The 249838-nt window shown below is 40.4% G+C and overlaps 1 protein-coding gene and 1 long non-coding RNA gene across 4 annotated transcripts; both read right to left on the bottom strand.

Annotated features, from left to right (window-relative positions):
* Window positions 1-6277: 6277 nt before the first annotated feature.
* Window positions 6278-11277, bottom strand: LOC129350298 (uncharacterized). The gene is made up of 3 exons (XR_008603650.1): window positions 10938-11277; window positions 7231-9180; window positions 6278-7167 (listed from the first exon to the last, which is right to left on the bottom strand). It is a non-coding gene; the product is annotated as an uncharacterized LOC129350298 (long non-coding RNA).
* A 4985-nt stretch (window positions 11278-16262) lies between these two features.
* nlgn3a (neuroligin 3a) lies at window positions 16263-143240 on the bottom strand. Of its 3 annotated transcripts, XM_023269547.3 has the most exons (8): window positions 142843-143240; window positions 117293-117988; window positions 116172-116231; window positions 106332-106391; window positions 98387-98536; window positions 61116-61301; window positions 31481-32270; window positions 16263-22945 (listed from the first exon to the last, which is right to left on the bottom strand). In XM_023269547.3, the coding sequence occupies exons 2-8, from the start codon at window positions 117762-117764 to the stop codon at window positions 22090-22092; spliced, it is 2574 nt and encodes an 857-aa protein (XP_023125315.1). In that variant the 5' UTR covers window positions 117765-117988; window positions 142843-143240; the 3' UTR covers window positions 16263-22089. The 3 variants fall into 3 exon arrangements, with proteins under 3 accessions (XP_023125315.1, XP_054872718.1, XP_023125314.1); XM_055016743.1 differs by lacking the exon at window positions 116172-116231 and having other exon boundaries at window positions 142843-143239; XM_023269546.3 differs by lacking the exons at window positions 106332-106391; window positions 116172-116231 and having other exon boundaries at window positions 142843-143233.
* Between the last annotated feature and the right edge of the window lie 106598 nt (window positions 143241-249838).

Raw genomic sequence — 249838 nt, 5'->3', positions numbered from 1 at the left:
TGTAGCTCAAAAAGGTCATAGTATAGCATTTCGCTCTAAAAACGTCATAGTATAGCCTTTGATCCAAAAAGCGTCATAGTATAGCATGTCGCTCTTAAAACGTCATAGTTTAGCCTTCAGTCCACAAAACATTGTTATGTCCTGGCTGTCTGAAGTAGGTGAGGAGCAACACAAAAACAGTCCAAATGCTGGTTTCCAGAGGGTTAGACGAGTGTTTATTTTAAAGAGTGAGTTTACAACAACACAACATGTGAGGGGGTTAAAAGCAAATGGGTGTTAGTAAAAGTAAAATAAATAAACAGAACTAAAAGTGAACTTCACATTGACATTGATGGGCATTCCAACCAGGAACAAAGTAAAAGATAATCAATACAAAAAAAAAAAAATCTTCCTGTTCACTTCTTAAAACCCAAAAACACACCGCAGTAGCACCCTAAACTAAAACTACCAATGGGTTCCCTGTTTTCCTTTGTGAACAATTCAAAGGTCCCTCTCTATCTCCCCACACATCCACCAACCACTGGAACACATCTCCAAAGTTCTGCTGGACCAGCTCAGCTTCCCCTCAGAAGAAGTGCTGCCACCTGCCAGATGAAGGAGCCTTTTGAGAGGCAGCTGGCATCGTGATTGGACTGTACTTTGGTCTGTTCCAATCCAGCTTCAGCTCCAGAGACGGCAGGCGGGACGAGTCAACGGAGGCCGGATGGACGAAGGCATGCAGCTGAGTACAATCCAGAAAACAACAGAGGAGGAGTGCAGCAGCCCAGAGCCAGAACAACCAGAGTAGCATCGTATGTCCCTTAGAAAACATCATAGTATAGCCTTTGGTATGAAAAAACACCATCATATACATCGTATATTGTACAAATAACAAGTCTAAGGAAAGAGACATACATTGTAGAATTGTAGTAATTGTGGGCTGACTGATTTACTGATTATCAGTATTTTATTTTTTACTGATTCACGGTAATAAATCAATTTAAAAATGGTGCTACTTTGGCTCTGAACCTTTATCTACCTGTGGTCGCTCTGTCTTCTGGAGTGATTTGATTGGTTATACGTCCCGAATAAAACTCCTATAACTTAACATCTGTAAACAAAACAAAAACGTATCAACAAAGTTTTCTGTTAGTTTGTGTTCTTCTAAGTTTAACTCCAAGATTTTAAATACTTTCATTTACTGCAAATGAATATCTACTCCAAATGTCTCACTAATAATCATTATCAGCCTTAAAAACCCACAAAACACCCCTCTATACTGGACCACACTTAGTACAGTCCGGTTCCCCCTTCTATAAATCTGCTTGGAATCTTCCACTTCCTGTTTGTCAAAGTGGCCTTCTACCTGGACAGGCTTTGTTGGAGCTCATGCAGCAAACATTTTGGGTAACTGCACTTTAATATGGATGGATGACACTGAATTAGGGTCTGTTTTAATGAGACTGAGTTAAGATGTGTAGCTCTGTCATTAAATAGGAAATTATTTCTCAGAATTCACAGAGAAAAGTCTGAAATGTTTGCTAGGTTAGCATCCCACATGTTCTTTGGCTCAGCTAAAGCTAACTCTCTCCAACTTCTGGATCTCTTGAGTGACTTGTTGTTAAAATATCTTGCTGGAGGTGCTGAAGCTCAGAAAGTCTGAGATGTTTGTTCAGAATAAGCTCATTCTCAAGTCTGATCTGAACTGTCCTCTTTTGTTTGAACTTTCCCGAAACTTAGGAGTTAATGACAGAGCAGCACATCCAGACTCAGTCTCATTTATGTAGAGATTAAACTTCAGTGTCATTCATTGATGTTAAAGTGCAGTTTTTCAAATGTTTGTTGCACATGCTCCCGACCAAACCAGTCCAGGTGGAAGACGATGTGAAGAGAAAGCTCCAGAGGATGAATATCACACATTTACATTGGAAATAAATGTCCTTTAATTAGACATTGTCATGCAAAAGTTGGATTTCCCTTTAATGACATTCAAATCTTTGTTGAGTGTTTTGTTGATGTTGGTTTCTAAATGTTTTCTGACACTCGGCCCCAAAGATTAAAACCTTTTACGGCTCACAAGCTGCAACAATTCACACATTATCAACTATCTTTCTGACTAAACTAAGATAAAAAGTGAAAAACTCTTTTTGGTTTTTATGGCAGTAAACTGAATATATTTGGGTTTGACATTTTATAAACCAAAACATGAAATGAATTAGTGGAGAAAACAATGAACAGATTAATGGACAAAGAAAATGTGTTTTCCAACATACATACAATTTAAATTAAATTTTATTTTTATAACGCCAATTACAGGTCAAATTGTCTCAAGACGCTTTATTTTTATATTTTTTGTCATATCTAAAATATGTCAAAGTAAGAAATTTAAACCTCTTGACTAATCCAATTTATTGTTTGGTTTTTAAGAGACTAATTGACAAAATAACTTTCTCCACTAAAACTAATAAACATGAGGTCAAATAGAAGGAACAGTTTTAAATACTGCAGTCCCACGATGACAAGAATAAAGTTTGTCAACAAGAAGTAAATCTGCTGGTGGATTCCATTAAAGTCCTAATAAATGATAGTAAAGTGTGATACTAAAGGTTTGTGGTGCTAAAAATGTCAAAAAAAGATATCAAGTTGAACATGTGGATGGAGGTTGATAAAAGTTGACCTTCCTTCATTTCTCTGCAGCGACTCCTGGGTTTTATGGATGGTGGTTAAAGACCTGCTCTAGTCGTCTTCCTTCTAGTCGCTGTAAAAAGTCAGTCCATCCTGACCAACTTCAACACCTCTTCATGACAACTTGTTCTGCCTTGGACCTCGTGGAAACTCCAGAAACTCGGGAAAACCTGTCGAGACTCGAAGAACTCGTGGAGACTCGAAGAACTCGTCGGGCGGGGGAAGGTGTGGTGGGTGGTGGGGGAGTAGAGGGGGGAGGCCACCACCCACCTCCCCACCTACTCTCCGCCCTGACTCCACCTAGACTCCGCCTTGGCTCCACCCATGTGGTCACTTCACCAACTACGATGTCAAAGGGACGACGAATTTATTTCTTTTTATCTGATCTGTAGCTCACTGAGTTAAGGATTTGCCTCTGGAGCTGCAGGTCGCTGGTTCAAGACCAGACCCTTCTTAAATTTTCATCAAAATCCTGACAAAGACAAAGAAAGAAAATTGCCTGTGGTGGTCTCGAACCTGCGACCTTCCACTTGGTAGTCCGTCTTCTTTTCCCCTGAGCTACTCGCTCAGATACTAATTCTTCTTTTTTTTGCGCATTTATCATCTATTTTTTGTCGTTTTCGAGTTTTTTTTTTAACTCGAGTCTTGACTCGACTGTTTTTCTCAGGAGGTTGGACTTCAGCCTTTGTGCTGGAGGGTGGAACCCTCAGTTCCAAGACTTTCCAAAGCCTCCACACCTCCCCAGTCCTCAGGACCTGAGCTTTCACACAGTCTGAGGGCTGAAATTTTCTAAGTCCCACAGTAGTTCTCTGTTAGTTTGAACCTTCAGACAGTCTGAGGACTGAAATCCTAAAAGTTCTTGAGTAGTTCTCTGTTAGTTTGAACCTTTAGACAGTCTGAGGGCTGAAGTTTTAAAAGTTTCTCAGTACTTCTCTGTTAGTTTGAACCTTCAGACAGTCTGAGGACTGAAATCTTAAAAGTTTCTCAGTACTTCTCTGTTAGTTTGAACTTTCTGGTTAACAGAAGCCTTAAAACTTGTGACCATGAGTCTTGATTTCACATTTAGATCATCCATCTGAGTTCTTCTCAGACCTTCACCTGTGGGTTTTTTAGAAATCCTCAACAAACTTTGATTCTCTTCACTGAACATTAAAGATTGTGGAGATCAGAAGGTAACATTAGTTTGATCAATGCCTTCAACTACTAGTAGACTTTATCTGGAAAGCAGTTTTCTGAAATGAGTTCTTAGTAAATCTGTCCAAAATCAAACCAAGAACATAGAAAGAGGAAATGTTTGAAGAAACAACTTGATGTTTTCATTTCAGACTAGAAAACACTTTAAGGACTTTATCTGTTTTTGCTCTTTTTGACCATTTTATTGTCTCTTCTGTTTAATTTGATCTTCTAAAGTCTAACTGGTGTCTTTTCAAATGTTTTGTCTTTAGTTTGATTCTTCTTAAATGTTTAGTTTTGCTCTTTTCTCACCTTTTATTCTTTTCTAATGTCTGATTTGATTTCCAAATGTTTTGTCTTTTTAATGTTTATTGTTGTTTTTTCAAATGTTTTATTGGCTTGTTTGAAAAATTTCCTTTTCTTTCCCAATGTTTAATTTTTCGATTAAATCTTTAAGGTTTTTCTTTTTAAATGTTTTACCACCTTTTAATGTTTTTCTTTTTAAATGCTTCATTGTATTTTCTGTTTAATTCCTATTTAAAGTTTTATTGTCTTTAAGATTTAATTTTCCAATTAAACATTAAATTTTTAATTGAAGGTTTTGTCTTTTTAAAGGTTTAATAATCTAATTTAATGTTTTATATTTTTTAAAAATGTTAAGTATTCTTTATTTTTTAAATGTTGAATTATCTAAAATATTTCATCTTTAATGTTTCATATTTTTGTTCAAAAAAATTTAATTTCATAATTACATGTTTTGTCTCTTCTGTTTAATTATTCAATCAAATATTTTGTCAGTTTAATATAATTTAATTGTATTTAATGTTTAATTTTCTTTATTGAAGTTCTGTTGTATTAAATGTTTTTTTCCTTTGATTTAATTGCTTTTTTTAAATGTAGTTTATTTCTTTAATCTTTTTTTCTGTCAAGATTTTAACCTCAACCTTAGAAATGAAACAAACCCTTAAATCACAATGAAAATACTTCTGTTGTCACAATCATGAGTTAGCCAATTATTCAGTTTATCAATTCAGCTTTATTTGTTTAGCACCGTTCACACAGATGACAAAACTAAACAAGCAAAGGGAAAAAACTATGATTAAAACTCATAAACATTAAAAAAAAAAAAAAAAAAAAAAAAAAAAAAAGATTTAACATCATAATAAAACGTGTCCAGGGGATGGAGGGAGTTTATTGAAGTCTTTTTGGGCTCACATGGGAAATCATTTAAAATATAAACTTGATATTCAGTCTAAGGAAACTGCAGAGCGATAGAAGAAGCAACAATATCTCCTGTTTTCTCCTTTAATGAGTCGACTCTTCTTGTGCTTTCAGACCAAAGAACTACAGACTCTTCACAACCTGCTCAAACTCTTGGTACAGGACCTCACCACACGGATCAAGAAGGTTTCTGTCTCATTTCTACTCTGAAGCTCACCTTCTCCTGCTCAAACTGCTGACAAATGTTTCTGCTGCTCTAAAGTCTGGTCTCCAGAACTTCCTAAAAACTCTTAAAGTCTCTTCTGCTGCAGGTTGCTTTGTAGAACTGTTCCAGAAAACCTCACTAAACCACATGGAGGGGCCTCAAGATAGTCGTCTAAATGAAACCATACAAAAACCAAACTAGTACAACCCAAACGCTAAAGTCTCCTGCAGCCTACCAGAGAACCTCTGAGAACAGAGAATCAGGACAGGAACTCTTACCTTCTGGACAACCAACGCTGGTTCACAAACAAGAATACAGAATGTGTCTGACCAAAAACCTCTAAAGACTCACTACAGCCAAGATAAAGACACAACTCAGCTGCAGCAAATCCACTAATCAGTGCACACATTAGCACCATGTGCTAACTGTGGCTAAAGAACCACATTTACCAAGACAACTATCCAGTACAAAGCCCTAAAACACACCAAGAAACACAAAGATGAGTTTACTGCTGGAAGCTGCAAGCCAACACCTAAAGAACAAACTAAAGCAACAGAGCCAAACCCGGTTCACTGGTGAACAGAACCAGAGGAAATGTTTGTCTGCAGCTAAATAAAGCAGGAAGACACTGAGCTGCTCAGGTGTTCCTGATAATACCAAGCAGCCACCTGGACAGCCAATAGGAACACAGCTTCCTGGAAGTCCAGAGGGTTGGGTTAGTGAAGGAAATTTAGTTTAAAGTTGAAGCAGAAAGTTAACAAAGAAAGTTTAAAGCCACCTTCTGATACCTGAAATCTCTGAGTTTTCACACAAAGAACACCTGAACATGTCAAACTGGTTCCATAGTAGAACCATCATTGTAAAAACGTCATTGTATGGTGTGTTGCTCAAAAAAAGGATGGTTTGGAGTAATATTCTACTCTAAAATCTTCCAATGTAGACCTGAAAGGTTTATCTGATGGTATATTCTACTCAACATTCTGGAACATTTACCTAAAAGGTTGGTTTAATGGTATATTCCCAGAAGAACCATTGAACATTGGGCTTAATGGTATATTCCACCCAAAATACTTGTACATATACTAAGAAGTCAGTGTAAAGGAAATGTAGACCTGAAAGGATTGTTTAAAGGAATATTTAAATGATTATTTTCATTATCTAATAATCTGTTATCAGTCAGAACCCTGACAAACTTATTTTCATCAGTTTTTTTAAGTGGAAGTCACAAATAAAGGAGCTCTTGGTTTTTCCCAGCGTTACTGAGTCCAAAGCTGCTGTTTCAACACAGAACGTTCACATGCATCCACAAACCTCTCAGCACTCAAACACCCACAGACAGGAGGCCGGCTGAGCCGAGGCTCGGCGGCGTCCTCAGACCCACGAGTCGGGGAGTCGGTGAACTTGTTGGTCCGGTTTGAAGGCCTCCGTGTGGTCCAGTAGAAGTCCATGTAGTCGGTGTTGGCTTTGAACCACAGTGACTGGCCGCCATCAGGTGGACCAGCTCGTCCTCGTAGGACTCCTCCTGTAGCCTTGAGGGAACCACAGTAACATTCAGTAGCTGTTGGAGTTCTTCCTGTCAGGCTCATGGTAGAACGGCTCTGAAGAATCTTGTACTTGTCTTATCTGGAACAATCTAACAGCCTAAACTGTTAACAGCAGTGTAAAGAAACAAACACACAGGCATAGATTAGGACTCAAACTAGATTTATTTTAGAAAACAAATCAGCTTAGAGGCATTTGTTCACACTGTGGCTGAATAGGAGGCCGTCCAATCAGATTTGAGGTCTTCACTCTGTAGGTTGGTTGTTGGGTGAGACTCTTGGACCTCCATCAGCTGACGTGGATGTTTGATGGTCTTCCTCTCTAGTGCCAGATGATTCATCCATGAATTCAGCAGCTACAGACTGAAATGAAGCTCATGCTGCCGTTATTGAATTCCTGTTCCAGATCAAATGTTCAGATCTCACCTTGAATGCAGCCGTCTGCTGTCTGATAGTTTTTCTCATTGTAGTCTTCAGTAAAGTCTTTTTCCTCATGTCAGGATGTGGTGAGGCTCTTTCTCAGTCTCTGCAGACGTCCCTCATTGTGCATCTCCAGAGAAGAAACAGAAAAACTGATCACTGCTTCAGCATCACAAACGCTCTCCAGCATTGAGAGTGTTTTAGGAATTCATTCATTGTGTTGTGAACTTTGAAGGAGCAGAAACTTTACAGCTGCCAAAGATATGAGCTCCAATTCGGGATGTTTTAGGAAATGAAGTTCATCAAATGAACACTTGATTTTTCCTGATAACTCATTAAATTACTTAAGAAATCCAACATAAAAACCTGTAAACTCTCAGGCAGCTTTTGTTAAAGTTTGTCTATAATTCTATCATCATGTTCTGGAACCAGGACTCTGCAGAAGTTCCTTCAATCAGATACTTGTGTGTTTCTACTTAAGGCCTCAGGTTTGAACGTACAGCAGAGGATTAGAAAGGAGTGATTTTAATGTTTAAATCAGTCCAGTAAATGTTTGGAGTAAAAATGATGACAATTTTGATTTAGATAGATTTGTGTCAGATAATATTTTAGATTCTCACTTAAATATATCCAAATGAGTTCAGTGTATTTACATTTTATAGAATATTTGATTTCTTAATCTTAATACTGTAGAGTCTGACCCTAAATATTATAATAATGATGTCAAATAATATTTTAGTGCAAAGTCATAAACTTTAATCAGCTAAACTTACATAATAAATATCACTGCACAATCTTAACCTGAACATTCATATTATTGAGGTAAATTTACATAAATCATGATATTCTAGAGTCTTAACTGGAATATTTCTAACATTAATCTTTTTGTATTGTGCTGATAAACAACAATAACCCGACTTTCAGATAATATTTATTGTCTGTGATTATGAGACTAAATTCCTCCACATTCTGGAACTTTACATGCAGTAGCTGTAGGAATAAATAAAAATAAAATCTGTTCATTTCCACATTATGCACATTTATTTATTCTTAATATCTCAGACTGAATGGTAGCTGGCAGTAAAAACAAACTCATCTGCTGGACTGAATTTCCCAAAATGGAAACATGGACAGAATTTAACACTCACGTATCCATGGCAACGCTAAAGTTTCTGCTTCTTACCAAAGTTCACAACACAAGTAAAGATTTGAATGTAAAACTTCAGGGATGACTGCTAACCATAAGTATTCTGATCAATACTTCATGATCAATATCAGGACAGATGTTACAGTTTCAGCTGTTGCATTAGACTGCAGTTATTCACAGAGAAATTAAAATATCATATTCCTCATGAAAACTAGATGGGACTTTTATTAAATAAAGTGTTGGTGAATAAACAGTGTAAAAAGTGCAAAGCAGCTCCATTAAATCAGGAGATGTGAGATTTCCACAGCATGGATCACCATCTGCTGTGTTGATTCATAGCTGAATGTCAGAATGAACTGAGATAGAAAAGCTGCTTTGAGCTGCAACATTACAGTCTGACAATCCAACACCATCACAGTTTTTATCTGGTTGTTTTGCTCCAACATGCTGTGAAGTTCAGTTTTTACCTGAATCAAAACAGAAATTCTATTTCCAACCAAGACTGGAATAAAAATAAGAATGTTGTGAGGTTATTAATGCAACTAAATGCTTTCAGATGGAAGGATTTACTTCTAAGTTCTAATTCAAGTTTCAGTTGGAGCTCATTGCATTCACAAAGAAAAACAGCGAAACCTTCATAGCAACATTTAATAAACCTAAAACTTCCCTGTTGGCTCATTGGTGGAGTTTGTTACTGAGCATCTGAACCTTAAATCCAGTGAGACGACCATCTTCAGTCGAGGCCAGTCAGAGAACTTCAAGACCTTCCATCAGCTGGACCAGATGTGGCATCATCTCCCTCTGAACATCTGGATGACAGGAGAAAAGACAGAAATCAAACACAGATCACACAAATACAATTTATTCACTTTCATCATTTTATAAAAGTAGCATGAACTTTATTAAAACTTGACAACATCAGTAATGAAAGTAAATGTTTTTATGTCGTGTTGAAGCTAAATTTAAAGTCAATTTTAATGACAGTTTATCCTGAGAGGAGTGAGAATGGAGCTTTTCTTTCCTTTTTAGAATATTCCCACAAAATATTCTGTTTATTATTGGCTTTAGAAGCATTTTTCTTTACTTATTTATTTTTAGATACCTCAGACTGATGCACTTTGCTGGTTTGCAGGTAATTTCATGTACAATGACAATAAAGATCTTCTACTATAACATATTTTGCTAAAACAAGAACTGCAAACCTTCTCAACCATCTCTCAGTCTGCAAAATTCCAACTGCGACAGAATTTTCTAATGTAGTTAAAATCTTCGCTGAACCAGCTCTGGAATTAATAAAAATCTGTATATGGATCTGATTTTCTCTGATGGAACCACTGAAACTGCATCCAATAAAGTAAATCTCTTCTGCACTGCACACATACTACACTTTTGTATAACTCTGGATGTCAGAGTAAAGGCAGACAGATCCACTAATCAGCCACAACATTCTGACCACTGACAGCTGAAGAGAACATCATCCATCATCTTGTTCTAATGCAACGTTCTGCTGGGAAACCTTGACATTCATGTGGATGTTTGACATGTACCACCACCTAAACACTGCAGGACAAACAACCCCCTAGTCTCCATGGCAACAGCAGTCCTTGATGCCAGCTGCCACCCTCAGCAGGACAAACTAAAATTGCTCAGGAGTGGTCCGAGGAACACGACAGAGCTCAGCTGTTCACCTGGGTTCCACACTCCCCACATCCACATCTGATGGAGCATCTGTGGGATGGTCCAGGATCAGCCTGGTCTAGGTAGGACCCACCCTGCAACCCACAGGATCCACAGAATCCACAGGATCCCCAGAGGTTCTGATGAACCACTGGGTCAGAGGAGTTTTAGCAGCATAAAGGGACCAACACAGTATTAGTCAGGTGGTCAGAATGTTCTACTGTTATACTGTCATGCTGATTATATGATCAGTAAATGTTACCATCAATTATAAAGTCCACATTGATCAGGAAAAAAAAACAACTATCAGTTCATTCAGAAACTGTGGGGTTAAACCTAAAAACACAGACATCAACAGCAGTTTGTTTCAAAGCACAACACCAGCTGGTTTTCACTAAATAAGCTTTCAGAGCAACAATTAAATGACAGTTTTGTTCTCATTAAGTTCACAGAGTCAGAATCAGCCAAAATAATGTTTACACACATCAGGAAAAGAAAAACTTTTATAAATATTTCATTTGTATCAGTACTTCTACATATATAGATTCCTCTTTCTAAATTTGATCAAATCACGATAACTCTGTGTCCTGTTGTACGATGTTTTCCTAACAGATGGCGCTACCCTCATGAATGGAGCATCAACAAGTGATGTCTACAACACAACAGAAATGTCTGGAAGCCAGTGGCCACCACTTTGAACACCTCTTGTAATTATAGAGGCCAAAGGTAACTTTTATTAATCTCCTGATGTCTGAATAAATTTGGTATTGAAATATTTATGCAAGTTTTTCTTTTCCTGATGTGTGTAAACATTATTTTGGCTGACTCTGTATGATGGGTTTCTGACAGGTCACCAGGCAACATATTTTTATAATAATGACAAACATACCTGCATTCTACAGGAGTGATTTTCCTCATGTGCAGGTAAAGATGTGGGAGGAGCTTAGAGATGACAGGAGCAGGAGTCATCCTCACTAATTCAGCTTCCACCTAGAAACAGAAAGACCACAAACAAACACACTGATAGACTCTCAAACGTTCAACCTCACAGCCTCAAAATATCTGTTTAGGAAGTGTTGTGTTTCTAAATTCTGCTGAAAGCATTGACAGACATTCTCTTACAAGGTTGTGTAAAAAGCATCCTGTCCTCTGAGCTACTGAGAAATCTTCCTGAACAAAGTTTCTACGTGTAAATCGGCTCAACAAAAACTAAAGCCTCAGTCAGAGATAACAGGTATCACAAATTATAAACAATTTTCTTTAAGTCAGTCTTTCTGCTTCAACCTCACATAAAAAGGGGAGTTTAACTCGTCAGGTGACTGAAAATGAACGGCTTGTGCAGTTCTAGATCCAAAAGTAGGATGTTTCAACTCATGTTTTACTACAAATACATACAATAATAAATAAATACAATGGCTGGTTGCTAGTTTATTCACTATTAATGTCACTTTATATACTGGATTGAACTTGAGCAGTGGCAGAGAGAAGGAATTTAATGAAATTATGGAGATTCAGAGAGGTAATGTTGCGCAATGTTTAAGTTAAGCGTGGCTTAATTCAAAGCAGCTGAATGTTAAACTTCAGTGCAGCTGAACGGGTTTCAGTTAACCTTAAAGTAAAATAACTTTTTTAAAAGCTAAAATACACAGCAGAGAAATACAGGTTGAGAAGTTCATTCTAATAATGAGGACAGCTGCTGCAGCAACTAACACAGGTGTTCAGTGGTAAGTTAGCCACCTGTGCTAATTAGCCCGCTAGCTAACTTAGCCGCTTAGCTAGCTAACGCGTCCGGACCAACTGCTGAAACACGACAAAACACAACTCTTCACAAGTCGCTGACTTAACGTACAACAAAACAACGCTACTGGATAGAAGTATTTATCTTCTTACCGTGTTTTACTCCAAAAACCAGGTCAGCAGCAGCCAGAGATGCTAGCAGACCTGCCGACCACAGATACATACAATACTAGATGCGCTAGCGCGCTGTCTTCTATATTATCTACGGTCTGACCAGTCACTGCTCTCTGGCTCTCAGTCAGTCTGACCAATCACTGCTCTGTGGCTCCGCCCTCTGAGAATCTTCTTGTCGTTTGGCTCCAGACTTGCTGATGAGCACTTCCGGTCTCAGTAAATGAAAAAACGGACCTTTTTTCGTTTCTGTCTCTTACTGATTTTATTTTCTTGTTATTCTAAATATAAAACGAAACTCAAAGCATTTTTAAAAAAAAAAATCGTATATCCCTTTTTGATCATGAAAAGGAAAAACGCCTTGTATTTCAATTTTAATTTTTGTATTTTAAAACGAAAATCAAATAACCATTCATTTTTTGTTTTTCAATACCCGTTTCATAACAGAAAATCCAATTGCCAAAATATACACGGACCCTTTACCTTAAGTTGTAAAAAATCTCTCACATGACACCAATTCAGATTCATGTGAGGGATTTATGTTAGCAGCAGTAAAAACACTGTAAAACCACGTTTGAATTAACAGGAGTAAAAGCAGTTTGAGTTGCTAGATTTGTGACTTTTTAAGTATTAGCTGCTACTCCTTCATGTTGAATAAAGCCAACTGAGATAGTTAAGGCCTGATGAGGATTACATTACTGACCCAGCCTGGGAATGCCTTGGGATCTATAAGGCAAAGCTGGAAAACGTTGCTGTGGAGCTTAGCCTACTGCCACCATGACTTGACCCTGGATTATAATAAATGGGTAGATGGATAATGGACAGGCTGGTTGGTTTGACTCTGAGTTCTGACCGCTTTTACCACTTTGCTTCAGATTCAGTGATTGTACTGATTGCTGTGAAATTTAGCACAATCCTTAATGGTGTACAGAAGATAATTTTTTAAACTTTAGGTGATCACCTGATTTTACCTCTAGTGCAGAAAAGAAAAAGAAAAAACGCTGATCCTGTTGGCTTTAGTTGAGATATTTTTTTAACAACTTTTGGGTTTATCGCAATGGAATCTGGAGACATTATGACCTTGCAATAACGCTGAGGATCCTTTTAGTCACATTAATTTCCTGCAAAGCCGACATTCCCATTAGCCTTAATTGTACTTCTATTTGGTGTAATTTAATCAATGTTAGCATGCAGCTAACACCAGCTCCTGTTCAGAGCCACTAAAATGGCTGCAGTCTCTTATTTTGATCCTTGTGTCACAAACTGAAAAGTGTATTTCAATAATGCAAAGTCAGCATTCTGTATTATTTGCTAACTTATCATAATTAAGAACATTGGCAAGTTTTTTTCCTGTGTTGTTTACAGAAGTTAGTGATATAAGCAAACCTTTCACAGCATCACTAAACACTGATATTTTTAACTGCTGCTTGGCCTATGAATAAATATAGATCTACAGTGCAATACTCCTTTTATTCAGGATAGAAGAAAATCACTGCTCTCTAATTTAAGCTTATTGCATAAGTGGAAATATTATAATGGTATGTTTGGATTTTTCTGGTTGCTGCCATGTAAATCCAAATCTCCACCTATAGCCATGTCATTTCCTGTTTTGCTCGCTGTCTCCTGTCTCATTGTATGGGACAGGAAACCGGTGTAATTCCTTTCTAAGGAGTTAATTCCCAAAGAATGTGAGTCATCCAGCCTCCTGGACTTCAAATGAGTCATTACATCACTGCTGACTGGGGATTTCTTGACGCCACTTCTCCCTTCCTCTTTCAACTCAGACAGTTTACTTGAAATCATTGCAGAAACTCAAGCAAACTATTTAACAAGAATCAAAGAGCTCAAACTTGTTGTTATGGAAAGCATCTGTATTTTAAATAATATCCAATTTAAGCACAATTTTTAGGTTCAGACACTGGTGGAAAAGGGACTAAAAGCAAGCTGTGAGAGGAAGTGTATGTGTGAATGGAGGTGACAGTGGACATAGTTTTGACAAATGGCATGAAAACCCCCAGTGTTCTTTACTGTAAAGTAGCCAGCTAGTAAGATGTCAGTCACACAAGGAAGTCTCAGAACATCTTTATAGCTGTGAAAATGTTTCCAGTGTGTTAGCAGTTTCAGGAGTGTGGACAGAAACAAATGTGTACAATCTGTAAACCCAAGAGAAGATTTTAGAGTTCCTGTGGTAGCCAGACTGCTTCACTGCTCTTTCTACATATTTTTATGGTGTGAAACATTTTTGTGGATGAGATATTTCTTTCTAATCAATCAGCTGACATCTGACCACAAAGCGGGATTTGAAGTCTAAAGTACAATGTGTGAAAATGCCTTTCTAATAGGTATTATGCATAAACACTGGAGGCAAAGACGTCTGCATTTTGACATGTGGAGGTATTATTTTTCCATTAGCAAAACTCCTCTTTTTTGCAAAAGTTTATTAAGGTCAGACGTCTATTAAACTAAATGATTAAGCATGAAATATGTCTGAGTCTATTTAGGTAAATATAATTACCATGCAAACATCTATTCATTTAGTCAGAAAACTGCACAGGACAAACATTTAGGCTTTTACTGACAAATGAAGTTCTCTGCCTCTCGGGGGCAAAAATAGGCTTAACTTCAAAGGATGTTTCCAGTATTTCACAGAAAAAAAAGTGCTGCAGTTTTTTTTGGAATAAGCTCAGATACTGAAGTCAAACCCACAGCGTATTTGATCTGAAAGATCTGGGAAATGCCTGGTAGCCTGGATTAGCACTAAAGATCAAATTGGTGCCACTGAAAGTCATTGTAATGTGATCTAAGTGATAAGATACTTTCAGGAAGTCCTCTGGGAGTCCTCTGTAGTCTGTACCGGAGCAACGCAGGCTGGTGAGCTCTGACACCAGAAGTCCACTGACGCAACCTTCCCCTACCACCAGAAACCCACATCTGAGAAAGGCATCAGTGGACTGCCATCTGATGGTGAACTCCAGCTGATGCAACTGAGAGATAGCAGCAAGCCTGATCTCAGCTGGCGAGGAACAACTTTGCAAAATAGCTCTGTGAATGATGAGTGCAGTTAGAACAGAAATGAATCATCCTAGAAGTTGTGAATGTTGCCATGAAACTTCTCCCTCTCATCCCACCTTCAGAACTGGACCAACTAGCTGGAAAAATTAGCCGTCAAGGAGCATCTTGTAATAGCAGGGTTTTCTAGACAGAATACAGGATGGATACTCTGCAGAGGCTTAAAATGTGCTTGTTGCCTGCTGTTGTTACTTCCCTCACACACTGGGAATGTGCAGGCTTCAGTCGCAGCAGCCTCTCTGGTATCTCCAGGCCATCTATCTTACAGAGGGCAGATCATTACGTAGTCGACAGGCAGCTTTAGGCCGTGGCCAGGTGGGAATGCTTGTACTAGATGAACTATAGGCTGCTACTGTTGTTTACTGGACCTCCATAAAAACCAAACCAGCCCCTTTTACTGTTGAATAGTTCATTACCCCTGAGCTTCTTCTATTCTTACATTGCTGTCACACTTTGTTGCACCCAAAACTGCATTTAAAAGATCATGCTGGTGTTATTCAATTTCATTCGTACCAACAAATCCCATTAAAAGACCAAAAACATCAATGAATTTTTCCTGCTAACAAGTGTTGTCTGCATAGCCACAGCTTGTAGCTCCTGTCTCTGTGCCAGAGAACTCCATCATCGTCTAAAAATCATTAAAAACGCATAAAACAGCGATAACATCGGGTGACATTCCTGCTTATTGTGACCACTCTGCAGCAGCATTTTGTCTGGACAGTAGCTGTATGTCGCGCAGGCATCACTGAACATGCTGGGGGACAGAGCTTCTTGCTTTCCTAGTTTGATGAGTGATGAGGAAAGAGCTACACTGTCTGTGTTCACTGTAATTAAAGAATATGTCACCCAGTGCACTAGTCTGGCTCGCTTCTCTGTGTTTTTTTTATAGTTTTTGTGCGACAGTGAGTTCAATGGCACAGAGGCATACGTTTCATCTGGCTGCGGCTACACAGCCAGTACTTGTTAGCAAGATAAATTCATTGTTTGGTTTTGGTCTTCTTGTGGGATTTGTTGATGATAATAAAAAAGATAAAATATGCTGGCCTTAACCTTTAATGCAAACGCTGTGTGAGTTTTGGAGCACTTACGTGATCGCACTTGGATCGTGATGCTCTGTCGGTAAACATCTCATAGGATGAAAAATATACAAAAACACTATTATCAGCATCAAACCACTTGCTTTCAGGCCTGCTGAAAATGGATGTCATGCTCTATATTTATGAGGACAACAATAAGATACAGAAAGAATAGATATTTTATTTTGATTACTCCAGTTTCTGTGATTATAAATACATTCTATGGACATAAACATAGAAGTAACAGGGCATCTTTAGTAATCTGTACAATGACACTGAGATAACAGAGATTTACCACAATGTATTTGGGCTCAAAGACCATTGGTTTTCTTGATTACAGTCCTAGTATTCAGTGAAAAATGTGTTACAGTATCTGGGTTTGATGCCACCAAAAAAGCTCCAGTGCAGGACGCTCCTTGTTAGGACAACCTGAAAAATACGCCAGTGATTTGTCTATGCTGTGAGGGAGTAAAGGAAAATTGTCAAGAGTGCATTTTTCACAAGGAAATAATAGATTGTAGATGTTTTGACACAATGCAGTATGGTTTCCCTTTTGGAGAAAAACAGGCTATTTAAATTGAAAGTACAAGAGTTTTGGTTCAGTGACTGAGTCTGCTCTGCTTGCCAATAAGTAACATTCATTAACTTCTTAGTCAGCAGAAAAACACAGCAACTCAAGAAAATTAGACTTTAAATGTCTGTAAATTACGGGAGTACAGACTATGGCACTTAAAAAAGTAGAAGATAGAGAAAATGGGCATGTCATGTCTTTGTGAGACAGAGGTAGAGCTGCTTAGATTGCATTTTGTGAGGGAGGTAAGAAAAAAGCATTTGTGCATGAAATAGGAAGAAGAAAGCAAAGACGAATGAGACACTGGAAGAGAGAGATGAAGGTGAGGGAGAAGGTGAGAGGAAATATCGGTAACAACATGTTCACTGTGGTAGAAATAAAATTCTCACTGTCTCCACACACAGACACACACACACACGAAGAACCCACACACACCTGCAGCTCTTTCCCAGCGGGTGGCACTGTGTAATTTGGCACATCCATTTCCTAGCCTGGGTTTGTCTTCAGTGCTGTCGAGGCAGTCACAAACCCCATCGGGGTATTCCAGCCAATCCTTGAATGATGTCACTTTAGAAGCACTCTCACTGAACTGCAAACAAATGTTGACTGTGGAAAAGAAACTCTCTCAGAACTGTCCCATTTTTTCTCCTGCTGGTGATTCTTGTCATAGGAAGTTTGGACTAATTTCATCAAGCCTTCAGGTGTCTGATTGCAGAAGGAACTTGACCCCGTTTTTCTCTTGCTGCACCACACCACTGCAGTTTCCATGGTCTTTCCCTTTGGTCTGACACTTAATTATGTGGCTCTTCACAGGGCCATGTCTCCCAAACTGTGTCCCCGGGGCCACCAGGTCTGCCCCTGCCAATACTCAGTGACATCTGCTCTGCTTTAACAGCATATGGGAAAATTACATGGCAAAAAACAAGTTGCCCTCCCATGACATTTCTTCCCTTTGATAGTTCACTCTCAACTCCACCACTCAATTTTAGTGTGTGTGTGTGTGTTTGTGTGTTTTAGTGTGTGCGTGTGTGTGTGTGTGTGTGTGTGTGTGTGTGTTGGGGCCAATGGAAACTCTTGCCACTGCACACGAATCAGATGAGTCAACAGTCCACTTTGAGTCATGTCCTCTCTTAAAGGGTTGGTTCACCCAAATTACATTCAAAAAAAAAAAAAATCAACATTTTGACAAAAAAATCTTTCAGGTGCAGTTACTATAAATTTTTCAGGAGCTGTCCTCCACATCTTGCAAACCTTAATTAGCAGGTAGCCTTCTCTCATATAAATAATAAATTAATAATGACTGGAATGTTGATTGGGATTTTGTAGGTGGTGCTAACAGCATTTGAAATGATATTCAAACTGTAATGATTTTTCTGTATTTTTGGGCCACATATCACACGTTGCAAGCTTGTTAGCAAACAGCTGCTTATTCACACATCCAGCAGGGACTGAGCAACATTAGCATTTATTTGGAGTGCTGTTTCTGGCCACCTGTCCAATATTCGCTGTCCTTTAAAATGAGGAACCATGAGAATCAGAGCAGCGAGACTGAACCATAACAGTAAAGGTACGAAACTTAATAAAACACGCTGAAATGTAAGTGCTGAAGGAGGCTTCACAGCTGCGTGGCTACCTGTGAGTTAGTCCCTCTGGATCACATAGTTATTTGATCGACTGTAAATGTAAAAATATTGATTACAAGAGTGAAAAAAATCAGAAACAAGAATTCACAGATCTCATTATGAGCTTCTTTTAGCCAAAGAAATAGTCCCTAAATGATTCAACACTTAAAAGAATGTTTTTGCAGCTGTTCTTTAAGAAAGGTTCATTTGTCTTCATTAACATCCTAAATATCATCTTTCAGTGCCACTAGGACCACAAACAAACTTCTGTTTAGTTGCTGATGTGTCAAGGTGGGTACAGAAATCTCTGTTCCTCAAAACCATGACAAATAAAAGTTTGTGCATGGTTAAATCATGGACTGTGTGAAAGAATGTTTCTTTGCTCCATGATGTCATCCACAGGTTTCCTGAAATTCATTTTGGTGGCTCCAGCTGTCGCCATCTTGGCAGTACCAAAGCAAACATGCTCTTAATTATGCATAATTTGTGACCTTAATACAATTGAAATGGGTGAGTTATATAAAGATTCACATTCCGCAGTGGTGTCATAAATGGGGAACCTAGCTTTCAATATCAGAACTGTTTTTGTATCAGGCTTTATGTGTGCTTATTTCAGCTATAAAGTTGGGCATTTTGACATGGGGTCACTTTTGGAGGCAGCCTCAAGTAGACAGTCAAGGAACTTCAGCTTTAGACACTTCAACACCACCTTCATTCTTCAGCTCCTGCAAACAGTCTAAATTGCAAAAATACATTTAATAGTGCAAGATTTTGGCACTAAACTTTCATCAGGCATTTGATGCAACACAAATATTACCAAATCAATGTGTAAGGTAGACAGTCTGCAAAAGTCTGAAACTTTTGGACATGCTTATCCCTCTCCCATGCACCTGCCTCATGAAACAGATGTGCGAGGAGTTCCTTTGTTTAAAATAAGAGAGTTAAAAAATATATATAATCTGGGTGAATTGACCCTAAAAGAACTTATTAGGACTCAGCAAGAAAAGGCTACATCCATTTTGTATTCTGGAGTATTTTGTTAAAATGGCTTTGCTCTTGAAAATGTCATCGGTTACATGATGTTTCTTCATTTTAGGCCACATAACAAAGTTCTGCTGATAATATTGCAAGCTCTTACTTCTTTTGTGAGCACACACACTCAGCCATTATTAAATGCTTCTGTATGTGTGAGGCAGCTCCAGGTAGAAACTGGGTGCTTGGTTCCTTCGTAGTGGCTGTGGCTCAGTTTAAGACGGCGGCTGATTAGGAGGTGAGCTCCATATAAGGCAGGATGAGCAAAGACAAGATGACTCATATAGATCAGTCTCCAAGCAATTTCCCTCAAATAACCTCTTCTCTCTTTATGCTACTGGCAGGATCGGTGATGAGCTGACCAGACTGTGCTTCTCGCTCTGCTGCGTTTCCAACCATTAAATACCAAGGGAAGCTGTAATGAAATACTTCATAAAAACGTTGAGGTCTACGTGCATGAAGTATGTAAAAACTGCAACGCTGCTCTAGGATCACTGGTCAGGTTGCATTACTGCTCTTCGCTGTAACGCAGCAGACAATCTGTGCTACACCAAGGTACTTAATGAAAATTGTCAGTTTTACTCGCAGAATCAATAACTCCAGTTTTCTCCTTGAGAATAACATATAATAGGATGCAATGTGAGTACATCAAGGCAATCTTTTCACAATCTCCCATTGCTGCAGCACTACTTTGCATGAATTACAGTAAAATGTGGAGTTATGCACGCAGATAGGCCCCAAGCTGTTAGCCTGTTTTTCTCAAAGGTTTCATCGAGAGAAAAGGAGAGAGGGAGGAGGAGGGGAGAGGAAGTCCTGGGGGGAGCCTTGCACTCGCTGCAAGAATATTTCTTTTTTAACTCATTCAAAATGGAAATAATAAAAAGTCACAAAAAGGGAGGAAAACAACTTTGATCAAGAGAGAAAAGAAAGTTTAGTGAAACTTTATATTCTTCATCTTTTTTTTACAGTTTTAATTGGGCACATGGCACAATCAGCATGTATGCATCTGGTATACATAAATAAATATTAAATATTTTATACATAAATATACATATAGAGCTCTTACAAAGACACCTAGCGTGGTCTTGGCCTGGTATGTTTCAAATGACAACAACAATACATAGAAATTATTTATGTTGGTGCTTTTCAGTCTGAACAGTGTTTTCATTGTTTTGTAAGTGGGACAGATATCTCCATAGAAGCCCTATACATATATGTATGTATGCCCATATTTATATATATATATTCAAAGAAATACAAGTGTGCACTGATATAGGTTTATTCAGTGCAAACAGGCCACTGTCTGCTTTTGAAGAGGAACTCTTACAAAGTCAATGGAATCATGTCAGTTAGTTCAGTTGAATCTTTAGCTATTTTTTTCTTCTCTTACACATAAAATAATAGATTTATTTTGTAATCTTTAAGCAAAATTAGACATATATAACTTTAAAAATAACAAAAGTGCTATTTTGCAAAGACAGACACCCAGAGACGCAGCAGAAACACTACTTGTGATAAACCAAAATCAACAACATGAGAAAGTACTCAGCCCCCACCCCCCAAAAAACCACACTATATAACCTACAAACAAAAAAACAGGTGCACGGACACACACACACACGCACGCACGCACGCACGCACGCACGCACGCACGCACGCACGCACGCACGCACACACACACACACACACACACACACACACACACACACACGCACACACGCTCACTCACCACTCTTGCATTTGCAAGTTCCGACAGTGTGTCTCTTCCTTTATCTCAGCCTCTTGACTACGCTCTCACGCAAGGAATGAGAAATCATTTTCACATGCACACAAACACACAGGTGCTCTAAGCAGCATGTGTACGTGCACACTTTGTGGAGATAATATCAGATAACTTAACAGATAAATTGGCTGTAAAAGATGCACTTTTTTTCTTAACAAAACAATCACAGTAACATAGTATTTATCTCTTGGCCTTCTCATCTCCCGGCAAGAGCTGTCCCAGACAAATCATTACTATACGAGCTAAAAACAAAAAAGAAAAAAAAGAGATAACACCATTTGTGGGGCTGTTGTGTTGATACACAACAGAAAAAAAATGAGTTTCCCAAAATGGGTTTTAAAATCTCTACATCTGCATATCCTCTAGATTCCCATCGTGGATTCAGTCTCTCATCTTTGAGTCTCATCTGCTTGTAACACACTCCACATGGAATAGTCTCAGGGAATAGAAATAATGACAAAAAGAACAAGCTTTGTAAGGCATTGAAACGTAAAACACAACAAAGAAGCAATTAAAAACATTTTGCGAATATTGACGAAGAGGCCATTGTTCTAGATGTGTCTCCCGCAGGAGGAAGGGATGGGAAATAAAAAGCACTTCTCTTTGTTTTTGTTATGAATTCAAGAAAAAAAGTGTTGATATCTCCTCAGTCTGCTTAAAAAGGCTTTTAAAATGATTATTTTAGAAAAAAACACTGCAGAAAGACACCCTCCCCTGTTCAGGAGAAGGGAAGCAGTTTGATTTTGGCAGCTCTGCACAACTTGACATCCATAGAGAGCTCTCAGCAACTCTCCTCGTAGTAAAAGTCTAGTTAAATCTCCTCACGTTTTAATCCGTCTCCTGCCCTTCCCCTCCCCTCCCCCTTGCAGCCCTCCCCCTTCCCTGTGATATTTATAAAACACAATCCTCTCTTCCATTCGTTCATCCTCCTGCTCCTCCTCCTCCCCCGCCTGCGCTGGCTGCCCCTGGCCTTCTTAAAGCTATACGCGGGTGGTTGAGTGGGAGTGCGGCAGGCCGGTGGAGTTGAAGCCGGTTGTGAAGGTGTTGTACGGGTGCAGGTTGGGCATGCCCACCAGGGAGTTGGGGATCATGGTGATGGTGTTGGGGGTCATGAGCGGGATGTCGTCCGGAGAGCGCCGCAGAGTGAGTGTGTAGTCGGGCAACGAGGCCAAGCGCAGCGCCCCCTCGTTGCTGTTCCCCGCCTCGCACTCATGGTGCGTCTGGTTCATCTGCAACGACATGATCTCCTCCTCGGGTGCGTGGTGGCCGATGTCGTTGGAGGTGGTCTGGCGCTGCGGGCTGGGCTGTCCGTGGCTGGAGTCCTGCCGCCGCTTGTCCTTGCGGTAGTAGAGTGCCGCAAAAGCCAAAACGTTGAGGAACAACAGCGAGGCTCCCACAGCGATGGTGACGCTGAGCTCCGTAGAGTAATCCCTGGGGTTCTCCACCACCAGCGGCCCTGTCTCCTCATCCTCGCTCCAAGAGTCTTTGTCCTCGCTGTTGTAGGCCGGGGACATGGGGGGCCGCTTGGTGTTGAACGGCCAGTTTTTCCCATTGGGCCTCTTGGTGGACAAGGTGTTCTGCGTGGTCTCTGGTGGGGGCACTTTGGTGGTGGTGGAGGTGTAATGGAACATGTCGTGGAGGTTGTACAGGTGGGGCACTAGGTGTTTCCAGAAGGCCACTTTGGTGGCACGGTAGTGGTCGCGCACACGTGGCTTCAGGCCGATATGCAGGTACAGCTGGTCCTGGGGGTTGTACTTGGACCAGGCCACCTCTTCAAAACGGTTGGCCTTGGTGTGGATGAATTTGGTGTCTTGGGGAACTGGTTTGTTGGGATCCCTGCAGACAAGAAAGAGAGAGAGACGTGATAGGGTGTTAAATGAGATTCTGGCAGTACATTTAATTATTCATGCTTCGACATTCATGTGGGGACGGAAGCACATACAAATAATAAAACGAAAACACAACAGTATGAGTCACAGCTTACATTTTGGAGTGAAAGGGGCTCAACGACTGGAGAATTTATTGATCTTGCTTTTCGAAATCCACAATAGCAAGAGCATAAACCGGCATCAACCAACCAACCAGCCAACAGCTGCAGTTAATAACTGATCCAGGTGTGAGATATATATCGCACTTTCTGCTACTGCACCATCTGACACTGATTTCTCTTATTTACTTATTTTCCCTAGGCCTTCGTGCAGCAGGACGTAGTCACTTTCCCCTTTCAGCCACCTCTTTGTGGGGCACAGTGCTGCTGTCTGTCTCACCCCCCTTCTCCTCTCTCCCCAGATGTTGTTCTTATTTCAGTTCTGAGGCAGCCCACCCACAAAAACCAGGGCAGAGGCTTTTAAAGTAAACACGTATGAATAAGTCAGCAGGCTTTAGGGCTCGTGTCAGGAGGCATCTTGTTGTTGATAATCCAACGCTGGTGGAGCCCCTACGCTAATTGCTCAGGGAAGGCAGCACAGTGTGCATTGGCATCCAGTGCACTGATGTAAAGTGGACCATATTAATCAAGACACCAAGGGAACTGTAGAGCCTCGTGTGTGTCTGTGTGTGTGTGCATGTGTTGATATGAGCCTGTTTGTGTGTTTGAGACTGAAAATGAGAGACAAAAACAGATGTGAGAATGAGCATGAGAAAGAGAGAACGATAGATTTTTTTTAAATAGATGCAGTACCTCTTTTGATCTACAGAGTTCACTGTTCCACTTTTCAGCTTTCACCACATTGCCTCAAATGGCCAACCATTTCAATTACAGTGAGGCTATTGATTTATTGAATGAATTAACATATAGAAATCTCCAACAATCACACAACTCTTTGTTGTTGTACAATGTCAGGAGTGGGAGTTCTGTGGCCCTTGGTATTGCTTTTGGTACTGATGAAATTACTTTCTGTTGAGAAACCTGAAGAATAGTCCTGTAGCCTTGAAAACACTGTAATTGAAGTTGGAGCCGCGACGTTAAAACCCATGTTGTTGCGAGGAGGCAAGGATCTGTGCGACATTTCTCTAAATGTCATGAAATATCCCCTATGTGGGTCTTATTGCAATGTCAGTGGCAAGCAAAGTTCAAATTTAGTTGGGGATTTAGGGATATGGTGGCTACAGTGCTGTGTTTTTCTTGTTTCTTTTTTTTTGGAACAGGCTGAAAAACCTTCCAAACATGGTTAAGAGAATTAAAAGCCATGCCAGAAGAATTCACCGTCCATCCTCTCTCCTGTTCGTTTCACTGCTGTCAATTTTTCTTTTTCAGGTCAGTGCTTCTGGGAGAGGTGAGAGGGAGAGAGAGGAAGAGAGGCAGAGGAAAAGAGAGAGAGGGGTAAAGCAAACTGAGATGGCTGGAGCTGAATCCCTGGACCTGGGCCGGTGTCAGCAGAGCAGCCCGTAAATAACCTCTTTTATTAGGCCCGTAATGATCCCCAATGAATATTGACAGCCAGACAATGATGACTTTGTAGCTGAATATCAGTAATTAAGTTTCAAAGGAGCGGGTGGTGGAGGTAAGGTCATATTGATCTCCCTGCACGCATCATGCCAGAGAACAAGATGTCAATGGAGCAGCCTGAAACGTGGTTGTCTGCAGCCTGCGTGCTTCATGAATTCTCCTGGCGCTCTTGTGCGGGATATCACACACATGCATGCAAGCAAATTTCTCCCCCTCAGTCTGTCACACACATATACACACACACCACCTCCGCCACGGAGGTCGGAGCTGTCTCGGTTTATGTGAATTCTGGGTTTTCACAACGCTGCAAACGTTCCCATTTTTGAGGAGGGTCAATTTGCCTAATTGTGATGGCAAAAATATTGCAAAGGTACTTGGCTGGATCTCACAAAACAATCAGTGTGTGCAGGGAGCAAGGGAGCGGCGGTGCAGAGGAGTTAGAAAAGCTCTTTGGTGGCGGGCTGGCAGGCTGGTTCAGTGCAAGTGAAGATGAATAATTTAGGGAACACAAAGAAATCAATGTGGCATCTTTAGTTAATTTGATTTGCCGCATTAGAGAACAACTGGCTGCCTTATCTAATTACACACACATATGCTTGGGTAATTGTTGCAAAGTCAATAGTAAACAGGCTACATTCCTTTGAACAATTTCTACCACTGCTGCTCAACTTTGGGGCTGCTCTGTGGCTTTGAAGTCCTGCCCTGAGCTGAGCAGTCGGAGGGAGAGATCTGAACTCGGTCTTTGCTGCTCAGTGTGGCGAGGGCTACAAGGTTACCCTGCTCTGTTTGTGTCGGAGCTCACTGGGCGATGCACCGTAGTCAGACCCTTTAAGATATCAACCGACTGCTGATCAAGATGGGCCGAGGAGCGTTATAAGTTACCGCACAGTGAGGAATTTTCATGAGAGATAAAAAAACAACCTGAAAACGCTTATTAAACATTATCTTAACCTGTCATATCGCTTCTGGCGAGCTGAAATTAAACAGGGTGAGGGTGCGATGGGCTGTGTAACCTGATTAAAGCTGACAGTCTGCACTTGAACCTTGCGGTCATCGAAACATCTCACATTCAAACATTTGGGAGATAAAACTCTGAAAAGTGCGTTGTCCAAACACTCCCCAAGCTCACTGCATGTGCTCAGCTCTGCAGCGAACGCCTCGTTGTGACTTGCACGAACAGCCCTGGCATAATGTGATATTTGTGGTCCTGTTGGGCTCTCACAGCTCTCCTGCATTAGCTGATAGCCTGCCTCCTGTCAGACCTCCCACCTAATCTGGATGGTCATTGAAGCTGTGGCTGGACTCCCAGGCAGAGGAGAGGGATTATTACACCCATAAAAGCAGGCGTTTTAATGGCCTTTCAGATTTCCTCTGATGTGTTCATATGGCTGTGGTACTATAAACCATCGCCTTCATCTCTTCCTCAGCTTCCCTCTCCAACCTCGCAACCTGCTGACCCTTCTAACCTCGGCTTGCCATGCGTGTTGAAGTGCTCCCGTTTGATTGACTGGGAGTTTATGTATGCATGTTTCCTGTCATGTCTGTCAGCTCGTACACCTTGTTGTGTGTGTGTACTGTATTTGTGACACATCATGGTATAATGACCTCTTGGAGCGCACAAGTGCGACACTTGAACACAAGACATGTCACGATTCACAAGGCTGTACACGACAGGTAGCGATGACAACAGGCCTCTCCAGGCTGATATAAGGAGATGCCTTCTCTAAGTATTAAACAGCTCTTCTATAAGTCGCTGTGCCACCTGGGTGACAGACATGACTCTCGGCTCTCAGCTCTACCTACACATGTGACAGAATGAGACCTGAGCTCATTACCTATTCCAAAGCCCTATCTACACAGCACTGATGGAAAAGGTAGATAAGGAGGAAGAATGAATATCATTTTCTTTCTTTTTTCATTTCCCATGTACCTCCTTTCCCTTTTCATCCTGATGTAATTTGAAGCGCTTGAATGATCATAGACCTAGCCATCACCAAATCTGAAAAGACACGTTTAGGTGCCCTAAGGCAGAAGACAAGAATCTATTTTCACTGCACTCAAGGTCTCTGAATCCTGAGCTGAGTGTAGCTTCTCAATATAAAACAAGGAACATGCATTAATTCAGCGGCACTGATGCTCATTTTGCAAAGCAGGAAAAATATGCAAAATTAAAGCCTGCTTCTTTTGTTTATTTTATTTTTAGTTATTGTTGTTACTGTTGTGTAACAAATTCATCCCCTGCAGTTGTTTGTGTACTTACCAGGTAACACAATGTACGCAGCTAATTGTAATTTTCACTGAAACAGAAGGTTACCCAACACCTTTTCCTGCATTCTGCAGATTTTTTTTTTTTTAGAGAAATATCCTATAAGAAATCCAATTCTGTTTGTAGACTTTGTCTCGGTGCAGCGCGAGGGGGGCAACTCCAGCACTGAGCAGGCAAATTATCAGGCTGTGCTCTTTTACCCTTCATGTGGTTGCACGCTGGGGCGCAGGGCTGAGTGATGCGTGGTTCATATTTAATGGCAGCCTTCGGTTCAGCAGGCTAAGTGATGCAGGGCGAGGCGCGGTGACTTTGGGGTGTGCAGAAGTGTTGGAGGACACAGCTCTCGGACCACTGCTTATTATGGATGCTATTGATTTGTTTGATTAGATGAGTGGCAGCAAACAAAACACCTCCCCCATCCTCCAACACCTTCTCTGCACTCGCTTTCTCCTGCTTTTACCCGGTTAGCAGCTTTTGACTGCATCTGATTTGGTATTGTTGTTACACTTTACTTTTACATTTTTTATTGTATTCATTCTAATCTGAATCTGACAAAACACTTAAAGATGTACACATGCATATCCACTTCCTCTTCCTCTCCTCCCCTGCTGCCCTCCTCTCATTACATTCAGTGCACAGCATGGACACCGATCAATGGCATCCAGACCCCTTAACAAGCCACACCACTTCCTTACCTTCTCTAATGCAAATCAGAATATTGGCTACAAATCTCCTATCAAGTGAGTGCCTATTTAATGGAGTAGGTATAGTGGCTGTTGGGGGCTGTGTTGTTCCACAGTGCCAAGCATTCACAGACTCCTGGTACAGGTTGAGTCGGCTCTAACGAAGGAAAACTGAAGAGAGAGCGATGACTAAGAAGGAGAAAGGACAAGGAAGGAGATCGGGGATGAGTGATGTAACTATTAGACAGCTGGGGCAAAAAAAAAAGAGAAAGGCTGAAGTTGTGCATGAATGAGGTCAGAAGGGAGAAACAGCTGAAGTGCATGTATTACTAATCTAACAAAGAAGCGATGTTCGATTGACAAGCAGGAGGAAAACAAAAGAAAACTCAACTAGCCGTGCGGTAAATCCGAGTGTTGGCTGTTAAACTGCACTATAGACATGCTGTAGTCTTTTCTTGCTACGTTTATTTGGTCGGCAGCCATTGTCACTGAAGAAATCAATCCTGCATATTTTAGCTCATGTAGCAAACGTAATACATGAGTAGATTTTCTTTTCGTTTTTTTGTATATAATAATGAGAGAAAGAAAGATGGAGGGAAAAAATTCAGCAAATGACAGCGTGCTGCTCTTTAACTACCTACCAGGCCCGGCACAGCATGTGGCACAGTTCCCACATGGAACAGGGGAAATGAGCACCAGCCAGTAGGAGGAAAAAAAACACCAAGAAGTAGAAAGATGGACCAACATATTTATAGCACTAATGATATATAATGATTGATCTTTTCTGGGTGTTTCATCACTCTGCCTTTTCTGAAGAGTTCTGCCAGTGTTTTTGTGTAAAGTTGCATTGCTGTGCCTGCATTCATGTTTGAGAAGGCGTAAAAGTCACTGTATGTGGACTTGTGGCAAAAGTTGTGGGAAAAACAGTTCAGAAGAAGCAATAAAATGCAGGCTAATTTTGCCTGTCAATACGAAAACAAATGCTGCAGCCAGAAAAATAACTCGGGGCTGAGTAAATCCCCAGCTTCCGAAACATCCCTAACTCTCAGGAAAGAACAGCCTCACAGTGTAAACGCACGCTCTCTCGCAAACACTCACACACATGTGCAGACACACACACTAAGAAGATTTGACAGTGTGCACTCTCTGTGTGCTTTTATGCTTCACTGACACTGATGGAGAAAAAAAAGGGAAGGGATTTGCCCTGTAAAGATGACACATGAGAGCCACGGCCAGGAAGAGCTTTGGGGGAATGCTGCTATGATACACACTGTTGACATGCAGCCCAAGTGTCTCAACATCGTGTCACACATGTTTCTACAGCCGATTTAGAGACAAGGGCAGGAAGTGCAATCTGGGTCAGTTCATTACGAACATCTGGAAGGGGAGCGGGAGCTGCTTTACAGATATAGGCAAGATGGCTGTAGGACGGGCCACGAAGGCAAAGGGAATTCAACTGGGTCTTAATTAAAAGTATGTCCTCTAGAGCCAGATTGGGTTGGGTGGTGTTGGAGGAGAGATCTATATCCCTTAGTTTGGTCTAAATGAGGAGAATGAACTTCAGAGTCTGTGGGAAATGTCTTACATCCTCAACACCCCCTGAAGAGTTGATGGTAGATTCCTTTAGCTGGAGTAAATTTACCCTTTCGAGCAGCACACAGTCTTTTTTATTATGCTGGCATTTAATCCCGGGCTCTTTACCATCTGAGTGCCTAATTGTGGTTTGCCTGTAATCCGCTTGTTTGGAGTTACGCCAAGGTGACACACCATAGGATGGATACCACACAAAACATGGTGGGAACGGATCAGAAAACAGTTTATCCTCCCGCTGCTCTGCTCCATATCTCAATCAATCAGTGACATGAAAATGTACAAAACTGACATGGGGTTGGCGGTGAAGTGCAATTTGTTGTTTCTCCATTTCCTGCTTCCCAGGGAGAAGGTCGGGTTACAGTTGGATCAGGATTACTGTCCATGCTGCTGTGTTGAATCCGAGTTGTTGTAGGTATGACAGACAGACTGCCATCATTCATCTGAATTCATTTGGTTGACAGATCCAAGTTTGGAGTCATTCAGCACAAAAAGCACCATGCGTTGTTACCTTGAGGCCTCAAACTTTTCTCATTAAAATTAAACGCACTGTCTGTTCTTATAACAACAGACAATATTCTTGAAAGGACAAGTCATAAATTCCATCTGTATCTACAAATTGCAGCTTTGTGCGAGCTGACACAAGATGGCTGGCAGGCAGAGGAGACAGCTGTTTAGTCCGAGCTTCGCTGATGGACCTCAGTGCTTTCCTTGAGGAGCCAAAACAGCCAACATCAGTCCATCTGCGCTTGTCCGCCATTAGCAGTTCAAGGTTCGAGCAGCCAGATGACTGGATGTGAGCGCAACCTGATTGGACAGCAGATGAAATAGAGGCAGATAAAAAACGGAACAAGATTTCCCATTTAGGACGGGATCAATACCTCTCTGGTAACAGGGACTGTCAAATTAAATTTAAGTTGTTAGAAATGATTACTAGTAGTCATACAAAATGGCCAGGCTTTGCGATGGGTGGGGGCGAAATTGAGCATGGTGGGGAGTGCGAGTCACCCAGGGCACGAGTGATCGACTGGGTCCAGGCTGAGGGAATCAATACCGCCGAGGGCAAGAGTTTGATATGCCTCCCTGATAAGTCTTTGTGTTCTTTTGGGCCCCAGTGTAATAGAGCATAGATAGTATTTCCAGCCAAACGCACACACACACACACACACACACACACACAGCGCTCACAGAAGTATAGAGAAAGCCAGGCCGCCATGCCCGCATGCTCAACCCAAACAGTCAGCCAAGCACGAATAGCACAGCACACATTCTGGAGGAACATTTAATCTTCCTCAGATTCAATATGTCTCAGGTTTTCAGGCTGAGACCCAGGAAGTCCAGGCTAAAAAAACAAACAAACAAACAAACAAACAAACAAACAAAAAAAACACATCTGAAAAAAATGGCTCTGCTAAATAAAATTCCTTCTCTGTCCCATCCATTGTAGAGATCCTGTTTTCCTGCAGCACAGCAGTGCTTTTAATAGGACTGGGATAGAATTTCTCTTTCTTTCTATTAATAACTTAACAAGTTTGTAATTGTGTGATCACTGGTTTTACTAATGTGCAAGGATGGCTGCAAAAAAAAACACACACACAAATGTGGGAATATATTGTGTTTCTACTGTTAGAATCATGAGACTAATGCCTCTTTGATCTAAATGGAGATGAATTTGTTTAATGTTTGACATTTTCCTACTGTTGAACAAATTTTCCAACACATAGCCAACATGTTCCTTACCACTGCATTTACATTCTGTTGACTGTATAGTAGACAGGTTGAAATAATAACTGAGACAAAAAAAGCTTCTCATATGAGCGTAAACATCACTGCAGTCAATCACTACCCAAACTTGAACTTCCAGTTCCTAGAATATCTCGATGAGTTTGCCTCAAGTCAAGTTACAGCTCCTCATCAGATAAAACAGCTCAACCATTAACTGTATAATCTAACAATTCCCGTACAAGTTTATTTGTGTGTATTTACTACTCTTAACAAATGTGAAGGAGGTGGATTGCTATTTTTCCTTTGCCTTGTGTGGGCTTCGCTAGACAACAAATCAGTGATCCAGACCTCACAAACTTTAATTTGTTCTTCCTGTTGATAAACAAAACTAACAGTATGCTAGAGTGCAACTACTGCTTATTTTATTGCAGATAAGTCTATTGTCTGGATTAATCAATGAATCATTCGGTCAATAAAACACAAGTAAATTATGACGAGTATTCAGTGCATCCTGGAGTCCGCTTTCCTAAATGTCCTATTCTGCCCAAGACCCCTAAATATTGAATTTACGAGAGCTTGACTAATGTACCAAGATTTATTTATTTATTTATTTTTTACAGAAGACAATGAAGAGAAATATGAAGAGAAAATTTACTCACCCAGTCTTGGCGAAATTGGTCCAGTAAGTCATGACCACAGCACTGAGCATGACATCGTTCTTGGAGAAATTACAGGGGAAAAGGTCAGTGGGACCAATCATAGGGATTCCAAAAACATAGGGCACCTCATCCCCGTGGGCGGCGTCTGACCAGGCGGGCTTCATCAGGCTCTGGCAGTGGTGGTAGAAGGCGTAGAAGTAGGTGGGTGAGCCGTAGCGAGCGTGGAGATCAGCCGTCACCACTGATGGCTCAACCCACTGGTGGTCGGTAAACAGCGCCACCAAAGTCTTTCTCCTGGTCTCTGGATTGTCCCTGTCTGCCCAGTCTGTGTACATGAACTTAATGGTCTCCCTCAGTGTGTCCTTGCCCTCCGGGTAGCCGTACAGGCTGTCCACAAAATCAGACACAGAGAAGTCAAAGTCGTTTCCGGACACGCCGTCCTCTGAATCCACCACGTTCTCCACAAACCGCAGCCCCTCACCCTGGTTCACCCCCAGCATGATATCGTAGTTGAGGAACTCGCCCTGCTCCATTAGGATCTCGGGGTCGTCTGGGATAACATCACCATCGATTACAGGTCCAAAGGCCACATGGTACCTTGCTGGTTGTATGTCCTGTTCCACAAGCTCCCTGGAGGTCTTCTTCCTCAAACAGTCCACCATGCCTGACGTGTCCAAGACGTTACAGCCCACCTTCTCCGCCAGCAGACGTGTATACTTGACCGGCTGGTAGTTCACCGCCCAGCTGGAGAGAGCTGACCCGCTCTGAATGATGGCTCTGTGGAACAGACCTGCACAAGGACACAGGAGGAAGAGACAGGATGAAGTTTAACGTGTCACTATTAGGGAGGATAATTCAGTTATGCACTATATTACATGATAGTTGTTAATTTTGTAGCTGCCATGATGAAAAGGGGGCTGTCAGCTACGCAGCTGATAAGAATAACAAAGGCCAGACAGAGCAAGTCCTTGTTGCCACATGGAACAATAATGGAATCATTGCTGTGATAATGAATGTGCAGATGGCCTGGTCTCACAGACAGCTCCCAGACAGAGGAAGGAATCAGCACTCTGTCTGTCATCTTCCCTTCATCCATCCATCTCTATATGCTCTCTTGGTAATAAAATCTGTATGTTTGTCGCGAGCAGATGCTGCAAATATGGGTATGTCGACTTTGTTGCAAACAGAAGAGGCACAAACTGGCAAGGCAGTCTATACCATAAAATAGATTAATTCCTTTTCTTGTATAAAAGGCACCACAGTTTGAATTAAGTGCTGAATATACGAACCCTGTTGCCCATTCCCTCTCGGTGATAATGTACTTTTCAAGGTAGCTTATATTGGATGAACCTCAAACACTACAATTATCGACACAGATGCTCTTTTTGCAGTCATTACACACACAGTACCTCCGCATCAGTTATGCCTTACATAAGTTAAAAGTCTTTTTTTTCTACCTGAAAGATCACTAAATTCTACATAAGTTTGTGGGTGGATTGCTATAAATAAAATTAGACTCCTACTCCCTACATTTGCAGAAGGAACCAAGCTGCACATTTTCACCTGGCAATGTAACACAACATGGTGGTACACAATGAAAGGAGACCAAAACTAAAGCGAAAGCCACGGTCTCCTGCTTGTACTTTACAGAAATAGACACATGCTGAACTACGAGGCACCAGATCATGTATTATGTGAATCTACTTAGGAGTCTGGTGTATGCGTGGGTGAGTGGGTGAGCATTAGAGGGGGGCGGAGGGGGTTCAGGAACCAAAGTGAAAAAATCTACACTTTCCTGGGTCGCTCTCACAAATTTAATGAAATATATGCATTATGGAGGAAATCTAAAATGACTTTTTACCACAAGGAACACATCCAAAATAAACACAAGTTCCTCAGAAGTTAACTGAATCGCACCTCTTTTGAAAAATCTCTCCGTGCAGACATTCGACTGAAGGTAACATGATCTCCTCTCTGTCTCAGGCAGGCCTTCCCCAGATAACTGCCTTGCTATCCCTTTCTTGATGGCACCACTCATTTGTTCTATTAATATGTTTTTCAAATTCAAATTCACAAGTGCTATTTTGCGAAACTCCGAGGAAATCAGAGGTGAAGCTTTTACCACTTGACTATGCTGCTTTATTGCTCATGGCAGTATTACTTTCAGAGTCAAGGAATTCTACTGAACTTGTGATGCTGAAAGCCACAGCAGATGAAATGCTTCCAAAATGACATGCATTAAAAAGAAAAAGTAATTAGACGATTCCACAATAAAACCACAAAGACTAGCAGAGAAACGCACAGGCCACAGACTGCGTTTGTGATATTTCAGCATCAGTGTGGGTGGCTGTGTTGAAATCTTTGTGTTTATGCGGTAAACAGCAGTCTTAAGTGCCAGATATATCACTTTGGTAGTCTTAATCAGAGGCGGCGGGGGGCTTATTTCTTCTTGGAGAAGACGAAGTGTTTATTTACAGAGCTATTTACATTTATTTGTTCGCGAGTAGTAAGTAGAATTAATGTGTCTGGGTGAGTGAACTGTGAAATGTTTCTGTGGTGATTGTGTTTACTAGTATAAGCCACATTTTGTGTTTCTGAACAATGATTTCTGGTTCTGGATGTGCCTTTTGACAGAATTCAATAAATATCTGAATGTAAGTTTCTGATTTAACCTTGGTGCACAAAATCAAATTTGGTTCCTGTGTTTCCGCATCATGCGTTTCTTTCTCCATGGATGAGACCATCAGCTTCCAGTGGCCTTGCCCTCACACTGCCCTCTGAGCTGTCCTGTGGTTGTGCATCTCTGCAGGATGGTGGCCTGTGCTGTGTCCCAGGGAAGCAGATGTCGAGGGTTTCACCCACTTGAAAGCATTAGAGGGGCAGTGCAAGATGAAAGATGGCCGCTCAGAGCAGGGAGGGGGGCTGGGGCTTAATCCTGTCATCCCTCCCCTCTCTTCCTCCTCCACCCTCCCGTCCCCTCCCCTGCACTCTTTAGTGGTATTGCCTCTCTTCACATCTCAACTCATATTGCGCTGTGCAAACAGAGCCAGTCATGGTGCAGGGAGTCTGTCCTGAATCCCAATGCCGCCAGCCATGCCACAGTCACTTTCTGAACATCTTTGATCACAACGTTGCTGAGGGAAATCATTTGCCAGCAGAGAAACTCCTGCGATTGCAAAGGCGATTTGACAGACATACATACATCAAATCTGCTCAACGTAATTGAGGAGAACAGCTTCAGTGCAGCTCTGCGTGGTCCTATGTCTACCTGCAACCGCATCAACAGATGGCCAACTGCTGAGGAGGCTGCAGCCAGCTTGACACTCCTGGATTTATCTCCTGCTTCGGTTGATGAAAGGGAAGAAGAGTGACTGAGGCTTTACTATTGTTTGTTGAGAAACATATAAATCCAGTGCACATGAGCTGTCACTGGACCAATAAATATGTATTAGAGCTGTGCGTGATGAGCCCCACTGGTAGAAAGCTCACTGGGGAAGGTCAGAGAGAGAGGAGAGAAGAGCACAGGCTTTATCACCCACTGAGGGAATCTACTAATTATCCACACTGGGAGCTGTATCTGTCTGTGTATGTGAATGCACTTATGTGTGTGTGCTTACATGCATTTGTGCTGACTTTGATTGAAAAGACACAAAGAATTGACCGACAGACGACAGATGTCGTCATGATAGAGGTTAACCATTTGTGACATTGTTTTGTCTTCGGCATCTACTCTGACATCTGTGCTGGAAATGACTCCTCACTCCAGACGAGTCGAACAGAAAGTGCATGACGCAACGCCATCAACATGTGTGTCACATTCGTATCTCGTATGTTACATTTTGTAAAAGCAACAGATAGCCCTATCATTATCTGCTTGTGTTTGACATGCGAGAACCCGACATCCAAACTGTGAGCAGATCCATCAAACCACAGCGCTGCTGGCAGATTGAGGTCACGCTGAATTATGACTGGAGCTCCAAGGTAATCACTCATTGGGCCCCTGCTAAAATGCTGTCGCATCGCTCTGCAGCCACCACAGTGCTGCTGCTTGCTGACCTCGACCGTGCTGCCCCCTCGCTAGACACCCGTTAAATGGGCATGTGGTTCAGGCCCTGGATTGGTGGAGTGGCTTGTGGAGGTAATTCACAGATGAAAGAAAAAAAAAAGAAAAAAAAAAGCTTGACCTTGGGGAAATGTTGACCACCGTGTTGGTTGGAGAGACACTCAAACACACCCACAGGCTCAAACAAACAAGTTGTTGTGACAATAACAATATGGATGAAATGCTGATACTAATGAGCCAATGCTGCATCACTGGAGTGAGAGTAACGTGATGTGGCTTTTTGCTTCGGATTACTGCTGATGTATTATGTGGCAACTATGTGTCAGAGTTCAGTCAGTGGTAATGGACAAGGATGTTCTGTTGGCGATGATGCCAGTTAGCACCATAAATGACTGTGCTCTCTAATCTGGAACATCTGGCAAAATTCACTCAAGCATCAGCCATGACTTTTTATCAGTCTGGCCCTGAGATAGATGTGACTGTAAAAACAGCAACCTGCAAAGCCACTACAAACTTAACAAAGTCATCCAAAAAAATTAAAAATAAAATTAACAAAGATAACAGCAGCATTAATGTGATGTCTGTCAGATGACCTTGAAAGTTTGTATTGCCTAAGTCTCTGTTTATAGGTCAGTGATTCATTTCACTAACTATATTCCACATGACTTTAACAGATATTAGGGGTGAAAATATGGAAAGCAGCAAAATCTTATCAAAATTCTTCCCATACACATAAAAGCCATCCCAAGAGAGAAGTAACGTGGCCACAGGGACATGCATTTCTCTCTTTTTTCTTCCTCGCCCACAACTTCCACTAGATCTTGTACATGCTTTTTCTTCGCCTTCAATCTTCCCTCTGCTCTGTTTTTGTCGCTCTCCCTCGCATTCTCCCCGTCTCCTTTTCTGAGGGACCACGCTGAGTTCCTCCCTGCTGATTATTAGACATGAGCCTGCATTCAGTGGAGCTTGAATCCTCTGAGCCATCTTACCTCCACCATCTCTTCACTGTAAGCAAATCTCCACAGACTCATGGACTGTGCGGAGCCCCCTCTGTTGCAAACATTTCTCTCGTCTACAGTCAATCTGGGCTAGTGCTCAGTTGGACACACCCAATAAATGCTGCTCTGCCTCTCTTGCTGCATTTCACTTGGGCTCTTATTTTCCTTCTATATCAGGGCTGGTTTTGTCTTGTAACTTTCATCACCCTCCAGGAAGCTGCAGTGTTAATAATTTTCCAATTTATGGGGACATATAAAGTACTTAAATCTCATGTAAAATATTTAAGCCGACTGGGAGATGAATACTTATAAAATTTGCCTAATTGTATATCCTTGGCCATTTGCAGTCTCATAACACAGGGTTAAAGCTGCTGTCTCCATGGCTACAGCCTACAGGCTGCATCCACTTAAACACAAGTGCCTCTGGTCTGATCATGCATTAGTCTATGGGTAATTTCACATTGGTCTGGCAGCCCTGAAACAACACCTACATTGTTTTTGTGTTCCATTAAAATTTCCACCCAATGTCGAACTCATCAACTTCAAAACGATGCTGACAGAATCAGAGAAAGGGCAAGCTGCAGCTGTAGTGGCACTGAATCTGCTTCCACAGTTCCCAGAGGCTACAAGGAGAGACTGTAAATAGAAGCACAAAGGCATCCAGGAACTGAGTGTGAGGATTCTTCAAGAAACACTGCTATTTGTAGTATCTGTATTATTATAATAATATTAAAATAATTTTTAATAACATTAAAAATGAAAAAAGAATTGTTTAAACAAGACTTACTACACATGATTGATTGCATAATTTTCTTTTTACTCGCTCTTTCATGGCTGCAGCTATTCCTAATACCGTACCTGGCTTTATGTTTCCTCTACACCAGATTTACTCAGGTCTGGTTTCATAACAAATGATCCAGCAGGGTAGCTGCCAAAGAAAATGCATCTTCCACCCAGAAACTGTTTTTTTCTCTGTATTGATCATAACACAAAGGTGCACTGTTTCCTAATTTGTAGAAAACTTTAGCCTGTCTTACATCCCAGGAGGTGGTGTAGAAATATTTAAGTGAAGAGCAGCGAGCTTTAAAACAGAAGGACTGCCCTGCTCGTGTTTCATCATGTCCATAAAGAGACAGTGTCTGAGGGGCCTGTGTTTTCATCTATCAGTGTGAGACATGCTTCATGCCAGCCCTATATAATGTTGTTTGAAGCTGTTGGTCTTCTGCTCCAGTCTCTATAGAGACTGCCTGCTTGCCTGCAGGCTGCAGCTTAGGCCAGATAAAGAGTTTGATCCATGAGGGTGGATGGATGGAAGAGGGAGGGAATGGGAAAGCAGAACAGAGGAGGGAAAGAGGGAAACATGGGGAGAGCAGAGGAAGGCCAGGGGAAGATGAAGGTATTAGTGGAGGAGGGAAGAGGAAATGGGAAATACAGAGAGGAAGGAGAAGAGAGGAGAGAGGAGAGGAGGATGAGGAGAGGAGGATGAGGAGAGGAGAGGAGGAGAGGAGGATGAGGAGAGGAGAGGAGAGGAGGAGAGGAGGATGAGATGAGGAGAGGAGAGGAGAGGAGAGGAGGAGAGGAGAGAGGAGAGGAGAGGGGAGAGGAGAGGAGGATGAGGAGAGGAGAGGAGAGGAGGAGAGGAGGATGAGAGGAGGAGAGGAGGATGAGATGAGGAGAGGAGAGGAGAGGAGAGGAGAGGAGGGGAGAGGAGAGGAGAGGAGAGGAGAGGAGAGGAGAGGAGAGGAGAGGAGAGGAGGATGAGGAGAGGAGAGAGGAGGAGAGGAGGATGAGATGAGGAGAGGAGAGGAGAGGAGAGGAGAGGAGGATGAGATGAGGAGAGGAGAGGAGAGGAGGAGAGGAGGACAAGGAGAGGAGGATGAGGAGAGAAGAGAGGAGAGGAGAGGAGGACAAGGAGAGGAGGATGAGGAGAGGAGAGGAGAGGAGGATAAAAATGACCCCATTGACAGGCTGTACCCAGGTTTAAGGATCGATGAGCATCTGAGCCCAGCAAGTGTGATATCTCCTACTAATCACGACGTGACATCCAGTGGTCAATACCACACACTCCAGGCCTCATCATCACACACACTGACCTCCTTCTGTCTGCACGCACAGCACAACAGGGCCGCCGCTCCTCCTTGAACTCATCAATCTGCCTGCTAATCACAGGCATGCACAACACACCCGAGTCAAACAGTATTTGTGGACTAATTCTCGGAATTTAATTCAGCCTCGGATCGGTGTGGGTGGGGTTTTACTACATTGGGACATTTCAGATTAGTGTGTGCGTTGTCATTCGTACTAAAGCAGATTAAGCTGAAATTTCAGATATTTCATTGTGATTGTCTAAACTTTCTGGTGCGTCTGTCTTGCATTGTCCACTATGACAAATTGGATCTGGCAGCCTCAGCAGGATAATGCTGCCATTTACTTGAGCATCCTATCTGATCCAGTTATGATGCCCACAGACAGAGTCACAGGCATAAATACATATGTACCCACTCACTTACTGCTGGCTAAATAACATCTATTATGACACTTAGATGAAGGTTAGGGCAGCTTTTAAGTACTTTACTGTAGTTGCTGGAAGCCAGAAAAACATGTGGAAATGTGTTTGATGGATAAAACAATCACAGAGTGCATGCAGGCTTGTTTTTTATTGCTGACATTCTCTTTATGAGAAATACCACTTCTGCAAAATATGAATACAGACATTGTTATCAAGGGGAAAAAAATCTTCATTTCAACAAACAAAGGAGGAGTTTGCTCAACCATTTTATATTATTATTGATCTTATGTGCACTTGAACCAAGAAAACACGCTTTCCTGCAACTACTATTCATTTAGCTGTTTGTTGTATTCTTTGGACATTATCTGTGCATTCTCATGAATTCACATGTATGCATGCAAACTGACAGATTCCTTTCATTCTCTCTCCTTGCAGCCAGCCTGCCATAGCAAGAGAAACAGAGAGCTTGCACGGTGATTTTTTTCCATTTGCACTCATGCATGTGTCACTAATGCTGCATCCTCTGAAAGGCAGAGAATGCTATCTCCGTGTCCTTCTACTGCTAGCTCTCTTTGTGCTGTGGCATTTGAGGCAGTATTCACCAAGCGCGCTCCATACTGCTGCAGCACATAGATTGGCCTGATAGCTGTGTACGCACAACAACAGCACGCGCTGTCAGCGAGCCTTGACTAGGTGTCGATGTGGAAATGCGAAGAATAATGAGTTATTACAGGGTTATCTGTGTGTATCTCCATGTCATGACTGTGTAAGCGGCTCTGCTAATCTCATTAGATGAGACAAGATGTTAAAGATGTTTTCTGATTTCCTCTCCCTTCTCCTACTGTGTCCACAAATAGATTTCAGATCAGTGTGCTGAGAGGAAATGATTAGTGCTTTTAGCTTCCACTGAAACGGGTTTTCAAGGGAGAATCGTGCAAGTGGCTGCTGTGCAGAAATAGTGAAAAACATCTGACTCCTGTTGTTTCTAAATATATGTACCATATTTTACACCCCATCTGCATTGTATAGCAGCCCCAAAGCTTGGTTCATTTTTATATATGCAGTGAGCAGTGACAGCTGGAGACAACGAGTGCGCTGGCTTCAAGGAAGCAAAGCTCCATAAGTACACATCAGATGTAAAATATGTCTAGCATGGGAGGGTCAAAGATATAAGTCACACACAAATATGACAATTCAGCCATGAAATGTGAAAGGATGGGAAGCTTCTATTCTTGGTGAGATCTTGCCTTTGACAGCCAAGATGGGATGGCTGAAACTCATTTTGGGGCCAAGGAAAGCCACGGAGAGGGTGCAGTTGCATTTGTGACAGACAAATTATCACAATGGGTGTACACCCCCTGGGGGAAGCAAGGAAGTAAAGAAAGAGTGACAGAGAGAGAGCGAGAGAGAGAGAGAGAGAGAGACCCTGGTCCAAGTGCTTAAATCTTACAGAAACAAATTAGCTGTGAGCTGTAGGGGTACGGGAGGTGAAACTGAGATGGATACTCACATCCCGGCTGAAAACAGGAGGTGGGTGGAGGCTTACTGCTTGCTCTGGCCCTTTTCACAGACTTCCAAAACAGCAGATCACTCGCTTACAAGCCTTTGAGTCTGGTTCAGGAAAGGATATGTCCCCGATCTGATTGTAGCTTACATACAAAGACAAACAATGTGCATGGTGTTCATGCAGCACAGAACTCAAACATGTTGCCCTAGCTACACATGTGCATCCTCTAAATATCATTTGTTTCTCCAGGGAAGTTGCATCCTACTCATAGCTTACACAGAAAATACCTACTGGCGATGTTTAATATATGTATACTATACAACTACCCACCTACATGAATACTACGCACACACACAAACACATATAGAATTCAGGAAGCTCATTAGACACCACACACACAGCACCTAGTAGGCAGCAAACCTTTTTTCCTCTGACCAAGAACATCAACAACTCTTTTAATCTAAACCACCATTAATGAACCAGAGCCTCAGGACATGATGGGGAAAAAAATATTCCCTTGGATGTACTGTAATTCCTGCTTCCCTCTCAAAATTACAGTGCTCTTCCTATTAGAAAGAGCCCCTCTATTACTGATGCCTTTTAGGGTCAGTGGTCGCACCAGCAGCAGCGTCCGAGCTGATTAACTATTGTACCATGCATGGAAGTGCCCGGCTGGGCGAGGGCTCCAGCAGCGTAAACATATTCTTCTCGCTGTGCCTATGTCACTCTGTGTGTTCTTCTCTCACAACGTCTGACACCACTGTTCCCAGCTCTGCCCATTGTGCCAGTAGCCCTGCAGCCAGAAGCAACACAAGCTTTGTTTAATTCAAGGCGGCACACCATGCAAACGCTGGACAAAAATAGGAAGTATATGCGTCTCCCGCGCCTCTCTCTTATTCTCGGACACACATTAAAAATTGAGACTCGGGTCTGGCATGGGACGGCACTAAGAATGTGATGAGAACCCGACTGTGGCCAGGCCTGAGGACGGTAGCTGCCTGTCTGGATCGAGGGAGTGCATGCGTCTGTATATTTCTATGTGCTTGTGCATAGTATGTGGTGAGAGAAGCACAGCAGAGAGACAGCAAGACTGTCACAACAGCCCATTCCTGGAGAACACTATGTCTGCCTTCATACTGTAAACTCCCATTGAGTCAATTACTGTGGCAGCCTCTTTAGCCACCATGGCCACTTACTGTAAGCAGACGTTGGGACAATTGGGTTATGACATGTTCTGCTGTAAAAATGGCTTGGAAAAGTTCCACTGGCAGCGGTGGCTTTCAGAAAATCTACTCGAACAAATCAAGTCAACTGGAAATCCCAACAATTAAGAGCTATTTGTGCAGGCTATCTGAACTCAGCATTCAGCCACTGAGCATCGATCTGCTGCAAAAACTCATCTAGATTAATCCATTCAAATGTTTTTGTTTTGATTAGGAAATACAGTGAGCTGCTGAGATGTTGACTTTAGTAATAGAGATTAAAAATGTGTTGACCAAAGTATTCATCAATCTGAGATCCTTCATCTTTTGCCTCCTCTGAACAAAAGCGTGCTGACTACACATTTATCTGCCTTCCAAACTAGAAAATATATCTTAGCAAGACAAACAGACAGATATATGGATGAACCAAGCTGCCAGCTTCTATTCTCATTGTGTCACCGACGAGGAGAGGACGGAGGCAAAAAGAGGAGGGTCATGGGAGGACAGCAGGGGAGGGGAAAGAAGGGAAAAGAAAAAAAGCAATAAGACTCTTAAAGTTCCTCTGTGTGTGCTATTGTCCCCGGAGAGTATTCAAGGCAGGCAGAGGCTCTCTGCATAGGAAAATGGCACTCCGCATGCTAACTGTGACTTTGCATTCATTTTGAGGAAGACACAGGCATCTTAATGTATTGGGTGACTCATGCAACCATTTCATCTCGAATATGCGCCGTTCTAATGCGCAATACAACAGCACTGAAATGATTTCAGAGTGTGATTTGGTGGAGTTAAATTAGTAGCAACAAGATATTTCTGTATTGTATGAGTTAGAACTATACCTCAGATTTATGACTGAAACCAAAAGACTACTGTTTTCTTCCTAATGCACATTTGTAAAATCAGTGTCAAAACTCTTCAATTACCATTGCTACCCTGAATCCCAACATTTATGTTTATATACAACTAACCTGCATTCCCAAATGCATTTTGTAAGAAAAACAATTTTTCCTGGCTAAATAACAGCATGACAGAAATGCTTTCACTTTCTGAGAGCCAGCACAGGACCCAGGAGACTGGAGTTCGTGTTCAATGTGGAACCATTATTGTTAGACTGAAGCTTTATTTCCACTCAGTTTGGTTTGACACAGACACCAAAACTGATTTGATTAGATTTCTTAAAAAATATTATGATTTGGGATAAAATAGACAATTTAACAACATTCTAAATGTCAGAAGCTTGGTTAAGTTCAGGGCTCAAAATTACTTGGTTAGGTCTTAGATAGTCTGATTCACTGGATGGAGAGTCTGGGTATAAGTCTTCTATTCCCACCATGTTTCACAAGACTTTCTTCTTCCCTTCCATAATCTGCACATTTTTAAATTCTCTTTCCTATAGAAAACGACACCCTCCAAACCATGAACCATGTTAATGTAGTGCTTGTCAAAACAGTTCTACCTGTCACTATGTTGCAGAGACACTGTCGCTGTGACCTGGGCTCAGCACCACCTAAGCTGATTGTGTTTGGTTTAACTAATACAAATAATCCAGGGCTTTTCTCACATGAAGATGCAGACCGTTTCTCAGCACTAACACAGACAGGAGATAGGTCAGGGTTAGTGGCTATACAAGAGCAGGTTTAGCAAAAATGTCTGGGTTAAAACTGCTGATTTCCTCACATTAATAACATGTGAGGAGCTTGGTTGGGCTCAGGCATCAAAACTACTTGGTGATGTTGATAAAATATAATTGTTTGGGTGAAAATGTGACCTTCACCACATGCTTAAAGCTTCTCCTCCACTTTCTGGGTTACCAAGGCGACAGTTCACACCACATCTAATTTATGATTGGGTGAAGAAGAGAGGCAGTAGAAAAGCAATGCAATAAACAGCAAAGTTATGTTGATTATAAACGCAATAGTGATGTGTCACAAACACTCCAGAAGGAAATACATTTCCCTCAAAACATAATTGAAAATGGAGTTCAGTCATAGACGAACATAATTTTTAGGAGATGGGGCTCTCCGTTAAAGCCAAGAGAACAACCAAACCTGAAATAACTTTGTTACTCCATTTGTCAATGGGCTTTTGTCAGTTTTATATTTTTCTGACAGTTTAGGTTCATTCAGAGGAAAAATAACTACAATCGTAGCTAGTTCACGGCAAAGAAGTATCAATGGCTTTCGGAACAGTTGGCACAAAGTATTTTCATTTAACCGTATTTTGTGCAGCTTTGTTGCCCCTCTATAGGGTCATATTGGCTTATGATAGTCTGCAACTGTGAGTAAATATAAGCCTGTGTATTAGATTTTGGGACTGAGATGAAATCTAATTTCTGTGAGCTCAGCACGAGAGATTGCTTGCTGATACACACATCCACACATCCAAGGCCACATCTGGCAGGCCCTATCAAATATACATGAACTTCCAGAGACCATCATATGGCTGCAATCCCATTATTTACTTGAGTCCACAACACATTCACGTTCCTTGTGAGGTGTTTGACTGCAAATTGTTTCACATTGATACCGACATTTACTCATTAAATATGATATTTACCAACTTTGGAAAGACAAACATGGCGGGACATCCATCTTTTGCAAGAGTGTTCGCCAACATCTGGGTTATGCTCTGATCTTATGGGGATACTATTTAAAAACTGAACATTGTAATGAAGGCAATAAAGCATAGAGATGACTTGCCTGATATTGAAAAGTGACAGTTAATTTCAGTCATTGGTGAAGCTGGCTGATAACAGATTGATAGTGTCACAAACTGTAATGGACATGTAATTAATATCTATTGCACTGCCTCCATTTGGAACACTAATGTATCATATTGAATTGCAGATGAAATAAAAAAAAAACCCCCGAAGTGACAGAAAACATCACAATGTCTGGCACAGTGTCAACCTCATTTCAGTCTGGCCAGCCTAATAACAAGGACTATATACATTCGCCTTTCACAGCAGCACTCCAGCCGTTTTCAATCCAGGCCGGACAGAATGCAGAGTATTTTTACCTCCAGTCCTTTCTGTCAAGCTCTGAAAAGGCCAGATGGGTAGTGGTGGACAGTTTCTTTGCCACCTCAATACCCAAAATTGTGTTGGCTGCATACAGTGGAGTGGTGGTGCAGGGACTAAAACACAGAGTGACAGGCTGAGGTCTCGGCACAAGGGCAAAGAGCTGTGAGCTGAGCTCTGGTGAGTCCCCGCCCTGGCAGCCTCATTCACTATTTATTTGTGCTTTCTGTGTGAGTGAATATGTGTACGCACAAGCTGTCCATGCTCACTGGCGTGATTCTGTTTGCTTATGTTGTGCCGGTCATTGTGTGTATACATGCATCTGCATTCTGGTGAACTTTCCGTGCTGCTCGTGGAGCTGTGTGACTGCCTCGCCGAGCTAAGAAAGGCCTTTAATAGCTGCCTTTTCCGCCTCAGTGGTCACACTTGAGATTATCACTCTTTTACATTCAAACCGGTCTGTAGGCAGCGGAGGAGAGAAAATAAAAAAGGGAAGAAAAAAATATTATGGTCGTGTGAGAGAGTGCACAGTTTCCTTTCTCATGTTTTTGTCCTCTTTTCCATGGTAACATGCCTTTTCGCTGCAATCTCTCCATTTCCATATCCTCCCCTATATTCTCTCTGTTGTGCCTCTTGCTGCCAGTGCCAGTAGGCACACAGCTGTAGCCACATGAAATCCTCAGGAGAGGGAGGGTATGTGGACTTAGATGTACACATGGAGTGTGTGTGTCTGTGTGTGTGTGTGTGTCTGTGTGTGTGTGTGTGTGTGTGTGCAGAGCTGAGGTGATCTGAGCTGAGCATGGGGGGGAAATATTTACACAGGACACCCTTTAATGACAGTCGATCTCACGGGTTTCGACCTACCATAGCCGAGTTGTGTGTGTGTGTGTCTACGAGTTGTGTGCTCAGAATATGTGCCTTGGTATTTGTGCAGATGTGTACATGTTTGCGCAGTATTGCTGTGAGTCTGCAGAGATGAGTTATGTGTGTGCACGGGCGTGTGAGAGAGACCAAGTGCGCTGGTCTAACAGTTAAGCTGCATGCTGGCATGCTCCACTTTCTCAATGTCAAGCTCACACATATTCAACAGCAACTAACGTCACAACACTTGACACATATCTCACCCAGCAACATTCTTTCCCAGCACACATTCAGAGTGGCATCTGTAAGCCCATCGCCATTACTATAGAATGTGTCATAATGTCAGCTTCCATCATCACATAAAGAATTGACACCCAGGTCTGTTCTGCAATACAAACACTACACTTGAGTTCTTTCTATTGCACTGAAGTTCAAAAATCTTAAATATTACAACCAAACAATCACTATAAATGAATGTCTATATTATTTATATATTGGCCTTCAAATGCAAACAATTTATTTTGGGTTTTAAAGCTCAGTGATCAATGTTTATGTTTTTTTCCCTGAATGCATTAATTTATAAATAATTTTAATTAAGTTTCATACTTTGACAATATTCAGAATCAATTGCACCTACCAAGTACATGTGCCTATACAAGGAATCTGATGTTTTTCAGATGCACTGATCGTATTTACGCACACTTTGTAGCACAATCTGTAGAAAAGAAAGTCGATAGAAAGAAGAAAATAACTAGCTAAAAGCAAAGAGAACAAGCTAAACAAAGATAGGTCAGTATATACATTTAGCGATTTTTTACATACATTTACGTGACAAAAAGATGCATATATTTATATAAAAAAACAATTGTGAACAACAAAATAAAATGTCTAACTGCAGATTGTAGACATGAAGAGGAAATAGCATAAGGCTACAAAGTGCAAAGAGTGTTGGAATAAATATTGAATGAGTAATGAAGTAAGTCACTCAATATAAATAAAGTGGGCGTTTATGTGCAGTATATGGATGTATGCATATCTATATAGAGTAGACACCATGTGCTTAGATTTAGAGTGACAGTGACATGTATGATTGTACATATTAGAGTACAGAGTGAGGTAAACTGTAAAATACATATTTTATAAATACAGGAGATTGTGAAAGGTAGGGTCACTGTGATTTCTTTCCCATTAGACTTTGTATTTACTGATTAGATATTTGCTTTAACAAGCAGTGTAAGAGAAAACAGTCATATATACATATGTGTATAAACTTGTACACTCTTAATATGTTTGTCTTTCATAAAAACTGATTCAATGGTCCACTTACTATTTTTATGAGGCTTTCAACTAAATCATAGGGCCTGTGTCGATGGACGAAATCAAAAAAGCCACCAATCTGTCTCCATGACAACTGAGCAAACACCATCTGCTGACTGTTGAAAGCTATTAGAAGGAGCAAGAGTTGGCATATTATTTTTCAAGTTTACTGCATTTAATTTAAATAATTTGTTTTAAAAGTTGTATATGAGCAATATGAATTAAACCCACAATCACAGTATCTAATTATGTAGTGTCACACAGAACTGACACAATAATTGACTTACAAGCCAGACGGGGATATTTGCATTTCTCAAATCTACCAAATGAATACCTGACAAATTAAGGTACTTCATCAAAATGATCACATAAAAATCCAATTCAATCCAAAGCTCTACATGTCATTATATTCTACAACCCTAATTTAAAGATATAAGATGTTTAAATTTTCCTACCTTGTATTTAGTGCAGCCAGTGTAGCATCTTCAAGGAAGAACATTGCTTATTCTGTGCCCGCTATTCCCGAGTACATTTCCATGTGACAGCAGACTCTACAGTTGCTGTCATTTAATGTAAATAGCTTGGAGCATATCAGTTCTACCACACATTGATTTCTGTCGGTCTCTCACCATGAAGCTGCACACTTTGTTTTCCTGTATTTCTGCATAGAAAACGTCAGCAACTGGCCTGTGTCAATTCAGTGAAGTACTTCCATGGTAACATGTTTTCCTGTTTGAATTTAATCAAACATGAGCCACCCCTTTTTTTCAGCCAGGGATGTGTATTGGCTGTGAAGAGGATGCAGTGTTTTTGGCTCTGATCTGTAGTTGCTCCAGTGAATGCCATCAGATATTCACAGTGCCATCTCTGATGTCGCAGCTTTCCATCCTCCTTGCCAGTTTTGTCAGTTCTGACACAGAGAAATAGACTTGTGCTTTTGGGTTCCTGACAAATTACAGCAATACAATCTACTTTGTTTGAATAATTTAACACTGCACTGCTTGGGGGGGAATCTGGAAAAAACGCACACCAAGCTAACCCCTTCTCTCAGCAGAAGGTATCATCTGTCTGTCCTCTGGGATTTTGTAATCTTGTATCTTTCTGTATCTCTGTAAGTGAGGAGCATGTTTTGGTATCACAGAGGCTGTCGGGTGTCTCCAAGGGAAACGCAGGTACCTGAACACCTGATGTCATTCCCTGTGGGTCAGGGTCAGAGGGCAGGGTGGGCTGGAAAGATAGTTGATCTACAGAGGGAAGGTTTATTCCACACAGCTCTTTAATAGAGACCAGAGGGAGAGGAGGAGTAGCAGAAGCTGCGAGATCTGTAGTACAGTGGCGCTGTTTCGCATCGAGTCTCCCTCTCCTCTCCTAATGAGCATTCTATTAGCAGCTAGGGGACGGATTTAGGCAGTTAGGCATACGGAGAAGGCTGGCTAACAATGCAAGTGGTTAGCTAAACAGCTGTTCTTTCTCTGCTGCCACCTCCCATCCTCGGCTAATGAAGCCCTCACCGATGAGCAGGAGTCCTGGGACAGCCGCAGAACAGCCACAGATACCCAGACAGGGAATCTCAGTCCCTCACAACCCTCATAAAAAAGTCTGTGTGGAGGATAACTTCACCGATAGGACAAATAAGGCTCCAATTTGATAGTGGCTCAAAGGGGAACCCTAAGAATAGCACATTGAGCTAGCACAGACATTTTTATGAGCACTCTGTGCTGCTCTCTGCTTGAAAAGTAAACTCCTTTGCATTGTTTTTCCGAGTGGAAAATGGCAGACGCTATGGTGCATTTCATAATGGATAATAAACAGATCACTGTGATGATTTTTGTGAATGCTGCATTGTTACATTTCATTATCCTCTACAGTGTGAGTAGTGTTCACAGTGGTGAGCATCGATCAAGATTAGTGGCGTGCCATATGGGTTTGTCAACATCTGAAATACTGCAGAGGATGCATGCTCTCCAAACAGCCTTCACTTCAACAAGGAGAAATGTTTCCGAGTGATGCCTATTTTTCATATTATAAAAATATAATGTGACATTATGCTTGGCTACCAAAACACAGTATTTGTTTTACTTAAATGTTGAGTCTGTCAAAGACGTGATTATCTGCAGAGAGCCTGGGTCACCTTCAAATGATACATGGGTTAAGATTTACTTCACAGGTACTCTTTATTCCTTTGTTGAGCAGTCACTTTAGCTGTCAAGTCGACTGCGTGCTTCTGAATGAAGGGCTGTTCTGAACGTGGGACTGCATCAAAGCTTGGGCAGGAGGTGTCAAGAAAAACTCTACACTTAGAATCTGCAGCAATTAGCCAGGTGTGCTTACTGTATGTGTGAAAATAGGAGCTTTGAGTCCTCTGCAGTTTCTTGCCGGTTCTTTCTTTACAACAGCTACTTCTGCCGCTCTGTTGAATATTAAACTGCTCATCATGAACAGCTTCGAGGACAAACACCTTTGTTGTTGTTCTGGAAGAGGATACTTGGAACAACCTACTTAGCAATGGCCCACAAGCCCTTGGAGAGGAGTGCTATAAATGATGCCACAACCAAGTGCTTGAGGCAGTCGAATGCAGCTATGGCCTTTAGCATCAGCAGTGACATCCTCAGAGTTGCAGAGAAGCGCCACCTGGAACCTCAAACAAAGTCTTGTCTCCTCATCATTGTCACTGACTGGCAGCTGGAAGTGGATCTGGGCAAGCTTTTGAAGTTCCCAGCCAGGATGACACCAACACAGCCAGACACCAAGCAACTGATCATGCTGGAACTCCAGCTGGTCGGAGAGGAGCACATGGATGAAGGCAAGTTTGGTGAACTCACCATGGACCCATGGAGTTGGGCTAGCGAAGATTTAGAGGAAGTTCACAAGGCAAAGTGTGTCCGCTACTGGGCATTACCGGAGACACAAAGAGGTAGGCCATGAGATCCACTAGTGAAGCTGTGGCCAAAGTTGCTAAGTGGCTTCAGATCAACAGGGTAGATCTGTGGGAGAAGGATGCTGGGAGGCAAGAAGAGGTCGACTGGGCGAAGGTGTCTGATGTTGAAAGACCTGAAACACCCAGTGGCCACGAGTTACATCACTGATGATGAGTCTCGGCACATCTGGAGGATGTATCTATCATCATGCTACCTCATGGTTATTGTAGAAGCGACATTGGGAGTTTTAGTTCACTCCTACCCTCATGTTCTTGCTTTTCATTAAACAAACTAAAGTATCACTAGTTTCACCTCATTGCTCATTCTTCAGCACTTCCAGCTTTCCAGCTATTCAAGGGGCATAATCAAGAGTCAAGGCAAAACCTTTTGTCTTGTTACTTTATTGCTGTGTGAACGGTTATCATTCCGTTTTCTCGTGAAAAACACACTAATGAAAGCTTCCCAAAGGTTTTAAACATCAAAGCCTCTACTCTGAGACCCGTGCAAATTTGTATGTCAATATAGCATCATTAAAAATTATTGTGACGGTAATTTGTTTGTTGAACAATGATATATTATTGACAAAAACTGGTGCAGGTTTATTATCAAACATCAAATAATTCAGGGAAATTATTGTGGAAATCAATAGCTGTTTATGAACTAACCTCAATAAATGGAACTAAAGCAGATGTCTCTGCACATTCTGTATTTTTCTTATAATTAAAAAAAATGCATATTTCTTTCTTTGAAGGAATCCAGAAAATGAAATACCCCTAAATTTCTCACATAGGAAGATCTAGATGTTGTCTAAAAACACTTTCCATGCTGTATGAACTAAAATTCTGCTACAACTTAGATTTTTTTCTTTCTTTGTGGAAAAATACTTACTAAATGTTCACAATGTGTAAATTTTTGAGTTTAGAAAGTAGAACTTCCACATCTGTGCTAAACAATATCCCCGCCTAAAAATGTAAGAATGCAACTTTAGGATACTCCAAAATCTACAACTCTGGTGCCAACAGGTCTCATTCGATTCATATCAAAGGCTTTAAATTCTACACATGGGGGCTTTAGAAGACCCCGTAGAGCTTTTTCTTTCCAGGTTTTCACACTGTACCTCTAACGTTAGCTACTGTGCTCTACTCTGGTTAATCCTGTAACTGTTGGGAATGTTTGGGGGGGTTTCTTTGCAGGAAAATGAAAGTCCACAAATCGGTACACAAAGCTGTAACCCCAGAGCTGCACATGTTCTTCCATTTCACCCTGCCTGGGATATAGCTAAAAAGATGTGAATGATTTACAGTCACAATATTAGATAGTCCTTTTGATGGTCCTGAGAAACTTGTATTCACAATCTGCACATATTCAGGCTGAACAGAAAAAGGAAAAAGAAAAAGCACACATAGACACATAGAAACACACACATCCATCCATCAACATTACACACTTGTGAGTTACACAGGCTTACTAAAGGCTTTGCTGAATACAAATACTCCTCAATACCACAAATTCTTATATTTAGGACTTTTTTAGGAGGGTATAAAAACTACTACCAAACCAAGCCCTACTCCATTCTGAAGTGCTGTGTCTGTAGCAAGAGAAGAGTAATGTGGAGCATAGATAGAGGAGTGATAAGTAGGTTTGCTCTGTGCAAAGATGTCAAGCACGCTTCAATATTTTGCTCAAGCTCGTGTGTTAAAAGCATGCAAAAGCCATTATGAGCAGCTGAGGTAATATTTTATTTGCAACATGCAGATGCTAATTTAAATTAAATTGTGTTAAACTGAGTTTTCTTTTTTAAGCCCTCTGACCCCCCCAAAATTGTAAAAAAAAAAAAAAAAAAAAAATGTTATTTCTTTAATTTCTTGACCGAAAAGGATAAAACCTGGGAATCAACATATAGCCTATGATATTTTTCTAAGTGTTCACAGGTGTTACCAATAAATGAAAAAAAATTATACCTCTACATACACATTTTCCTATTTACATGTTTAATTAGCTTATGTTATTAGCTTCATATGAGCATTGGACATCATAGTGTTTGTTCTTAAAAAAATGATTAATGCAAAGGTTTTATTTTTGGCAAATTTTTAAGTATCAAATGTAGAATAAAATGATTTTTGATGAAACATCACAATTTTAAGCTTAATTTTGGTTAAGAACAGGCCACAGATGTGTAGTTCAAGGACAGTCAGAAAGTTGGAAATCTATCTGTAATTTCTGGCTGTGATAAATGGTGTTATTTTGACTTTTTTTAAAGACAACTTGTCTGTCAAACCCACCGGCAGGTTTAGCCATTCAGTCGTTGAAGTTTTTACTTCAAAGTCTGGAACAGCTATTCCAGTCTCAGTCCAATATTAACATTGTAACTTGATGTAGAATTTCCTATCCAAAACAAGGGAAATTTTCTTCAAGTTGTGAAATAGCACACTGGCAGTATTGTTCTCTAACAGTTGCATTTGATTTGGTGAGTCGCTCTCTTTTACCACTGAAAAGAATCTATAGCTTATGTTACGTCTCTAAGCTAAAAATCTATTACAGCCTTACAGCCCCGAGAGCTAAAGATTTAGTCTTTTTGTCAGGTTGCACAGTGTTGGCCCTTTATAGTAGAGGTTTCTGCTTGTCAGCATGTTTGCTGAAGTTCCTCTCATTGGGGATTTCATTGTGCTCAGACTATGCAAATTTCACAGCCAGGGCTAATGCATTTGCACTGCCCAAAATTGAACAACTTGGTAGGCAGGCAGCAGCTTGTGACTGCACGTCACCAGCTGCACATTCTCATGCGTGCATGTAGTGGACAGTTAAAGTGTGCACTTACAGTGCATTATGTTAGTGATAGGAGTCCATATGGTATACATGAATACCATCCGCTATATCACATTGTGATAGGCTCTCAACAAGGAAATCCCACGAGGTTGATCCTACTGCACAGTTATTGGACTGATGTTTTTCCTATGCAATGCCTCTTATCACACATTGAAAAAACAATTTCCCCTCCAAATCATCCTGTCTGTAAGCACAGTCAGGAGTAAGCAGGTTCTATGTAAACAGAAGGATGCATATATTCCTGGATGCCTATAATCATGCAGTAAGCAAGTATTTTTCCTCTTTGTGTGGATGGAGTGGTTGTGGCAGAATGGAGGGACAAAAAAGTCATACATTTCCTATTTCAAAATAATTTAGAAGTTTCAAAAACATGTCACATGTTATGCAAACCTGTGAAATTGATGAAGAATTCAATGGTGCTTTCAAGCATGGTGTGCCTTTAAAGCAGCTCCACAGTATCCATCTGTTATTCATGCAGAAACATTGAGTGCTTTTTTTCCCTCTCAGCTGAGATAAACAGATGTACGGACACTGAAGAACTGACCTAGCCAGCCATAGAGGTGAGCTGTCAGCAACAACAAGCAAACACGGAGTGCTTGTGGTCATCACTAAAGGGGAAAGTTCAGCTAATTACACTGTAATTGTTCATCTGGCAGACAAACATGGAAACAACAGTCTATTTAACGACCCAGCTAGCCAGCCTTGTTGCCTGGTGTAGAATGCCTAATGGGGGCCCCTTTACAATCATGGGTGAAAAACAAAAGAGACAAATAAAAGAGAAAAACATTTTAAAAGCAGCGAAGAAGGGAACAAAAATGAAAGAAGATCAAACAAGAGAGACCAGACAGTGCAAAAGAAAGGATGGATGAACATAATGAAATGTGAAAATAGCGTAAGGGAAGCTAGTGAGTGGTGGCAGAAATTGGGCCAATGTGTGTGGAACAACAGGGAATAAAGCGAGGGTGAGGGAGATAGAGAGCTGGAGAAGGTGTGAGAGGAGGAGGGAGGTCAGCAGAGATGTGGAGATGGGCGTAGGAGGAGGGGGAGAAATGAGCCCCCAGTGCTCAGCTGTCAGAGCTTCCTCTGCAGGTGGGGCAGGACCAGTGCCAAGTCCCTCTCTCCCACTCACACAGACACCCATGCATCGCTCTATAATGGATGCTTTACACTGGTGCCAGAGAAAGACTGAGGCAGGGAGAGAGAGACATGGTGAGAAGACGAAAGAGAGACGTGGGGGAGGGTGGGTTGTAGCGAGAGAAAGAAAACAGGGAAAAGGAGCTGTAGAAAAATGTCTCTGAGATTAAGGGCGCTGGAGACGAGTGTACAAGGAAATGAATGGACAGACAGACAGACAGACAGAAACCTCCATCAAGTCATTAGACCAATCAAGGGAGGAAACAGACGAGACAGTCTGGGAGCAATATGATGCAGCTATTGGTTTAATTGATCTAAAGCCTAACAGGATCAAAGACAGCCGGGGCACAGACAGGAGCTGCAGCCGCCATTCCTCCCTCCACACGACTGTCACTGACCATTAGGACGTGTGTGTGAATGTGTCCTTGACAATGATTTATCAAGAACAATTCATTGATGGCATCTACCTGAACTAATGACTCGCCGGCATCTTCGCTGGGGATTGCGGGTCATCAACAGATGACATATTCTGTAGTCACCTCGTTCATCAGCTGCGATTAGATTCCAAAAGCAATCTCTGCGATACATCACCAGATGGGTCTCATCGTATTGTCTTGGAGAATATTGCTCAGACAGCCCATGTGTGCCACATGTCGCTCAAGCTGCTGAAGCCCATTGGTACAGTTGTGGCTCTGAGGCTACAGGTATATGCAATGCTCTGTGCTATTACCTTGGTTGATGGAGGCATGGATTTACTAAAGTACTCAATTATCCTCTGCTTCTTTCTCTGACCTGCTGTTCGTCTCTTTAACACCTATAACTCCATGCTTTATAGGCTCAACTACCTGCTGCAAGCTGAGACAGACTGATGCCTGGAGTACTTGAATAAACTGCCTTCACTGTTTTAGGGCCATTTGTCAATTCTTCATTCCACTGCTCTCCTCTGGCTGGGGATAGGTAAAGCTGCCTCCCTCTGATGGACAGTCCAACTGGTTATTATTTTCTAGAGTGTTAACCTCAAACCGGCCCTCTGACCTCAGAGGCTTCATCTTTACCCTAATAACACCTCTCTCAAGTCACATCACTCTTCAAATCCTCCCCTTTTTTCATCTGCCCGGTACAACTTTGGCTTCATTTTCTCTTTGTAACACTGAGCATAGTGAAGAGGAAAAAACCCATTTGCCACCTAAATTAGGCCATTTTCCGTTTCTTTCAAGTTCAAAAGAGAGTAATTCCTTTCAGTCGGTGGGTAATCCTCCATCTTTGTTTTGTGAAAACTAAGCAATTTTGCTCTGCTATACAAAGTCGAAGACACTGTCGTTCAAAGAGTGCCTCAAAAAAACGGCACATAGGCCACTTGTTAAAAGCAGTTTGCTTTTTCCACACAATGAAGGCCACAGTATATGGCAGACAACAAAGCCGAGTAGTCAGCGTAAATAAATACAAGCATTCTTGCTCTGCAGAGATGGCAGCCCCCTGGTTTAATTATCGCTCTTGTCAATCGAGGTGGAAGAATACGGCACCTGACAAGGCGCGTCCCCATTCTCTCATCTCTTACAGGCCTTTTTCACACCCTGAGATGCACAGACACCCTTCAGCAAACAGCCAAATCAAACCTCGAGATAGAGGCATTCTGTTGCCCCAAACACCCAGGTAACTTTACAGTGTCGAGTTGCTGAATGCCTTTGACACCTTAGAAATGGGGTCTATTCAACTTCGACAATTGTCCCTGGTTTTTCTCAAGCACAAAGCATTTGCACAACAATGGCAGCTGCATCGTGTATGAATAACATCCCAGGGATGTGGTTATGCAGCTATCTTTCCCAGTGACTCCAATTCATATTCCTGCTCTTGCAAGGTGCCTTTATTTGGTACTTAAACCCGACAGGCGATGGATGCCTGAGCACACAGAAATGAAGCTGACACCGATGCATGGATGCACTGCATCTCCAGATCTCAGTGTGGGGACTTTATGGAGTTCGGGCCTGTAGGCTGTTCCACATGGTGAATCTCCCATGGGTCTTGTTTTAGAAAAGAAACCTACATGTGTTAGTTTCAAAGGTCACAAACAGACGAAACATTACAGCTGAAAAAGTGATGTAACACTCACACACCCCTTCATACGGCCTGCTGGCCTCCTCCTTCACTCTCTGAGATAGAGCAGTTTGAAGTAACATTTATATTAGCCTTAGATTCCAAGTCGTATCTCAACATACAGCAATGAGTGAGTGTACGAGCTTTCAAGGCTCAACATATCCTTGCAATTCCCAGCAGCTGGAGCCCAAAAGTGTTTGTGTTCTTTACTCTAAGGACAACTACAAGCCTGCATGTACATGGTAAATGGTTGTCAGAGCAGAGGTTAGGTCCTCATGGCAACACAGGCTTTGAATCCCATAACAGCATTGAGATTGACAGAGGCAGATTGATTTGAGGTCCAATAAACGATGCTGTCAGTCTCATTTCCTTCTCCTATAGGTCCGTGAGTTAAATACATGCCAGAAGCAGCACATTTGCACTGATTTGTGCTTTGAAATTACACGAGGGCCAAGATAAGACCTTGCAGGGAGGCCTGTTCCATAACCCTCTTCTGCTGTAGGTAAGTAGTTTTGAAATCAGTAACATGGACAACATACCTCAAAAATATGAATCAAGTAAAGTAGAATTAATAAAAGAAAAACATGCATCCTGCTCAGAAGTACTATAAAGAGTCTTTCTGACAAAAGCTTGTCAGTGTCATCAAAACAGTACAGTATATAAAAATATATATGAATTTACAGCAAAAAAGTAATTCATTGTTTAAGACATTGAGCATAGCACATATATACAATACCTAAAACTACAGAACAAAATCTGTCTACCATTATCACTTCTAATAGTTATATTATATAGGTATATAATAGTTATATTCCCAAAAATAAAGGGATGATAGATGATACACCAAAATTAAATTTACCATTTTACCTAATAATTCTAAAGTGCAGTTTTAACTTTCTAGGTTATAATAATTCTATAATTAACAGTTACAGTTTTAGCTACTGAGTTTCTACTGCATTAATCTGAGATGTGTGTGACATTGAAGTTTGGGTTATTATTTTCTTGTCAGTCATTCTGACTTCCAATAATTCACTGGGTATACATACTTTACGGTGCTTTATCATAAAGGACATGGCATTTCATTGCAATCATTACATCGTGCTCAAGTTGCTCTAACAGAAGCCCTCGTATCTCACCCAATCAGCAGAAAAGAGTAATACATCAACTCCCATGGCTTCCAAACACATCCTTTCTGAGCCGGCATGAATCAGAATTTCTAAAGATCATTTACATTTAAGATCCTCAATTTCTGTACATCCTGTGATGCATCACTTATTCACCTGCTCGGCTAATTTTCTCAAAACATGGATTCAAAAATTTCCCCTCCCACTGTCCTGTTACTACTTATGGATCAAGTGGTTTCATTGTTTGCTGGGGGGTGTTTTGCATTAAAAAGTCTTGTTGCTCCTTGCACTGCTGTAATAAAACCCAAGCATTTAACATGCACATTTATGGTCCTCAATAACCCAGAAGTCTTAATAAAAATGAAAGCTGACATTGGCATGAAGGATCCTCCACACTAGCTGTCTTTAATGTCCAAGACATTCCATTAAAAGGGGAGCACTTCCTTAGAAGCGGAGCTTTTATCCTGATTGCTTACAGGAAGAGAGGGGAAAAAAAAAAAGAAACCAAACGACCTTCAGCGCCTCCACAACTCGTGAGTCCCTCATGTGTGCTTTGTGAATAGACGCATATGTGCAGAACTGAGATACACACACTCATGCAGGCGCATGTGCAGTAAGTTTTGAATGGAGAAGCGAACGCGTCGACTCTCTCATGCATTCGTAGATATATGCACAAATACACATCTGAGTCATTGGCTACTTGGTATTCTGTTCATGCACAGAGAAGCCATCTCACTTTTTAATTCGTAATGATTATTAGGAGATAGGGAAAAAGCCAAATCTGCATGTTCAATTAGTGCGTGTGCGATGCCAGATAGATAATACACGGGACTGGCTAATGTCCTTGCTTCTGAGCTTCTTTAGCCGGTTTCTTTTTGAAGCTGGAGAAAAAGAAGATGGGGACAGAGATTTCCCTCTGTGGGAACACAACTGTTGAGCTACATTTAATAAGCTGGTCAAAAACACTCTCCTGCCGAGAGAGACTGCGCTTTTAATGACCATTCTGCTTCCAAAGTCTCAGATGTGCAGCTAGATCGCTTGCCACATCGCAGACGAGGAAGCCATCTTATTATTAGCAACGCACCACACATGCTGCCAACTAGGGAGCACAAACCCAGAGAGGGGAATCGCAGAGAGACACACTGGCACATGAAGGGGCAAAAAAGTGTGTGTTGCTTGGACGCTTTTACAGCCTGTGAAGGCAGGGAGACAGATGGATGCAGTAAGGAGGAGATTAGATGGAGGAGGCAGGGCACCGACCAGGGTCTGAAAAATCAAGCCCTCATGAGAGGACATCCAGGCCAACCTCCACACAGGCCAGAAGGGGGACTCTTTGTGATGGATGTACCCTGGGACTGGAGCCCTCGGCACGCCCACATGAAGACGCCACCAAGGCCAGGCAAGAGGAGCAGGCAATCAAAGAGAAAGGCCGTAGGGCTAGGATGATATAGGAGGAACCAGCTTATTAAATAAGCTTCAGGAGGAGCATGGAGCATCTGAAATAAGTTGTCACTCTGCCACCAACAGGCATAAAAAATAAAAAGAGTCTCCGTTAGATGGAAAGTCTATGCACTGCAGGCAGTGATGACAGACTGTGTACAGTAAGAGTGGGAATACTGTCATTAAATACACCGACACACCAGGGAGCTCCAGAACAGTGTGTCATCGTTGATTTACTTTTTTTTTTTTTTTTTTTTAACCTGGGCCTCGTTATACTGCATCTGAGCAGAAGGTGAAGGAAAATGTGTGTGTGAGCATGTAGGCATATAGGCATGAGAATTTCATCCTATATTATCATACCCTACTACTCCAGCATTCAAATGCATTCAATATAACACCATTACCTATATTTCTACTGACAGAGACTGAAGTTTTATTTGTAAGCAAATTGGTAAAAGTTGGGAGGAGCCATGATGCATTGTTTACAATCTTGTTTCCTGACTTAATTTTCATTCAGAGCGCATAACAGGAAACTCAATAAAAGACACTCTTCCTGAGATGCAACAGTCTGCTAACATGGATAGGAAATCATTACACAAATCCATTACTAGGGGGCACCTGAAACCAGGTGTGCCCATGACACAGTGTATAATTCATTTGATTATAGATATTTACGTCAATTTTCACCGCTATGCAGATCTAGACACTTTCAATCCCTTTTTGTTTACTGCGTTGTCCTAGCAACAGGAGCATCCTACAAGTTTTTGCTTCACCAGTTAGGACTACAGTAGAGGAGGGGTAGTGTACAGTGGAGGCTGTGAAAGCAGGTGCAAAAAGACGCTTCTTCATTTGGATTTCCTGTCACATCCTGCAGCCCACTCCAGTCCTAAACTTTATATAATTACAACAATCTGTGCTCTGAGAGAGTCTGTGTGAAATCTGATTGCCATTGGTAACATTCGCAGCAAGAGTCCTGGCGTGATAGAAGGCTTCCTGTTTCAATTTCCTAGGATCCCTCAAGTTTCACTGGCTCTTTTTTTTTTTTTTTTTTAATCCCATCAGTGGGGCATACATTTCCATTCAGGGGAAAAAACAGACCCGGTAATATCCAATTTACTGGGAGGCAGAGGAGATGGTTTCACTGGCAGTATAATAACACGCTACATGGAGCGTGGCATTATGGAGTATGAATAAAAAAGGCATTTATGGTAAAAATTCAATCCAAAAGCAGTCATCAGTCATCGGAGGAAATCAAGGCAATTAGTAACACTTTAATGCAAATTGGAGAACGCAAAACGCATCACAAATCCTTGGCACTGTGATGGGGACCAAACGAGAGCAGCTCAAATGACCTCTTTCAAATGCACATCGGTCTGCTAGTCAAAAATCCAAGAACAGATATTTTACTGGTGACAAATAAAACAAATAGACTGCACATTAGAGTGTGCTAGTATGTGTGGCGATTAGGGGTGCACCACTTAATAGCTTCGTGACCACAACACTGACGAAGACAAGGCCTCTATCTACTGCAAGGGTGATTTCTTTAATGCACTTTATTGCGTGTAATGTACAGTAACCATTCTTAACCATGTGTGTCCAAAGCAGCAGGTTTGGGGCTTGTTAACATGTTCACAAACAGTCTAAATGAGCATGGCTTAACATAAAGATCTCTCATTTGGCTTTTTATCACTACATGATGTGATATAACGTAAAAAAAACAAAACGCAGCTACACAATCACACCTCAATATCCTGATAGCCTGTCCTGTACACAACTCTGCTGTCAATTAAATGCAAGAAAACAGCCAGTGTCTAAAGGGATGGATGACTACATGACTAATAATTTCAGGCTAAGGATGATGCAGTGACCGTTTGGCTCAGTAAGGGTGCACACAGAGGCTGACATTCACGGATGGAGCTCAAAGCTGCAGCTCATTCATATGAGCCAAGGAACTTCTTAGGAAACCTATAGGCAGTCAGGCTCCATCTTAATTCAGCAATGCATTAGAGGAGCATGAGTATGAAGGATGTTTATTGCATGTCCAAGTCAAGCGTGCATGCTGCCTTTAGTATTGAAGACATGGCCAACATCGGCAGTAAATCATCATGAAGTAGCATTAAGGTAGCCAGCAGATAAACAACACTGCTAAGAAAGAAGATAGCATGTGTGTGTGTGTGTGTGTGTGTGTGCGTGCGTGCGTGGGTGCGTGTGTGCGTGTGTGCGTGCGTGCGTCATTTAACAAGACTGCACCGGAACTGCCCCCAAATAGCTCTTCCTGATACACTATGTCCTTTTTCGTCTTGCTCACAGACACATTATTTCAGCTTGTTTATTTCTGACATAAAGAGGGATACTAGCAAGCTGGCAGAGAATGTCAAAACCCATATGTGGCTTCAAATCTGCCGTGGAGGTTCAATTTCTGGAGGGATTGAAAATCGCAGTCATTTAAATGCAAACACCTGCTTCTTAAAACATTCGTTATGCTACAGAGTACAGTGGAATACATTACTCTATAACTCGCTACCTGCATCACCAGTTTCTAATATTAAACAGTCCACACACCAGCAGGCATGAGTTCCACAGCTGTATCCCCCAACCCCCTTCCCTTCTCTGTGGTTTGCTGTACCTTCAGAGTGGTGGGAGAGGGTGAGCAGGCTGACGCAGGAAGCTCCAATCCCAGAACCGAACACAGTGATGCGGTTGGAATCTCCCCCAAAGAAGCCGATGTTCTCACTGATCCACCTTAAAGCCTGGATCTGGTCCAGGAGCCCGTAGTTCCCTTTAGCAGCCTGATCACCTGTGCTGAGGAATCCTGCAACATCACAAAGATGCAAAATTAAAAACTGTAAGAGCCAGTTACAATAATACTGAGAAGAACACAGAAGCCTATCCGCTGTGACTAATTCAGAAGAACTATCACGGCAGGTGAAAGCAGCAGTGAAATCATGACTTATTAGATGACACAGCTGTTGGTAACATCGGAGTACGTGTGACCACATGTCATCTACACCATATGGGGAATCAATGCATGTCTCCCTGGGGAGCACCAATCATCAGACATATTGAACAGTGTTGATGAAAACCTTGAGAATCTATGGAAACTCTATGGACACAGAGAGAAAAGGACGTGATTAAAAGATTTACAATCATTTTGATGCTGGCATGGACCGCAACCTCATTATAAATCCTATCAGAGTTTCCATATTCCTGTGACGTACTGTATTTCGATTCTCCGTACTACCACACCATTTCAGCCGAAACATTCAAAACCGACACTGTTCGTGTGCATTTTCCTCCATGTCTGTGTAATCTGCTATGTGAGCTATGAGTTGAAGAGTGAGCCTCTCCTGGGTACATCAGAGCTCATGTTAACATGCCACCCTTTCCCTGCTGCTCTCCAGGGCCTAAGCCCTGCTGAATGATGGGTAATCGAGAGTCGCGGGAGAAGATCAAAGGCAAGCAATCCCTGAAGTCCCCACAGTGGACTCAATGTCCATCAAACCCCTGAACACGCATGTGAGGTGACAGCTAGGAGACGTGTGGAAACCAACACCCCGTTCTCTTTAGCGGCAACATTTCACAGGCAATAAATGCGTTGGTGGTGAATGTTTGCAAGCCTCCAGTGATGGTCCTTCAGTATCACAGCATTGTTCCTAACATGCATTTCATGGTCTATGCCTCCATGTAATGATGAGCTCTGTGTTTTCAGAGTCCCAAGGGGGAGAGGGAGCAGTTTTGATATCAGCAATGCAAAAATAATTTAGGAAAAAGATTAAATCTGTGTGTTTTAACTCAGTAATGTTAACCTTAGATAAGCACAGTTCTGGGGTTCCTTAACTGTTTGTGTGCAAAAAGTACTCATGTCTGCCAGTACCTATCATCTGTGCTTGTGTGAATGCAGACGCAACCTTGTGCCCCACCTCCGACAGCAGACCCGCCTCGCCCTGAAGGCCTGTTGGCAGCAACAAAGAGGGTGGGCAGGACAAAGGCCAGGCCTGATCATCGATAGGAGAGAGGCGGTGGCACAGGAAGCAAAGCTGGAGACAAATGGATCAACAGATGGTCTCCTTCAGATGCATCCCTGAGGATGACAGAGCAGCAGGGCACATGCAGAGAGCCAGCGACACAGACAGACAGAGGAGAAAGGCAGGCTCCATCTGAAGCGCTTTTCCTTTTCTTTTTCTCTCACAGCTCCTCCTCGCTTTCCGTCATAACTAAAGGACAACAGCTTTTACAATCATCTCCAGGGTGCATGGAACAGAGAGCGAGGGAGAGGAGACGCCACGCTCCCAGAATAACCCTCATTTGCAGAATGGTTCACACTTCACCAAGTGTACGTGTTAGGAAATGTCAGGGGCCTGGCATGTAAAAAGGGGATTCTGTACGACTGCTAGCCTAATTGAAAAGATACTGTAAACATTATCCATTTGGTTTGCATTATGAGGCATTACTAAATAACAGCATGTAAATCATTAGAGTTGGATCCTCAGCAGGTAAAATACTGCACAGTGCTATAGTCTTCTGTGGCTTTTTGTTTAGCCGTGTTGATTCCTCTGCCTCTATAAATGAACTTGGTCATTAAAATGTAGAGGTGGAATCCAATAGCTTAGACAACAAGACAAGCTGCAGGCACCATTCAAAAATACATCTAATATGGCTCCTGGTTATGTTTTAATTGGAAAGGTGACAGAAAGTATTTTCTTTGGAAAGCAATTAAGATAGCAAAGTAATTGTTTTTATGCATGGCTATTTCTATTTTTACATTTATAGCAGTCTCTTTGTCTTGTGCTCTCAAGGTGTTGTTTTCTTTGTGTCACCTCGGCATAGGAGGTGATCACCTAAGCATCACTCTCACACAAAATAGATGCAGACTCACTCCGATTACTTAAACAGTCATGCATAATACACCATATAGCTTCACTTTGTTTCTGGTTATCTAAATTTCCCTTTAGTCACCAGGGACGGGGTTATAGATTTCTACATTTGGCAGATGATCGCTGTCTGATCAGCACTGTGTGGGCTTTGGCTGCACATGAACCATGATGTGCAGTACACTATCTGTTCACAGCTCACACCTACACAGGACTTTGGGATTCTGGGCTGAATCTCAGTGCTTCTGAACTCTTCGGTCGGGCTGGCAGTGCACTTGACTGCACTACTCGACCTGACATTCATTTGAAATTTCTAATACACACTTGGTGCTTTACAATGAGCATTTAATTATAAACTGTAATCGCATAATATCCATCTTGGTTAGCTGCCTGAAATCAAATCAATATGCAAATTTTCTCTTAAATGATCTGACCAATTAACTTAACCACAAACTGTATACACAATTACAGTGGAGTTAATTCCACAAACATAAAACAATCATTAAACAGTAAATAGTTGAAGTTGATCTGATACTTTCGAAGTAAGGTGCAAACAAATTATCCATCCATCCATCATCTATACACCGCTTAATCCTCACTAGGGTCATGGGGGGGGGGGCTGGAGTCTATCCCAGCTGACTCAGGTGAAGGCAGGGGACACCCTAGACAGGTCACCAGTCTGTCACAGGGCTACATACAGAGACAAACAATCACTCTCACATTCACACCTACGGGCAATTTAGAATAATCAATTAACCTCAGCATATTTTTGGACTGTGGGAGGAAGCCGGAGTGCAAACAAATTAATTTGGACTAATTTAATTTTCCCTGTGACATTATTCATCTCGCCTGTTGTGAGTTCTGTAACAAACTACAGATCAAATTTCACTTCAGATATCATAACTGAGACAATGCCCACACCTGATGCCTACAGGTTGAATATAAATATCAAATGACTTATCTAATGTTTTTTTCTGTTAACAAATAAAAAAGAGAGATGTTGTTTTGTATATTGAGCTCAAGAGGCTCAGCGAGAAGTGTTTGCTTTGACGTAGGAAATAGGCACATCTAGGAAGGAAAAAAATGCCCTGAAGCTGAACCATACTGGAGAAAAAAAATAATATAACAGATCTTTATTTGAGTCAACCTTCATAAATCATGTATGCCAAATCTAAAAGGTATTTAAAAACATCTGTTGAGAGAAACTGGTTATATAAGCATCACTTGCAAAAGGTCGTGTCAAAGAAAAACTTTTCAAATTGTCACAGTGTTTGGGACAAAGATTTCTAAATATGGGCTCCAAGCTGTCTACACATGTCAGCTGGATTAGACGCTGCATTTGAATGAGAGCATCTCATTCACCACAAACAAACCATATCAGGTAATAACAGTGATTCTGTGTTCTTTCTCTGCATATTAGAGCTGTAATTTGTACTGACTGATTACATGAAGTGTTTTTGTATTGTGTCTCGAAACTGCTCTTCTCTGACAGAGATGTGGTGAAGCTTCCGCTGGAATTTTCTCCTTGTGGCAGCACAAAGACACAGATTCAGCCCTGATCTCAGCCAGAATGGCAGCAGTGACTGTGGTCTGGTCACCATCGGGTCAGGTCATACTTGTCTCCTTACATCGTCCTTCCCGGACAAACCACTGAGCGTACGCTGTACAGCTCTCCCTGCGAGGAACATCGCTTCCCTCATCACCTTAACATGACCAGAGGTTCAGTTAATGTATAAAGCATGACAGTGTCCCCTTTAAGCCTCAGCTGCAAGTAATGCATGAACCCCTGATCACCAGTCAAACCTTGCACTACCTGAGTTAGAGTTTTCTTTTTTCCCTGAAAAAAACTGTGCATGATGCCACATAAAGCATTTCATGGCTTGATCAAATTTTATCAATACGAGTGTGCCACTATCTCAGTCTAAACTGAGTGTCTGCGTTTCCTCCTGAGTCGAAGCAGTGATTTCCTTTAGCCACGCTTCTCAGCATTGATATTGCTCTATTGATTATGATTTAAACGTCTGTTTCCTATACGACGAGCTATAACTCACAGTGTAGCGGAAAGAGGTGATGATAATGATCACTCTGACCCCAGACATCTCTCTTAGCCTGGTCTCCCAGATAATGGAATGTGTGTAAACTAATGGCGGAGGGTGAGAAATGGGCGAGGAGGGGTGAGGGGGAGGGCAAAAGCTTGTTATTGAGCCGAAGAGTGAAGCTTACATAGGGACAGATGGAGGGAACAAATAGGGAAAAATAGGGAAATAGAAGTAGGACGAGGAGAAGGAGGATGGGGATAACAGCAGTGACGTAACAGAGGGGACGCTTTTCTGGCTTTCTGTTAAATTCATTCTTGCTTTTACTTTGCCCTTTCCCTGTTTCCTTCTCCCTCTCATCCTCTCTCTCTTTAGGGGTGCCGGTTAACAAGGCCGTCTGTGTCCAAACTCTGCTTTGGTACCACCCCTCCCGCCCTGGTCTCCCTCTTGCCCTCTCCCTCTATCTCTTCTCCCCCCTTCTCTTTTCTGGGGAAATAAAGGCCCACACAGTCACAGCCTTGACAGCCCCCACTAAGAATTCCCCCACTACAAAAGAGCTCCAACTTCCCCCCAGCCAGGCCTGGGTTGAATAGGAGCCTCTGGGGTGTGGATGAGAAGCAGAGGATGGAAGAGGCCACCCTCCACACAGCCACATAAAGGGCCTGTGTGTCAGGCTCACGATGACCAAGGGACATACCCCGCGGTCCATCCTCCGCCCAGGGAGTCATTCCCATAAGATTTTTTTTATCCCGTTTTCTTTTTTTTTTTTTGGGGGGGGGGGGGGGGGGCGCTAAGGATTTCAGAGAAGAGTCAGAAAAAGAGGAAGACTGTGTGAAGGGAATGGGGCGTGGGCCTGAATGAAGGTGACTGCCACTTGGATCAGTGTACAGCTCCTGTTCACAGCTCACTGCCCAGTAGCATGGCTGGAGCACAGTCTGATCTGAGAACAGCAGGGCAAGAGAGACAGAGAAACAGAGAGCGAGAGAGAAAGAGAGAAGTGCAGGCAAGCACAAGAAAGCCTCTTTATGGCAGCCTGAACACAGAAGGCCATTTACCCAACACCACATCCTTGTTTCCGGTGGAAGAGAAAATAAAGACTTGAAGGGGAAAAAGCACATACTTCTCTGACTGTCGCCCTCACAAATTACTACTTTCATAATAATGAATATAGCCTGATAGCAGAATCAAACTCCAGAGTGGTTAAAAAAGAATTTATGTATGAGTCCTCAATTCCTGCTGGCTTCATCACGAATCAATAATTAAAGAAAATATCAGAAGGCCTCAAATGGCAACAGAGTCATGGGCTGTTTCAGGGACCTGCCCCTCGACACCGGTCGAGTTCAAACCGAATGATAACCAGCTCGCTAAACTGCAGGTCTTTTCTGAAAATGTGAAAACACCAGTGACTACCAGAAACCTGCATGCTTTGGCATATCATTATTGTCACAGATAGACGTGGCGTTTGCAGCTGCTGCTATATTGAGCAGAGAAAGGTGGTCGGATGATGCTGAAGACAGAGCATTATGTATACTGTCCTGCTGTAGACACAGCCACTCACACGGAAAATGTGGTTTGTGTGCAACAAAGCAGTGAAAAAAAAGAAACAACAACAAAATGTCAAGAGGGAAAATCTGTGCCGCACAAACACCAAAGCTCATCTGACACCTAACTGAGCCCCTAAAACCCAGATGTCTTACAGACAGACCAGGGCCTGTTGTGGCAGTGCAGGGATAAAAAACAGATACTGTAAGTCAAAGCTGCTGGTGCACGTGGCAGCTGCTGGTCGTCCGGCATGTGACTTCAGGGCAGCTTAATCTGATTGTATGATGTGTCCCGGTGGTCAGACGACACTATTCAAGGGCTCTGGTGAACAGCAGCCCTGGCAGCAAATACAAATGAGCAGTTTGCATATGTATGACCCCTGGCACGTAAGCACCACTCAATCAATCACACATCGACTGTAGCGGCTGTCAGCTTTCAGTTATGTTGCTCTCCTTTGCTTCACCCTTTTGCTTGTCATGCTCCCTGTCTTCCTCTGCACACAGTGTCTTCTCTCTGTTCTCCATATATGCCTTTGCCTTTTTTTAATTCCCCCCTACCTATCACCTGCGCCCTACTCGGTATCTCTGCATCTTTCTTCTCTTATAATAGCACGGACAGAGGATTCTCAAAGACAGTGAAATGCTTTTTCATGAAGGAGAGCTTTGGATCTCACAGCTGGTGTGGAGGCGGGCCTGCAGCTTCCACAGGGGGAGAGGGAGAGGCTGGTGTTTGAGAGTCGCAACTGTGAGGTTAAGCAGCACTTTGGTGCCACTTGGAGGAACATGCATCGTGTGGAAATATTTCATGAGCAATAATTTGCTTTTGCTAAAGCCTGATACTTAAGAAATAGATATTCTCACTGTAAAGTCACAACCCTTTGTTCAAAAGAGCACATCTTGAGGGTGCTCTGCCTCACTTTTTGGCCCCTGTGGCTGAACAAGTTCAAAGGCATGGTGCAAAACATGACATCAAGCCTGGGTGATGTAATATGAGGGTGTGGTGAGAAAGTTTAGCTCAATCCAGCTCTGGGAGGACGGGGCAGTGTGCAGTGATGCGCTGTGATTCCACGGCAGAGATCAGAGCCCAGCTTATCAAAGCACATCAGTGGAGCAGTATAGGAGAGAAAGGTCATCATTTAGAGGATCTTCAAAGCCCAACTGCTCTCCTCTCCTCCTCAGGTTGGAGTAGCTCTGATAGCTGACCATAATGAGTTTAGTTGTGGTTGACCCTTCCACAGGAGAACTTGTGAAATAAGCCCAGACAACCAATCCTACGGCTTTATATTCGTGATACTGTAAATCCTGTCTTCTTATATTTGTTCATTTTATAAAATGCTGCCAGGTTCAGTTGTAAATCTACGGCAGCAAATTAATTGAACATCTGTTTTCCTGAGGTTTAACGCTGTGGTGTGTACTGTGTGAGTGATTTTTTATTTGTCTTTGGATGGGTATAATATTTTTGGCTACAAAAGGTAGTGCCGCTGCCAGTGAGGTTGTGTTCGGATTTGGAACTGGCTCCAAGTTTACGAGAGGCAATGACTTGCTCAGAAAACTCACTTTCTGATTCTGTTTATCATAGACTGAGAGAAGTTTGGACTTGCTCTGCTTTTTCTGGTTATACCTATGTCAATGTTCTGCGCAGCATGAAAATATACCATAACATAATGAACACTTGGAACTGCAAATGCCATGGAAAGACCAAAAAGAATAATTCTACTGAAGTATTACTTGTAGAGACAAAGCCTGAAAGAGCTAGTTTCTATGTGCTTAGACCTTCGATATTGCCCAAAATTCTATTAGAGTGAACTTTATTTTTAGCTTGTTTGGAGTCAGGCATAATTCATCCTGCTACCATTAATTCTGACTGGAGCAGCCAGTCCTTGATGGAAAATTGTTTTTTGAGTAACATTTGCTAAAAGCTACGATGCATCCACTTGTCTTAGTTAATGAATTAGACTCGTAAAAAAAAGAAAAAAAAATCAGAGACAACTAGTAATGGTACTTCTGTTTTGCATTTGTTTTAAAAGTAATACTATTTTTTTCTTGATAATAAAAACGCTTTTTAAATGAGACATGTTGGTCTTCAAGCCTTTTGCCACAATGACAGCAGCACTCGAGCTGACATGGACACAAGTTTGTGAGAAACCCGCTAACCCCTGTTATCCCAGCATGATCTGAGAATGCTCCAAAGAGCCTCTTGTCACAACACCAAATGCTAGGTTTTCTCCATTTACAAGTGCAGAAAATTGTCCTTTCTTCCAGTCATCCATTGTGAAATGCTGGTGTGTCTTAGCCCAACCTAATCATCTGCTGTTTCCCCTCCTGAGAAGTGGCTTACAAACAGCTGCTCATCCTCTCAGACCACCACGACAAAGGCTTGTTTTAGACAGTGGCTTGCTATTGGAGTCCTGCGTTTTGTTTTTTTTTTTTGTTTAGCAAGTTTGTGTGACGAATTTGCTTTTCTGTCTCTCTGTAAACAAAGCTTGTTCTGCCTGATTGCGCTTTGGATACAACTGATCTGTTTTTTGCAAAGCGTTTTAGAGTGAAATGCACAGCCCCCTCAGAAACGTTTCAATCTAGTCATCATTCGACACTGAGAAAGCTCCTCTTTGCTCAGAATAATAGTTTGACCTCTGACACTCACTTAATTCTGATTGTATGTTCCCACTATTACAGTTTTATTCAGGAAGCATTTTTCTGCTGGAAAATTTGAGGGACAGCCTTATTTATTACAGGTGAACAAAGGTTGCAAGCTGATTTACTTGTACAAGCCGTTGATGAGTACATCAGATCTGTCATCCATTCTGTATCTGACCTAAGCTCTGACCTTTTGTATGAAGGAGCTAATACGATCAGCGCCGCAAATTTGCTTCACTTCGATTGCTGTCCAAGAAATAGTGCAGAATCTTAAACATTAATTTTTCATGTTATACCTTCTTGGGTTTTTGAATGCACAACCGCCTGTTAAAAATGAGCATCTGCAGCAGAAACAAACAGGCTTGGGAAAAATGCCACAGACCAGAAGTCAGAAAGCATCTAGGGACACACTAAGGCACTGTTGACAACAGCAGGAATAGAGAATATCACCAGCCTTATCCTTTAAGCTTTTCAAAAGCAGCAGTAATACAGCAAAATATAATCATGACTTCCAAGTTATTTAATACAGAACTGACATGACAAATTATTTCCTGCAGTCACTGTGCTCCTGCTCCAGAATAAGCTAATGCTAGCACTTACAACTCTTTACTAACAAGAATCAGCAAATTGAAAATAATTAACGACATATGACAGAAACTTAAATCTAAATAAATCCAATAAAGGTAGATTTTGCATAAAAAAAAAAAAAAAAAGGAATTCAAAAATATTACTTGAAATTGAACCAAGTTTGTATTAACCCTTTAACATTCTGCTCAACCGTTTGGTAGAGCACATTTTGACTCACTATATCTTATTGAAAAATATGTTTTACTTAATTCCACCTGTTTCAGCCATCTCTACCACTCAGTTGAGGTTCATTATACTAAAAAAAAGTCCAGTAGATGTCACTGTATTTGAAATAGCATGCAGAGCAAGTTAGTCTGCTCACAGGAAGTTAACACGAGCAAAATCACTCCTCACATGAGGCCTCTGTTTGCTGTGATTTTCAAAGGTAAAGTAATACTTTTGACATATTATTGTGCCTAAGGAGTTGCTGAACACAACTGTGTCATTTTAAATGTAAAAAAAAAAGATTTAAAAGGGTCAAATCATTTTTCTCAACCGTTTGGTAGAGGTCAGTATTTTAAAAACCACTGGGTCTCTTCATTAAAAAACATTGATTGTTGTTATTAGTGCCCCAAACAGATAAGAAATATAAAGAAATAACTTTTCATTGCTTTTTTCTTGGTGAGGATGACAGGTTGTGTTTGCAACAATGAGGACGTTTATGTGTGTAACGGGTTTGGCTTTGGGCTCCAGCCATGAGTGTATGAGAGTAAATGGGAGTGCCTTGGCAGTGAGTGTGCAGCCACTATGTGCACAAGTAAAGAGGAGGGCTTCCAGCAGAGTGTGTGCGAGTATTTGTTTGTTGGTGTGCATGTGTGGAGCAGTGGCACGGTGCGAGCGGGGCGGGTGGGGACGGAGGTGGGGTATGCAGTTGCAGTGAGGGAGGTATGGATATTAATCACCAGGAGGAGCATGGTTCTGTGGCGCTGCACGGAGATGGATGGGGTGTGAGTGCAGTGATGTCACCCTGACAAATGGACCGGCCATGTTGGCTGAGACTCGCACATCGCCTCTCATTTCAATTAGTTCCTCACACAACAACCTACCTAACCCACAATCTGCAGGTTCCACATGCACAAACACAAACACTTTGGCCAAAAACACACCTCCTCCAGTGCCTCAACCCACAGCTCTCTAACAAGATGCACTGATCTGTAAGAATACAGTGGGGCTCCTTTAATTAATCTAACTCAATTATGACAGCACTTTGCTTTCAGTCCCAACAGCCAGTCACTCATTACCATTCATATTATCAGCCAAACGGCGTGACTAGGTCTATAGCCAGCGCACTGGCTAGTGGAAGCTGGCAGGGAGTCTGGGTGTGTTTATGAACTAAAGACTGGGCACTGCCTGTGTGTTTTCCCACAATATCAATATGATGAAGTGCTGAAACGATGGCAATGTGAGCAGTCGCTTGGGCCAGTGGTAATAGCATGCATTTACTCTCTGATGTGGAAAAAAGGTGCAAGATATGCACCAGCCATCACAGTGAGCAGCAGTTCTGACAAACTGAGTTCAGGTACTAAAGGTCTAACCTGCACTAGCTGTTTATAGCCTTGTTCTTAAAAGCCTGACACCACTAACTAATGGTGCCAGGTCTGATTTTAAAGTGTCTGTCACTTATAAAATAAGGGTTAAGCCCTGTTTTCAAAGATCTGATGCTGCTAAGCAGAGTCAGGAAGCCTTCTTTCTAACTCCTGCCTGTCTTCAGTGAACTTTGACCCTGGAGGACTTCACCGTGCTGTGGACTTTCCTCCAAGCCCTCCATGTTAAAGTGCCTTTCAATCACCATCTTACTTCTCCTGCACTTTCTTTGTCTGTGCTTCATCCCTATTTCTTCTCCCTCTGATCTGGCCCTCTCTCTGTGCTCCAGTCCTCCCCCTCTTCACACCACGAGAACGGCGAGAGAGGATCACTGCTATAGGTAAGCTGGGGCAGGCCGGGCCATGCAGGGCTGAAGTGGGCGACGCGGTGCACATTGGAGTGCTAAGTTGGGGATTTGATCAGAGCCTCCTGGGGCTCCAGCTCAAGTTCCAGCTTAACATCAGTGGTGCGTATCTCTTTATCTGCCCGTGAAAGCATCAGGAGGTTAATACCAACCCTATAGAGAGGGGATGTGCTTCATTGTGCCACATGTTTAATTAGACCCATGTGCATTTAGCACATTAAAGGCATTTTAAAAGGTTCCTCAAAATCTTATTCTGCAGAAAGACAACAAAGTCGGTTTGGGAAACAAATGTGTGCCAGTGCAGCAGCTCTTCTGTGAATTGTGATCAAGGACACAGTTTCTCATTACATAATCAAACTTAGATCTACAACCGGAACACCACCTACTCTGAGCACAGCAATCGAAGTAGGTGAAATCTGCAGTTATGTGGTTTGTTAACAATCCTCCCTAACACTGCTGAACAATCAGCATTAGCTATGTTGATATTAGCAGCTGGCATTCTATCAGAATCATGGAATCTGCAAGCACTAGGTTTGTACATATGAAGAATTTATTACCTCGCAAGGATGCTTAGTTTGCTTGGTTTCACATATTCCTTTGTTGATGAAACATGTCTGTTCTCTCACCTTGAGAACAGTGAGAGATGAAAAATGGATGAAAAGCTTCTGAAATAGTGTTTATGGTTACCATAATACTTCTACAATAAGGAGAGTGTGGTTCTCATGTGCTGTTGTATGTAACACAAAGGGCAAGCACCATACAAAAGACACGTACCTGTGTCCTACAAAGGATGACAATATTTGCTTTATTTTCTTCCTTCCAATTGATATGAAAGTCCTGTATCCAGTAAGGGTCTCCATGTTCGAACAGCTGAAGTGATTCCTTTTTCATTTCCCTTTGCAGCTCTTCCTTTTAATCTAGCAGCACTAAAGAACTAGGTTCCATCAACAACAAAAAGGTTAGATCTCGCTTTCTGTTTCATCTCGGCCTCCTGCAATCCCCAGGGACGTCTCTCTGCGCTCGTCTGCACTGCTTGGCGATGGGAGATTGTGCCAGGCCTCTGTTTGTTTGGCTTTCTTCCCCCTTCTCATCGCGCTGAAATCTGCCTGACAGTTCGGCAGCATGGCTCAGGCCCCACAGGAGCTACCGTCAGATAAAATGTCACCATGGCTTTGTTCCACATGCCCTATAGGCTGGCCAGACGCACTGTACACCTGAAAGCCCAAAGGCCAAAGCACACAGCAAAAGCAAAGTGGAAGAGGTGGAATGGAGACACAACAGCTTCCAATCTGGTTAATTCTGCCGCCTGTGCTGTCAAAACACTTTGTTAACTGTCTGTGTTTTATCTTCATCGACAAAATCAGCTGTGATGGACAATTAGATTAGGGTTTTTAACCTTAGAGTTATATGATTAGGCTACAAATAAATCATACACGGTTCATCGACAGCTCTAATGCAGCTTCCTTCTATGTTACAGGGAGATGTGATTGGAAAAGACCTTGCAATCCTCGCCATCGCTTAACATAACAGCTTCTGAGCCTCAAACTCTTGACATCTACAGTCAAAGCTGATCCCTTTTTCTCTGAAAGGCAGCAGCACCAGACCCAGCTCCTGTCTCTGAGCCTCTGATGACTCTTCTCACTGTTTCCCTAATGAGGCTCGAGTGAAAAAGCCGACTGGTCCTCTCGCAGCCGAGCGCTAGGGCGGTTGCCACCGTCAGCTCCTGTTAGCTCAGGCTTCTCCGGTTCACGTTTCAGAGAGCACAAACACACACTCAACCCAACGGAGCTGCTCCATGTTCCTTCCTACACACCGACCACCACCCCACCCCCAGCCCTCAATAAATTAATAAAAGAAGGAGCCGCTCCTGCAGGTAATTTGATTAAATACGACATCCCTGCTTTAAAGACTGTGCTGACAAAGCAAAAATAAGACGGGACGTTGTCGGAAGAAATTGTCACTGTACTCATACATGACCCCTCGCCACGGCAGGTCTCCTCCTCCCATCTGTCAGCTGAGCATCACCACATACTCCATTTTTCCAAGGACATCTCTGAGTGTTATTAAATGAAAAATGCTATATGCTCCAGATTACTGAACTTGTCAGTCACTAATTTGATGCAATCCCCACCAGATCGCTTCCCTTAATTGAGTTTCTTTTGCTTTATTTGATAGCAGACGTTTATGAGTTGATATGTTTGAACCATGGCTGCATGCTGCATAAGCCTCTGGGCTTATCTGGGGCATATGCTCATACTTCTCAAAACAGACAGATGTAAACAATAACATGAGCTCAGACATTTGTTATACACCAAGGACATAAATGAGCGTAACCAATTTCTGCCAAATTTGCTGGGGGAATTGTATTAGCATAAAAAACTTTACACAAGTATTCAAATGCTAAATCCTCATATTTTAGTTAACACGGTCAGGCTGTAATTGCAATATTACTATTAAAGCAACCACATCAGTCCAGCAATATATTTCATTTAATATATTTCTATTCCCCCTGGTTAACACTTCATCACTTCCTGTATTTACGACATCCCCACTGTTTCCTCCTCTCCCCTCTGGCCTGAGAGGGCTGAGCAGAGCTGGAAAGGATGCATCGAGCTATGAATGGAGTGACAAGCCATCTAAGTCAGAGGGGAAACCACTCATTATACAGATTGCTTTGTGGTGTTTCTGGGTAGTCGAGGCCAATGTCACCTCTCCTCAGTCTGGACTCAGCCTGAATGGGCAGCACTGCGTGTCTTGGAGCTCCCACTCTCTGTCTCCAGAGCTGACACACTTTGTCGTTAGCTTTGCATCCTGCAGGGGCAGTTCGCCTCGAGGTTGCAAGGGTGGATTACAAACCCAACAACAATGTCAATAATGGGAGGGAAACAGACACGTTCTAATGGAAGGAAGGGCTCTGAATCTTATTAGTAGGACATCTTGTTTCAGTCAATGCTCCAGTAGCCCTCTGGCTCCATGACAGCATCAGCAGCAAACAGCTAGCAGGTGCAGAACAGAAATGAAGCCAATTGTGTTGATCAAATCATCCCCTGCTCTACAGCCTCACATCTATTCCTTGTCTTGTATCTACTAACAGGCTGGGCAATAAATAAAGCTCTACGTTATCTTTTAATGCTCTGTGTACTGCTATCAAAACATATGCTGATGGCAATACTTCCCTCTTGTCTTTGACAGGTGAGCTACACTGCAAAAGCTTCCACATTGGGAAACAGTCAAACAGCTCCTCCTATCTCTATCCTGTGAAATACTGGAACAAGCTGTGCATTGGGGCTGGCTGTTGCTAACATCCCTACTTGTGGCTGAAAATCCTGCAGCCTTGTTACCTGTAGCAGTATGTGCATTGGCAGGTCTGCAGAATACTGAATGCCAAAGTTGAGCCTTATCTCCCCCAGCCTGAGAATCCTCGATTCTGTCCTCTGGATTGGCATGGGGAACAGCCTTGAGTGGCAGGCTCCTGTTCTAATTAAACCAGCAGAAGCATTAGTCCCGCTTGTGAGCAGTTTTCATAATTACCCAAGCAATTCATTCATTATTTAACTTAACGAGGTAGCTCAGTGGCCAAACATACTGTGAATTGCAGGCCTAATTTGGGAAAATGCCATAAAGATACTGGATACCTGAGGTTTTTACCCTAGCTACCTGTAAAGCTGCTGGATGATGAGGGATCAGGAATAATGACTGAATATTTGGTCTTATTAAATTTGAAAGTGTCTTCTGGTGATGTAGGCAAACATAGAAAAGCACTCTTATTGCATTGTCTATTAAGTTCAAATGAAATGTAAGTATGACCTTTCTAAGCTCTTTAATTCAGCTAAATTGGCTCCAGAGAAGGCTAATGTAGCCTTTTACAACATGGGGGGAATGGGCATTAGAGCAGTGGTGCCACCAGCAAATGGCACTGGACCCTGACTTGTTTGCTCAGAAAAATGTGTTAGCTTTTTATCTTCAAAAAGATGGAGGCTTTCTCTTTCTTTAAAGCTTTAAAGGCTTTTCTTTTACACTTAAACTGTTTATTCTCAACCAATTGCTGGTATTACCATTATAATTTTGATCACAGTGGTATTGCTAGTAAATGCAAATGGGAGTTTACATTAAATTGCAAATACAGAGTGCAAACGCATGCAGTCAGCATTTTTTTTTAATCCTGCATGAAAATGTTACCTCGGGAGGCACATGTATTTAGGTGCCAGAAGTGGGATACCAAATTGCATGTGGTGCTGCTCAGAATCCAGCCTGCTAGAGCTGGGAAGATAATTGATGCACAATTCAAGTCTAAAATGATGGGGGTGGATGATCGGGTTTGACTGGTATGATACAACCCAGCCAAATTATTGAGTCAGGAGATAATCTGTTTTGATGCAGCCCTTTTACCACTTATGATAATTCATATCGCGCCATATTCTCACTCATACATTACAGCTGGATCCGCTGATCACAGGGACAGCTTGAGTCATACTGCCTATGCCCTTTCATATTTCATAAAGGAAAATGTAAAGGTGAAACATGCTCTATACATTGCTGCTCGACGCTTCAAGTCAAAGAATTACACGGATCCCATTTGAGTCACGAACAACAGGGACATGCAACCTAAAATCTGAAGTCAAGTTATATAGCCTGGCACTTTGAACAGTTCAACTTATGTGATCTGTGTCATTGACTTTCTGACACCCAGAAATCCATATCAATTCCAATGCCTGTCAAGCATTGTTAACATGTTTACTGCTATGTTAAGCACCAGAAATGCTGCCTGAGCGAGAGGTATATGGCCCGTGGCAATTTACCTCCAATGTAAGTATTAGGCTCACAGCAGTGTTACACGAACAATGAATTAAATAACACATGTGTTCTTGTGCAGTCTGTATTTTTGATTTCATCAAATATTTATGGAATACTGGGGCCTATTTTCCAGGATGTATTACTTACATTGCGACTGTACTTGCTGTTCTAAGCATATGTGAAGTAATGGCCATGTTTACTTTGGGCTTAGCTTACTTGTAGCTGGGTTACTGCTTGTGCATTTGTATTGTCATTGCTGTGTTTGCAGCACAGCTTGCTGTTGATTTAAGGACTACTGAGTTTGAGAGAGCAAGATTAGAATATACAGTATAAAGTACAAGCCTGAAAATCTACGGCGTTGTTGGAGTTTGCATGCACGGTGTTCGAGCACAGAGATATCCCATCACAAATCAGACAGAAGCCAGAGTAAAGCCACTTCTTCTCCCTCCACTGTCAGGAAATAGAATAATATTACCACATTTGTAACTGTGCTCCAGTGACCCAGAAACACATATTCCTAATTGTTCTAGCTGGCCTCTGGGGCATCCTTCACAAAGCTATGACCTCTTTGCAATCAGACCACAGCGCACGGCCCATCAGGGCCCAAAGGAGAGCCTAACTGAGTATGATCCCCTCAGGCACGGAGCTCTCCCCAGAGCAGACAACTCCAAATGCCACCTCCATGTCTGTCTGCGAGTCATGTTTTATGTAGCTGAACAGACACAAGTGCTAGCACACGTGCAAACATCAAACACACATTTGCACTCACACACACAAAAGTCAAACACCCTCAGACAGCTCTATTTGTTCTCCCTATCCCCTTGAAAGTTCACCAAGACCAACTGAAGGCGAGATGGACTGCATGCGCTTTTTCAACCTTTCTCCTTCCTGGACAATCTAATAACATCAGACCGTGATGATGCAGCAAGGTCGGCCTCGGTCCAAGGTCACTCTGCTGGGTCCATCGCTGAGGAGGTGAGCTCAGAGAAGGGGAGGGAGGCGGTGAGCAAGCAGCCGGTTAGATGAGATCCGATACCAGATCCACAAGCCCCTTTAATTACAGTATAATACGTTTATAATTGAGAGTGATAAGGACTGCGCCGTTTAAAATGCTCCAAGTGTGCTGTTGATAATCGGTGACCCAGGAGAACAGGCAGTCTTCTTTTTTCACAGTATAGCGAGAACTGGGCTTGTGATGCTGATGCCGACAAAAATAAAAAGCCACCGTCGACAGTTGACAGATGAAGAATAGCGAACTTATCAAGTCCGATCTTATCAGCAGGAAAGCATGTTTTGAAAACATAGCCATAACTTTTTAAAAAATGTTTTATGTGATGCTATTTGGGCTTTTGAAACAATAATCCCCATGCTTTGGAAAATATAATCCACTAGAGTTCTCTCTATCTGTTTTCATGGGGGACATGTCAGGGGCTAATTGTTAAGAATTGAGTTATTGAGCTGTATGCCCTTCCCCAGCCCCTGAAGGACTAGCACCAATACAAACAGCTCCCAAACTCTATTGGAATTCCACTGGAGTGCCCCTGACTTACCCTAGCCATAATATTGTTCTAATAATTGGAGCTCACAGGCCATCAAATATCATGTCGGTTTGTTCAATTGATTCAGACAGGGGTAAGGGGGGGTGGGGGGAGAAAAACATGCATTTGCAATTTTCCTATTTGTAATCCGAATAGCATTCCTCTGCTCTCTTTTTAATGATAAAACATTCTGTGAGGCGAAAGCATTCTGTAAACTGTCCTCTAGCTAACTTTTATGTAATGTTGTACAGGGCTGTTGACAGGACTACAAACAAGAACACATGCAAACTGTACGCAGAGCTGCATCATTTGGAGGCAAGTGCGAAGTTGATACTTAACCTCCCCAACAAATGGAAATGCCTTGATAACTGCACCAAAACACTTTAATTGAAAGTATAATGCAATCAGGTAAATTGATAGGATTCATTTTGACAGCGTTGTGTTCACATGAAAGGGTTGACAGAGCAGAAGTGGGGTGTCAACTGCCTGTTTGCCACATTCTGCAGCCGCCGCCGCACTGACAACGCTGAGAGCTATATCACAGCCAATCAGTAAAGGCAGTGGATTACTTTTTGTTGGAGACTGCTGACTTGGCACGCGGCAGAATGAGGTTGAGTGAAGGCAAGTGGTACAGTCGGATGATAATGAAAATAGTTGTGATAAAGATGTAATGGATGTGGGATCTTGCTAAAGAAAAAAAACATTCATGAATAATATCATAGGGAAGGTGTACGATGTGGATTGACTTGGTCTGATTACACCCAGACAATCTGTGCTTTAAAAATCCATCCCTGCTGACTCCTTTTTGCAGACGCTGCTCTTATCACCTGCGAACAGGACGGAGACGGAAATGTGTCCAATCAAACAGTTGTCGTTCAGAAGTGTTTGAACATGCTTTAAAGAATTTCAAGTGCAAACTGAGTTTAATTAGAATGACTGCTGATTAACACTGCTGCAGATAAAGACAAGTGTCTAAAGAATATCAACAGTGACTCAGCCTCGCTGTGAGCTTCTCGTCTGGCTGGGCTCTGAAAGTTCAAAATCAAAAAATGGAACTAATGTGGTATAAACTGTGTGACGAGACAAGACCAATCAATAATGTTAAACGTGTAGCTGATGGTCTGCAAAATAAAGCAATGCAAGCATGCTTCTTTTTTCTGCTATATGTTAAACTAAGATGGCTGTAACCTAATGCAACATTGTGTTGTTTTTTAACATTTAAATGCATGTCTGTTTGTCTCAGCAGAAACTAAGTAGGATAATTGCCGAGTGTAAATGTGCTAACGAGCTCTGCATCCCGCCTTCATGCTCCCTGCTATACAATATACCCAAACGGAAGCATGAATAATAAAGACTTCAAACGACAGGCACGCAGCAGGGTTAATGATAAAGGTCAAATTGCCAGCATGCAGCCAGCGAGTGTAAAGGACAAGTGGCATGGGGTCACAACTCACATGGGCTCTTGGCCAATATATGGTAGCAGGACCCACAATTTTCCCCAACCAGATGAGAGCTGCTTCTTTGCAGCAAACCATTCCCAGAGCGGCTGCCACATGCTGCACACTTCACTGATGCTTTTATTAGCCTGCTATGTTGCGTTAGTGATGACAGAAACTAATACAGTTTGATATGGGGAAACACTGTAAGGCCCGCATCTGTGCAAACAAAACAGAAACAGATTAGACCTCGGAATATGAGAGGTGGAATCTTAGTGCACTATGCCAGTGAGGCTGCAGATCTTTCAGTATTACACTGCCATTGCAGAGGAGAAGCAGGATATTCAAGTGCACTGACTGTGCTACTGGAAAATATCATGGAAAGAGACAGAGACGGCGCTCCACAAGCCCAACATCGATTTGACAGGCAGCTCCACAGAGAGAATGTCAGCCAACACCTGAAGCCACGGAACTTCAGCAAGACATTCAGGATTTATCAACACATTTCATTGCTATTATTCATGAAAAAACTGGCATTCGGCAGCACCTCACATCAGTCCCGCATGATATTTACAAGAATCCCTTGAACGTCTTTCGCCTCTGAGGAACAATGCCTCTTTCTGTTCTATGAACTAATCTCAATTAAGCCCTGCTGTTGATTAGGTGCACAGTTGTTGAAAATCAGTGCAGAATGGATATTGTAAAAAGAAAAGGCATGTCCAGTAGCACAAACTCTGAATTAAATTACTTTTATCCCTGTCTTTTAAAATTTTACTTCTCTTTTTCCAGAAATTACAAATACGAATGTGTTTTGTGATGTGAACTAATGAACCCTCGATCTGTAAACTGACTTGTACAAACACATTTGACTTTTAAATCTGATTAATTTGAATTATAATAATTCAATAAATTTACTCTTAGTTAAAACTGGATACTTGGTTAGTGTTTGTCATTACATCACCCATCATCACATTTGTAGTGTTTTATTGTGAATGTGTTCTAAAACCTGAAGGTTGTATTTCTTGTGATTGCCCATTAACCTCTTTTGCTGGGAACCCAAGCTCTTGAAAAACATATTTAATCCTCTGATAAACATAACAAATCAAATTAAGTAATAAAGATTTAAAAAGTAGAACTGTGCAGCTTGCGTTTGGTATCCAAATTTGAATTTTTGGCAGAAGGTAAATCTCTTTACTTGCCCTCCGTGTGCTAAAATACACAAACACATGCACAAATAAAGCATGCAAAAAGCTTCCTTATGTAGTGTACTGAGGAGCAGGACATCCCAGAAAACAGTTTAAATCAGAACATGAATGAAATGCAGCATCACCGGAGTGACGATCTGGACTCAGTCTTTGATATCAGGTTTAGTAAGACCAGTATGGAAGAATAACAGATCGAGCCTGAAGTGTTTGTGGAGAAGCATGCATGACACAAACGCTCCCTCCTCTCTGTCACACCACTGCCATAAAGACACAGAGAGACTGCTCACTCTAAGCATACAGATTTCCTATGTCTTATTTTTCTTCTTATTAAATGTATGTGCTTGTATTTTTAGCTGTGTTAGAAGTTTACCTTCATCTAGTCAAAAGTCTACAATCTGTAAGTTTATTCTTATGTTTACACCCTTTATTAATACTTTTAGATAAACATATGTTTGGTGTCATTCTAATCATCTGTTTTCTGTGTTGTTTTAGATCTGTGGTCATCAGAGATATTTAACAATTGGATTTAAATGTTTAAGAAATGAACTAAAAGTAAGTTGTTAAGGTATGTGGCCTCTGATTTCTCCTGGACAGTGAAGCTCAACACCCCCCTTTCACCTTTGGTTAGATGCTGATTTGAATTTGGCTCCAAAACTTTCTATATAGAGAAAGTCACTGGAATGCAAGACTCTTAGAAAAAAATGTGACTTGGGCTTGAAAATAGAAGAAGAGGGCTTGAACTCAGAAATATTCACAATGATTTAATTCAAACAAAGACTTAAAACTGGGTTCTTTTATGATGGCTTAAAGAAATGAATATCTTAACTTTAAACTAGGGCTTTGTTTTTCTATATTTCACTTAAAGGTTGACTTCTTCATTTAACTCAACAACAGCGCAAATATTTTCTTTCTAACTATGAACTTTGACTTTTAGTGTTTTTACTTTGACACACTTTTGCAATGCAAACCTGCCAAAGTGCCTCTTTGTCTCTGCGTTCCTCAACCAACTCATCCAGCAGATCATCACAGCTCCACATCCTGCAGCAGCCTCCCTCTCACTACTACAAAGGATACGCAAGTATCACTTTCCTTCTGCTAAACAGGTGAATTTACACATTACAGTTGGTTTTCCAATTCCAGTGTGATTCTAAATTCATCACCTTCTTACCAACTGCTTCCAGTGACGATCACAGTTAATTATTTTGTTTACTTGCATACATTCATTTATTTATTTATTCACTCTCTGTTGTTGTTTATTGTTTGTTCGTAGTATTAGTTAAGACATTTTTGTGCATAATTATCCTCGGTTCTACCATGTGTTTTTTTGTTTGGGGAACTGGAGGTCAATGAAATCAGAGCTTAAGACTTTCACATAACAAACAGATCACTTTCTTTTTCATCAAAGTCTCTTTGAAACTTAGTCTAAACTGATAATTTTCTTGGACAAGCTGAGAATGGTGCCCCTAAATTAACAAGTGCAATTTTAATCATGAAGTGTCGGTTCTACCGTTAGGTGTGTTGCAGCCGACACTTTTATTTAGATTGTTTGGTGCAGCCGTGTGAGGTTATTTCTCCACATTTTGGTACACTTAGTTTAACCTGACTCCATGCGCATGTTAAGATGGCATTTGAATCTGTTTCCTCTCACTTTGTCCTGGTTACTTCTGAACAAACAATGTCAGACTTTAATCGGTAAATATGTAATTTTCAAATTAATTGTTGGATTTCAACTATCCACAGTGCTCTCTCTCTCTTCTGTAAGCAGATGTAACTTAATTTCCTCCATTTATAATGTTGTTGATGCATCATTTTCTTTTACTGTTGTTGTTTGTTTACATTAGAGTCAACATATCAATCCTCATCAATGAAGTGATAGGAAGTTTTATATTCTGGTCATGAAGCAGTAAATACACATCAGTCAGGCATGAGGCAGTGCTCTGACAAGTTAGAAAAAGATACTGGCACTTTGTACTCTGGAAAAGTTTTGTTTCAAATCTTTTGACACTAACAGTTTGTCATTCATGCATAATTATGCATAATTCCATGCATATTTTTCTCATATACATATTTATATATTTCTAGCTCAACATTTGATCTAGACTCAATTCAAAGTACATTGGGCAAAAAATTCTGCTGGTTGTACGGCAAAGTTTGATAGTTTCATTTGACTGATCTGACTGCATCAAAAATCTGTCATATTTTTGTGTAAACATAAGAAATCAGAAAGTTTGAAAACATAAGTGCATCTAAAAACACCTGAAGTTTTGACAAGTAGAATGAAAAATAAATATTTAAAACTGAGCTATTTCTAGGAGAACAAATTTAAGGTCAGACTTCCTTGAGCTTACTGTGAAAAAGTGTTGAGATGACACTCAGGTGGACATAATCTACTTATCAAACATTGGTTCAAGTCAATCAACTACTGTTTCAGAGGAGGAGTAGCCTCTTTAAATCACTTTGCCGGGGGGGAAACAAGGCCAAATGCTTGGACTGAGCTGAGGCTAAGGAAATCTGCACCGGAGCAACTCCATCTTTGAGGAGAAAGATTCATACTGCAGCAGGATAATGAATCTGACCACACCTCAAAGCTTTGCAAGAACTACTTGAAGACCAAGGAGTGCTGACTGTCAGGAACTTTCCTCCACAGTCACCTGACCTCAACCTCATGGAACATTTATGGGGGCACGAGAAGAGCTAGAGAGCCAAGAATTCCTGACACCAGAGGAAGCTCGTTGGAACATTGTCAAATCACGCTGGGGTAACATGGCTTATCGGGTTTGCACCAAACTGGTGGAGTCCATGCAGCTCGAGTGCTGGTGTTATTGAAGCAAAAGGAGGGCAGATCAAATACTAAGAAAATATAAATACATGTACATTTTTCAGAGACCTGACTCACTCAAAAAAAAAAAAAAAATCTCTCAGACTTTCGGATCACACTTATTATTTTTGTGTCATTTAGAATGAAAATACATAGTGATTTGTCAAAACCTACAGTAACTGTAATTTCAAGTGAAAGAAAAAACAGGAATATATTTTACATGGTAATTTTAGGTTGTATCACAACCTATATCATTGTATACATTTTTGCACAATGCACAATGATAACTGACCTATTATCATAGTGCAAATAACTACCCTCAGTAGCATTTCTGTGAAATCCTTATGTTCCAGCAACAAGTAGGTTACAGTGCATAGTTGGTCCAAAAAATGTGAATAAAATTGGACACCACATTTTAACCTGTTTTATTTATGATGTGATATTTTCCTCAACATTAAACATGCACGTTTAGTCGCCTGTATGTAACCAAACATTAATCAGAATTCACTATCCACAACAACAATCTGTCCTTGACCTCAATTTAGAAGCTTTTCCCAAACAGTAGGGTCTGTGAGGTCATTAAAATGCTCATATGTGTGGTTTTTGCACTGACAAGCAGTCATTTTTCATATTAAGTTATAAGGGCAAAAGCCGATTTTTTTCCATGAAAAAGAAAACTAACCCAGCTCATTATTTTTTAATGCCTACACACACACAGGCACAGAGAGCTAGACCCTCTTTCCTCCACCCAAAATGACTGCACAAGTTACATAAGCAAAAGGCATTCAGACAAAGGTAGAGCCCACAGAACTCCTTGTACACTGGCTTACAACAACAAAGCCCTTCCAGTGTGTTCTAATTCTCTACATTTCCCCCCAGAGTATCTCCTCCTTCCTGGGGTTGAAAAAAATGGACGGGCAAAGGATATGGTGGAAAATCCCACATGGATCAATTTTATACCAATCAAGGCTCCTAAATAGTGAAGGAGATGAAGTTGGACTAAGTTGGACGGCAGCCACGGCTCCGTTGACTACAGAATGTAAGGATATATTGCACCTCTGTTTCACACCGCAGCAGAAAATGATTGTACTTTCTTCCTAGTGCTGGAGAGGAAATACCCTCCCACACATTTCATAGACCTCCTCAGGGTTACGACACTTTCAGAACCACATATGACCCTGTAAAATTAGCTCTCACATGGGGAAGATGGTACTTGCTCAATGTAATATAACCTGTCATGGATATATTGCTACCTATTTGCTTACTATTATCCTTCTGTGGATACTTTGCTTTAAGTATAAGCATTAACCCAGATATTTGGCACAGCAGTCTGCTAAATTAACAGCACCTTCATCATCTGGCATGTTCCTCAGAGCCCCAAGCAGTCACGATTCTCCCTGAACGGGCGTAATTCTCACCTCTGTCCTATTTTAATAATATAAACCTCCTACTCGAGGGGTGTGATTGAAAGCATTGTGACCAGACCTTGTTCACACGCTGTCCCTCTCAACCTTCCTCCCCCTGATTGGTGTAGTTCCACCCACTGTAGCGGTGCAGCTGTTAATTTGTCCCTGCACCCCCAACCAACAACTGAGATGCCCACTTTAATCCATTATCCAAAATGTCCACCTACCTTTGCTTAGCAATCTCCTTCGCTACCACCTCAAGTAGCGCACTTTACCCATCCACCACGCCCCCGGGGTCGCTGCTAATTCAACCCCGTTCCTCTCCTCCTACTTTCACCTTGTCACTTCAGCATCCTGCTCCTCTCTCTCCTCAGACTCCTCTCTCCGTTAGCCCTCTGCAGCAGCGCTTTGTGGTGGCAGCTATGGAGTGTTTCCCACACAAGCGAGGACTGCTGACCTTGGTGGTTAAGCTCGGCCGCTGCTATGATTAATGCCTCTACAAGACAAGAAGCGAGTACCTCTACCTGCCTAGCCAATATATATCTTTTTACACCCGTCATCCCGTCTCAGAACAAACCCGATGATGGACAAATCTTAACACCCTGTTTTCCTTCTTACTATACCTGCTGCAGTCCTCCTTTCATAATATTACTGAAGGAGTAAACAGCAGAATAGCAGGGAGTTTTAATGCACCTTTTTTCTTCTCAGACTGATCAAACATGCAGCACTGGGCTCATCTGGAAGGTGTACATGCTGGCTTCTGTTCGATAAGGCAGTTACCTGTATGTATTTCACCCTGAGGAAGAAGAAGAAGAAGCGCCAGTGTGTTGTTTTTTTTTTTTCTTTTTTGGTTGTGAAGTTAAAAATCCCTCAAGGACAAATGTACTAAGAAGAAAAGCTGTGCTGCCATTAGGAGCCCCATACTCCCTCCTAGAGCAGAGCATAAAGCAAAACAAAGCATTCAAGCAATGAATCACCACAGATAGATCTTTCAGGCGCCATAAACAAGAAGCCCAATACAAGTTGGGAATAGACTAAAGTTATAAAAGTCTAAGAAATACAAATATTCACCTTTGGGTATACAATATATCTTCCCGGTGTCATCTTCTGACAGAATGATATTTGTTCAAAGACTTCATACAGCGATATGTACTGTTTTCATTTAATTGATTTTTGGTCCCTGTGTCAATGTCTCAGCAGAGAACCATAACAGTAATTTGCAGTTCCCATTACTCAGACAGCATTGTTTTTTCTGGGGTAGTTTGTGCTCCTCAACTCACTTGAGTTTGCTAATGGAAAGGATTTTTGCATTATTTAGAAGTGCACTTGGATCAATTTACTCTTCTGGTAGAATCTAGGAATTTTTCGAAATGTTGGTTTTGGATTTATGCTGTCTGGTGTGACCCCAGGAGTACTATTAATGCATCGATTACAACATTTACACAGCCCACAGTCGCAGTGCTACAGAGCTAATATGCTATGCAATGACACATTAAAGGTTGGGGAGACCTTGAATTTATATCCTTGAGAAACCAAGGTCATTTTGCAAATGTGGGGCAATAAACCAGTTCAAACATGCACAAGAGTAACAGGTCACACAAAAGCCCTGGTTGGTGTGAATATATTTCGGGGATTTACTGGTATGGCTATTAAAAGGGCATCTGGCTCTGAAAGCAAAGGCGAAGGCCAGCCAGAGATTCACACAAAACCCTGAAACATCTATTTGTGCAAGTTAATAGCCTCTGCCACAAAAACCAAAGGTGAAAGAATAGCTTAATCACTGCATTGGCAACACAGATCATCGACCATGCAGTGTATTACAAATTACCAACTGGGTACATTATTCGAGTCTCATATTCAAATACACTAAATTTAAGAACCACTTGAAAATATGACAGGAAAGTTTTGGCAGTGAGAAGCATACCTGGACATTGGAGCTATAGCCCCAAATCAATCTTAGGTCAGATTGCACTGAGGTGGAAATGGAAATGCCATCTCTTGCGCTACCATGTCATGTCAGTGCGAGTGAGATAGCAGCTCAGTAAATATTAGTCTTCTGTCTTGGAGGAGCCTCTCAAATCTCCGCCTGCAAAACTCTAAATTTTTTGTGTGCTACGAGACTGAATATGAATAATGTTTAATCATGTTTAGGATGCTAAAGCTCACGAGGAGCACATCCTCCATCAGTGACAGTAAAGGTCAAACCTCCAGCAATAAAGCATCTCAACCACAAACAGTGACACAAGGTTGACATTTTCCCCTCAGTGAACTGCGGTTCCATCTGTGCACTTCATATTGCCATCTTTGGGTGAAGTGTTCCATTTTTACATGAGACGCTGCAGCGGACCCCTTGACCAGATAAAAGCAGTTGCTGGGTTAGCTCTTTGATGTCTTTGTGATGCATATTTACTGTTTTCATAAAAGTACTCCGATCATCTAAACATGTTTTCATCTGTGGACAGTGCGACAGCAGAGCTTGTTTTGCATACTGTGCCATAGAAATTGATTTCTTAATGTCACAGTTTTCCGAAATGCCATGCTTATGAAATATAATGAGCTTTGTTCCTGTTTCCATTTATTCTAGAATGAATAAAAAGGACAAACTCTCATTAACAATAAATCAGCAATCTGGGTTCAAGCCACAATGTGAAAAAAATAAGTAATTTGTTGTTAATTCATTGTAGAACATCTTTATACAACCCTGCTATGATGATTCTGAGCACATGGTCAGACTTAAAGGAGCAGTTCTTCACAGTAGCTATTTCATACAGCAGTCCTGTAACATATAGCAACTGATCTGATTTGAAATTGACACGAGCAAAATCTGAAAGTTGAAGTAAATGCAACATGAAATAATTAATTAGTATGATGTCTGTCAGCAGTGTGGTTCATGTCATTATTGGAAGTGAGTTAGTTTCCATAAAATCAAACCCAAAACTTGTTAGTGTGATAAAAGGTGAAAAAAGGAGTCACGTAATAGGCTGCTTTATTTCTGCTGTCTTGCCGTGTCTGTATTTCACTTTCTAAATTATTAATGGTGACTTTTTTTAAAGCAGATGTAGCCAATGAGACCAAAGGAAAACAAATGAATTCCCTACAGCAGTGAACTTGAAATGATCGGAGGGTAATTGTTTTTGGAATAAAGAAAAGCTACAGAATCCACTATGCTGATTGCCATGTCACCTGACCATATTTAAAATTGATCCTCAATTCAAACTGCTGGGAATGACGGTGTCTTGTCTTGCACCGACCGCTGTCAGTATTAACCTCTCTGACAAATGCAGTGAATTTTCAATGACTGCTTGACACAGAAGCCATCCTCTGTTTTGCCAATTACTTGCTTTGATGTGAAATAGCAGCGGCAGAAAATGTTTGCAATTGCATTAGGTGTAACTTAATACACCTCTGATGGAAGTGCAGGAAAATGGGCAGTAAATTGCGAGGATGATATCAGGCATCAGGGATCCTGGATTGCCTGATGAACTTGATGGAACAGCCGCTAACAATGAAAGCGAGAACTGCTGTTAACCAAGGTAATGCATTTAATAAATACTGCTGAAAACAAATGCTACACTGCAAATACCATCAAAAATATTTGTATGCTTTCAGGAAAATACATTTAACGATTTTTCATGGCAGTTCACTTTCTAATTCACTTAATTTCAATATTTTAATGTCATTTTTAACATTATCTGTTACATCTGTGCTTTGAAGAGCAAAAACATCTGCTTTAAAAAACAATGTCTCTTAGCTTGTTAGCTTTTAATGTCTATCTGTGGATATTGTTTTATGTATCTGGTTTAATGGTTTTCAACTAAATACTGGATGAAAGCAAAAATGTCAGGAAACACAGTTGCAGAGTCCCGATTTTCCCATCAGTGTGCAAAAACACAATTAGTCTTCATTGTTTCTCCTCAATCAAACACTGACTACATTCTTTCAATCAGGGAGGTCTCCGCTATGGGACTGACACACACTGCTATGTGCCAATCAAAGCCCAGAGCTGTGTTACAACTGAGAGCTTACAGCATATTTCAAATGTCTTAACAATACAAAACAAATTTATGAAAAGTTAACAACACGGAACCTTTAAATTTGTGCTTCACTGAATTTGTGAAGATGCTGTTTGACATCAAGCACCCTGTTATTTCAGTGGGCTCAGTCCTACTCTGCATGATCCCCTTTCAGTTTCAATCAGTATTTTTCAAGAATTTTAATCTCGAGAGGAAACATCTTCTTGTGGATGGTGAAAAGCCAAGCACTGAGAAACAATAGGCCCCATCTTGGCCCTGCCTTGCAGAGCCAGACGTTTGCAGCAGTGTGCCTAGCAAGAGCGGCTTAAGAGTTAATTTCCTGGCAGTGATTTGTAGGAGAGCAGCATCAACAAGCTGCTGCAGACTGGAGCACGAAAACCATTACTTCAATCCCTCACTCCCTGACATTAATAGGATGAATAAATGTTTTTGTTCTCTGTTTAATTTGGATGAATTCATCCAAATGGCAATGAAAACAAGTAAATATCCATCTCAGCTCCCCTCCTGATAATAAAAGACAAAGAGAACTCACTCTGCTTTCGCTTTTTCTTCCACCTACCATTTGAGATTTCCTCTGCTCGGCGCAACGAGCTCATATATCAGATGCTAACCAAAATGACTGAGACTGGGAACACGTACTGAGGGCGACTCGTGTTATGGGAAGGGTTTATTTTAAGTCAATTCAACCTCACCACACAGGAGGTTGTCATGTTGAATTTTATTCCGTAGCAATTCAGAAAGTTTTTTTTGTGATACCAGATATCCAATATAAGAAATGAGATGCACCCAGACGGATTAAATCCCACACATAAACTCACAGTTAAAAAAATAAATCATCACAAGATTCTAGAAAAGCAGCACAAGGGCTCAATAAAACTGTGGAAGCAGCTACAGATTATTCAGCATCAAACAAGAAAACAGCACAAATAAATGGACCCCATTTAAATATAATCACTTCATATGTCTGGGCACCAAGTGTAAAGTCATCTAAGAAGCATTCAAGAGGAATTGGTTTGAGATGCACTCTCAGATTCTGCAAGAAACATACATAGTTTTGAAGTGTACGTCAGTGAAAACTGTCCTTTGTGTCAATGAGAGATGAAGTAACATTAATTAGACACCATATGTGACTTCAGAACTACTGACACAAACCCTATTCACCCACAACATTAAAACCTGACAGGTGAAGTGAATAACGCTGGTAGTTGTGTAGCAATAGCCCCTGTCAAAGGGTCGGATACATTAGGCAGCAAGTGAACAGTCAGTTCTGAACTTGATATGTTGGAAACAGTAAAAACAGCCAAGTGTAAAAATCTGAGACACTTTGACAAGGGCCAAAATGTGATGGTTAGTTGACTGTGGGGTGTTCTTGGTACACACTGGTTAGCAGCTACCAAAAGTAATCCAAGGAAGGAAAACTGGTGAACCAGCAACAGGGTCATCCATTGCTTCCTGATGTGTGGTCTGATACTACTGAACAACCACTGTATTGCAAATGGTTGAGAACCTAATGCTGTGTAGCAAAAAAAGTGCTTCCTGTGTATGAGGCTGTGGTAGCTGCAGACCGGCCAGACTGCCCATGAGCACAAACACTGGATACATAAAACTGGACCAATAGAAGAATTGTTTTCTTTTACATCATGTGGACAGTTGAGCCGAAGACGGCAACCAGGCAGGAGCAGTGGGACGCTATGGACAATGCTCTGCTGGGAACCCTGTATATAAAAGCTACTTAAACACACATCACCTACCCAGAAATTGTTGGAGACCATGTGCTCCCTTTAATGGCAGCGGTATTCCCGAATGATAGTGGATATTTTCAGCAGGATACTGTGTCCTACCAGACCGCAAAAATAGTTCAGGAACAGTTTGGAAACATGACAAATAGTTCAAGTTATTCACTTGGCCTCTAAATTTCAAGATGCCCAGATCCCAAGATCTGCATCATGGGCTGGAAAAACAAGTCTGATCCATCCTCCAGATAAATGAACTAATACTACAGAACACCTTCAGAGGTCTTGTCTGAGTCCATACCTCAAGGCTTCCAGCTGTTCTGGCAGTACAAAATGGACCTACACAAGGTTAGACAAGTGGTTTTAATGTTGGTTGTAAGTACACATATGGAATTACTTGCACCTCACTTTAGCTGTCATTCCTAATTACCTTGCAGATTCACATTTTTAAGCCTATAATGAGCATATGAAATGTAAGGCATTGCTTAGACAATACATTCAACCACCCAATAGGATATAAAATGGATAAACTCAGTTCTGCTGCAGCCTGCTATAACATTAAAATGCAGCTTACATGTTAGTGCATCAAACAATCCAACAGTATAATATACAATAATGTGACACTTATAGAACCCATTGTGCTACGTAATGAGTACTTTCCTGCAAGTGTAAAAAATGACAACACTTTCATAGCAGATAAGAAGAGATCAGATGACATTCTGCAGGATTACTACTTAACTAAGATCCAGCAGAGCACCGTGTTTGGGTCAGGAGGCAACAGCACGTTGGGCGTTGCTCAACTCTCAGGAGAACTCAGCAGTTATTCTGTAGTGAAAAGCAACTCCACAAACTTGTATGATGAATTACATTTTGCTCTACAATAATATCCTCCGGCTCCCCAAATCCCTGACTGAATTAACAACAGCTACCATCTTTGGTTTAGGAGAGGGACATCGCAGAAAAAAGCAGAGTCACTTAGCACACGCACAGGATAACCCTGGAAATTCAACAAATCAATGCTAAATGCTGAGTGCTGCTTTCACATACACCCATACAGTGGGTTGAGGTTATTTTGACTGGATCTCAAACTATTCTTTTAAAGGCCTGAATAACTTGAGGAGACTGAGTCCACCGCAGTGACGGTCACACTATAAAATGGCTGTGATCAGAGCGATATGAAAGATAGACATCAAAGGTCACAAATAGACCCTGTCAGAGGTGGAAACTCTCCACAAGTGCACACTGTACTTGACCATTCTCCTTTTTTAGAGCACTTGGCGGAGGGGAAGAGTCTCACCTTGGGTTTTGGCAAGAGAGGCATGGCTTTGTTAATTTTTAATGCATTTGGAAACTAGTAATTAAGTCCCCCCCAGCCCCCCCCAATGGACTGGGAAATTGACATGCTCTGGAGAGCCAGTGAGTAATTATATTTGTAAAGAGCAGTGATACAAGATACTCCCCTCTGACTGGGACTCATTACACATCATTAGAGAGGAGCGGCAACTAGACACGTGCACGCGCTCCACTTGCACGGGACCACACACACACACACACACACACACACACACACACATGCATGTGGGCAGACAAGTCACACACACGATGTCTCTTTCTCCCTGTCACACAGATCAATGAGCAGAAATCTAAACACTGCTTCTCTTTGGTAAACAAAGGCTGTTCCTCAGGTCTCTGACCCGAGTCTGATGAGTCCTAACAGCACGACACGTAAGAATCTTATACTCCATATCTCATCTGGTGACGATCATACTTGTGGTGGGTCAATATGTAATTAAGATTAAATCCCAAATGAATTATCATTCATCTCAATAGTGAAAGGTTGAAATATGAAAGTTTCCAAATAGGGCCTCAGGAAAATTTCCTTTGCAGTAATAATTACCACTATAGGAGCGTAGGCCTGAGAGCTGCAGGGGGATGATAGAACAGAAACTTAGTCAACTCCCCTTTAATTGCATCAGGAGTGGTGGCGATTCTGCACATCAGAGCCTCTGAATAGAACTGTTTCTTCTCTCTGTAAGTGCATTTCCAGTGTGTGCTTCTCTTTAGTTTCCACATGCATGTTATAAAATCACACTAAAACATAAATTAAACCCACTGCGGCCCGTCTGCTGGAAACCACCAAACAAATGCTAAATCCATATTTCATAACACACTGAGCACCATCTTCCAGTAATTTTACTCCATTTGAGTGAAAAGTTGAAGAAGCCCTGCAAAGCTGGAAACCGTGTTCCTGCAAATATGGTGTAAAGAAAAATGAAATTAATAACAAAGAAGGTGAATAAAACATTAATCACTGATGTTCAACAAGGTTTGGTGCTGTCCAATTTGCAGAAATTAGTCGGGTAAAAATGTGTTTGTGAGGGTTGTTGTTGCCTAGTAGTTTAGGTTTATTGTTTTGGTGAAATTAGATAAATATTCAGACTGTTGTGTGTATTTCAAAGGTGTTTACTGCATTATTAATGTGATATTCGTATTGCCGAGGGATGGTGGGAGAGCTATATTAGCGTCAGAAAGCGTAGTTTGAGTTGCCTTGTCTGCTTTCACTTTAAACTCATTATCTTGTCTAATTCTCTCTGCCTCCATTATTCCCTCATCCCTTTAAGCAGCCTAATTAAAACAGCTTTCATTTTTTCATTAATATTTATCTATTTATTTATTCCGTAATGCTACATGGAACAACTGCTTCGCCCCATGTAGAATCTAAATTACTGATTTTTTTTTTTTTTTTTACATCATTTAAATGAAGGGAAGAGAAAACTGGATTATTTACTCTCCTCTGGATGTCAGATGACCTGATATAAAGCTGCAAGTGTGAGGCTTTAAATGAGAGCAGTGGAAAATGTACACTGTGTCCAATACAAACAGTTAATCTACTCTACTCTACTTAATGCTGTTTAGGCTAGATTAACTCTTAAACTGTTCGCTACACTCATATTCAGTAAAAAAAAACAAAAAAAAAACAACAACAACAACAACAACAACCTGAAAATAAAAATAAAAATGGAAACGTGATTACATTTTCTCACACTGTGAGTTTTGAAATTCATGCTTTATGAGTGAACGTATTCAGCTTAGTGTTAATTGGCCCATCATGGTGTGATTTCTCCCTGGCTGTGGTTTTATTTGGTTTATATGAGTGTGTCTGTAATAACAGTTTAAAGCCGTACCATGGGGAGATTATCAGACCATGCTACAGCGATGGACATTATCACTCAACTACATGCATCACTTCTTCCCTGGTCATTGCTCAGAATGGCTGCTGGGGAGCTCACCAGGAGAGCTCTGTCAACTGTATTTCTGTGCATGCATGTTTTTTAAGTGTTTATATTTATGCATGTAGGAAAACTGCATCTGCATATGTGTGTGGTTTGTTGCTTGTGTTGTCTCACTGTCTGTGCTCATGGTACGTTTGTGCAAAGCACGAGTGTGAACATGCTCACACTCAGAGTGTTTGTATGTAGCGTTTGAGGGTGTGTGTGCATGCATGTAGAATGACATTTAGCAAAATGTGGCAGTGAAAGAAGAAACATCTGACTCATAATTGAAGTGCCATGAAAGAAATATGATCATGAATCTGTATTAGGCTGACGTGCTCAGCTTTAAACCAGCGGGAGGCGCACGAGGCGGCATGCACAGCCTGCACAGCCTGCACAGCCTGCACAGCCTGCACAGCCTGCACAGCCTGCACAGCCTGCACAGCCTGCACAGCCTGCACCCCCCCCCCCCCCCCCCGACTACCTTACCACCCTGAAGGCTGATTACAACGCTCAAAATCATACTCCACAAAAATGACAGAGGAAAACACAGCGGATTCAAGGCGAGCAATCCAGATGACAAAATCGATAAGCCGTAGCGCTCTCATCTCCATCAAAAAGAGAGTTTCAGGATGAATGTAGTTGTGCCTCTGTGATTCAACCACAGCAATCATCTCAGTGTCCGGGAGGATAAAGCAGCACTGCTCCTCAGTCACCCCCCTGCTCTGGACACGTGGAGATCTCTGAGCAGGAAGCTGAGGCCGACTGCTCTTTTAAGGATGAAGCTGGTGATACTCTGTATGTTTCCTGTTGTAAACAAATGTCATGAGGACATCAACACCAACAATGAATTGATCATACTAACAAGTACTGCTTGTTAGACTGAAGCCTTTTACAGCTCAGCACTTCTCAACTTGTGCGGCTGTCAGCCCTTTAACCTTCTGAATTCCAAAGCCTGCCGGCATGTTTATAAAAGCTATGTTATCTTTTAAAAAGCGTCCAAATTACACTATTCATCAGAGAAAAAAACTGAGAGAATGTTCACATTTTTTCTGGGAAACTTAACTAAATCGGAGCTTCACGTCGAGATATTTCATCAGTATCACTGTATTCTGAATACTTTTGTTTTAAAATTCATCAAAAATACATGGTTTGCATTAACAAAGTTCTGTAAAAAATTAAACATTCTGCACATCATAATGCAGCCAGGAAGCTTAAGCAATTTAACTGTTATCAACAGAAACATAACAAATGCTTGTGGATTTTTTGGATGAACTGGGCTGAACTGCAGGCTGTGTTTACACAGAGCAGATAGTCAATAATCAATTTAAAATGTAAGCAGAAAAATGTCTATAGTACGCAAAGTTACCGCTTATTTCCAGAACTGGTAACACAAGGTTGCATAGTTGTGTGTTCATTATCTTGTGACTTTTCAATCACTAATTGAGCAACCCCTTTGGCGTTCTCAACCCCAAGAGTCACTGGTATGGCTTTCTCTGTGTGATAGACCTCCATTGTTGTTCAAAAACAATGAAGAAAATCAGTGAGCCAGCTGTTCCACAGAGTTACATGCAGTTGGCAGGTTGAGGGGAGACGAAGGGGATGTCATACCCCTTGTTAGCAAAATTAGCTAAATTCATCCACCTTGTTATGCATATCCCTTTGTGGAAGCCGAGAGGTGCTCCCATTGGGCCAATCCCATATACTAGAAAAAACAATAAATCCCCTCCTGGTTGCATGTCTTCACTATGATGAACATGGGAACTGTAGTTTATTTACAGTGAATACAGTAACCCATGCAGCAAAGTGTAAATACTCCTGCAGGAAATATATATTGCTCAGATAATTACACTCAAGGGTTTGTTGCTGCTGTGGCCTTACTTGTTACATCATAGTTTAGAGTGGACGATGCCACATAATGGTAAATGGTCTGCACTTACAAAACACTTTTCTATATTAGTGGTACTCAAAGCACCTTACAATGGTGCCATTCACACACTAGTGGTAAAAGACATCTACATGTAGAAGATTAAACTGCCAACTTGCACCTACAACTAACAACAACAACTTTTACTGTGTTTGACATTACTGAGCCTGTTAGTCGACTAAATCACTCGTGTTTATTGGTGCTACTGTTAAGTGCATTCAGCCCAGTGTCACAAGGAAAGGCATAATGTACAACTGTAAAATTGAGAGATGATTTTTAGCAGCTATTCTTGTGGCGAGACCTGTTACCATAGCAACCTGGAAAAGCATTTGTGTTTAGTATTTGCAAGGATGCATTTGAACTCCAATCATGTTTTTTTTCTTCAACATTACCTTGTAGTTACAGTGCAAAAATGTCATTTTTTATTTGCAAAGAGAAAGAAACTAGCAAATCTCAAGACTTAAAGATAAGAAGTAATCCCACGTGGATGTAAGTCAAAAGAAAATAATCGGGGGACAAAAATATATCAGATTTTTAGAAGTGACACATTTAGTGCTGCAGACAAGTGTAGCTATTACACATTTGGTGTGTTGACACATTTTCATTTTTCGGTTTTCTATACGTACTTGGTGATTAAGTCTTTTAGCAGATATTCTATTAGCAGGGCCCACCATAGCAACCTGAAAAAGCACCTGAACTGAGTGCATTTTAGCATAAATCTGAAAGTTTTCTTGTACCTGAACCAGGTTGTGATGGTGCCAAAATGCAGTCGTGTATTTGCAAAGAGAAAGAAATTAGCAAATCACATGACTTGAAGCTCAGAAGTAATACCATGTAGATGCAGATCAAAAGAAAATAATAGGGGGACAGAAACATATCACAGGTTTACAACCTTTGTTATGTGAATTACACGTTTAGTGCTGCAGACCAGTGGAGCTATTACACATTTTGGTGTGTTGCTGCATTCTAATTTTTCAGTATTAATAGCTACTTGGAACTGGAAGCAGCTAAATTGCACAGCTTGAAAACATTTCTTTACAAATGCACCTTTAATCTCACTTTAAGGAAGATTTGCTGAAGATTAGAGTTAGAGATGTTTAAAGAAAAAAATGTAAGCTTTGTTATTATATGTCTTCAGTTGGAACTAGTTGGCTTTGGGATGAGACATCTGAAATCATCAAGTGGCAGATTTACGAATTACTACTTTTTTTTGTCTTTTCTTGGGATTTTTGGTGACAATAACAAACACAGAGTAACACCAACCACATCTTTTATGTTAACGGCTGCCAACAAGTTGGATCAAATCTGAGGCAAAGAATGCAAAAACAACATGGAAATTTCATTTTATATTCAAAGTGTTTGTAGTTGCTCCACAACCATTCTAAATGTAAAAAAAAAATAAGTGAGAAGGGAAATCAACTGTGTCAGGAAGATGGATGGAAAAGGTACAAAGCTTGGGTAGCACGCTAACAAACTCCATTTTGTGTTGCTGCAGCTGTTTCCATGGAGCTCTCTGTCGCTCTCTTTTGCTCTCCCTCTCTTTCTTTCTGTCTCCACTCCCTCTCTCTGCACACACACACACACACACACACACACACACACACACACACACACACACACACACACACACACACACACACACACACTCACACACACACACACACACACATTCAAGTGTCTGAAAGAGGATTCAGCTGTGTGAGTCAATCTGCAACCAACCGCAACTCAGAGAGAACCTCTCGTTTGCTCAAACAGACTCTTCTCCTCTCCTCTATCGCTCCTGCATCACGCCCATCTCATCAATTTTTTTCATCTTTATTACAATAATTTCTTAATTTATTCTAAACCTCAGTCACAACAACAAACTCACATTCAGCCACTCAATTACTGTAATTTTGACACATGACAACCACCAGGCCAGCAAAAGCGCAGGAGCCACTAGATTTACTTTTTTTTGATGTAGCAATCAGCAGCGTAGTGCTCATTACACCTAGGTGCCCTACAAAGATGCTCCAGAAAAATGTCCCTGAAGGAGGAGGTGAAGGTAGGAAAAAAAAAAGGAAAAGATGCTTACCGAGGACTCCAACGCGGTAGTTGAGAGTGATAACGATGACATTTCCGTAGCTGGCCAGGACGCTCCCATCGATCATGTTGCCCGTCCCCTCCATGTAGGATCCTCCGTGGATGTAGACCATCACAGGCTTGGCCCCGGTGTCTCGTATGTCTGCAAGAGCGGCCATCATTAACACATTCACATTGTCGTCCACCCACTCCGATCAAGGGTCAGCTCAGATTCAGATTACAGCAGTTACAGCACATGGTGGCCACAAACAGACAAGCTCACCTCCCAGATACCAGCTGTAATCGCACAGTCTGCTGGCCTACTAATGGAAATGGAAGCAATGCTCTGTGCTGTCTGCTCTGTGGAAAACAAATGAATGTCCAGTCTTTGTGTCAAGTTCAACTCTATTATAGTATTAGGCCATCTCAGCTGAAAACGTGGCCAGTCATTTGCCTCATAAAAACCAGACTATTAGGGTTGCATTTGTTTTGCATTGCTTTCCAGGAGGCAGACCCCCATCCTAATATAGACATGCAGGAAGCCATTAGGGAGAATAAAGAGACAGGTACTCTGACACATCTCCTAAGCAGGGAGAAGGCTAATCTGGCTTGACAGTGATAGGGGAAAACGCACTGGCTAATTACACAATGCTACCTTGCGCCTCCTTTTTACACCTATCATGCAGCAACAATTTATTTGCCCAGTCTTGCTTGGAATTGAAGGCAGTTAAAATTCTCCTTCAGTTTGGGTAAAATGTTGTTTATTTTATTCCCGAAGCAGGGTTTGATACCCAGCTGGAGCGACACTCCAGCCAGATAAAGCACATCCAGAGGTAGAGGGAAGAAAAAAGCCTCTTCTGTCTGAGGAATACACTGAATTACTGACTGGCTAGCAAGAGCTGGGAGACAAGACAAGAAACTCTGTCTCTCATTTTCACTCCTGCTCCCACCTCCCCCTACTCCCCTCTTCGTTCTGTGGAGCTTCTCGCCTTCCCCTCCCTCGCTTTGTATCGCTTTCACTCACAGACTCTCCCCTGTCTCTCTCCCGATTCTCTCCCGCCTCCCCTCCATCTCTGCCCAACTCCCTGCCTCTCTGTTCTCCCTCTAAGCCCTGCGAGTGGTGAGAATGAGAAGGGGTAGGATTGCACAGAGTGAGGAAGACAGAGAGAGAAAAAGAGGGAGAAAGGCAGAGACACAAAGACGGACTGGAAGGAAGGAAGGAAGGAAGGAAGGAAGGAAGGAAGGAAGGAAGGAAGGAAAACAGGAGATAAGGGGGTAAAAGCAGAAAAAGGGAAAGATAAAAAAAGACAGCAGAGAAAAAGAAAGAAAGCAATGGGCTCGGATTTAAGGGTGGTATTGTATTCTGGTTGCTATGGTGACTGAGAGCCAAAATTCAAAATCCTGAAGAACAGCTAATCGCAGACTACATCCTGCACAGCCCAATCTGCATCGATCTGCAGGCACTCCTCGTCATTATGCACCCCTGTCACATTAGCATGCTAAACACACAGGACAGCTACTAAAATGCACTTTGTAACGACAAGTTTTTTGTTTTTGTCTTTCTTCCATAACCCCCCTATAGCAGAGCTTAGACTTGATTCACATTATTCTCCTGGTTATTCATGGCCCTGTTACATTTAAAAGCAAAGCAATAACTTGTATATGATGTGGCCTTATTTATGGCTTTCTTTATCTTGCTGGTATCTGAGAAGGCTACACAGTGAAATGTGATTTATAGCTGACACTTCTCTATGCACACACTTATCTTAGACAAGAGGAGGAGGGGGATGCATGGGGTGAGAAAGCATGAAAAGTACAGTCAGAGAGGAGAGGAGGGGAGGGGGGCAGCAAAACGATATCCTAACATAAGCTATTCAAACAAACGGGCCACAGATACAAAGAGAATGGCAGAGAGGAAGAAGGAACAGGGGGCAGAAATAAGAAAAAGAGATTAGTCATGTCAATGTTATCAGTCACCTCTTTTGTTGATTCACATCGTGTTTCCATGACAACAGTTAAATCCCTTTGGAAGAGCAATACAAAAGCATCGAAGCTCCACTTCTTCTAAGCTATTTATTGAGTTGATTTGATGTGGGAGGTGTCACACAGATGTGATATACAGTTCTCACTGACACCATGTTTGCTGTCAGAGCAGGAGATACATGCAACAGATCCCAATTGGATTTTGGTTTACAGTGACAAAAATCATAATCGTCATTTTTTTGGCTGTGGCATGGCATGGCATGACTTGGAGGTAATGAGATGAGTAGGTCTTATTAACCACTGAGATCTGAGTTTTATTGGTCACTGTGGGTAGCCTAATCTGGCGAAACAGGTGACTAAGTGGCCACCTCAAAAGGCTGCTGCCTGATTCACGACATCTCCAAGGCAAACACATCATTACATCAACACACATATTCATAGCATCAAAATTTAGCACAGAGCTGTGGTAGGAAAAAAACACAGATATGTTTGTTAATGCACAAAACCAGTATATTTGCAATACAACTCCATGCACAATGAGCGACACACATACACACATACAAGTAAACTCATGTTTTGGAGATGAGGAAAAAAACTGATGGAAATGTTGATGAAAGCTAATGTGCAATGATGAATGAACTGAAAACAGAAAAAGTAATTTATATACAGTAACACATCAGTTTTCTCGCATATTTTCTCTCGAGTGAGATCATGCAGCATCTACTCCACACACATTCAAACACTCCCAGCGCAGATTAACAAAGAGCAAATAATTGTATTCGAGTTGAAAAAAAAATTGCAAAAGAATGAATAAATCAAAGGTTTTCAGTTTGTACACTAGGGACAGTCACACCTACAAATATATCACAGAGCCTGAATTCTGGAAGGAACTGAGGGGCATAACCTTTCATAGGTCCCTCACAGTGGTTATGGACTGATTGGAGTGTCAGTGGGAGGCATAACTCAGGCCTGAGCTGAGCCTCTGAGTGTTGCTGCTGCAAGTGAAACCCACCAGGAGGGCTCAAAGCACTCCTACCTTCCTCCTCTATCTTATTTTCTCTCTCCACCTGTACCTCCACCTTTTTGTCCTTTGCCTCACACTCCATTGAAAGCAGTCAGTCATATATCTGACGTTAAGCGCCTCAGAACCGGCCTTGACACTCTGGAGTGGGACAGGACAAAGGCGAGTAGAGATAAGTGTCGGTGGCATTCACTGTGTCAACACTTGGTGAAACATGGTGGCTGTCAGCGACTATCAGTGAGGTCTGAGGTAGGGGGGAACAGGTGACAATGTCCTGATGTGGCAGGACATGACATGTACCCTACTGTAGTTCTCTTGTCAGGCCAAGCTTCACGGTTCGCTCAAGACAAGTCTATTACTGCCCATGTTCACGTTAAAGAACTGCATATAGTTTATCTGGGGAGCTTCTTGCAAAACAGGCGGTGTAATTACAACAAATTATACAGCAGCTCGTGTCAATGTACAAGTCACTGACAGTGTTGTTAATGTCACTGGATGGCTGCTTAAAACTCCTTTAATGCTGAACCAAATGAACCTCCACTGTGTGGCTAGACCTCGGAGGGGAAATAGGCTGAATTGAAGGAACACACAGTGACAAAACTTCTATTTTGGACTCACAAAAGACAGTGCAGAGAGGAACACAACAAATAGCTGTTGCACAGCTATTTTAGGCTAGTGGACTTTCAGAGCTTGCACATCATCAGGAATGATGGGATAGATAGGAAAAGAACACCTTATAGCTCAGCTGTGTCAGGCTCAGTGTTCTTCACAACACCCAAGGAACTGATGCCCTGTGTACCTGTAAACAAAGAAAATCTGAACAGAGGGTTGGGTACGACAGGGAAATCTGTGTGAATGCGTGTGTCTACTATGAATCTGACATCACTAAAGTAAATGTAATGGGAGAAATGACCTTTGTGCAAAGGTGACTTTGTGGTCCTTCACTGCTGTGTTTGTCTGTTAAATATGATGTTGCCAACAGGGCAGAAAGACTGTATATGTATGAGGATAGAGAAAAGAGGGATGGAGATAGACACTGGCTGAGAAAAATGAAAGGAGAGACACCATGAGAAGCCTACGAGGCTATTAGCCAAAGCCCTCTGTAGCTGGCCTGGATCTAGATGAGAGGAGGAAGCAGTGGAGGTGCTGTCATCCTTAAGACTCACAGACAGCTGTTTGCTCTCCGGGTGAAAGAGGGGTAACCCTTTAGTCTTTCAGGGACGCCTGCTGTCCTCAGTGCAAGTCACAAAAGCTGACATTATACTGTACAAACCCATTGAAGGTTGACGCCAACACACCAACAAACACATAGCACAAACCCCTGAGACATGCAGTGGCATTGAATAAGGAAAGAGTCAAAGTGTCTCAGTAAACTAATTCAAAGCCCATCTCTTCTCCTCTGTTCTATTCCTCAGAATATGGAAAGGAAGTGGGTTTTTTTTTGTTTTTTTGTTTTGTTTTTTTTTTAACATGTTTTTGCCTTCCCAATTATTTCATGCCACTCAAGAGTAAAGGACAAAAAAAATGATGACAGCAACAGTCTGGTTTCCCTGTCCTTTGAAATGGCTCAAATGATGCCATTGTGGATCAACCATTAGCAGCAAAGCTTATCTTGGAAAGAAGCTGAGCAGCAGCATTCCAAAGATCTCTGCATAAATGGGCTTCAAGGGAGCACGATTCCTCATCGCTGCCACATTAGAGAGAATAGGATAGTGGCAGAATGTAGAGAATGGTGTGTGAATTGCCCCCACAGTCGATTCACCGCTCTCCAGGCTGCCTGAGCTGAGCTGAGGGCTTTGCTGGATGGGGATCCAGTCAGGCCTGTGCAATGGAATTAATGGTAACACCCAGGCAGGTGGAGCTCAGCTCTGCTCCCTGGCACAGCAGCACTGGAGAGTACTGCTATGTCTGTGTGTGTGTGTGTGTGTGTATGTGTGTGTGTGTGTGTATACATGTCTGTTGTCTTCTTCAGTGCTTGCGTCTAGAATTTGGAACCAAGCACTGTTTATGTGAACAAGCGGGTGCACTGATTTAATGGACGTGGGTGTTCATGTGTGAGTGCGTACACACCAGGAGGAAGCATTCTTTTTGATTAGAACTGGAGTTTCAAATTGCCAAATGACAGACACACGCAGATCTATTTTTCATCCGTGGGAGAGGGCTGAGGCAGCAGTGGTGCGAGACACTCGAGAGGTGGAGTGGGGACGGCCGCCTCTCCCTGCCTATCACTGGGCACAGCACCTTGGCACCACTGTCATGTTCCACCTGGGAGATTTAGCTCCTACACAGCCCCACTCCCTCTATTTACATGCCCATCTTTATCTAACAACAGCAGGTAGGTGATTGAAAGCTTGCACTCCCTTTTACAGTGCAATAACAGCCTCTGTAAAATTGAGTCTTGATTGTGGGTTGGTATAAATCACAGCTACTTGGCCCACACGCCTGTGCTGCTAGAGGGAGCGTCGTGTAGAATTTGAATGCACTTTGGGGGTGCCAGGGGGTTGACTGTCGCTCAGACGGGTGGACACACAATGGGACAGACGGCAAGACACAGGAAGAGACACACAGCCAGAAAGGCTAAGAGGAACAGCCTCAGCGACAGCCAGAAGACAGAAAGAAACATACAGTATAAAAAGGTATTAAATTTCTCCCTCCGTATTTCATTTTGCTTATCTCTTCATTTCAGTCGAATGCTTTTATTGGCTGCTCCACAGTCTTTTTGTTGTAAATTTATATCTTACTACTCCATCACATATGTTACATTTCTTTGGTCGTAAAAAGATCATTTATTGTTCCAATATTTATTTGGATTAGAATTTAAAAACGTGTCTAGAGGGTAATAACAAGGAGGAGGGCAGTTCAGATATATTGGAGGAGGGGGGAGTGAATTAGCCCAGGATAGACTGACTGCCAACTGAGACAGCATGGTAATGCTGGGATGAACAGACTGGAAGATGGAGGGGGTTAGACAGAGAAACCAGACAAGACAGTAGCTCTCTCAACTGAATGAGAATATGTGGATAAGTGGTGCATCAGCTAGACAGTGAGAGAGTGGGAGTTCTGCTTGTGTTCTGATTCTACTTGCCCTTTAACTTGAATACAAATGTTTGATTTTCATTGGTAATGTGTGCAGTACATTAACTGCAGACAAGGAGACTGCTATTACCCGCAATAATAGTACAGATACTTGTGAGAGCAGTAGTATGTAAGACAGCTTACAAGGACTTTGTGGTTTGTACTCCACCAGCCTTCAGAGAGGAAAGTATTTTTTTCACCGAGGTAACAGTGCTCTGCGGAAGGAATTACAGTGGAACAAAAGGGTGTCCCTGAACACTGGTTCCATATGTCGGGCCATGACAGTTCGACATATTCACCAGAATAATGAAAATCTTCTGGATCATATTTAGGGATTGATGGGCAACTCTGTCACACATGCATTAGTTACAGTGCTGTGGCAGAGATTCTGCTGGGACCGTGTTGTGCTTCTACGGTGATGCTCTGTAAATAGCATTAGTTGCGCTCAGTAAAGAATAGACTTGTCACATTTTCAGTGAGGCTAGTCTAGCACAACAGCTTGGAGACCAAGCCACTGTGTACGCATGCAAAGACTTGCCAGACAAAGGGATCGGCACTTGTCAGCAATTTTAAACGGACTTAGGGCTACATACTGATGTATGTGGGCCTGCTTGAAGGAAGACAAACCTGCGCACACATGCATGCATACACACAGACAACTCAAAGACTGACGGCAATTTGGCCTCAGTTGCAACAGCTCGCCCTGGGCTTGAATGAGAAAACACCTGTGTGTCAAAGTGGTGCCATGGCAACACTTCCTGTTCTGTGATCAAGGCCAGCGTGAGGCTTCTTTCTCAGAGAAGAGCCCACTGGCAAAGAGGAAGACGCTTCCCTGCAAACTCTTAAACATCTGGAAAGAACCCAGTTAGGTTTAAAACCCAACGCAGGACCCACAGCAAGCTGGTGCTCATTGTGCCAACATTAAAGACAAATTAGTTAAAAGATATGGCAATTTAGCGTGACGTCCGATTCCCTCCTCAGTAGACAGTTCATATGTACTACACATGTGCAGAGGTCCCAACAGCTTCGCTTCAGACATAAAGTTAAATCTTGTTCACCAAATGCACACATAATGCACAAAAATCCAATCTGTCCATAACAAACAAATGGAGCATGAATCAAGGGCTTTACCTTGATACCCAACATCATGCTTGCATCACCTACCCTACAGTGGCAAAGGAAGACAAGGGCGGAGCGATATCAAGGGTTTGATTTAGATTCAGACTTAAGCCGTTTCTGTTGCAGCACAAGAATCGTCTCTCATTCTAATCTCGGCAGAGATCCACCCTGAGCCAGGAATATCCCAAGATAAATATGGAAAGTGAACAATGTGATTGCTGAGCAGCAACTTCCCATTTTCTACACCTCTCGCCTCTAATCCTCTCCAGCAGCACTCCTGAACTGCCGCTTCTCATCTAAATCTGCTGGCAGACCTGGTGAACAGTCTGATATTACACTACTGCCTCACTTTCCATCTGCCATTATCGCCACCAATACAGCTGACTGGCCACACCCGAAAAAAGGGGCTCTAACCACTGCCTCTGCCCTTGTAATAACTGGTGCTCCAGTCGCTATATGAGATATTAAAATGACTCAACTGGGGCTTGATTATCTAGACAGCTACTAGATCTTATCTGACTCTAAAGCCAAACACTCTTTTCATCAACTGAATTTAAGATGCTCAGGTACAAAAGCACATTCACTCACATGCACTGTTTTTGAAAAAAAAAAAGCTCTACAGACTGTAATGTGACAGGGTGCTTGATGACTGCATTTGCAATTAAAAAAAACAAAATCAAACTAAATCCAAATATGATGAGAAAATAATGACATTTGTAGAAGAATATCATGCACCATCTTTGTTCTCCATGGAAAATACCTTCATCTTCATCACCGTCGTTATCCGACAAATCCTCGCCCTGTTTTTTTGCATGGGCCCCTGTTGTTGAAGCAGGGAGAGACATAGAGAGGCACAGGGAGATTCAAAATAGCACGTTTGGCAAAATAGAGATGGGAAAAAAGAGGCATTTCAAAATGAGTAGTAACTGAAATTACATATGAATAATAGCAATGTTAAGACATTACATACAGTTAATACATTCCCATAACATCATTTTATTTGTACATAGAGAGCAAATGCAATAAGAGAAACATTTTAACATTTTAATGGTATACAAATTGAAAAACCTACATTGAGTAAGAAAAAACAGCACACACACACACACACACCTTGCAGAAATGAACCTAAACCTCCACTGTTATTGTAGCATATTTGGAGCAGAGTCATACACCACTGGCATTTTCAGAGAGGAACTTTTAAGATTTACCAGGAAAAAACTAAATGCATAGGTTTGGGTAACAACAAAAACACCTTAAAAGACTGTCGCAAGAAATAAACAGCTACTGGATGTAATTCAGATTTTGGTCTTTGGAAGATTACTGTGCATATAAATGAGACTTTAGTAAATGTCTCTTTGGAATGTGCACCTGACACCAATTTGGAACTCGGGCATCCAGCTAAAGAGACCGTAAAAAGGCAAATAAATTGATAGTAACAAAAAATGGCATCACCGGCAAGCTAAAAAATATTAAAATGCAGAAGACTGCTGAAAGAAATTGCTTTAAACTACCAACAAAAGCATGTGAAGCATTGCAACTTCCCTTGAGATCCTGAGATCTGAATAAATCACAATATTGCATGTATCATGTGCACTCAGTGATGTGTGCAGTTACTTCTGCTCGTCTCTTTGCCCCAAACAGTAGGTAATTCGTGTTACAGTAGTATGAAAATCCACCTCATGGGGCGGCTGCACACCGTGTACAAGTATAGTGTGCAAGCACTATCTCACCCTCCCATTCAAACTGGAAAAAGTTTACATCCATGCATGATCTTATTTTGTTGCCTAGCAGATCTTCTGGTTAGTTGGTGACTAACTACCCTCAGTCTGTTTCCATCAGAATTTAAAAACAGGTGTTATTTCTTAAGAATTTTAAAGTTTTGCTGAAACCCTGACCTTTTATTCAGCACCCATTTGAGTTTAGAGTTTTCTCTTTAACAATGTTTGATACAGTAAATCTGAAGCCTTTACGCGACCTTGGACTTTTCCTCTAGTGCAATCAATAGTCCAGTAGAAACATAAATTAATAACAAAATATATCAGGCTGACTGTCTGATGGGATTTAGAGAACCATTAATTACTCCAAGACCATGATGTCTTCCTGGAATCTTATTTTTTTAGCAGAGATGGGTTTGACCCTTGCCTGAAACTGCCACAGTAACATCAGTTAGCAATCAACAGTTTTCTCAGGGAAATTCTGGTCTCATACATGTTACTTGTTTCTTTCACCTCATACAATCCATCTTAAAGCAAGATTTGCACTTATTCTTTCAGATAATTAACACACTAAGGACTATGAATTTTGCAATGGATTCATGATCAATAGAACTGACCTTAATTCCAATAAATGGCACTGTTCTGTATAATGATTTTGACCCTCAAATTCAGAGCTGGATGATTCAATAAGGCCACAAAACTCTTGTTCACAGTGTGAATCTCTATAGTCAATACCTGTCAGCACGAGTCTTATTAAGAAATTGTTTCAACCATTCATGTGGGAAATTCAGTCAGTCAGGTGCAGTCAGAGAAGGACACTATAAGACACATGGAGAAGTCAAAACAAACATCAACCTCTGGCCTATAGAAGCCCTTTGAACAAGCTGTATATAAATAAATCCGCTGTCTTGTTTGAAAACTCATCCATTGTTAATTGATAGATGTAATATACTGTAATGCATAATGTAAAAGGCTGTACGTTACGACGTTTACTGTTCACACTGATGGTCTGAAGTGGAGAGGCCTTCTGAATGTTTTGATTTCATGGTCTGTTCTTTGACCTTGTTCAGTGTGTTCATCAGCTGCATTACGGGAAATAATGAATAATTCAGCTCAAATGCTACACTTTACAAGCTTTACAACAGGTAAACATAATCTCCGAGTAATTTCTTTGACAACATCAAGCTGAAATGCTGAATTACTTTTGCCATTCTGTTGGCAATAAGATGTCAGCAAGCAGTTAGCAGTAAGAACAAAAGGTGTTTTCTTAGCTTTATGGCAAAAAAAGGAAAAAAGTTTTTCATACATTAGAGTGGTAAAAATCTATAATGTGGATGGTGGTTGAATAAGTCAGAATTTTGCATTTGGTAAAGCTGCGCTGTTTCAGGTACCAGCAAAGTGATGAAACATGATCCAAGCACCTCAGTTAAGAGTATTAGATCAACGAAAAATATGGGGTTCAAGCTACAAAGCGATCAACCTGGAATGTCAGTGCAGCTCCTCGCTGGATGATGTTGCATTATGCTGCTGCAAAAAGTTGAGCGAGGTTTAAGGGTATATTTCTGGAGCCCTGTGTGTCGGCACCCCTGCTATGCCAACACAATGATCTCACTGGAGTGAATGAAACGTCTCACACGGTGCCAATGTCAATCTGAAAATGGCCTTAGTCTTAGTATTTGGCAGGTATAGCACTTTAAAGATAAAGAAAATGTCATAGCCAGATCAATCAAGAGCTTCCTCGTGCAGGAATTACCTACCATTAAGTTATCAGATGTCATTTCGCATCATCCAGGCTTCACAGGAAGCAGCAGGAAGATTAACAGCCAGCACACAAATAAAAGGGTTTCACCGGCTTCAACACCTGTCTTTAAAGCTTGTTAGCAACTACAATTATTCTAGCATTCACTGTGTTACTGACACGGTAAAACAATGAGGTTATTGAGTGATAGCGTTTTGGACAGGCATAGATTGGATGGCAGGTGTCAGCAGGGAAGCTCTGTCACTTTGAATTGTGTTGCCTGAGAGCCTATGTGTGTGTCAAATGCTGGATCTATAACAGGAACTGCAAACATGTGACATCGGCAGCGAGCGAGCCTATATTTGACCTTGAATCTTTTGAAGCAAAGATTGTGACATTAAACTAAAACTACAATAATTTGAAGGATTGCTTTGCATAGCCGGCCTTCAGGAGTCAAAATTTGCATGGCTTCAAAACAGGCAGCATCTAGAATAACAGCTATTATTCATGCTCCTTGACAAGTAAAATGGAAACCTGTCGCATTTATCAAATCGGGTTCAAAGAAACTGCATTTGATGGGCTTACTTGTTACATAAAGGGTATTGGAATTTAACATTTCAACAGGATGAAATTACAAACAAAAGCGTAGTTGGCTGTAGAGTTTTACATGAATAAACCCGAGTGTGCACACGTGTACACATATGCTTGCACACACACACATACGTACATAAGGATAGAGAGCGCTCTCAGGCTCCAGAGACTGAATCCACAGTCTCTGGAGCCTGACAGAGACTGAATCCACAATTCACTCAATACATCGTGGAAGGGCTGAATGTTAACTGCCTTTCCTTTGCTGGAAAAAGGTTCGCTGACAATAGATGGGCCTTGGAGTTAAATATCAGAAAGGTCAGAATGTGGAAAGGGACTTAGTGAAATGTGAAATGTTGCAGCCTTGACAATTTAGAGCAGTTATATTCAGTCTCTAATCCTCAGGTGGCCATTTTTCTCTTTCAGAGCCTGGACTTGTCTCTCCTCCTGTCTCTCTCTCTCTCTCTGCCTGTCTATCTCCATCTCTCTCAATCTGTCTCTCAGTACAGAGGTTAAGGAACAGCTTGGGAGGGACACATAAGAGAGAATGATGGAGAATGCAGCTAAAAGGTTAAGGAGGCTGTAATCCTGCAGTAAAGGACAGCCAAAACTCACACTGCGCTTCAGCTGTTCCCAAAATAAAATTTAAAAAAACAAAAAAACAAATAAAAGGCAGCCAAGTTGTCTTTCTGCCTGTCTACAGCCTGATAATGGGAAGAGACAAGTTTAACATAGACCACAGACTTCTTGTGAGTATGGAGGCAAACTAACACACTGGGTTCTCTTTCCTCTATTCTTGAGCCTGAATAGTGCTTTTTTCCACCCTGACATTAAGGGAAAAAGACAAACATCTTACAAAAACAATCACAAAGCTTTAAGCTTCTTAATCATCTGGCGGACACAACCGCTATTTAAATAAGCTCTGCACTTCAGTTATGCATCATTGCTGATTTCAGACTGACTCAAAGCCTCTGAAAGCCAGAAAAATGCAAATGTAGCCTTTAACACCGAAACCAGGAGATCTAGTTACAAATATATCAACTATGTAAATATTTAACACATAGATGTTTTAAAATGTAAACCAAGAATAATGCATAGAGGTGAATAAAGGTACACTGTGAAGCTGCGAGTACTGACTGCAGTTATTTTTAGGAGAGCATTTTGTTTGGATCCTGTGCTTGCATGAGGACACACACAGGCATTGCAATGCTAACCCCATCTCCTGAAAATTACGTCCCTATACATCCATCCATTATCTATACACCGCTTAATCCTCACTAGGGTCGCGGGGGGGGGGGGGGGCTGGAGTCTATCCCAGCTGACTCAGGCGAAGGCAGGGGACACCCTAGACAGGTCACCAGTCTGTCACAGGGCTACATACAGAGACAAACAATCACTCTCACATTCACACCTACGGGCAATTTAGAATCATCAATTAACCTCAGCATATTTTTGGACTGTGGGAGGAAGCCGGAGTACCCGGAGAAAACCCACGCATGCACAGGGAGAACATGCAAACTCCATGCAGAAAGATCCCGGGAAAGCCGGGACGCGAACCAGGGATCTTCTTGCTGCAAGGCGAAAGTGCTAACCACTACGCCACTGTGCAGCTCGTACGTCCCTATACAACTAAACTGAATTCTCATTTACATTTTGAAAGAAATGTAATTGCATTTTAAAAGCAACGTATTTTCTCATTGAAATGCACTGTCAGACTGTAAAATAGCAGCACAAGGCCAACATACAGAGGTAGGATGGAGGTATACTGTAAGGCGGCAGCAGGGGTTTCATCCAGAAGACTGGCTTAGGCACCAAAACTACAAATATCAGGCTTTGACTGACAACTCCACATCAACGACTACATGTTAAAGCTTTGTTGAATATAGGTACCAAAAATATTCAGATAGGCTTAATAAAATGTGATGATTTTGATTAGAACACAAACTTTCACAAGACGTTTAAGGCTATGTTGATTAGAAACAAACAAAATATAATTCAAGAGAAAATATATTTAAGCTAAACCATGACCTAGAACGTAGTTCATTTGTATAAGAACGTAATTTTTTGGGATACAGGGCTGTGCAAGTCACTTATTCTACCAACAATTGGTGGTAAGTAACACACCCAGAAAGGCAGCAAAGCTCTAACAAAGACAGTAAATATGGTGACTCCAAGGAAATAAACAAGTATGTAAACAATACATGACTTAAAATCTTTTAAATTCTGATTTTCAAATGGTTTATCAGGAACTGTTTCTCAGAGTTCAAGGGCAGAAGCAAAGTGTTTTGGTAAGAAACACTTATTTACAAGAAAAGTTCACAGGGCACCTTTAACCTCTTTCTCCCTGCCAAACACACTGACAGGTGCACTATTATAAATGCATGATGTGTGTCAAAGTACTGTTCAATTTTTAACTTACCAAATATGGCAGACTGCATTTTTCAGAAAAATGTGCGTAACATGGCACATATTATTGCACAGCTATAGACATGGGTGTGAATAATTCATTCCACTTTTAACATTTATGGGGTTCAGGAAGAGGGGTCTCTGTTAACAAGAGAGAATAGATGCAACAAATTGTGTTTTCCTCTTTAAATGGGCTTTAGGGCTCCACAGGCTGTGTGTGCTTTTCCTTTGTAATTTGGGATAAACAAAGAACAGAACAGAGATATTGAGCCCTGGATTGACTGTGGAAGCTGGACAGCACCACAGCAGGAGGCTTGTGAAAAGAAACTTCCTGCTGAGGTCACATCTTGCATCTCAAGTCAGTGTGACTGGATGTCGTGGCTGGCTGCAGCCTTCACTCGCTGGGGTCATCAACAGTCCCAGACAGATAAGCGCACAAGTTCATACGAGTAATTTTCTGTAAAACAAAGGGAGGGGGTGTCTGTTCTGTTTTCAAATCACACAAGCCAATATTTGCTCTTGTTTTCTTGGAAAGTTTTCGCCCTGTCTGCCTGGCGTACAGATTTCCTCGGCAGCACTCGGGGAGCAGCCCCTCCTTCCTCGAGGCAGGGCTGAGTCGGCCAACCAACGGGATTACCATGGTGTGTTACTGTCTGCCGGGGCCCTCTACTTCAGTTTTCACAGCTCTCCAGCATCTGGAGGTCATCTCGTAAGAGGAAAAATGTCCCATGTTTCTGCTGGGGTAGTTAATCTACAGGTTTGGCAACTGATCGGGCTGTTCAGTACTGGCACTGAGCTGCGTAACACATGGCAACCTGCTGCCTATGAGGGCTGCATAGGAATGATAGTTGAGTGGTCCAAATCAAGCCAAAACGTACAACAGATTTCGCTGCACTTATCTGAAATAGACTCATGATGAGGGATGAATTTAGGCGTCAGGAAGGTTGATCTCAGAGTGTCTCTCAGAAGCAGTGTTATTCAGAGAGTGTGAAGGGCTCTAAGGACAGCTTTTACAAGCAGGTTACAAGCAGAGGAAGAGACACGCTGTAAAACCCTGTAGAATATAATGTGCATATTATATAAACAGACAGCATGCAGCACTGTGGGTGCACATTACCACCAGAGCTCTGTCTCACCGAGGATTTCATCAACAGGATGTGTAATTTTACGGAACTTTTTTTAAGGTTTGTCAATCAATTTAAAAATGTAGAGCTCTGTTTAAGATAAAGACTGACCTCATCAGGGTTTGTCCTCACAAAATTGACCCATCTAAAACCAATCTAGCACTCTGAGGCTGAATAGTGCTTAGCTGTGTGCCCGCACATCATTACCCCTCTCTTCACTCCATTCACTGTGACTCAGAGCAGAGAAAATGACTGAGTGATATAACCAAGGCCCCAGCGTCTCCAGCTCCGTCACCGCTCGCTGCTGTGTACGTGCTATAAGGAGACTTCAGAGAGAGAGGGAGCAGCAGGCAACGGTGCTGATGTTGCACATTAGATCACCTCCACATGACCTCAACCGCTACCTGCTCGGACATCTTGGATATGCGGTGCCGTGCGAGTCCAGCCAGAGAAGGGACAGTCTCTCTCTGAATTACATTTCCGGCAGTGTAAACATTTGTGAACAAAGACAGATGCTCTGCTGAATTTGCTCAGTCAAAATTAGCTGCACAACCCTTGCTTTGAATAACAAACCAACCATACTGGTGCTGAAAAAATGGACATCTACTACGATTTTATACTGAATCTTCTGTTATTTGTCTTAAAAATGAGTCCGTCTTTGATCTTTTGTCAGGGCACTACTGAGTGGTTTAAGGGTTTTCCATCTGCTTAATGGAGGAAAATGAGCCACATCTTTGAAATCAGCGCATCAAATGGTTTGCATGCACGATGCCCTACAGGATGCTAACAGCAACAAATCTACAGAATAGATTTCCTCAAATGTCAGATGAGAATTAATCATTTTAAAGCCAATTCTATGTATTCTTACTGTGTTCCTAGGCATACACAAGATTGCATAAGCTACTATATCGACAGATTGTAAAAAACAATCTTACTAAGATAACATAAGATGCATTGTATTGGGTTCAGAGACAACGTGTTTCTCACTTGATCAGCGTCACTACTGCAGTGAAGGTGCTTCATGCTAGGTAAGAGGGCCATTTACTCTGCTCCTGCCACAACTGCATACTGTTGCTTGGCAACAATCACAGAACCTTTTCATCAAGAAGCAAATACCATATTTTTTTCTGAAAAATCAATCATTGTTACAGAATTTAAAATTGGGAGTGGAGATGTTATTAGCACTGAATATGCACAGTGTGTATGACTCTACTACATTATACAGGTCTGTATTTAAAGCTCTGCAAACACACAACCTTCTCTGGGTGCGCGCACACAGACAGACATAAGGTATATGTGGATAAATATATGCGTATAAAGCAGATTTAACCAGTGACGCTAAATGACAACAATTTAAATTGTTAATCTTTAATGAGGGAACTGATGCAGTGTTCACCCTGAATTTGTCAAACAAGACTTTAACCTCCTTGTTCAAAACATTGAACCAAAACCAAAGTATGCGTCAAAGGTTGCTTTCTACATTGCCTAAGACGGATAAATTATGCTTCATTTGCACAGCTAATTCAACATAAGCCAAGATTAGTAGAGGCAGTTAAAAAAAAAGGTGTAACTCATAAAAACAAGTTCCCATTGAGAGCGAAAATTACAAATTTTGTATTTATAGCAACAGGGAAACTACACACCTCTGTGCACAATAACATGTGAAGAAAACCAACATATGAACCTTATGATAAACCATTTTCTCATTACCAAACACGAGGAAGATAATTGAAAAATTCCAACAGGAAGGGGAATATTAAATAGATATTTCTGTGTATATTCCACAACTGGGACTAATTCAGAAGCAGAAGTGCCTGAAGGGCCAGTCTGTGTCTAACAAAATTGGTTTACCAAAGCAGAATGTATGAGCACACAGAGTGAGGCCAATGGCTGCCTCCATGGAAATCAACAGCAGAGGTCTCTCAACTGAAACTGAATCTTCACTGCAAAACACTCAGGATCACAGTCTTTAGGCTACTCAGAGGAGCCTAAAGCGCCTTCAGGCAAATGTAGAAAATTAGCCCTCTTTTGTTACCAGCAGTGATACTTTAGCTGTTGCTAATGAAATTGAACTGTACTTCTCCATGGCTGTGTGTGAGCATTTGCCACATGGATAGATGAAAGCTGTCACACCAATAAAATACCCCACCACCCCCTATTTGAACAATCCTGAATAATAAATTTAAGAGAGAAGTGGGCCTCCACTTTTTAGTGTAAATTAAATCAATGGCTGAGGCTCTGGCGCTTTCAGGTGTCGTGCTTGACAAATATTTCAATAAACTGGTGTCTTAAGTGCTGTCAAAGCAGTTTGAAACATGACTAAAGTTCTTTGCATAAAGACGAATTTTATGTTTGAGTATTGAGAGGATTGTTCAAAATAGCACTCATGCTTCTGATTTAATCAACAGTTGTATTTCACTAAATATTACATATTAAATAGGGAAAAAAAAACATACAATATCGTAAAAAAAAGAACAAATAAAACACATTTTAAAATAACACATCACAATCTATTGTTTGACAAAGTTCCATTATTTATTTAGGGATTGGCAATTTCACTCCTTGACTCACACTCTCACAGTAAAACAATTTCACAGCATGCACACACACACGTACACACACACACACACACATACACACACACGTACACACGTACACACACACACACACACACATACACACACACGTACACACACATACACACACGTACACACACACACACGTACACACACACACACACACACACACACACACACACACACACACACACACGTACACACACAAATGCATCACAGCACAACCGCTCACTCATCTCTCACACTCACGACAAGGTTGATCTGAGTCACAAATCCCACGTTCATCTCAATTAGCACTTTGATTTGGGAGTTGATAGTTGGTGATATTGCCGGCTTTGGAAGGATGCACCCATCACTCTCCTCTCTCTTTCACTCTTTCAATTCCTCCCTTTCGTTCCGGTGTTGGTTTTTTTGTTTGCTTGGTTTTTTTTTTTTCATTTTTTGGTTACATACCTCCTTTTCTACACATTTTCTTGTTGGGTTTCCTGGCACATTCCTTGGATATTCTTTTGACTGTAAAATGAATGGAAAAACTACAAAATAACAGCGAGCTCTGGAAAAAGATCGCATGTGACATGCAACAACTCAGACTGAGTCAGACCCCATCTTCTCCCGCTTTCCCTCCTCCTCACCCTCCTCCCACCCTCCCTGTCTTCATCAACAACAAGTACAACAGAGGACCTGCTGAAAAAGTAACTGGGGTGTTGCTGCAGAAATATTCCAAAATGGTGGAATGAATTTGCTGCACCTTGGGACACAAGAAGCCCATATTCACATGCACTTCTATTTAAGACCCATTACAGCCGTACAGAAGGTAGAGAGGCTAGATTTCTTGCAAAACTTTGGAGTTCACATTCTGATCTGATAAGTGTTATTTGGCATTGCCCATTTGGTTCTCAGAGGACTTATTTCCAGCCTGTTTTCCTGTGCGGGTCTCCTTCAAGTGGTGTATAATAGAGGCCTTTAAAAGCATTTAGAAATCAAAAACTTTTAGGACTGCCAGTCGTTGCAGAGCCCAATCTATGTTTGCCTTTTGCACAAAACTGGTTCCTGCATTTGAAAGACAAACTGGCAAAAAGAAGGAGAGTAAAGGGTCTTATATAGGTCAGGCTGATGCCACAGGCCTCTCATGTACCAGACAGAATATTTCACCAACCCTACAGAAGATCATTAACTTATGAAGCAGGCTACTTAATGCTAATATCCCCAGAACAGTCAAGACAGTGAGGGTAAAAAGGTGCACCAAGTATTTCCAATCTGTTTCTTGCATGATTAGATTTGTTTTTCTTTTTTAATTATTATTATTAAGTCATATTTAGAAGTCATTTTGTCATCAAAAGAGGAACCTCTAACAGTGGCATGGAAGGGGAGAGTTGATGAAAAGACTACATGAAAGATCTAGTCAAGATGGGAGGTTGAGATGATGGACACGGACACAGCATGCGCCAGACAACAGGTCATGCTCTGCGCAAAAACTCAAAAGTGGCACAAAAGTTTAAAGAGAAGACAGAAGGAAGTGGGAAGCAGAGACAGGAGAGGAGGAGAGTTTGGGCTTTGTCCTGCGACACACTCACCATCCTCTGTTGGAACATAGATGTTTAGGTAAAGACAATCCTCGTGTTGATCCTGTATGTACGTCGTAACTATATCCAGATTGAAGGTGAACCATATTGGCATCATGATCTCTGGCACAGCATTGTGAATATTTTGGGGGCAGACGGGAGCAAAGTGGGTGGCGTTCTTGATCCCCGACCAGGAAGAAGGAGGCTCTGGGGGCATGAAGCGTTTTTCTCCCACGGGGGAGGCAGCGTATGGTACCCCCAGATACTGGTCAACTGGCCCCAGGATCTCGCTAGGCAGGGGCACCCTCACCCCTCGGAGTTTCCCATACTGCGTGTTCACAGTGGGGTGGTAGTTCTGGCCTCTCACAGCCACAAAGCACCAGCAAAAACTTAATACCCACAAGGACACGCTGAAATTGGTGCAATTGTGGGCACCGTGCCAGTTCTGCGAGGGGAAACGATTTCTCCTTGGAGAAAACCACATGGTCCTTGTGAGCGACTACGAGTGCAGGTGACCAACATACAAGCCGGGGTACTCCCCTCAGCAAACACACAGGCTTCCCACTCAGCCCTGTAGTCCAGCCACCTGAGGGACAGTCATCAGCTGTGATATTGGAGCCCACCAGCGTACAGACGATGAGAGAATGTTGTTTCTCAGTTCCTCTTATTCACTGTCCTCTCTCCGTTCGTCAGATCTTCTAGCCGGTGCTGCAAAAGAAGAGGACAGGAAAATTAATGACAGTTCCCTGACAACCCAGCAGTTTGTTCCCATTTTCAGTCAGTCATTTTTATTGACTTGTGGAGTCCTTTTCTGTCATGACATAAAGCGGCTCACATAAACATGACAGAGCTCTTAGTGCTATCATTAATCCATATAATCAAGAACCTGCCTTCGATTTGGATATTGCAATTAACTATTGGGCAACCTGTCAAGATGCGACTAATAACGTTAATAGGACAATTGAAATGTGAAAGCCATCAATTGTCGGTAGGTAATTACTTTCCAGCTTTGAGGCTGACATTTACGTTTACAGTTAAGGAATAGCAATATTTACAGCAAAAGCAGAGCCAAAACCCAGCAGCAGGAGTCACACACAAGAACATAATAACACGATAAAAATTTAATGTCCTTCTTAATGCCGTGCAGCATTTTCCTACATCTCCCTTTGGTGTAGATGTGAACAAGGTAGAAATTAAATTTCATCCTCGTCATTTGCTCTTACAAGAGATCACATTTTGGGATGAACAGAAACAGGGGCAGAGCAGGATGCAGCTACAGGCGGCACAGGTGCCTCCAGTGACAGCGCTGTAAATGCTAATCAACAGTCCCAGGGTGAACCAGTGGTGCCAGTGACAACACCTTCCCACACTGCCTGATCAATTTTCAATTTCTGTGGCTTCTGGTCCCCCTCAGCGTTGTATGCCTACTGCAGAGTTCACTCTAATAACAATAGAGAAGAAAAGCCAGCATTTAGAGGAGGATACTGCATTCCAAAATGACTGTGTAAATGATTTATAATGTATCAGAAGTCGTTTGAGGGCCCCCAACCACTGAGAGAAAGCAATCCTGACGTTCCTGGAGGTGCTGTTATTGCTAGGCAGCTATTCCCATCTGCTGCAGCCGTGGATGAGCAGATAGCCTGCCGGTGGAGTCTACATGCTTAGTGGTACATGCAATTTCTCACTGCAAATCAAAAGCATATATACTTACATGCATACATTTTGTAAATACCACAAAGGAGCCCACCTTCACTGATGCTTGTGTAAATGGAAACGTGTGTTGGACAATTCTGCTCAGTGATTCCTGCGCGTCGAGCACCCGCTAAGTAATAATACACGAAAAGCAACCCACATCCAATCTGAGGACTAAAAGGCATGCATTGCTGGGGGGCCAAGGACTGGCAAAGGCTTCAAAATGCTAGGAAAGTCATACTGACAAAGTCCCTTCCCTGCTCAGTAGGGTTTCTGTAGCATCCTCCCTCCATATCCCTTGTTGAATGGTAGTATGATGTATATGAATGGTATTGTTAAAAGCCTTTCATTTCAACTTCAACAAAACATACACAAATAGTACACTACACTGGACCACTCAACAGCATTCACAGCCTCAGATAATGTGAAACACTTGAACCTAAATTTAAAAGACAGCTCAACAAGAATAGACTTACAAAACACAATACAATATCCTTGCACTAGACACCACCATCATCAGTGTTATTGTGTCTTATTTTCTTCAAACTGTTTTGAAGAGGGTTATAGAGGTTCTAGTTTGTTGTGCTGTTGAATTTTATTCTTCCTCAATGACCCAGATATGTGGCAGGGTATAACAACTGAATCTGTATCATTACAAAAGTGAATGTGGAGAGCTGCATTTTCAATGTGAATCAAATAACAATTTCAGAGCAACTGAATTAAATTTCAAAATATTACATTCCGATTCATGCTTATTCAGTTTATTTAGAATTCAGTTTCAGTCCAATAATTTAAAATTATGAGATTCAGTTTTAAATCGTATCACAATTATTCAAGGTTGAGAATTTCAAATTACAACTTTGAGATTAAAATCAGGTTTTTTTATTACAGATATTCAAGGTTGAGCAAAGTTGATTCAAATACAACTGAGCCCTACTCAGTTTGTAGTGGCACATATTTCTGCCCATACAGGTGTTTTTAACAAATTGTGCATCTTATTTAGATTCACCTCATTTACATCTATAAATGTTGCCCATCCCTTCTACTGCACATCAGAATCTAATCGTTGGAAACCGTTTGAATTATTATGCAACACAATTCAACTAAAACAGGTTGTAAAAGAGTTTACCCACTTTTATAAAGGTGGGATATGTTGTAGTAAAACTATGTGTAAAAGTACCAATAACTTTTAATTGAAGACTCATAATGACCAGGCCGACATGCCGCGTTGTTTTTCAACTCAGTCACATTTGTGATCCATTAAGAGGCCTGCAGATAAAGAGTTCCACATATTGATTAACTGAACAGACAAAGATGTGTGTCAAAAGGAGGTTTTCAAAAGGGCACCCTATAATTCCCCAAAGGTACACAGATACACGGCTTTCCATTTCAATTTTAACTGAGGCTGTTTCTGTTAGGTCGGCACACACACAGCAGCAGAATAAGTGTGATAACACTAATTCCGCTCAAGATAAAATACATTGGGTCAAACTTTTTAATCAGGACATAGCAAGGACATAGGACAGTGTGATGGAGTGTGTGTGTTTAGAGGACACACGGCGCAGAGGACTTCATCAGTCTCTTCTCCAGCAGCATCTCAGAGGTCCTCTCTGCTTTGATCTCTCTACCTGCTGAAGCACTGCCAAGGGAGGAACAGAGAGAGAAGGAGGGAGAGAGATTGCATGAGTTCTCCCTCATCATCCCAGAAATATTGATCGTCTCATCACCGTGGCCTTGCAGCCCATAATAAATACAACTGAGGTGATGGAGGTGGAGGAGGCAGTGGAGGAGGAGGAGAGGGGTGCTGTGCTGACTCTAAGTCAGGTTATTAGCCCTTAATGCAAGATGGCAATCCACCAAGTACATGCCATTTAACACCCTCCTCCCCAATTCTCCAGTCCCTGATTAATGGGACATGTAAAATTCTGCCAGTCCAATCCCTATTCATCATTATTCAAAATGACTTCATCAGTACAACACATGAGCTGTCCCCTTACAGATCCCTTATGTAGAAGAAAACACGTAGACTTAATTCCTCTTTAGTTTGTCCACAGCCGTGCACACTTACTGTAGAAGACCCTTTGTTCTTCTACAGCAGAGAGATCTCTGCATCGCAATAAAAGTCTGAGCACAGAGCCAAATGTACTCCTACGCCCCGACATCCCTTAGAGAGAGGCTGAATGGACTCTGATAAAAAAGGAACCAATAAGAGTTCTGAGTAGATGGAGCATCGGACTCTCCACACACTGTTATTATAGTAACTAGTCTGCAACAAAGGCATTCACAAAGCTGCATTAGTCCTGTGGACCATCTAACTTCGAATGAAGTGAGTCGTCCTGACCTGAGAGAGAGTAATCACTGATTACAAATGCATCTGTTTCTATTATATTGTAACTGAGGCAGAATGTACTATTATAGAAAAGACAAGAGACAGGCACCATGACAGAAATCAGAAGACAAAAACAGATGTACCCTGGCAGTCGCCTCAGCTGAACTCATTAAAACGTGAGAGGCGATGGCAAAAACTTAATTTCAAGTCTTCACCTTGCATTTGGGCTCCAGTAAGACACCAATCTACAGCAGTGCAAAGGCTCCATTTTGAGACAAGTCACACTTATGATAGAAATGCTCTCTGGCCTCTTTGAGTCAGTAATTTATTTGTAAATTGCTTGCTTACACATGCTTGTTTCAGAAACCCAAACATGGGTTTTAATATGGAAAAATCAATAATGGACACACACATACTGCACTTCTCGGCTCACAGGCGCTCTTCATATAAGCTCCTGAGCTTGATGAACAACAGCATGCCATATTAAATCAGGGAGATTGGCATGTTTCAGAAACAACATTTGCAAAATGTCAAAACCAAACTGCAGCTTCATAGAGCTCCTGCTGGGAACCAGTGCCACTGTAACAGCGAGGAATGAGGGCCCACTCTCCCTATTCCTTTGCTTTATTCCGTCAGACACACAGCCTGTGCAGTCATTATTACTTAGGAGATTTGGCATTAAATCAAGGACAAAGACGCCGCACATTCTGACTACTAATCACCACAGTGATGCTGACATATTTTTAAAGAAGCAAAAGGGAGATGGTGAGGAATGACGACGCTGCTGCTGTTGCCGCCTGCTAAGCTGAGAGTCTCCTCCCCTTCCTCCTGGCTGCTGGATAAAGGGCTTCCATGGGTATCATTACCAGCCAAACGGCCAAGGAAACACAGGGAGAGGTGAGCTTGGCAGGCCAAATAAAGACAGATTTCAGGTGAGCACATGTTCAGATGAATTGTGTGGCTGCACAGCAAATAAATAATGGCTATTCTGTTAACTGCTGACGGTGCTTGAAACAACTGTTTGCTCTTTGTGCCTAAAATGATAGGGACAGATTTGTTCTAGAAGTCCTAAAACTGTAAGTCGAAGCAGTGGACCCATTCTATCTATATTGCCTCTCTTTCTCTTCAATGTGTGTGCATGCCTGAGCGTCAGATGTAGTTAAGGAAGCAATATGATATGAGAAACAATATGTGGGTGCACAGGGATATTAATCAAAGCTAACTGACTCAATTAGATGGAAAAGGACTAAGGAGTTTACATTTTTTAAAAAAAATGATAAAGAAATTTCCCCAACAGTTCATCATCCTAACTCCTATTGATCCACTGCAGAGTCCCCCTAGACACTCCTACTGAAAAAACTCAAAGTAGCTAATCACTCAAGCAGCCCACAGGGATTCTTTGAGCAACCGCAGGGGCAAGTATTGGGTCCGTCTCTAATCTAGCCGTATGTAAACACATTAAGGCTTACACATGGCATACTCATTATCCAAGCTCCCACAGATGCCATTTGCAGGATGGGATCTGTTCTCCTGACGAAGTGCTCTGAAATTTCTATCACCTCGCCAACACAGCTTCAAAGTGCTGCTAACCAAAGAGCAGAAGACGAGGAAGCCTGCTGCCAAGTTTTAAAATTTTATTAAATCACTGAACAGAATCAAGGAACAAAGGATTATGTGATTGGGGTTATATTTTGAATTTTGGAGAACTGCAAGATTAAGGATGTCAATTTAAGTCTCTTGGTTGGGCCAACACTTTAGTACAGTTTGAAATTTCTCAACATCTATTGGATGGCATGGCATTAAATAGCAATTGGCATGAATTTTTATACAGCTAATATTGAATCTTAATGATTTTGTGATCCCAAGACTTCTTCTGTAGTATCACAATTAGGATCTTATTTTTTCATGAAATCTCTTGGCAACTATTGAATAGATGGTCTTTAAATTTGGTTTTCAATGGTGCCCAGAGAAAAAGAAATTAATGGCTGCAGCACCGGAGCTCGACTGATGCCAACTCATCATGCTGTATATTAGAGGTATACTGAAAAAGGAAAATAATGAGGCATTGTTTCTTAATGTTCAAGTAATGTACAATATTTCATGAAGTAGTTAACAACCTACTGTAAAGATCTTGCTTAACTCTGCACCACCATCCGCTTATCTGCGATTCACACCCTGCTGCATGTGCTGCAGACAATGCTGAGAGTATTGTAAACACTGAAGGTGGCTGATAGCTGACTGTATCTTAATACACATTACACACCGATCAGCCAGAACATTAAAAACGCTGACAGGCAAAGTGAATAACATCGAACGCATTGGTACTATGTGGTGTTTTGCTGGAAAACCTTGGATTTTGGTGTCCGTGTTGATGAGACTTAGACACCCAAATAAACATTGTCCCAGAACAAACACACTCCCTCATGCAAACAGCAATCCTAAATGTCACTGGCCTACCCCTGCAGGCAAATGCACCCAACCACATCGCAAAAACATCAAACAATCAGGAACATGTCGAGGAACACGACAATCGCCCAAGATGTTGATCTGACCTCCAAACTACCTTGACTCCATTTTGATCACGCATCAACAGGATGCAGTGGAACAAGTTTGATTCACAAAAAGGTCCCACTACACAACCCAGAGAACCCAAAGGATCCACTGCCAACGTCCTGGTCCAGACCTCATAGGAAACCCTGAGAGGTCCTTTCGTTTCTGCTCAATGGTTCAGAGCATTTTTGACTACATACTGGTTACCTATGCAGTATTAGGCAGGTGCTCATAATGTCATGCTTGATCGGTGTATAAAGAAAGCAAATAAAAGTCGAAGACGCATGGACGGCAACCAGGGCAAAACCACTGCACCACGTTTTAACCGTTTAAGGTTCCAAACGGCTGGCCAGGGATGAGCATTACAGGATTGTACATATTTTTTGGCTTCAACTTAACTGCAAGCATCTTTTTCTGTATTATATTCTTTAAAAAAAAAAGTTCCCATGTTACCGCATATCTGTCAACAATTTAATGGCACTAGTATATCTGTGATAGTCCAATATAGGCCAAGCAATGCTGGTCAGGCTCTCCACTTTGATTTATGACTAAATACTATCAAAGTAATGGCATCAGCTGTAAGTTCAGTTTAGTACTTATTAACAAACATTATTATGCTAACAAGCTAAGTTAAGCTCCTGATCATGGAGAACATTACACCTGCTCAGCAATAGCAGGGTAACGCTGTCACTGAACCGTAGCATGCTGCCTTTAGTATTTAGCTTAAGGCACTAGTCTCCTTAAGTGTAGCCTCACAGAACTAGCACCGTTGTGAACTCAAAAATATTTCTCACGAGAAACCCAAGAAAAAAACGAGTAAAAGGAAAACAGACCTGCTTTTCCTGGGCTTCTGCATGTTTTACATTCAGCATCATCTCCACTAAAACCAGGAATTTCATCAGGTGTATTATTGCACAAGTGTCAGCGATCATCTGAACCAGATATTCCATGTATGCATTACTAATATATAGACTTTTTCTGAGTTTTGTGTTTTCCAGTTGTTGGTCAAATCATTCTACATCTGTGAAGTGGAAACTCATTTGATTGGACTTGGTGAGCACATGTGAAACATGATTGAATTCCTTAAGAGGATACACTCGAGCATACAGAGGAGAATTCAGCAGATATTTCAAGCAGCTCCTCTCATCTCCTCCACTGTGAGGACAGCACGTATAACATGGCAGCACAAACATCAATTTCTGGCTTACAGTGGAAAGGAGGATGGATTTTTAGCCTTCTGGGATTCTTCCCCTAATAAAATTCAGGCAAGTGCAAGGAACCTGAACAGCACCGGCATGGAACTACGTATATAAAGCAAATCAAAGTTTATGACAATCATTTCAAACGTGAACTGCTGTGTATTACTTCTACTGCTTGGTCTAAATGCTGCTTGTCATGGAGCTCCCCATCAGTTACTACCTGTGAAGAAAACACACCCACATTTGCATTGATGTATTATAGTTATAGAGATTAATGAGGGCATCAGTTGGGATAAATGGGTTATTTCCAATTAAAACCCTGTATTGAATACTTAAAGTATGTCACTTTAAATAATGTATCTAACAATAAGCAGGGCATTCAACATTGATTTAAGTGGATCAGCAGGAGGCTCAGTGGACGAGAGTGAGGAAACATTTATCTTAAAGTAGCTATTAACATTTAAAAAACATATAGAGTTTAACTGAGGTTTGGCTGTGAGTTAATTGAGGTCTGGCTGATAATTACAACAGGGAGTTGATCTCTCACAATCAGGGTTCCAAGTTCATTGGCACTACATTATAAAATCTTAGATGGATCAGCTCCTATGGCGATTATTGACTCTTCCACTCTGGATTAAAGCAACCATGCAGTTGCTGGCCTGAAACAAAAACATTTGCAGAGCCAGTACGAAATAAAGGTATACACTGATAGAAGCTCCAGTGGATGAGTAGTGTTTTCAACAGAACAGTTCCACTGGGCAAAGATGAGAAATGGTTCTTAGGATGGGGCTATTTTTGATAAATAGTAGGTGATACACATCTAAAATTGGGATTATGTTGGTAATTTACAAAAAAATGTCTACAATTTGGTGGACATTTCCTCTTATAAATAGAATATAACAAATTCTTGAAGAAATCCCAGCCACCCACCTCCTCCCATTAAAGAAACTAAAACACAAACAGAATCCTTGTAAACCATATAAAGCCAGGCCTTTGAAGAGCTGATCATCCTGAGGAAAACACTAAGCTGTGCACCATTTTAAAAAGCAGTGTAGCTCTGCTCTGAGTGCATGTAATTCACCACTTTCACCCAGTGCATTTTGAATTATGTTTTCTGCAGACAGAGATTAAAAATTCCGATCAACTTGTCCAGAAGAATGTGAAATTAATTTCATTTTTTACAATAAAACGAAAGCTGTTGGGGCTCCACTGTGAAATGTAATAGCTTTGTGCATGCGGGTGTGCACTTGCACAACATATACTGTAAGTATGCTGAGAAAATGAATCTTTCCACAGCCTAATAAGCTAAATAAGAGCTTTAATTTAAGGTAAGTAGGCTGCAGTTCTCAGGGAAAACTGAAAGATCAGCTATATCAGTCAGTGTGAAAGGGCTTACAGAATCATACATAGACAAAGCAGAGACATGACCCAGATGCTGCTTGTACAATTAATGAGCTAATAATGCATTAGGTGCCTTAGCGTTTGCAGCAGTAATGTGCACATGGAGAGATAGTCCACATTCAGGTAGAATATGATGTTAGACTCTGGACTTACAGTAAGAATTCAAATTAATAATTAGTTCTGATGTGGAGTTTCACAGTGTGTCTCTTCTGTAACAAAACTCCACAGCACCACATACAGCTGAGCCAAAGCTTCACCTTTTCCCTTGAGACGTGTGCTTAAATGTAAGATGCTCTTTTAAAACAGTCCTAAATCAAACAGCTGAGAGCTCTTAATTGTGACTGATGATCAATTAAGCCAAGATGAATTTTGAGAAAATAACCTGTTAATGAACGCAGCAACGTACAACACATTATTCTGATGTTTCCTTTCAAAGACCACGACTACTTGGCTTCCTTGCAGAGTATTTGCAAATGCCAAAAGCACAGTGGTAGAATGATGTTATTGACATGCTAATGCCTGGTAGTTGCAGAGAAGTGAGAGGAGCCAAAGTGTATTGTTGTGTGACAAGCAGGATTTCTGAATACAAAGTGGAGAGCTGAGATGTACACGAGTGTGCTTGAAACAGCAAAACCCACCGCATCTACTTTATATATATAAAACAGGCATAATGGAACCATGGACATGATGGTGTGGTTCCTATTTACAGAGGGAGCACAGGGTTACCGTAGCCTAATGACAGCAGATTAAATGAGGTCTGTCCACTGTACATGATGCCAGGAGTTTTATGGGAGCGTAATTAAGTTTCGAAACAACCTGACAGTGATGTGCTTTTAACTAAAGGTCAACAGTAAACAGCAATGTGAGCCACACTTGATTACTATGTATATCACAACATCAAAAAAGATGCAGCTGCACTAATGAGGGGGTGACCTTCATCTTCAGTGTAAACAAAGACCAAGCAAACGCACACTGCACCGCATGGCCTCTATCAGCCATTAATAAGAGGTGTTTAAGCAATTAATGCTACTTTAATATTCAGAGGGGCTATTCAACATATAATCTTTGACATTTCTGAGAAAGCCTGCTTTGCTGGGGACTGAATTGATCAAAAGATGAAAAAAGGTGCATTGTACTTCGCATTAAGTGAGCCAGAATGTCAATGAATGTAAATTAAAACCTAGAAATATCAGAAAATATTCCTGACTGCCTTCGCTTCAGTCCAACAATAATAATCTACATTCGGAAATGTAAATATGGTTTGAGCATTTAAATCTTAATTCATCACATTACAGGCTCATTCAAAGCTTCAGCCAGGTGGATTTAGAGAAGATGTAGAGGGATTAGCGAGGTGATATCAATCACCACAGTTGAACCATCCCCTTATCCAGCACCATCGCACTCCCTGGCTGCTTTCCCCATTGATCCCACACAGGCTATAGGGCTGCAGCTGGAGCTACATTAAGGGTTGTATCCTCCCTTCAGGGAGACCACAAAGATGTGGAAAATATCTCTTATTTTTAATTCAAGGATAGAGTCAGGTTTGGCCCCAATTCTTAGAATTTCTAATCCAAAATTCAACCATGATATCATTGCAGAGTTACATGATAAACAGGCTGGATAGGTAAAAGAGATGTGCTGGAAGGAGAGAAAGCAGTTTTTTGTTCCCACCAGTGTCTCTCCCAGTTGTGTATTTAGAAAAGCAGCTGTCTCACTCTGCTCATTGCATGCTCCCATTGATATTCCAGATATTATTAGCCCGTCCGGAGAATCCAGATGACGATGAGCTCCGAGGGACACTTTAAATGACAGTGCTCTTTCTTGAAGTGGGTAGAGTAAACACCAGAGGCAGCCATCGCTGTCTTGTTACTGGCACTCATCTGCATTCACTAAAAAATACAAGTGTATCTGAGGAAGCAAGGCTGGTCAGGCCGAATGTTACTTTTCAAATCCAGAGTGGGGTGGGGTGGGGTTGGTGGTGTTTGTGAGGCAGAGACATGCCTCAATATCACACATGGAGGAGGGAACACTGTCCGCTGACAACAGTCCTTTCGACTTGCCCGGGCAGATGTGTTTACTCTCTATTCACTATTTCTAATCCTGTCTGAAAGCCTATCTTGAATGTCAGGCTTCTTCCTAAATTGGCTCGTGTTCTTAGTGATTGATTAAAGTACTGTAACCTGGCTTTATCAGACCACCCTGAACTCTGTATTTCTGCCAAATCTATTAGGTAATGCATCCTTTGTTATTGTACTGGTTGGTCCACCCCTTCTCCCACCCTCCTACTCCCTCCGTCTTTGGAAAATGCACAGATCCATTTACTGTGATACAGAATAGTCAGTGGTACCTGGCTCTATGATAACACAGCAGCCCTCGGATCAAACAGGAGAGCTGCCTTAAGTTCACAACAGTTTGTGAAAAATGTGGCACCCGAATTCTATATAGCATTATTCAGTGAAATTGGCTTAAATTTATCACCAGAGTCCAAAACACTGTGCACAGGGACGTACTTAAAACACAATTTCATAATCTCCATTCCTACTTTCCTAGCTTGTGACTGATGCCATGGCGGTACCAGAAACACATCTATGTCCCCTGACATTGAGATAACAATATGGCCATAATTCATGCGTTCTAATGCTGTAATATCCCCATGCCATTGCACACAGAGAAGAGGAGAGGAGACGTTGCCCTGATATTACTGCTGACGCCTGAGTCCTAGACGTTGCACTTAGAGTGTCTCCTGGAGGACATTATTCAAACACACACAGGCACTACAAAGTCCATGAGACAAGAGTAGGCCACTACAGTACCGAACACATACGTCCTCAGACACTGCAGCTTACTGAGCGTACTCGAGGTTGTATAGCAAGGCATCAGAATGTCACCACTTTATGAAATTCATGACATTTCAACTGCATATTGTAGCTACTTGAGTAAACTGCAGCTCTGAATTTAATGGAATGAAAAGACACAGAACAGATATTCTGCATACGGAACTCTGGGTATGAATTAAAATCCCGTTTGTGTACTTTAAGCTGGGTAGAAGCACACATTAATGACTGCACGCTTAGAAGTAGGCCATGTCCAAACACTGCAGGCAAATTTGGCCTCGGGTTGTCTGCTCTTCCTCAAAAACTGCACACAACACACACGGCAAGCAGCAGCCACTGAGTCTTTCTTCCTATTCTGTGCCTACTTTGCACCAAAAAAGCCCAGAGCGGTGACAGCACATACTGTAGATACTGTATGGGCACACACACTCTGGATCGTGTCACTGTGATCATGCATTTGCACTTGCACACAATGCAACATTTCCAAATCTTTTTTTTCTCTCATAAAGCAATCTCTCTTATCTTATGCCTTTCCAGCCTTTTTATTAATGTTTGTTTTGTTTTTTTTTGTCAGAACATCTACAAACATCCCTCCTGTTCCATGTTTCATTAGCAACCTCAGGGGGGGAAAAAAAGGTTTTCCCTTAACATCTGGATGTTAGCTAGCTTGAGTGAAAAGTCATATCCGATCAGATCCCGCTACATCAAATGAGACTTGAGGGCACATTATTTATTCATTTCACTGCTGACATCCAAACCATGCCCTAAACGGTGACACTTTGAAAAACTATTCCTCTGTGCCTGAACTGCGCCAACATGAGTGCATGTAGCACAGGCTCACAGAGGGAAGAGGGTTTTATGTTTCTTTTACCACGCAGGAATGTAGAGGAGACAGAACAACGAGGCCATTGTTGTTCGCTCGCTGAAGAGCCTTGGAGCTTCTGTGAGGAGCAAACACAACAATGAAAGTGCCTCCACGCCTGATGTACAATATGCGACTACAAGGCCTTCCCCCTATTTTCATAGACACTAAAAGCAAAGCTCTTAGAGCTAAAATGGCACCTATTACCAATATTTACCCCTGTGGTTAGCAGAAAACCCAGACTAGCATAAATGCTGATTTGTGTAGGTGCATCTCAGTTTGTGTTTATGTGTGCGTGGGTGATTTGTATTGTCCTTTTCATGTTGTATGAGTTGGCAGTGGAAAAAACAGTGTGATAAAGTGAGAGGAAATTTTCATTTGGCAGGAATAAAATCTAGCTTCTATTCAAACCTTGCCTGCACAAAACTGAATTGCTTTAAGTCGTCAGGAACACAAGTATTTGTTATTACAAATGTTATGCTCTTTTTTTATCTCAGCGCTAGACTTATTTTTCGCCATTCAAACCATGAGTCAGTTCTTCTATCCTGTGAATAATTTAGAAAGTATCTGTATATGCGCTCATGGGAAAACCCCAAAGAGCTGCATGATGGCAAAATTGCCCCTCTACCTCCAGAGGTTTCCACCAGGAACTTGGTATGCAGACAAACTCCAGGATGGAAATCCATACTGATGGATACAAAGAAAAGGTTTTCAGTGCAAGAGGAGAGCCATGTCTTTGCTGGATTAAGCGCTTTACATCTAATGATGAGAAAAGGCTTGTTTTTATTTGTTTTTAAATGGGCATTTTTGCTCTTAATGGAATAGCGGTTGTGTTCTGTCTCCGGAGGGTGCAAATGCTCATCAAAGACCTGGCTTTGTCAAACAATCTATAAACACTTAATGCCACATAGCATGAGACACTTGTTAGACAAGTTCAGAGAAAGAGCAAAAATCAATGACAAACAATTCATCCCAATTTACAATGTGATTATAGCACATAATGTTTTCTATCATGCTCCTTTGGTTGTGTGATTCCAAACCATTAAGGGACGGTTCATGCTTTGGGAAGTTAGCTCCTCCAGCTCAGAATTCCTCGGTGGGATTCGGGCTCTTCCTATCAATATCTGAGGCAGCGGCTGCCAGAAGATTTGGTAGCTGTGGATGCCCGCGGCTGTAAATCTGGGCCAGGGGTTGTGTGGGATGCTCTGATAAATGGGTTGGGCTTTGTTTTATTGCAACGCTGGTTGTCTTAACTTTCTGTGTCTACCAGGGATTTAGAAAATTTGCTACTGTCCTTGGGCCTCTCTCTGCAACAGCAGCTCTGAGTCGAGTTTGAGTCAGCCCTGCTGCCCCAAGATTACATAAATATCCTCTATGAGCCATTCACCACTATATCCGTGCTCCACTGTTTTGGCCGCTTTTTATCTTTAGCAGTATTTTGTTTGTGCACGGGTAGGGGGTGCAAGATTCAGATTAAAAGGGAAACTGAGGGTCCTCATTTAACCCAATTTGACAAGTCTTTTCATTTTGGGCTGAAACAATTAAAGAGTATACACATCCTCAGAGAAGGCTATTCTGCTCTCACGTTCTCTTCTCTAGACCTCCGCTAATGGATTTGACTAGAAAGACCTTTACATGTGATGCAGCTGTTTGGCATTCGTGTGCAGCAAAGCATCAATATGAAGGAAAAGTGGGCCACAGAGACACAAAGCACAATTATCCCCGAGGAAATATGTCACATTTTCGACGTCCTTTGTGATAAGGTTTCCTCATTCGTGCGTCTTTCAAAAAAGCACAGTGAGAAACAAAGGCAAAGATACGGCTTATTAGGTCAGTTCTGGATTCCTTTTTTTTTTTTTTTTTTTTTTTTTGTTAAACGTACTGATTGTGGATCTGCTGGATAAATCACATGGGTATCATTAGAATCAACCCTGAGGAGCCTTTGGATACAATGTGAGAGTGTGTGTTCAGGCTGGCTCCTGACTTTCCTTTAGATATTTTTTCAACACCCAATCAAGTAAAATGAAGTGTAGCAGCTTGGCAGTCCTCCTGAAATACTTTGGATGCCTTTTTACACTGTAAAATACAGAAAACTTCTTCATTTAAATAATTCATCTCAGAAGTACACATAGGAGATAGCTTGGTCATACAAATCAAGGACAGGCTCGAAGAATGTAAATTCAATATCCTGTTTGGTAAATTGTTATTCTTCAGCAGCAGCAGCAAATAACTCCATTCGACATCCCATTAGTTAACAGATTACTGTGTGCCCACCACCAAAAAGCTTCAGCAATAAATGCTTATTGTCACTGTTTGCCTTGGAGTTGGGGCTTCTGTTGAATTTTAAATGCATGAAATTTGAATGAAGCAGGTTTGGATTCAAAGGGGGTGTGATTAAAGAGAATAAGATATGAGAATGCCAGCAAATTCTGAGGTGTCAGAAAACACTGAATCATTTAGCAATTGTCAACATGACATAGGGATCTGCCTTAATCAAAAAAAATAAATAAATAAAAATCTTCACATAAAACAAGGAGTGCAAAAAAACTCCAGGATACAATCCAGTGGCATCTGTATTCTGCTTGTTGTTTGTGTATTGGTGTAAAGAAAGAAAAAACAGACAGTAAAGCTGTAGTTGTCCACAGCATGAATGAAACAAAGTTGGCAGATTTTTTTGTTTTACTGTCTTTCTCCAGCCCAGAGCTCACTTGTCAAAAAGCTTATCTCGGCTTACCTTTCTCCACCCTAGCCATTTTCCTCTTGTTTCTTTTCAATCTCACCTCTTCCTTCTGTCCTTGCTCTTATCCTCTCTGATCCCCTCTCCATTCTTGCTACTCTCACAGAACCATTTCTATCCAACGGTATCATTTCACTCTTCAGCTTCAGGACTGAACTGCCCACCACTATTATGTCATTCAACACCTGTACTTAAACTGGGCTGAAATTTGCAGTGGGCCCAGGGCAAAAGAACTACAAGAGAAACTACAACTCTGGAGTCTCTCGTCCTAAATCTACCTTCCTGCTGTAATGACTCCAGGGTAAAACGCATGTTTGGCTTTTAAGGTTTTCATGAGACAAAAGCCCAGTGAAGCTGCATTTTTAGATGTCTCAAAAGTACTTTTACCTCGTGAAAATAAAGTATATTAATAGTGAAGGTTTGAAAAGCATCTCACATAGCTGCAGCATTCTACAAATAATATGCGATTATGGGCTTTTGCAACACATAATTTGGGACATTTTAGCAAAACCCTCAAATCTGTGCTACTTAACGGATCAGAAAAGCGCCTTGAGGATCCCTCTGGTCTTTTGCATTCACCCACGTCCCCAAACTCTCCCGAAAAAACAAAAAAAACTCCAAACTTTTTTCTAGATTAAAAACCTCAAACCCAAAAACTCAGCAAAATCTTGAACTCCTCCCTTCAACCTCACTTTTTCACTCAAACCCTTGTCACAGTGACCTAAAGCCACCAATTCATCAGAGCTGCCATCTTGGGAGAGTAAGTCACAGGGCTATTTCTGTAATGACCCAGATTTTCAGGTGAATCTGGAATCCGTGTCATTATAATGAGCTGCAGCAAATCAAAGAGAACATATTGGGTCAAACAAGCTATATTCATTTTTTCCCTCTTCTGATTTTCTTTAACATAACTTTTCTGTCACTGAATATTTCATATAATCAGTAAGCTAAATGTTCTATTATTTAATCTCAAAGAGCCATGGAAAGTGTGAATTTTGCCTTTAAAATGCAATGACTGCCAGAGAAAATTCCCTGCTTTAATTTCCTTTCTTGGTAATTTTGTCTGATTAATATCAAGTAAATTTCCTGGAGCCTGTTCTTACACAGAGCGATGGCATGATGATGGTATCATTGGAAGAAAGCTATAATTGTGGAGGATGGCTCCTTTTGGGAGGAATATGGGCACAGATGGGCACTGAGCTTGATGGAGGAATTTCTCTGTCCTCAAAGGCTATAGGGAGGCATTGCCAAGCTGGCAAGAGATATAAACAGACAACAGTCAGGAGCAGGTCTTCATGTAAGAACCAAAATAAACCAGTCCCAAAGTAGGTACTATCCTATTAAAGTCAAGGGTTTACAATGTCATTAAGGCACATTTAAAAAGCCTCCACAATGCAAAAAAACATCACACTATGTCATGGATCTAAGTAGACTTGATTGCTTACTGATTCATGCTTTATTTATTTGTTCTTATGGAGATTCCTGAAAACTACAACTAGACCAGGAAATGGTGGATACCCATCAAAAGGCAAACACAGTGACAGCAACTCACTCACACCTACAGGCAATTCAGACACCAGCCAACATGATTTAGATGTGGAAAGTGGGAAGAAATGTGAGCACATGTAAAGGAAAGCCACGTTTACAAACTGTAATGACATGTTGTCAGTATTGTTTTTGCCAATTTGGGTGTTTTAACAATATGAGGAGGCGCTTATATTCTAAAATTAGGCATTCATTACATGTGAGTTTTTAAGACACTTTCTGGTTCTTTTCTATTGTTGATGTTCTAAAAATGATTTAGACCAATAAGTAAACCCTAATAAGACAGATTTAGTATTTCTCCTGTTCCAGAAATATATCCCTGGTTTTGAAACCACATTTAAAAAAAAAAAAAAAAAAGTATATAACATATACAGACTGACAAATTAAAGGAAAACCCAGCCTAAAGTGTCTTCCTAAGGTGTTGGGCCACGACATGCAACCATAACAACTTCAATGCTCCTTAGCAAGCGCCTGCAAGTCTACTGGAGAGATGAATACCATTCTTTCAAAAGATATTAATCATTTGGTGTTTTGATGATGGAGGGAGAGATTGCTGTCTAACATTTTGGTCCAAAATCTCCCATAGATCTTCAGCTAGGTTGAGATCTGGTGACTGTAAAAGCCATAGCATAAGCTTCACGTCATTTTCATACTTATCATCCATTCAGTGACCCTTGTACCCTACAGATGGGGGCATTTTCATTATGGAAGTGACCACCGGCATCAGTGTAGAAGTGTTACATTACAGGATAAAGGTATTCATTCAGAACAACCTTGTATTGATCTGTAGTGAACCTTTTCTGGGAGACAACAAGTGGACCCAAACCATTGCAACAAAATGCCTCACTGAGCATAACAGAGCCACTGGATCTGTCATTGTAGGGATCAAGCATTCAGCCTGTGCCATTCTCTTGATGTACACCCACTTGTTGAGAATATAGTGAAGGATGACTCATCTGACCATATCTTTTTCATCTACATTTCTGTAGACCAGTGCCCATTGTTCTGGTTCACTGAACTTCCAAATGAGCATTTATCTTTGTAATGAGGGGTTTATCCACTCCAACCCAACTATAATATCCTTCTCTATGTAATTGTAGATGGACTGTTCTTGCTGGGAGTCTGATCATGTCCTGTACTGACATTCTGAGTCACTTGAGGACGATTTTCTCGGCTGTTTTTCTACACTAATGCACGAGCAGCACGGTCCTCAAATACGCCGCTGTCATATACTATCTCCAACCCTATTTAGTGATTTCTTTCACATAGATCTAAATGCAGATGTCACTTTGGTTTCTGTTCTTGTTGAAGAATTAGCCAGTGGAGCATTCGTGACTGGAGCTCCTGCCATCTGTGGCCTAACAATGAACCCTCTCTCAAAGTCACTTTGATCGTTTTCCTCTTGCCATCCTGATATAATACCGGAATCTGCTGGGCCTGCAGCATTTTTATTCATGCTACAGAGCATGATTAGATATTATTGGCTTAACTGTACCATGCAGTGAATGTGTGGAAGCATCTGCATTTGTTGCGCTTTTGCACTTATTTATTCGGGTTCTTCCTTTTAATTTGTCACCAATATGCATAACAATATTTCGATTTTAAAAAAGAATCGCCTATCATTCACTTTTAGGGGGCATGACAAAAATTCCTCATGAGGATATGGTTGCAGTATTTCTAAAATGCTGGCAAACAACAATGCAATCTACACAGGGACAAACCAAAAAGCCCACAGATAATATTCAGCTGGTCTTCAGACTCCAGAGGCCAAAGTGAAATGAAAATCAAAAGCTACATAGACAATACAGCTAGAGCTTGGAACAATTCATATCTGTGGCTAATGCCCTCTCTGTGCACAATTAAAAAAATGAAAAAAAACATGTGAAAAGCGTGCTTCCCAGTCTGCCTAAAAGCAGGTTTATAAAATAATAAAAAGAGATGCCGCCACAATATTTACGACTTGCCTTGAGAAAGAAAGAAAGATGAACCAGCACGAGGCGGATGCTCGACTCAATGTCAGCACTGATTTGGCTAAATCTAAAATATAAGAAAAAAAAATCTTCAATATTTGTTTGCCAGGACAACAGATATGTGTATTTGTGTGCAAGTGAATCAGACAAGGGCAAAGAGAAAAAAATAAAGAAAAACAAGAGATTAAAATGCAACTGCAATTCGAGACAAGGGGCCAACTTGTGGAACAGTGGCCTGTGAGCATGTGACGCCAACCAGTAGCAGCACAAAGTTTGTGTGTTTGAGTGTGTGTGTGTTTGAGTGTGTGTGTGGGAGTGAGAGGAAGGATCTCTATTAATCTCTTGCATTACTGCAGTCATTTCCACTCTCTTCATCACTAGCAGCATGTGCTCTGTGAGATTTAAAATATTTAAATCTGTAATCTGTCAGCATTATGAGGTTAGCACACACCCGCAAGACTGGTGTCCTATCCGTCACTATGCTTTCCACTTCACATGGCCCCACATATATCACAAGGACCTGACATGGCCTTTTGTAGTTCAGGCTGGAAAAGACTTTTGCGGCCTGTGTCTGTAATTTCTCAACAGCGGAACAGACATGCTGCTGGACCCCAGAGAAAAATTAAGGGAAATGCGTGCAGCGGAAAAAAGAAAAGAAGAAAAAAATAAAAGCTGCGGCACTGTGAAGCGCAAAGAAGCTTCTAATTGTTTCCCCAGTGTATGTGACCCAGTGACTCTGGAGGAGTTCTTCCTTGTTCTTTTACTATGGGTAAACCAGCATTCATTATTGATTTGGTGGCACAGACTCAAAGTCTTACACAACATGGTCTTATGAGCGGGCCTGAGCATTGTGTCAGTTTGTGCATAACTGCATTAGAGCCTCACTAATACACTTTCTTTCACCTTTCTTACACATAGTGCTGAATTTTCCTAAAACTCTGAATTAATAACCAAGAATGAATAAATTGAATGGGATTAAAGCCTGAACGACAGTGACCCATATATGAATATTAGGTTGATGGAAGACACTCCAACGTAGCCCATTTAGCCAGCTCCATGTCATGTCTTCATACGACAGGCTTTTACTAAGCTCCTTAAGAGCCTGCCCCAGGGGATCTGTGGTAGGCTAGAGGTACTGACTCAGGCCTTATCTCCACTAATTTACCCCACGAATTAGGCGGCTCCTCGTTCTGTGTCCTGCCAGACCCACACAATACTCACTCCATGTTAAGAAAATGAGGAGAGAAAAGGGCTTAGTGATTGCTTAGTTGGATAAGAAGCTGAGGAATTGATAGGAGAAAGGTACACTCTGCCACATCAACTCTACCTGGACAGCTACGTTTATCCCCAGGATTTAAAACGTGTTGACTCCCTGTCACCTGTCTCTGTATTTTTTCAGGGTGGCTTAAGCGAAATAAAGTGCAATTTAAATCAAATGGATTAAGGTGAACTTTTTGGGAAAAACAAACAGGCAGGTCTTCAGCCCTGTCAAGCGCCAAGTGAGGACAGAATGACTGTTTCTTCATTTCTGTTTTGCCTTAAAAAAAATCCTGACAGTTATTTTAAAATTTAAATGAGCTGGCAAGCCTCATCTATGAACTTTAAAGGACAGAACGGTCACGTCTCAGTCAAAGCTGCAGAAATCTATACATGAATCTGAGGTACTGTATATTCTAGTGGGAAGCAAATCACATCCCAGTATGCAAATAACTGCAAAAGTTTCTCAAAGTAAAACCACTGGGATGTCAACAAACACACACATGCACGCACACGCACACACACACACACACACACACACACACACACGCTGCTTCAGGAAATTGAATCTTGTATACCACAGCCAAAATACAAAAAGTCACTTATGTTGTTTGCATGATCCACATGAATGAAATAAACTGAGCTTTATCCCAAACTAAGCTTATGTAAGTGTAAAGAACAGCTTTGCATCTGAGAGACACTTTCTCTCCCTATCATGCCTCTCGCCGTCTCTCTTCATATGATGCATTTTTAAAAAGTCTGCTTTAAAAAGGAAAAACTATCAAAAAATAGCTCCTCACTGCTGTCACTTGTTGGGCCACGTCCCTGATTTTAACTCAGCCGGTTTCATCCTCGGTCTGTGTGCTATTGAGTGTAAATTGTCTAATTAATAAATAATTAATAAGTAGATAACTTCTGGCAGACAGCGAACGGAGACATACTGTGTGACATCTGCTTTGTAGTTTGAATGCCGATGTCCAAAAGAATCTTGTTTACTAAGCAGACATTGGTCTTTGGCAGGGAAACCTGTTAGTCAGGGGAGACGTTTTTGGGCCATGAACAATGTAATATCTCTGTTAAATATGTTATGTGCTGTAGACTTGAGGCATCTCTTTGTGCCTCAGGCCAAAACCGTTTTGTTAGTCAAACAAAGACTCTTTCATCTTTTTACAGATTAAACAAATGTCTTATTCATTATTAAAATGAATGTGACACGAGTGTATCTTGACGATTGTCGCTAATTTCGAGTAAGTCTTAAAAAAACTGTGTATTTTTCAGCAATTCTGTCACAAAAGGTATAATTTAATGATGATGAAAGCACATCCTTCTGAGCAAATAAGAAGAGACAAGTTGATCCTCCTTCATTAGTCACTGTATATCCATGTGTGCGAAGGGCACCGAGAGCTCAACAAACAAGTCATGATCCACAGTTTGACTTGGTTTTAAAAGATTTTGCTGCTTTTTTTTTTAACCTGATGTGTTTTCAAAACTCTCTGCACTAGAGCCACTGTGTAGGGCAATCAAAAACCCCAAGGACTCTGCATCATTTACATTTTAATTGATAATAATATAAAGCCTGAATTCTCTCTCTAAATGAATCTCTTCTCTCTTAGCAACATTAGAAGTGACTAGAAAGTCCGTAAACTCTGTGCTTGTTTGGGCAGACTTTTCTAAACTCTGTATCTTTATGAGCAGCAGCCAATGACAAGGTCTTGTTTGTTTGGTAACATGGTGAAAACTGTTCTGATTTTAAGGGAACATATTGTGCAAAAAAAACACTATTTTATTGTTTTTGAAGTTAATTAAGTGTGCCCAGTGTGTCTAAAAATCCACATATGAGAAAAAAAAAGCCTTTGTGTCTCATGACACCCCTTGGATGTCATAATAGGCTTCCTTCAGCTGCCAGCTGGTGAGAATATCCGGAGGAGAAGTTAGCACAAACCAATGAAATTTCCATTGTTGCAACACTCATCAGTTAACTGGTAAAAGGTTCTGCAAGAGTCTGTTATTGTTGTGGGTCTGACTCTGGTTCAAATGTGTACAGTTGTACTCCAGTGTTGGTCCTCCTGCCTCATTTTCAACACTGCATCCATGGCACTTGTCTAACTTTGCCAAACCATTCTGTAGAAGCTAATGGTCTGGCTGCACCACACCACGATCATTCTGCTATAGAGGAACAAAACACTCTGGCTTGTTTGCATTTCTGTAAACCAATTACAGTTTCTGTAGGTGGGGTGAAGCAAAGGATGCAGCTTTGTGGTTTCCTCGAAATAGTGACAGGGGGAAAAGTTCTGGTGGACCATTTGTTTGCAGGACATAAATTAAAATTGAATTAAAATAATTCAAATGAATCATTCAAATTATTCAAATGGATAATCTACCACAAAAACAAAATGGTCCAAATTCTCAGCAAAACTTTAAGTTTTCAGTGTGGTCGTTTGCCACTCGGAGGTTTTCATTGTTGTTCCTGTAGTAATGAAAACACACAGATTGAAGAAGGAAGGAAGGCGGCTTAAACCTTCATCCTAGATCTGGTGAGTCAGACTAGCATTACACCAGCATCTGCTTTCTGAAAGAGGTGTAGCCAACAGCATCTCATCTACATTTAAAGATACAGGTGCTGAAACAGTCTGTTTAAAGCATGGCTAAAACTGTGTACAGGCTTTGTACAATACTCTGTACCATTTTGAGCTGAAACTTCAAAGACTCATTCTGTGAACTTGTTAAAAAGGGTTATAATATGGGACCTTTAAATCTGAAAATTTGACTGCCCCTTTTTTCTTTTTTTGTGCCTGTGATGTTGCAAAGTTGTAAAAACAGTGTTAGAACAATGACAGGCTTCTCCTCAGCCGTGGGATAGGCGATGATAGGACATATTTTCAGAAGGTCAGAGGTATCCATTTGGGAAATTATTCAGCTCCCGCTCCTGCTGTTTCAAGACAACACGTCAGACACAATGAAGAATATTAGAAAACACAAATAACCTTCCGCTGCCTCGCTCATATGTGCAACAACACACCTCTGCGTATCCACAGAGGAGCACATGCGCTGGCACACCTCTGTCTGGATGCGAGAGCAATAACGGGAGCACGCCGAAAGAGAAACTGAAGGCTAAAGAACAAGAGGGCTCTCAGGGCCACAGACCAATGAGTGGCTCATCCATGTTAAGTCAGGCCAGGACGTACTCAGGTGTATTCACGTTGGGTCAGGACGAAGCCTCGCTGACCTTTGCAGCAGACACAGAGTCTCATGGAGCTTTTCTTAAGCAATCCTGAGACTCAGAGGGTAAACAACAGACTTACTGCTGCACTTTGAAATGTCTGTGTGTGCGTGTGTGTGTGTGTGTGTGTGTGTGTGTGTGTGTGTGTGTGTGAGTCTGTCAATGATCACATGTTGACCACTTCTTGATGGCCCAGTGTAATCTGTCTCCAACACAGTCATCAAGCGGTGTTCTCTGTAATTACTCTCTAACAGCTGAAAAGGAAAGCTCATTTTGTTTGTTTTTTTGGCTTGTTGTAAATTAAGCAGCAATGATTGTTACACAGCTCAACTATATCCCCGAAAACTTCAGAAAAAAAAGACTGAAGAATGGATATTAAAACAGCAGGGAACTTGAAAAATAGCACTTTGCTGGACTGGAATACAAACAGTGACGGACCAGAGAGAGAATTCACAAGCAGCAGCAGCATAATCCTTCACATGATACTGAAGAGCCACATTCAAGATGAATGAGCACAATTTTCCTGCAAATCAAAACAAAATCCAAAGAGTCCTAATCAAATTTCATATGGTGTTTTTTTCTTTTCTAAAACTATGTGTCTGTGTTATTATTACCCATTAAAGGCTTATTTCATCAGTGGTGAGGCATGCATGCCAAATAAAAGGCCTGGATCATGTCCTAAATGTTTAGGTTTCAGGGACACATTGCTTATTCAACTAATCACCATGACAACTCTTGCTTGACATTTTCACTCCCCTCTTTCTGCTCTTTGGAATCCGACTCTGTCAGTTAATTATTCCTTTTTTCAGTGCGGACTACAATGAAACCATTTATTTCTAAGCGTGCGCCATGTGTCCAGGAATTTCACATTGGTAGAAAAGAAAAGTAGACATGTGTGGCCTCGGGGTTCATTAGAAGATGTTTTATACACAATATAATTCATCATGTGGCTCCTAAGGCTTTTATTAAGTCAAAACATCAGTGTCATCATGAGGTAATTTATAAGCTACAATGTGAAGAGTGGATTTCAGTGATGAATGGTGCATGGAAATAATATCCACACATGCATAAAAGATGTTCTTTTGAATTAAATAACTGGCATTGAGGCTTATATAGCGATATATAGTGAACTGAACAAGCCATTTATTCAAGGAAAACTTAAATAGAATAAGCAAATGGGGATCCCCATATATGCCTCTGGTATATCATCCTGCTCCTCCTCAGAACAGATGGAGCTGCTTGCTGCAAACCAGTGGTAGATTCCACTCAGAAATGAGGGTGACAGTCTGTTTGCTTTCTCTTCAAGTTTAGAGCCCACCGTTTTGATTTTTTTTTTTTTTGCGCAAATGCAAGTCATCGGGCAGCAGAAAGAGCGAGAGAGAGGGAGGAAGAGAGAGAGGGAGGAAGAGAGAGAGGGAGGAAGAGAGAGAGAGAGAGAGAGAGAGAGAGAGAGAGAGGAAGAGAGAGAGCGGGCGCGTCATTGCTCCATCACGCACAAGAGACGTCTTTATGCCCAAGTAACAAGTGCCCGGAACATTCATCACAAGCCTTTATTTTCTGCACTGCACTGAGAGCAGCGCCGTTTTCTAGAACACCCTACATATGCCAGCGTGGGTAAAAGGACACACACAGTTGTCAGCATCCAAATCCTCCCTCATCTCTCGCTCTAAGACTCGGGGTAGTCCGTGCAAGTCACAGAAATCCAAATGCGTTTTTTTTTTGCTTTTGGAGGGGGAAGTAATATGCGCTCCGTGCCGGGCTCCGCTGCTGCGTCGATGTTGCATTACCCCCCTAAAAAATAGCACTCTTTATGATTATGATTTTTTTTTCTCTTTTTTTTTTTTTAGAAGAAATACAAGTAATTTGAATCCAAGTGTGCTCATCCATCACGCATCTTCCCAAGTCACTCACAACGGAGACAAGGTTTTCTCTCTAACTGCTCATCAAGAATAACGGAATGACTCACCTGCCTTGTCGAGATGTAAATCCCCCCATGCCTTTCTGCAAATAAGAATAAGAATTAAAAAGAAAAAAAGAAGAAGCCGGGACTGCGTGTGTTCACTGTTCCGGGGTCTTCACTTGCAGCCGCTTATGTACTCCAGATATCCGTATAGTCTGCGCACTGCCTGTGTTTTTCGGGAATGACCTTCCAGTGAAGCGATCGCGGCTCTCATCATCCTCACTCTGCTGTCATTTTTCACGGATTTCTCCCACGTTCTGTTGTGTTTTTTAGCGGGAAGCTCTCCTCCTGGTCCTGGTGCGTTTGGATGCTTTTCGCCTTGACTCTTCAACACGAGCTTGGCGGGAGCGCGCGGCGCGGCCCCGAGCAGGATATTCGGGAGCGCCGGATGGAGATGGAGAGGAGAGTTACTAGGTAACCAAGGGCACACGCATCATACATGAAAAGGAGCAGACGATTTATGCCTCCCAACTCTGCTCTGCCCTTCTGCTCTGCCTTCTTTGACAGCTCATCAGAAATAACCTTTTTTTCTTCTTCTCCCCATTCCACTGGTGGGCTGCTCTTTAGTGTGTCTCACCAAAAACACAGGCTAATCCTATGAGGCATCATTCTTCCTGGGGCAAGCTGGTCCTGCGTTTGTGCACTTTTTCTCTTCTGAAACTGCAGAGTTGATAGGCTACGTTTTCAAGGAATGTCACTTTTAAATGAAGATGAAATTCTCGAGAAGAAGATGACAAACTGTTAAGAGCTGCAGAGAAAAGGAATGAATGGAGGAGAGATGAGTTCTGTAAATCCTGAATAGGGCTAGTTAAACGCTTTAATAGTTATTAGAGAATATTTGTGATTGCTCCAGCTTTTCTCACTTAGAGAAAATTAACTCTGGGGTATTGCAGCATTCTGCAACATTTATTTAGTTACCATTTTTTACAGCCAGTGACAGAATAATGTGAAAAATAGAAATGAGCCTTAATCCAATGTATGTTTTCTTTTTTCTCTATATTTTTTCATATTCAGAAAATATCTTTTATTACAATAGAAGCCCAGAGGTCTTTTACACACACACACACACACACACACACACACACACACACACACACACACACACACACACACACACACACACACACACACACACACACACACACACACACACACACACACACACACACACACACACACACACACAGTTTGTGTAAATATGGCGATATTTATATTAAAGGAAATTTTATCTGAGCACTTATGTTTTAATTTTCTTTCCCTACAGTTTCTCAATGCAAGTCCAGAGGTCTTTGTCCACACACAAACATGCACACATGTACATATACACACACACGTATGTATATATATATATATATATATATATATATATATATATATATATATATATATATATATATATATATATATATATATATATATATATATATATATGTATGAATATGTATGACTGTGAGTGTAGTGGTGTATGTATGTATACTGTATGTATATATGCACTCCCTTCCAAAAGTATTGGAACAGTGAGGCCAGTTCTTTATTTTTGACTGAAAACATTTGGGTTTGACATCAAACAATGAATATGAGACAAGAGATCAACATTTTAGCTTTTATTTCCGGGTATTTACATCTGGATCTGATACACAGCTTAATAGACAGCATCAGACCACAACTTGATACTCACAGTTCAAAAACTTACTAAAAAGCGACTACAATATATTGGTGGTGCTGATGTTCACAAAATACAACAGATTATTCCCAAGTCTAAAACCGTACAGTTTGAAAATGACTTAAAGAATCAAAAATGGGAACAAGTCATGTCAATATGTGCCGTGGATGAATGTTGTAATTCTATAACTACAACAATCAGAAAATCTATAGAAAAATTCACAAAGCAAATCAAATGTACAAAAAAAAGGACTAACCTACCATGGCTAAACAAAGAAATAAGAACACTGATGAAGACACCAGACTCTGCTCTTAAGAAAGCATTAACCTCTGAACTTCAAACTGATCACTTAGTGTACAAAAGCTTAAGAAATAAAGTGGTACAGGAACTACGTAAATCTAAAGTATCTTACTACAATAAACTAATAGATAACGCAAGGGGTAATAGCACTTCTCTATGGAAGCACTTAAATAATTTAACCAACAGGACAAACAATCAGAGAGGGGTAAAGGAACTTATAATCCAGGGTGAGTCTATTACTAACAATGCCTCCTTGGTAAATGTATTCAACTCATATTTTGTAGAGTCAGTGGAAAAATTAACAAAAAACTTTGAGCTCCCAAATGTTTTACACCAGGGCAAAGCAATCATTTCTACAGGTTTATTTCACATCAGTGAGGTAAATGAGGAATTAGTTGCTAAGATTATAAATAAATTATCTAACTCTAAAACTAATGATATTTATAACATGAGTACTATTTTCCTCAAAACATACAGCAAAATATTAATAAAACCACTGACTCATCTCATTAATCTCTCGATTAGATCTTGTAAATTTCCATCTGACTGGAAAAAGGCTGTCATTGTACCAGTTTTTAAATCAGGAAGTCGGGATAACATAAATAACTATCGCCCAATCTCTATTTTACCTGTCCTGTCTAAGGTTCTTGAAAAAGTAATCGCTACACAACTCATAAACTATCTACAGGACAGTGAACTTCTTCATCCACAACAGTTTGGTTTCAGACCAGGCCAGTCAACAGAAACATCAAACTGTTGCCTCATTGAAAATATTAAACAGAGCCTGGATGGGGGTAATGTTGTGGGAGCTGTTTTTCTTGACCTCCAAAAGGCATTTGATACTGTCAATCATACTTTGCTCTCATCCAAATTGGTTTCTTTTGGTTTTTCCTTTGAGACAATACATTGGTTTACATCATATTTGCAGAATAGAGAACAATGTGTCAAAGTTCACCACGAGACATCCACGTTTTTAAATACCCACATGGGCGTTCCACAAGGGTCCATTCTTGGCCCCTTACTGTTCAGCCTTTTCATTAATGACCTCCCATTAAACTGTTCAGTTTATATGTTTGGGATCATGAGCAGATCCTTTCTTTCTCCAAACTTTATCTATCCCATCACTTTGGTAAAGGTTCATCTTTGTCTCATCAGTCCATAAAACTTTTTGAGGCTCATCTCTGTACTTTCTGGCAGATTCCAGCCTGGCCTTCCTGTTCTTCTTGCTAATGAGTGGTTTGCATCTTCTGGTGTAGCCTCTGTACTTTAGTTCATGAAGTTCTCTGCCAACAGTAGATTGTGATTCCTTCACTCCTGCCCTCTGGAGGTTGTTGCTGATGTCCCTAACAGTTATTTTAGGGTCTTTCTTTCCAGCTCTCACAATGTTTCTGTCTTCAACTGCTGCTGTTTTCCTTGGTCTACCCGTTCTACGTCTGTTACTTGGTACACCAGTGGTTTCTTTCTTCTTCAGGATATTCCCAGTGGTTGTACTGGCTATGGCCAATGTTTGTTCAATGGCTCTGATTGATTTTCCATCTTCTCTCAGCTTCGCTTGTTTTCCACCCATAGATGGCTCTCTGGTTTTCACGTTGGTTACACCTCTAACTATAGATTAACTATAGATGCAGTCTGCACAGGCAAAACCCAAACCTGAAACTGAACGTAGACATTGAGCGCTATTTATTGTTTGAATAATCAATGTAACAGGACACACCAGGGCAACAAAACAGAAGAGTAGTGAATATATATACATACATACACACACATACACACACACACAATACACACAATACACACACACACAATACACACACACACACACACACACACACACACACACACACACACACACACACACACACACACACAGTATACATATATGTACTGATTTAAATATTAGGAGAATCTTTAGCTGAGAAGTTAGGTGAGGTATATATTGTCCTTAGTATGGATTTCATTCAAAATGGCTATTTAAAAGCATTTATTTAGATACCACCTCCACAGCTGATGACAGAATAAGGTGACAAATTAGATATATAGATGAGAAAACTGGCAATCAGTTGATCAATCCAGAGGCATTTTCAACATCAGCGATTTAGCGTTGAGCCTCCATGAAGGTGGGGGACTCGTGAGAGACACATTAGAGAATGAATGGTCCAAATCAATTCAATCCCCAGTGGGTTTAAGCCTCCAAAAATCCTGCATTGACCTAATGCAACTAGCTTTTTCTGGGGACGCTCTGAGCATTGCAAATGCCCACATCTTTTTTACAGCCTCCGGTTTGTCATGGAGGCTTTCTGTTATAAATCATACTATTACACACCACTATGACATCATCAGAGTAATTTTCTCAGGCTTGACAAAGCTCCTCCACAGCCACAGAAGTCATTATATAATTGTTTTCAAACACTAAGCAATACTAAGGACCAGTAAAGTGTTCTCCATCATCTCTTTTACCAAATCGATTTAAAAACAAAAATGTGTGATGAAACGATTACACGCCAGTCTGATGGATGATTTAGGTTTTTAAATATTGTTTTAATAATCATATTACTACCATTAGATTGTATTGTAACATTATCAGAATATATTTTATATAAAATATATGATATTACTACTTAGTGTGCAGTCAAAATGACTATAACAGGCATTAAGCTTTGACTTGGCGAGTGACATGTATGAAGGAGCAACATTTAGCTTAAACACAGTCCTCAAATACATTTACAATCAGTATGTCCTCTGTTCTTTTTTTTAATATTGGCCTTAGATTCAGACATGACTTCAGTAAAATTCCTCTTCTGGAGCAGACATTCATGCAGCAGATGTCAAATCGATGTCTTATATGTACAGTAAACAAACACTTAAAGCAACATTTATATAATATTTATGCAAACATTCCTCAAATATATGTGGACATGTAGCTTTTTCGAACCATAATGCATTATGGAAATACTACCATAAGACTAGAAAAAAATTCTATGATAAAACTCTAGTAGTCGCCACAATATTCTGTGGAACAGTTTATCCCTCCATATAGGTCTGCTCCCTCCATTGACATTTTTAAGCCGTGGTTGAAAACCCATCTCTTTTCATTGGCTTTTAAATCCAATTGAGATCAATACTGTATCATCCGTGTTGTTTCTCTTTTGTTCTTGCACGTGTTTCCCTCTGTTTACGTCATCTCTTGTTATACAGGATTTTTGTTTCTTATCCTTTAAGTGAAGTTGTACAGCAAATTGGTGAACACCATTTGTTTTTATATGTTCCATTAATAATGCTGACGTTACCTTTGCCTGGAAATTTAAATAGCAGCCTTTTAAATTTCCTGCAGCATTAGAAGAAGTTCTTTACCAGGACGATAGAGAAGTAAAACCATTTATACGCAAGATAAATTAAGTGCAGAATGCATTTAGAGATGGTTTAAATGCAAATAACAGCACTACTTTAAGGTATAAAACACAATTCAAAACACACCACTGAAAATAAGAACAACTAACTGACCAGTGGGGGTTTAAATAGCCTTGGGGTCAGCAATTCAAGTAACCACTCATTCATTTTTTAAATTAAATGGGATAATTTGGTGTTTGGAGCCAACATACATGACTGTTAATGGCACTCTTGTGTGCAGAGACCTTTTAATTATACAGCAGCATAGGGTTGGTGCTACTGCTGCCATTATGGTATTCACCACTCAGTGGAGAAAATATAAAAGAAGAGGAGATACTGACGCAAACAGAATGGAGTGCAATGCATCAATAAGACATGTTGGAGGAAGATGCTCAGTCATGATGCACCAGTACTTTTATGAATTAGTCAGCTGATAAAAACAAACAAAAAATAGCCCCAAAAACTGAAATCGCAAATGCATCTTAAAGTGTTCTTACACTTTAGGTTGTGATGTCGAGAGGCACATACGAAACATAAGAGGTGTGTTGAGTCCATGTAGGTGGGACAGTGGAATCATTCATAGTCACAAGGACATTTTTTCCCCCTCAAAGAGAGAGTAAACTCTGTCGCAAATAGATGAATGTTGCACCTGAGGCAACTGGATGGGTTACTCCAAAAGCATACCTGGGAATAATATTTATGCCTTAACAGTCAGAGTGCACATCACAGTGTCAAAATGCAGGCATGTCAGGCCTCCATTCACAGTCCCAGAAGCCTTCTCTGACAAAATTCTTGCACCAAAACTGAGAGTTTTTAAAACAATGAATGGTGTCTCAATAGATATCACACCCTTGGGAGAGAAGAAGATTCAAATCAGGTTGACCTGACTGGGACTGGAATTGGATTTTGGATTTGCAGATACCAACTACTTCTCAGAGTGCAATACTGACTATATTAGAAAGTTATTTAGTCTGTTAGAATGACGAGAAACTGCTTTTACTGTTCAACTTCGTCTCCGGTTGTTGATTAAATTCCCCAAAATGTATCTTTGCATATCAAAGTTAGTTCTTTTTTCATGAAAATAATCCTTTCTTGCCTGAAATGGCTCGGATATAACTTTACACACTTCTCTCCCCATCAGCACCGCCCCATTGCTGCAGCTTGAGCACTCCAGCTCACCTACAACTCTGCTGAGAAACAGTAAAACTATACTCCACTACACAATGTCAAGTTGTAAAACTGGATTAATTCAGCTGTAAAAGTTTGAGTTGGAACCTGATTCCCGGGAAGAAAAATGATAAGGAAAGCTCCGTTCTGCCAGTGGACAGGACTGGTTCCAGATGTTTGTTGTATGTAAAACACGTTTTACATGTTTTTGAAACACTGCACTTTCAAGGTAAAAGTGCTCAGCCATGGCTCTATCTGCTTATTTTTCTGATTATTTGTCTTCCATCATGCAGGAAAAAGCACCATATGGGCATTCTAACAAGGTAAAAAAAAAAAAAAAGATTTTCAGTGCAGAGGAGCTTTTAATAACTCTTTGCAATCCTAATTTACAAATAGTGCACAAAACACATTTACCAACAGTCGGAAGAATCTAAAATCTTAATCAAATCTTTTTTTTCTTTCAATTTTCTCCAGCCAGATGCTATGAAATTCCATTAAAATGGCTTGTTTTAAAAATGATACCAACATTCTTCCACAGACTGCAGGATGCACAGAACAGTGGAAGAGCAGAGCAAAGAACAACAAAGCTCATATCTGTCAAATACGTTACAGTCAGAATTTAGGAAAATATGTCAAGCAGAAAATACAAGAAACAAAAGCGAAATAAACAAGACAAGCCAGCAGGACAAGAGAGTCAGCAGAACCGTGAAGAGGACAACTGACATTCGGATGATGGTATATCAATAAAGATTCATTTCAGCTGCACAGGAAAGAAAATATACGTTTAAAAAGAAGAAATAATTAGTTGTTCTTCACAGTGTCTCCTGAAGGAAACCACCTTCTTACTCTGGAAAACAGAGGATAAAGCTTGAAATGAAAACCTGCCATAACCTGATATCCAGTAATATGTCCCTCGAGTCACCTACATGTTTAAGGTTTTCTCTAAACCAGCCTTGTCTTCTTTTGTTAGTGATATATTTTCAAAATGTGTTCGTCTTCACAGAAATCTTTCATGCTTCTGACTATCACAGGAGAGCAACTTACTTCTATTTGGAGAGACGTAACAAAGTGTGACAGTATTAACATTGCAGAGCTTCCGAGCCTTTTTATTAACACACATCTGTTCTATTTGTAGGTTTTTTCCCCAGTATTTCTCTGCCTCTGCAGCAATTTTGTTATCCAAATACTCTATTATAGTACGCTCCTTATCCCCAACTAGAACCCAAGTTAATCGTATAATTTCGTCTGCTGCAGAAACAACATCATTTCCTCGTGAAGATAAATCGTTTCTCTTATTTCATTCGATTTGGATCTGTCGCCACTGAAAGTGATTAACACAGATAGCTGTTAACCAGCTTTGAGATTGTACTGCTGAGCTTAATGAAGCCAGATAACTCACAAAGACCTGGACTAATTTGAACTAGAAAGGGGGAAAACACTTCAGAGGACATCAAGTGGGAAAAGCCGACACGAACAAAACATGACTGACTTGACTGTGATATTTCCAGTCAACATAAATGTGTTCCTGATGTGACCAAACACAGTTGTCAGTCTGCATCCTGTATTCCTTGTCATCATTAAAGACCGTGGGCATTTTTCTATTGACAAACTCGTCTCATGTTGCAGGACAACAGCAATAGTGAATCAGTCACTAATAATGAAATATAGAAAACTAAAGTACAACTTTGGTCAGCTATCTGCTGTTTATTAGAAGCATGTTTTATAGTAAGAGTGGGCCTGTTCACCTGATATTTATTACATCCCTGATGAATTATCATAGAAAACAAAGTGATTCCACTGCTGTATTTTACAATGCACATTGCTCCTGGCTTCTTTTCACTGCAATGTGAATACAGTGCCTTTACCCCTGTCAGAAACATGCAGGAATAAGTCTGCTGTTTTTTTTTCTCCAGAAAACTGATTGGTTAGACTGACAGAGCTTCCCTTCTTTTAGTCTCTTTATTTAGCTATGCAGCAAAAGTTAGCACTGAGACCCTGTAAAAACTGAACTTTATTTTATAACACTAAAATAAAACTTAACATTAACCCATTAATTCTCTCTAAACCCAGTTTCATACAGTGCATTTGTCTCTGCTTGTGATTATTTATTGTTTTCAGATTATTTAGCCCATTCTATTTACTTATTTGGCCACACACTGACTGTTAGACTTAAGACTTCACTTGTGTTATCGTTTTGTGTCGACAGGCCTGGGGGGAGTTTAGCTAAGTATATCCTGCTAACCTCTGAGGGTTCATTGTCATAAACTCTGCCTTGTGAACTGATCTTGTGACGCCTGTAGCTTAGAGTAAACCTTCTCACTTTCAAACTCTCTGTCTGTGGCTGCATCTCTCTGTGCTAGTGCCCTCATTCTGTGTTCCTGACACTTATCTGAATTGTTAATAGTGGCATGCTGGCCTTGATAAGACTAGTAAATGTACCCATTTTCATGCACAGTGATATCGTGAGGAAGCTGTTTAATAACTCAGTATGAAATAGATGTAACGCCTAGTATTTCTGTGGTTTCAATTCTGAGAAATTCCTCTTCCCAGAAAGCTTGTAACTTACTTAATCTTGTGTTAAAATCATTAAAACAGATGTCTTGTGTGAAGTGATTAGTATGTTTGATAAGTGTCCTCATAATGAGCAAGATGATGCCGATTCAAATTGCTAGTGATCACAGATAAACTCTGTGGCTCGCGCTGTTTTGTGGTCAGGTGCTCTCAAAGGACTTGGACTAATGGGTTTCTCAAAAATACAGTAATATAAGTGGGCTGTCCAATGAAAGGGAGAGGCTTTGTGTGTGAGTAAAAGCACTGAGAAGAGACACATTTTCAAAATTATACACAGTTCCAAGGGTAAAATAAATGACCATGACCTGGTGATCACATATTTGTCATTTCTTGTAGAATGTAATCTCCAAGTAAAATAGATCCCTACTGCAGTGCTTCTCACAATGACACTGCTTCATTTTACCAAAAATTATCAGTCGTTTGGTCATAGATATGCCAAGAATGGTGTTGAAATGAGAAAAAAATATAAAACAGTTGGAGCCTATGGGGCACACAGTCAGAAAGAGGAACCTTTGAGCCCTATTTTCATATACAAGAACATACAGCAACATTTGTGCCAAAGTCCAGGTGCAGTGGAGTGAAATGTTGCCTTGAACTAGGGGTTTACAGACACTGTCATGTGAGACAGAAACTTGTAAACATCCACCTGCTGCAAGCGGTTCCTTACCATGTAATATTCTGGTCAAAGAATGTAACAATGGATCCAGGTGGCTCAAGTAACATCTGACGTCTAGACCAATTAGTGTATGATTTCTATAAGCTGCTCCGTCTCAGCACGCTCATATTCCAGGTGTCTAGTTGCAAACAATGACTGCATTGTATATACATTTTGACAATGTAGCCATATTTTCACTCATTAACACCTGCATGCAGTGACAGCAGATGGACTCATTGCAGTTGTTTGTCTGCTGCAAAAAACAGCAAAGATTAACCAATGACAGGCTCGCCAAAATTTAAACTGATGACACAATGACACAAATGCGACATACTGGTAAAAGTATAAATTTATGTAGCGCATGCACTCTTACGAGATCCAATAAATGCGTAAAAACAGAGAGCAGTGAATGTATCAGAAGAGGAATTTGATTCATGTTGACAGCTTAAAGTTGACATCATGTGTTTTAGCTGAACCTTTTACAGATTAATCAGGATCTTCTGTTCTGCTCTGTTGTTTACGGTTGGATAAATTGAGTGCTTCTGTCAGTTCTATCTGTAACAGATGTCCAGTGCAGAGCATTACACAGTTCTCATATGGGCACTATAAAATACTCCCTGCTTCCTTCTGAGTAATTTTGCTGCTTGTTTTCTTTTTTTTCTTTTAATGTAGAATTAGTACAGAAACCTGAGCGGTGATATCCGTCATAAAGAAAAAAAAAGACATCTGCACTTATTTCATTGTTTTCCTTTTTCTTTACCAGCAAAGAGTACACACACAGTCAAAACAGACTCACATTTGATCAGAATGCTCCGTATATACAAGTAGAAGCAATGTTCAAAACGCGGCAGAGCAGCTGCTGTCCATGAGGGGACAAAACACAACTAATTTTAAAGATAGTAAGGTTTAAAAAAACAAAGTAACAATGACTTAAATGCATAAAACCTCCTGCAGAAATGCCTGTTTTCTCTTATTTCCAAACTCCCAGGGAATCTTGATGGTGTTGTAATACTTTCATGGTTTTACTCACAGTTCATGTCCACAGTCAACTCACGTTAATCCCTCTGTAAATTGTACATATGCCCTTTCGTCATTTCTTTTCGTAAACATCCATTTTCAGCATGGCTGAACTGCTTTTTGAGGTTTTCAGAACGCATTTATGGTATTTTGAGACACTCTCCTCTTGTGGTGATTGGGTCTCAGGCAGAGGCTGATTACAGCATCCCACATCAGGCACTTTCCCAGGTAGGGTCAAAAATCAGGAGGTCTCCGTGGGATTCCAGTAGTGGAGGAAATAAAGACTTTTAATCAAGATGTTGAAGCATGCACGTAATGCTAATGATTTCATCGCACACATTTTTCCTCTGGTTTAATGTTTACTACCAGACTGTATTTATTAGGACACGCATTTCTGTACAATAATCTTAACGTCATTACCAAGGGAAAGGGTTAGTCACAGCATGTGTCACTGCCCAGGGTGGGAGCTGGGATTTAGGGATATTTTTGTGCCAAGCGCCCGGGGCTCTGCTGATATTTTTTTCTTACACAACAAGATTTTAAAGAAGTTAAATCTAACATGGAAAACATATTGTGCACAGGCAGTTTCACTGTACTAATGTATACAGTTATTTAGAAATACAAAGCAGTGAATGTTGTTAACATTGTACAAATTAGAAATGCTTAATTTTTATGTCTGAAACATTTTCTGAGTGATCATGCTGAAGTAAATAGTTGCCAGTTGTGAAAACTCCAATCTCACCGTTTGCTATTACTCTGTTTATGCTGAAGTGATACTTGACTAAACTGTGCAATAGGCAAAAAGCAGCTAGACAAGAGCTTGGCTCTCATGCTCGGATTTCCATATTTATTGCTTGAAATCCTGCAGGGAGTTCAACTGAATGCCAATCGTAGAGCTGACTCACTGAGACAAATATGCATCTGCAGCCAGCACCCTACGACAGACTCCATACTGTATGACATTTGATTGATTAAAATCTGCCTTTTCAAACTAAACATTATAGTATAAGTAGCTCGTTGTATCAGCACTAACACTATGATGAAGCTTAGTGCTTGCTGTTACGTCAATTCAACAGAAATAATAAGAGGGAATTTTTCAATACTAGTGTTAAAAATGCTTCAGACAAGGCACCAAATGAAAATCACACGGCAGATATACAGTGTATAGTATGTACAATATAAACACAGATGTTGTATTGTGCTGTATGAGTTTCTTCAGTCAGTTCCATAACTAATAGGAAAAACAGTTAAAGCTACATAAAGAAAAGGACAAAACACCACGATGCATATTAAATCAAACCGCTGCAGGACAAAGCAAATTAACAGCCCTGAAGCACCCCAGGTTAGCAGTGCCATCATACCTCCATCCTCAAAGCAAACGTGTTTCTCCTTCCTCACTGCATAAAGGATGCATCCAGTCCCTCTTTTGTCTCCGTACCTGCAGACAGACAGTTATGCACAAATTCAACACACACTCTCAGATACCTACACCTCGGAGCATAAAAATGTCTGATTCTATCTGATGCAAATGTATGCATTGTCATAGGCGAATACGAGCCAATTATAATGCCATGGTTATTCTGAAAGGGCTGAAGGTGGAGGCACCTCAAGACATTAGTATGCCAATGTGTTTAAAGGCCAATTTCACCCTGCATGCCTCTGGAACAAAACCCTCGAAGAATTTGCATTTCAACAGAATATCACTTTTCACTGGCTGTTTATTAATCTGCATCCCGTTGGTGCTCCTATTTCACATTTCCTAGCCTGGATGCATAATCACTTTTGTGTCAAATTGTCTTCATTGAGTTGTAATAAGCAGAAAAAGATGCCAGTGAAGAACTTTTTCTTTTTCCTGTCTTCCTTCCGAGAATTTTGCTGAGAATTGGTGTTCTTATTTCTTGTGGGGATTTCCTTGAGTGTATGAAGTGGAGGTTTTATTCAATATATTCCCGATTAAACGGAAGATAACAGGAACCAATGAGCGACAATCATGACTGTCCAGGTCTGATCACGCTGTACGAGAAATTACTGCAAAGCTCAGTCATATCCCCTGAACGTTCACAATGTGTCCCGCCTTCATTATTGGTAGTAATAACAGCCGGGGACTCTGGGCGTGCCGCCCCTTTACAGACGGAACTAATTAGCAGGTTTCCTCCTGTCAATGCTGCTACCAGATGATGATGAGAAAGGTGGAGATGAAAGCATAAAAGCTACTTTTTTTATTGCTGTCTCACACTTAAGTTATTGATTTTACTTTGTTTATTTCAGTCTTTTGCTCATTTAAATATCCTGCTGTCTAAAAAAAACATTAATTAACAGCACAGTAAACCTGCACAAATACACTAATGCTTGTGTGCATAGATGGATCCACAATCTAGTACTGAATAATTCTGCAGTGAGATATTAATTAAATAACAGAATGGATTCCTCCTCAGACTTTGAGACCCTAATGTGATTTTGAAATGAGAAGGTCTAAACATTTCAGAGGCTGCACTCGTTTTGAAATTGTTTTGAGTGTATGCAGTGTGTATGTCAAGCGATTCTATTAAAAATACAGCACTTGCCAGGGCAAAAAAAATATGTCTCTCAAAGACAATTTCTCACTTTGAAATGCCTCTTGCCTGGAGCATACAATAAATGAGGCTCCAGTGAGCAGGCTGTAACTTTTGTCAACAATACACTAAATGCTATGAGCTGTAGATGTGCAGTATGTACTTTAACAACATCCTACAAAACAACCACATTACAAGCCTTTGTACTGACAATAATAGAATGCACCAGGTACAAAAGGAAGAGAAAAGCACCTATTCACTGTTTATTTTTTCATAAATTAGCAATACCTGTGTCACACCAGGCACATAATTTGTGTTTTCCTGTATTTTTTCTTTCTCTGTGGAAAAGAAAAAATAGAAAAAAGGATTGAACTACATATAAATATTAAATTAAAGAGGCTGTCACCACGAAATCATGGACTGTGCTGAGGTGCACTCTGAACTCAGCAGGAAAGGAGCTCTATGAGAGCAGACTTCTACAAGGTTGGTTAAAAAAAAGCATTAAAGTACATATCAAAGGAGAAGAGCATGTCAATTATTTATCAAAGTGAGGAAAAACCACAAGGGCAGATGCGCAAACAAAGGTAAGGATCTACAGGATGGTGCAGGAGAGAGAAAAAGGACAGCATGGGCAGAGGCCAGCTCAAAGGCAAAGGCCAGGATTTACAATTGAACAAGACTAAAATTATGCAGAATTTATTCAATATCCTGACACCCACTCCAACTACAAATTATTAGTATTTCTCTTGTTTGTTTAACCTGCAATGAGTGTTTCTACATGTGCACAGACTTAAGTGCTCGCTGTGATGCATAGCAGCTGCAGGGTCTAAGGAAACAGCAGCGCTGGTCGCCAGTGTTTATTTGCGGTAAAAGGTCAGCTTCTGCACATTTACAATGTCTCTGGTATTTACCTCAATTTGCAAACATGTTAGCACGTGCACACAAGCAGTCAAACTTGATTGCATTTACTGTATTGTATTGTGAAAACACATGTATCATAAACACACACAGACCCAGTTTAGTTGCACAAGATTCATGCATTAAACACATACAGTGAAATTCCCAGGCCCCAGTATGATTAGAATCCCCTTAAGAATTACTATCTACCCTTGTTAAACGTGCGCAAGAAAAACTGACTGACCAAATTCCTGAACCGTGAACTTGGTTAGTGTCGCCTTTGCAGGTCCATTTATCACTCTCAATACTGTGATATTAGGAACCCCAGAGAGGCCGGGATATAGGCAGCAGACATACACCTCCTCCTCTCACAGCTTCTACCGACAGCAGAAGCCCAATTCTCCCACCTGCAAAGTCTCCATCTGCTCCCCCTGCACAGCACAACAACAAAAGCTCCATAACCCAATACACAGTCAAGCCAACCTTGACTGTAATACCGTACGACAGTTTATATTTGACACAGGCATATCCGCTTGATGCTTTGCAGTTATTTTCAGCGGCTACAATTGTCTCCAGAATAAATGCATTTGATGGTGCTCTAAGATATTTTTCTGTCTTTCCAAATTACATTCGGCCTGTGTTTTATATTGTATCTCGAGTCTTTAAGCTGCTAGTGTGCAGTGCATCAAGACAAAGATGGAACAGCATACAGAAACTGGGGTGGAAAGATGGTGAGTGCAGGTTTTTGGTTCGGTTAGTTATTCATGTGCGTCTGCCCTAAAGACTGCAAAAAATACCAAAAACAAAAAACAAAACAAGAACAACTTCCCCACAATACTGTAGTAAAACAAATGTGAGGTAAAAAGAAGCAACGTCGATCCCAACAACCTCTAGAGAGGAGATTTATGGGACCTGCATGAAGTGAATCTTCCAGAGCACTTTAAACCCTATTACTATGTGATCAAAAGTCCTTTCTCACTCTGGATGATCCAGGCACAGTCGGATCCTGTAAGGAAAAACTTGAAGAATCCTGAGAGGCAGCGTATTGGTGACTAACAATGGTGAGAGCGTGAGGGGCACATATTTCTCTTCATTAAGTGATAAATAATGCAGGGGAATCATATGAATAATTTTCTCCCTAATGGATATTGCATGCTGAGAAAGGATTTCCAGTTCCAGTTTTTAAAAATTTAGCATGTGAAATGATGCGTCGCTATGTGACAAAGTGATTTTTCGGGGCAAAAAGAGAGCAGCGCAAATGCATCAGAAAGCGTTTTTTATTTATTTATATATATATATATATATATATATATATATATATATATATATATATATATATATATATATATATATATATATATATATATATATATATATATATAAAGCTATGTAAGTGAGATTGAGAGAAGAGAGAAAAGAAGATAGGAGATGGGACTTGTCCATCAAGTTCGATAGCTTCAAATCACTAACCCTGTTGTCAGGCCTCATTGTAAATACCAATACATTTTATCTAATTGTTAAACATTTGGGGTACAATAAATCATTTCTTCTCTTTACACTGAGAAGCTTGCACCCACTCATTCAAACTCATGTAGCTCTCACTGTGCCTATCTTAAAATCATTTGTTCTTTGTTTTTGTATAATTTTTTTGGTTTCTGTTGCTAAAAAAAACACCTATAACTCTCTTTCATAGGAGGGTTTTGTGATGTGTGACCGCACAATAAAAAAACACAACCTGGAACTTTCCTAATGATCGTCATCTTGGACATGCAACCAGTTTTACAAGACAGTCTTTTATCAATAAGATTCAGGTAAGTATTTGATTAGAAATCATTACGGAAATACAGAAAAACATAAGCCATATGGCTGGCGAGTGAGGAAATTGCATTTCACGTCTGCCTGGATCTAGAATTCCTAATTCTTTATCCTCTTCATGAAAACTGTGAGGTGGCACATGGCAGATTGCATGTGCATTGATGATGCAGCCTGTCACCAGTGGATAGGATAGAAGGCATGACAACCAATGGAAATTCAAATGCCATATTCAACAACGCATGCAATGATCGGCGGGATGGATGAGTTTTAACACAATAAAATGTCCCCTGTTGCTGTCATAGCATTTCATAAGGTGTAATGACACATCTGTAAAGATATGAAAGAATTATCAGCAGCATATGACACTTTATGAAACCTCAGTATAAAGAATGTGGACTTCTTTCAAGACTTTTCCAGCCCCTATGATGCTACCTGCATCCAACAGCATGACATACAATATGCATATGTTATCAAAGCAAAAATCTGGCATGAAACTTTAATGAACAGAGAAATAGAGGGAGCACTGCAAAAGAGAGGCTGGCTTGCTGAAGGCAATGTGGAACTGTTTTAGTGAAGCGTAACGGACAAGAAGCAGGAAACCTGGGAGAAGAAGAACAATTGCTATAGGCGTTTGCATTTCACATGTGAGCATAAGAGCCACTGCTGCAATTATACATACCACTGAGTAAGGACATGGCTGCAATCCACAAAGCAAATTTCCATGCTTTGAACAGAGCCACAGCTTGCCTGGGGACTTGGCAGCTCAGGTGGCAAGCATAGTTAATTTCAGCATTTGGGAGAACTTGTAAGCTTTAGCCTAGATGGTCGACGGTACTTTCCCATCACAAGATATCATCTGATTCCTTGTCCTTGGACTCTAGTCTTTTAATCTTCTTTTAATTGCAGCAAACTTCCCCTTGTGAGCTACGTTCTTCTTTTTTTGTGTGTGTTTTCACAGATGAGCAACACAAGAATAATTCTGTACTGATTGGGAAAACTGTCCTAGAGCAACAGCAAAGTTTGACCCCCGCCTACATTCAACCTATTTTGAAATCAGATTGCCCCCCGATTTACCTCCACACACCAGACAGCATTAGTCGGCACCAGGGCTGGAGTTGCTAGGCAACTGAAGACACTTGCTGCAGACTGAAATGATTCTTTGATTCAAGGAAAGATCTTATATAATGCCTTACAGGGGAGAAATTTTATATAATTGAATAAAAATTGTCTTTGTAATTAGATTAACTGTAATGTACTCAGCATATCTTTACTTTGCAAGAAACAGTGAAATCACAGACATATTTTCCTTCAAGTTAGGTACTTTACATAAAGTAGCTTTGCTCATGAATGTGAAGTATAAAAAAACACATTTATGCTTCATGAAAATGGTTTATTGAACTTTCTGCTAACTAGAAGAGTAATTACCATGTGAGTTAAATATTGATTAATATGCTAATATAAGCAAAAAAAAAAAAAGAAAGAAAGAAAAGCCATTGAGTGTGAGTGTCGATGGGGCCACTGCATAAGGTCAGAGAAAAATCCAAGTAATTCTAGGACGTGACCTGAGTGCGGATATTAAATGTGTTTTGTCAAAACTATGCCTGTATTTCCATACATTTACATTCAGTTGAATTGATTTAGTACACAAGCCGTCACTTCTTGTGATATTAGTTTCTGTGTGTTAACAAATGCTCCCACACTGCACTGTGCCAGCTATTGCAGAACACTGGACTATTTCTGTAATATGTTAATTGTGGTTCATCTAGTTGATAAAATATGTGGGTAGTCAGAGACACCAGTAATTACCATTTTCTATATGCTTCTCTGTGCTGCAGAGACTCATGGGAAATTACCAGGGTTAAAGGTCTAGCGGTGGAAGCTCCATGCTGTGGGTGACCTAGAGAAGCTTCCAGGAAATGAAGGCAAACTGGCTGCAGGGAAATATGGAACTTATATGTGCCTGGATTTTCTAAGTCATGAGTGAAGAAGCTCATAAATATGCATATTCATTATCCAGCGCTGCATCCCTCTCACTGAATCTATCATGAAGATTAATGATTATTATTCAGTCATTCATGATTTACTGTAAGCAGTGGTTTCAAACGTGGGCAGACAGCACCACCAACTGACATGAAGCAGAATTAAAAAAGTGTTTGATGTAGTTTTAATATTATTTCATCCAGCATATAGATTCTTAAATATTTTGTTTAAAGCCCCCTTCATTGTTGCTGTAATGTTATATTCATCTGCAGTTTTGATGTATATTCAAAAGGTTACACATGGATTTAAAGCAAAAACATTCATATCAGATGTTGGAAGTAGTTTCCAAACTTAATGCCCCTATAGACACCAGAAATACATGCAAAAAAAAAAAAAACTGAAGCAAATAATAGGTTGATAAAGCAGATTCTCTTGATTTAATTAAACTATTATTTATGATCAAAAACCTCCTCTATTTATGTAACTGCAGTCTAGTGGTTCATCACTAGGTGTCACTGCATAACCGTTAGTCAAGCAGGGGCAGAATAAGCACAGTGGGTGTACATCATAAATAAAAAATAATGCGTATGATGCGGCACAACTCCGACATATTGATCCCAGACACGTGGGAAGTAATGTTATTCTCACTGCCACTTTGAAGTAGATGAATTTACAGTCTGACCTACATTCACCCCACAGCAAGCACACACATGCGAGCATGCACGAGAAAACAAAACCGTGTGTCGACTTGTCCTTTGCTATATTCACTTGCTCTCAGTTTGTCTTTTCTGCGTCAACATTTATCCACCTCACTGACAAACTGAACCCAGAGTTAATGGGGAACAACAAATTCTCAATCATATTTTTAATCAGCTCCAGTTCATGTCAGTATTGCAGTCTGAAACATTTCACAGTCGAAGTTCATTGAAGTTTCACAATAAAAACATAAATTCTACGCACGTCATGAAATGTTTGACTTTATAGACTTATAAATGATAACCAAATACATAAAATTAGAGATGAACTTTGTCTGTTCCCTCAGTTGTGAGGTTCTTGTTCTGCTCGTCTGTCTTGCTTATAGACTTTTTACTCTGGTAGAGGTTGGTGGAGTTGCGCTGCAGTAGTAACACACATTGGTTCCTCAGCTCTCTGTTCATACAGAGCAGGATTATTGGGCTGGAGAGTAAAGGCAGGTCCAGCAGTAGATCTCTGACCATCTCCTGACACACAGATGGATGGTCCATCAGTGCAAACACGGCACCTAGTCCATAAAATTGGATCATTAGTAATTATTGTAATATCTGTAAATTACTCATTTATACCACAAATACCTAATCTAAAATAGCTTTTATCTTCAAATGTATATTAATACACTGTAAATGCCTGCATCACCTTTTCTAATAGAGAATAATTTAGAGCCTTAAAGCCATAAAGACTCTTTATGATTGGAAAAATGCCAAAGAAATTAAAGTTAGGGTGTTTATGCAGAAGTTCAGCCCTCGTCAGCAAAATGAGTCAGAAAATTTGTTTGTGTAATATCAGAAATAAACACTATGATACGGAATGTTCACGTTTTGAATTAGAGATGCTGTCAGACATTCCTAACGGATACAAATACTCATCAAATGAAGTGTCTCTAAATAATATAATGGCCCTCATGTGAGGTTTTTAAGTTCTGTTAATTCACATGCAAAATAAACCTTTCAATTAATGTCTGCAGTCCACAATTCTAAGTAACTAAATTGAACCAAAAAGATGTCTTTGTAGAACTGTATTGCTGCAAAATGGGTACTATGTTGGTACAATATTTGTAAGTACATGTGTAGAACATATCAATGTATTTCAAGAGAGTTCATTTGTAATAATAATTATTTATTTTACTACAGTGACATTAAATGTGTACCAGCTCAGTGATTTCAAGATTGCACTTCTCTTTTGTTGTTTTCAGATGTTAATGGGCAAGTAGATATTTATTTTGGTCTATTTCAAAACACAATGAGACTCCTTCATAAAAAGATTTCAGTGTAAGTGAAGGGAGACAAACTGTGCAGTCCTCAATCTGTGTAACAACCCATTCCAAAGTTTATTGAAGCTAAAAGGAGGTTACAGAAGTCTGACTTCATAAAATTGAGTTAGTATTTCAGAGTTAGAGACCTCTTGGCACAAAAACTCCCTCATTAAGCTTTCAGGAACTTCACTTCTTTGCTGAGCTGTGATGTGGGGATTGTAACACAAAGGGGGAATTTTGTAGTCTTTTTTTTCGTAGACACTATTAAAAACTAAGACTACTGAAGCCTCATTTTAACTGAAATTAGAAGAAAAAAGAACTGAGTTTTGTCCATTAACACTTTAGAATCAAATCATTACCTGAAGTGAGGAAAAATTACAGTGACTAATAACTATTTTAATGAGCATGAAAGTATTGTTTTATTGGAAGACAGAAAAAGGTGAAATTAGTGACTTCTAGTAATACTTAAAAACTTGTACAGTAACATATACTTACCAGGTATATGTGCTGTGAAGGTAATGAGAGATATGAGGCTGAACACCTTTGCCAGCTGAATGTTGACTCTCTGGCTCCTGTGCATCACTTTAGCACTCTGGACGATGGTATGTAGCACATGAGCATAAAAGTACAGGCTCAAAGGCAAAAACACAACAGTCTTCACCAGAAAGAGAACCCTCATAACTTCATCGTTGACGAAGGAGAAACAAGTGTGGTTGACAGGATCCAGGTGATCCACATGGCTACCCAACAGCCTCAGAGTCAGCTCCTTCAAGCCCACAGGGAGCAGAGGGAAGAGAAGCTGCAGGGCCAAGAAAACCCTGCTGTCTACCAGGTCCCTGCAGCCACATACCACTGTCAGGTAGATAGAGAAGGTAATGAAGGAGACGTAGTGGAAGGAAGCGGAACTCGTCAAGTGTTTGGCGCTCACCATGACTTCGCACAAGTGGGAGCCCAGCATCCAACGACCGTGCTGCCTCCAGTGAATGGTCATGGGCCACAGACTCAAGTTGACAAGGTTGCAGATGGTGCTACCGAGGATGAAAATCGCCACGTTGCTCCTTATCTTGCTTCGGTGGCTGAGCAGACAGGACACGAGGGAGACCAGGATGAAGATATTCAAGGCAAAGCCAGGTACCAGAAGCACAACCTTGGAGGAGGCACAAAGATTCAAGTACAGAGATATGGCACACAAGGAGGGAGATGTCTCATTCATGGTGGACAGCAGGTGAGAAAGACCACGGTTGGAGAGAAGGTGGATGTGGAAGACTGACTCTCCCTCTCTTTATGAGATACTATAAAAGATACGCTTGTAATACTCTGGAGGATTACTGCAACAAGGACAGGCATATAGTTTGTGCAACATGTGAAATGCAGACTCATGCTGCCATCAAGTAAACATGTTTTCCTCCTCTGTCTCACTTCTATAGCCTATCACCTTGACTTTTGCTGCTTCTGAAGTTTATTGCTTCTAAGACATTCACCCAGTGGACCTAATTACAAAGGATTCAGTTCATAATCCCCTTCCTCTAGTTTTAAGCCTCTAATAAAACTGAAAATCTTTAGCTGCGGTGCACCAACTCCACAAATGGAAGGGATGTTACATCATTTTCTTCAAGCCATTTTCCCAGTAATTTGACAGTGCTTTCTTGTGATTTTAACAGATGCTGATGGACCACAAAGCTTCTTTTTATTTGCTCTATTTTATAATTTGCTTTTTCTAAGCATCTTTCACATGTGATTATACATCCATTACCCTCAGTCCTTATTACTAATCTTCTCCTTCATTCCTTGGAGCATGTAAGGTGCTTTTGCTCAAGTCCCCTGATGAGACTGAGATATGAATCACCCTTAATTCATAATATTCTGTCCATAAAATGTCAGGGTTTGTTAATTCTTGGTTGTGGCTAATTTATTACCTTGTGATCTACACGTCATTACCCAGCAGCTTCCTCCTGCTCTACCAGTGCGGAAACAGTTCTAATGAGAGTGGAAAGCGTATTTGTTTACTTCTCTGGGGCTTTATTAATGTGACAGAGAATCTGGCTGACTAAGTAGCTAACTACTCTGACATTACCTCAAAAAACATATCAAATTGGCCTTCATTACATGAGCACAGTGATATTTAAATGCTCGATTCACTGTTTTGAATGTAGTTACACTGCATATCACTGCCCAGTGTGAGCATGCGTATATTTACTGTATTCATGCAGATGAAGAGACTAGCCTGAAATACTGTGACTATTTGTTCAAACTCTACTTAGAATCTGCATGTTCAACAATTGTAATTAATTATCTTAATGTTGAATGGGCTTCTTTTTTTTTTTTTTTTTTTTTTTTAAGCAATATTATCAGAATAGCTCTGTCCATTTCAGTGTCTGAATCATTGGTCTGTCACTCATCTAAAATATACAAAGTAGATGTTGGATTGTCATCTGTATATACAGTCGTGGTCCCCAGAGTATGAAGTATGAAGCCTAATGAATTTAGGGCTCCTGAGTGTCAGTTTTCTGCGACCACTCCATGACAGACATACGCCTGCACACTTATATTTAAGGTTTCAACTAAAATGTCTTATAACTATATCATGTAAAGTTCATAGTCCCAAGAGGATGCCTATTTTCCTACTAGTGCAGTACCCATTCAAATTGCTTCTGTGCAGAGAACCGTTTTGATCATAATAATGGGATCACACTAATGGGACTGCCTAAAGTTGCAAAATATACTTTTCCAAAGAACTTGAAATCAGGTGGTTATAAGATTGTGTAGAGTTTGTGTTTAGCAAAAATAAAATGGCAGACCAATGCAATGGAGGTGGCATCTGGTGCAACGGAAACATGAATCCAGCTTTTTTCGCTTGTGCAAAGTTACACAGTGGAGGTTCTTTGGGAGGAATTCATGCTTTGACCGTGAGTAGTCATCTTTGCAAAGCACCATTGTTGAATCGATGACACCCTTAATGTGGTCCTCTCTGTTAGTGTTTCTCTTTTTATGTTTCTTGGGAATCGCTTATCTGAACAATTTCACCCTGAATCAATTTCAAGTATGAAGTAGATTGGATCAACAGATGAACTACGAAGAACAGACACACCAAAATACAGTGACTACTTCAGTTATCAGTGAGATACTTTCATTTATGACTGAAAATCTTTGACTGTACATAATGATGAATGAAATCACCCACAGATTTCCTGGAAAACAGTTTTGAAGTTCAGCGCCATGGGTTGTTTCGACTGTTTTGGCACGTCTGTATTTTCCTAGTAAAGAAGTGGAGTGTGAGTGAAGAGGAAGCAGGCCATGCAAACTGTAGTTTGAGGATCTGCAGTTTTTGGTGCTTCCATGTAACTTCGATGTTTTTTCTGCCCAGCAGGCTTCTGCGCCTGTTAAACTAAAAAGGTAACAATCGAAAAACACATTTTAGCTGATAAACAACTGCAATTAAGGATCATTACCGCGAACACTGTCATGCTAATATTCAGAGCATGGCTGTGTGCAAGTACAGCCACTTTTCATGACGTAAAGGGTTTTGTCAGTGTGTACTAGTTCAAAATGCATGAGAGTAATCATCATCCTGATCTTTAGTTGTATTAGCGTTGTTGAAAGTGCACACAGTTAATTAGAGAAAACAGCAATCATTAATAAATGCATGCACAATTCATCAACCTGCTCATCATGAAGCGCTCTCTATTTTTAAATTATCAATGGATTTTAGGACTTATCAGGGTTTTGCCGTCTTGAAAAATAGTTGCTGCCTAAGTGATAGCAGCAAGCTTTCTGGTGTAACTGGTCAGAAAGAATAGGCCTGTCTAACACATTAAGTGCCACTGTGCCGTTTAAATGGCATCGAATCACGGTGCAGGAGAGATGTGATCCTGGAGTACACAGAGCTAGACCCTGCTGCAACTTGATGCCGTATCAGTCTTAGATACTGAGCTGGAGATACACTGAGGATGATTTCTAGAAAATGAACACTGTTATGACTTTCTTTGCTTTTCAGTTGGTTTTCCAAACCAAATTGGAAATACAGTACACTTAAAATAGCATTTAGGGGGGAGGGTAGATTGCAGTGGTCATGGAGTGTTATTCAGACTTGTATGTAAATGGTGAATGCTGTCAGTGTGTGTCCCTGATGTATTCAGCTTCCACTTCCTCCAGCAGTGGGTGCTCAGAAGACTGACAGACAGGCAGACAACAATGAGAGGTGCTGTTCCTGAAATTGATTGAAAATCAGAGATGCTTGCAGGAGCAGTTTGATCTAAACAGACTGCAGAGCGAGGGGTTGGGGAGATAGAAAATGGAGATAGAGGAATAGAGACTAACAAAGAGAGGCAGAGAGAGGGAACGCTGTCAGTCAGTCGTGAGAACAGATCGGCCTCAAGGTGACAACTCCTTCCATGAGATGGTTTTCCACCGAGGGTAATGGAGCTTGGGGCTTTTCTCACAAAAAGCAATTTATAGCTAAGCCAACTGAGGCCTGAGAGATACAGAATCTCACGGAGTGTCAAATATTTTCAAAAACAAATTGCGCTGTGTCAGGCCTGCATTTTCCTACCTGAGGCCCATAATACTCAGATGAAAACATGTTACTTTCATGACAGTTCAAGTTGTTAGAAGCTCAAAAGCAGACAAACGCTAGTGCTTTAGAATAACAGTCTTCTACAAGTCAGTATGCCCGCAGGATGAAACACTCCATGGCCATCATTTCAAACTCCACAAGTTCATTTATCACAGTGGCAGCTGTCATACAGTATTTCTGCTCTATTGTTGCAGAAATTGAACAAGAAAGTTATTTTAACCAGAGTGCCTATAAATATAAATATCTCATGAACTCGTCCATACACTAATGGAGCCAAAAATACTGTCAACCCAAAAGGCAAAACAGGCTGTAGGAAAAATACTATACATTTATAATGTAAGAAACAAATACTGTATGCATTTAGTGCCATCTGGGGTGGTTGGAGAGATGAATCTAACTTTGATGAGAAGATGATTGTCTTGCACCTTAAAATTCACACGGTGAGCCAATAATTCCTGATGAGGGTAACAACTGGGCTCTTTCCAAGTTCTTGTTTGGACGAAAATCCAAAAATATGGCTGGCCTGGCTGAATAGGATTTAATGGTGCTTCCAGGGAAATGAAGAGACTTGTGCGGAAATCTCTCAAGCAAACACGCCACTCTGCAAATCACAGACTTCATTCTTTGATCTCCTTGCCAATTTTCTAAGCTTTTGTTTTGAAAACAGACAATGCTGTATGAAATCTCACTCACGCAGAAGATGGTAGTAAACTCTAAAGGAAGCTCTGATAAACAAGAATGTTAACTGCATCAAAGTCATGTTGATTTTTGAGTCCGTGGACCTTTAGATATGGTCCTCTCAGTGAAGCCAAAGGGAAGCTATTTGTGTGATTTTACCATTTTCAATAATATGTATTGGTTCTCTGGCAAACTGTAGGTCATACCTTTGGTTGAAATGTTTGGAACTATACAGAAACTCATCCCTGAAATCGGATTCTCCGCGGCACAGTTCTCATTCGACCTTCAGTCTCTTTTCATCAGTGTTTCTATAGTTGCCTAAGCCTGCCATGTAAATTCTTATGGATTCCAGCTCTGGGGCGTCTCTCCGTGTCGACTGGTGTTAAAGCCTCTGCAAAAACTCAAGGACACATGCAGGTAGAACCGAAGACCTCTTACACATTTTAATAATCCTCTCCTGAGTGCAGCGAGTGGGCAGGCGAATTTGTGTAGTGTGAAGATCAGGCTGAAGACAAACGGGGAGTAGCATGCTAAACTCTCCTCTGATTAAACCATCATCTCTGATTTGAGATGGCCCCAAGCAATTTGTATGGTTACTGTATACTGTGAGAGTAGAATGCTGTGTGGTTATTGGCACTTAATGCCACTGTAAAACGATCACATTGGTGCTGTCACGGTGCTGAGACTCTTGTTAGAGCCAAGGAATAGACCAATAATCTGTCCAACTTTGTGTTTTTTGTTTGTCTCAGTTGCTCGTCTCAAGGCATACCGTCTATGTAACTGTATCCTCTGGGTTTAAATAGTGTCCTGATATTTGAATTTTGTGTTTTAACCCAAAAAAAAGCCTTCATACCTAAATTCTAAAGTAGACTGATTGTCAACACCGTCCAAACATGTCCTGGACTGCATGACCACTCCAAAAATGGCTCACTGAAAAGAGTGGTTTCTGATTTGTTAACTCTATGGTTATGTTTTGACAATGTTCAGACAAACTGTTTGGAGATTCATAAAGCCTTGTGGTTAAGTTTAGGGAAATATTCACATACTTACAAATGCCAGTTGTTGACTGTTGGTAGGAAATGGGATGGAAAACACAGACAAATCAAATTCGTATGCTTTGCTGACCAAACCATCAACCCTGACCTCCTTTCCGTGTGTTTTGTGGTGGTAGACCAAAGTCATGTCACTTCTCCTTTTGTTATTATGTAAAGTAAACAAATGCCAATAAGCCACGGTTGCAGGTTTCCTGAAAAGGACAGTCATTATACACAAAAGGTCACTTTTCAGGAAAATGCTGACGTGTGGTTTAAAGTCGAGATTCTACGATATGGAATTTCAAGGCCAACAACCAAACCAATAATTATGGCTTAGCCGTGGCTGATACGGATAACTGTGAAGAGGAAAAAGTGTATTTTTAGACAGACAAGTTGAATTTCCTACTCAACACCAAGATTTAAACAGTCATCACCATCCCAGGAAAAAAGTTGCATGAAGTTACTGTGAACTTTAATTAACCTTAAAAAATACCCTTAGTGTATTCAGTTTAACTTTTGAAATGCAGACTAATTAACGCCAGATTTTATCTCCTTTTTGACAGGCATTTATAAGTTACAAACACATTTTAATATAGCTTTTCATAACCTTGAGGTAATTCATGACTGCTTAAAGCTAGTTCAAGTGCACTGCTTTGAAAAGCTTTTTTAACCTTAAACTGGCTTTTGACCCCTGTGGCATCATTCAGTCTCTGCTCTGTCCTCCTCAGTCTGCTGTTGATGTGAAGAGACTCTTTGCTGGACAGGTAGCACTGACAGAGAGGACAGTCTGCTTAGCGTCAGCCTCAAAGGCTTCAGGAGTTCAATTCTTAAGGTAAATGTCTAATTCGGTAAAACTGTTGCAGACAATAGATATTCTTCCCCAGTTTTGTTTTTTGCTATAATGGTCCAAACATATATGACGAACATACTTGTGTTGTGGGTAAAGAGATGACAGTGACAGCGGTCAAAAATGTTGTCAATGTACTGCTTTTTCAGCAGCTAATGCTGCCGTACATACTGAGTGGTATGGTTGGTATGGTTAATAAACACTGACGATGCAGAGTCGAGTAAAATGCAATCTCAGGTCTGTTTCATTCCTGCCTGAGTGTCCTCTTTGTTATGCAGCGCCTAAGCAGCTCTGTTCTGCCAACGTGCAAACAGTAACTGATGGCAAAAATTAACACAGAGAACCAGGTTTTAAATGTCATCTGGAGTCCACAGCCATGATTTGCATTACAAGCTGTATTATGGGCTAACATTCTATTATTGGAACAATATTAATAGTTGTATTTTCTCATTTTTCAGCAGCATAGTTTACTGGCTACCAACATAATGTAGATCAACAGTTTAAAGCATCTGAATGAGAGCTAACTGACCTGAAGGCAGTCTCTTAAAAATTCTGTGAACAACCCCAGAAAACCTTGATTTTTATTTGGCCTTTACTGGTCTAACTTCTCACCTTGCTCCAGTGCTGTGGAGCCATTGCTGGTTAGCTGGATATTAAGAAAGGCTGCAAATATTTTGACAGCTGAAAAATATATTAATTATTGAAGTGAATAACTGACTATTTGAATTATAAATCACATAGTTACACATTTCCTTGTAATTTGCCTTATCGGCCTTTAAGTTTAGACTGAGGTTGTTTTAGACACATGCTAAGTAACAATCCAGATGCTTGATGTGTATTTATTTAATAAATGTGTGTTAATGTGAAGAGCTGCTACAGCATTGCAATGTCCAATACCTAGCTTTCATATGTCATGTTGAAAAGATGTTAAACCTGTTTTTTGCCCATCCTGAATGACAGGCACAGAGAGAGGGCCATTAAGAGACAGACAGAGTTGGTAAAAACTTTATGGATTTTTTGACAGTTCACTGGCACATCGATGTGTTTTCTTTGGCAGGGGTCCATCACTGGCCTGATGGCAGCATTAAAGTCCAGATGAATAGTTTCTGTGGCATGGTGCTCACCAGGTGGTGGAGCCATGAATGTCGAATGTTTCTGGTGAGCAATCCACTCATTACTAGTGTTTCACAGTACAATTTCCTATACTGCAACAGGAGTTCAAAAAAGCTGACATTTAGGCTCAGTGAGGATTAACTTAGGCCTGGGTCACTGCAAAACACCAGCGGAAATGTCTCAAGCAAGCATAAGTTATGGCAACTGGACTAACCTCGTGTGAGTCGAAAACGTTTCACCTCTCATCCAAGAGGCTTCATCAGTTCTGAAACGTTTTCGACTCACACGAGGTTAGTCCAGTTGCCATAACTTATGCTTGCTTGAGACTTATCATGACCTGGATGACTGAGAACATCCACAGATTTACCAGCGGAAATGCTAATTATTATTCTTGGTTCATCCAATGTTGCTCTTGTGCTGAGATCAGCAGTGAACTTGGTCCACTGGCAGCAGATGTCCACAGAGAAGGTGATCAATGCTTATATAATCAGATCAGGCCGCAACTCACTCAGGCAGTGACACACTTCACTCCAGTAAGCATTAATGTTTACATGTTGTAGCCTTCACAGTCAGCAAGAAACAACCACACCATGACCTCATCAACTAATCAACATTAAACTCATCAGCAACTAATATGCTCCTCAAATTTTATCAACAATATTGATTATTCATTGGACCCCTAATACACACTTTAGAATTGTACAGACATAAGTGAAACTGCACCCGGGTTCCAGACCTCTGAAATGACACATTCAGATACTGTCAGTCTGGTCTGGTGCCTACTGGCAGCTGTTTCTGACAGTTGGAGAAACAGTCACTTTGTGGACAGCGTTAAGAATATCAGAGTAATTTTCCTGCACAGTTGCTTGTTTCATGTCTACATCCACAAAAACAGTGTCAGAAAAATGGCCAGAAAAAATGTGAAGAAGAGTGAAGCCGAAGTAGCAGTGTTTGTAAGGCGACTCTTTCTGGGAATGAGCAGCGTTTAGGTGCTATTGGACTGTTCTCTTCATTCAGTCCCCACAGACTCAGACTCCATCTGTCAGTCAATGGTAGCTTCTAAGGAGCTGAAGGGGCAGTGAATAGCCAAACTGTCTTCTCCAGGCTGACTGAAATATACTGAGCAAAAAGAGTTGTCATGCAAGCCACCCAAAGCAAGAAATCAGCATAATTTATATCTATCATTTAGGTTATTAGATTTTATTCCTGCCTCCAGTGAAACTTACAAGTTTATAGCTTCAGTGGTATTTTATTTTATTTTTTTGTTGCCACTTTGTTTAAATGCTTCAAGTAAAAGTCATATTTAAATGGCAACACTATTCCTCTACAAGTTCTCATTTCAAAATCAACTAACAGACAGTTTGCAGAAACATCAGGAGACTTTGGAAGGGTGGCGGTTTTCTGATAAAATCCTAATATATTTGCATTTACTTTCTATTTGGATTCTGGCATTTTCTTATTTCTTTTTTTTGTTTTTGTTACTTCTCTCTACTTTTCTCATTTGCAGAAAAAGCTTCTCGATTGGATAATAATAACAGCGTGCATTCTATATAATGTACAGGTAGAGATACAGTCATAATGCAACAACACTGAATTGTACAGACTGGCTCTTCAAATAGGCCTCTGAAACAGTCTCAGTGCTTTTGTCAGATAAACACTTGTACACACATCGATCAGACATATAGCATTATGACCACCTGCCTAATATTGTGTTGGTCCCCCTTTTGCTGCCAAAACAGCCCTGACCCATCGAGGCCTGGACTCCACTAGACCCTGAAGGTGTGCTGTGGTATCTGGACTCCACTAGACCCTGAAGGTGTGCTGTGGTATCTGGACTCCACTAGACCCCTGAAGGTGTGCTGTGGTATCTGGACTCCACTAGACCCTGAAGGTGTGCTGCAGTATCTGGACTCCACTAGACCCTGAAGGTGTGCCGTGGTATCTGGACTCCACTAGACCCTGAAGGTGTGCTGTGGTATCTGGACTCCACTAGACCTGAAGGTGTGCTGCAGTATCTGGACTCCACTAGACCTGAAGGTGTGCTGTGGTATCTGGACTCCACTAGACCCTGAAGGTGTGCTGTGGTATCTGGACTCCACTAGACCCCTGAAGGTGTGCTGTGGTATCTGGACTCCACTAGACCCTGAAGGTGTGCTGCAGTATCTGGACTCCACTAGACCCTGAAGGTGTGCCGTGGTATCTGGACTCCACTAGACCCTGAAGGTGTGCTGTGGTATCTGGACTCCACTAGACCTGAAGGTGTGCTGCAGTATCTGGACTCCACTAGACCCTGAAGGTGTGCTGCAGTATCTGGACTCCACTAGACCCCTGAAGGTGTGCCGTGGTATCTGGACTCCACTAGACCCTGAAGGTGTGCTGCGGTATCTGGACTCCACTAGACCCTGAAGGTGTGCCGTGGTATCTGGACTCCACTAGACCCTGAAGGTGTGCTGTGGTATCTGGACTCCACTAGACCCTGAAGGTGTGCTGTGGTATCTGGAGTCCACTAGACCCTGAAGGTGTGCTGTGGTATCTGGACTCCACTAGACCCTGAAGGTGTGCTGTGGTATCTGGACTCCACTAGACCCTGAAGGTGTGCTCTGGTATCTGGACTCCACTAGACCCTGAAGGTGTGCTGTGGTATCTGACACCAAGATGTTGGCAGCAGCTCCTTTAAGTCCTGTAAGTTGCGAGGTGGGCCTCCATGGATTGAACTTGTTTGTCCAGAACATCCCACAGATGCTCTATTGGACTAAGATCTGGAGAATTTGGAGGCCAAGTCAACACTTAAAACTGGTTGTTGTCCTCCTCAAACCTTTCCTGAACCATTTTTGCTTCATGGCACAGCGCATTATCCTGCTGAAAGACACCACAGCCATCAGGGAATACCGTTTCCATGAAAGGGTGTACATGGTCTGCAGCAATGCTTAGGTAGGTGGTCCGTGTCAAAGTAACATCCACATGGATGGCAGGACCAGAGGTTTCCCAGCAGAACATTGCCCAAAGCATCACACTGCCTCCGCCAGCTCGCCTTCTTCCCATAGTGCATCCTGGTTCCATGTGTTCTCCAGGTAAGCGACACTACCAGCCATCCATGTGATGTAAAAGAAAACATGATTCATCAGACCAGGCCACCTTCTTCCATTGTTCCGTGGTCCTGTTCTGATGCTCACGTGCCCATTGTTGGCACTTTCAACAGTGCATGGGGGTCATCATGGACACACTGACTAGTCTGCAGCTATGCAGCTCCACACGCAACGAGCTCCGATGCAGTGTATTCTGACATCTTTCTATCAGAACCAGCATTAACTTCTTCAGCAAAGTGAACGTCGTTTGTTAGATTGGACCACATGGGCCAAGCCTTCGCTCTCCACATGCATCAGTGACCTTTGGCCACTCATGATCCTGTCGCCAGTTCACCACTGTTCCTTCCTAGAACTACTTCTGATAGAACCTGACCACTGCAGACCAGGAACACCCCACAAGAGCTGCAGTTCTGGAGATTTTCTGGCCCAGTTGTCTAGCCATCACAATCTGGTCCTTGTCGAACTCGCTCAAATCCTTATGCTTGCATATTTTTCCTGCTTCTAACACCTCAACTTTGAGAACAAAATGTTCACTTGCTGCCTAATATAACCAACCCACTAGCAGGTGTCACGATGAAGAGATAATCAGTGTTCTTCACTTCACCTGTCAGGGGTCATAATGTTAAGCCTGATTGGTGTATTATCTCTATCGTCAAAATGTGTGCAAGTGCTGTCAAACAATTTTGTACGAAATCTTGCTCTGTTCAGTAAACATTGGGCAACTATGAAGCTATTGCAAACAATTTCTATATTTTTTATACTGAACAAACATTTCATTGAGCTGTTTTCTTCCTTACAGTGATGCATCTGCATTCGTGTGTTTCAACACTTTAGTGTAACTAAACTGATATCCAACTGTACGAGGGCAGAGGTGCAAATGTGACTGTCTCTTAAAACTTTTGCTCTTTACATTTTAAATGATAATGTGTGAACACAACCATGCATTCACCTATGATGCTTCAGTATGTACAGAGCAGCCATAACATTTCTCAGTAAATTTATTCGCCGGTAATAATCGACATATTGAATCTATCTTGACTACCATCTGACAGACTTGTTTTTCAGTAAATACAACATGTCAATGATAAATTGTAACTATAACAAAGCAATTTTTCAAGTGGATCCAGCAGCCGTGATTTGTGTCTCATGTAAACAGCTTTGATAAATGCACTCCGCCGTGTTTGTCATCCTTTTGCTCAATCATTTTCATGCTTAAATGAAGCAATTTGTTTCTCAGAGCGCAATCTGTTGGAGTTGATTATCCAAGCTGCTGATGTCCACCTCGATAAAAATAGAAAACCAGTCTAGCCACCCACCCAGCCCTAATGCCAGCAGAGCTCCAGCAGGCTCTGTTTCTGTTCAGAGTCGGGGATGATTGCGAGGAGAGACTTCTGCGGAAGAATGTGAGAAAACAGACCTTTAATTACTGTAATGAATCTTTCTGGAGAGGTATTGAGAGTGTGGTGTTCGTGTGGTCGTGTGAGAGCTCATTTTGCCTTCCAGCAACATGGTCATTCATCACCGGCTGAACAATACAGTGCGTGTTAGAGAGTACGATAAGAAACATGGAAAGAGAGAGAGATGGAGTCAGGGAAGAATGAGAGATGTGGCATAGTTTTGGTCAAAAATGAGGAATCATACAATTTTAAAGTCCTTCTGGAATCTCATTAATAAAAAGTACAAATTACTGTAAACTTCTATAACAAGAATGACAAAATTTGAAGCAATGCCACATAAAATGGTCCAAATTTGGTTATTTGATCGACTTTTTGGCTACTCAGAAACACAGCGCAATCTTTCATGTATTCCAAAGTAAGTGATGGATTCAATTAGCACGTAATTCAATCTTGCAGCTAAACTGGTTTGAATTCTGCCCGTGCTACTTATATCTTGAAGCTTTTGTAATATATATGCAAATTTATTGTCAGACACATTTCTACAAGCAAATTAAGAGAGCTAGTTTCTCATAATGGCCAATCAATTCCTCATTTCAGATATTCATTTCAGCAACAAGCCAAAGTCTCACCCCTGCTCATAGCAGAAACCTCTTCCTCTGAGTGGTGATTTTGCACCTTTAATTCCTCAGTAAGAGATCAAATGTGCACCTGTTTTAGTTTCTAATTCACTGCTTCCGTTTATTAAGGTTTCGCTGACAAATATTTTTATGCTGCTGAGCAGCTGCACTTTACTGAACATTGTTCAATAGTTGGAAATGTAATTGTCAAACACATTTGCACTCCAAGACAATTTGTAGCAGAGAACTAAAGCATTTTTGTTATCATCCACTGAACCAACTCATTGCTACTGTACCTCGTGAAGTGCCAACAAAGTATTTAAAATATCAAAGGAAATAACCTGTCATGTATAATTTATGAGTCCTCTCTTTGCAAAACTATTGCTTCTCGATTTCTTTGAGTGCCTGCCTCAGAGGGTGAAAGAATTTCTGTGTTTTTGCACACAACGGCATGCTTTTTTCTATTACTTGTTTTTAGATACTTTAATATTATTGCCTTTGTGTATAGAAAGACTTAATGCAGTGCTAGCGGGGCATTTCTTAAAACCCCTGACTTGTATTCTCATTTTACCTTTTACCTAAACTTTATTTGAACACACTTCAGTTTATTTAGTCAGATTTCTGAACTGAAATTAAGTAAAGTTACATTTTCCATCAATTCTTCCACACTTTTTACCCTTAATTTCCATTAGCACTTTCAGTTTGCTCATGGTTTTACATGGTGTTTGATGTAATAATATATAATAATATAATCTGAATGGAGGGCAGATGCGTACATGTCTGTTTTGCGTGTGACAGAATTTTTTCTACAACACATGCAGCTGTTCTTTTGTGAGTCACTTTTGTGGGCACAACAAAACATAATTACTCTGATGAACACTGCATGGCTGAGTGGTTTCATGACAGAGATTACAAATCTGGAGTTTTGTGAACCCACACTAGGCCATTTATTTCACATCTACGCAGAGATAAATTAAAAAGGGTTGAGGGACCTGAAGCACTAACCCCAAACACTATTGCTGATGTGGCACTGCAACCTATTATAAAATCTATTCTGTCCTGTGTTATAAAGTAGTCATACAGTAAATCAACAGTACCAAGGCTGTGTAGGCCTAACTCTATTATTGCTTAACACATCTTTGAAGCATGTACAGTGCAGTAGCGCAGGATTAACATCATGCGCTACTGCACTTTACTGTAGGTCTAAAATACTGTAACCAATGCAGCACCTCGCTTTTAATGTACTGCTTTAATAATATGATAATGATGCATCAACTGAGCTTTAATCAGCTGAAGCACTCATGCTGACAAACTTTTAGGTCCCAATGAAACCACCAGGTGGCACTGGTCTTCTAATCTGGAATGTGTACAGCTGGAGAGGCAGAAAAGCATAACCACCTACCTGCAATTTACATGTACACGTCTAATAGCACACGGGTGCCTTCTCTCAGAGTGAAACTGCTTGAAAGCAGAGTGGAGCATTTCCCACCCACATAGCTTGGAACACCAGAGCATCCAACATACATTTTACATCAAACACTCTCTCTTCAGCACAATGATGAAATAAAGGTTCAGCATTAGCACATGTGCATTCATCCAAATGTAGACTACAGTATATTACAGCACATGACTAAATAACTTCGATGTTTTCCAGTAAGTGCATGCCACACAGCAAAAATGTCCATTTTCAGTGCTGACACCACAGTATGGAAAGGAAAACCTCATGGTGCACTTTTGGAAAAAATAAGAAAGGTTGCATGGCTGCAGTGAAAGATATCTGTGTTTCATTGATGTAAGCTGGCAATTCATTCTCATGATAATGCCCATGTCCTTGATTCAGACAGCAGCTATACTTGAATGATAATGCGCTGATGGGTTTGAGCTTCTGTCTACCATGAAACAAGCATGACAGAATGATGGGAATGGAAACATGCATGAAGCTGTCCTGTGCCTTTCCCATTCCACACTGACCAATCTGTCCTCTTTAGACATTAATGAAAATAACAGGGCCTATTCTGAAATGGATGCCCCCTTTGTCAACCCTGTTATTCGTCAGGCCCTTTCCACAATTTCACCATTTTTGACTCGTATTCGCCTTTCATTTTCTCCTTGATAGAGCGTTTCCCTCTCATTGGATTACAAAGAGAAGTCATTGAGATTGTCACAGCTCTGCAATCTGGTGTGTGCTAGTCAGCTCTACTGTATCTTTATTGTAGGTCACACACACAGACACGGAGCTGGAGAACAGTGATAACAGAAGACATAACAATTTCCTTCTCTATGGTCAAGAACAAAGCTGTGCCCTTTTACTGAAAACTGCCTACTACTAGTGCTACCCACCACATGATGTGTATTATATTAAAATGTGTGTTTAAAGGGGACATTTCACCTGTTTTACATGTAAATACCAGTTAACCTGTCATTGTTATTACAGAAACATGAGAAAACAACAGTTTAATGTCATCTGTGGCACTGGAGAAGCTTTGTGAAGTCTGAGAATATAACTCTGATAATGTCAACAGCTTGGACAATCCAAGTTATGACAGACATTTTGTATTGCAATTTTGGAATGTGCAAACTCAAAAAACTCAGGCATTCAGCAGGCAGGGAATGAGAAGATGCTATCAAGCTGCATCATGAGGATTTGTGCTTTGTGCAGCTTCTCCTGATTCAATTTTGACCATTCTTTTTTTTTTTTTATTAATATGTTAATTTTAAAGTTTTCGACTGAATTGTGCTGGTTTAACACTGCTCCACATGATGTGGTATTATGTAGTGGAGACCTCTTTTCTGGAGGCATCTTTTTTTTCTATTATTAAATTAATCTTTAAATAGGAAAGACAGAAAGGGGAAGGGAGAGAAAGCAGGTGATATGCAGCAAAAAGGCCAAAGGGAATCAAACTGAGGGCATTGCAGGTGAAGACTCAGCCTCGGCACACAGTACGTGCCTCCTGCCAGGTGAGCTAATGCTAGAAAAAGAATCTTATCGTTGCATAGGAGCGCTGCAGGGTCACTTTCCTTTACATCTTCCTTCTTTACCCTGAGCCCTGACTTTCAGTGCAAGTCCTGTCATCTGCAGAGGCTTTCAGGTGACTGCAGTTGTGGAGTGTGTTGGTGATGGACAGGAGTAAAGAGACCTGCTGACTGTAGACCAGACCAAAGGAGAGGATAGGAGGACTAGTATTAAAAAATACCACTTCCCAGGGGCAGAAACAAGTGCGCCCAGTGAGGTGAGTTAGGACAAACAACCATTTCACAGTGGATGAGTGTAAAAAAAATCCTGTTTACTTATTAATTCAAGTTTGAAATTTCTGACAGTAGCAGAGGGTTGTATAGGAGGAGACAGACAGTGAAGAGAATGATACAACAGTGTAAGACATCGACAGTGAAAAAGTCTGTGGGTGGTTTGCCTACTCAGGAGTTGGACACCTGCACCTAATCGACTCCACTCGGACCAAGGAGAAGTAGGATTTCATTGTTCAGAGACATGCTACATTCTCTGGTTTGCATCTTTGTAGAAAAGGATTCATTCTGCACTAGGATTATAAACTTAATACCTTCAAAATTTTACAAGAACCACTTGCAGACCAAAAAAAAACATGGACTATGATTGACCTCCCTCCACAGTCACCAACCTCAACACTGCTGAACAGTAAGAATGACAGACAAACATTCTAGACACCGTAAGGAGCTCTTTGGAATGTTGTCAGATGTCAAAAACTGTTTAAAAAAAAGAGTAGTAGAAGATAAACTAGTCATATATTATCATACAAATCTTTAATGCACAGTTAATTCTGTTATTCTGTTCTGTTCATCTGTTTATCCTGCATTTTACTGTACACTGTTCTCTAGAATATCAACCTGATCGGACTAATGCACAATATATTATTGTATATTACTAACAGCGTGCAGTAGATATTGAGCTAGATATTGTGTTTGTCTGTAGCAAACAAAGTCGCATTTATGCCATTCTGTTCACCTTATATTTTACTTTAAATCATTGTTTTATTGTTTTTTATTATTTATGTGAAGTGATTGACATGTGATTGATTTATAAATACAGGGACACAGATTTATGGGCCGACAGCGACCACTTCTCTCTATGGAGGAATATGCACAGAGATTATGGCCTATTATGTCATTATGTTGCCATGGCAATTAACAGTATAATTTAGAAAAGAAGTCAAAGAAAACAATAAAGAAAACAACACAGTACGGTGGCAAGGTTGAAGAGTGCCCCACTGCTTGATATATTATATATGATATCATTTAGAAATTACTTGAGCCGAGCAGCTGCACATAAATATGTCGACCAACATTGAAGCAAAGTCTGCAATGCATAAAAATGATTCAGAAATTATGTCTCGTAATGAAACCCAATTGTAATGCAATACAGTGTGATTGTAATTACAATGTCCTTTACCCGCCAAGTAGAGTATGAAAAATGGAAGCAGAGAGAGCAGAGACTGATTTACATGCAGTAACAATATGAGCAATCACACAGACTTAATTGAACTTCAAGAAGAGCACATCAAGGTTAGAATTGTCATTACTGACAGATTCCTGCTGACAAATTAGGCTAACCTTAGCCTATGCGACGATCAACTGATGGTTACATTCCAATAGACTGTTCTAATTGTATTTCTAGATTTATTGTATTAATGATATACTTAATTATTGACTCACAGGTTTTCATCATGTGGACTGACCTTGGCAAGGAGACATTTTCAATTTCGCTCCTTTGACTTACCATAATATATTATTAGTATTCAGATAATATCCACTTATGTAAATTGTTGATGGAACTACATATTAATACCACTTCATATGCTCCTCCAGTTTTCACTTAAATAGACTTACGACTCCACCATGCAACCATTTAAGCTGTACATGTGAACACAAACCTGTCGAAGTGAGACTAAAAAATTTAGCTGGTTGCACTGGTTCATCTGTAGTTTAGCAGATTTGTCTCTTTTTGTCTCTGACTGACTGACTCACAGACAAAATGACAGAATTTTGGGTAAATTATAATTCCTTATTTTATTCTCCTTTCAAATGAACTAATTTGTGGCCACACACCTGTCGGAGTTGCAGTAACTGAGTGGAGACTAGAAGCTTCTCTGACACCTGTGAGGTGTTTAGGGAACCTCAGTAAGTTGAAGTGTTTATCAAGAGGCCACATGGGAGACGTTTAGGGGACATATGTAAATTGTAGCTTCAGAAAACAACCTGAGTTACATATCTGAGTAGATCCTCAGTCATCCAGTTCATGGAGTCATCCCAGAGGCTTCTTCAATTCCAACTGACTGATGGGAAGTTTCAGATGTCTTCAGTCATCCCCAATTTACTAATTCGCAATTAGCCATGTGAGTTGGGTGTGACTTTTTACATCTGATATGCCCCATTAGTCACTTAGAACTGAAGAAGCTTCTTGAATGCGAGATGAAATGTCTGTGAGAATTTAAAAGACAAGCCCAGTTGCTTTTTAACTGAAGCTCCTGAGGGAACCTGCGTTACAGTCTCCCCCTCCAAACTATTCGAGTCTCTGCATGCACATCGGTCACGCCACACCACCTACCACCACAAGTAAATTCTCAATCTGTGGGGAACACTGAGATATAACAACAAAACGGACAACTGAAATGTTAAAAAAGCCCCGCGTCTCCAATGCCGTGACAAGTCCGTGGCTGGTAGAGCTGCCTCGCACCCCACAGCATTTCAGCATCAGGCCAATTGAAGAAGTGAGGAGTCAGAAATGACAACAATATTTAACACTGTCTAAAGAAGAATTTTTATGTTTTACTAACTTTAAGTCTCAGAATGTTTATATTAAAAAATATTTAATGTACAAAACATTTATCTGCACCATTTTTTCCTGTTTAAAATCATTTATACGGGTACTGACCAGAATGGTAACACTTAATACATATTATTTGGTGCCAAAAGGCAGGCAGAAAAATTTTGAGTGCACCTGAAGGAAAAAGTTAGACACACTAGTGCAGCCAGTGTAATAGGTCAGCCTGGAGCCCTGCAAGTCATTTTATGAATTTTTCTAAAGAAAATGTTTGCCTTTGAAAAGAGGCGTTAACTGTTTTTGGCACCGACATAAACAATAGTGTGTACCGTGTGAGACTGCACGATTTCACGGGAAAGGGGGCCAGAATTTGCTCAATTAAATTTGGATCCGGGCGAAGGTAGTTCAAGGACTTAAGTTGGCACAGATTTACTGAGGCCTGCAGGCAAGACTAAAATCACAGAAACCCAACATATGTTCATGTACTTCAAGTAATATACAGCGCTTGTGTAAAAAAGTGAGTGATGACTAAACCTTTCAGCTCCTACAGTCCCTCTTCATCTGCAGTTTAACGGACCACCTGACAATTTCAACCTACTGTACTTTGGAGTACACTGCCTATGGCTGATAGGAAAGTGATTTATTGTTTACTTTTGTCACATTTGATACACACAAGTTAACACAACGAGGCAAAGCGAGTGTATGGAAATGCAAAAAAACCTGATTAAGTCGAAAGAAATCTGCATTAGCAAATTTTCTCTTGAATTAGACACATTCTGGAGCCAGATAGAGACGAGTCAGTGAACAGCTGAACACCACGTATGGATTATCAGACTCGTGTCCACTAAGAGGCCAAGTGGTAAAAGAAGCAATATCCAATCAACTCTGGGTTAATGAAAGACTTTTCTCACAAAAGACATTTACAGAACAGAAATGTTCCGTTCGATGAATGTACTTTGTAAGAAGATGCCGCAGGGTGACATTTGTTGTGTTGCTGAAGAAACGTCAACCTCAGACAGCTCTGACGGCACAGCTAATGATACTTACCAGCACTTAATATAGTTTGTGCTGAAGGCCATTTTTTGTGTTGCTTAGAAATAAGCAAGATGTGGAGAAGATGCTAAAAGCCTTTACATAGCCTGACCTTGATGTGCTTTAGGCTGGAGGTAGTCATGTTGTGTGGGTTTTCTTGGTGAAATGCAAACAGAGTGCTCTTGGCTCGAGTCCAGGAAGACGCAAGCGGGAGAGTACACTGCACAGTTTGGAGAAAAGGCTGCAGGGCAACAGTGATTAATCCTTGCTCTTCGCTTACTTCCTGTCTTTGTCCCTCTTGCCCCTTTGCAGATTCATTCTTTCTCATGTTTTTTTTTTGACAAAGCAATTTTGACAATGTTTTTAAAAATGCATCATGCTTCAAAAATGTTCTAACTACAAAAAGAATTAGTTTGTCAAGAAGGGAGAAGGAGTTGCTAAAAAACAACTGTCATCATCAGACCTATCAATACTATTCAAAAGTCATCTTACTTGTCTTATGTGTTGTTTTCGTCTTTACACTGAAAATTAAAAGGCAAATATTAACCAGTCCAGCTCAGTCAAGCAGCTGTTGTGGGTAAATAGGAAGAATGGAAATAACTTACTTAATAACATGGTTCTATCAGTAGACTTTGGAAAAATTTATGACCCACACATGTGGAGCTCCCCCTTCGGCTACTTGTGGCAAAAGAAAAGAAAAAAAAATACACCAAACAGATGTTGAACATATAGACGCTGTATTCCTAACACATAACAGCCGTGAATCACACACGCACAAGACACGTCACTCCATATTGTATGATATGTGTGTATAAAAAGTGTATAAAAATAAAAATCCTAGTCAGCCTGACCGATGACGTTCGATCCACTTGCGTTCAATAAAGTTGTGAGTGATGCCGTCAACTTACTGTTTGAAAGAAATTCAGTAAATTACACGGAAATGGTTACAATTAAAACAGGTATAATTCTTCAGTTACATTATAAAATGCTGTGATATCGCCCCACCGCATGGTGAACAGCCTCTTGAAATTCTAAAGAGGAAATAAAAGCCTCATCGCCTGTAGGGAACAAGCATTGCGTCTCTCACCACGCTTGGCTTTTCTCATCTAAACACAGCATCATGGCTGACTGCCCATCGCCTTTTTCACCAGGCACGCCAACAGAGAGGTGCACCCATCTGTAGACGGTCGCGAAAGGGGGTGTAGGTTGGTGGGAGTGTTGGAGGAATTGGGGGATGGAGGATGTCCCTTGAACCTATTAATAGCTCTCTGACAAATCATCTCAGGGAGATATCACATGCTCGGCTGACCTCCTGTACAAAGAGTCCTCTGAGTGGCTCTTGAGAGATGGGCGATCCTTACAGACACACAGGGAACGCAACCCAGATGAGGGGCATCATGTGGCATTGGAGGGGAACAAGCTGAGTGTGCCTGAGTGCAGTCCATGAGACGTGTGACGAGGCGACCAATAGGAACACTGTAAACACACATCTATGAAGAGGCCTCCATACATTTTGCACACATCACGAATATGCTAAAGAGTCAAAAAAAAACATTTATATCAGAAGCTTTGAAAGAACTGCAGACAGTCAGTAGTGGTTCACTGAGCTAAATACTAGCATCAGTAGATAACAGTTTCACAATGACAACGCCATGTTTACCAGTTGTGCAATATGTGAAGTTGTTAAAAAAACACCAAGAATTGACATTTTGACCTTTTTACCAAAGTTCTCACAAGAGCAAAGGGAATATCTGTAACAAATTCCACCATTGTAAATCCAGTAGTTGCTAATGCATGCCATTCTGAACCATAAATCTCCAGCTCCTGCTTGTACTTAAAGAATCCTCAGAGGAACCATGAATGTCTACACAATATTTTGTGTTGATCTATGTAGCATACAAGTTTATCAATAAATTCCACTGAATATATTAAAGTTTTGACTCTAGTGGTGGTCTAGACGTGTGTTGTAATGGAAAACCACCCAAGAACTGTATAAACAACAAACTACAAACCAAAAGTGTCAACTTCATAATGCATTGGAGAAATTCCCAGGAAACCATGCATGTCTGTACAAAACTGCCAGGCAATTCTTACGGTAGTTTCTAATATGTTTCAGTTTCCAAGAGAGGGATGAACCCAGTGATGACTGATAATGTCATATAGGGCTCCCAGTGTGGAAAAAAAGGATTCTGTGCTCAGATACAATCCAGTCTAAACACATATGAAGCTGTTTCTTCCGTGTGTTGTGTGAAACTGAACATGGCAATGCAATTTTGTGACTGAAATTTAAGATTTTAGCTTTGATCACTGAGCAACGCAGAAGAAAATGAACAGGAAAACTGGTGCAAATGTAGCAAAAGTAAAAGAAAAAAAAGAGTAAAAATGGAACAGTTAGACAGCTTTACAAAGACAGCTGCATTGGACTGACAACTGGGCTGTCAAGCTGCTCTTAAATGATCTTAGGACAGATAACCTAACTGGATGTGTGAGTCAAGGACACCTTCATTAGCATTCGGCTCCCCCTTCATCAATGTAGGATGTGTTGATGAGTTTGACCCGGGGCTGGTAGATGCCAATGATTTCCTTCATTTCTCAGGGAAAGCAGCCTCAAGTCTCTGGAGTCGGGAGAGAGAGTTGCTGTATAGTTCCTCCATTATTAATACATCTAAGAGGAAAATTCTGTTTTCGAGCTTGTATAAGGAGGTGAAGTTTCCCAAATTACGCTCACTTGAAATTCAATGAATAACTTATGTCTCCATCAATATCATGACAGCGGAACACCTTTCACTTTTTGCAAAAAAAAAAAGAAAAAACAAAGTAAATAAAAGATATGAGCCATTAACTATGTTAAAAAATTGTGATGTGTGACATACATCTTCTATGGGACATAACATGGGCTGAGCTGTGTGGTGTTGTTGTAGAGAGAGGAAAGGAGTAATCTGAAAGACGTCTCAGCCTTTAACTGCTTTTAATGATCTGGCTGGAATATGAACTCTGTCATGACCTCCATATAATGCTCTCCTAATTTTGACTGGACAACCAGTGTCTATTAAAGAACAACTGTAGAGTGACTCCCAAAATGAATGCTCAACCTGATACTAACAACAGCGAACTATATATATGTTATTGTCCATAAAAATGTATCTGATAACATGCTGCTGCATTGAAGCCTGTTACAACGGGCTGGTCAATAAAAGAAAACCTTTAATTTTATAACACTATTAATATAGGTGTATATAATGTTAATGATGCTAAGGTCATAACATCCAATTTTGTTCAAGTGTTTGGGACTGATTGGACATTAATTGATGCAATGTGGACAGCTTCTAATAAATCATCCAGTTTATTATCATTGTATAGTAGCTCTTGTAGTGGCCTTGTAAACTCTAAGCCCACATTCTGGGCCCTGACCATCTGGCCTGTGTGTCTTGCCTGTCAGCTCAGCAGAAACCTGGGGATAACTAGGAGCAATCAGAGGGCACAGAGCCACGGACTGCCACTGCGGCTTACACCATGCATGTGACTTTTAGCTAGACAGGTGTACGCGCTAGCAGGCAGCAGCTGGTGATCATGGAAATTGTTCGCCGTGATGGCAGAGGTATGCTAATTGCCCATATTTTTCCTCTTCTTGCGGTGCCATCACCAGTCATGATCGGTTACGGTGCATGACGCCTGTAGCTTTTCAGCCATCAGCATCGTTTTATGTGAACACAGATGCATAGGAAAAAAGAGAAGCATAACAGAACACGTCAATGACAAAGTGATGAATTCAGACTTCATAGTGAAGCAATTATGAAGTTGCGATTGCTTGAAAAACAGCGTAGCATGACTGCAGCTCTGCAATCAACCTGATTGGGTCTCGCAGTTATTTAGCAGAGGCTAGTGTTTTTCCTTTTGCATTAATGAAGGATCTGTGCTTTGCTTTTTTATCACATTATTCCCAAGACAAACGCTGACAGTTGCTGTTTGCAGTCATTTTTTAACCAAGTTCAGCAAGAAAACACTTGGTATTGAACCTGCAGTGTGTCCTGAGTAGAAGGCTGGCTGCACTGGGAAAAAGAAAAATATTTAATAATTTTCAAGCTGAGAATTTATTGATTTAATTCCCCCCATTGTATTGTTGTAGCTTTTTTTATTTTTAATAAAATCAACAACATTAGAAGATTACAAACTAAATCAGAGTGGGAGCATTTTGCAGTCAGCTAACAGACAGCTCTCTGCTTACATGACCTCAAATTTGAACATGAATAATTCAAAACTGCTCAAGTAGAAGTACAGATGTTACATTTCAAAGAACCATCTCTGTCTGTTATGGAGGTCTTAAAAAATGTCACCGAAATTGATTTCTTGTTACAGAAAACATGGTGCTGGTTGTTAAGTTCAGTAATGAAAAATGTTCTAATTTTGTCTTCCACCTGAAGTTGCTGAAACATCAGGTCCAGTGCATGTTGTGCTGTTGAGTAGAAACGCAATCTGTGCTCAATCAGTCAACTAAACCACCCACCACCAGCACCACCACCCACCCAACGAGCCCCTGAACATCTCTGGGCCTGGAGCCAAAGCTTGCCAGACACAACAGAGACAGAAAGCTCCAAATACTGCCACCCTGCATGGCAGCTGCCATACACTAGCCAGATTCCCAGTGCAAAAAAATGTTTGGCAAATGATGTATCAGAGCCGTTTTCATCTCTTTCCAGGCAAATTCAAAGCAATTTAAAGGCAAACAACACAACGAATAAAGTCTCAAGTATTCATTATCAGTAAAAACAAGCCTGAAAGGTCTATTGAAGCTGACTTTCATTTTTAACACAAAATCAAATACTTCATTTTTGAAGTTAACAGTGGTGTTTGATACCACCAAGTTGCGAGTGATGAATGGATGTATTTTTCTATTTGTGAAGTAATTTTCTCCGAACACTGGAAGCAAATGTTTAAGTATGTTTAATGGTCCAAAAAGCCCCATGGTGCGTTTCTGTCTGTTTGGAACACAGCAGTGTGTGTTCTGTTTACACTCTAACACGTCCCTGCCTCATCTATTCTGCAGCAAACACCAAACCCCATCCAGCCCCACAGAACATGTGTGCATATTAACGTCATAGTTCACTTCCAGCTCGATACCGCACACTGACAGGGCTGGACCGGCCTGAGCTGGACGCTGAAAGTAATACATTAACTTTTGCAAGCCTTGATGTTGTGAGGCATCGGCAATTCTGGCAAAACAAACAAAAAAAAAACTTGTTAGTTTAACAAATATCAATAAAAATATAGATTATCTCAGCCACTCCATTAAGCACACCTGTGAAACATAAGGATACAACAGCTCTGCCTTCAATTCTACACATTATGTTTTTGTTGGAATTGTCAAAAAGATGATAATTCTACTTCCTATTTAATATATAGGATATCTGTACCATCATTCCAGGTTTCATCCAGACTACTGACCAAGTTTGGTTGTTCCATTGAAAAGATGTTAATTATATTTATTTAATATAAGCCCCGAACCATAATTTAAGAGGCAAACAATGCAGAAATACTACACAAATAAAAAGAAATCTATGTATCAGACTCAGCAGCGAGTAACATACATCTTCTGTACATAAGAGGAAAACTATTAAACTACTCATTTTATGTAATTAATTCTATAGCAATGGGATAATTTCTCTAATCTGAATTTAGAGCTGATGCCAGCTGGTGCACACAAAACCATTTATTTTTAGATTTCGGAAACACTGGCATGTCTGTCCCCATTCCAATATCAATTTTTCATGTGTTGATCATAACGCTAAAACTGCATATGCAACACTTTTTTAATATTTACTGCTCCGAGGGACCCAATCTGATCAACTTTTTGTCTTTGGGATTTCAGTCAAGTGTAAAATAAGTGTTACAGACAAAAATATTGACTCAAAAGTACCCGTTTTTGAAATTTGAGTGTAACTCAAGTTCAAATCACAAGCCCCGGGCTACAGTGTACGTAGATGAAAAGACAAAGAAACAACAGCGCGTGATTCGTGAGGTACTGGTTGAATGATTGCAGGCTTCTGTTCATGCCCTAGCTGTAGATATCTGTGCTTTTATAATAGAGCTTATGCAGTAATGTCTTACTATCGTAGAGCTATAAGTCTTTCCTACAGGCTGAACTATCATGGTAATAAAGCAATTAAAATGTAAAATAGTGGAATTTAATCATAGATGTGTGGGGCAATGTAGGCTGCAATGTCAGAAGTAATGTCTCTAGATTAAGCATGCGACAGCCCTCAGGTCACAAGTCAAAATCTGACTCACTTCACTTCAGCCTTCGTGCCTCTCTCTCTCTCTCTGTCTCTCTCTCTTTCCTTTTTTCAGTAATGTGTTGAAACACAGTGAATTGATGAAGATCTCCAAGCCCAGGGGCTTCAATTGTGCCTGTAGATTATTCTTCCTTACTTCTGGTCAATATGTAGTTAATCCAGCATGAAATTATATTTTGTTCGAGATGAAAAAAGAGAGCACTTGTCATCACTTTTGAATGTTTGTGCCATCAAAATGTAAGGCTTTATAGATAAATACTTGCTCACAGCAGGGTTGGGTTTACTTTATTTCATAGCTGTCACAAGGCATTATGCACCCTTCCATCACCAAAGGGAATGTGTAAAAATTAATGGATCAACACTATAAAACATTTGGGGCACAAAACTCTCATCTGTTTAATTGACTCTGCAACTTTTCTCCATCGTATGTAATCTGTATAATCATCATTATTATAATAATTGATACAAACAGTACTAGATGTGCAGTGCGATAATTATTGTTAAAATTGTTTTAAAAAAATGAAAATGGCACGTACATAACTTTTTATTGAAATGAGAAACTTTGATGAAACTGACATAATTGATGAAATCTAATCAGTACATGCACAACAATGTGATACTCTATCAGCCAGTGCAGTCATGAGCAGATCTCATGCCTCACAACACATTGCTGACGATTACACAGACCATTATCCATTTTTTTACCACGATGTTGGACAAAACGGGTATTTTATCTTTCCTTTTTATCAGTTTTATCATTTATGTACACACAGCTAAAATAACAGAGCAAAACAATGCAGCCAAGTGTGTCTTTCCTGCAACACTTTTTGTAACCCAGGGTTCACAGTCAGCACCAGCCATCTGATAAGCTGCAACAAACAGCCAAGAGCCCCCACATGTCATTTTTCTGTATTATCATTCTGTCCACGGCAGCAAACACACCAAACAAACTGTCCAGAGACAGGAGGACAAGAAGAGCTGCTTGATGCTTATTGTAACCCGTTTACCTTTTAATAACTAAAAACCAAATTCTGCACATCCATTCCCAAGTCTTCTAGCAATCTAGCTGGTGACACAGCACAATGGTCCCGTGGCAAGTGATAAATGGCTGGACTCTGCTGAATCCCAGTGTTCCCGTCTCTCATCAGATGAAGCTCAGACACACACACGCACACGCACACGCACACACACCAGAGATGCTGTGGGTTTTCTGTACATTTTTTGGGAAGGTGGAGGTTGAAATGGATGTTAATAAACACCTGAGCACACTCACCAATCATGTTTAACACGTAGTGATTAGGCAAGCTTAGCTGGTTAAGCCTAATCCTCAGCGTTGTAATCCGTAATGTATTTCAACATATCAAACATTTAATTTCCAGCCTAGTGGAAGATGTTACAGTGCAGCAACAGAAATTGCACTGGAAATCATATTTACCAGAAGGATTTTATATTATCATCTGCTGATGTTGGCAGAACAAGCTCAGTCAGAAGCTCCTGCATGTGCTGTATGTTTAGTCCTTTTCACAATGAACAGCAAGGAGGCTTGAAAAGCAGATAAAAAATCTCATGAATTTCTATGTAGTCTGAATTCATTTTTCAATGGCCTATCTCCCATTATGGCCAGTGTTAAAACAAATGTAGTCACATCAATAAGTAATTACAGACTTCCTCTGCCTATGCCGAGGATCCCTATAGAACAGTGAACAAGAAGAAACATTGCAGCAAATGGGGTTGAATACTAGCTTAGGCCCTACAGAAATATTGCAGAGAATACACTTTAAAATAACCATTATTTGCTGGAACCATCCCTTGTCCCTTTATTCAAGCATAAGAAACTTGCATATAAACTTGGATTTACTTAGAAAAGAAAACTCTGGAATATTCAGGACATTCGACATGAAATGCCTAAAATGTCACATCCCCACAATAATTTCTTTACCTGCTCTAGCACTGATCAGAACAGTAATTACAGCACCTCCAGCTCACTTCACCTATAGCCAGAGTTACTCAGTCCACAGGACAGTGACTCACATTTCCAAACACAATGTCAGTCTCACCTCCAGCAGCCAATAAAACGGCCGATCCTGCTGTTTTTAAACTTGCCATTCAGCAGTTCAGAAACTCCACTGTAGTGAACCAGCAATTATAGTTTAACACGTCAGCTGACCCTCCTGGCTTGAACTCAGAACTTCATAAACACTATTTTACTGCCAATCACACATTAATGGAACAGATGGCCCATTCTGAAAAAAACAGCCATTCAGTAGTTCAAAAACAGAATTAACTGAGGCTGAGGGAGTATTTTGCATAAAGTGACCTGCTCAGCAGCATAGAAAGTCAATATACAGAGAAAAAGTCAAAAAACTATTGCATCAGGAAGGGAGCACAATGTTTCAATAGACTGCCGCTCTGAGAAAAGCTGCTTTGGTATTATGCCCATGCATTGACACAGTAGGTTGAGCCTGCACAAAGTACATCTGGGGTTTGGAGTGTGCTATTATTTGAAGAACAATAACAATGTATTTGACTTTTTTCCAAAAAAAAAATCACATCTTTTTCTAACTACATATCCTTGTTTTCACTGCTTCCCACTTACACATTGTCCCTGCTTATCTTAGGAAGCTGTTTTGGCACATCTTACTGTTTTCTCCACACTATTGGAATCACTGCCAATTTCATTTTTTGTGTGGATGTTTCTTTGTGTCTTTTGGGTTTGCTTATGCTCAGACCACGACCTCCATGGCCTCGCAGCATATGCCCTTTAATGTACCATGTCTTAGTGCCAATTGCTCTTGCCGAGCTCTACTGCTACTCTTACGGAGTGCAGACAAGATGTTTTTCCTTTTTTTGTTTCTTTAATAAAAGCAACGTGGTTGTCGCTTCAAGTTGAAACTCAAAGTCAACCCAGTAAATCAAATGACAGTGGCTTAGCTCTTATTAATCTGACTTGGAAATGCAAAGCAGATAAAATGTGCTTGCCAACATACATGTCAGAAAATATTAACAATCTTTTTTGTCAAAGCTGATTAGTTCAACTCACGTCCCGCACTATCAAGGGAGGCCATCTCTCATTGTCTTTGATTCTGCAATCTGAGCTTTGAAGATAGACATCAGTAATAGACTAACAGGCAAGAATTTAACACCATGTTCTTGAACTCTTATCAGGAAGAGGGTGTTATAGAAAATCAGAAATTCATTTCAATGAAATTACACACTTCAGTATTACCTGTTAAGAAATTAAGTCGTGCTAAGTGAGGATTGGTATTCCCATCGTGTATCCAACCTTGGTTTTAAATTTATGCTGTATTTATAGAGATGAATATTTAGTATAGGATGGCTTATGTGTCTAGAGACCAGAGGGTGCATAGACTAAGAGGAAGTAAAGCATCTGACTGACACACTGTAATAGATGTGAGATCAATGAAGTAAACTCTAAGGGAGTGTGATACTCAGTGCAGGAAAAATAAATGGAATTATAACATCATCACTAGCACAAGCAAAACTAACAGCAGTACTTTGTGCTCAGTACAGATTACTGCTATTATTAGGGTATTATTAGTTGCTATATTTGGCTGATATAGAGGGATTGAAGTATTTTGAGGGCTATAGCAAAGGGGCAGTAAGAAGAATGGTGTTCTGTTCCTTCATCTTGAAAGCAAAGACAACAGAAGTGCAGTTTACTTGCAGCTCTGAGGGGTGTACTGTAAATCAAGCCAGGCTTTCCCTTTGAAAGCTGGTTTAAGAAAACCTAAGCGCCAAGCAGAGAAAAAGGGTATCAGTGTGGTTGCTATTACTGTTCTTTGTTAAAAGCCAGGTATCCTTCACCAGGCTCCATTTGCACTCACATAAAAGGGACATTTTACGCATCGTTGACTCTTCTTCCGCACAATATGGACCGATCATGCATCAAGATGAACAGGTAATTATGATGAGAAGCCATTAAATAAATAAATCATATTATGGTAAAAAAGCACTGTAAATGATACAAGCAGGAACTGGTAGTACAAAACTGGTAATGTAAGTTAATAAATTTATTTTACCACCGTATGCACTTTTAATGCAGCATCTTATTTAAAACATGGCAGCTCATAAACTTTAACCTTCTTACATTTAAACAACACACTCAATAAGAGTGTTTAGGTCTGACACTGTCTTATAATAGATGTGTGGAAATCACCTTTTAGGCCAGTCAAAAATGAAATTAATGTTACTGATTTAATATTCTCTGATAAATACCAATGGACAAATCAAGTGTCTAATCTGGGCTCCATTAGCTGCAGTGTAAAACAGACTGGGCAGCAAATCAGGACCAAGCATGCATTTTTTCATGCATTTTCTGCATCGCCAACTGAAAGCACGTATAAATCGTGGCAATGCGACACATACAGTTTGCCGACTCCAACTCCACAGCTTCGCTCAGTGGGATTATTATTATTGTTATTATAGCTGAGAATCTGTATTGCTCATAGATAATATTGTCAGGAAAAGAAATGGTGAAAGGGTGGCGCTTCTTACAGTGGATCAAATCCCAAACCTCCAGAGAGTTAGCTATGCAGAATCAGTTGCCATGGTGATCTAGCAGGTTAAAAGAGAGACAACCTTTTAACACTGAAAACTCTGACTTTGGACCCAACATACCTCTCTATCCAATTAGTCTCACTTCATCACACAAAACTCTGCTCTCTTGTCAAAGGGTCGCAGCAATATATAGGCAGGTGACAAACTGAAGAAAAACAAAGCATCTTAGTGAGGTCTTGGGCCACCTCATGGCACCAGAGCAGCTTCTATGCATCTTGACATTGATTCTCTAAGTTCCTGGAAGTGTAATAATGCCTCATTTGGTGCTGTGATGATGGTGGTGGAAAGTGATGTAAACACATTGATCCAAAATCTCCACACAGAAATTCAGTTGGGTTGAGAGCTGGTGACTGTGAAGGCTTTAGTATGTGATCTGCATCATTTTCATACTTATCAATCCATCCAGTAGCCAAAGAATGGGTTCACCATCATCCTGAAAGAGACCATTCCTATCAGAATAGAAATGTCTCATCAGAACAAAGAGAACGTGAGCTTTCTCTCAAAGGTATTGTTCTAGTTTTTGCATCTGCAAGAACATAAGATTCTACTAGCGTTCAAGTGATTAAATTTCATCATCACAGAGTGTGTGTGCCTTCCAATTTGTTGTAACCACGTGAACGCCCGCATCCTCCTAGCGGACTACAAAATAGCACAATAAAAACAACAACCTCAAAGGAGTCTAATCAAGGATTAAGTGGACAAATGGTCCGTAGTCTGTACTCATGTCTGATGATATTCTTAATTAAATGTGTACTGCTGCAGGGGGAAAATGCCTTGGATACGGCCTCTCCGTGGTAACAATAAAAAGTTAATGTTAGCATGCTAACAACCCAACAGCTACATGCTGAACGACAGCACGATCACATCAAATAACGCAGCATTCATGTTATCAGCACTTTCGGGATGATGGCAGTGGAATTTAAGTTATGAGTTGTATTCAGTATGATTGATAACTTAATTTTTTAATAGAATACACATCTAGATTTTTGATGTGCTTGTGACAGAATGCTGGTAAAACGAAACAATAAAGCCTTATTCTTCCATGGCACAAATGTGTCAGAAAGCAGGTTGTCGAAGAAGACAATTAGGTTGATGTGCAACACTCCAACATCATAATTTAACTCCGATAACAGTTCAGTCACAGCCATTCAAAAGATGTGGAACTCTGATGTAAGTGTTTCATTGTGCTGAAAGAACACGCTTTAATTACTTTATGGGTCAGTGTTTGAAGATTGCCTCAGCTGTGAGTATGTATTTAAGAACAGTGCACCTGGCAAGCTGGAGCTGAATTAAACTGATGCAATTCAAAACACATGGATGGAAAAATCTGTGAAAAGTAGGTCATAATAATGACTTGAATCACCCTTTAAGGCCAGTCTTGGCATCTGAAGTCTTAAGTAACTGTGCTAATTTGGTTGGTCAATTTATTTACAGCAGGTTCACCTTGATTTCCACTCTGAAGAAAACAAAAAGAGCATTTTACTAAAATAAAACAACACTATAAACTGAAAAACTATGGAAATGCAATCAGTCAAGTCTCAGATGTTTATCACATGTATTTGTATTACATCTGTTTGTATTCTGCAGGAATTGTCACAATCTTGTCAATGTTCAAAACCTGGGCTCTTCAAAACACAGATGAAAAAGCTGTTGCCTAAGAAGATGGATGTGATCTCCATCAATCAAGACAGACCCACGCAGACCAGAAGGTGAAAATATAACCTTTCAGACTCCCCTGACGGTCAGTGGTTGATGATCCATGAACTGCTCAGCAACTGGGCCACCCAGAGTCCATATCATGGATTTATAATGAATCCCAAAAGCTAAATCACGTTTCAATGTTTGATGCTTATCCCATGCCTTGGGTAAGAGGAAGTGGCTGTTGTGATGAAGAAGCCAAGTCTTTCAAGGAGGACCCTTCATTCACCAAACTGCAATTTCTTCAAATAAACCCCCCTAGCCATTGTCCCGAGAGAATCTTTCATCTCGTGCCATCGTGTTTGTGATTACTGTATTGCACTTCTCCCACCACAAACCCATTTCCACACACACACACACACGTTCATTCAGCAAAACTGCAGGCTGTTGATTCACACAAGATATGATGTAATTTCCTGCAGCATGCCTCAACGTGTTTCAGAGCTACAGCTTCAAAAACCTGTTGAAGCAGTTCTCCAACCATGGGAAGTGCTAAAATGTACAGCATCCCTCTGTGTGTTTGCTCTGGCATGTTGACAAAACGGCATCACTGTGGTAATCAAAAAGTCAAATCATGTTGTGTAACCCTAAAATGTACATTGTGTTTATCATGGCAACTTTAAATTTGGGCTTAATCTGACTGATAAATCATTTTCAATCGAAAGTTACATGTTAAATTGGAATGTATAGAGGCTCTTGGAAGAGAGGCTGACAAATACACTTTATGTTTGTGCCTGCTAATTCCCCCAAAACACAACTGACCATTTTTGCTTGGTTTATTTTTGTAAAAGGAGGCTGATACCACTGGGCGGCACACAAGGGCTGGCAGCTGAATGCTCCCCCCACCGCCAGTGCTCCACACCCCCAGTGACTTAATACTCATTCTTACAGGAACACTGCAGCTCTTAGTGCCCAACAAGCCAGCCCAGGGTGGGGGTGCACTGCAGCACAGAAGGCTCACTTCAACAATAGACTCAGATTTCCTTATGTTAACGTTGAGGAGGAACGATTTAGTTTCAGGTCTTTTATTTGACACTGGACAGTATATGGAAACTCTGTAGCATTGAACATTAAATAATAATTTAGCAGCTAAATTAAACCCACATAACAAATGATAGCCGTATCTCATCTTGGCATATTTTACATTGTGCACAGTTAGGCACAGCATGTCCTCGATAACTCTGATTTCACTCAAATACCAAAAGAGACAAGCTGTTGTATGCTTCTGTAACCACCAGTCTGCGCGGTTGTCCATCTGTCAATATCGGCATCTGGATATATCTTTCTTTGCAATCAAAACAAAATGACAGAGCTTCTCCTTCGAGACACAAAGTTGCCCATGCAGTTTGCTGCTGAAAGAGGTCTTCCAGCTTGGAGGTTAATCTGGGATTTGTGAGGCTGTATGAATCAGCATTAAGCCTCTGACATTGACATAATAGTGAGGTTGCGTTCTCAGACACAGTTTAACAGAGTAATGGAGATCTCATTGCTGATGTCCATGGAGCTCTGTCTGGAAGAGGCCAGATTGCTGCAGTCCTCAGTCTGCTGTCCTCATCAGTTCTGCTATCAGGCTGCTGGAGTGGACCCCCATCACATATCAGCCCTGCTTTGTCCCCTTGAACCCACTGATCTTCTATTTCCCACATAGGAAACAAAAAGAGGAGCATATTTCTCCTTAGAAGTAAAAATAGAAATAGAAATGTAAGCCATTTTAGGTTTTGACACTAATGCCACATTATTTCCTCAAAGAAAGACTAAAAAATTGTGTAAATGAAAAGGTACAATTATAGAAAAAGAACAAGTAAATTGATTTACTGAACAAGTTTGATAAGACATTCAAGTTGCAAAAGAAGCAGGAGTTTCATATCAATTTATTTGGAAGCCGTAAAATGATGAAAAGACACTCCCAGAAATGCTGCTTTGGTAGATCTCCAACTCAGAATTAATGCTGAGGTGGTTCAGTGTTATGTGGGAGGTGCAGCGATTTTCATTTCCAGAATCAATTCAGTCAGCACTGTAGCGGGATCATGAACTTGTGGACAATTATCTGGTTGATGACAAGGGGAGTCCAATCCAGGCTAGCTAATGGCGTTCCACTTTCATTCTCTGTGAAAAGCTTCAAAATAAAAGCTATAATCACCCGCAAGCAATTACAACCCAGCACCTCGTTCTCCTGAATGAACTCCTAAATTTACCATGGAGGTTAAACTGGACATTTACCCTTGTATTGTTTTTAGTCATCATGGATATTCAATTATCTGTGAGAGGAAGGTGGATCATTTTTAAATGGGTGAACTAAAGCATTAACTGACTTTAATCAAACTCTACAGACACAGTTCATTATGCAAACGCTATAAACACAAATCAGTTAAAAAAAGAAGAGGCACTGGAGATGAATCCTCTCCTGAAAATCTGAATGAAGTGAAAAACATGCTTGTGATTGTAGTGGATGGCATTTACAATCCAAACAGATTTTGTGGCATAAGGGTTGCCATTAGTAGACTACAAAATAAAATTACTTCTGCAATGTTTTCTCTAATTAGGTAAAAAAAAAGGCATACTTAAAGAATCACTGATTGCTGCACTGGAAAAAGTATGATACAATACTGCTCAAAAATTGTATGTTTTGTTTGTGTTTTGTGTATGCGCCCATAGACAGGAGTTAGTGAGCCCATTATTCGGGTTATGATTTCATTAAGCAGACCCATTGCTGATCACTTTCTAAAACAACTATATACGGAGTTAGTTAACAAAAATACGCATCACTAGAAGTAGTGTTCTGTTTTAATGGTGGAGCCACAGACTGATCTGTAGGTTGCACACACCAAACAGTCTGTATCACTTTTTGCCAACACTGCTGCTTTGAGTATTCTTTTGAAATGAACAACATAGCAATGTGGCGGTGAAACATGGCAATGCCACTTTGTTTTGGATGGTGTGAAATTACTGTGTGTACTTTCCTCCTTTTCTCTTCGTTGTTTCTTTTTCAGCCTGTAAATATATCATCCTGTAATATTTGTAACTTTCATACACTTTCCAAAATGTGGCCCCCTGTGTAAACCATCCAAAACCGACCCAGCAGGGTAGTACTGTCGACTATCACTTGTATTCATACATAACAGGGTTTTTCTACCAGCCCGGGTTGGCAGCAGCATCACAGCAGGAGACAGCAGTGGTGAACTACGCTGCTGTGGTCCTGCTTGGTACCAGAGCAACCAAGTCCTGTCTTGAGCACCTAAACTGTGCTGGAAACTAGAGAATAATCCCTGTTTGCAAAGTATCCTCATGTTCAGCTCTCAGTACTTTGATAGCTTCTACCTAAAAGTCTGTGGTTTGGAGTTTAGTTTCACTCTTGTGCCCTTGTTTGTACATTCAGATGCCTATTTACTGTTCATTCCCCCCCACATCAGAAAATGATATATTTCTACTGACTTCAACCAAACATTTCATGTGCCTGGCAAACAGGAAAACATGGAGGGATGCTCTTTGTGAATAAGTCACTAGAAAAGTAATGTTTATCACAGAGTCAGTGGAGCTCCATTATTAGTTCAGTTAAACTGTTTGCTCTTAGTGTGCAGTGCAATGGAAAAACACTCATAGCGGGTCAGCAATCATATCGGGTACTGAAACACAAAATGTCAATACAGCAGCAGCTTCTACAGGGCCATTACAGTGGGATGCAGAACTTCAAATTATCTTGTTATCATGAATATCTAAGTGAGTAAAAGATAACTTGATTTCTAAAAGGCATCAGGTTAGGCAATGTTTGGGCACCATGCATGGCCAGTAGTTAGCAACACCCCCCTTAGGCAAGTATCAGTTCATCCAAAGGTCCTTTGAAATTTCTGGGTGATCCTATATGCACAGCTCCTTTCATGTCTAGCCACAGATTGTTAGTGATGTCTCGGTTGAGGAACTATGAAGGCTGGCAAAACCCTCAGCTTGCTCTCACTGAGGTGGTTTTTTGTGTATTTTAAGGGTGTTTTTAGAATCATTATCCTGTATAAGCCATCCTCTTTTCATCTTCAGTTTTTTTGCTGGTGATGTTATGCTTGTTTTCAGAAATTGCCGATCTTCATTTTAATCCATTCTTGTCTCCACCAGGAAATGCTCCCTGTTCTACCTACTGCAACACAAGCCCAAAGCACGGTTGTTTAACAGTTGGAGACTTGAGGAAAAGAGTGAACTGAAAATACTTTTCCATCTCTTTATAGCATTTTTCTACTTTGTAGGCATAAATTATTTACATTTCTAAAATGCTAAGCAGTTGCTTAGAGGAGCCCATGGCTGCTGTTAGTTCGGACAAGGTCTGAGGAGTACAAGTATTTATAAAGGTTTGAAATTTGCATCATCTGGCCTTTGCTAAAGATGAATGTGAAGAAGCTCCAGCTCTAACAAGCTAATTAAGGTCTGGGACCTTGGTAGGAGTTATCTGGGAACTCAGATCCTTAGAGTGCTCAGACTTTTCTATGATATACCACACTTTACACTCTAAAATTGCACAAAGAACAATAACAAGACACTTGCTTAAAAAGCAAAAATTAATATTTCATCTTTACCTTAATGTCTTTTGGAGATCAGATCATCTTCCACTCACCTAACTATTCACAGTAAAAGAAATTTTAACCAAACTTTTGCATGCTGCTGTATCTACTGAACAGCAACACTTGATTTTGGTACAACATAAATACCTGAGGGGCTGCACAGTGGCGTAGTGGTTAGCACTTTCACCTTGCAGCTAGAAGATCCCTGGTTCGCGTCCCGGCTTTCCCGGGATCTTTCTGCATGGAGTTTGCATGTTCTCCCTGTGCATGCGTGGGTTTTCTCCGGGTACTCCGGCTTCCTCCCACAGTCCAAAAATATGCTGAGGTTAATTGATTATTCTAAATTGCCCGTAGGTGTGAATGTGAGAGTGATTGTTTGTCTCTGTATGTAGCCCTGTGACAGACTGGTGACCTGTCTAGGGTGTCCCCTGCCTTCACCTGAGTCAGCTGGGATAGACTCCAGCCTCCAGCCTCCAGCCTCCAGCCTCCAGCCTCCAGCCCCCCCCCCCCCCCCCCCCCCCCAATGTGGATTAAGCGGTGTATAGATAATGGATGGATGGATGGATGAATACCTGAGCTGTTGGTTGAAATATCTGCTCTTTGGCACTCTGACATTACAGACAACAGAAGCATTGGGGGAATTGTCATCACTAGTCAACATTACACTTGCTCTGATGACAAGACTAAGTCTACAATAAAACTAACTTGTCTTAAGTGTGGCTGTATTTCACATGAAAGGATTCCAACACTGAGATGTGAAAAAAACTGTTTAAAAACAATTGCTCGGGGCCTTATCAAATTTAGTAAAGCATCTGGCAATGCATGAAATACACTTGCAGGCAAAAGGATGCAACATAGTTGACTGCTTGCATGACCCCTACATGACCCCATACTAAGCCATCACTGGCCTGGGCAGAGGGGAGACAGTCATTGACACCGATTCTCACACTGTGGAGACCATTGATGATGACAATAGCAGCCTTCTCATAGGTTGGTGATGTGATGTTGATTACAAATCTAACAAATGATGACATTTGTAAAATACTGAATATTGTATTTTTGGCTAGCTCCAACAGCAACCCACTTAACCTTGACAAAGAAGGATAATTTGACAATAGAGAAAGTGGAAAAATTCTACAGGGCTTTGACCAAATTTGTAGCGAACACACTGCATTCCTTTTCAAGAGTGGAATCTCCATGGTGCAGGAAAAGAGTACGTAAGTGATGTGAAAAAAATATTTGCTAACTTGATGGTATGGAATTTCTGCCATTTGGAAAAATAATCAGTCACTGCCTGCATAAAATTCAAAACTCTGACACTTGGATTGAAAACTACAGTGAAAACAGCTCCCTGCTACCTGAGCTCTGTCATTCAGGTCTACATTCCCTCCAGCCCACTACGCTGGCCAGTAAAAGGCTCCTGATACAACCACCACAGCAGGGCCAGCTGATAGCTAGACTCTTCTCCTCCTCGGTGGAACGAGTTACCAAACTCTGTTCGATCTGCAGAGTCTCTCTCAGTCTTTAAGAAAAGACAAAAGACCCAGCTCTTCAGTGAACACCTTTGCACTTCACAGACTGCACAAAAAAAAGAAAAAAATCCTATTACGTCTGCACTGCCTTTAGACACCATGGCTCTATTATCACACTAGAACTTGTTTTATGGTGCTTATCCAGGCTGTTTTCTCCAGACTAGATCCTTGCTCGTGTTGTATGTTGTTTTGGATAAAAGCGTCTGCTAAATAAAATTTAGAATGCAGAATAGTAATCAAAATTCTAAAAATGTCCTGAAATGTTTTAACACAGATAGGAAACCACTCCCCTCAATCCTTTCTACCGCCCAGGGATCATCTTCAGATACTCCTATTGGTGCTAAATGTTTTGTCAGAAGTTCGTGCAAAAGAGCGTGGCTGCTGTTACATGTGACAGGTGGCCCAGTGTGGCACTGGACCACCTGTCTTGGCCACAATAAACTGAAAGTGTTTACTACAAAAGCCACGCATGAGTCACAGACAGGCCACGTGACGATGACAAAGAAGATGAATCGCATTCTGGAGGAATTCCAGATAAACAGTAAAGTTGCAGCTGCCACAGTGGACACTGCCAGCAATATGGATGTTGCACTAGAGAATCCAATTGTATTTATTTATTTATTTTTACAGGAGCTGTGCCTCATTCATATCCTAAAACAGGCAGCACAGAAGGTTTACAGCATCCGTTCCATTACAGGGTGGCGTGCCAGAGTTTCAGCTGTTGTGGTGGAGAACTGTCCAGCAGGAGACACAGTGATTTCTCAGTGAGCCTTGTACATTTCAAAAAGCTGTGTTTGTTTCAAACATCTTTAGCAATGTTGATTGTAATTCAAAGTGTGTTTTTGTGTTTCAGATCTGCCAGAACGCATGATAATCTGGAGGTCAGAACACAGAGAAACGCCCTTTTCCAGATGGTGGAAAGATTTTCAAAGCAGCACCAGACCATCCAGGCTGCATTGCTTGACCAATGACTCAGAAAGTCAATGGAGAACAACCGGTGATGGATGAGAAGATCAGTTGTTAAACAAAGAATAGAATAACACAACTGTTAATATTTTATTTTTCATCTTTTTTCCTCCAGAACAAAAAAGCTCACAAATGACATCACCCAAAAAGCAAAGAGTTTGTTAATATCCTGAAGTTGTTGTACACCTTAACATCAGCAAGATCCCCTGCAAGTGGTCAAATTTTCTCCATCCAGATGAAACTGAAGATGCATTTTATAAAGGCTGAAAAATAAACTGCAGTGCTGTGCAATCTGGAAACGTAATATCCAGTATTTTCCATTTCCATTCAGAGCCAATGCTTACAAACCACATATTTTTCACTATTAAACGCTAAATAGTTTGTCATGTTTTCATTACAGGATTGAGGAGGAGGCCACTTTAATGGATCTTGGTATGTGTTGCTGCTGATGATGGGGAGAGGCCGGAGAAAGCAGAGGCAGAGCAGGTATTTTATGCTCCTTATTTCCCATGTGTGCCATGCTACAGTCTCTGTGATAAAATTTTGCAATTTAAATGTGCAAAATTGTGTGTACAGAATACAATAGAGGGCTTTGGGCAGATTGAGGAAGGAGTGACCATGAGAAGGGCATGGCAGAGGAATGCTTAAGTTCATAATCAGGGAATATCTATTATTTATATGTTTCAGCTTCCATCTCACAAGAAGTGTGCCAAGAAGTCAACCCCAGAGGAGTGAGAGATTCTCTGGGCAACGACCACTAAAAGCATCACTGAACTGGTCCAGAAACAGACTGAGAGCCACAGAAGTCTGTCATCAATCCCGTCAGTACAAGATCCAGTAGCTGGTAGTGGGAGAAGCCAAAAAACCTCCCCTTATATTCTACACCTTCAAACACATACCTGGGTGTACAGGCATCATTGACACCATCTGATAGTGTTTTCTCCTGCTGGACAGTTAGTCAGTGGAGATGTCATATTTTGCCAGGGAGAGCAAATATGATCTTTCTTCAAAATAGTTGCTGAACTTTGAAGTTGGAGTTTGCAGACTAACAGCAATACCAACTCAAAACTTTTTGTGGTTTTTAGTATCTGTATAAGTTAAATCTAAAGTTGGGCTATGTTTAATTGCTATGTCAATTTGTCAGGCAATTTGTATATATTTAGCTACACTTTAACTTTCTGAACTCCATTTTCTGGCTGTTTATTGCTCCCGTCACATTTTAACTTGCTGTGGGCTGATTTTTTACTTTAATATAAAGTCCTGCACAATCAGAGCTCAAAGTAGGGAGATCTCACAGATGTTTTTATGGCACAGTTATAATGCTAAAAAAATCATGAAAAAGGAAAATAAATTCAAGATGCACATTTTCCCAAGTGCTACCAGGTGTTACCAATATAACATACCATGAATATTTAACTACTTACACTTTTACAGCCTCTGCTCACAACTCGTTCCTCACACTACTCTGCACATCAACTTTAGAGAGACATTTCACCCTGCTGAATGCATCTTCCTACAACGTTTTTGACCACTTCCTGTATGCTGTTTTTGAGCCATGCTGCGTTTATTTTATTGACAGGTGTGTTTCATTTTCCTCTCAATTGTTAGCCCTTACAGACCATGTGTGATTTTTCTTTAAAAACCTCATGTGGTTTTTCTGTAAAGGAGAATCACTTTTGGCCTCTCAACAGTCCTAAGCGGCGCAGAATGTTTTGTTTTTTTTAACAAGTTTTACAGGCTGTACTTTACCGCAAGCGCTTTATTTTTCGAAACTTTTTGAATGACATATGCACAATGAAGGAATTTTGTTGAAATTTTGCAATTTTAAGTATTTCGACTGAACTGCATGTGACACATGATTCCTTCGCTGACTGTAGGAAAGTTGAAACTACAAAGATTATTTTTGTTTTTACCATTTCTGGCTCTGATCAATGGAGTTAGGAGGTTTACACATCTAATAGTAAATATATTGTTCGATTTCAAATTAGAATTACCGTTTGCATTTGTTTTTGTATCAATTCAGGGAACATTTAGACACTAGTGTTGTTTTAACAGCATCAATATATCACTGTGGTCAAAATACAAATCCAGTGGCATGATGGGACTAAGGCCCCCTACATGTGGAAAAATCTTAAAGGTGTTTAATTTTGAATTTAGAGTTGGATAAAAACAGAGTGGAAAAATGGGATCCAATGATCAGCTACCACTGATAGTATAATGTTGCTTGCTGACTTTACAAAACTTAATTCCACCTAAAACCAATTATAATTTTCAACAAACATTATCCCATTCATATTTGGTGAAACTGCTAAATCATGCTGATCTTAAGTACCCCCCAAGAGACTGCTAGAAAGAATTAATCATACTTTGTAAATGAAAGGAAGCGCTATTAAAATCCTAATAAAAAAGACTTAATTTCTAATATTTTGTAGGCCAGTGGACATCAGCTATAAAGTTTGTAAGATCTGATAGCCAGTGCTCCTGGCTTTAATTAGCTCACAACACCGGGCACGAACATTACACCAATTATCTTTATTCGAGCATCCACTGGGAGGAAATGTTACCCATGGCAGGTTCTCTATAGGGGATGCTTTGGCAGCTGCACATCTAATTACACCTATGGGGAGAATCTCTTGGATATCACAATGGTCCAATTTATGCTCATGCTGGGCAATTAACAGCCCCTGTATGCCTGCGGCAACGACTGAGTATTTAGTTTTATTAAAAATACACAATGTACATGTGCCATGCTAAGAAAGGCAGTCTGTGGTGCGTTGCAGCTCCTATAGGAAGATTTCTAAGTTTGACTGATGCATATGAGACTTAATCTCGTCTCAATCCTGCACTCTGCATGCAGTGTTTAATTGCATGAATATTTCAGCAGTTACTGCAAGTCCGTTTACAAGTATCAGCAAGATCGCAAGTTTTCAGATACCCAGCTGAATAATTCATTTCAACACACAATTCTGTGCAATACTTGTGAAATCGTTGTTTTATGTAGAACTTGTATAAGACAAATCAATAGTTTTTCATCCCCAGCTTCAGTGACTCATGCTACTCCAGCTGAATGAATGCAGCTAACATTTTTCTGCCTCTCTATTTAAACTATGAAACAGAACTCAAAGACACACATTCATGCACATACTACAGCGAGTGGGCCACTCATAGATTCCAATTCTCAAAAGGTCAAAGTAAAGTAAAAGATCGGACCATCACACTTGTTTTTAAATTGCTTATTTGACCAAAACAACAACAGAAGAAATGAGAAACACAGTATTTCACGTTTCCGCACAGCACATGCAAAACTGTGAGTTGAAATGTGAGCTGCCGATGAGACCTATACACTGTTTTTCATATTTTTTCCATTCAAAGTAATCAGAGATTAAATTTTGAAAAGGTCAGCTGGAATAACTCAGCCTAAGGAAAACTTGAAGCACACTGTTTCAGGAGAGTCTATGTTCAATAATGTATGAATGCATGCTGTTTCATCAAAATATATCCCGATTCAGCGATGTCTTTGATGAATATCCCAATATTGAGGTAACCTTTTTATGCAAATAAAAACTCTATTTTGACTGTTTTTTGGCCAGAATTCAGAATGAAACTATTCAGAACCCATTTTTCATCTGGGCAGCTTTGACACGGACTGCACTCCACAGCCAGGCTGCTCCAAACAAGACCCAGTGACACTCTGGAGCCACTTCAGCATTATCAGCGATAACTTTTCTCTTTGTCATGCACTTACATACAAGAGTTCAACAGTCACTAATTCACCATAAAGCTCATGCATAAAATACGCCTGTTTCTCTTTGATATAATAGATGACTGTCTAAAACTGCAGTTACTGCAAGTCAGCATGACGGGATGGTGATCATCTTTTCACACACACACGCACGCACGCACACACACACATGCATAGGTGTGTGAGTGTGTGTGTATACATACATATATGATACAAATTAAAGTAACGCTATGAATACATCACTTATGTTTTACAGTGCACTCTGTTCTATGCCCCTGAGGATATTGATGTTTACCATTTCTTCAAGAAAATATTTTCTAGTGTATTTTGCTTTAGGTCCAATGCTATGTCAGTTTACCCATATGGATAAGCCTCATTTTTATTTAGCCTTTCAGCTGGCATGCTTGGATGAATGGAAAGGAAAGCCGCTGGGTAGTCTGAATACAAATGAGACTGAAAATGCTTCAACACATGCCATGTCAGAAATAATAAGTTTTAATATTTTTCCCTTCCAGTCTTCCTGGTGTCCTCCTAGACTTCAGATCACTGACAGACCACTTCATATTTCTAGATTTTGAACTAGAGCAAGGTTACAGCTGGCACCAATAGCAAATGACCACAGGTGACATTTCTTCTGATAGAGAGGGTCATGGTCTCACCTGTTTCCCCCACCACTTGACAGCATTCATTTTTCAGGAGCATATCGTGGATTTTTTTTTTTTTTATTACACTGTCTCGTGCACATGACAGCTGACACTGAGGCCATTGGCCCTTACGTGTTTGTTTTTAAAGCAGGTGGCAGAGTTAAGTGAACTCCTAACACTGAGTAAGAAGTAGATGCAGGTGGTGTAAATATTAGAAGCAAATATCAAAAGAAATCATATATGTTATTGTGAACCTACTGACAAATTTAGATTTTAGATAAAATAGTAACACTGAGACAGAGCTGCACTGACCTAAAGTTTGTCCGAGTAACTTTCTCAATGGGTCAACAACGAAATGAAAATGCAAACTATACAATACCTGATTGCTTCACAGTCAATTAAGGCTTAGGGGAAAGCAGATGAGATCAATGCTGTTCTTCCAGAGGATATAGTGGAGAATTAAGACTTGTTATGAAACGTCCAACATCTACCACCATAAAAAAAGAAAAAAATAGTTTAGGGCTTGTGTGCGTGCGTGTGTAAATAAAAGAGGGCAATAATAAGCTCCCCAGTCCTGATAATTGCAGACAATTTAGCTATGAGTAGATGTGAGGGTGAATGGAGCTGGTGTTATCTACATGGGACCAGCCTGTGATAGTAACGCAGAGTCCCAGGGTCCTGGGAGACTAATAACACAGTAGGATTACTGAGCACTCACTCTGCTTGCACCAAGGACATTTGCCAATAACAACTTTATCTGCCTCCTCCATGCGCCATGGGTTCTGGCATTTGTAACTGCTGGAAATTAAGAATCGCTTTGTTTTGTCTCCAAGCTGGGGATTGCTGACTGTGGCTGTAATCAAGAAAAAAATAAAGATTCTTTCAAAACCCTTTTTGATAAAACCTTGCACAATTTCATCATGTCGCTGTCATTTTGCCACGTCCCTATCAGTTGACTGATCGAGGAAGTTGTCCGATGAAGACAACCATTTTGAGTTTTCTAAGGATTTTCTGTGCATTTTCATAAGATGACTGAAGCGTTCTTTCTCTCAGCACTTACTAACCTCTTAATGGGGGCTGACAAAGGCCTAAAGATTCTGATTTGCATAGATTTAGCAAAACCATTTTATTCTCCGTCATTTTATGCTTGTGCCTCAATCTTCTTCTAGCATCTTATTATTGTCTACACTAGCTGGTAATGATATATTTTTTTTTAATTTTACCGCAGCATTTATCGACAGGACCTCCAACTATTTCTTATTTAGTTGAATTATTTCATGAACTTGTAAAGAAAAAAAACATATATCCTGTGGTTCTAGCTTTATGACAGTAATGTGCCATTTGTATAATTTTTTGGGATTCTTAATCAGATTTTTTTTTAAATACTGTCAATAAATAAAAAAGTAATATTCCTGCAGCGGGGGGAAAGATAAAGTGCCAATACTTTTTCTAGCCATAATTTTTAATGATATCATGTGTATTTTTTGGCCTCTTAATGAGTGAATGGATTAATGATGAAGGAAGACATAAATAAGTATGTAAGTAGATGAATGTTAAATTGTGCTAAAAGTGCAAATCTATTACAAACCTTTTAATATCAAAAGCATGGAAATTTTCTTTATAGAATGAAAAAATATAGTTATCTACAATTACAGATAGAGATATTTAAGTTCACAGTCTATTTCGTTTGTATTGACATTGTTGTGTACTTCAAAAACACAAAAAAGAAAGCAAATTTATTTAAATTATTTTTTCTTTATAGGGCATTGCAATCTATTTGGCTTGTATGATGCTTTATAGCCATAATAATTAATTTATTTAAGAAACTGTTTAAAAAATACATTCATTATTATGGCTTTATAGCCATAATAATTTATTTATTTAAGAAACTGTTTAAAAAATACATTCCAAAAATTTGACTGGTTAGTTGAATGCAAATAACTATCCCTGGTATCCAATTCAAGAAATTCCACATCCTGAAGATTATTTCCATCTTGCTGCCTTAACCATTATGTCTTCTGTGTGAAACTGCAGTGTGCTCTACGGGTCAGGGCTTCAGCTGAAACAAGCACATTGAGAATTTAACAACATGGCAAAAAAAAGGATCTAAATTCATGTGAAGTGCAGGATCATGACAATTCTTTTCCCTTGATATGGACCAATTTTCCTTTCCAATTTCCGCTACTCATCAGGATCCACATTGTAGACCGGTGTCATTCCTTCTCTCCCTTTCATAGCTGAGGTAAAAATGCAGATGTCCCCGCTTTAATTTGTGCTATTGTGCCACACTGCATTTTAAGAAAAATGTCCCCCCCTTTCTTGAAATGAGCCAGATGCTCCTGACAGAGCTGCGCCGTAGGGAACACCTGACATTAACACAGTGTTCTTCAGGGCTGTGTTTAATATGTATAGGAGCCCTTTTCTCTTTTAGCAGACAGACCCCTCATTGGTGTGCCTCACCGGTTCACTCGCTCCAAGAGATGAATTCAAACGCTACCTGACCTCCATCCAGTAGCTAACATGAACATGCCCGAGGTGATGAAGTAAAGCATGGACAGAAATGTTTTGAAATGCTGTCAGTTGGGTTTAAATCTGTTTAAACATATTCATCTCTCACATGTCAATTGTTGGTGTAGAGTTCAAACTGTGTACTCGGTCTTGTTGCTTCCAGGCTAAGCTAAGTTTACAATTTAATTGCTGCCTAGGGCTCATCTTCTCTAGCTAAGAGATACCAAAAGGGATCTCAATGGACAGGTCCCCTTCTCCAATTATTGTTTCCATAGAAACCATAGAAAATGCAGGTACTGCTACAACCCATTTCTGTCTGGGAACCTTCCATCTAAACAGTGAAGAGCAAGGTCAAATATTTAGTTCTAATCTATAATCTGACCTGTCAAACTCTTATCAAACAACAGCAGCTTATATAAGACCCAAAAACTAAGAGCAGACGGACTGCTATTTTGTTAAAGTTATTTTTGGAGAATTTATTTGGATTCCAGCAAACAGAATGAACCAGAATTTACTCCTATATGAATAATTTGAGAGGCACAGTTAAAATATCCCAGTTTTAATCAATCCTTCCTATAAAGTTCTCTTTGGGGGTTACAGTATATGCTGCAATGGAAGTTCAATCAAACCATGAGCTTTACTTTTCCCAACATTCACTATGTCAATTTACAGTTAAGTGTATTTGATATATACAACTGCCATAAATGATTGCAAGGCCAAGCTACACTTAGGCTTAATGTGTGGTTATGCTTCCCTGTCACCTGCTGAATAAGTCCTTTCAATTATCGTGACATAAACTGTCTCAAAGGTGATATGTACCTGAGCATATGTCACTGAGTTAAATGTGAAGTTCACGCAGTAATGTCTAGGCCATACTTTGTCTCATGCAGAACAGGCAGGACACAGAGAAATCAGAGCTTTTTGTTATGTTTGATATGAAACTGGTGAGCTTTCATTTCATAGTAAGGCCACATGTTATACTGCAGACCATATAGAAAGCAGCAATATATAAATAGCAGTACATCAAAGCGGAGAATGTAACAGTCGAGAGTGGACATTTGTAGACCATGTATATTATGAGTGTTTGTACCTGTGTCAAATTAAATCTGTCACCTCGTGACAGTTGGGTCTGCCTAATGGTGCAGAACAATATTTCTCACTGTGAGCTTCCAACCTGCTCAAACATTAGCAATTAAAAACAGACATCCTGTGGGTTCATGGTGGTCGAAGACGTATAGTGAAGTAAACAGAACGAGCTGAATGTTAAACTGAGTGCCGGGCTTCAGCAAAATGTAAAACACCGTACAGATGTGTTCTATAAACAAAGGAGGGTCGCATGAAAGAGACGCTGTAAAATGGCGTGAGATGAAGAAACACAGAGCGTGAGTTGCAACTAGCTTGTCCAGTCTCAGAGCTGACAGAGGGCTGAATACTGGAGCTCGATGGTTATTTCAGTGCTGCTTCCCATTGGGGATGGGTCTTAGCAATATGCCACAGGACATTATTTCATGCATCACTGAGCTGCCTTGAAACTAATGCAGCCAATTCTTGATTTTTTGCTTTCTGCAGGGCTGAGTTATTACAGAATATTTTGATGCTTTGTTGTTCAGTCTGCGTATTCTCAACATACATTATCCCTGTATTAACCTGTTGACAAACACAAACTCTACGAATTTACAATTGTGGGTCTTGTTATTGTTAGTAGTATTGTTAGTAGGGATATGAGGTGACAGAGCTGCACAGGAGAGGCAACAAAGATATTATGAATTAGCATCTTATGAGTCTGTCCTTTTAAATGTGAGTGCCATTATAACTCTGGAAAACAACAGATTCCACTCAGCAGCTGAACATTAAACTATGTTGCGATCTGTAATTTGTGCTTGTAATTGTATGCTGTCTTGTCAAGTCCCGATTACACCATATGAGCCTGTTTAAAATGTGATGGAGATTTTTTGCCATTTCATAAACACTGGGATATTTTTATTACACAGAATAATTACTCGGGAACTATGGCGACTATGTTGTTGTGACAATGCTCTTTATCTCGACAGCACTCATTAGCTCCATACTGATTCATAACTCAGTGTGTGGTGCTTATGTGCGGCTGTCCTTGCACCTTTTTAATACGGTGGCAAAAATAGACTGGACGAAACTGTATGAGATCATCAGAATGAAAAATTCTGAAATGATTTCATGATGTATTACAATTGTACAACTCAAACTGTGCAAAGATGAAACGCATATGTTAAACTAAATGCATAAAATAAAACATTTACCTTAGAGTATAACATTACAGTTCACATGTACAGTACTATCCAAAAGCTTGAAAAAAAATTCTGATGTTTAGATTCTTATCCAGTATTTAATACCATGAGGGAGACACCTGACCAACCTCAAACATACAGCCAGAGTCATAAAGATCAGTAACGAGGACAAAGGGGCCTACAGCAGATGGAGCCCAGTTCTCCAAGGTGCTAGGAGGAACCTACCCACCAAATACCTTTAAAAACTACACACAATTAAAAGTAAGGACCATTTGCTGTTTGACATGAAGAAAAAACACTGTTTAGAAGAACAGTTTGCATCTGATATGCATTTCCCATCAATAAATGCATAAATTTAAACTTCATTAAAGCTTGTAATTGAAGAATCCCAAATCTCTAAATATATGAACAACTGAAAACTAGATTCCTACTTAACTAAGTCCATTACAGGTTTCTATAATCATTCTTATGCAGCATAGTGGACCATAAAGCAATTTCTGTGATTATGCTTGCACATGCACATCCTGAACTCAGATTACAGGTAAGAAACAAGTTTAAATGAAAGAAAAGCACGTGTGGTGCAGATATTGTGAATTCAAGTCATGTTTTTACTGCTTTTTGTAAGAAAGTTTTTTTTAAAAAGCACAAAAACATCATTTTTAGTGCCTAAAACCGTATTTTATATTAAGTGTAACTGTGTTAGAAGACAACCTGATATCTAGGATTTAAATCTAAAGCTACCAACACATATTAGAAGTTGTATTATCAAGTTATTGCAGCTTGTATTCAATTTAAAAGCTGATTTAATTTGACCGAATGGAGACAATGTTGTGTCTAAGCATTGAAATAAATGTTTACGATTGATCTAGAAGGTCAAACCTCTACTGATACCTCATCTTTGCAACACAGACGAGCATTTCTTCACAAGGCACTGAAGAAATAATACAGCCTTTGTGAATTTTTCTGTGTTTTAAAAAGCTGAAAGGGCAGAAATAATAACTCGATGGTAGAAAATATAAGTCTTTTTTCATTAAAGGGTAAAAAAAAAAATTGTTCAGCTCCTGGTAACCTAGCATGACTTGTGGGTTTCAGAAGTTACACATCATCAAGACACACATACAGCTATACATCAAAAAAGGGAAAAAAAGCATGTCACTGAAGAAAAAAACCCTTAAAGCTCCATTGTGATGCAACTATTGCTCAGACTGCAGGAGGTAGTGTTTCCTTCAAATGTTAATCATCGGCCCAGCATAATTAGCTGTTGGTCCTGTGTAACACCCCGTGTCAAATGAAGAGCAGAACTTTCCAGTGGAGAATGATTGCACTTGAAAGTCAGGAAGATTACCACACATAAGCATAGCCTCGGACAAAATTTCCCGGTTGGCAAACTTAATATTTGCTATGCAATTGGCTTGAAGGTTTTGAAGATTTAGCAAAGAAATGTATGATTGTCGGACAGAACATCTGCAGAGACATTTGTGTGGAACTCCCCTCACATACTGTGGACTTATTTGAATTTATAGTGGACATTCACAGCCATGCTATTTGCCTTACCTAGACTCAGGGAAAAGGAGGTTGGGTAAAGTTTTAAATGTTAATGTCCTCACTTTACTTGGAATGTCATTCTGGAGTGGACACCTCGGCAGATAATGACAGTGGAATAAAATAACACTTTCCCTATCTGTTTCTTTACCCCTTCCTCCACCACAGACAGTTCTTCAAAACCAGTGAGATTCTACAAATCTCCTGAGGCCTTGTTTGTTAAATTAATTGTCAAGACTCAGGCCTGCTCTTTCTCATGATAAAGGAATTAGACTGTCAAAGCAGCTATATCCATTTGCAGAGTCTCCCTGTATTGATTTTTGAAATTTGTTTTGAGACACAGTGCCAGATTGAGTTTCTGACTGTGAAAATCAAACTATCTGAGTCATCTGAGATAAATTTACCAACTTCTGATTGTTTTCAAGACTCACTATCACAATACATAAGGCTGCACAAAACACACATCACTCTAAGGGCATTCAAAGAGAGTGAGAGACAAATGATAACTAGAAACTATTACAACAATTTAAGAATAACTCAAAGGAAGGATGTTCAACGAACTGAGGGCTGAAGCACATATTTATGATTGGATCCACAAGGTGCATTCACAGTCAGTTGACTGTAAGTAGTGCAGAGCCTCGTGACCTGAGTCCAGAGTGCTGTCTGGCATAAATATGGATAAAAGAGGCAGGCGCTTCCACCGGCTGACAGAGTTTAAAGGTAGGACAGACCAGACAAAGAGAGAGTGGACAGCAATGCGGATGAATATACAAGTGCACAATAAACAAACGCACGCACACATACACACACACAAATACACACTACACTGTGAGTCCAACCAGATAAAAAGCACTTCAATTAGTGCAGGAAATATTGATTGCTATGCTTTTTTCTTGTGCCCATTGTAAAACGGGACACGTAGTGCACCGAACAGCTATAGAACAGATGGATCAGGTATCTGCTGTGGCATCTAAATGTTGTTATTAGAATTTGTCATTAATACAAAGCATGTCCCCTGCTGGTTTTATAATATGCAATTACATGAATTCACCAAAGTCAGAAGCTTCATGTCGATTAATCTGAAAGATGGTCGCTTTTCATGGATCCTATTTTTGTTGATCATCACAACACTGTATCACTTTGATTTATAAAAACCATGTTCACTGCCGTCTACGTTTTGCTCCGTGTGCTGTTTCCGTGACTATTTTAGCAACACAATTATTAATGTGACAGCAGTGTTTACACGTGTCAGCGTAAATTATTGACATTTGCGCGGCTCAGCTATAAATAGCGTTGCAGAAGAGGGTTTGTGCCTGCATCCTCTGACAGCTTTTCCATCGCTGTCACTGGCCACTCTGACTTTATAAAGTACAATAGTAAACAGGCGAACAGACAAGGAGGCGCGTCTCATTTGTGAGGAAGGCCAGCCTGCGTTGTGTCTGCGCTGCTCACATGTATTAACAAATTGCTGTACCTCCCCACAGACAGTCGTGAACAAAACCTACATGTGGCCGGAACTCATCTTGTGAATACTTCCTCCTCAAACACATTGTGTAAAAAATAACAAAAACAAAAAAACAAACTGTCACCAGACAAAAACAAAGAAAATGTTTTGGTAGAGAGCAAAGAAGCAGAAGCACTAACACATCTCATGCTAACAATTTGTTAACAACAAAATTAGCACACTTATTTGTTTATATTATGTGTGATATTATGCATTGTCTGACTGTTCTTGACCTTAATATTCAAACTTGTATGTAAGTTTGCAGTATTATGGTGCGTGTCCACAGGACCCGTCAATTTCCCGCATCCCATTCATTGTCTATGTGAAACACACCGCGTTGCATGCTGGTTCCATTGTGGCACGTTTCAAGCTGCGATCTGGTGCGTCTCCCTGCCGCTCATTTGCATAAAGTAGACTTGACTTCTACTTTATGCAAATTCGGTGTGGCAAACGGAGGTTCGACGCATCACAGAACTTTCAGCAAACTAAAGTGAGGACACATTCAGCAACTGCAGAGGTTATTTCTCACCTCAAATGTTTTCAGAAATACTTTTGGCTGTACTGTTTTCATAATAAAAGAGAAAGTTTGCCACCAAGCCGCCATGTTGGTCCGAAGCATCTACCAGACTTGAAGGTCTGAAGCGCAGTCATGTGACCACCCAGTGGCCCTCCTGTGACCCGCCCACCAAGCGGCCGATTTTCAGATGCGGTGCGTTTACATGCAAGAAAAACGGATCCTGTGGATACGCACCATTAGTCTTATTTTTCTACTGGAAAGCACCTTTGTTGTTTTAAATATGCTCCATAAATAACAGTAACTTCATCTGATTTAACATATAAATAGTGGTCGACATACATTTAAGCAGATTTTTTTGAAATCCTCAAATATTGAGACCAGTGCTAGCTTCATAAAATGACCACTGGTCCAGTTCTAGTTGCATTTTTGAAATTTCCTCATGACAGAAAAAATGAATATCCCCAAAAACCCAAAACCTATTCAACAGTAATGCTGTGTGATGTTTAAGAGCATTCTTGGTAGACATTAAAAAAAAACTCACTCTGGTTTTCCACCAAAAAAATGTATGAACAAATCCTCCTTAAGGCACATCAACTATTAATCAGTGAAAAATCCAAAATCTCTGAATATATGAACCAATGAAAACCAGAATCCTAAGTCCACTGGGGGACTGTGTACTGCAGGTAATCATTGTTGTATGGCATTCTGGACCATAAACTAGCTTTTGTGATTCTGCTGGTACATAAACATCTTGAAACCAGATTACAGGTGAGAAACTTTCCCCCTTCAGCATATAAATGTGAAATCATCCATCCAGTGTCAAACTCTACATCCATTATTCTGCACAGTGAAGGTCAAACATCTAAGCAAAGCAGCAGCAAGCAAAACACATCTCTGAGTGAGGTGTAAGTTTTAGACTGTCAATGACAAAGTCATTGTTTAAAGCTTGAAAGTTTCAGGTATTCATGTATGAACCATGAAGCTAAACATTTTTCTCAACTTCTGATTCTGGAAAAGGCAAAAAGGTAATTCTGGTAAATAGTTCCAGTTCTCCTGCCGTACCTGTTCTGATGATGTTCTGCCATTATCATTACCATGTCATTTATTTGTCCCTTCCTTTATTGTCCTCTCTGTACTTCTTTCACTCCACTGCTTTTACTTTCTTGGCACTTCTGTGACCTTGTTGAGTGAAGTCAGTCAAAGCAAGGATCTGTGGAAATCCAAACAGATTATAGAAGAAGAATGACCTTAGAGATCCCAACTTTTCTCTCTCTCTGAGGTAATAAACGCCAGCCTTGGTCTTGACAGTGATATACACCGCAGAGGGGAATTCCGTCAGACCTCTTCATTCATTGAGGTTTGTCACTGGGGCTTCTTCCAAAAAATTGTTTTTAACATTTGCATGCCCTATCATTTTCCCTCAACAGTAATCATGGGTCCACTGCTGAGGATGGATGTCCAATGAGCGGCCACAGTGACAGGCTATGCTGAGGAGCTGCATGTTGTAATGGTTTACTATTTCTCAGTGTCCGTGTGAATAGGGAACTATGCCATTAGCACCACAGGCTACATCATGTTGGTGTCTCCTGTAATGGGCCAATCAGTGGAAACACAGGGCTCAGGCCCCTGTAGCACAAAAACAAGAAACCATCAGCATTAATGATGTCCGTCCAAGACTCTTGGACATTGAGTGGGCTGCATGTCTTTAAATATGTAAGAGACCCTTGAGCACATACATGTAGCGCAGGACATGAGTATAATTAATATTATTTAAAATCCAAATCTTCACCCATGTGAATAGAAGCTTTTCATAGTATTGCTGAGAGAAACCCTGCACTGCAGCATTAAAATTTAGATCTGTCTTCTATTGAGAATGCCAAACAGAAGCTGAAATCTATAAAGATGTGTCCATGTGCTCCTTTCCCATTAGGAAGAGAAAGGGTTTGGGAGAATAGGCATTCGAAACTCTTCACATCCAAGAACAGATTCCAATTATAGATCTGGGCTGTGCCCGTCTCAATCTACTTTCCTTCAGATCATACTCTGGAGTGCATGCATTCTCTCTCTCAGCAAAACAAACACAGAACACATTCACATTCTAAACTGCTTGCGGTGAGGACACCAGCAGCCAGAAAGAGAGCAAGAGAGAAGGACTTTTTGAAATCGTGTCAGTGTGTTCTAGTTGGGAGATAGTTTTACCCAGAGCTCCCCGGAATCGGAGAGAGAGGCTCTCTGCAGCGATGCAGCTTCAAAGTGAATAACTGTGTGAAACTGCCATCTGTTTGCTCAGACATATGAATTCTGCTCTTTAAAAAAAGGGTTATTTTAAGAGCAAGATGTTTGAAGGCTTTGATGTTAATAACATGTTTGTAATGCTTTAAAAATCAGAGTAAACATAGATATGTTGACTGATTCATCTATTCTCAGACAGGGCTTGTCTTCAAAATAACAGAAATGGTAGAATAACACTTTATTACTATTATCTGGGTTATTCCTTTACTTACATATTTCCTGTACAAAGTCTCACAGCCATCTTTGTGACACAGCGCCGCTATAGTGGTGTAGTGGGAGCTTATTTAATTTGAAAGATATTGTATGCTGTCGCGATCTCTTGGGCACAATGAATGAGCTGGTTTTGTTTGAACTGGAACGTCTCTGTCCTGTCCTTCATGAGCTAAAACGTACATTTTAAGTAACGAATCTGTCAAGTGCAGCTGCAAAGGAACATTATTTCCAATATTGATTTTCAGCTGATTGTTTTTTTTCATAATTGGTCTATAAAATGTGAGAAAATTGTGACTCAAACCCTGTAGTGACATCTTTATTACTTGTTTTGTCTGAGATATTCATTATACAAATAAAATCAGAGGAAAGAGTCATATTTGAGAAGATCAAAGTAGCTAATACTTAGTAGTTTATCTTAATTAAAAGATTTACAAAATATTATAATTGTTGGCAGTACTTTTTCTGTCAGCTATTACTTGTTCCAGAGTCTGTTTATTTGCAGCATGATCAGCATTTGGTTAAGAGTCAACTTTCATACAAATCTGGCAGTAGGCTTTTCACATACAACAACAAGCGTGCTGCTCTAATGTTGAGCTGCACCAAAAGGGATAAAATTCTAAATCTGATTAATTATGGTTTAACTTCAAATAACATTGTATCAAAGATTAAAACTAGCTTAAAAATTTAAAAACAAATCTCTCTTTAAACCCTGTTTTTCTTAACTCTTAACTTCTATTACATTTAATTCTGCTACATCAAAACTTTAAACTCTAATTTAAAATTTGATTTAAATTTTAAACTTACAATTTAGGAGGTTTCATTTTTACCACGGCTGCGTTTTTGAGAAAAGATTGAGGAAAATTATCAAGCTCCTCCAAACACAAAGTAAACCCAGTAAAGTTTCATGATGCAGCTGAATTTCTCTTATGATACCTTTTCAGTAGGGAAACGGTCCAGTATAGCCCAGAAATGCATCTGTACCACCACTGCTGCAAAGTCTGGTGGCCCTGAGATTTCATGCCCTGGATGAGCATAGATGAAGACCTGTCTAGCCTACAAAAGTCCAATGTCTGTCCACTTGTTAGCAGAATGCCGAGCTGTGGCTCTAGTGGTACAACAAGTTCCCGTTTTGTGGGTCAAAGTGTCTCTGGGCAAAACACTAAAGCCCCAGTTGCTCCTGATGGCAGTAGAGCACCTTGCATGGCAGCTCTGCCACTATATGTGTTGCCTGTGAACAGGTGTATAAAAATACATAGTGTAAAACTCTGTAGAAGGTTAAACAGCGTTCTGTAAGTGCAGACTATTTACCAGTTTACCATTTAGTCCAGTTCTCTCCAATAGGGTCTTCCCACCTCTTCTACACACACTAGGTCCTAACTGCATGTAGATTTAGTTATTTATTTGAATTTGGTTAACGAGGCATCTCCATTTGGATTAAAGCTCGCTTCAGTTTTAGTTTACATCAAATGACCTGGATTTTCCAAATGGAAATGAGTTTTGCATTGTGCAACAAAGCTCAGAAGATGGTTTTAAATCTGGATTTACTTATTTAAACCGAGTTTTGCTAAATGTCGTTCAACCTTTGTTGGTCCATCCAACCTAACCAGCTCACCGGGCTATAAAACAAAATAAAGACCAAATCCACTTAATGTTTCTGAACACATACTGAAATCAAACGGCAGCATCCCACAAATACACAGCCTGTCGAAAAAGAAAGTGGCCACCTGGATTTAACTAAATAAATAGGTAAGAGCCTTCCATTGGATAATTACTGCAGTGGTGAATACATTTCAGCTGCAACAACTTATTTAACCCTAGCAGTGAGGAGCTTCTCATTTCTTAAACAACCGTGTTGGAAGACATCTCCTGTGATCATGGAAAGGATGTTAATCTGTCTCAGAAGGGTCAAATTATTGGCCTGCATCAAGCAAAGAAAACAACTAAGGAGATGAAAATACTAAAATCAGGTTAACAACCGTCTAACGCATTATTGAAATCTAGAAGGATAGAGGAGAACCATCATCTTTGAGAAGAAATGTGGTCGGTCATGTGGTCCAGATTTACCCTGTTCCAAAGTGATGGGGGCATCAGGGTAAGAAGTGAGGCAGATGAAGTGGGAGAAAACTCTCCCATCATCAATATGAGATCTTGGCAGACAATTAATGCATCTCTGGACAGAAATAAGAGCTGTGACACTGCAGAAGCTTATCAAAATAATGCCATGGCGAATATGTGCCGTTCTCAAAGCTAAAGGTGGTCCAACGAAATATTAGACTGTGCAACATTTTTTTTGGACGGGCAGCGTAATAGACCCATGTGGTCTGTGTCTGTGCAGTACACATGTAGCACTGCAGACAGTGAAGCAGCTGAAGCATTTAAAAAATATGTGCAATGACGTGCAATTTTCATATAATAGTGTGCTCATTTGCACATTCTGTTCAATTACACTGTTCTGTATCACTCTTGTATATTACATTGATTTTATCAATATTATATTTTCTACTTTTATCTTATTTTTTTTATTTTACCTTCACTTTATACCCTACCCTAATATTTTGAGTTGTCTTATTGTCTACCGCTTTATTGAATATCCATGCTGCTGTAACAACTGAATTTCCCTCGGAGGATTAATAAAGTCAGTCTAAGTCTATAAAAATAAATATTCACTGAATATGAACTTGAGTTGCAGCGACACTGAGCTGTCTCAAAAAATGTTCCTTCATGTAGTAAAAGTTTCTTTGGAAAGTCTACTCATCTTACTGGGCCTCTTCCCTTTAAAATGCAGGTTATTAATCTGTCCATCTATTAATATATAACATCATCCTTGGTCTGTCATTAGACTATGCACTCACATGTTTGTGCCGTTTACCTTTACATAAATGCAGAGGTTGTAAATGTGCTTGATTAGGACCTGAGGTGATCAACATGCAGGGAGAGAAGCTGCCTGGAGGAGAAAAGGAGGGCACCTGATCACTACAGGGTGTATCACAACCCTACTTCTGATTAAACTTTATAAAGCCTAACAATTTTTCACAATTTCCATTAGTTAACCATCAACACATACACATTCACATCCAGCCATTAATTGTCAAGTGAGAGAACAAAATCTCACAGTCTGAGGTTCTGCTTTAGTGTCGACCGCACCTCTCCAAGCAGAATAGCATTTTATTGCATTCATTTATTATGTAGCATATGCATTATGTGTACATGTATCTGAAATGAGCCTTCATTGATTTACTTGCTGTTGCACCTTGTTTCGCCGTAATTAGTTTTGGGTGGGCATACATCACTTTTGTTTGGCACAGACTGATCTTGGCCAGCTGTGATCTGTGAGCAGAAACGAGACTGTTGCACAAAATAAATGTATTTTTCGGTTCTTAATGAGATGTCTCCTTTGAGGGACAGTTCTGTGATTTAAAAAAATTGCAGTGTTTACTTGGAGCACAACTTGTGAATAATGTGAATATGGTGGACAGTCCCAGTGTGCAAAGTGTACAGATCCGACAGCCACTAAAGACTGTCCTTAAATGTTCTACATCATCAGCTACACTGAGTAAAATGTATTTTTAAATGTATTTATCGATACACTACATGAAAACACAATGAATAGTCTCCATAACTAAACATACAACTGAAAAGTTATTGGAGCACTAGGGTGATCCTTCAGAAGATGTGTCTGTTTGCATTATGGAGAAGGCCTTAAGAACTTACAGCATTAAATCTCCACCTTGAAGCATATGAATGAGAAGATGTTTCATTAGGTTATAATGCTCTCAAGCAGCTCATTTGGAAAATTTGGAAGAAAAACACATCTAATGTAAATGTCGGTACAAATTAAATGCTTTACTGTACATTAGCAAATGGTCCTGGAAGCAAAAAAGATAACTAAGTAAAGCTGCATGAACTTGAGACCCGAGGGTTTCAAGCAAACAATGTTTCCAAATACAGCTTTACATTATTTCATGGAGTAAAGAGAAGATCAAATGAGCTCTGCACATTTTGTCTTTTGAATTAATAGGCATTACATTGTGGATTTCCCCAGTGATGCCAGAAGCTCAGCACCACTGCAATACTACTGCTATGACTAATCTATCTAGTAGCAACAGCCTAAAGACACACACACGCACGCACGCACGCACGCACGCACGCACGCACGCACGCACGCACGCACGCACGCACGCACGCACGCACACACACACACACACGCATATATATATACTGACTAGAGCATTTATAAAAATGTTAGCATTGTGAAGATATTCAATATTTTTCATCAATTATTCAAGAAAATTGAGGAAAGTGATTAGTCATTGACTCATTACACGTAAAGTGAAATATTGCAAGCCATACCTCTAAATATTAGAACATTTCATTTTGAGTTTGAGTAAACTACTATTCAGACAGTATAAAACAGGCCATTGCACATGCAACGACATTCATGGAGAAGACTGCTGATTCCAAGATGCTGATTTCCTTTTCCAGCAGGACTCAGCAACTACCCCCAGTGTCAAAACTGCATACTGGCTTGCTGACCATGATATTACTATTCTTGATTGGCCAGTCGACTCCTCTAACCCAAACCCCATTCGGGCTATTGTCTTCAGGAAGATAAGAAACAGTCGATGCTAAAGTATGAGCTGAAATCCCTATCAAAGGGATATCAGTAACACCTTGGCAGTGCTACAGGCTGATGGCTCACCCAAGTGTTGAGCGTAAAAATGAACATACTTTTTCAGAAGTCTGCAGTGTATATCCTTTTTTTATGATTGGTCTTTGAAAATATTCTAATCATTTAACCTGTTGGATTTCTGATTTTCATGAGCTATAAGCCATACATAACCATCTAAATTAAAACAGAAAATGAGATTTAAGATATTTCCTTTTCAATTTACTGAATATAGAACATATGTGAAGGATTACTTTTTTGAATTAAAATAATAATAATACTTATATACTGTTTTTGCAAGATACTCAAAAACACGAAAAGTACCTAAAATATAGTGGAGAAAGGAGGAAAATGTACTTTTTCCATTTTTTGTTATTTTTATTTTTTTAGATGCATTACTGTATAGGGTTTAGACAGACATACAATCATTCATGATTTCAGACCAGCCCGTCCACTTAGGGCTTCATCACTTCATCATCACTTCCGTCATACACTAACCTCTGCAGATCTATAATTCATCTCTTCTTAAGCCATCTCTCACATAGGTTATTAAACTCATATTTGGGGTATGTAATTACCTTTTGCCTCTGATCTCGTCGGTGAATCGTTGATACTGAAGCGAGTCAACCTTTTGCAGAGGCCAGAAGCTTCCTCCATCTCCATCGTCCGCCGTTTCGTGCGTAGAAGCCGTTCATCCAACAAAACCCGGGAAATCCGAAGTTTCCACTGCTCCAGTTACCCGTCGTCCAGCTTCCGGGTTAGGGCCCACAGTCTCCGCCCACCACTGTCACGTCACAGCCGAGCCCTCAGAGAGGCGTGACCCCCAGTGGTGACCTCGCATCTGCAGTCAGATGCAGGTAGGTAATAATTAGGGCTTGACAAATACAATGTTGATAGTCGACATTTCAGTTCTAAACGAACTTTGGGTCAAGAAGTTTAAGGACGATCAGCAAAGTCAGAGTGTCATTGTATAGTATCTACTTCTCTGTGCATATGACAATAAACCTCTTGAAGGGAAGCACGATCAGCCGATTTTGTAGCATCTTTACAATATTAGCCCTGTAGGTGTCACTACTCTAAGTATTCAGAAGGAAATTTCATTTCTCATGTAGCATGCACATGGTTTATCAGCTTGTCATGGCCCAGAGGCTCAAAGTATCATCACTTCCATTCCTTTTTGCCCACCTTCTCTCTAGCACGCAACAGTAGATCATGTCTTTAGACTAAACAAAATATCAGGTGTTTGCATGTTCTCCCTGTGCATACGTGGGATCTCTCTGAGTCCACTGGCTTCCTCCCACAGTCCAAAAACATCCTCAGGTCAACTGGTAACTCTAACTAACTCCTGAGACAGCTGGGATAGGCTCCAGTGCCCCTGCGACCCTAATGAGGTAAGTGGTGTATCAATAATGGATGGATGGAAAATATCAGGTGCAGGTGCTTGGTTGTTGAAAGTGTACATCACAGATTCTTTGAAAATGATGACTCCACATCTCTCTTAGTGGCATTGGTTCAGAGTTCAGTGGAAAGTCAATCTGTGTTTTGCAGTCAGGCTGACTTTTGGTTGCCATAGCAGTCCCTAGTGTTGTAGTCGAGACCACCTAAACCGAGACCAAGACATGGCCGAGACCACAGTGTATCGAGATCGAGACAAGGCCAAGACTTTGAGGGGTCGAGACCAAGTCAAGACCGAGACCAAGACAAAGCGAGACCAAGACCATATTAAATTTAACTTAACCATTTTATTCAGTACTTATTCAATGTAGTTTTTAGGCAAGTGTAATGTTGCCTGTAATACTCTTGTCTGCAACGACAAACAACCATTCAATATGGAACGTATCAAACAAATATTTAATACTTGCGTCTTCATTTTTGTCTTGTTTTCAAAACAATATCAAGCCATGCACAAATATGTACAGTTTTCTACAACATATCTTAATCTAGAACAGTGGCCTCTTTATTTCTATTACACCACACCAATATTTCTTGTTTGATAAATCGGATATAACTGAACTTGGGTGAATTTTTTTTTTAGGTGTATTATTGTAAAAGAAAAAACCTGGAACCACTATTCCATAAAATAGAAAGAAAAAGCAATGCCAAATATCAGCATCTAAAATGCAATGAAATATAACATGTCAATGTATCTTCAAAGAGTTCAGACACTGAAAGGCCAAACTACAAGCATTTCCCTGACAAACTGCTGAGGCAAAATACTTTGTTATTCAAAGCTCACCACCAAGGATAGACACATGAAAGGGTTGTTTATAAACACTACAAACAACATGGCCCTTAAAAATGACATCATGGGAAGTGAGTTTAAAGTAGAGTTTGGTTGCATTTTAGAAGCATAATAGACTGCAACATTTTGTGACCTAAACATGCACGATGGGGACTCATTATAATGCGCCCTCTACTAAAAACCCTCTCTACTTATACACATATTTATTTTAATTTATATTTAAGTTGCACATTTATTATGCAATTGTGTGTTTTAATTCTAAAAATTGGCACTAAAATTGAGTGTGTACATTGCCAGGCCAAGTTGCATACGTGAGATGGAACTTTTTCATAGACGGGGTGCATAATTTGAAGTGGACACTCCTCTGTCACATCAGTAGCTCTCATCCAAGTGAGCAGCGGTACCGCGGTATGTGCCGCAATGTCAGAGCTAACATTAGCTAACATTGATGGAACATAAACAAAGCTTCATGTAGCCTGTCTCTTTATCGTTTATGAGAAGCGCAAGGCCAACTTAAAACACTACCACATGCCTTTTCCCTATATATACATGTACATACACACATATATATATTCACAAACTACAGCTTGCTAAATTTATCTTGCTAACTTCGCTAGCGCCATGTAACGTTAGCTTACCTTTCTTTATGCTTCCTCTCCAAGTGTCGATAAAAGTTTGATGTGGTTCCAGCCGCCTCAGTGAGCGTTGCGTTCCAGAATTTGCATATAGCGCTGTGTTTTCTTGTTGACGCTGATTTACAGATAAACTGTTTATGGTTAGAAAAGCCAAACTTTATTACAGCAGAGTTAGCTGACATGTTTCCCAGGGAGCAGACTCCTTCTTCCGCCTCCGGCATTAACTGTAGCAGAGTACGTGTGAAGAGGGGCGGGGTAGGTGACAGGTCACAGCCCGTAAAAATCATCCAAATTAAAAATCACTGAAGTTAATTGTTACATTCGAGGCGGGGAGTTTTGCATCCAATCACAACAAAGCTGTTACTGAACAAATAAGACAGTTGAGAGGTAGTTCAGTGCTGTCGGTGAAGCCACGGTCTCGGCTGGTCTCGCAGTAAAAATCCCGAGTCCTCTGTGCCCGAGACCGATCTGATTCCCCACATTCAGATGAGAAGACCATTATTACTTGAATGAATTCAAAGTAAATGCATCATTTCTGATGCCGAACTTAGTGTCATACCTCACAGAGTACGTTTCCTTTCGGATTAAGTCGCCATAATTTTGTCATGCCAGATGTTCTGTTTGCATTCAGCAACCTGCTGATTACGTTCATCCAGATAAGAAGGTCATGCAGGCTTGCAATGAATTCAAAGAAAAGGCGACACTCTTGTCGTTACACATAGACTAATTCCACTACATTCTATTTCACTAGCAGGTTACTCAGCTTACATGCTCGCTTCAGGAGCCCAAGTTGGAGGTTTGTGATTTCAGGGACATTTTTTGTCGTGCTTGCTTAGACTGTTTCAGAGCATCACTCAAGGCAGTCACCACCAAAAACAAATACATGCCAGTTTGAAATAGATGGTTAAATGTGACAAAGTCTGAAATGGAACTGCATGGTAGTTCAGACAGGCACGGAAGCCAATTTTCTGTTCAATTGTTCACAATGTTAGTCCAGCCCGCCCACCACAATTTCTACAGATCTGCAAATCACCTCAGCCTCCTCCTTTAACAGTTCCATATCATATCACTTTAACAAGTCAGTGGAATCTCACATATCCCCAGAAAGTGTATTTCAACTTTCAGCTCAAAATATTTCACAGATCATTCATTCTACCATGGCTATAATACCCCCGGTTTAGCTCTGTTCTAAACGGACTGTATCTGTAGCTTTATATCCTGCTGAGCTACCACGAGTCACAGCTCTGTCAAGATGAGGGCCACAAGCACATCTTTCTACATATACTACTTTCAGTGAGGGGCAGACAGAAGGAGGGGGAGGAATCGGCTGGATTCAGTGTCTATCATGTCGCGACATCTCAACAAGCTGCACACCTTAATTGCTCATTCAGAGACACCCTTTCTAATCCACGGAGGAAGGAAAGAATCATTGGAATTTTTGTTGCTCATATTTTTGTGGGACTCTAGTCACTCAGGAGACTCAGAATCAGACTCTAAAACAATAATATGGCTCCTCTGATGTTGGATTCCTTGTTTTTGCTCCTTATAACTGTGTCTGTTTGAACGCTATGGATCTCAAGCCCTGCTGCTTTCCATAGAAAGCCACTGTTGTACAGAACAGGCATTTTGCTTTTATAATTGGAAACAAAAAAATAAATCAGCGACAACTATGACAATATTGTAGCAACACCAGTGAAAGGCAGTTGTGTGAAGTTGTGATATCAGCAGTCGTGATTCAGCTGACTCTAATGGTAGCTAGCACCGTTAATGACAGCAGTCCCTGATATAAACACAAGTCTTTATTTTTCCACTTTTGTAAATGTACATTTGCCCTCATACTGTTTTTTCAGCACTGAGTTTACAACACTCCCTTTTCAGAGATCTGGGTAGACAGTTGCAAGCTTGTGAGTTACATGATTTCTGGCAGTGTTGCCTCACTGGTCTAGTCTGAACCTCTAAACAGATGGTCTGTGATCCTAGAGGCAGGGGCATTTGGTCTTAACCTTTTCAGCAAAGTCACTCGTCTGATTTACCAGGTTGGGTGGGACTGACAGGCTCTGCCAATGACTGACATGCACAGGAAGCACAGTTTTCCTGTCTGTCCCCAAGCACTACCTGTGGCGGGCATGGAGATTAAATAAAATCTACAGGCGATAACCATTTAACTGTTTTGTTTGTTTGTTTGTTTGTTTGTTTGTTTGGTTTTTACAAGCAAGGACAGCACAGAGAACAGACAACCGTGAATTTGTGATCCACTAATACACTACGTGCACAATTATTAGGCAAGTGGGTATTTTGACCTTATTTTCATGCATATTTTCTAACTACAAGCTATCTAAACTTGAATGTTAATTGGTTTTAAGCATTAACAGGTGATGTGTATTTTTGTAATGAGGCCTAAAGTGATCAATATCCTATATCAAGGTGTGCATAATTATTGGCAGCTATTGAAGTGTGATCACCGAGTTTCACCAAGAAATATGGAGAAAAAAAGATATGGAGAAAGGTAAAGACTTGAGAAGAATTAAACGTGAAGCTCCCAGGAACCCATTAACCTCCAGTGCTGCCATATTCCAGAAATGCAACCTACCTGGAGTGTCCAGAAGTACAACTGAAATGTCAACACTGGACCAAGAGATGTCTGAAGACAGACTCTTGACGGACTGGATGATGGATGGATCACTAAAGGGCACAAAGCTCCACAGGTATAGGTGGGGTTCTGGTATGGGCTGCTATTATTAAGGATGAGCTAGTTGGACCTTTTGGGGTTGAAGATGGACTCAAAATCAACTCCCAAAGCTACTGCCAGATTTTAGAAAATACTTTCTTCAAGCACTGGTACAGGAAAAAGTCTACAGCAGACAAGAAGGCTATGATTTTTATGCAGAACAATGCTCCATCACATGCATCCAAGTCCTCCACTGTGTGGCTAGTCAGCAAAGACCTTAAAGATGACAGAATAATGACATCCTCACCCATCTAAACACTACAGAGAACTTTGGGCTCTTCTTAAACGTGAGATTTACAGTGAGGGAAGACAATGCACCTCTTTGAACAGCATTTGGAAGGCTGTGGTTGCTGCTGCAGGAAAAGTTGATCATCAACAGATCCAGAAACTAACAGACTCCATGACTGGAAGGTTCATGACAGTTACTGAAATGATGGATGGCTACATTGGTCACTGAATGTTTGTTGAAATGTCAGTGAGATGGGATTTTTTTTTCCCTTTTTCATTTAGCTGCATAATAATTCTGCACACTAATAGTTGGATATTAAGTGTGGACACATAGATATTCTCCTGAGAAAGCCAAAATGTACTTTTTTATTTGTTAAATTCTCAGGTTTGAGGTTTATTAACATTTTCAATTGACTGACAGCACTGTCGTTCTTTAAAAATAAAATGAATCCTCAGAAATACAACTTGCCTAATAATTGTGCACACAGTGTACATAATTGCGCCAAGGCTCTTTTCTGATGGGGGATCGCTTGGGTTAGCAACAAACTGATGGCAACTTTAGGGTTCAACATTTTCTCTCTTAATCTACTCAGAACAAAGTGCTTGAATCACCAAGGAAGAGGTGCTTTGTTGACCCAAGGCTGAGCTACCAGTGTTGACTTGGTGAATGTTAGATGTCAGTGGTCAACTTTCTGACCGTCATATTTGCTCCCAGCCAAGCCACCCAAGTGGAACTAGTTTAGGAAACATCTTCCCCAATGCGTAGGCCTTGCGGGGGGTCGACTTAAGCCAGGTATGCCACTGGGCTTGCGTTACATGGTGGAAACCCTGCAGAGCATAGCTGATTGTGCTCTGTATGCCGCAGTATATCATTCAGACTTTTTTCTAGCTTTTTGTATTCCTGCTGCAACTATCAATTTCCATTAAATCTAAATTAAAACTGCCTTATAGGTCAAAGGTGACTACTATTGTAAGAACAAGGTGTTTAGACTTGTGTGTCTGTTACTAGATGATAGACACAATTACAGACGGAGGAACACATCCAATGGAAAGCTAACAAGCATTACTATATGAGACAATAAACTCTGGAGTCTGAAGTGTTAAAAGCAGTGAAACCAGTCATATAATAAAATAAAAAAGCAACTGCTTTTGATTAGTTGTGTTGATATTATTTGAGGCAGGTATCTCATGTTATATCTCACTTCTGCTATTCTATTTACAGTAGAAGACATTGATGTATGTCGGTTGAAATGCTTTGTTTGCTGCTCCAGACTTTCATCGCTAATTATAAAATGCCAAACTCCATTCTGTCTCGTTCACTTTCTCATACGATAGGTCGACAGCTAGGCTGTTCATGCTTCATAGCACTTCTCTCTTTCAAGCTATTTCCCCTTAGCCAAACCCAATATTGACTGGAATAGTAAATTCAAAGCTGCTGTAAACATGCCCATGTCTGACAAGCCCACTCCCAATTTCACCGATACAAGCCTGGGAGTTATTATAGTAAAATAAACCACAATCTTGCTGAGCATTAGCGAGAAAAAGACAATACTGTTTGACTTTCAGCGCAAGGTCTTCCAATCTTGGACACCAGAGAATCAACATTTTATAGGAAGAGCTACATCAAAATATGTAGCTGATTTGGATTTTCTCAACGGACCATTTTACATTTTACAGGTTAACACCTGTATTTGCAGGGAGTTTGTTGAAAATGATGGTAATAATTGGCATTTAAGGAGCCAGTGTTTACCTTTAAGACTTATCTCAGCTCAGGTCAACCCTATGCCTCGCTACAATTTGAGTGATTTTGCCCTTTCTGAACTTGCAGGGCTTGAAGGGGTCAGGAAACCATGTCAATGTGTCTCTCAGTTTAATTCTATTAAGAACAGGTTCAAGCTCCAAATTAAAATGCAAATTACCTCTGTAATAAAAGCGAGCGAGAGTACAGGCAGAGATAAGGTACATCCTTCCCTTTCATTGCCAGCGCTCATGAAGTACAAACCTCTTTTTAATGTAAATCTTAATTTAATTCAGAAGAACAAAGTGCCTCAAAATACATTGTTCTCAACAGGTTCTGTCCAACTTGTGTCATGTCTGAAACAAAAAGGAATGATGGCTTCAAAGCGTGTACTGTGTCTTTTTTGACTCATTTTTTGACTAGAGATAGTTTCTGAATTAGTTTTATTGAGTTGTTTTGTTAGAACTTGATCGAATAGCATTTAATTCAAATGACTGTATATCTGTCCGAATGATTTATTTAAAATATTAATTTACTCAGAACATGAACAAGTTCCATACAGTATGTGCTGAAACTACTTAGGTCACCCTGAAGTATCTGAGTTGAGGTGATCTTTTTTTCTCAAAGTAATCATTATAAATCCTCTTCTTAAAGTGGGTTTCTTGATTTTTGACTCACCAGACAAAACTAATAAGTAATAATTGGGCTAATATAAAAATGGCTCAGTTAAAAACATATGTGTTCCAGTAGGTGGACATTGTTTCCCTGTTTGTCACTGTATTTCATGTTCAGTGTGAGCAGTCCTGCACTGCTGTGTTTTGCCTCCTTGGTTCCCTGCAGCTTTCTCAGTGAGAGCTCTGTACCTTTTGGGCACATGTTACCAAGTATATGAGGTGAATGTCAGCATCAAGGAGATAACAGCTTGACGTCTCGCTGCTCTGTTATCACTGTGCAATGCTCTAGAGCAGCACAGCTGCAGGAGCAGAAGTTTTATCAATCCCAGAGCTAAAGAGAGGGAGCAGGAGGATGAGGCTAGAAAACTGACTAGAATGAGCCGTTCAGAGCCCCCAGCAACACCCTCTGACTCCCCACATGCAGATACACCAGCTAATATTCTGAAGGGCCGACCTTTGCGATCCTATAAGAAAATAAAGGGGAAAAAACAGTGGCATAATCCCAGCTCTTGAGTCATCCAAGGACAATTAGCATGGTGCCCTACGACACAGCAGGTGACTCAGACAGCTGATGGCTCTGTGCATAAAAATTAGTTTTTTTTTTGTGTGTGTACTAGCAAGACAATCTGTAAGCCTCAATTATAGGTGACCTCAAATCTCTGTGCTCAAAATAAATGAAGTAATTATAAAAGCCCAGTGAAAACAGAGAGGAGCATTATCATAGGATACAAAAAGAGATTCAGGGAGTGTGACACAGACATGCATCATTGTCCTCAGTATATGACATCCTTAGGTTATCTCCAAGAAACTATCATGCGTATCACAGCATTGCGCATTGTTCACAGTCACAGTGAATTGTTAAAAAATTCAGTAGAAATGTGCTGAAATGAGCGGGGCATTTAAAGTGAATATATTTTGTTTTATAAATGAGCATCTGGTAAATGCCCCGAGGCTGTTCTTCACCTTTCATGTGGATACATTACCTTAGTCGAGTGGTAAACAATACATAATAGATAACTCTTGTACTCTGAAGTGTTTTGGCCTATATCAAGGCCATGTGTAATTGCAATGGTTGCTTGTCGTAAGCTATGTGGGATGACAGCAAACCGAGGCAACTAAGTATTCCTGCATTTAATTTACACTGCAGTGCCTCCTTTCTTCTTAACTAGAACGTAATGTATGCCAGGTTAACTGAAAATACCAACTGCATCACTTTCATCTCTGACAAATGATTAGTTATTTTGCAGAGTAAGATATAATGGCAAAATCAGACATTGGTTAGATAAACATGGTGCAGCTGCTTTAATCGGACTAAAGAAAGCTAGAAAATCTCACTTAAGGTATATGTAACATAGTGAGAAAAAAATGGAGGTGGAGATACTTCACAATGTCTTCCCACACACACTTAATGCTGCGATGGTCATCTAAAGAAACCCACATTGACTCAATCAAGGGCAGGAGACTTTGTCACACCAGTGAAATACTCAACCATGTTGTACACTGTTGATGTCGTGACCTTAAGACCTCTTGCTACTGGACCTTTAGGAGGCTCAGTAAGGTGCAGCTATTATTATGTTGCATGTGACAGTACACGTTCAACATTAGGACATTTCTGCAATGCCAGACACAGTGAACAGTTAAAAAAGATTGCTCTCAATTCCATTAATTCTTCCGGAACCTACATTATCCACAATCCAACTCAACTGCAAACATCAGCTGGAGTTTCAGGTGTGTTATATTTGTAGCAGCGTAGCCTCAAGCGGCAGTGATAGATAGATAGATAGATAGATAGGTAGGTAGGTAGGTAGGTAGGTAGATAGATAGATAGATAGATAGATAGGTAGGTAGGTAGGTAGGTAGGTAGGTAGGTAGGTAGGTAGGTAGATAGGTAGATAGATAGATAGATAGATAGATAGATAGATAGATAGATAGATAGATAGATAGATAGATAGATAGATAGATAGATAGATAGATTTAAAAAGAAAGAAAGAAATTCATAACCTGAGACATCACTCTTTCTGTGGTTTCATTCTGCAGCACAACCTCAGTAACCTCCACTTATTTTAGGCTACTGTTTAAAATTGCAGCTGATAGAGGCCCAAGGACTTAAACCGATTCAGTTTGCACCACTGAACTCTGCACCGTCTGCCTGACAGCTGATGCTCGGAGCACAGAAAATTAGATGGATCACAGCATATTTTTTTACCTGTGTGAGAATGCCCTCATCAAACAGATTGGACTCTAATTAGTAAGTTGAAGGTCTACGGGACCATAATCAGCCTTCTTTGATTTATTCGCAAAACAAAAATTGATGCCAGACTGAAGTGAAGCAAAGTTCAAATGGTTGAAAAAGAACTAAGGAATCAAAACCCAAGAGAGCTGGAACAGTTTGCTCAAAAATATTGATTCGAACTACCAGGTGAGTAGAGCAGAAGTCTTTAAAATATGACTGTTTAAAAAGGCTGTGCTACAAAATATTAGAGTTCCAGTCCATGCCATTTTAATTTGTTGCATTTGAAATAATGTTACACAGAGAATCACTAGAAAAGTGTCTGTTCCATCAAATATGTTACATGTACCAATCATTTTAGGCCACATCTGTATATGTAGCATGGGAAAATCACAAACTGCTGATTTAATTTGTTTTGAATGCAAAAGAAAGGGATTATTTTTCCTTCTTCCTGTGATGAATTAGCAAGTTAAAAAAAATTAACAGCTCTAAATTACCTTTACGTTTCAAACCAGGCACTCTGCTGTGCTGTTAACCTTAGCACCACATGACCTTCTGTTCATAGTCTAACATTCACAATGAAAAGGCGAGGGGAAGTGCTTGCTCATAGGGTTCTGGTATTACATAAGTGACTGTGCAAACATTGAGGGCGAGCCAAAAATTAATAGGCACGATTAATTACAAGAGCCATATGGTCAGCAGTGTCTCAGTGCCATTTTCAGTTAGCCTGCTTGGGAGGTGCTGGGAGGCCTGCTGACATTTGCACAAAGTCCCTGAATCCAACATTGGTGTTGGGCTACAGTCTCTCTCTCCATGTCTCTCACACAAACACAGTCTGCAAGAACAAAATCTAAAATTCGTCATCTCGGTTTTATTTTTAAATGCATTACCAATATTACTTTCAGTTAATATTTTATTCCAACAGTCATTAATCGTTGAACCATGAAAGTGTGTGATGTTGACAAAAAACATTGCTGAGAACGCGGAATGAGACATGTTATTAAACTTCGAAAGAGGTCACAGGTTTTTTTCCCCCTCTTGTCTATCTATCCACTGTATGTATGGGGAAATGGAAATTGAAGTTAATAACACCAGGGAAGATTCAAGAGCTTACTTAATCAAAATGACAGGTGATCGTACACCGTTAAAAACGACAAAGCAGAGGATGGCAGCAACACACTCCTCAGAAATTAGATGGATATTGTCCCACCTGCCAGCGGCTGTATGAGTCATGGTAGACACTAGTTCCATGCTGAGTGTACTGTATACACATAAGCAGCATTAATCATGCATACATTCCCACAGGGAGCGTATGGATTTTTAGAGCTGAACTCCACATCTCCCTACTGATAAACACTTCACTTGGCCAGAGGTGCAACATGCAGGGAGCTCTGAATAATGATAGAAGCGGTGCAGTTGTTCAGTTAGCATCAAGCACGGATTTAAAAATACGTATTCATGTGCCGTACTGTTGCGTAATGGATAAACACATCTAATATACTGCTGTTAAGTATTACCTACTAAAAATAAACCAGTAGGAGGATTACATGTGTGATGACATTGTTCTGGAAACATATATATTTACTGATTAACAACACAGGTGGTTGAAGTGTTTTCTGTTTCTTTTTTTTTTTTTTTTTTTTGGTGGTGGTAGTGGGGATTTATAAAGACAAACAGTATACAACAGAAGTGAAAATACCTCTGTGCAATATTACCTACATTTCACATGATTAATTTTTTATCAGTGTATTAAAATATTGCATTACTTCTAAAACGAACAGAGGGGTTTTTGTAGTAGTGAATTATGTTAAGAAAAGAAAAGTAATTTTTACCTATATTAGTGATATTTACATATTTTACTTTGCAATACTTCCTTATTTTCGACAAAAGACTCAACCACCTTTTTGCAGCTGTTTTTAGCTGGAGGGGTTGTGTTGCTTAATCTTTCTCTTTAAAATACCCCACAAGTGTTCTGTTAGATCAAAGTCAGGTCAGTCTAAATTTCCACGTTTTCTTTCATGTGCAATGTTTTCATGTACATAGAAAATGCACTCATGATTTTTTCATGAATTGCCAAGCTAGTATTTTAAAACCTGCCAAGCTTCATCAGTGAGTGCTGACAGCATGTGTCTTGGTTGGCAGTGTTCAGCCTTCATTTTTCAGCTGATGATTAAGGCATATTCATGTGATTAGTGAGTTCTAACATGAACCTTGATGTGTCTTAGGATTTGGTCAGATTTCCGTTGATAAAATAATTTTAATATCCACTCTCGTACTTTGTAAATTCATTTCATCACATTGCAGCATTTCAGCACATTACATGAGCTCATTATTGCCTAACACTGCAAAAATTCACTTGACTTTGGTTTGCTGAAGTTAATGTCATTTCTGTTTTCTATTCAGTTTTGCACAGTGTTAACAGTGAACATGCCTTAAAAGAGATGTTAAAAACTCTGGATGAAGCCAGCCTCTATGTCAGATTGTCTCTATGTAACTTTTAAGTAGCTAACATTACCCTGAATTTTGTAAATCACACACCTTCTTTGTCACCACAGCTTAAGTCCATGCAGGGAAAAGACGAGCGAGTTCCTTTAAGCACTAATAATTTTTCAGAATAGTGCTTTTGCCTTTATTAAATATGTGAAGAAGAGACGACAGGATAGGAAATGCAGGAAAAAGAGCAGAAGTATGTCATGAAGCAGGGGTCTACCCGGCTGGGAGACAAACTGGCATTCTTCACCCTAAACGCTCAGCTCTCAGGTCGCCCCTGGGTATGCAGTTTGATTTGTCTGAAATGCAAAGACATACAGAGGAAAAAATGGCTTTTGAAGTTTAATGAAAGCAGATGGTTCTGTACAGGTCAGGAGGCGTCACTGAATGATTTGACGACTTTGGAATTGGTGTGAATCATCTGCTACGGCCTTCACAGTAACCAGATCTGAGTCCAGTGAAACACCTGTGGGAGGTTTTGCTCTGATGCGTTAGATGGATATTTCTGCAACTGTTATAAAATTAGGAAGTGTCTCTTACAAGAAAAACACAATCACTTAGATCAGAGATTGTGTTTTCGAATGCTCATTTGGAGCAATTTTTGTTTATGATTAACCACAGTAACACATTTGCACTGATAATCAAAACCAATAGACAATATACTGTGACACAGAGGTGCTGCAACATAAATCTCAAGTGTTATTGTGGCGTGTGATGGATTGTTTTTTATATGTGAAGCAAACAAGCAACTGTTCCACAGTTGCAGTCTGTGCTGGCTGTGATGGACAACATTTGATCCGTCCAACCATCAGCTTTAGTCTGATACCATTTAAGAAAAAGAAATGTAAAATCTAAGGGTAACTGTATGTTTTCCCATGTTGCCTCTTCCTCTTAAATTATCTGCTAATGCATAGCAATTCATAAAAAAATTATCAGTGTATTTCTTATGTACAAGAAAGCATTGCACACAGCGTTCATGTATGATTCAAGAAAGTCGTGATGCATGATGAATGATAATTTTTGACACTCTGCAATGGCCTTGGAAGGCCCTTCTAACCCCACAGCTCACAAGGTTAAACAAAAACTGAAAGAACTTGCTAACCAAATTAGCTCTCGGAGGACTCAGTGGCTTATTATCAAGTCAATTAAGCACACACACACACACACACACACACACACACACACACACACACACACACACACACACACACACACACACACACACACACACACACACACACACACACACACACACACATCAAATTAATTCATCCACAATTCTGACAAAGGGAGTAAAAGCTGAAACCCTTACAGATAATCCTATCCATCTTCTTTGACTGCACTGGTGTACACTAAAGTTACACTGATGTACTCACAGGGTAACCACCATCCCTTGTATTTCCTATCTAATACTAGCTAGCTGTGGAAGTAGTCCAACCAGATGAGGACTTGTCAGAGCAGATGTACATATACTTGATTTTCCGTGCCGTGATTGACAGCAGTTCCTAATGCTCCGGGATATTCTGTCCCCCTACCATTCCAGGATGATAGGATTGAATGACGGCTTTTCTCTCTCTTCAACAGCATTTTACTTATTAATCACATTGAGAGTATGAACCGTGAAATGAAAGCCATCCTGCTAAACTACTCTGGCCTTGACCAAATAAATGGTCCTGCAAGGAAAATAACTTTTCATGGGATTGGTTTGGTGGTAATATTCCAAGACTATGCAAAATAGCCCAAATATGCAGTAAATCAAACACCAACATCAACCTCGAAGAAACTTAAACAAGCTGCTCCTTTTCCACTGCTTTCAAAGAACTTTCGATTACGGATTTTTGAAGTCAACAACAAGTATTACACAGAACGCATTCTTGTTGAGGAGGATTTTTTTGTGACATTGTTGATAGTTTTTTGTTGTTTTTACTTCTTTTTATACACCTCTGTTGCGGGAAATCATGACATGCATGTAGTAATTTTAGTTTTTGGCATAATCTTGCAACTGTTATTGCTAATTTAAGAGGGTAAAAAAAGACATTTTGCACTGCGGACAAGCTGAAAATGGACTCTGTTTTAAAAGAGAAACTGAAGCCTTGAATATACAGTGTATAGAGACTTATACTATAATCTTTTTTTAAACTTACATCTAGGTAATCATTCTATTATATGATAGCAGTCACCACAGAACTAACACATCACCAGGATGATGCAGTGCACCAATGCTGAAAGTAAGCAAGCCGAGACCAGAATTTGAAGCCAGCTCTCTTTGAAACCACATTTTTCATAACAATGTAAATACAGTAGAGTCTAATGCGGCACAGTGCTTGGCATCAGCTTTGCCACATTATATGAAAATGAGTCAGTTGCATCTTTTGATTCATTTAAATGAGCTCAACGAACTGTGAAAAAATGTTAATTTTCTTCATGGGGGCCTTTTGTGTTCCACATCCCTAAGGAAATGGCAAGAATACATTTCAAAAGTTGGACCAGCACAAAGTTTATTCACATTCAAAAGTGATGTCATTTTCCGCTCACAGTAAAAGATTTCTTTATTTTAGGTGAGCTTTGCATGGGTTCAACAAATAAGACAGTTTACTTTGAAGACACACTCACAATGTACCCAGATATAGAGATAAGATTTGCTAGCAGAGACTCCATTTAGAAAATAAGAGTTTGGACACAGTGTAAAAAGAGAATGCATATAAACATGTACACACTGAAAGTGGGTTGTTAGATTTGAAACTAAACGTGTGTTGATCTGCATATCTCACTGCTGATCCAACTTCATACATAATCTATCACTACGTAGTCACATACGCTATATACAGTTTATGATGACACATTTTTTGAATGCAGTTTGACCTTCATGTAAGATTGTTTCATGTTTCGCCTCCTTTTTATATGGTGCAGAGTTTTAAAAATGATCAAAGAGCCATTTTCTGACACGAGATACAAAGTACCATATATGCCCCCTGGTATCCATGGACATTGTAATGTGCAAAGTGTTTAATCTGTGATTATAAACTATGGGCATTCATAATAAACCCTGACATCTATAATTATCATTATATAATCCATCAAAGAAAATGTGACTCTTCTAAGACCTTTCACCATTTAGTTCAAAGAAGCCCTGCTTGATACTTTCTCCACTTTATCTGATGGCTCACTTTGTAAGAGGCTTTAAAGCTATGTAAAACTCACTTGAGTGATAATGACACTGCCGCTCACTTAAGGTTCTTTTCTCATCACAGTTTTCCCCGTCCAGGCTGTTGTGCAGTTTTAAACAAATAAAATCTACCTTAACACTCTCTCTACCCTGGAACAGTTCTTTTTACAAGGGCAGTTAAGTATAAACAGGCTCAATGCTGCAAGAGGCAACAAAAGGGGTTTAAGAGCCATTTATTTAAGATTTTAAATGATTGCTGATCAGATGGTGTTTGTTAATTCTATTCTGCTGTGTTTGGTCAAAATTAGGGCTGGGACTTTAACACATTAATTTTGATTAATTAATTACAGAAAAAAAATAACGCTTTAAAAAAAATAATGCATTTAATCGTACCTTTCTCAGTTTCCTAATTTATGGGACACCAATAACATGGATGCACACTCCAGCCCAGTAGGGGGCAGTAATGCACCTAAAGTCTGTTTGCCAGACATGAAGAAGATCCACAGGACACACTGAGTGAATCAGCGCACAAGAAAGTTTGGTGAACACTGATGGAAGATGAGACCATGTTGAGCTTGTTGGACAGAAAGTTTTCTTTTATAAATCTTCCCGATGGCAGCTTAGATAAAAGCCTGGTTGTGTGTAAATTGTGCAACAGTTTTCTGATCACCGCAGCATGTCAAGCCAAGCGAACCCTAAAGTTCACGTACATGTCTATTCATTCTATTCAGTCATCAACCAAAATTTATTTGAATTGAAAAGCTTTGCTTGTTGTGTCAAATATTGCTATTTGAGAAAAATGTGATTAACTGCGATTAATTAATTACAAAGCCTCTAATTAATTATATATTTTTTTATATCACGTCCCACCACTAGTCAAAATAAAACTTTTTTTAGAATGAAGGAAACAGTTTACATCAGGTTATGGAAGTTATTATGGCCATATTTTAAAATGGGTGATATAGACATTTTCTCACACCACCAGAGGGTCCATTCTTGAATTTATCTGGACTTAATTGTAATTAATTACACTCTAAATACAATTGCAAAGTATGAAAATGTTTGTCACACTGTCATCGTTAGGTTCCAATTGAAATTACTGGCATGTAACAGAATATTAAGTTTCATGAATGGATTGCTTTTGCATTATGGGAAGTGCAGTCTGTCTGCTTCAAGGTTGAGAATTTTTTTTAAAAAATTGTCAAAAAATGACATATTTTCAGTTCAGAATTTCTGGTACTGATGATTTAAAGGAGCAAATGTCATGCTGACATCTTCAAGCTGGAGAAATGCCCAGACTGTGAGCCATTTAATACTTTCTGTGGGAAAATGAGCCAAATTATGGAGGGAGGGACATAAACTCCTCTCCCACTTTACAACTTTATACATGATGGATGCAAAAAACATAAAAGCAAATACAATCTTGTACTTGGTCCATTTTTTTTACAGACAGAATGAATTTATTATATATTTTAATTTAAGTAAAAACCTTTTGAAGACAGATTTGTTGAGCTTGCAGCCTCTGAGGAGCATTTCCCTTTCTAGATGTCTGACTGTCCATTTCCATTGTGTGCTACTGATCGGAGCATATCATTGTTTTTTGTTATCTATGAAAATCACAAAACATTTTTCTTTCCCTTTTGAAAGAAGTTGACACTGATGATGTGAATTAAAATCATTCAGTATCTGGGAGGATCCATTTTGCGGTTAAATTTGAATTTTTCTTGGAAAGTTGAAACTAGTAAACAAAAGGAGAGTAGTGTCAACTTCAACTTAATGCTGATACAAGCAGAATCTGAAAAGATTAACTTTTCAGAGATTTACATGTTGAAGTCAAAGCAAACTTTTTTTTTTTAACCAAATCTTCTAAAATTGAAACAGCACTGGTGCTTCCATAACAACAAAACAGCTGGCAATAAATCATTAATATTTGAGATCAGTTACTTTCCCTTAATGAAGAAAAGACAAACGACCATTTCAATCTGTGAGAAAATTACTGAAGAGTTGTATCTGTGGGTAACTATGAGTCCAGCAGTCTTCATGAATGTACATCAGAAAGCGATTCAGAAAGCCGCTACTAAGGTCTCAGGTTTGTGCTCTTTGAGGCTCCTGTTGCTGGAGACGAGGGTGGATTCATGTGGTGCAGTCTGTGACGAGGCAAGGAGCTGATGAAGGAAACAGCAGGAGCCACACACTCTACGTCCCATCTCCATGGTGCAACATATTAAACTCTCATTTACTGACAAAATACATTCAGCCCTGCTGTTAGTCACACTAGTGCTACAACAAATAGTGGCAGAATGAGAGATGGCCTCTCTTTGTCTTAATCACTGTTCAGCGGATTTGCTCTCCACTTTAAGCTTTTCACCCGCTTGGATCCTAAAATGTAAAGTGCAGAGAAGACACAACACATCACAAAAGTCACACTGAAATACTTGCAGCAAGCAGCAGGAAGATAAAGCATTCTGCTGAGCACTTTGTTTTTTTCATGTTGCACATCCAGGAAATGTAAATTTGCAGCACACATTTTGGTGCCTATGTTGATAGAGTCACTATTTTCCATTTCAAACGGGAATTAGAAAGTGAATCCTTTTAACAGAGGCGTTTAAATTCTTACAGTACAGTAAGTGGTTTAGAATCTGTGGACAGGGATAAAAAAAAAAAGTGACTGTCTGTTTAATGGGTGGAGTTTGACATAGAAACACCCTAATCTGCTGTTACTTCTGCTGTAAACAGACATGTTTAAGACAGCTTTGCAAAAGGAAGCACCATCATTTTATGCTGCTGTTTTCATAACTATCCAAAAGGCCGTCTGGTATTTTCATAAATGTATTTTCTCAATGTGCAATCAGTTCATTGGCAGAGGTTTTTGGATATTTTAGCAAATTCCAAATTATGTTTTATGTCCTCTGAAATTCTGTCATGCAAAAACACATACACTACCAGTCAAAGGTTTGGACACACCTTCTCATTAAATGGTTTTTCTTTATTTTCACGACTATTTCTATTGTAGATTGTAGACTGAGGCTGGAGACTCGGATGAACTTATCCTCAACAGCAGAGGAGACTCTTGGTCTTCCTTTCCTTGTCCTCATGTCAGCCAGTTTGGTCATAGCGCTGGATGGTTTTTGTGGCTGCACTTGGAGATACATTCAAAGTTTTTGCAGTTTTTAGACTGACTGACCTTCAGTCTTTAAAGTAATGACAGACTGTCATTTCTCTTTACTTAGTTGATTGGTTCTTGCCATATATGGATTCTAACAGTTGTCAAATAGGGCTGTTAGCTGTGGACCAACCTGACTTCTGCACAGCACAACTGATGATCCCTACCCCAGCAGAATATTTAGGCCAGAAATTCTACAAATTAACCTTGACAAGGCACACCTGTGAAGTGAAAACACTTTCAGGTTACAACCTCTTGAAGCTGATTGAGATAATGTCAATAGTGTGCAAAACAGTAATCAAAGCAAAGGTTGGCTACTTTTAGGAATCTAAAACACATTTAGAGTTATTTCACAGTTATTTTCTTGCTACATAATTCCATGTATCTTGCTTCATAGTTTTGATGTCTTCAGTATGTATCTACAATGTCCAAACTTTTGACTGGTCTTGTATACAACAAACCATTTTCAAAAAACACACAGTTGCTGTAAAAAACCTTCACTTATAAAGGACAGTGTTGCAGCTCTGTGCAACATTTGAACACAGCATGAATCGGTATTGCAAGAAGTGGTAAAAGTAACGGCATTCACACGATATTAAATTTTAAGCAATGCATTTGCCATTACTGTAACATGGACAACATATTCATATGTTTACATGTTTTTTGTCACATTTTTCAGTCATCATGTTCAGCCAGCTTGAAATTAAACTAATTTTATAGTAATTAAAAAGGACTGACATTAGTGCTTTTTTAAAATCATAACTGCAATACTGCAATATAAACATAGGTAATAAACAAACCTGAAATGAATAAGAAAAACAATTTAATTTACACTTGCTGATCAGCTTGGGAACATTTGACCTATAGGATCTGGATACTTAGGAAGTGAATTCACACCATCTGGCCAATCAGACGAAGCCTCACATCGCCAGCAGCTGTTCTGAGATAAACTGTAGTCAGTTTGGTAGCGACTGTGAGGTTAGCTAACAAAGTGAAGGAAAAAGTCGAGAGTTTATGTTGTTGTTTATGTTGAATTTTCATTTCTTTATACAGTAGGGCATAAGTTATACAGTGCATTGGGTCTATATTTTGTGTCCCACCCCCCACCTCTCTATCTCTACCCCTCTATCTGTAGCCCTCTATCTCTATCTCTACCCCTCTATCTCTACCTCTCTACCTCTTCTGTCCCTCTCAACCCGTCCGGCCAGCAGCAGATGGGTCCCCCCACATTAGAGCCGGGTTCTGCTCGAGGTTTTTTTCCCTGTTAAAAGGGTGTTTTCCTTGCCACTGTCGCCTTTTGGCTTGCTCTGGGGGTCAGGCATATGGGTTCTGTAAAGCGTCTCGAGACAATTTGACTGTAATTGGCGCTATATAAATAAAATTGAATTGAATTGAATTAAATTATATTAGCAGTGTAGCAGTCTCAGGAACAACACAGCTAAGAGGAGTGTAACATGTTGCAGAACTCATTGTCAGGTTTGTATCATGGATTGATTTTCCCTGTTCAAAATATAGAAAAACTGTGTCTGTCATTTCTTTTATCTTGCCCTGTTAGTGTTTTCTATTTTGTAGCTTATCTCTGCATCGAGATTTAGGTAATTGCTGCTCGCCAAGGCAAAGGCATTTTGTCACTGCTGTCTGTTTGTCTGTTTTTATTTGTCTGTAAGCAGGATTATGCAGAAAATAACTACCTGACCAGATTTCAGGAAAATGTGCATTTGGAGCATGACCATTTGCTGCAAAACCATATCATTAAAAAAACAACTTCAAAATAGGGCAGTGGAGTAGGACTCACGGTCTGACTGTCCTTAACAGCAGCAGTAATGCTGTATTTCACCGTATGAAGGTTCAACTTTGCCTTAACGTGCAGTTCACACACGTGCTGAACTGTGGGTGGGAATCGACACAGATCACGGATCAGCTACAGCTCCTTACACTGCTAATATACATGCTTCAACATTTATTACAAGGTATATCATCTTTACATCACTGTATAATGTTTTCACACATGGCAGATTTTCATTGTGTTGTACAGGCCTAATTAATGGAACAAACTTGGAGCAACAACAACCTTTGTTCTCATACTTCTGTAACTTTATATCACAGGTATAGTATTATTTGGAGCGATTTCATGAAACTCCACTGAATTACAATAAAGCTGTCATAGCTTTGTTTTTCTTTAACGATGACAACCCATTTAATTAAGCACTTTTTATATGCCAGAATTAATTCCGTTAATGTAAAACAGCATTCACTACACACCCATAAGCTCCATATGTCCAACTTGTAACCAACATATGCTGAGTGTTTGGAAAACAAAGTTTGTTTCTGCTTTAATCAACATTGCTGAAGCTGTGCTAGCACTCTCCTGAGTACCACCAAGTCCACGACTTTCTCCTTTTGCAGAACTTTCTTTCTTTTTTTATTTTGGTATATGGATAATAGTGACTTGCAAACTGATGAGAAAGAATTTGGTTATGTGGCTCTTCAGATTTTATTTGCAGCTTTTTCTTTATTTTCTTTTTTTTTTTTTTTAAAGAGAGGCCAATAACAATATAAACAATAAAACAAACCACAAAATGTATCTGACAACATTTGGACCATTCATATGAAACCAGCAGAGGCTTTGGTCATTCAGTAGTTTATCTTATCGCTCCTCACACAGGCTAAAGTCTGCAAGGTTTCTAATTCTGTAGACTGGTGCAACTCCAGTATTTTAAGAATGCTTTCATTCAACTGAATGCAGTGTTTCCTATAACATGACCAGAAACTTTGACAGAAACCTTTGCAGACACATTTGTTTTCTGCAAGATAAACAGGAACAATAGTCAAGTTCAACAATAACAGGCAGTGGTTTCCTCTCTGGGCCAAATAACTGCTTTTGCTTGATCAGGAAGGAAACTTTAAGGAGCAATAATAGGAAAAAACTAAATAATAATGCCAACACAGAAGGATAATGCCGCCAGAAAAGGGAAGACAATTTGAATGCTCATTTCTTAGCTAATGACAGTGTAAAAGACAGTGTAAAAGTTCACCTTCAGGTCCTCTGGACATGTCAGATCATTGAAAAAACTAAAGATCTGCTAGTAGAGTGGCTGAGTGGTCTAAGGTGCTGGATTTAAACTCCAGTCATTTTGATGGCGTGGGTTTGAATCCCACCGCTGCCATTAGCTTTGGGGGCAGTGGTGGTGCTACTGTTAAGTCTCTGGACTACTAATCAGAAGGTCAGTGGTTCAAAGGCCCTTGAGGGAGGCCCTTAACCCTTCCTGCTCCAGGGGCGCTGTACTGCGGCTGACCCTGCGCTCTGACCCCCACAATTAGGGGGATATGCGAAAATCAGAATTTCCCCTTGTGGGATTAATAAGGGATAATAATAATAATAATAATAATAATAATAATAATAATAAAAAAAAATTTAAAAAGAAACTGCCCCCTTTCTCGTTACGTCACGCTGTGCATGTAATATAACATTTTATAATAGATAACTAATCAGATGTGGCTGTCCATATTGGAAAAAAATGAAATATGATTTCAACATTTCTTTGACTCAAAAACTTGGTGTAATCTGTATTCCAGGGTAAAATATTTCTGTGCTATTGCCTTGTCTTTGTTCATTCACCTTGTTCACAGCAGCTTTGGGTGACAAACCCAAACAGAGCATAACACACTGAGGAGCGTTGCGTGAACAGGGATCAGTGCCCAGGGAATGAAAGCTGTTTGCTTCAGACACGTTTATGGCAATGAACTGTGATCTCCTGAAGACACTGCAGCCCCACTGGACACACTTTCAGCTGCGTGAATCCTCAGAAGGACGCCAGCCTGATGATGAATGCGCTGCGCTGCCAATCACCTCTTTTAGTGAGATTTCACGGAAGGAACACAAACTTATATTCGCCTGTTTTTCACTTGAACCTCATGCACATCTATTGCTGATTGGATCATGTGACCAGAGAATACGTTTTCATCCGTTTCCCAAATAAATAACTATGATTTGGGTTTAGATTGGGATATACAACTCATGGTTCATCATTTTTATATGTAATAGAGCTACTTACATTGGCTTAGTGGCGTTATATCACACCAATAATGTCTTAATTTGGGGAATTTCTCAATACACAACTCACAGTTCTACTTAACACAAGATCTCTCCAAATAAGTGAATAAAGATATTCCAAAGTCTTAAATTACTTAAAAACACACACAAACAAAACATAGAACAAAAGAATCCTAATTAACTTGAAATTTTAATATCGAGTATCAGCTTAAAAAATGCATTGTCTAACCTTAGCTTAACTATTGTGTTACAACAAAAACGTGTTTTCAAAGGCATGGACAAATGACTGATTTATATTTTATTATTTGAATTGCAAGATTCATAACTAATCCATTTTAATATCTTTCTTAATCAACATGTCTAGCCCTGTGTGCTTTCATTTTTGAGGAAGGCATTTTTCTTCCCTTTTGTTGTTATGCAAACAGCACATCCTCCCACTGTGCATAATAGTATTTAGATGGGAGTACGCTGTATTTCTAAGCCTTGCCTGACAACATTTTACCCCTTTTAAATAAGGACAAAGCTCCATGGGGATATCACAGCTAAGATATAAATATTTTAAAAATACTATGATTTATGTGTTGTGTAACTTTTCATCTACTGATTCAGGAGCTTTAAGTCTTTAGAATAATTTGTCATTTCATGTATGAGCTGTGGGTGGCTTGTGTCACTCAGTTTATTTTAACTTAATTCTGTGGAGTAACAAAGGTGTTAAAATTTTGACTGCACATAGAAATAAATCATTTTATAGCGCATCTAAGGTTTGACTCTGCCTTTGGAGCGCTGTGAAAATCCCATTACTAATTATCGTAGCTGCCTGACAAGCTACCACATGAGGCTAATGCCTTTATTATAATGCAGGTTCAGTTTACAGACAAAACATTCAGCAGAGACACAGTCAATTTTTTCAAGAAATTATTTTACTTTTTACCTCTATCTCTTTATAATTCACTTCAATGCAACACGAACTACGTACATGACAGTAACATTTAAAGAGTAACACCGATGTACTGGTGATCATACTCTGTTGGCTGGATTTGTTGGGAGCAGCTGTTGTAAACTGATGGAGTCTGAAACAGGAACACGTTGTTTCATGTAACCCATCACCCACTGACAGCTCTAATGTGGCTTTTTGTGTTAGAGAAATGCACTCGCTGGCCCTCTTTCTTTCCTATTATTCATCCACATAGCGGTTTACAAATGAAGTATAAGCTTTTTTTTAACTTTTAACCTTAGAGGTGATCTGACTTGAACCCCACAGTCCATGTTTACAGCGTACATTACCAGTATCTTGTTTGTGAGGGATAAAACAGGTCAGCTAGGTTGTAATGTAGAAAAAGGTGTGTCTCAGTCTAGAAAATTAACCTACAGGCTAAACATGACCATACATTTGTATAAAAATCTGACCAAACTGTGGATCTTGTCACATTTTGGCTTTGCCCTGGTTAGGTTCAATATAGTACCATAGACTGCACATACTGAATAGTGTCACCTGTGTCTCTCTGACAGAATAAACAGTAATATAATGTATTCTGCTGCTTCACATTTCATCTAGATACACAGATTTTCTATGGCAAGCTGTTTATTTAAAGAGAAAATAAGCTGAAAAGCAAAAGCACACACTAGATTTACAGGTGAAATATGTGGCTAAATAGACAGTATGTGAACTTTATCTGCTGAGTTTATCGCGTGTTGAAGGAACGCTTGATTTACTGGACCTATACAAGGAGAAAGAGTTCTCAGATATCACCAGGGGACATCAATTTTTACCTTAAAATAAAGCTTCCAGGTGCATTTAACACATATTTGATCTGATGTAGATCTAAGACATCTGTGATATGACATGAAAACACAATGTGAATGGATTCATTGTGACACTTTACAACCTCGTGCTTTTTCATGCATTTATGAACAAAAGACTTAAACGTTTATCCCAAATTTGCAGCACTGTCATCATAAATTTATCTAAAATTATTTGCTTTTTAAAAGATTTGTGTCATTGTGTCTCAGTAGAGTCTATATTCTTTCAGTGCAGCGGTGATCTGTGAGTGCGTCAGTAGGAATACACAGAAAATCCATCCAGAGTAATACTGAAACAAAGAGAACTACTGCTTTGTGGTTGTATGAATCCGCCAACAAGTCATCAATTTCCATTAATCTATGAGTGTGTCCCGACTTGACCTTTGATCTTTTAGATATAAAATGTCATCACTTTATCATTTTATTAGACATTTGTGTGATATGCTGCCATAATTAACCTATAAATTCTTGAGTTATGTCCCAGTATGTATTGTGTGAGATCACAGTGACCTTTGACCACCAAAATCTAATCAATTCATCCTTGGAGAACTTTAAACGAATGCCCTCTAAAAACCCACGAGATTTGGAAGGACAGATCTTTAAAGAGGTTTTAGCCAGCACCAACAGAAGAATAAAAATGATAACAACTGACAATAAAAAAAAGCAGAAATTTTTAATCAGTTTTGCTGATTGGAGTTTCATTTACTCAAGAATAAAAACCATTTTTGTTCATCAAATGGTCACGGATAGTTTGAAATGTATAGATTTCTATTAAATAAGGTAAACAGCCTCACTAACCCCAGCCCTGTGCTCCGAACAATCAACCAGAAGTCTGCAAGGTGACAAATGAATACTGTCACTCGGCTAAACACCTACTTGCACTTTTATTACAGTCGTGTATTGTAGTTCAGTGTTTTGTTTTGTTGCTGTTTTTTGTGCTCAAAATAGTGCACAGATGTTTCTTCCTCAAACAAAGCCGAACCTTCCCCAGAATTTTCACATAAAAACAAGAAGGATAAAAATAAATTCTTCCCCTTAACAAATATTTTGAATAGGAACTTGTATCTGCGGTATCTAAAACCAAACGCTACAATAATAGAACACATCTGACTTGATAGGAAAGTGGCTGAATAAACTTGTAACCCTGTGCCCTTCATGCCACCCAGTTTTCTATGTCTATCTGTGGACCATTAGGGGAGTCACTGAGAGAGCAAATGTCACTCTGCATTAGTCCAGTAGGCTCGTCCATCCATTCCATCCTGTCTGATAGGATACAGTCTTATATCATAACCCGCTGTGTCAAATCTGAAATCACATAGACTGCACAGAGCATTATCGTCCCTGCTCTGATCCTAATCACGCTAATGCATTCTTTTATGCAAAGGGTTGGACATAATGTCTTGGTGAAGACGACGGTCATCCATGAGGATCCTGGTAAACTGCTATATATTGCAGCTGGCTGGTGTTGCTCATGTTCAGATGGCAAGACGAGGCCCAGTTCTGGAAAATCACAATTTATCTGAAACTGAATAGAAACTTTGCAGGTGGAAGAGGTCTTGCTGTAGTCCTGACTGACTAAGAAAGACATGGCTTGTACATGGGAAACATGAAGAGACACTTTATTGAAATATTTCTGCATGTGTGACAGTTGAATAGGATGTTTTCATATTTGGTGGGGTTTGCTTATATAGATCCTAGTATAGAGTCTGCGATTACATACTGTTACATGTGATTCGACTTTTTTCAAGAACTAATGTCTGATATCCAAACAGTAATCTAAGCACACCTCTAAAACCTGTCATTTCACTGCACTGTGGGGGTATTAATCTGTTTTAAGAATATTTTGTAGATCCTCTGGTGCTGCAGGGATGATAGACATAATCTTGAAGCAAAATTGGGGTTTTTAATTGTACACACTGTCAACCTTTACAGTACATGTGCTAAATAGTTTATGATTATTACAGTTATGGAATTATCACTTTAAATAGCTAATTATCAAAACAAACAAACACTGCCAGCTATTAGCTATGGCTGTAATAGTAGCTCTTGCTATCAGATTTCATCAACTGTAGCCACCCAGCTAATTAATCTAGTGTTGACTCCATTAGTTAGTTGAAAATACCACCTCCAGCTGACTTTCTAATGTTTCAACTTGACCTAAAAACCCAGCA

This window comes from Amphiprion ocellaris, chromosome 13 (genome assembly GCF_022539595.1).
Source record: "Amphiprion ocellaris isolate individual 3 ecotype Okinawa chromosome 13, ASM2253959v1, whole genome shotgun sequence".
NCBI lineage: Eukaryota > Metazoa > Chordata > Actinopteri > Pomacentridae > Amphiprion > Amphiprion ocellaris.
The sequence above is the reverse complement of the archived record's forward strand: the minus strand, read 5'-3'. Positions and strand labels throughout refer to the sequence as shown.

Bases quoted from the DNA above. Each gene is read 5' to 3' on its own strand.
- nlgn3a (XM_023269547.3), bottom strand. From the start codon at position 117,764: ATGTGGTTTTCTCCAAGGAGAAATCGTTTCCCCTCGCAGAACTGGCAC. The intron at 116,232-117,292 runs GTGAGTGTGTCG...TTCATTTTACAG, and splicing joins CTATGTTCCAACAGAGGATG to TCAAAAGAATATCCAAGGAA. The intron at 61,302-98,386 runs GTAAGCATCTTT...GTGATGTTGCAG, and splicing joins CTACCGCGTTGGAGTCCTCG to GATTCCTCAGCACAGGTGAT.